Below are 260,720 nucleotides of genomic sequence, written 5' to 3' on the forward strand. Positions count from 1 at the left end.
GTTTGCTTGTGTTTCTCCTCAGAATCCATCCAGTAGAGCTGTCGTCCTCCTCACAGCTCAGAGACACAACGTCTCTAATAAAGAACTGAGAGCTGCTGGGACTCACAGTCAGACGAACTGTGAAGTGTTAAAATGAAAAATCATCTTTCTTATAATGTTAATACAATTGCAAATTCATTCAATCACAGAAACCCTTCACCAAATCTAAAGAATGAGCAGCTCATATAATACTGTACAATGTTTTTTTGTGATTTTGGGGGCCATATCCAGAAGCATAGAGATGATAAAGTCATGTAGTTGCATCAATACTGTCATCCTCCTAAATTTCAACATAAATCATTGATGAGATCTAGAAACAGTAACTTAAGTCTAATAATAATAATAATAAAAAAAATAATTATAAATAATAAATAAATAAATAAATTATTCTGTTCATCTGGACGCGTAATTTTTAGTGGGAAAAATGTTTTACCAATCATCTAAGTGTTTGTTTTTTTTTTTTCATAATACAACATAGAAAACTAATGAAATTCTAAAAAAGAGACATATGATTACAGCAACATACAACAGGTCTCAAAAAAGTTTGGACAACAGCCAGGAAAAGGAAGTGGTCGCAAAAAGAAACAGCTGGAGGAGATTTTGCAACAAATTAGTTGCAAAAGTTAAATGACAACAGGTTATTAACATGATTGGGTGTAAAAAGAGCATTTTAGAGAGACAGAATTTCTTCCCAGAAGTTAAGATTGGCAGAGGTTCACTAAACTAGAAACCAAAAACCACAACTATAAAATTCCAGCAGCTTAGTTCCCATGAACGGTTGTTAATAAAAGAGGGGTCAAAGGTCAAAGGTAGCCCGTGCCAACTTTTTTGATCTAGGTTGCTGCCATTAAATTTAAGTGACTTTTTTGTCTTAAAAATTGTCCTGTTTCTCATTTTAAATTAGTAAATAATTTTTTAAACATTTGATATGTTTTTAATGTTATTTCAGTGCTGTGAAAAATATTTGCCCCTTTACTGAGTTATTTTTTTTTTTTGCAAATTTCTCACACATACATGTTTCAGCTCAAACAAAAAGTGTCATCAGGGGGTCCTTTTGTCCCTCTGTGGGGGCATATTCCCACTAGAGAGCTGCTGGGACTCACAGTCAGACGAGCTGTGAGGGTTAAAATTGAAAAATGATGATTATTTTTTATCATTATCAAAATTAACACAATTAAAAACCCACAGATAAAAATAATAATAATAAAGCTTAAAGTGGTTAGCACTGCTGCCTCAAAGCAAGAAAGTCCTGGATTTGAATCCACCATTGGACCACAACCTTTCTGTGTGGAGTTTATAAAAGAAGGTTACTGACCTTGGTTTGTTGTGCAGCTCTGCAGTGAGATCAGAACTAAAGAGAAAAGGTTGGTTTGAGCTTTCACAAACAAATCAATTCTTCATCAATCAGTCAAACAATCAAGTGATAAGTCATATTTTATTCAGTACTGCTGTGTCCGATAAAGAGAAGAGATTCTGTGGTGTTAGTGTTGAGTAAAATGTTCCTCTAAAGTCTGATTTATGCTTCATGTCAAAATGTGAAACTTGTGAATGGTCAAATGTGATGACTGCAGTCAGATATGAATCACATCCACAAACCTAAACACAGAACACTGACTAAATAAACTACATAAAACTCCAAAAGTTGATTCTGTTCATCTGGACGTAGCGTTTTGTGGGAGAAACGTTTTGTCACTCATCCAAGTGACTTCTTCAGTCTCAGCTGACTGCAGGTTTCCCCAATCTTATAAACAGTACATTTGCATAATGACTGAAACCAGCCCACTGAAGGAACAATGGGCTGGGAGGTCAGTTCCTTAATCTTAATTATGCAAATTTGCATGACCATTGATCAACAACCACTGATCAAAGCCCACTGATCAATGGCCATGAGTCCCATTCACAGAGAGTAGGGGAATGGCTGCAATCACAATATTGTAAGATGGCGAAAGATGAATTTTGCTCTCATGCCGAGACAAATCCCACTAGTGGAATTAATGAATGCCGTTTATGTTGTATGTAGACATTTTAATGTGTCTTGTTCTGAGCTGAGTCGTGCAGTCCTGAATTGAAACACTGTTATCTTAATCTGGGGAGGGAGGTATTTATGGATTGTTAATAAACAGGCAATATTTATCATTTACAGTTCTTACTTCAAAATCACTAAATTGCCTGAAAAACTGAAGATTTTCACAAAATGTTTTTTAGTGTTAAGATGCTCAAACTTCCTTTATACAGCTGAAATGCATCTTCTTTGTGTATTAAACTTGCTTTGAATTTTATTTCACTTGTTGTTCATGTTGTTTTCTTTCATCCATCATCAATCAGCAACCAAAAACACTATAAAAAATAAACTTTCGGTAACTTAAAGAGGTCTTTTACTTACTGAGCAGATTTCATGACCAACTGTATGTTTTGAAATTAAGCGACCTCTAGCGGTCAGGCACGTGAATAACGTGTTTATCTTTCTTCTGAACATTTAAAAACATCCATAAATATGGAAATGTGGATTTTCTCAGAGTACTCTTTTAGTAACTGTGGGTCAAATGCAGTATGACTTTTTTTTATTTTAGAAAGCAATGAGTACAGAATTACTAAGATTTCCTATTATAAATGAATTATAAATTTTAAATAAAATAAAAATAAATGTATATTCACTGTACAGTTCTTTAAAAAAACACTAAATTACTGAAGTTTTCCACAGCCTGTTTTTTTTCTACAGGTCTGGGGTTAAGGCCTGTGTTTTAAAACAGTTTGTAATTCAGTTTAACTTGATTTCCACGTTAGTTTCTTTCATCTTCACCATCAATCAGTGACTAAAAAGTCTGTAAAAATAAGCTTTACGCAACTTAAAGATATGTTTTACTTACTGAGCAGACATCGCAGAGACGTTTCCTTCATCGTTCCTCTCAGTGATGTGAGCTTCTTCTTTTTTTCATTTATAGTCTGAGGACACGAAAAAATGAATCCCCGCCCTGATTGTTTTTTTTTTTGTTTTGTTTTTTTTTTGGTTTTGGGGGTTGGGGGGGGGGGGGGGTATAGGTAAGTTGAGAATGAGAATGAGTGATAAAACTAGCCCTCTAGTGGTCATGCACAGAAGGATGTGTGAATATTGTAGGTTGTGTTGGGTTGCATGTGTAAATGTCAAAGCAATATGGAAATATAGATTTTCTCAGAGCTGTTTTGTTTTTTGATTCTTCTTAGTTTCCCAACTGTGTTATGCTGTTTATCTCTCAGCATTTGTATCTCACCTCCCTAATAAGCTGCACACATACAAAAATATAATGGAAGCTGCTTGGGAACAGTTTTGAATGCACATCAGTGCCTGCGTCTCTGCCTCATCTGCATCTTTGCAAAATTTACAGTGACTGAAGACCTTCAACCAGAGGCCAACGGGAAGGTTGGATGAAATATTTTGAGAGTAAGTCCTCTTGTTTTCAGTGCTGCATGCCAGTAATTGTCTTTGAATTGGTCTTTTACAGATATATATAGCCATGAGTAGTGTTTCTTATGTAAGAAAGGCATGCAAACGGGATTTATGAGGTTTAGTGAATCTTTGCACATGCTTGTGGGTGATCTGCAGCTATGAGACAGAGAAGCTCAAAAACATCATCAGTATAACAAGGATGAGAGGCAATTTTCTTATTCACCTTTCCACAGGAACATAATCTCAAATCAAAGGTAATTTTAATGACAGTTTTATATTTCCTGTGCTGATTCACATGCATTACATTGAGTCTGTTTTTAGATCAGGTGGAGAGGTGAGAACCAAAACAGAGCAGCTTTCACCTTCAGTAAGGAAGAAGTGAAAAGATTTTTCTCCTGCATTGATATTGCAACAAAATTCCTTTCTAGATCATGTTAGGGTGACCTTTCCTGTTACACTGATATCTTTATTTGTAATTGTTAAGTTATGCAAATGTGTAATTTTCACATGTTCAGAGGTGTGAAAATCTGGAAAAGGGTGAAGAAGAGTCTTAAAATCCTTCATCAGATCCATGATAGCACACAGATCAAGAGGTCAGGGCCCACTGCTGCTTTTCCAGACACGAAGGAGTACATTTGTGTGTCATACTCTTTCTTTCTTTGTGGAGTCAGTCTGTAGAGGTCAGTATATCAAAAGTGGCCCAAGAAGCAACAGTGATGAATCAGCGACACGATTATCAAGGCTCACTAATGAATGTGGGGAGTGAATGCTGGTCTGTAAGGTCTGATCCAACAGATAAGCTGCTGTAGCTCAGATTGGCAAAAACAATCAAGTTGGTTCTAATACAGGGGTGGGCAAACTGCAGCCTGTGGGTCACTTCCTGCCCATTGGTCTTTTTATTCTGGCACACCATCCGTGTCTCATGCTGTGAAGTCCTGGTGCATGCAGTAAGAGGTTACTGAAATTAGGTATGTAGGTAGGTAGGTAGGAAAAGTTGACGGTGAGTGACATGTTTTTAATTAACAAAGAATGGACAACTAAATACTTTTTCACAGAAATTCAGTCATAGGCTGTATATCTTATTTGCCAAGAAATTGTTGTGGATTTAGAAGAATACAACATCAGCTGTCACTTTTCCACCCACCATGCTAATAATGTTAACAATGCAAGAATGGACGACTACCGCTCAGAGATTGGCAAGTAGTTTACAGGCTCAGCAAAACACATTTATCTGACAAACTACCATCCAATAATCAAGTATGAAAGCAAGTTATTTGCTGGCATTCAAATTAGCAAAGACCAGCAAGCCATTCTCTGAAGGGCAGTTTCTCAAAGAGTGCATAGTAGAGACAGCAGGCATCTTGTGTCCTGAGGGCAAGGACAAATTTGAAAAAAATTAGCTTATCACACAGAACAGTGACTTGCTGTGTAGAGTTTATCGACGAAGACTTAGCTAGCAAGCTAAACAAAAAAGCGGAGTCATTTACATTACATTCCTTGGTGTAGTGGGCGAGATTGGTAGATGTTGGTTCATGCATGGTGTGTATGAATGCAGCATGAACATTGACTCCTCCCTTAGCTGGTAACCAGAGGCTGGTTATAAGGAACAGCTGTGGCCTACTCCTGATCCCTGGCAACTTGCAGTCATTTCAGGTGAAGGTGGTGAAGCTCACAGGCTGTTTTTAAGTATTGCAGTTCAGATTAATTTTCCCTGGCAGTTGCTTAAGCTGTGTAACTATTAAAGGGTGTTAAGTAGGATCCTCATGGGTTATCTACAGTTTGGCTTATAGTAGGGTGGACCCTGGATAACTGCTTTATTTCTTTTGTTACAGGCCTTTGCACTGCTGCTGTTTTGTTGTCTGGCATTGACTGGTTGTTTGTTTTTATGGTGTTTTAGTGTTAACTGTTTATATTTTAATCATGTTCCTCAAAGGAGTTGTATCTTAATGTATTTGTTTTTCTTTTATATCTCATTTACTCTGTGGTTTTGTGTTTTATATCTTGATCTTATAGGTTATTGTTGATTTTTGCCTCAGTGGAGGCATGGCCTCTTGTTGTGGGGGCTAGGCAGGTATGGTGGAACACATTGGGAAATGGGTAGACTGCAGTGAGGTTTGCAGCGAAGCTACACTGGTGAGTAATTGGTGGCACTCTTCCCTGTAGTTTGTCTCCTTAAGTGGCTGGTCTCCACCACTTTATGTAATTATGTTACCCAGCGTTTTAACTAGGGTGGCACTGGCAGCAAATCCTGTCCTTTGGATTAATGTTTGTTATTAAAAGTGTTCTAATATTTTTGTGTTGTCAGCCCTGCTACCCAAGAAGTTCTCTGGTTTTGCAGTTCTATGCTTTTAGTAGCTTTTTCCTAACAAACTTTGTTTTGTGAAATTGACTTGCCTCTGCTTGCTAATAACGAACTTGTGGGCTTCTGTAATTAGTACGTTAGCACTGGTTGTAGTAATCTCTGCTGGGGTGTGACTGCCTCTTCAGGTGGCGTTGTCAACACCATTTAGTCACCTTTACTGGTTATCTGCCTTAGCGCCACCACACAAAGTTTCATCAAGACCAGTCCACTCATCTAAGGGAACATACAGACATGCATGCATCTCTATGCTGCAGGAAATTCTTCATCTAAGTTATGTGATGATCACAGCTAAATATTAATGGACTGGTTCTTGTATATAGCTTTTCTGCTCTAACCAAGCACTCAAAGCCCTTTTTTGGCTATGGCCTATATGGCCTATATACTGGAATCAAACCATCGACCTTCACGATTAGCAGTTAACTCTGCTCTACCAGGTCTGGATTGGTTTCAGGAGATTGTTAGCATCCAAATTAGCAGTGATGTACATTTAAGTCACATTTACTGGCCACTTTATTGGGTACACCCCTTCAACTGCTTGAAGGGGTGTAGCCGGTGTATCAGAGAAACTCAGGAGGGTTTTCTCCAAGCATGACACCCCGGTGTACTTTAGACCCAGCAACACACTCAGACAAAAACTGGTTCACCCGAAAGACAAAACGCCAAAACACAGACTTAACAATGTGGTGTTTGCTGTACAGTGCAGCGAGGAATGCCCAGACCTCTACATTGGAGAGACCAAACAGCCACTTCACAAGCGCATGGCACAACACAGAAGAGCCACCTCCACAGGACAAGACTCAGCTGTCCATCTGCATCTTAAGGATAAAGGACACTCTTTCGAGGATGCCAATGTTCACATTTTGGACAGAGAGGACAGATGGTTTGAAAGAGGAGTGAAAGAAGCATCTATGTCCACTGTGAGCGACCATCTTTGAACAGAGGCGGTGGTTTACGACACCAACTCTCTGCCATCTATAATCCAGTTTTGAGATCCCTTCCCAGACGCCTTAACGCCCACTCACATCCTGGGCCATCTGACCTCAGGAATTCACATGATAAGGTGGGGCCAGGTTTCACAATGAACTCACCCGAAACTCTGGCTGATTGGGACCCACACCCAGTTCCACACCTTGGCTCAGGCGATTAGAGGATCATCAGGGGGTCCTTTTGTCCCTCTGTGGGGGGAAACTCCCACCAGGTTTAAATCTGGGACTCCCCACCATTTGACCTTAGAACTGAAGAAGCTTCTCAGATGAGAGGTGAAACGTCTTCAAGTAACTTAAAGAAGTCCAGACGCTTTTCTTTGCAAGCTCCTTTGACTACAATGACCTGGATGACTGAGAACCTTCACAGACTCCTTGTTACTAGAAATATTTAATCAGCCAATCACATGGCAGCAAGTAAATGTTGACATGTAGCAGCAGTTCTTGGTGCTTTGTGGACTTCTCATTGCTTAGTCTGAGTGAATTTTAACTTTAGTTTGTCTCTGGTGTTTTTGAAACTTGTTTCCTCTGTGGGATTTAAGGTGTCAGTCACTATTTACGCTGACCTCGGTGTATGTATGTTCTTGCAGGGTTGGAGAAAAGCATTGTTTTTAACTCTGCTTTCAGAATGGTAGGAACTTTTCAAAGTTTTTATAATGAAATACTTTATGATCTTGTGCAACATTTTCATTATTGTAAAAATTGCAATAATATCGACAGACAAAAAAAAAATCACAAACTTCATGGTCTTGTGCTGCCAGTGTAGTGACACTGAAGTGCTTCGATAACTAAATGAGTCGACTGCAGTTCTCAGTAGAAGTCGGACTCTGACAGAAGAGTAAACGGTAAACAAATATTAAAATGTAAAACTATTAAAGCTACTTTCAACAAAAATAACATTTGGGGGGTGAAAAGCCTTATTTTTGCCTTAACTATTTGTTCTGTATCATAAACACGTCTAACATTTGTACCAAACTTTGAAAATCCAGTCCAGCACTTTAGCGATGTGTCGGATTCACATCAGATGTGCAGCAGCTTTGTGATGCTATCATCTCTATACGGACCTCTGAGTAATATTTCCAGCACCTTGGTGAGTCCATGCCATGAGGGATTATGTCAGTTCTGAAAGCAAAAGACGGTTCAATCCAGGACTAACAAAGTGTACCTAAAAATGTGGCCAATGAGTGTATGCACTGTGTAGAAAGACATCAGTCATAGGGCCAGTAGGTGGCAGCAGAGGAGCTTCAGAATGCTCAACAATTGGTGGTTTTCATCTGACCTTTGACCTGTCTCTTGATAATAATGATAACTGTTAATAATAATTTAAAAACTGTCTCTCTGTCAACAGCAGATGAGTCTGTTTCTAGTGCATTTTTGAGTTCCTGATCCAAGAGACGAATTGGTTCAGACTGATGATTTCAGTTTTATTCATATTCATTTTTTTTTTAATTTTTTATTACGATTACATTTGTGGAACTTTTAGTTTGATAGTTTAATTTTGGCCTTGCTCATCTCTGCTATTTGCTATGAGGCATGTCTAAATCCATTGCTACATGTTGATTCCTCAGTGCTTTAAATGGCTAAATTAGCTCCTCAACATGTCTTGAAGTTCTCCAGATGTCTGGTAATGAACTAATCATGTGATTCAGGTGTGTTAACCCAGGGTGATATCTAAAACCTGCAGGGACACCAGCCCTCGTGGACTGGGATTGGGGACCCCTGGTCTGAGTCATCAGTCATGCAGGTCTTTCCACACAGCAGCTGTTTCTATGCAGAGTTTGTTTTCCTTTGGCATAAATGGAAAGAACTGCTGACCTCCATGGGGAAGTAATTAGACTGTGTTCACACATTTCAGTTGTTCACTGAGTCATCAAGTGTGATCTGTCAGGGGAATGTGGGACAGTCCAGGAGGAGAAAATCATAATCATGCTCAGTATGTCTGTGATCTCATGAGTATGGCTAAAATACTTATTGATCATTATTGATATTGGTCCTTCATTCATTTTGCTGCTTCTTGGCAAAATAAGAAGACTTTGTTCATGGATGAAGATTAGATATGATATGAAGGATAACCTGAGACAGGTCTGTAGTCTTAAAAACATCTTCAGCACAGAGGATCTTTGGCTGTGCTCTTAGGGGTCCTGCTGCCACATGCCTGCAGCATCCTGAAGGACATCCCACCCATCACCTGTCACAGCTGTTACCATCAGGAAGGTGGTTCAGGACGAAACAAACAGACTGAGAAACAGCACATACGCCATTGCTGTTGCATTGTGTGTGTGTGTGTGTGTGTGTGTGTGTGTGTGTGTGTGTGTGTGTGGTTATAATTTAATAACATGCTTATAGTGATTGGTGTATGAAGCCCTCTGACAGTTCTTCACCAGCAGGTGGCAGCACAGGAGATTCTGTCAGCCCAACAACACATGGAGGCTTTCACTGTGACCTCTGACCTTTATTGAGAGGGAGAAAAAGAAAATGAGGAAAATTGTAAATATGAGCTGATAGAGAGCAAAAAATCTACATTACAGTGGATCAATAAACAGAAGTAAAGCAATCAGTGAATATTAAGCAGAAAATTTGCTTCTGCTGTGTCCTCTGCAAAGATCCATCAGACACTAAATGTTATAAACACTCACACCAATTATATAAAAATAATAATCCAGATTAACAGTAACATGTGGAGGACAAGAGTTTCTCAGTTCTTTGAATTCCAGCTAAACGCTCCCACAGTAACAGCTCAGCCAGCTTCAGCTCCTGCTGTAGATGAATCCAGGAACGTGTTTAAAACATCTTTAAAATATTTGCTCTGACTGTGAGAGAAAGACATACAAATAAAGGTTATACATTTATATACAGCGGAGGGAGGAGGCAGTCAAAGGAAAGATTAGATCTAAACAGGACGCTCAAACTGAAAGTCAACCAGTGCCAACATGTTTTCTTTTGAAACGTCCTCTCAGAAGTTTCTAAGAAACGGCTGAACTGCATTCCAGACATGATGAGACACGATTACAGGTGATTATGTGTCAGTGCTGATGAATGCTTGATAGTTCCCAACAATAAACACGTTCAGACACACCTGTAAGTCAAAACTCTGGGTTATAGATATGATTAAAGAGTGTTTCTAACATAAATATTAAAGTCCATGAATAAATACGTGTCCTGTTCATAAGAGCAGCCTCAGTGTATAAATCTGACCTCCAGAGGGCCCCAAAGCTCCAGCTGGTTTATTTGTGTAATGAGGTCATTTCTTTTAAGTGATTCACTTTTATCTACATATTAAACAGAGAAAAACCTGCAGCGAAGCTTCTGTTCATCCATCTGAGTCATGCATAATGTTCCTTATATCCTTAAAATGTCTAAAACAAGTAAAATCACAGAATGAATTTTGGAAACTTTCCACTGATAAACAAAACTGCTGGTGGGCGTGGCTTTCTCTTTCTCGATTCTTGTAAAACGAAACTTACTGCATAGCTTTCATTTTCCCTCTCTTTTAGTTTTATTTCATATTAAGTGAAATAGTGAAAACCAATAAAATCCCCAGACTCCCAAACAGCTTCCGTTAAACTCATTAGGTGTTTTTTACTCACAGACTTCACAGAGCCATCAAACAGAGGAAACGAGAGCAGAAACTTTTGAGCACATTTGACATTCAAAGTTTCTCCTCTCATTGCCACACCGCAGGGCCTGTTCTAAAAAGATATCTGTGTGCTGAGTCTGCTCTGCTCTCAGGTTTCAGTCTCTAAGTAGCTGCTGTTATAGCGCTGATATGACTCAATTTCCTTTAACAGCAACAGCAGATTTCCCCCTTTATTGATTACAGAAGCTTTTACTTCCCTGTTCTGCTGAATGACAGGAACACATAGTTTCAAACTTCCAGTATGATAAACTTCCTCCTCTATCTTTGGTTTAGGTTTACTCTAATTTGAAGGAAAACATCACGAGGAGAAGGAGTGATGTGAAGTTTTCCTTCTGCCGATATTTCGCTACTTTTTAAAGAATCAAACCAGCTCTGATTACAACTAATCGACTGAAATCTGTGTTGTATTTGTACCTCATGATTGCAGTTTGTGAATGAAAATTCTCAGAGACACAGAAAACAGCAGACTCTGATACGTGAGACTGCTGGGAGTATTTGACCTTGAAGACATTAAACAAAAGCAGGTGAGCGGAACAGGTGACACCTTATACCCACAATGCTTGTCTTGTTATCCTCCTCCTCACCTTTAACGGCTCACAGCAGATGGTTGCCTGTCCCTTAATCTGACTGCTAAAAGGGACTTTTTCCTTCCAACCGTCACCAAGTGCTCGCTGTGTTATTGTACGGTCTTTACCTTACAGTGTAAAGCACCTTGAGGTGACTGTTCTTGTGATTTGGGGCTATAGAAGTCAAACTGGACTGACACCGAATTGTTCATAAAATAAGTTACGAATTTAGGATAACCTTTAGACACAAGCTTGAAATAGACACACCTTAAACCAGTTTACCTGCTGTGAAGGACATCACACGATCTGTGACCATGAATAGGCTGCTGAGCCTCCACCTGGTCCACTTCCGATGTTTCCGGCTGTCTGTGGACTGAAGCCCTGAGAGTTGTGTTTTGTACACACACACACAGTCAGGGTTAAACTCCAGCTTGTCCTTCTGAGGTATTAACACACACTCACATTCTGCCAAGCAGCACCTTCTGCTTCTAATTATACAACATTTTAAAAACGTTTTTAGAAATTAAATCATCAAGGTGTCCATGTGGGTCTGTGCACTGTTTCAGAGGACTCCACAAAGTGCACCCCACAATCCTACAACACAGTCCAACACGAGGTCCACACTGATAATCATCAGTGATGTGAAACAACTGCAACCTCAACTCTCTCTATCAAATATTTTTATTTGTTTTTGCCAATAGAGCGCACAGAGTATTTGCAGAAATTACACGGACCTCACAGCAGGAAACAGGAACAGGAAACTGTTCATCACCCTGAACGCAGGATCCTGGTATTGTCTTGAGTTGAACCTATGAAAGAGTTCATAAGGCAGAGCTGTATTCGTTTTTGGGCTTCTGGTCACTTCGGCTTTCCCGCACTTTAAAACTCATTTCATCAGTCTGGTCCAATCATTTCACAGCCCTCCTTCAGTGAGCCAATCAGCCTCTGCTCTGTTCACTTCAAATGTCAATAAACTCCTCCCTCATAACATGGCCTCATTAAGCCCCACCCTGTGGCTCAGAACAAACTTAAACACTGTTACACAACCGTATATAAACACTCTTCATGTGAGCCTTGGTCACACAGACCTGAGGGCGGGATTCGCCACAGAGTGTGACATACGTGAAGGAGGAAATGTGACACTGTGGATTATTTTTGTGAGTCGGCCTAAACAAAAGGCTCTTTGGGACGAGTTTCTCCATTACGTGGGGTTCACTTTGTTTGACATGAATAAAATATTTCCTTTAGGGAAAAAGAAAAAGATGTTGACGTGTCATGTGAGCAAGCTGAGCTTTTATGGAGACTACATAACAGTGAAACATTGGAAAACTCTGTTTCTCTAGCCCAGTTGTATGGACTGTGAGTTAAAATATTACTTTAACTCTTGCAGCTGTTTAAAGCCTAAAGTCTGTGTGAAATGAGTTATTTGTCTGGTGCATGAAGCAACTTCCTGATTCAGTCTGCAAGCTCGAAACCACAGTGCAACAGCTTCAACCACAAACACTGTGTACATGTGTGTGTGCACCCATGTTGTTATCTCTGCTGTCTCTCAGGGACGGATCCTCGGCAGACATTTAGAAACAAACACATTTCAGTTTTGATTCTTACACAGTGAAAATGGAGTTTGCTATTTGTATTTTCCAAATAAATTACTGGAGTTCACCAAGAACTCACTTTTTAAAACAGATTTTTTTTTCCCCAGACCAACATTTTTGTTTCATCCTGTTGAGTCACAGAGTGACTAACCATACAAACCAGCCCCAGGCAGCAGGCACACGTGGGCCTAACCTGGCCCACATTAAGACCTTTATAGGTCTGGAAATGTGTGAGCCAGAAGTGACGAAGTGGGTCTAAAATGAGTGCTGCGTGGGCCAGATGGAGTAGAAATGTCAGAAAACAACGAACGTCTGACCTATAAGAGATGAAGCTGTGGTTGAGTTGAGACAGTCCGACTCACTCAACTTGTGATGCCTGATGAAAAAGCACATATACTTTAAAAAGAGCATTTAAATAAGACATTCCCCTGCAGCTTCATGATCATATTTGAGATTTAACACCATCTTATCAAGCTTTAACTTCCTCTGATCCAGCTGAATGATCTCTGCTTTTGGTTTTTTGGGGCATGTTTTTCTTTAAAGTACATTTCAGTTAAAGTATTTCATCAGCAGCTTTTGATAAATGATGACTCTATGAGGAACTGTCTGCTTCTTGTAAAACAAAGAGAGCCAAATTATAAAGAAAAAAACATTTCAAGCTGACAACACAGAACTGATTAAACTGGTATGATCACATTTTTAACATCCAGAGTTTGTCCTCAGGCAGTTAGACGAGCTTAAAGGTTTAAATCATGAAGTTGTTTGACAGTAGAAAAACATTCTGCAGATATTTTTGAAACAGCTCAGAGGGTATCTGTTCTCTGTAAAAAAACACTTTCTCTTTTGAACAATGCAGCAGTGGGGGAGGTGACATTGACACCCAATGTGCCCATTCTGAGCTCTGTTTACAGTCACAGGCTCGTTAGGAGCTCTGCAGGTTACATTTTAATTTCAGTTTCTTTGTTGTATACTGAAGTTAGAGCAGGTCAATGATCAGGTTTAGTATCAGCCTTTGCACAAAGAAATACCAAACAAATATGTTTCTTGTGCTTCAGCTGCTCTGAGTGTTTTTTTTTTTACCTGGTGATGCCCGAAGCTGATCTCAGGTGGTTTGTTTGTCTCTCTGGAACTGGATCAGCAGGTTTTTAGTAAAACTAGATCTGCATGACCACAACCGCTCCCAACGCTGTTCAAATACACCTTAACAGAAAGGAAAACAAGCATAAATCCTTTTTAAATACAGAAATACATCAAAATACAATACAGAAACCAAACAATTGTTTTCATACATAGAGTATTTATTAAAAACATAATAAAACAAATTTTAATTTTGCCCCCTTTGGAGGCAGTTGCAGTCTCTTGTTATTATTTAAACCATGTTTTCTCTTTTAGGATCATATATTAATACAGTTACAGTTAAACAAACTTTAGGTTCTTAAAGAAGAAGCATTTTATTGTAAAAAGATACACTGCAAATAGGTTCAAGAATAGGCTCCAGATATAAATTGTGCAAAAGTTTAAAAAAAAAAGAAAAACAAAAAAGCAGGTTTAAACATGCAAAGCTAAACCTTCAAGAGTGAGCCTGGTCTTATCAAGGAGTTGCTGAGCTAATAAATGTGCAGACTAAACCATAACACTCAGAGAGCAGCTGAAGCACAAGAAACATATTTGTTTGGTATTTCTTTGGGGGCGATCGTGATTGTTGTGTCCTTGGGCAAGACACTTCCCCCGTTGCCTACTGGTGGTGTCAGAGGGCCCGGTGGCGCCAGTGACTGGCAGCCTCGCCTCTGTCAGTGCGCCCCAGGGTGGCTGTGGCTACACTGTAGCTGCCATCACCAGTGTGTGAATGGGTGAATGACTGGTTGTGTAAAGCGCTTTGGGGTCCTTAGGGACTAGTAAAGCGCTATATAAATACAGACCATTTACCATAAAGCCAACAGTCAGTCATAGTTAATATGCACTTCTTAACACAGCAGCTGGAGGTCTTAATCAGAGAGCACAGAGTGATGAGTTTACTGCAGTCTGGTAGACACACTCATTAATCTGAACCATCTGAATCAGATCAGCAGTGTGTTTACACATCCGGCTTAGTTTGCACTTTAGAGTCAGAGAAGAAGAACTGAAAACGTCTTCCTCCCTCAAGCAGAGAATCTGTGGCAGAGCTGAAGCTGACCTTTTGTTTCTAGTTACAGTCACAGGCTCATTAGGAGCTGTGGCTGAATTTGGGTTTAATCCCACTTTAAGGTTTTTCATTATATACTGTAGTTACAGAGGTTTACTGCTGTCAGTTTATTACCAGCTTTTATTGAGTATAATAGTGAGTGTTCTACTGAGAGGACTTTGTTCAATGAACAATAAGCAGCTTTTATGTCCAGTATAAAGAGATGCTTTGGACTCAAATGTGTCTTAAGGGGGAAAAAACGAATGACATTTAAATCTTTAGTGCTGCAGCTTCTCTCTCTGTAGGAGCTGAGATCAGGTGACAATGAGATTAGACCTGCATGAACATGCCAATTGTTCTTTTCATCTTCACTATCAAAGGAAAGAACCCAAGCTGACAAAAAAAATCCCAAAGGAATATAAACTGATAGCTTTCCCTTTATTTTAGTGGATAAAAAATGATCAGTGTACATAAGTATTTCAAGAGGCACATTAAATGTTAACGCTTCAGCAGGTTATCAAACGTATTATCAAAAAAACAAGATTTTGTTTACAAAGCTGATGCTGAATAAAAATGCAGGAAACAGTAAAATACATTCTATATTTAACTGTAGCTTATAAGTACCTGCTGTTGTTTCACACATGACATTCATATTAAACTGAGAATCATCAAATAATTGGCTCACAGTCACTGATCTACTTATATTACCAGGCAGATCCTCAATCAAACACCAGAACAGCAAATCTCTAGTGCATGTTTGTGACAGAGAGAGACAGAACGCATTGATGATGCTCTTTATAGTTTTTTAAATTTATATTAGATTGTGGAACTTCTAGTTTTAGTTTTTTTTCTTGCATTGCTTTCTTGTTGTTTTATTTTTATTTGCCCATAACATATATTTTTATTGCTACATCAGCAATAAAAGGCTTAACATTCATAATCCAGTGATGTCATTCTATCTTTCCTCATATCCGTTGCTTGTTTTGAGGTGCGGGTGATTATGCATTTGTTCCTTAGGTGGTTAAAGTTAATGAACTGTCCTTCAAAAAGACATTCAAACCAATGATCATTCCATACATCATGAAATCCTGGGTTAACTTAGCGACTTTGTTTGACTCCTTATTGCCAATGTTAGAGTGAGTGAATCCATATAAAAGAAAATACTCTCTGGGTATGTTGAACTTTTTTTTTATATTTTTATATATATATATATAGTACAGAACCAAGTTGATATTTCTACATACTGAATGTCAGCAATGAGAAGTTGAAACAGCAGGAGATTCACAGTTAGGTTGGCTGAAACATTTCAGACAAATTGAAGTTCAGCTGGAGTTGCTTTGTATAGTTGTATACCACGTTTTATGTAGATTAAAAAACAAGCCTTGTTCTGCTGGAGGTTTTTACTTGTTGAAAAGGAGTTTTTCTTTCCCACTTTTGCCAAAGTGCTTGCTCATAGGGGGTCTTACGATTATTTGTTTTTTCCTTGTATGTATTTTTATAGGGTCTGTCTTACAATACAGTAGACTCAAGCACCTTGAGGCGACTGTCATTATGATTAGGTGGTGTATAAATAAAATGGAACTGAAATAGCTGACACGAGTAAAAGATCTATGGAATGGTTCACCCGGTGAACCCTGGATATGGTTACCAGGCGAGTGCCCTGTGGTTGAGCCTTAGTCCATGGAGGACACACCGCAAAAAGGATATAGGCTCACCCTCCTGTAGTCCTACCACATACACAAGGTGCCGTAGGGGTAACATGCAGTGTGGGGTAACCTTGTTGGATACTGAATAAAGAATTTCCCTTTACGTGGATGATATGTTGCTTTTTGTCACTAAGTCAGAAACATCTATTCCTGCACTGACACATATCATTAATCAATCGGGCCTTTTTTCAGGGTATAAAATTAATTATGATAAATCTGAGGCTTTGCCACTGAGTGATGGGGGGAGATGGGACACTCCTCCTAATTTTCCTTTCAGGTGGTCAACCACAGGTTTTACATATTTAGGTATTAGGGTGTCTGCAGACACAACAGAGTCGTACAAGTTGAACTTGAAAGCAATTGTTGCCTCAGTCAAGAATGACCTTAATAGGTGGTCTGACCTCCCCCTATCTTGGATGTGTACAATAAGATTAATCAAAATGAATGTTTTACCCAGAATATTATATCCCATACAAATGTTGTCTCTTAGGGTCAACAGAAAAACATTTTCAGAGATTGAGGGATCTCTTCCTAAATTTATATGGCATGGAAAGAAATCTAGACTTAAAATACAGATTTTACAACTGCCTAATGATGAAGGGGGGCAGGCACTTCCTAACCTCCTATATTATTACTGGGCTTGCCATGCACAAATAATCTCAGGGTGGTTACATTCTTTTTTACACCAAACGATCCACCTGTAGATACTTGGTGCCGTGACCCTCTTTCGCTTCTTAGTGCTTTATCCATTGATCTGGCTGACCTTCCTCTTGGTGTCAGACAAAAATTCATTTTGATGTCTACACTTAAAGTTTGGCATAATATTGCTGGAAGAAGAGTTTTTTCTAGTGCACTGCAGCCTCTAATTAGGAATAAAGCTTTCCCTCCAGGCATTAGCATTAGTATATTTGATGATTGGCATTCTAAAAATATACGATTTATTTGCGATTTGTTTGAAATGGGTATTTTTATGGCCTTTAATCAAATTCAAACTAAATAAAACAAGTTCCTTCTGAACCATTGGCTTCAAATTAAATTAAATTCAAAGCCAGTCACTTGATTTTTCTTGATTACTTGAGCTCTGTTGCACTTGGGTCAATGCATGTTCGTGGACAGTACATGCTACATTTTCTGATGTGTCCCAGAAGAGTTTTTCACCTGAAATCTAAATGTTTCTTTAATCTGTGTGTTTGTGTTCAGATCCTTCACCAGAGCAACGGATCATCTACTCCTCACTGAGGTCAACAGTGACACCTTCAAAACAGCTGAACCAGTCTGACCAGTGATGACTGTCTGGTTGCTAAATACAGTCCTGCACACCTCTGTGGATCATTTATTATGTATTTATTACGTGCTGTGTATGTTTGCAGTGTTACAGCTATACTGAAATAACAGCTTAAATTTAGACTCTTTTTTTTCTTGAAAAAAGCAAAAATTTAAACACTACAACAGTTACACCCTTTTTGCACACACTCTTTTTGACTCAGTAATGTTGCTGCCTGTCCTTGATATTTATTATTGAGTGATTTGTATATATTGTGCTATTTCTTAAATCTGTAAAATTATTATTGTTTACATAGTCTGGCAACTGTAACCCATATAATTTCCTTAGGGATTAATAAAGTATGCTGATTCTGATTCTGATGTGCCAATGTAAGTTCATGCAGACAATCACATTTGTGCATTCTGATTGAAAGGTTGAAATTTTTTGAATAATGATAATGCAACAACTCAGTCACTTGCTCATGTAAGTACATGCAGCCAATCACAGTCTTGCATTCTGATTCAAAGGTTAATTGTTTTCTTGCCTGAAGCAGAATTAACGGACTTCAGTCTTCTTGTCGGTGCCTGCAGAGCTTATCTTTACAAACAGCTGCAGTAAACCTGCACAGCCCTCAGAGAGTGAGACGTGTTTTCTTGTGCAAACTTGTTCACAGAGTTCTGGTTAAAACAATCTTCACACAGAAAAACACCCATTCTGTGTGCTGCATGTCACATACAGACATGATCCTTTCCTATTTGTGTTAATCTGAGTACAAACCTCAGAGTCAGAGAGTAAACATCTCAGTCTGATATCAGATTGCTACTGTGTCTTTAAATGTGCACCATCACCACCACTGAACATGTGACTTCTCATCAGCCAGCAGTTGAATGCCTCCCAGTCAAGTTCAGACGTGTTTACTGGGTGTGTGTTTTTGTGTGTCAAGACTGATTGATGTTTGCGTGTTTCGCTTTACTCATAAACACATTCACATATTTCTCTTGACAGTCAGCACTCTGGGTTGAATAGATATGCTTAAAGAGCTGAATAAAAATCATAAATGTTTGAAATCTATAAACATATATAAATAGATGTCTATCCTGTTTAAAAGTACAGCTCATAGCGTTTATATCTGACCTCCAGGGGGCCTCATAGCTTCAGCTGTTTGTATTTAGCTCAGTTGTTGCAACTTTATAACTTGTGTACTTTTTTTCTGACAGGGTAAAACCTGCAGCAAAGCTCATGATATTCCATCTGAGTAATGCACAATGAGTTATATGTCACCAATATGTTTTTATTGATTAAAATCAGAGAATAAATGTTGGAAACTTTCGATGTGACTGACTGCAGGATGTGGGTGGAGCCCAACCCTTCCCCTCTCTCATTTCTTGTAAAACAAAACTTACAGCATTACTTTCGTTTTTGTTTTTTAGATTTATAGGGAATTATAAATAAATTATAAAATCCCCTGAACTCCAGAAAGCTTCAGTAGAATTTTCTTTCTTTACTTTATTTGCTCTGAGGTTATCTTGGCACTGAAGTACCAACAACACAAAGAAGAGACTGTAAATATGACACAAGCACAAACTTTGCATCAAATTTGAAATTCAAATCATCCAAGTTTTTTCTAAGATATGTGGGTCTGATTTGCCTAACTTATCCTGATCTGACTCTCCTCTACTCTCCATTTTTAGTGTCTAACTAGTCGTAGTCATAATGTTTATTTTACTTAAGTTATTTTAACAGTAAAAGCAGAATAAAAACGTGTTTTCTATTTAACTTTATTCACATCCATCAGTTTTCTCTTCAGTTTTTGATTTAATCATTTAATCCTTGCTGTTTAAAAGTTGAGGAAATGATGAGCAAAAGAAAATCTCAAATATGACAGCACTCAACCTGCAGACAGACTGTGTTACCAAACTACACCCTCCACTTGGGTCATTTTATGTCATTTAGTTCATTGTCCTTGTTAAACCACGTTTAACTGAGTTGCCCTGTGAGTTTAACAACCTGCCGAATGTTAAAACATATCAGCATTTTATCAAGATCTGCTGTAAGATACATCATAACTGCAGCAATCATACACATGATGATTAGTCACTCATCAGTCATGCTGACTGTCTGGTCTGATGGTGAGATGGTTTCTTATTGCTTCTCCTTTCATGATGCTCTGTTGTCTCTTCAACTATGATTATGGAACTTTTTCTAAAAGAAACATTCCTTAGAAAAAAAAAGATCGTGATTCTGTGTTGAATTTGTTCCTCATGTGGTTCTAGTTTGTGGCTCTGAGATACAGGACAACAGCAGACTGACATGTGAGAGCGGCTGGCAACACTTCACCTTGAAACAAACTCTATTGTTTGCACAATAAACAGACAAAGAATGAACTCAAACAAAAGCAGGCGAGGACCAGGTGACATGTTTTGTTTGTTTACTAAATAAAACAGAATGACGTGGGAAAAATTTCCACCCTGAGCTGTAAAAACAATATTATACCAGGTGCATTTCAAACTGCATGTGATTCATGCACGATAAAGAAAACATCAATCCTGTCCAACTCCCTGCACCCTAGTTCCTACTATTTTCACGACTTTCTTCTACTTCTTCTACTGCAGCACTTCAGACAGCTTATTACTCAAATCCTGAACTTTACTAATTCATAGTCTCTCCTTGTTGAACTGTTTCTTGTCTTCAGAGTTGCTTAAAATAGTGTAGTTCTATATCCTGCTTATGTACACGATTCCAAGCAAACATAAACACAGTTATACAACATCAAAACTTTTATCATGAGCTGTGGTCTGTCATAGGGGATGATGAAAGATAAAACAAGCACACGCAGGCAGTCATCACGTTTGCATGATTTCCACCCTACAGGGAAATGTGACACTGGACTTTCCATGCGAGCCAGCTGACAGACATTAGAGACACTGTGTGCTGTTCATATCTTCTTTTATTTATGTCCTTTATGGAAGTAAAAAGCTGCTTTTTTAAGTCTCAAATTAAAAAAAATTTCTGTTGATTTCAACTCCCAAAACTGAGTTCAGCTGACCCCCACCGGGAAGTACTTATACTTGTGAAGGAAGGAGGTAGTTTAAGAGGGAAGCTTACAGCAAACAAATCAAATGCAAACATGCTACATGCTGTTGTTGAAGCTGTTTTTAGGTGTGACAGTGTGGTTTTAATACCAAGTAGATGCATCATATAGACAGACTGAGTCTGCATGGGCTGAGACAAAAGCTACAAAATACTAAAACTGTGTTACTTTCACCCTGTTTTATGTTTTGAGTTAAAGAAAAACTGCTATATCTCCAAAAGTTGACTCTGTTCATCTGGACGTGGCATTTTCAATGGAAGAAATGTTTCGTCACTCATCTAAGTGACTTTCCTGGGTGATTGAGAATGCATCAAAAACTATAAACATGTAAAAAATATTTAACTTTAAACTATTTTTAAAAAGTTCATTCAACTGTAAAAAGTCTGTAATGACTGATTCATGATTTTTGCACAGTCCTGTTAAAGAGGAAGTCTGTTTCTGTGTTCAAGGCAGCGCTCTGCTGTTTCTATGGTGTGGGGGAGGTGTTGAAACCACACTGCAAAACAGCTTCAAGCACAGACATGTCATCTGTTCCCTGACAGAGCTCGGCCCTGAACACAGACTGAAACACAGTTTTAATTCTTAGTGACAGAGTTAAAAAGGGGGTTTACATACAGGTTTTTGGAATATTTTCTGTTTTTTTAGTCACTAAATGACTGATATTCAATCTAAGGTCATGTTTATGACTCTTTTTTATCTCTGACATTTTTATAACAGAAATTCCACAGCAACGTTTCTGTTTCATCTTTCTGAGTCACACTGGGTATGTGAGACAACAGAGGAGGGTCTAAAACGAGTTGTGTGGGCCAGATGTGACTCAAATGTAACAAAAAAGCTGACCTACATGAGGCAGCCTAGGACTCTGATCGAGTTACTGAGTAAACGAGTCCCACAGAGATCACTGTGTCACATGACCTTCAGTTTTAACTCCCTGTGATCCAGTTATTACAGTCAACTCTGCTCTTTGCATTTTAAGTACATTTCAAGTCTTTCAGCAGCAGCTTGTTCTGACCACATGATGACTTTAAGAGGAACAGTCGGCTTCTCATAAAACACAGAGAGACAAATTACAGGAAAAGGAAAGAACCGAACTGGAAACACATGACTGATAAAACTGATCTGATCACATTTTAACATTCAGAGTCCCAGGAAGAGATTCTTAAAGATTTAAATCATGAACTGGTTTTAAAGTCTGAAACTATTCAGAAAATAGTTTCATGACAGCACAGATGATGACTGTTCTCTGTAAAAAACAAACAAAAAAAACAACTTCCTTCTTTCAGCAACAGTGGGGGAGGTGAAGCTCAGCAGCAAACCACATCCTCCATTTTGTTCTCTGCTTACAGTCACAGGCTCATTATGAGCTGTGCAGGTTACATTTTAATGGCTTGTTTTTATATACTGCATTTAAAGAAGCTCAATGTCCAGGTTTATCGTCAGCTTTTACTGGAAGTGTTGTAAAGGTGGGACTTTGTTCAATAGCTAACTTATCTGAATCCTGGTTTATGACTTTTTAATGTAAGTCAAAAAGAGGGAAAAAGGTCAGAGTGTAACCTTGTGTAAAAAAGTGTAACAACAAGTTTAAAATGATATCTAAAAAATGACATAAAGAAATATGAAACATATCTTTAAGGATTCAGTGCTGCAGTTTCTGTCAGCATGTTTTTCACCTGGTGTTGCCTGGAGCTACGCTCAGGTGGTTGGATTTATGTGTTTAGGGATCAGTAGTTTCCAGTAACACGAGAGCTGCACAAACGTGACCGCTCCCAGCACCATTCAATGCATGAAACCTTTTTAAATAAAGAAATAGAACTCAACATCACACAAACAGAACAATGAAGTGATTATTTTCATAATTTATTTTTATTTTTTTGGTATGTTTTGTATTTATGAATTTATGCATAATCTTTGCATAGAAGTGTGATTTTTTGAATGATCTAAAGTAGTTAAACCAGATTTTCATTTTCAAAATGTTTACTTTTCACCAGAAAAGTAAAGCTAGAGGGACCTAAAGCTGGACTGTCTGCATGTGGTACACAAAAAACATGTACATTTTGGCTCACTGTGAGAGTCTAACAGCCAAACTTTAGGAGTTTAAAAAGTCGTCTGCAGTTAAAATGATCAGATCAAGGTCATTGTGAAGGTCAAGGTAACTTTATTTATACCCATATGCAAGGTAAATTTGCTTTACAGAAAAATGATAGCATTTGGCATCCCTTCAAAAAACACACATACCTAATAAAGATATAAACCTCACTGTAGCACATATATAGTAATTTAATATTTCGAATCAAAAACAAAAACAGTTCTTTTTTAATTCAGTGACAGCAACGGGGACAAAGCTATTTTTATAACGCTTTGTCCTGCATCTCGGAAATAGAAACCTCCGTCCTGAGGAAAGAAGCTGAAATTCACCCCTTAGAGCAGACCTTCCCAAAGTGTGGGGCCTGCCCCCTAGGGGGGGAACCAACGCTTGGACACTGCTAGCACGGGGCGCCCACAGAAACACAAAGCAGGAGATTAAGCATAGCTGAATATGTTTCCAAACCAACTTCATTCTAAGCCAAAGGGAAGATATGGTGAAGCATATCTGCCCTTTGGCTTCACCTGCACAAGTGCCGAGGTAGGTCTCCCCTGCAGAATTGGTTTTCCCTGTGTCGGGAGCAGCGCTGCCCTGTTCAAATCATGGACAAACAGTATCCCACATTCGTGATTTTTAGTTTAAACACTTCTTGTAATGACTAACTACTCCTGACATTTTGGAGATGTTAGCTCTTTATACAGTAAAGTTACAGCGGGATACAAATAACATCAGGCTGATCCTGCCACGATTTGTTCCCTCGGTTCAATTCACAGACTAACAGTATCCAACAGTTGTTTATGTTTTTAAACCTATTTTGCACAGAGAGGCATTTTTTGAAAAATGTATTGATAGCAATGTTGAACATTATTACACAGGAAAAAAACACAACTACATGTAAAATAATCACACCGTGAGGCCTCTGCCTTTGTAAATGGAGGGACAGTAACTGCGTGTGTATGTAAGCGTGTAAAACGTGAGGATAGTCAGATTAACAGTATTTTGTCTCTATCCACCATTCTGCAATTCATCTCATGTAAAGAATAATGTGGCGCACAGCGTGACATGATAAAAGGCACATACCTTTGATGTTGCGTGACGAACTCTGTATTCCTCGTCCACACGTAAACGCAAAAAAGGAGTTTTAAAAAAATCTCAGTTTTCGGTGATTCGAAACGCCGTTTACATGTGGACGAAAAGCTGCGTGTTCAAAAATACCCGTGTAGGTGTGGACGTAGCATAAAGAGTTAGTAGTTTATTTTCTTTCTACATTTTTCTTGTAAAACAAAGGGGGGCGCAGCAAAAAAAGTCTGGGAACCATTTTTAAGGATTGATAAAGCCTGTACTTGCTTGGAGTACAGGGAGGCTAAACAAGACTGTGGCTCACCTATCAGACGACTGGACCATCTCACTATCTGATTCAGTGAGTTTTTCTCTGTGACTGAGGTCTGACCAAATCATGCCACCAAACAAAAGGATAAAACAGACTCAATAAAAGAACGATAAAACAATTTTTTTTGGTCAATGTGGAAATGAGCAAGTTTCCTTAGGCAATAAAGGTGCTGGTGACCCTTTTTACAAACTGATTTACAATTTTGATCAAAGTTCAGTTTTTCATTGATTATGGTCCCAAGATATTTATATGATTGTACTTGCTCTATTTTCTGACCTTTAATTAAAGTGACTCCGTGCCCATTTTGTTGTTTCCTAAAATCAATAACTATATCTTTTGTTTTAGATATGTTCTCCTCACACCACAAGTCGTTGATGACTTTCAATGACTGGACCGTGGTTAGTTTCACCCTATTTCAGTAAGCTGACAATAACAGAGCTGGAACAGCTGGAACTACCAGACCAGTTATAGTCCAACAGATCCACTTTCAGATATAGGAAAGATACCCTGGGTATGCTCAACTGTGAGGTGTCAGCTGTCAGGTAGGTGATGAGTGAAGAACAGAACAGAATCCATTTTCTCTTCAAACTGCTGTCAGACATTATCTACTGCACTCTGATGTTTCTCTCTGGAAGCAGTCCTGCTGTTTCCTGAGGAGGAGGATGACGTAGTTCATCCTCAAGTGTCAGAGTGGCATCAGGGATCCTTGTGGAGTGTTGGTGACAGTTGTTTGCTTCCAGGTCATTCCTGTCTCTTTGTTCAGCAGCAGCAGATTCAGAGTTCAGAAACCTCTCAGAGATTTGAATCTGTGGTTCAGTGGTGGGACAATGTGAGTCCTGACTATGTTGTTTATGTTTTCTGTAGATCCAACCAACAGCAGCAGCAGCAACAACAATAACAATAACAGCAAAAACTGACAGTCCATCATGTCCTCTGCTGACTCCTGGCTGACCTGCAGGTGAGAAACAGGTGTGAGGTGTCAGCTGTCAGGTAGGTGATGAGTGAAGAACAGAACAGAATCCATTTCCTCTTCAAACTGCTGTCAGACATTATCTACTGCACTCTGATCACATCACTCAGACCAGCTGCTTTCTACAAAGTCTCATCAACAACATCTTTAGAAACAAACATCAACAACCAGGAAGCAGCTTCACCTCTGATCACATACACACTCAACTCTACTCACTCACCTGGAGGAACAACATGAAGGTAGATGCTGGTGATAGTTTCAGCAGCTCTCTTCCTGCGATTTATTCCCAGGGTGAGGGCATGACACTCATATGTTCCAGTGTCATTAGTTTTCACATCCTTCAGAATCAAAGACGCGTCTCCATCCTTCATCTGTCTGTCCTGCAGATCCACCCGGTTCTTAAAAGATGGATGCTGGTTGACTGGAACAATATGGTCATCCCGGTACAAAAGGACGTATTCATCATTCAGATCAGATCTGCTCCACTCCACACCTATCAGATTCTTTCTTTTGTTTGAAAGTTGACATGGCAGAGTGATTTCTTCTCCAGACTTAGCTGCGAGTTCCTGGACTGAAGGAGGAAACAACACAGAGGTTAAAAGGATCCAAGTAAAACAATTCACTCCTACAGCAGTAGAAGCTGCTCTGATGAACTGAAGAAGAGTTACAGGTGCAGAGGTGGACTGTGTCTCAGCTGCTCTCACCCAGGGAGCAGGGACAGGTGGTGTGACACAAACAATCTCAAAAGCACAACACTCTTTGGGAGGAGCACTGGATGAAGCCACATTCTCTAAATAAACAAGCTCTAGGAGATTCAACTGGTTCTTGGAAGAGGCGCATGCGCACTTAGGCGCATGATTCTCTGCCAAAATGAAGCTTTGGACAGGGACATACAGTATGTACAAACAATATGAGCAGTCTCAAGGAGTTATAGCTCCGGACCACAGCCTTTAGTCTCAAAAACACAATGAAGTGTCTGTAAGGATGCATGACGTGTAGAATTGTGAGGAGTTTCAGGAGGTGCAAGCTGGGGAACTGAACTAGTCTTTACCTCAACTGCCAGAGTAGCACAAAAAGTCTCAATGGAGGTCGACTCAGTGATACATGACAGTCTCATGGTTAGCTGGCCTAGGAACACAAACAGTGAGGCTGTAGGTTGCAGGCACATAATCTCTCCTCTGTTGCTGAGTACCACTCTTCTTCGGGTGGTACGCGGGCAGCAATGGAAGAGGTGAGCTGTAAAGCAGGGAGGCTGGATGAAGAGTGACAGATGGCAGACTGAACCTGTGCACTCTTATAACAGAGGAACCGGGTGAAGGAAAGGCAGCAGCAGCTGTAGCTTGCTAGCTGCAGTATTTTTCTTGGTGATATTGTATCACTATAGAGACGGCAAATATTGATATTTTATGAAATCAATGCAAAATATGTGGGAATAATATGAAGAAGAGGGCTAATTTCATTCATCACCAAAAGGGAATGACATCAATCAACTGTACTTGGATAAATTTAGTTTTACAATTAGAATTTAAAAATTATTATTTAAAAAAATGAAATTTAAAAAATGTTATAAAAATATAGATAACACAGAACGTGTTCAACCAATCACATTCATTTCACTTTGATCTGTGACAAACTGAAGCGTTCATCTCTTTTACAACTTTGTGTTAGACTGCTATATTTTTGTGTTCTTTATGCTGTAGATTTTCACATCTCCAGAATAGTTGGCAGTAATAATTATGATTTTCTGTAAAATCATATACAATAGAATAGAAACCCGTGAATTAGATTTGTAGATGACCGTTAGATTAGTTTGATGCTGCCGACACTTTCATGTGACCCAGCTGGGAAACTCTGGGTTAACTCAGAGAGCTGAAGATATCGTGGATATGCTGACCTCGCTCCGTGGTGTACAGGGCCATTTACCCTCATGATTAATATTCACTTTGTTCATTTGTTTGTTATTTGTTCAATAATACATTGAACATATTTGTTCAATGTATTATTGACACCTTTAATTATTTAAAAATTTATGAAATTCATTTATTCAAATGTAAATTAATTATGGACACATTTAATAATTTAATGGTTTATTTAATTAAGTCATTTTTATTACTCCTGGCCTCCATACTCTGTGGGACACATAGAATGTATTAACTAATTACTTTAATTGTCTCCTACCTTTAGTGGCAGAAATCCATTGACAAAGAAACAGCAAAATCAAGAATTTTGCAGAATCAACCATTTTCTTTCTCCTTTCAGTGCGGCAAGTGAAGAGCGGCTGAACATGTGAGCACCAGCTGTGTGTGTTGGGTATTTCTAGTGTAAGGGAGGAGGAGTTTCACTGAGCCCCTGCACCCATTCCCGTAAATCACGTGATCACATTGCATTCAGATGTTTACTATATTTGTTTTGCTACTTCTGTTGCTCTTCTTCATTTTGATGATAGCGTTTCTTACTCTTAGATCACTGAATTGAGTTTTACATGTTATTTAATCACTCACCAGTAGTTTGATGTTATTACTGACACTGTAATATTCTCCCTATTTGTTGTTGCTGATAGTAAATTTCCACACTTACAAGCCAGGAACCGCTGTTCACTCTCCAATGGGTGTGGTCTGCAACAACACTTAGTTACTCCCGGCACACATAACATGTATTAACAAATTACTTTATTTGTCCCCTACCCTGGGCGGCAGAAATCCTTTGACACTGACGCGGAATAAACAAGTAAAACTTTATTAACCACCTTTAACCTGTCAAAATGTTTAAAACCTTGAAATTGTATTAAGGCAGCATACCGTGCTTTTAAGTTACATCACACAGTTTCAAAATAGCAACAACATTTTAGTAAAGGTTGATTTAATCGGTTTAGTATTGAGCTCTCTGATTGGCCTTCTTGTTTTTTTTGTTTTTTTTGACCGACCAGTTTTTTTTCTACAGCCCTGCGCAGAGTAGTCAGGTTTGTGGTGCAGCTGCTTGCATAGTTGTAGTCTGTGCTGAGCGTGTTTATTTGCATTCACGTTAGTCTGTTATGGATATAATGGATAACTGAGAGTATTGATCATGGGCGTAGATTTGGCATGGACGGCAGGGACATGTCCCCACCAATATCCAGCAATTATTGAATTGTCCCCACCAATAATTTGATCTCCTCGAGTAAAGAAAAACAAAACCGATAGAAAGAAAAAAAACCCCCGATCTGTCAGCGTCTCATTCACCCAGCGGTGCAGAAAGAGTTAAATTACGTTCTCTACTGGAGTCCTACATCACATGACAAATATGGCCAATGTGATTGGAGCTCTGTTTAGTTTTAGCAGCGGCAAGCCTGTGCTGCGAGGAGGAGAGGAGGACGGCAGCAACTAGGAAGAACCTGGATATAAGAAAGTATTTTTCAAAGAAACCTGTAAGTAGTGATGGGCAGATGAAGCTTCATGAAGCACTGAAGCTTTTCATCCAATTGGTTCACCCCAGCACAAAGCTTCTTGAAGCTTCATTTGCTCTAGTAGGACACCTACTGGACGTAAAAATATTAGTTGGCATGAATTTGAAGAGTGTGGCCTTTTGCACACAGCTTGTAAATGTCAACAACAAAAGGAGTGTGTAAAACATGTATATTGTAGTGATGCAGTATACTGTGTATATTTATACTGGCAGTATGGAAAATGATCATTTGGAAATGCTTAAAATGGAAATGATCATTTACTGTGAGGTGAGGTGAGGTTGGGGTGTGGACAGTGGTTGTGCTTTTGTAACTTTGTGGTATGGACAGCTACACTGAGCCCTCAGTCCTGCCTGTTCACATTTTATTCTGTAAAAACTACATTTTCACTGCTTTTATGACCTTTTAGTGGGGAGAACATAGCTAGGATTTAATGATTTAACAAATCTTTTAAATCCTTTGTCCTCCACAATGCTAAATGTCTGGAAGTCCTCAATCACCATGCTAACCAGGTTTTATCTATTTGAGATTGTTCTCCTGAGGAAAGACAATAAAGACAAAGCACAAATATAAATATCACACACGTCACTTATTAAAGTTGTATAATATTGTTATATCATTTAGTAACATTACTGCATGCTATATTATCATGGCATTTGATGGCTCACCTGGTCTTGCTCCACAATCGGTGTTCCCCTTATTCTCATGCAAAGCTCTGTAGTGCCTAAGCATGGATGAGGTGTTGTTGTTATATCCCAGCTCCCTGGCACATAGCAAACACTTCACCTTGTACAAAAGTAAAGACAGCTTAACATAAATTGTATTGCACCATCAGTATTATGAATTCTGTAGAAATTTACATACCTTGTTGGGAGGAATAAAATCACAATGTTCCCACACAGGGGAGGACATCCTCCTCTTCTTAGCTGGCTCCATTCTCTCCTGACTTTCTCTCCTCACTCTCCTAAACCTCCAAACTCTCACTAACCGCAACTCTCCATCAAACACCCACATTTTGAATGAAGTCTGAGGAGTTTATATCGCTGTCATAGCTCGCGGCAAAGTTCGAACCACTTCCTGAACCAGTCACGTGGTACAGCCGGGCAGCGAGGCTTCGGACGTCATCATTTTCAGCTCCTCCCATAAATGAAGCAAGCCTCGATACGCGCTTGCTTCCCTCATCGCGGAAACGCCCCCTCAATTACTCGACACAAGCTTCGAAGCCTCGATACAGAACGTCGCATCACTACAAATATGTATTTGCAAGATAGAGTCGAATAAATTATGACGCATCAAATATTACTGTTAGAGTGAATTGTTAAATGTTTGTCATTTTTATGTTTACCATTTGTACATTGTTTTAACTCTGTGAAAGGAATTATTTCTGTCCTCCCCTCTCCAGATTCTTGAGGTTCTGAGTGGGGGGGCAGTAGTGTTTTTATCACAGGAACACCCTCTGTGAAGGTCTGTTTGATGTTGGTAAACTTCCTCCCCTTTGTATGGCTTCACTGTGTTATCTAGGGTAAACCATAAATTGGGTGTGGGGGAGACTACCCTTTTTATGACCAAGGATGTTCCTCCTGCTTTTATGTTATATGACCCTTTGGTCAGCAGGAGGTCTGACACACACACACACTCTTACTTAGATACAGAAGTTCACACATATACATACAATGCCTTGTCTTAGAACCAAGGGGGTGTTGCTTTGCTATGACGTGTTTTGTGTGAACTGTCTCTCAATAAAAAGGCAGCAGGAGGAGGTCAGAGTCGGGGTCATTCTCGTGGTGGACACAGACGAGGCCTCCCTTGGGCGAGTAATCAATCGATCGACTGTCTTGTTTTCTTCATGATGAATAAGCCTCTAGAATTAGCGGGTCTTGTGGAAACACAGACCCAACAATTACACAGGCTGCAGTGAATTTCTGTTGATACAGACTATTGAGCTTTGAGTTTCCCAGTCAAACTTATCTTTGAAGCTAAAAACACTTTTACTCTTGTACATTTCATAACAAGACACCATAGCCAAAATATTAACAAAATATATATTAATAAAAAATTCAAAGCTGCAGCACATACAGCAACAAACACTGTTACTAAATGTGTCCTGGAGTTTATGCAGGTGCAGAAAGTGCTACTGCTGTAAGTAAGCCTAACAGCTTCCAGATCACTTATTTTTCTGGAAAGATGGTGGGAAGGGCATTACTGCTCATTTCTACAATCTCCCAGATCTTGGAATACAAGCCTTTGTCCCATGAAACCACTTCACAGTACTAGGAGTACACTAAAACCTATAAAGAGAGTGATCCTGGAAGAAATGGGGCGCACACTAGTGACCTCAACAATTGCAAGACAGCCTTGTCCCCGATGCTCAGATGGAAAAAAAAAAGAAAGTTTCATGAAAACATTAGGACTTTATCACCGTTTTATCTGAAAAGTTAATGGTAATATATAACCTAAATGGCTATAAAGAGTAAAAAATTTAGATACAATTTTGATTTTGATGAAAAGGACTGGTGCTATTTTAAAGAGTTACGTTGGTAAAAGTAGATAAATGTTTTAAGAAATATACATTTTATAGCATTTTGTTAACATACACAAAAAGTGGCCATTTTTGGCAACAAACAAGCTGAGAGAGTTTTCTATTTTTTGCTCTCCTTGAACAAAAATAACAGTGCATAATAATCAATGTTGATGTTAAACAATTAGATGTCCCAGACTCTACTATTTATAATACAGCGGTCCCTCGTTTATCGCAGGAGTTAAGTTCTAAAAATACCCCGCGGTAGGTGAAATCCATTAAGTAGCCAACTTTATTTTTTACAATAATTATAGATGTTTTAAAACTGTAAAAACCCCTCACTACATGCTTTATACACTTTTCTCAGACAGGCATGAACATTTTCACACTTTTCTCTTTTGTTCAAACACTCTTAGAGTTCAAACCTTCGTAGAAGCACAAGTCCAGTATTATTTTATTTTGTAAATATAATAATAAATGTGAATTCAGCTGTGCGCCAACAACAATGACAGTAACATCCTCCTCTCTGCTTCATAATGCTCTCTGGTTGCTATGGTAACGCGTAAATGGTTCTTTCAAAATAAGACACAACTACACCCATACATTTCACACCGGAGCCTCAACTCTCGCGGAACGGTACCAAAGGACTCCAGTCCGTGGGCCTATTGGGGACTGTTGCTGTACAGGAGACACTGGACTAGATTGATTGACAAAGGTCTACAGCAATCAGAACGCACAACACGATGTGCTGTAAAAAATAAAATAAAAATGAGCGAAACAGCGAGTGTTGCAGAAGGTGCGCCGCGTTATAATGAGGGACCACTGTACACTTTTGGCCACGAACAATTTAGGGGGATGGTGAATTTTTTTTGAACAAACCCAGAGTGTTAAAAAAACCCCACTTAGAACCATTTTTATTTCTCAGCAGCATCAATAGTAACAAAAACGCAATTTAGTTTTTGCTGTCAAAGTCGATTTAACTGAAGTCACGTGTTTCCGGCTACTGTGGAGGTCACGTGTTTCTGGTTAGTGTGGAGGTCACATGTATCCGGTTACTGTGGAGCTCCCCAGTGATTGCAGCCAGGTGCTCTTGTATTTTGACGCGCGTGAACCAGAAATGTGGGAGGAAGATGCCTGACGGTATCTTTGCAAGATGGCAGCTGTCGAGCTAGCGCTTGAAGAGAGAGTCTCCCTTCTCTATTTACTGCGGAGAGCAGAGCAGCGGCGTAAAAGACGTCCTCGCCGTACCTGGGTCCATCAGGTCCTCCAGAGGCGTGAGCAGTTTGAGCGCTCAATCCCACCTGCAGAGCGCCTGATTTATGCTGTTATCAGTGTTTGCAATTATAACATGGCTGTGGTGTCATATCAATGTATGCTCTCGGTGTTTGCTGATGTCAAACTGTGGTATGAGGACCACTGTGGGTTAATCTTTGTAGTGATACTCACTCCTTTTTTTATTTAGACCTGGTTTAAATCTGGTATAGTTGAATATTTGTATATAATCCCCACAGACTGTTTTATATTATATCTAATATATGTTGCACAAAATGCAACACAAAAACTGACGCACGTGGTTTTATTCGCGAGCCAAACGCGCCAGACGCACTGCTGTGACGCTGCGTTTCTCGCGTTTTTGCGACGCAAATCTGCTTCCGAATTTTTGCAGGACCCGCAATCGCGTGTTATCGCGCTTCTACATTGACTTTACATGTAGGTCTTTCGCTACTCGGGCTAAACATGATATACAAGTCACTTTGATAACTTAAAAATGTTATTGTTTGGCTTTTTCAGTGTTTTATTTGTTAATGAGTAAATCGGTTTGGCTGAGATTAAAGTTCTTAGATTAGATTTAAGTTAAATTTAACTTTATTAATCCCTCGGGAGGGTTTTCACACAGCTGAATAAACGTCAAACAGAAAACTGATTAAACAGAAGAGTTTACGTCAGTGCCCGGTTATATTTTAGACAGCAAGGAGCAGACGGCAGCGTTTCACTCCACCGAGGGAGCTCATGATGTACTAGCTGGCTTTCTTTATACCAGCGGTCCCCAACCCCCGGGCCTCGGACCGGCACCGGTCCGTGAGTCGTTTGGTACCGGGCCGCGAGAGTTGAGGCTCAGGTCTGAAATGTATAGTTTTCAGGGTTTTTATCGGTTTTCAGCGTTATTTTGTTATTGTTTTTATTGTTAACTCGGTTTTCCTGGGTCTTTTCACGTGTGTTATGAATAACTCTTTTTTTCGGTACTGGTACTAATTTTATTTTGTTGTATTTATCCGCGACACCTTAAAGGACGGTCCGTGAAAATATTGTCGGGCATAAACCGGTCCTTTTGATTTGGCCTCTATATTTCACCTTTAAAAACTGTTTATATTGCCAATCTGTTATTTTCTCATTTTGATATAATGTATCAGCACAATTTATCTAAATTCAGACAAAATTTTACAAGTAGAAAGTGATATTTTTGACTGTAAAAACCACAAGCATGTTTAACGAATCATTTTCATAACTTGAAATGCAAATAGAAATTGTACATTTTTAAAAATATGCACAAGTTTTGCAAACAACAAAGTTATATGGTACCATTTACCTAAAAATGCAGCCAAGGCTCAGACGTTTTTCATATAACCATTTAAAACTATTTACAGAACAATCAGGTGTTCTGCATCAAATAAGACACACAAAAATTATTTATGCAACTCCAAAAAATAGTTTGTGTCCACTATAACACAGATGAGAACAGCACAGGGATAAACCTGCAGGTCTGACAGCAGGTGTGTCACTCAGCGTTTACACTGCAACCTACCTTTGGTGGCTTTTTTGCAGCAACTGTGACATTCACTAGTAGAACTGACACACAAAACAAAACAACGACTACACTATACACTAACTACACAAGACAACACACTAACTGAGACTCCAAACACGGTACACGTCACAAATTTCTCATGTATCAAAACTGTCTCTCTCTCTCTCTCTCTTTCGCTCACTCCTAAAACTTCCCCCTCTTCCCAAACAACCAAATGCCACATGTTGCCATATCATTTTTTTGATTGGTCGATGTGGTACATTTTTTTTCTTTTTTCACCAATGACTGTTGTTTTTCACTCACGAGCAAAGCATGTCTGCTAGCGCTCTCCTTAGAAAACACAATTTTTACAGTTTCTTCCCGGCCTCGCCAATGTTTTATTAATATGATTACTATCAGAGGAGAAAATAAACCTTGTGTAGTTTAAAAACTTTTTATTTAATTAAACTGTAATATTTTTAAACTCTGACGGATGTGTCTTTTAATTAGTGATGGGTCGTTCGCGAACGAAATGGCTCTTAGAGCCGGCTCTTTGAAGTGAACGACGCGAGCCGGCTCCTTATTGGGAGCCGTGAGGTTTTTTTTTTTCTTTCTCTCACCCTCTCTCTCGCCCTTTTTTCCGCTAAACTCCGCATGCGCGGCCTGTACTTTGCGCTGGGCAGAGGGGGGAGGGGCGTTAGTTACACTCGCAGCAGCACAGGAACAGAGCCAGAGATAAAGAGAGCGAGGGACAACAAAGTCACATTAGAAAGGGATAGTAATCATCCACTATTTTCAGTTGCAGATGATAAAGGATTCAGAAATCATGCAGGCCCATATGACAGAGAATGTGTATCTTCTTTTTGTTTTAATATTTTAATTTATATTTAATTGTGTTGTGGTTTGCAGTGTTTTGTGTTGTTTCACGTTAAATTTGGTTAAAAGGTAAAAGCTGAAAATTTAAATAGTTAAAAGTTTAAAATGTAAATAGTTGTTCTTTGTATTATATGATTTATTTATTACATTTTATGTGGAGTGGATAAATAAAGTATATTTATGGTGGCCCTTAGAGACAAAGCATGTACAAACTCCAAAACACGTAAAAACTCAGACGCACTTACAAGCTCCAAAACACGTAAAAACTCAGAATCACGTACAAAAAAGACAACAGAAGTACTCCAGGATGCTAGGGTGCAGTGTTGAGCTTTTGTTACCTAGTGGCTACACAAGCCAGCAAGTATCAACAACCGGATTTGGTGTGTGGTAGTAACAGGTAAATGAATTTTTTTTTTTTTAATTATTTGAATAAATATGAGTGCTTGTCTATAAATACACAAACAATACACACATGCTTTCAATTGTGTAATTTAAGTGATCTGGGTAGCTCTGTTTTGGAAGTTCAGTTAACGCTAGAAATGTGTTTTGGAGTTTGTACGTGCTTTTTGGAGTTTGTATATGCTTTAGAGTTTGTACGTGCTTTGTCTCTAGGGGCCATATATAAACATATATAAATATAACCACTTTTTTTACATTAATAATTCCTTTTCTGCATAATTTTATATTTTTGTTAATGATTAAATAATTAAAGCAACAAAACAACCTGAAGATCCGATTCGGAGCCGAAAGAGCCGGCTCTTTTTAGTGAGCCGAGCCGAAAGAGCCGGATCTCTAAAAAGAGCCGGAAATCCCATCACTACTTTTAATCTTGACAACAAATCCTTAATCACCTAAATGTGCCATTTATCATCTTGTAAAATGTTCCCTCTGCTTATGTTGCACATCTCCCCAGACACTCTCTGCTTCACCTGTCTTGTGCAGCTGGTCCAACCGCTGTGTCCTTAAACTGGGGTGTTTAAATCTCTTTACCTCAAATAATTTAATTAATTTAATTAATAATTATTCATTATTATTTTCACTGAAATTGAGATCTCGATTATTTGACGATATTTATTTAACAATAACAATGTGTTGAATAATGACTTTAAAGGTTGTCAAAAAATAATATAAAATAGTGTGCAAATACTGATAACAGTGCAAATGTTTGCAATATAAAAAATAAATGAAAAATGTAAACATCTATGTTTAGTGAACTTTGCAGTGTTGCTCTGTGGTGCAGCTACGACACTGTAGCAAAGTTTACACACTGTGTCTACTTGATCCACGTCTGACTCCGCGAACCCATAATGTTTCCACACCACTGAAGTTTTTTTTACCTCTCTTTTCAACCAACGGCAGTCACTCTCCTCTCCAAATAACTTCTGCTTAGCTTTCCGAGCTTCCCTCAGGTCCTCTTCATCAGCGGTCTCCAACCCCCGGGCCTCGGACCGGTACCGGTCCGTGAATCGTTTGGTACCGGGCCGCGAGAGTTGAGGCTCAGGTCTGAAATGTATAGTTTTCAGGGTTTTTATTGGTTTTCAGCGTTATTTTGTTATCGTTTTTATTGTTAACTCGGTTTTCCTTGGTCTTTTCACGTGTGTTATGAATAAATTTTATTTTTTTCGGTACCGGTACTAATTTTATTTTGTTGTATTTATCCGCGACACCTTAAAGGCCGGTCCATGAAAATATTATCGGGCATAAACCGGTCTGTGGCGCAAAAAAGGTTGGGGACCGCTGCTCTTAATTGTTGTGACACGTGTTCGAAATGCAGAGAGGTGCGCTCGATTTGCCACATGGAGCAGCGCGAGAGTAAAGCACGAGGGAGGAGCTAATAATCGGCTCAGTCATTTTTAATGATCTTTGAAAGCCCAGATCGCGAGGAGTCGAACATTAACTCAGCTCTTCCAGGGCACCCTGCAGACTCGGCTGTTGGCATCGTCGAGGGATGACGTGAACGCCAAACTGGAGTCCATCACAGGTCAACTGCAGGTATGCGAGTCAGGCCTTCTGAGGAGCGTTTCACTTTTCTCTCTTCTTTATAATTGACTCTTTTCTCTCACTTTCAGCGCCTTGTCTCGGAGTGGGAGGGATTTGAAGCACAAAGGGAGGAACTTGTTGTTTGGTTGGCTGATATGGATGTCCGCCTGAGTGAGGTTGACCAGCTGACAGGAAACGCCAGTGAAAAACTGAAACAACTGCAGGTGTGGGCTTGTTTTGATATGACATATATTTGATATGATATATACGTCAGAGACATTATCCTAAACTGGACTAACAAAGGACCATGAGTACAACATGAAACGTATGTATATATATGTATATATATATATATATATATATATATAAAAAAAAAAAAAACACCCAGCACGCCCCTGCGGGCAGTTTATCCTTCAAGCTCGGGTCCTCTACCAGAGGCCTGGGAGCTTGAGGGTCCTGCGCAGTATCTTAGCTGTTCCCAGGACTGCGCTCTTCTGGACAGAGATCTCCGATGTTATTCCCGGGATCTGCTGGAGCCACTCGCCTAGCTTGAGAGTCACCGCACCTAGTGCTCCGATTACCACGGGGACCACCGATACCTTCACCCTCCACATCCTCTCGAGCTCTTCTCTGAGCCCTTGGTATTTCTCCAGCTTCTCGTGTTCCTTCTTCCTGATATTGCTGTTATTCGGGACCGCTACATCGATCACTACGGCCGTCTTCTTCTGTTTGTCTACTACCACTATGTCCGGTTGGTTAGCCACCACCATTTTGTCCGTCTGTATCTGGAAGTCCCACAGGATCTTAGCTCGGTCCTTCTCCACCACCCTTGGGGGCATTTCCCATTTTGACCTCGGGACTTCCAGGTTATACTCGGCACAGATGTTTCTGTACACTATGCCGGCCACTTGGTTATGGCGTTCCATGTATGCCTTGCCTGCTAGCATCTTGCACCCTGCTGTTATGTGCTGGATTGTCTCTGGGGCATCTTTACACAGCCTGCACCTGGGGTCTTGCCTGGTGTGATAGACCCCAGCCTCTATGGATCTTGTACTCAGAGCTTGTTCTTGTGCTGCCATGATTAGTGCCTCTGTGCTATCTTTCAGTCCAGCTTTGTCCAGCCACTGGTAGGATTTCTGGATATCAGCCACCTCCTCTATCTGCCGGTGGTACATACCGTGCAGGGGCCTGTCCTTCCATGATGGTTCCTCGTCTCCCTCCTCTTTCTTGGGTTTCTGCTGCCTGAGGTATTCACTGAGCACGCTGTCAGTTGGGGCCATCTTCGTGATGTATTCGTGGATGTTCGTTGTCTCATCCTGGACTGTGGTGCTGACACTCACCAGTCCCCGACCCCCTTCCTTCCGCTTAGCGTACAGCCTCAGGGTGCTGGACTTGGGGTGAAACCCTCCATGCATGGTAAGGAGCTTTCTTGTCTTTATGTCAGTGGCTTCTATCTCCTCCTTTGGCCAGCCTATTACCCCAGCAGGGTACCTGATCACGGGCAGGGCGTACGTGTTGATGGCCCGGATCTTGTTCTTACCGTTCAACTGACTCCTCAGGACTTGCCTGACCCTCTGCAGGTACTTGGTGGTTGCAGCTTTCCTAGCGGCCTCTTCATGATTCCCATTCGCCTGCGGGATCCCCAGGTACTTGTAACTGTCCTCTATGTCTGCAATGTTGCCTTCTGGTAGTTCAATCCCTTCAGTTCTGACTACCTTCCCTCTCTTTGTTACCATCCGACTACACTTCTCCAGTCCGAACGACATTCCAATGTCATTGCTGTATAGCCTGGTAGTGTGGATCAGTGAATCGATGTCTCGTTCACTCTTGGCATACAGCTTGATGTCATCCATGTACAGGAGGTGGCTGACAACTGCTCCGTTCCATAGTCGGTATCCGTAGCCAGTCTTGTTAATGATCTCACTGAGGGGGTTCAGGCCTATGCAGAACAGCAGTGGGGACAGAGCATCTCCCTGGTAGATCCCGCACTTGATGGTGACTCGTGCTATGGGCTTGGAGTTGGCCTCTTGTAACTTGTAACCCCGGCGGAAGGGGCTACATGAATAGGATGAGGGACCTATGGATATATATATATATATATATATATATATTTATATATATATATATATATATATATATATATATATTTATATTTATTTATAGTATAGCAAATATATTTAATTATTACTGTTTAAAACACTAATGTGTGACATGTATTAGTAGTGATGTTGTGCTGAGGGTTAAAATGCCTTTTTGTCTTTTGGTAACTACAAAATGACAACCATTAATATATGTCTATGCTGTGCTCATATTTATTTTACCCTACTCAAATTCAATTTATGATACATTTTATTTTGAAAGATTTAAAATGGTTTTTTAAAGAACCATTTGAAGAATGCAAAAGCAAAAAAAAAAAAAAAAGCAGCCTGAGTAGGAGAGTGGAGGTGGAGGGTAGAAAGAAGAAAGTCCAGGACAACTGAATTAAGGGAGTCCACCAACCAGGAAAACTTAAAAAGCGTCTCCTGCAGCCGCCTCTCCAAGGCGTGACGCAAACCTTCCGCAGGTTTCTCCCACCATAACTCACATAGGCGGTAAACTTTGTCCATCACCTCCCTCCTGAGCCTCTCCTCAGAGACCGCTGGGTCCATGCTTGGCGGGATCATTCTGTCACGGTTTGGCATGGCAGACCTTGGGGATGTGGGGAAGGAGGACCCAGGCGCGGTGCTCTGTGTATAAACAGTGCGTTTATTTACAGTGTGTGGAAATAACAACAATAAAGGCCTGAAGGCGCCTGTAAACGAGTGCTCAGACACACAGCCACCCACACACACATGTACAATCATAGAAAAAGGGTAGCAACACCAAAAATACCCAAGTAACATAAGTCTATAACTGCTCAGAGCTCCTGGGTCACTCAAACCCAGGACCCTGACATGGGGTCTGTTTTCTCTGTATTATTGTAGATAATACTTTACATTAAAATTTAAAGCACCTTAAACTACACCCTTTTTGGCTGCTACCTCAAAGCGCACTGCTGTCGATCCTACGTGCTGCACAATAATATTCAATATATAGTATTTACTGTTATATTCACATAGATTATCGCAATGATGTTGTTTATTATATTGCTCTCTTTTTTCTCTTTTTTCTTTCTCAACAGGTGATTCAGGTGATTGATATATGTATTTTCTGTTTGTTTGTTTCGTTGGTTTTTGGTTTTTGCCCTTTATCACCGTTCCTCTTCCCCGCTGTTTTTCTTTCCCTACCTCTCTTTCTTTCTCCCTTTTCTTTCCCCCAGTCATGTCTGTCCCATGTGTAGTAAGTGAAAATAAAATAAAATAAAAAATAAAAACAAAGGTGAATCAAATAGACTAATTCGACAAGGCCGGGGTGGTCCATTTGGTAAAGTAAATCCGTTGGGCATCTTTCTTTGCCTTTAGACAATAATTCTGATGGCAAAAGAACCAAACGGGACAGGCGGAAAAAAAAAAAAAAACACCTTGAGGTGACTGTTTTTGTGATTTGGTGCCAAAGGAGCCAGTTGAGGTGGTTCGGGCATCTGGCAAGGATGCCCCCTGGGCGCCTCCTGGGTGAGGTTTTCCGGGCATGTCCCACCGGGAGGAGGCAGACCCAGGAAACACTGGAGAGGTTATATCTCTCCGCTGGCCTGGGAACGCCTTGGTGTTCCCCCAGATAAGCTGGAGGAGGTGGCTGGGGAGAGGGAGGTCTGGGCCTCTCTGCTTGGGCTGCTGCCCCCGCGACCCGGCCCCAGATAAGCGGAAAAAAATGGATGGATGGAATTCAATTGAATACAGATGACTTTAAACACTGGAGATCTTTAATGGTTTAATAATAAATGTTAGCCTATTTCAACAGAAAATTGACAAAAATTCTGACTGTGTAAGTTAACAGACTTATCTATATCACAACAGCATCATTAAGACACAGGAAAATCTGAAGGATTATCATCAAGTTTTTTATTAAAATTGTTTAAAGGTTGTGTTTTTTGTTTTTTCAAAGCTGCAGTTGGCGAGTAAAGAATAAACATCTTTCATAAAGATCACTGCAGCCTACACTATGTCGACATTAGTAGTCTGATATGATGTACAGCTTTGTTTAGCATTGTGCAGCTCTTGTCTGTGTTGTTTCACATTATCGCCTTTTTAAAATGTGACATTACAAAAAGTGTCCATTGGGTGTCGCTGTGTTGATAGATGTCAGATTGTTTTGAAACCTCGACTAACTAATAGAACAAGATTGCTTGGTCTGGGAGAGAGAGAGGGACATAATCTGTTAAGTAAATGACAGACAAGTATTGTTCATTCTCAGCTCCTGACCTGAGAGAGAAAGATTAAAAATGAGTGAAGAAGGGAGGGGCAGTAGAATAAAAGAGAGGTGGGATGCAAACAGAGGGGATGGGGCATAACATATATACAGAGGAAGAGGACGGGTTTAGCTGATATCGCAGAAAAAAATCAGATTATCTAAAAAGAAAATGAAGAACACATCTATGCAATGGCTGCTCTGTAAGTAAAAAATAATCTTTAAATATCTTTGTACACTACTGTCTGCTCTGGTTTGTAACTGATCATAGGATTTAATATGATGACATAGAGGATAGCAATACAGTCCTGAATACAGGATCAAAAAATACCAGGGGAAGGTACTACAGAGGTTTGAAGATTATTTTAATACTATACTATCCTAACCTGTAAGCTTGAAAGAAAGAAATGTAACTATTCAACTATTTGGAAAAATATCTCCTTAGACTCTGAGTTTGAAGTTTGGGCTTTAATCCCAAGGTTGATTCTGTTTAGCTGGAGGTAGCATTTTCAATGGGAGAAAACAGCTTAGTTATTCTTGGCTATTGTCACAAGAATAGCAAAGAAAGTGTGTGTGTTGATATTTTGATAATTATATATATACTTTCTTTTTCTGACTGTAAAAGAACTCACTGTAAGTGTAATTTCTTGTAGTTCTGATCTCACTTCTCTGCTGCACAACAAACCAAGCTCGTCTGACTGTGAGTCCCAGCAGCGCCCAGTTCTTCAAAGGTGACTTTGTGTCTCTGAGCTGTGAGGAGGACGACAGCTCTGCTGGATGGACTCTGAGGAGAAACACAAGCAAACAACAGAGGACTCAGTGTGGAACAGATGGATTTGGAAAACCAGCTGGTTCTTCCTGTAATGTTGGTCACATCTACACATGGGAGACTGGAGTTTACTGGTGTGAGTCCAGAGAGGGTCCCATCAGTAACATGGTTAACCTGACAGTCACTGGTAAGCTGAGTGTGTGGAGTTAGTGTTGATGAAGCTGTGTGTAAATGGATGAAATGCTGTAGTTTGTCTCTGTGTTGAGGTGGATCAGTGATCCTGCAGAGTCCTGTCCTCCCTGTGATGGAGGGAGATGACGTCACTCTGCTCTGTAAAACAAAGACCACTCCCTCCAACCTCCCAGCTGCTTTCTATAAAGATGGCTCCCTCATCAGGAAGCAGCCTACAGGTCACATGACCATCCAGCATGTTTCCAGGTCTGATGAAGGCCTCTACAAGTGTGACATCAGCGGTCATGGAGAGTCTTCATCCAGCTGGATCACTGTCACAGGTGACACACTCACCTGTCTGTGTTTCTGCAGCTTTCAACATTCACAATGTGACGACAACTTAATGACTGTGTTTGCTTTATTTTAGAGAGAAACACCACCACACCTCCACCTACATCCACACCTCCACCTACATCCACACCTCCTCCTGGTTTCACCTCCATCACTCTTCCTCCATCACTCTCTCCTCCTCTTCTCTCTGTGTTGTCATGTGTTATATCAGTCTGTTTTGTGGCTCTACTGGTGTTACTGGTTCTGCTGGTGAAACGACTAGTTAGCAGAAAATCTGAAGGTGAGATTAACTGTTCATTTTTCAGAAGAATTAATTTAGAAAGCTACATAGATTTTTTCTTAAATGTGTTATGTCTGAACAAGTTCAAAAGTTCAGCCTTGAATTAAGTGTCTATTAATCTATTATACAATAAATTATTTTTCTGTTTATGTTGATTTACATCAGCAGATGGAGGGAAAGTTGGAGAAGATGACATCACATACAGTGACCTCAAAATTTTACAGCATCAACAGCAGCCAATTAAATGGAGCAGAGGTAGTGTTTCATGTTCTTTGTTTGGACAGAATGTGCATGCATGGTCTACATATTAGTTCACCTGCACGAAATTTAATCAATACAGACTCCTCAGCAGGGCCTGTTTCAGTGTTTTATGTCAGTTTAGCTTTAGTTTAGTTTAACAGTTTAGCTGTTATAAGATTTTCATCTTTTTTGCAACAGGGAAAATCTCAGCAGTTTTAATTGTTGCAGACCACAAACTTTAAAAGACATACATCTTTCTCATGCGCAACTCTTCATTTTTTGTCTCTATACTTTGTACCTCACATTGCCATGAAATGTGTGCACTTTACTCAATTTATATTTGATTTATTTCAGTTGTTTCAATTATGCATTTTTTCAAAACTCAGTCAAAGTTGATAAGAGATAACAACACTGTAGTTGTTCCATACTTAATGATGAAAAGCCAAATGAGTGTTGTATTTCATGAGCTGGATTGTGTGTTCTTCAGCCCGTGGTTAGTCCGTTAACAGAAAAAGCTCTGTGGTCGCACAGTTTCCTGTTTCTCATGAAAACCCTTCAGCAGCTCAGGTTTTACTGCAGGACTGTCACATTTAAGATGAAAAAATAAATAAATTAGCAAAAGAAATTCACAAACACACAAAACATTTACAACTTTTTGAAGTTAATTAAAACTTGTATTTGAGTTTTAGATTTTAGATTAGTTTCATGAGGCCCGTTGCATGACCTCCTCATAGTTGATACATATATATCCTGTGGTGAACATTTCAGCATGTTTTTGTCAAAGCTCACAACTCTGCTGTCACTTCTCACATATCACAAGTCTTTTTAAAGAGGTGAAAAAACTGAAGTGTGTTTAAAGATTTCTATATTTGTTTACAGCATTGAAGAAGAAGAATAGTTTTACCAAATTTGAAGCTGTCCATCAGAGGAGTGCACAAAAGGAATGTTCCTTTAATGAAAGGAAATAAAATAAAAACACTCAATAGCTAAATTCTGTATAAGCAAAAATGTTTCAAGAAAGTGCTTTTCAGTACTACAAGATATGTCATTTTTAGATTTATGAAGTTAATAATTTAGTGTGACAGATGTGATCTGATGAACAGCAAGTATTGTAGACCACAAAGTAATAAGCAGTTGTGCAATCTCTCTACATTTCCTCTACATTCAGCCCAGGTTTCCCTTCATTCGAAAGATAGACCTGTAAGGGGATAGCATATATTTTGTACAGTATGTTCCCAAAGCCTTCATTGCTCACAGTGGACACATATCTTTAGTCAAATGGAATATGATCCATTGGTGATTTTAGTGCTTCTTTCTACAGCAGAGTTGGTGGTGGAAGATTCACATCTTCCCTTACATTGATATTCATGGTTTTCATGCAATCATTATACTACAGTTTGCGATGTGCTTTCCTGTAGTTGAATAAGTTACTTGTGTTGTTTTGCAGCACACACGCAACTTTGGATAGGATTTGCTCTGAATCCAAAATTATTTCAAACAACCACTAATGATGATCCACTTTGAGGGACAAGCTCCCCACGCTCTGCCGTGCCAGAATTTGAATGTTGTTTCAGTGAGTTGTGTATCTGTCTTTTAATACAGTAACACACTTATCAGACCAGGCTGTGATTGGCAAAAGATTGCACATTATCACACAATGATTTAAAGAGTGCTTGATTTGCTTTACGTTCTACTGGCAGAGCATGAATTTTCAAATTATATTGCTTGAATACTCATTTACTTGTGGGAAGCCAAAATCATGGTCGAGATTAAAATCTGATCAGTTGTACAGCCCTAGAAGCTACTACTACTTCAATGCCTCCTCCCCTCATTTTCTTTTTATTTTCTGAGTCTTTTATTGTTGAGTAAGGGACCACTTGCATGGCATATTACACAGCCAGATTTAGAAGGTACAGAAATGCAGGACAGAAGATGTGAAATATTCAGCAAGGAATTGACTAAATTATGTGATCCCTCACATGTTTACCACCAGCAGAAACATAACAATCGTCAAGATGTGTGAGTGCATGTTTCACTTTTGATTTTGAACTGTTGTTTTATTTTATTTTAGGAGAAATCTTTTCTTTTTTTTAAACATCTGTCATGGAAGTTTTAAATAAACTCACATGTGATGCTATTCTACATGCATATAACTAAGTAGGACAAAGTGATATTACTATTACTAAAGTGATCAGTACATAAGAAAAATAAATTTACCATCACATATCAAAAAGATATTACACTTTTTTATCCCAATACTATATTTCATTTGTTTGCACTGCATTACTGTGATATATTTTTCCCACTTGAATGCTGTATAAAAATTAGCATAAATAATCTAAATGACTTTTTTCATCATAGTTAATGTAACAGCAGGAATATCTATGTGAATGTACTATCCGCAGTAATGTCCTCTGTGTGTGGTGTACTGTGCAGAGAGTGATCCAGCTGCAGTATACTCAGCAGTGAAGACAGACGACATCAGTTATGGACAAATCGTCATCAAAGACAAGCAAAAACAATCAAAGACAAAAGGTACTTCTTCTCTTGTTTCAGAACAAGAACAAGAGTCCAGATGGTGTTAAGAGCTTAGAGTAAAATGTAATTGATAGCTAATGGCTAAATACTGGTCTGCAAAGGAAGACCTAGTGGGGTTGGTCCTGTGTTTTTTTTTTTTTTTAAATTGCATGTACACTTCTATGCCCACATAAATACATGGATTAGGAGACCTTGCTCTCCCTGAGCAATATAGCAGCTACGCTGAGACGTTCTAATGAACAGAAAGATCCTACATGTCTTTATCCATATACTCCTTCATTTAGGTGCCTTTTTGTAACTCTCAGCCTCTCAGGCAGTACTTCTTCCCAAACCAGATTCACAGCAGAGTCTAGGTTACCTCACCAAAAAAAGATGGTCTGTCAGTGAGCTCCATGCAATAATCAATGGATGGTCAATGTTTATACAAACAAAAAAATAGACTCTTAAACTGCTCTTTATCAATTAAATAAGCAATATTAGATATTTGGACAAAATAATATTTTAAATAAATGGTCGAGAAAACTCACAACACTAATAGTTTTGGATATTTCAAATTCTGCATGTAAACCTAAGCAACTACTTCCTCTACTTGTTGTTTCCACTGTCATCATACTACTGCTGATACCGTGCACATAGTTTGACACATGTAGGTTTGTGTGGTGCTTTGTGGTAAAATGCTTTAGCATTAATCACGAATGACCAAAAATAATGTGTGAGTGTTTGTCTGAAACAGGAAATATGCCTACAAAGTTGGTGAAACCTGCTGACAGTTTCTAAGAATTATTTACATGATGCTGACTGGGAAATGATAACTCTTCTTTTAACAGACGTCCAGAATACCAACATTACTTTCTAAGCTGTCTATATGTTTCATTGTGCAGAGTGTGATCCAGCTACAGTCTATTCATCAATGAGAACTGAAGACATCGATTATGGACAAATAGTCATCAGACCAAACAGGCACAGAGGTACAGCTGCTCTTTTTTCAGTAAAAACAAAACAAAGCTACTTTTTGAGGTTTTGAACTGTTCTCCTTTTTTCAAAAACACATGAATCGGTAAAGCATGATGAAGCACAACCCTCATGTTCACAGAGACACTTTGAAAGTCTGTAAGTAATGCCAGTACTCGGGGAAGTAAGCACGTCCTTCACTTACGTGTCAATAGCAAAAAAGCCACCCCGTAGCACATTATGACACGTCAACTAACCCAAATTCACCCACTTGTCACTGCAATTTGTGTCTTTGTTTTTATCCAAAGTTAAAGCAGTACTACGTGTTTTAGCTGTATATATAGATGTATATATAAATGTATATATAGAGTACTTCTAACTGAGCTAAAATGAATAAATTGTCTTTGGACACCTGGATGTTAAACTTTATTGTAATAGATGCTCAAACAGCCACACTGATTATTTTAGCAATGCTGAAAGAATTTGACCTGATTTAAACTTAGTGTTTACTTTTAAAGCCTGAAGGAATATCTTTAAATAGCACTGAGTACTGAGTACAAACATGTTTAATGTAAACTTTAAAAAAAAACATTAAAAAAAATATTTTATGAGCTGTGCACACTTTCTGGTTTGCCATCATTCTTTATTAAATTAAAATGTGTCTGTCTAAGTGACTTTTGTCAGGTACAAAGAAACAATGTTCCTTTGTACCTATTGTAAATTTATAAACAATAATGGTAAGTGAGACAATGTGCAAAGGTCATAATATATGCACCTGTCATTGACTTGGCATTACAGAGCTTTCTAAATGAAATGTAAATCTCATTCTGAAATAAAAAGCTAAAAAAAAGTAGTGCTTTAAGAACCATAACATAGAAATTTATTGTATGTTCCTTGCACTATGTAAGAATGACCAATACTTCATTAATCAGAGTAGGAAAGAGTGTACAATAGTACATACTATCAGTTTCATTAAAGTAATTAAATCTCTTGCTGTGAGCCACAGGTAAGTCATTTTTCCAAAGGACCATGTTGGAGATCTTTACAAAAGTAAATGTTTTCAGTATTATGGCAAACATATGGCAACATAACAAATGAAGCTTAGGCCACAATCATAGGATTTGCACTCATATATAATGATTTATTAGTCCCACGTTAACGTTCAGTGTGAGCACAGGAAGTGGTGTGAACTTTGTGAAGAATTTGAAGCGAAGGTAAAAGTCTAAAACCTCAGGCTGTCAGGAGGGAGACCAGAGTTCACTGCCTGCTTTTTTTGCATTCTGTCAGTTCAGTTTGGGCTGAACATGAAACAAGACATGTGGATAGTTTTCCTGTTGTATGAGTGCAGCTCAGTGATGTGTTTTTAACAATAGTGTGTGACCTTGTGTGATAGTGACCGCCACTTTGTTGAGACTTCAGACTCTTCTGTGTTTAGTTAACTTCCAAACTAAACACTGCCTGGTTTGTCTCTTTCACATCAAAAGTTTATATGTGACAGTTTGGCTATAAAACCTTTAATATGAAACTAATAGAGCAAGCACTCAGTTCAACTGTTGTAGAACAACTGATCTGTATTTTTGCAGTCAAAATTGATTAAACATGGAAGAAGTGCTGATTTCTTTTTTTTCTTTTTTTTGTTATTAATATGACCCAAAATTACTTTTATATAACTTTAACTGTGACAGGTGTCTTACTGTTTGAATTGTGTGTTTGTGTTTTCAGAGTTTCTACCAGAGCCAAGCGTTATCTATTCTTCACTGAAGTAATCCAGTTAAATAACTGAATCCAGCTGCTGCTCCACAAAGGCCATCAGGTGTTCATCCTTAAATAGATTTGTATAGGTTGTGTTTGATCTTTTCAGATCAAAGAGAAACAAAAGAGGGTTGGAAAATGTAAAGATTAAGACTAAAACATAAAAAGTATGCTAAAAATATATTTTTGTCACTCGGATAGTTACTGTTTCAGTAAGCCCACAACACCAATGTGTATTCATATAATAAATAATATATAAATAATAAATAACAATGACATATAGTACACAACTAATATATGAATATAATGCAATGTATTTAATGTCTTCTATAACTTTCCTGTTATTTATATATTTTATTTCCAAGTGTGCTGTCATCTCCACAGCAGTGATCAATAAACTTTGGTCTGAGTTGTTGTTCGTCTCGTGTGGTTCTGTGGGCTTCATGAAGCTCTCTGATGGAAAGCACGAGTTGTTGTGGCGAACCCATGCATGCTTCTCTTCAGAGCAGATAACAAAGAACAAAATAAAGAAAACCACAACCACAGAAAAAAAGCAACACGAACACCATTCAGGCTGGAAACTTCACACAAAAGCTTCACATAAAGGTTGTGCGTGTGTCATTGGTTAAAGAGTTTTGATTCAAGGAAATTAGACCACTGCGACTTTATTTTAGAGGTGTGGAGGCAAACACAGACGACACAAGAGCTCTCACTTCTCACTCCAACTTTATTTTTGAACTGACAACAACTGACTACATCGCGCAACAAAACCTAGCAACACACTTCCTGTAAACTGGGTGTGAATGTAGCCCTCCAGAGGTCCAAAACATAGGCTGTTTAAAATAAACATGTCTCTGGATATTCACGTTCATCCTAGTTGCTGTTTTATTCATGTCTGTGGTTCAGCTCTCTCACTGAGGACATGTATGTCTGTCCTCAGTCACTCTGATATAATTTGGGTTTCAGTTCAATTATAGTCAGGATCAGTTTATGCCACCATAACAAATGCTCACTTATACTAGTCATGTGTTTGTGAAAGAGAAAAACCTATGTTGATAAACTCCAGCAGAGTTTTGAAAGGAACTAATTAGTGTTTATGAATTGATCTGTAAAGTTTATACAAGCTGCTATCATCGGTTACTAAGTTATTGTAAAGAGCAGTTATCTTAGTTACAATGATGCAAAGTTTTAAAAATAACTAATATGAGTGCCTTTATGTATCATGTGATCTCATACTAGACTCATAAAAACTGGAAAGGTGTCCTCTCAGAGAAGCATCTGTTTATAATAAAGTGCCCTCTGGTGGCCACAGAGATTAAAAACAAAGCAGAAAGATTGGCTTTACAGCTCAGTGCACATGAACTGGACGTTTCCCCTTATGTTCTGCTCATATGGCATGGGATTTTATTGTGAAAAAAAGTGATGTCACCAATATTTCAGACTGTACTTTGGAACACATTTTGTATGTTTGAGATGTCTTTCAGGGTTTTTTTTTTTAAAGCGAGTTTAACTCTTTTCTCACACTAGCAGGAACTAGGGATGCACCGAAACCGATACCGGTATCGGGTATCGGCCTCGATACCACATTTTCTAAAGTACTCATACTCGTTAAAAGTCCCCCGATACCGGGGACCGATACCACGGTCTGAGACCTGTCTATGTTTGAGCGCCATGTAAGCAGTGTTGCCAACTCCTCAGTAAGGAAAATCGCTATTGGCTGTCCTAAAAGTCGCTAGAAGTCTCTAAATGACATCATCGCCTAATTTGCATAATTGGTCATGCTAACGTAATTGTAGTCTATGTTGTTGGAGAGAGAAATAACATCGTGGAAGAGACATAAAGTGAGTAGAAAACGTCCTAAATGCATTTAGAGTTCATTTAGAACTACAAATTAAATTTATTTTAGCAATTATTGTTTTTTTAATGTCACAATTCCAACCCTGCTCCTTGATCCGGGCTTGGACCGGCAAAAGTGACCCGAAATAGGCACTCTGGTGGAGTTACTTTGTGTGTGTGTGTTTATAAGTAGTTTTAAACCTTGTGGTCCACAAAACAGCATAAGAGTAAAAGAGTAAAAGAGTAAAAGAAGAACTGACTGCGTTACAGCACCCGCTGCTTGTTGAGAGTAAAAGCGATATGGGCTTTCACGTCTTTTTTTAGAAAGAAAACTTGCTAAATATAGCGATAAAGTCGCTAAGTTGGCAACACTGCATGTAAGGGGTTAATCACAGGCCCCGAGTGTCCGCCCCCAGGCCCCGAGTGCCCGCCCCCAGGCGCCGAGTGCCCGCCCCCAGGCGCCGAGTGCCCGCCCCCAGGCGCCGAGTGCCCGCCCCCAGGCCCCGGCTGCAGCTCAGAACGGGGAGAAGGCGAGGTGAGACATATCAGCCGTGTGGAACTATTTTAAAGTGAACGAAGACGCGAAAACAAAGGCGGACTGCAAATTGTGCTCAGCGAAATTGTCCAGAGGAGGCTCTAAAGGTAGCGTTTTTAACACAAGCAATTTAATCAAGCACCAAAATCCCAACACGACAAAGAGTTTACCCACGCTTATTAGCACAGAGGAGCATAGCTGATGCTACAGCAGTGGGACAGAAAATAGTTGGGCATTTTAAACACTCCGCCTTAACCTACTCCCGCCTCCAGGACATTCAGGGACAGCTCAACCAGCCAATAAAGAGACTGCAGCAGGACGTACAGACGCGCTGGAACAGCACGTATTACATGCTCCAGTCCCTCATTGAGCAAAAGCGAGTGCTGGGCGTGTCCAAGCAGAACTCCCTGACTATCTCACCGCTCACCAATGGGCTCTTATGGAGACGACTGTTGCCATCCTCACCCCCTTTGAGGAACTAACTAAAAAAGTGAGCAGCTACGACGCACTAGCCTCTGATGTCATCCCAGCTGTGACTGTGCTAGTGAGACTTCTAAACAGAGAAACAGACGAACAAATTTAAATTTTGTTTTTTATAATTATTTATTCTGTAATATGTTGCATACAACATGCTTTTCATTTTAAATAAATGTTCTTAATTCCAAACTAGTCCCTTGTTGTTGTTGTTAAATGCAAGTACGTAAGTAAGTAAATAGGCTAACTAGGCTAATTAGTTGTAGCCAGTCCAAATCACTGATGTTTAAATTAGGTCCAGGATTTAGTTTTATATCACCAGCCAAAAGTAGCATCAGAACAAGTTTCAGAATCTCCAGCGATAGTTGTGGTATATTTGATTGTTCATGTTAACCTGGGGGTGGTCTAGCATGACCAAAATCCAAGAATCTTGTGAACAAAAGATGTTGACTCCATTTGGCTGGGAAAGTGGTATAATTATCCAGCTTTCTTGGACATGTCAAACTCCACAGAATATAAAAATGTATAAAAACAAAAAGACAAGTTGATGTCAAGATCCAGGGGTTTTTAGATGGTTTTTTAGGTGGGTTTTTTGGCAAAAGCACAAGACCTGCCAAGCTGTGTGTCTGCACCCTAGCAGCCATCTTGAAAAAGGTGGCTGCTAGGGATTAAAGGAAAAAAGTGTAATATTTTAAAAAGTATAATAGTAATAAGTACCAAAAGTTATAGCAGGCATTAGCAGAAAGAGCAGAACAGTTTAGAGTTTGAATGGTGAAAATCGGCTGAAAACTGAGGGAGTACTTAAGCAGCAAAGAAAGTGGCAACTTGAAGAATAACTAGAAAAAAAAATTTGCATTTCCTGCGAAAATGTTGTGTGAATGCCATAATGCTGAAAAACCTGAAAATTCCACTGAAAAGCTGTGTATCAGCAGAATTTCTACAGAAAAGCGGTAAAGAAGCAGAACCTTGCGCTGAAAAGAGGTGAATGAGCAGAATGTGTGCAGAAAAGAGGTTTCTGCTGAAAACAGCTGAAAAGCAGCTTTATTGTGTGAATGCCTGTGAGGGATTCACACAATAAAGAATAAAGAGAAACACGAACACAAGAGTGTCAAAACTGTTGTATTTGAAAGGGTACACTAAGCAGTCTTAAGAAAACAGATTACATGCAAGCAGGGAGGATGTGCAGCAACTGTCACATGTAGGATTCAAACCCTTGCCACCGGATCTCACGGCAGCTATTCATCCCACTTCGTCAAACCAGTTCTGGTCTTAAACAAAGATATGATGAGATTATTATATCTAGGAGGCCGGTAAACTATTGTACACAGCAGGGAAGGCGAGTGGCCCAGTTCACACAAACAAAGTTCAAAACTGGTTTAGCGTGTTGGTGAGGATAGCTGCTTAAAGTCAAAGTGTGCTTTAAAAACAACAGCTAACCTCCCCACTGTGGCCAGAAGCTCTCAGGGCACTAAAATAAGCACAGCCAACTGGCAGTAGTAGTGATATTTCACCTGCCTGCCCCCTCCAGCTTCTCTCACTTTTGGATCTCAGAAAGGAGAAAAGGACAGACAAGGAACTCGGAACCAACATGCCTCTTGGCCCCTCGTCTGTCCACCCTCCCCTCCGGAACCTGACTTCTGTATCTCACAATAAGATCTCACTTTAAGTAATTTCCATCCCACCAGCATAACCGTCAACCCCTCACCCGTGAGAGAATCCTGAACTAACCTTGGTCTTTTCTCTTCTAGAAACCCTTTTGTGGTGACAGCTACTTCCAGTTTCTCCCCTTCAGTCCAAGCTGTGTAATCAATAAACTGTACTTTGACCTGTCAGCTCCGGTCTACAGTGGGGCTAAAAAGGATTTAGTCAGCCACCAATTGTGCAAGTTCCCCCACTTAAAATGATGACAGAGGTCAGTAATTTGCACCAGAGGTACACTTCAACTGTGAGAGACAGAATGTGAAAAAAAAATCCATGAATTCACATGGTAGGATTTGTAAAGAATTTATTCGTAAATCAGGGTGGAAAATAAGTATTTGGTCACCTCAAACAAGGAAAATCCCTGGCTCTCACAGACCTGTAACGTCTTCTGTAAGAAACTTTTCTGTCCCCCACTCGTTACCTGTATGAATGGCACCTGTTTGACCTCATCATCTGTATAAAAGACACCTGTCCACAGCCTCAACCAGTCAGACTCCAAACTCCGCCATGGCCAAGACCAAAGAGCTTTCGAAGGACACCAGGAAAAGAATTGTAGACCTGCACCAGACTGGGAAGAGTGAATCTACAATAGGCAAGCAGCTTGGTGTGAAAAAATCAACTGTGGGAGCAATCATCAGAAAATGGAAGACATACAAGACCACTGATAATCTCCCTCGATCTGGGGCTCCACGCAAATGATCATGAGAACGGTGAGCAAAGATCCCAGAACCACACGGGGGGACCTGGTGAATGACCTGCAGAGAGCTGGGACCAAAGTAACAAAGGTCACCATCAGTAACACACTACAACGGCAGGGAATCAAATCCCGCAGTGCCAGACGTGTTCCGCTGCTGAAGCCAGTGCATGTCCAGGCCCGTCTGAAGTTTGCCAGAGAGCACATGGATGATACAGCAGAGGATTGGGAGAATGTCATGTGGTCAGATGAAACCAAAGTAGAACTTTTTGGTATAAACTCAACTCGTTGTGTTTGGAGGAAGAAGAATACTGAGTTGCATCCCAAGAACACCATACCTACTGTGAAGCATGGGGGTGGAAACATCATGCTATGGGGCTGTTTTTCTGCCAAGGGGACAGGACGACTGATCCGTGTTAAGGACAGAATGAATGGGGCCAAGTATCATGAGATTTTGAGCCAAAACCTCCTTCCATCAGTGAGAACTTTGAAGATGAAACGAGGCTGGGTCTTCCAACATGACAATGATCCAAAACACACCGCCCGGGCAACAAAGGAGTGGCTCCGTAAGAAGCATTTGAAAGTCCTGGAGTGGCCTAGCCAGTCTCCAGACCTCAACCCCATAGAAAATCTGTGGCGGGAGTTGAAAGTCCGTGTTGCTCGGCGACAGCCCCAAAACATCACTGCTCTTGAGAAGATCTGCATGGAGGAATGGGCCAAAATACCAGCTACTGTGTGTGCAAACCTGGTAAAGACCTATAGTAAACGTTTGACCTCTGTTATTGCCAACAAAGGTTATGTTACAAAGTATTGAGTTGTATTTTTGTTATTGACCAAATACTTATTTTCCACCCTGATTTACGAATAAATTCTTTACAAATCCTACCATGTGAATTCATGGATTTTTTTTTTCACATTCTGTCTCTCACAGTTGAAGTGTACCTCTGGTGCAAATTACTGACCTCTGTCATCATTTTAAGTGGGGGAACTTGCACAATCGGTGGCTGACTAAATACTTTTTTGCCCCACTGTATGTCTGCATTTAAATCCAAACCCTGAATAAGCCTAGTCGCCCATGACAAGCTCAACTAATAGCAAAGTAATTATGCTTTGTTATCCTTGTGTGAAGCACTTTGTGATATTTTATCTAGAAAGGTGCTATATAAAAAAAAGTTTTACTTATAAGATTTAAAAGATAATAATTTGCAGAACCCCTTGTGTGTATACATGACTTTATATGATGGAAGTATATCAAACTCAACCAAATGAAAAACCACAGTTAAAATTTTTTATCATTTTCCAGAAATCACTAAGATAGTGACACAGCACACTGCCAGGCTGTGAGATTAAACATTTTTAGTAAACGTGAGCACAGAAACATCAATATGTGTTAGGATGCCTGGGTCGTTGACCCAGGGTTTTTGAGTTTATTATATTATTTATAATTTCTAGTCTTTGGGTTTTCGTTAGAGTCATGTCTTATGGTTTGTCTCTGTGTAATCCTTAGTTGCTGTCTCCCCTGTCTGCTATATCCCCGTGTCCAGTCAGTGTCTGTGTCTGCCCTGGTCCCACGTCTCTGTTCCCTCTGTTGTAGTGCCTGCATGTGAGTCTGTGTCTTTTGTTCAGTCTGTGTTATGTGTTTCCTGTTTTACTTTGAAGGTCTCTGTCTTATCTCAGTGTGTTCAGTTTACGCTTCCTTGTCTCGTCAGTTCTGATTTGCCCCAGCTGTGTTTCCCTCCTGTTGTCCATTCCCTGATTGCTCCCTCTATGTATTTAAGCCCTGTGTTTCAGTTTGTCATTGTCGTGATCTACCGTTTATCTAGCTGTGTGTTCTGTCAGTCTGTTCGTGTAAGTTATTTTTGGATACTCAGTTTTGTTACTTTTTTGAGTTTATCATTAAAGCTGTTTTGAGTTACTTTCTGTCCCCGGAGTCTGCACTTTGGGTCCTTCTCCTGCCTGCACACAGCCGTCACATAACAATATGTTGCTGTTTTCATGTTATCTATAAACAAGATGAAAATGAAAGTAACCTGTGATCAAGGGGAATTCCTAGAAGTCACGTGTTCTGTTAAACTGAAAGTAAAAACAGATTTGGAAGACTTTAAAACTGTAGATAGGTTCACATTCTGGCATTGGGTGGCAGGCTTTGTTCAGCAAAGGTAGGTTAATTTTAATCCAAAGCAAAAATGAAATTGTTTATGTAAACTTTGAATTAAATAGAATAAATACTTTGTGTTTTAGTTATGGGTTCTTCGTCTTCAAAAAAAGCTGCTCCATCTCTACGTAAGTTTATTCATAAGCTATAATGATACGAGTTGTCATCCAATAAAAAATGTACTATACATAAATATTATTTTCTCTTTAAATTGTTTCATGTCAGTTCTTGAAAAACCATGGAGGCAAATTAACTATGGGTGAGTGAAGCTCACAGAAAAAAATACATTTGAATTATTTCCTCTGTTTAGTCAGTAAACTACCCAGATTTTCCATGTCTATTCATTTTTTCCATGTAAGGGGTGAGATAATGTAATATTTCTTTTCCTAAGCAGAGAGAACCCAACTGATCAGCATTTTGTGGAGAACTACAAACCTGAGGCTGAAGAACAAAATCTTAGGATCCTCCTTCATGGTCCAGTTGGAGCTGGAAAATCTAGTTTCATCAATTCTGTAAACAGTGTCTTACAAAAGACAATACGTTGCGATGCTTTGGTGGCTAACTCTCGTGACTGTTCCACCAAAAAGGTATGGACAGAGTACAACTATGCCAATAACAGTTAATATGTGACTCACTAAATAACTTGTAGGCAGAGCAGTGATCTGGCTTTATCCATGAATGTGCAAGTTGGTGAAGGCTTTTATCTATCTTTTACTGTCATGTATGTGAAGTTAACTTGTGGTGGAGAACTAGAATTAGATAAATGAATGAATGCACCATGTTCCTATCCTATCAGTAGCGTCAATGAGCTAACCTGGAAATAGTTAATTAGTACTAGCTATTACTAGATACAATAGCTATTATTGTCTAATTTTATTAGCCTCTCCTGCCTCACCAGCTCGTGGTACAAATGCCACTTTCTAGTAGTAGTGGCACTTTAGTTTCTCTATCAGATTCACCCCTTGCTCACCACCTCTGGTTTCAAAAGGCCAAAATAATAACTTTCACCTTGAAGTTTCGGTATGGAATTCCACTAACCCAGCGCTGATGCTGTGTTGGCAACAAGTTATAAAAATAACAAGAGCTCAATAGATTCTAAAATTCTTCTGAATTTATTATCATTATAGGACCTGTTTCTGAGAGTGTTTGAATGTTACAATAAATAAATGTATTCTCCATATGTGATCCACAGTATACAACCTACAAGATCGAAAAGGGAAATGCCTTTTACCCTTTTGTCCTAAATGACATGATGGGGTTGAAGTACACAACCAGCAGAAGAAACAGAAGGATTCATGTGAAAGATGTCAAACAGGCGCTGAAGGGCCACATAAAAGATGGTTACGCGGTAGAGTTACTGCATTTTTAAAATTCTGACGTTCAGTTAGAAGAAAAAGATTTTTATATTATTTTGGTACTTTTTCGGTAATTCATAATTTTACATTATTTGTTTTATGTTTACACTTTATCTTTTAGTTCAACCCTGAAAATAAACTGTCAAAAGGCGATAGATACTACAACAGAACTCCAACTGAGAACGACAAAGTGCACGTTTTGGTTTGTGTTGTTGATGCCAACACTGTATCTCTGATGAGCGAAGCCACTGTGGAAGCAATACAGGACGTCAGAGATGAAGCCACTGATCTGGGTGAGCAAAAATCACTGCTTCTTCTTTTTTACAATGGAACCAACTGCCTTAAAAAAAATCTAATGTAAGCCATCAGTACTTGTTATTGTTTGTTGCCATTTCAGTGTAAACACCCATCAATAAAGAATAACACTTATTCACATTGTTAAGCTATTAGTCAGTCCTTAATTCCTTCTTTATAAAGCGTTACTCTTTCTTAGTATATAATTTATAAATATAGGTAGAAATGTATTAATTAGTAAGCTCATACATAACATATTCATGGTATAATTTCTGAAGTCAAAATATGTGATTAACAAAGTAATTAGATACAAATTTACATATATAATGACTAAGCTATGAGCTCAATGTATGTGAGTGTGTTAATAGAGAGTTTAGAAATATTTTTTATAGTTAAGTATCTTGCGTGAGCTCGTCGAAATAGAGGATTATTTTTGCCTTATTCAGCATTTATAAGTGAAAATGAAAGTACCTGAAGAATTGAACAAATAAGAGCTATCTTCACAAGAGCAAAATGGCACACAGCACAAAGACATAAAGCATATACAAACAGTATACAAACCTAACCCACCTGAAGAATGTAGGTAGGATCAGAGTGTAAACCAGAGTTTGTAAGATGGGTTTAAGAGAGAGCTACACTGAGCAATTGGAGCCACAGCGCATCAGTTTCGTTGCTAAAACACCCACAGTTTCCCCTGTATATCCTGTACATTATCTCAGCTGTCAATACTACTCCACCAAAGTCAGACTCATATGTGCCACGCAGCAGCTACAAGTACCTGGTCTTTGGATTCACAGTTATAATCACAGTTCACAAATCACAGTAACTGTCGTAATCACAGTCATTTGGAAGTTATCAAATTTTTCATGAGTCTTCCAGATAGAAATTGGACCACAGTCTTTTATGTACAACCAGAAGTGTTAGGAAACACTTATCTCACATCACAATCCATTCACTCAATATTTGTATTTTATTTTGTCAGAGATTCCACAAGTGGCAATTTTCACCAAAATTGACGAGGCTTTTCCTGAGATAAAACGTGATGTGAAAAATGTCTACAGGAGCCAATCTCTGCAGCAAAGGGTACATTATTTTAATAGAGCTTTATATAGGAATGCATTATAATTAAACTGTCAAAATAATTCTCATATTTTTTATATTTCTTGTTTGTTTTTCAATTTAGATTGAGCTGTTCAGCAAATGTGTGGGCATTCCTATTAACTGTATTTTTCCAGTGAAGAACTACCACTCAGAAACAGCACTGAATCCTGACATTGATGCTATAATAATGAACGCCATGAAACGCATCATTGAAATTGGAAATGACTCGCTCAAAAGAAAGTTAAGATCCCAGACCTAGACATCCACTGTACTGAAAGTGTGGTTTTGGTTCGAGTGTTAAAACCATCACGATCATTGTATGTGTTACATTGTGTGTGAGTGAAAAGCATGGTTCCATCAAAAGTCCGAAATCAAGAAATTTAAGGTCTATATTTCTCTGAAAACAAGATGTTTTTAAGACTAGTAGAAAAATATGAATCCTCTAAATTTGTTTTGTAAATGTTTATTATTAAAGTTGTTTTAGTTTCCTGTATTACCAGATGCTCTGTCAAAGGCCAAAGGGAGACTGAGCCCATAAATACACACATGAGGCAATTAGGGAAATATGAAACCCCTGGGTGAACAAAAATTCATCTGACTATAATAAAGGAAACAAAACAGAAGGAACAAAAGGAACAAAAATGGTAACAAAAAAACCCGTAAATGTAATAAACTACATAAAAATGAAAAATTTATAAAATAAATAACTGAGATCTCCATAACTACAATATGGTTCTTTGAGCTAAGTCTGGAAAACACACAAAGCTTCCAAAAAGCTTGAGCTTGTCAAAAGTGGCCTGGAGGCCAGTTAAATAAAGAGAGATCATTACAAAGAATGAACATGATTTGTTGATGTACACAATTTATATATATATATTTTTTATTTTTTATTTTTTATTTTTATAGAGGTATTTGGCAGACTCTGATGGCCCGTCTCGGCAGTGATAGGGATTAGAGCCGGAAAGAAAAGGAGGGCAATCTTACTGTGGCAGGAGTCCTGACCTACAAGGAATGGGACATAAGTGCATTCGCAATAATGCACAGCACAGGAAAGCTGGGAAAGGTCTGGTTAGCAAGGGCTAGATCAGCAGAGTAGAGAATGAGCCTGCAACGAGGCTTGAGCGATAAAGGGGGCCAGGAGGGTGGAAAGAAACTGAAACAAGATGTGACAACAGCTGTAGCAGAAATAGAGAAGAGAGTCAATGATAGGGCTGAGAGTTAACAGAGAAGCCAAGAGAGAAGAAGAGCCTGCGTTAAGGCTTGAGGCTGCTGATGGCTGACAGAACAAAGAGCCTTCAAGAGGCTGAAAATTGCGGGTGAGAAGAGCCTGTGCTAGGCTTAGGGGTGTTGATGGCCAACAGAGAGCAGAGGCCTGTGAAAAAACAGAATGTTACAAGGGACATGAAAGAGAAGACCCTGACTTGAAGCTCTAGCTGTTGTAGGCTAGGAGGAAGCACAGAGACAGAATGAGGCTGAGAGTTGGCAGAGCGGGAATAAGAAGGAAGACTTTTAAACCACCACCAAATATAATTAAAACTATTCTGTTTCAGCTCTGGTCATGTCAAATGACTGTCAGGTTTATATTGTTGGATTGTCATTTATGCTTAGAAATATTTACCCATATATGCATAGAGTTTGATTGCATAATGATAGAGGTTTGATCCTTAGCAGTCTGTAAAGACTCTGTGTGCCTTCCAGAGTGCACTGGCATGCACACACAGATCCTAGGGTCATACCTTATTTTATTGCTTTATGGTAGGATAAACACATCTATGTCTGTTTTAGTATAAGTGCCTTTTTTTTTTAAATGAACTACTGGACTAACAACCCCCCCCCCCCCCCCCCCCACACACACACACACACACACCTACACGACACACAGACAAGGTACCCTTTGTTTACTTGTAAGCCAATGTAAAATGTCATATTTTACATAACTTATGTACATAACTTATGCATATTCATGTAACCTCAATAAAAGAGCAGTGTTACGAGGGAGCACAAAGAGCTCTGGTGACTTGCGTCTTGCTTTTTGCTGTTGTAGTTGAATTAATAATACATTTTATTTGAAGGCACCCTTCAAAACACTCAAGGTCACTGTACACAGAATAAAAAGCAACATAAAAGCAAGCAGTTTACACAATCATAAAAGCACAAGACATAAACAAATTTAAAATAGCAGAATGAAGAGGTTATGTGGGATAAGCTATTTTGAACAAGTGAGTTTTGAGTTGGGACTTAAAGAGAGAGGAGGTCGGGAATTCCAGAGTCGTGGAGCAGAGCAGCTGAAAGCCCTGCTCGCCATGGTGGCAAGACGGGGGGAGGGGACGGAGAGTGAAAGGGAAGAAGTAGATCTGAGACATCGAGATGGGGCGGTGATCTCAACCAGATCAGAGAGATATAGAGGGGAGAGATGATGAATATCCTTAAATGTATACAGGAGTATTTTGAAATTGATACGATATTTGACTGGGAGCCAATGAAGCTGCTGCAGGACAGTATTGATGTGGTGGGCAGAAGGGGTCCTAGTGATGATACGAGCAGCAGAGTTCTGGATGCGTTGGAGCTTGTGGATGGATTTTTGAGTAAGACCAAAAAGAAGTGAATTACAATAATCAATCCGGGAAGTAACAAGGCTATGGACAAGAATGGCAGTGGCATGTGGGGTGAGAAAAGGACGGAGACAATTAATGTTGCGCAATTTAAAATATGCGGACCGAGTGACATTATTAATGTGTGAATTGAAAGATAGAGTACCATCGAGGATGACACCCAAACTTTTCACAGAGGAAGAAACGAAGAGTTATTGATAGTAACAGAGAAACTGTTGAATTGTCTCGTTCCAGCGAGGGGTTGTGCTAGACAGACCCATCAGTGACAAGTGGATAAACTCTCAGGTTATTAATAAATGTATTACAGTCATATAAACAAATGATGAAACACATGGCAGTGACATTGATGGTTTAACAGAGTGTATATGACACTGACAACTCTATTCCCACCAAAGAGGTAAATGGACCAGTTCTTATATAATGCTTTTCTACTCTATCTGAGCACCCAAAGCACTTTATACAACTAATTTATTCATCCAATCACACAGCACTTTTACTAAGCCGTTAGTGCCTATCTAACATTCATACACATTCACACTCTGATGGATGCATCGGAGAGCAACATGGGGTTAGTATCTTGCATAAGGACTGATGTACTGTGGCTTCATATTATGAAGGTTATCATGGAACACCTCAGACCCCTGGTGAGCAAGTCACATGACTTTTAGCAGTTTGCACACCAGTCCCACTTGGGGGTGGATAATGCAGTGATACATCTGCTGCAGGCAGCGTATTACTCCCTCTATAGACCCAGCATTACAGTTTGTTTAATGTTGTTCGAGTTTTCTAATGCTTTTAATACGATCCAGCCTGGGCTGCTGAGAAAGAAGTTGGAGGACATGTAGATGGAGGCTCAACTGGCTGACTTCAAGTACATCACAGATATACTAATGTTCTAATGCAAAAACAAACATAATCGTTTTATGATTGGAAACCAAACAACCTGATCAGTGGTCTTTGATTAGTGGTTGTTGATTAATGGTCATGAGAATTTGCATAATTATGACGAAGGAACTGACCTCACAGCCCATTGTTCCTTCAGTGGGCTGGTTTCAGTCATTATGCAAATGTACTGTTTATAAGATTGGGGAAACCTGCAGTCAGCTGTGACTGAAGAAGTCACTTGGATGAGTGACGAAACGTTTGTCCCACTGAAAACGCTATGTCCAAATGAACAGAATCAACTTTTGGAGAGTACGTTTATTCTTATTTTCTTCAATCCGTGATGAATAGTAAGATGTTCTAGCTTACGGAGGGCTTTCTTATAAAGCAACAAATGATTTCTCCACGCTAAATGATGATCTTCTAAATTTGTATTTAGAAGCTAACAAGTTATCTGCTTTAGGGTACGTGTTTGTGAATTATACTACAGAGTCAAATACTTCTGATTTGAGGACTTATTTTTCACAGGAGCTACAATATCCAGAGTTGTAAGTAGTGAGGAGGTAAAATTATTAACAAGATAATCGACCACTGTTGGAGTAGCATTCAGGTAGCTGCTCTGCTCTGTGTTGGTACAGGGCATTGACGATAATAACAGTGGGTGGATTATATTCTAAAACTTAGTTACAGCGCTTTCAGAAAGACATCTACTTTGATAAAGTCCACTCTCCACTGCTGCGTAATCAATTATTGTAAATGTAAATGTTATCAAGAAATGATCAGACAGGAGAGGGTTTTCAGGAAACACTGTTAAATGTTCAGTTTCTATGCCATATGTTAAAACAAGATCTAGAGTGTGATTAAAGTGGTGGGTGGGTTCTTTTACATTTTGAGAGAAACCAATTGAGTCTAATAACAGATTAAAAGCTGTGTTGAGTCATTTTTAGCATCAACATGGATGTTAAAATCACCCACAATAATTATTTTATCTGAGCTCAGAACTAAATCAGATATAAAGTCTGAGAAATCAGACAAACTCTGTGTAAGGCCCAGGTGGACGATAGATGATAACAAGTAAGACTGGTTTCTGAGTTTCACAGCTGGGGTGGACAAGTTTATGATGTTTTTAACGAACACCTTTTATTGCTTGTAATGCACAGACACACCAACAGAGGGCAGTAATATCCCTTCAACATACATTGTAAAATTACTATTTTACCGCACGCTTTTAGCCTTGTGGGCTTTGTATTTCCTTTTAATGCTTGGACAGTCACGCTTGATATGTCGGAGCATGAGTCGGAGCTGTGTGCTCCCACTGTTTTTGATCCACTCTGTTCATTTCTATGCATCTGAGATGACATAGCTGATACACTACTGGACACAGTGGTGTTATCAGTAAGCACTCGCTTTTGTTCCTCATTTATCAAGGCTTGTTGAACAAACTGTAGTGTCAGACTGTCCATCTTTGTCTCCAAAGCAGTGACAACAGTTGCATAGCTGGGTGGCAAACTACCTAGAAGGGTGACAATTTGATCTTCCTCTTCAATTACAGAACCTATTGCCCCTAGCTGATCAGTAAGTTCCTTCATCCTTTTTAAATGATCATTGACATGTTCTCCTTTCATCATTTCACACCGGAAGTACTTCTTCTTCAAAAATAGCTTGTTAGCAACAGTATCTCTTTCAAACTGTGCTTTAGCATCTCCCATGCTTCTTTGGGGGTCTTGCAGTTTGTTATCAAGTACAATTGGGGTGTTCTTACATTCAGTACAAGCACCGCTGTAGCTTGCCATCACCAGTGTGTGAATGTGTGTAGTGTAAAGCGCTTTGGGGTCCTTAGGACCAAGTAAAGTGCTATACAAATACAGACCAATACCACAGTCTGAGAAATGTCTATGTTTGAGCGGCGTGTAAGGGGTTAATCACAGGCGCCGAGTGCCCGCCCCTGCAGCTCAGAGCGGGGAGAAGGGGAGGCGAGACATGTCAGCCATGTGGAACTTTTTCAAAGTGAATGAAGACGACAAAACAAAGGCGGATTGCAAATTGTGCTCAGCGAAATTGTCCAGAGGAGGCTCAAAAGGCAGCGCATTTAACACAAGCAATTTAATCAAGCACATAAAATCCCAACATGACAATGAGTACAAGGAGTTTACCCACGCTTCTAGACCAACACAACCCACGCTGCAGCAAACTCTTGCAAGACGAGAGAAAATGTCCAGAGACAATCTACGTGCTGTGAAAATAATACAGGCAATTATCGAGTACATTGCATTGAGTGACCAGCCACTCTCGGAGGCAGAAAATGTTGGATTCCTGCATCTCCTCCATGTTCTGAAGCCCAGATATGATGTCCCAAGCTGCCACTACATGACTGACACGGAGCTGCCTAAACTACACGAGTTTGTGAAAAAACATATCCACAGCCTACTGCAAGCCTCCTCTGCGTTTAGTTTCACCACGGATATTTGGACAAGCAGTGTTAGCCCCGTGTCGCTGATTAGCCCAACCTCCCAGTGGATAGACGAGTTTCACGCCGCAACGAGCCATTACATGCCAAACAATTCCGCAGCTCGCACAACAGCCAGGCTATAGCGCATGTGTTTGAGGAAATGCTCCAGACATGGGGTATACCTAAGACATCAGCACATGTTGTGCTTCGTGACAAAGCCAAAAACATGATTAAAGCCAAGAATGACGCAGGGCTCCCAAGTCTGCCATATGTCGCGCACACGCTCCAACTCGCTGTTCACGAGGGTTTATTAGCACAGAGGAGCATAGCTGATGCTATAGCAGTGGGACAGAAAATAGTTGGGCATTTTAAACACTCCGCCTTAGCCTACTCCCGCCTCGAGGACATTCAGGGACAGCTCAACCAGCCAATAAAGAGACTGCAGCAGGACGTACAGACGCGCTGGAACAGCACGTATTACATGCTGGGGGTGTCCGAGCACAAACTCCCTGACTATCTCACCGCTCACCAATGGGCTCTTATGGAGACGACTGTTGCCATCCTCGCCCCCTTTGAGGAACTAACTAAAAAAGTGAGCAGCTACGAAGCACTAGCCTCTGATGTCATCCCAGCTGTGACTGTGCTAGTGAGACTTCTAAACAGAGAAACAGACGAACAAATTTAAAATTAAATTTTGTTTTTTATAATTATTTATTCTGTAATATGTTGCATACAACATACTTTTCATTTTAAATAAATGTTCTTAATTCCAAACTAGTCCCTTGTTTGTTTGTTTTTTGTTAAATTATAGGACTAAAGCTGTTACCTGCAAATTTAAATCATGTTTTTATTAAGTACTCGGTATCGGCGAGTACTGAAATGCAAGTACTCGTACTCGTTTCCAAAAAAGTGGTATCAGTGCATCCCTAGCAGGAACTGTATGTTTTATGCTCTTGTGGCTGTAAGTAGTTGTATTGCAGCAGCATACAGACGGTGAAGCTGGTGCTGCCATCTAGTGACACTGAAGTGATCCAACAACTGCACTGACTTTAAGATCATCATGACTCACTTTGACTCCTGCATGTAACTTTTATTTCTTCTTGTCTTCCCAAAACATAAGACCAAAGCAGCCTGATATTAAAATCTGTAATTTTTGTATCCTCATGCCTTTGACTGAGAGCCTCTCTGCATTATTTCCATTAGATTTCCATAGTTGGTTTTCCTTTAAATATTAAAAGACATTTCCATCATTTATTGGTGTTTTAAAAAATCCCTACAATGCTCCAGAGATAAATAAACTCAACAGAGCTGGAGGCTAGTTCAGTAGAATCAGTAGAATCCACCTATCGTGTTACAGCAGATGTCAGTTTTTAAATTTGGTGAGGTTTGTGAATTCTAGATTCTTTTATGAAAGATTTGCTCACACATATTCAATAATAGGGCATATTTTTGCATTCAGAATGACCACGTTTGTATGAACAAAGTGTAATCAAAGGGTCCTGAGAACAGACCAATAAACACCCTGTAAGAGATTCAGCACGCAGTGCAGAAGGGAGATGAGGGGGACCCCTACTCAGAGACCTAAAAACTTCAGCCACTCTGAAAACAGTTAGAAGCAGAAGATCCTGAAAACAAGATCATCCAAATTTAAATCAGGAAGTGTTTTAGATTTTTAGTCTCATTCCTGGAACATTTTAGTCACGCATATAAAGCCTGCTGTATGCATTTAAAGGGATTTTATTCAGTTTAATTTTTGCAAATCTTGATGTTCTGTATCTGACAGCAGTGTGTGGATGAGCGCTTGTGGATCATGGTTTAGATGCTGCTTGTTTCCCTCTTCCTGTTTGCATTTGTGTGTCTGTAATTGTGTCTTGATTAGTTTTAGAGTACCAAGTTAGGTGGGTTCAATGTTATTATTTAAACATTGAACCCATAGTGGCTAAAATGAATAAAGTCATTGTAATCGTAATCATTTAAATTAGATGATATCTACTTAAAATGCTGCTGTACTGGTGAACTCCATCCGACACTTAGTGAAAAACAAGTTGTTGCATGGTTGGCGTCAAAATGTTTGTGGGCATGTTGCACAAATAACAGTGAATAAGGTGAGGAAATACAAGCTGTTTTGAAGCATTTCTCTGACATCAGAACTTTTCATAAAATGTGCCTATTTTGATCAGCGGAGGGTAAAATGTAAGTAAATATTTGCAGAGAGATATGTCAGTATAATATAAAGGGGTGCCTATTTAATAATTATTTCAACTGGGTCCCTCCCACCATCGGGGCTTGTATAGAGCAAAAAATCCCCCAAAAAAACAAAAACAGGAAGTTTTAGGAGTGACGGGGAGAGAGAGCAGAAAAAGAGAGAGAGCACGTTTTGAGATGTGAGAGATCTGTGATTTTCTCCTTTATAGTGGACAGAAATTATTTTTTTGGAGTGCACAAATAAATTTGTATTGAATGCAGAACAGCTGATTGTTCTGTAAATAGTTTGAAATGGTTATTTAAAAAAATCAAGGTAAAAGGTAAATGGATGAAAATAACGTTGTTGTTTGCAAAACTCGTGCAGAGGATTTTAAAATTGACAATTTATATTTGCATTTAAAGTTATGAAATATGATTCAATAAACATGTTTCAATTCAATTCAATTCAATTTTATTTATATAGCGCCAAATCACAACAAATGTCGCCTCAAGGCGCTTCATAGATACAGAGAAAAGCCCAACAATCATATGACCCCCTATGAGCAAGCACTTTGGCGACAGTGGGAAGGAAAAACTCCCTTTTAACAGGAAGAAACCTCCGGCAGAATCAGGCTCAGGGAGGGGCGGCCATCTGCTGCGACCGGTTGGGGTGAGAGAAGGAAGACAGGATAAAGACATGCTGTGGAAGAGAGACAGAGATTAATAACAGATACGATTCAATACAGAGAGGTCTGTTAATACATAGTGAGTGAGAAAGGTGACTGGAAAGGAAAAACTCAATGCATCATGGGAATCCCCCGGCAGCCTACATCTATTGCAGCATAACTAAGGGAGGATTCAGGGTCACCTGGTCCAGCCCTAACTATATGCTTTAGCAAAAAGGAAGGTTTTAAGCCTAATCTTAAAAGTAGAGATAGTGTCTGTCTCCTGAATCCAAACTGGAAGCTGGTTCCACAGAAGAGGGGCCTGAAAACTGAAGGCTCTCCCTCCCATTCTACTTTTAAATACTCTAGGAACAACAAGTAGGCCTGCAGAGCGGGAGCGAAGTGCTCTAATAGGGTGATATGGTACTACAAGGTCATTAAGATAAGATGGGGCCTGATTATTTAAGACCTTGTATGTGAGGAGCAGGATTTTGAATTCAATTCTGGATTTAACAGGAAGCCAATGAAGGGAAGCCAAAACAGGAGAAATATGCTCTCTCCTTCTAGTCCCTGTCAGTACTCTTGCTGCAGCATTTTGGATTAACTGAAGGCTTTTCAGTGAGTTTTTTGGACATCCTGATAATAATGAATTGCAGTAGTCCAGCCTGGAAGTAATAAATGCATGAACTAGTTTTTCAGCGTCACTCTGAGACAGGATATTTCTAATTTTAGAGATGTTGCGCAAATGGAAGAACGCAGTCTTACATATTTGTTTAATATGTGCGTTGAAGGACATATCCTGGTCAAAAATGACTCCAAGGTTCCTCACAGTGTTACTGGAGGCCAAGGTAATGCCATCCAGAGTAAGAATCTGGTTAGATACCATATTTCTAAGCTTTTCAGCGCCGAGTACAATGACCTCAGTTTTATCTGAGTTAAGAAGCAGAAAGTTAGTGGCCATCCAAGTCTTTATGTCTTTAAGACATTCCTGCAGTTTAACTAATTGGTGTGTGTTATCTGGCTTCATGGACAGATAGAGCTGGGTGTCATCTGCATAGCAGTGAAAATGTATGCTATGTCTTCTAATGATGCTGCCTAGGGGAAGCATGTATAATGTAAACAGAATTGGTCCTAGCACCGAACCCTGTGGAACTCCATAATTAACCTCAGTGTGTGAAGAGGACTCTCCATTTACATGCACAAATTGGAGTCTATTAGATAGATATGATACAAACCACTGCAGTGCAATACCTGTAATACCTACAGCATGTTCTAATCGCTCTAATAGAATGTTTGTGGTTGTTACAGTAAAAGAATAACTTTTTCTACTCTGATTTTATGTTTTTTGTCTGATTTTAGATCAATTGTGTTAATACAGTATGTCAAAATGAAAACATAACTGTAAATTTAGACACGTGAAGTTGTGCTGAAGAGGATGATACCAAACAAGACAAAGTAAATCGTTTTTAAAGGTGAAATGTTGAGGTAAAATCAAAAGTAGTTAAAAATGGCTAATTATACCCTGGACCCCACAGGGTTAAACATTTTTTTAAAGTAACGCAATAGTTACTTTTCAAGTAATTAATTACTTTTAGAATATTGTAACTCAGTAACTAACTCAGTTACTTTTTTGAAGAAGTAACTAGTAACTATAATTAAGGTTAAACATTTTTTTAAAGTAACGCAATAAATACTTTTCAAGTAATTAATTTAGAATTTAGAATCTTGTAACTCAGTTACTTTTTTGAAGAAGTAACTAGTAACTATGATTAATTCGTTTTTCAAAGTAACTTGCCCAACACTGGACATTTAGACTTTAACAAATAAGCTCTTCACGTTTTCCAGCACATTGTTGAATATGTGCTATGAAGGATTAAGTCAGTTCTGAAGATAAAATCCAGTACTAGAAAGGTGTACCTAATAAAGTGGCCAATGAGTGGATGAGTATAAAGGCACAAATGACAGAATACGAAGGGCCAGTAGGTGGCAGCAGAAGAGCTTTGAATCACATAACACATGAGCGCTAATTTCACCTCTGACCTTTAATTTCACAAGATAAAAAAAACAAAACAGTTAATGTGAAGTCAGAACTCAAGTTTCACTGACATCTCATTCTGACTCTTCTTCTTCTTGTGTGTCTTCTGCATCCATCTCTGGTAGGAGGAAGCAGGAAGCAGACTGTGGTATGGGAGGTGGAGCAGAGTGTAAAACAGCTTCAAACAACAACCTGCACTTGATTTACAACGTTACAAAATGAGTTACATTAATTGTTGTCTGGGTCAATTAAAGTCAAATCAAATGTCACAGCACACCTGACATGCTTATAGTTAGAGAAGATCAGTATTCAGGTTTATTATCAGCAGTCATTGGATATATTCATCCAAAAGGCAGATTGTTGACATGAAGCCTGATGTGCTTTTGCTGCTGCCATTTCAATCTCACAAAAGTAGAAGCAGCTGTGTTAGACAAATAACAGTTTATAATCCTGGTTCTGTTGTTTTCTTCTCTGTAGATCAAAAAACAGCAACAAGAAGCACAGCAAGAACTGACAGACCAGCTTTCAGTACATCAGATCCACTTGTTTCTCCTCCATCCTCTGTGTGTCCTCCTGGTTGACCTGCAGGTGAGAAACAGGTGTGAGGTGTCAGCTGTCAGGTAGGTGATGAGTGAAGAACAGAACAGAATCAACAGAAGTTAAGTTTGAAGAGGAAATTGATTCTTTTAAACCCCAAGATGTTTCTAAGCTGCAGATTCTGAATGAGTGCTTAGAATCCATCAAAGTTTGGATGGCTGACAACTTTCTACAACTTAATGAAGGAAAGACCGAAGTCCTTGTTTGTGCTCCTGTCAGACAGGTACCTAAAATAATGAATGCTCTTGGTCCTCTTTCAACATTTGTGAAATCGTCTATCGTCTAACCTAGGGGTAACCTTTGACCCAGTTCTCACTTTGGATGTTCATGTTAAATCTCTGGTTTGGTCCTGCTTCTACCATTTAAGAAACATTTCTAAATTAACCCCTATTATATCTCGTACTGAACTGGAGATTGTCATTCATGCATTCATTTATCACGACTGGACTACTGCAATTCACTGTTTACATGTTTACATGTTTAAGCAAGGGCTACCTGGAGCGTCTGCAGATTGTCCAAAACGCTCCAGCAAGGCTTCTGACCAAAACATCTAAGTACTCACATGTGACGCCATTGCTAATACAGCTCCATTGGCTCCCCATCAAATTCAGAGTCCATTTTAAGATTCTGGTTCTGACCTTTAGAGCTCTTCATGGATGAGCACCAGCCTACATCATTGAACTTTTAAAGCCCTATGTCCCTATATGGTCCCTGAGGTCATGTGATCAGGGCCTACTCGTTATTCAGCAAACAAGGCTGAGAGCTAAGGGAGACAGTGCTTTTGCCACTGTGGCTCTGTCTCCCACTGAGCTTAAGATCTCTGGACTCAATAGTCTCTTTTAAAGAACAACTAAACTTTACTCACTCACCCGGATGAACAACACTCAGGTCTATGCTGCAGATGGGCTCTGTATCATAAACAGCTCTCTTCTTGCGATTTGTTTTAATCTTAACACGACACTCATATGTTCCAGTGTCATTAATTGTCACATCGTTCAGAATCAAAGACACGTCTCCATCCTTCTGTCTGTCCTGCAGATCCACCCGGTTCTTAAAAGAAGGATGCTGGTTATCTGAATCAAAGTGCCCATCTCGATACAGGAGGACATATTCATCCTTCAGGTCAGTTCTGCTCCATTCTACACCTATGTAGTTGTTTGGAGCTCGACATGTCAGGGTGACGTTCTGTCCAGCTGTGGTTGGTTTCTGGTCTGAAAGAGGAAACAACACAGATCAGAAAGGCTTAAAGTACGTAATGGTTCCCGTGTAAAACAACCACCAGTCAGTCAAGTTAAAGAAAAAAAAATTATAGAAAAAAAAGCATGTTACAATTGTAGAAAACAGTCATAAGCAGAGTTATGACAGAAGAGTCAGTTTAAAATTGAGTGCAGTATTTAAAATAAGACTCCAGCTACAAAAATCACTGAGTTTAAGGAGGATCCCATGACTATAAAACCTTTCAAACCAATCCATAAACTCACCGGCAGAGGCAGAAAGCTGTGAACAAGTGATGGAGACCAAATACACCCAAAATAGTGAGTGAGACGTTCCAGCAAACATTTCCATTTCTTTGAGCTCATGTTATGGTAGCCATTATAAAATGTAAGAAAACAAAAAAAAGTTAGACAGTTAGACAGTCAGACAAACGAAATCTAAACCGGCTTTGGGGAAGTTGAGTAAAGAGAGGAACTAGAAGCAGCGTCACTTGTGAGCTTTCGGAGTATGTTGGGCGATGGGGGTATGTAAAGGCGTGGTTTGCGGCACGGCGGCAGGGGGGGCCGACACACAGGAGAACCATCAGCATGCATAAAAGCAATGAGCTTGGTCCTGAGTAGTGTTGTTGGTGTGGTCTGCAGCCAGCAGAAAAGCTGCAGACGTGTGTAAGTTATAACAACAGAAATAAAAATCAACATGTGCAATATGTGGTCGAGTGTATCATGCGTCTTTCAATCTACAAAACCCATGTGCAAAAGGCACTACAAAATCAACATTGACATTGTGATTGAGAAGTTATAGAGTCTAACTGGGAGATATATATATATATATATATATATATATATATAAGAATAAGTTACAGGACTGATTTACTGTTTAGTTAGCCTGTTGCTAGTTTTGCAATAGTAGTGGCTTACTATTAGCAAACTCGGTATGGAAATAAATTTATGGTCTACACTGACATCTTGTGGACATTGTGAGATACTGGTTTTGCTGAGAAGGTGATGTTATTGTTATTGATTTTATATTTTATATGACTTTACTACATATAGAGTTGAATATTTCTGTTTTCCAGAAAACCTCACTTAGACTCACACAAACACTGTAACCCAATGCATTCAATCATGGTTGCACCAAATTTGGATTAAGACTGGCAAACAATTTGAAGTAAGCTGTGTTTCTGTGGGACTTTATCAAAAACAGTTAACCCAACTCCTTGTCTGCTGCAGCCTATCTGACAAAAGACAGGCCAGAATTGTATACATGAGCATTCCAACATATCCTTTACATACCATAAGCTAAAACCACCTTCGACAAGTAGACAGAAGAAAAATGAAAAAGAAACAAACTGACATACAGGAAGTGGGTGGGGTTTCTTTCAGGTCTCTAGGAAATGATGGCAAAGTCACTTCAATGAGTGAATGAGCACAATGAAGGAATCATCTCTGCTGCTTCTGCTTTGTAAGTAAACAATTTCTCTTTAAATACTATACTTTCACTGTGTGTTGTCTTAATGACTGATGATCAAGGTGAAGACAAAAAATAAATCAGGTAAATTCAAGTTAGAAACAACTTGAGGACAAACTGCAGATCTGAAAACTGAACATCTTTTTTTTCATGCAAATTTTCAAATTCATTTATTATTATCAAAGTAGAAATGTCAAAGTTTATCTTGTTTATGTTACCAAACCTGCAGCCTCTGATCCAGCATCCACACTGCTCTGCCTTCTGCAGCCCTTCACCGCTTCCGCACTTCGGCTCAGGCCTGAACCCTATTCCATTTAGCTGCTCTGCTCTGGCTTGTCTGTTTATTCGGTCTGATTAAATCCCTACTCTTTGGACTCTGTGTTCAGTTCAGCTATGGTTCCCCTACTGCAAACCAGCACTGACTCACCAACTACAAAGGCCAAAGCACCCCAAAACGCAACAGCAGTTTCATACTTGCAGAAAAGCTCAACACCTTCCTGCTCAGTTTGAGACCACCCCTCCTCCACTCTCCCTTCCCCAGCACATCATGAAGTGTTTTGAGCGGATTCTTTCTCAGGATATCAGAGACTGTCTAACCCTATCCCTTGACCCCCACCAGTTTTCTTACAGAGCAAATCGGTCCATAGAGGATGCCATCACCCTTCACAGACCACTAAGCTATCTCGAGAACAGGAAAATCTTTGTGAGGATGCTCTTTGTGAACTGCAGCTCAGTTTTCAACATCATAATCCCAGATATCCACCAAGCTGAACCACTTTGACCTGCTCCTGGATTAAATATTTCCTCAGCAACACACACACAAACACACACACACAATTTCTCCTGCTTGTGATTCTTAATCCTGCTGTTTTACTATTTATATTTTATTCTGGCACAGTTAGTGTGGAACATACATAATGTTGTTGTACATGTGAAATGAAAATAAATGGCTATTCTATTCTATTCTATTCTTGGATATATATATTTTGTTCTCATCATAAAATAACTGACTGTAAGTGCAATTTCTTTTAGTTGTGATCTCACTTCTGTCCTGCAAAGAAAACCAAGCTCGTCTGACTGTGAGTCCCAGCAGCTCTCAGTTCTTTAAAGAAGACTTTGTGTCTCTGAGCTGTAAGGAGGACGACAGCTCTGCTGGATGGACTCTGAGGAGAAACACAAGCAAACAACAGAGGACTCAGTGTGGAATAAAGTGGGGAAAAGCATCTGGTTCCAACTGTAACATCACTGGTGTTCTCCCATGGGACAGTGGAGTTTACTGGTGTGAGTCCAGAGAGGGTCCCATCAGTAACATGGTTAACCTGACAGTCACTGGTAAGCTGAGTGTGTGGAGTTAGTGTTGATGAAGCTGTGTGTAAATGGATGAAATGCTGTAGTTTGTCTCTGTGTTGAGGTGGATCAGTGATCCTGCAGAGTCCTGTCCTCCCTGTGATGGAGGGAGATGACGTCACTCTGCTCTGTAAAACAAAGACCACTCCCTCCAACCTCCCAGCTGCTTTCTATAAAGATGGCTCCCTCATCAGGAAGCAGCCTACAGGTCACATGACCATCCAGCATGTTTCCAGGTCTGATGAAGGCCTCTACAAGTGTGACATCAGCGGTCATGGAGACTCTCCATCCAGCTGGATCACTGTCACAGGTGACACACTCACCTGTCTGTGTTTCTGCAGGTTTCAACATTCACAATGTGACGACAACTTCATGACTGTGTTTGCTTTATTTTAGACAAACACACCACCACACCTCCACCTACATCACCACCTTCATCACACTCTTCCACTATTCTCTCTGTGCTGTCATCTGTTGGATCAGTCTGTATTGTGATTCTACTGGTGTTACTGGTTCTGTTGGTGAGACGTGTTGGGAGGAAACCTGAAGGTTAGACTCAGACTTCTGCTTTTTGAAAATTTTGTACATTTTTTTTATCGTTATAATTTCAAAACATGCCGAAATGTTTTTTTTTTCCCGGTACATTTGAGTGAAAAAGTGGACATGACAATCACATACGGTCATCTTAAAAAATCACAACAACAGCCAGTCAAATAGAGCAAGGGTAGTGTTTTATGTTTGTGTCTAGACATAGACAGTATAATTATATGTAAGTTTAAAACTTTTATTAAAAGGACTGTTTTAAGGCTAGGTCTTCTTTTAGTATTTAAAGTGTTTCACACAAACAACATTTTTTACTAACATTCAGTGTTTTTTTTTTTAAGTCAGCACGTGTTCTTCAGTTTCACAAGTAACATTTAAAAAGCGAATCTGTTAAATATATATGCACTATGTACACTTGTATTTCACAGACACAGACAGCTGATAATTTGTGCACACAAACACACAGATAAAATCCTAAAATTTCACTCACAGAAACTGAACCCAACTTCATACGTGTTATGTTTGTACTCGTAATTGCACAGCAGTCATAATATTTGTCAGATAATTCTGTTAAAAATGCCCCCAAAAGGCAGCAAAAATGGTCCAAGGGTCAATTTCAGGGAGTCCAGGTGAAGCCTAGAAGACAGCCCCCTGTTTTAATATAATTCAAACAGGAGAGCTATATAAATAAATAAATAATTATTATTCCCTGTAAAGTTATCAATTTGGGCTTAACCCACGACTGTATAGGTGTTGTCTGAATAGCAGTGGTGTTCACCTTGGGGTGTCGGTCAGAACACACAGGACGCACAAATAAGGTCATTCCATCTTTACTGTGATTCTTTAGCACAGCACAGTACAGCAACATATAAGCCTGTATCTGTAAGCCTGTGGTTGCACAAAAGTTGTTATGAAGAGTGTAATTAGCTATACACACCGAAACTGTTTTTTGCAACAGGCTATATGAGTCTTTGGGAACTATCTTGCTTTTGCATCTAGCCTCAAATGGCCATAAGAGGAATTGTCATTTTTGACACTATAATGTTTTTGGGTTTTTTTGGGTTTTTTTCTGGGTGCTGTGTTAGGAGTACTTCCTTCCTAACTGGCTGGTTAACAGCCTTTTCTATTAACCCTTTCCTTTCTTTGCGGGACCCTGTAGTGACAAAAACTGCCTTTAAAAGCTCTTTAAGGCTAGCTGGGATGTAACAAGTATCTTACTACACCTTGAACTTATGCTTACACACCTCTTATGTTTTTTTTTTCAACTAACTTGTAAAAGGTGTAAAATGTCAGTAATGAAAATGAATCAATGGGCTGCTTTTAGTCCTTGTATGGCCGGTGCACAGTAGCCCTTCAATTGATCCATCGGCCCAAAGTGCATCACCATACCAGACATTTGCCAAATTTACCAATTCAACACTGAGCTTCACATGTTGGCTAATCTTCAACTCTTATACTTTGCACCTACATTAACATACAGCATAAATAAATTACTATATTTATATAGTATATTAGATTAAATTTGTTTCAATGACAACTTTTTGAAAACCTTTAAAGTTAAAAAATCCATAAATCTTCAGACTTTAGTTGTTGTGTGTTTGTAGTTGATAGTTGACCCTGAAGGTTGCTCTTTGGATGCTTGTTTTTCAGCCTGTGGTTAATTAACAGAAGTTAACAGATCTGTGGTTGTCCATTTTGCTGTTTGTCATAAAAACACTTCAGCTGCACGTTTACCTCAGGGCTGTTAAGAAAACGAAAAAAGGAAAAAAATGTAAATGTAAACAAATATTCGGTATGTGAGAGCAAACAGCAAAAGCATAGAGGACTGTCTTCAAAATAGATTTTCTTTTAGCCCTCAAAAAAAGTTTACAAAGACAGGATCCAAAAACACAATTAGCAGGCCCATAAAAGAGATCAGCTAAATATAACTCTAATCAAAAAAAAAAAACTTCCAAAAACTTAACCAAAAAAAATAATAGTGGTGGGCGGATCGATCCAAATATCGATTGTATCGATACAAAGTCGGTATCGGATCAATACTAGCCTGCTGAGATCGATTCTTTACTTTAACTTAGAATTGAGATCACGATTCTCTCACGATTTTCTTTTCCAGTATAAATATTTATTGCGCTTATTAACTGCACATCAATTTCGTAACAGTTGAGACTGAACATAAAAACAATAAATAAACATAAAAACAACAAATGTCTCACATTTTGTCAAAATGTTGTACTGCTTGAAATTCCGTCTCCACCGTTGCTCGACGCTGCGTGTATAGAGCAGGTAGAGGAACAATAGAAAAATAGTTGCGGGACGGCACTGTGTAGCGTTTGTCTAGGGTGTTGATCATTTTCCTAAATCCCTCGTTTTGCACAGTGTTGATGGAGCCATATCTTTGGTCAGGTGATAAGTGATAGCCTCCGTAATTTCTTTGTGCCTGCGGGAGTTCGACGGGTATAGGGAAGCGCTGTATAAGGTTCCCGTTATTGATGTTTGGGTGGTTGACAGGGACGCATTTTGTCCTGTCACTTTCTCGTCATCCCTGACGTGCTCTCCGTTGTTTTTTCCCTGCCAATTTTAGCAGCCAGCTTCTGTATCACGTGGTTTAAGGCTCCACTCTTGTCATTTGTTGAGCAGGAAGAGTGAGCGCTTGTTTTCATGCAGATTACGTCCCGGATCAAAATGCGGTACAATCGTCGTCGTCTTTTTTTTTTTTTTTTTTTTTAAATTCGTTGTCATTTGGAAATGAGATCGCACATAAGTATGAATCGAGATCGCGATTTTCTAACGATTAATCGTGCAGCCCTACTGTGCTCTCAGCAAAGAGGAAACAGCCAGGTCGCTGGACTCGCCGCTCCTGTGTCAGCGCAGAGCAGGCACACTCTCCCTCACCCCCTCTTGTGTTTAGATGTTGCGCTGTCACGTGACGTGACTTAGACACTTTGGGGGTTGTTAAGTTGTTTATCATTTATATTTTCACCAGTTTTTGTTGTTGAGAATTTTAATTGTAATTTTTTTTATAGTTTCTCAATAGCAGGCCTACTTGTTTTAGTTTGTTTGAAAGTTTGCGTCCACTTTTTATTCAAAATTTTTATTTAAAAAAATATAACTAAACCACCACAGCAGACCCAATGGCATTTTCTTTCTTCGCAGCATCATTTATTCTTACAATAACCACACAATTTCTGTAATAGTACATTCAGAGGCTACTCTGTTGGCTGTATACATAACCACCAATAACACAACAACACAGAGCAGAGCACAGGTTTTAAGCCGACGAGGCGTGATTGTAGATGTAGATGTCATGCAGGTGAGTCCATCTCACCTGCATGACATCACAGAACACGCCTAACCCACCACATATACCCCCTTCCCCCTACTGAGGCCAGGGAGCCTTTAATAGTGAAATTAGCCTATATGATTTACATTCTCAGTTATCCTCTTCTTCTTTGGAAAGAACAGAGGTTACTACTTCTCTTCTTTCCATCTTACCCTATCCCTAGCATCCTACCCTGACACACCAAACTTCTGAATATTTTCCTTCACTACATCCATGAATCTTATGTGTTTATCCTCTTTTTCTCCTGCCTGGCTCCATCTTCAACATCTTTTATCCAACATATCCACCATTCCTCCTCTACACATGTTCAAACAATCTCAGACCTCTCTCATTTATTTTTGTCTGCAAACCACCCAATATCAGCAAACAGCCCTGATGGAATTATTTTTTTTTTGTAGTTCATAGAGTTATTGTTTTAAAAATAACATAATATTCACCTTTGATTCTAGATTCTAGTTGCAGTTTTGTGCGTATGTTGCTGCATAGTGGGAAGTCTTCATGAGCCAGTTACAAAAAGGAGCTTCACAATTCTAGCATTCATCCTAAACATATCAAATTCCACTTACTGCCAATATTATGTGAATATAAGACTGGTGAGTGTTCAAACCAGAAATCAGTCTTTAACTTTAACACACTAAGATTACCTCACATTCACACCTACAGCCCAACAAGAATTGTCATTAAACTTGACATACAAATCTTACAACATTAATAGTTTTGCATATTTTAAACTTTGCATGCAAAACCACAGCAGCTACGTCTCCCTGTTGTTTCTTCCGAACTCATGTGTGTAGATAAAGAATAGCTTGTTACCACAGTGGTGACGATAGTATCAATATAGTCTGACAAAGTCTGTGTTTTTATTCTGCTGTTAATCATGGAAAACCCCAAAAGGACAAATTGTTGGTGTTTCTCTCTAACAAATAAGATTACCGCAGAGTGTCTGAAACCTGCTGAGTCTTCTCATAGTGATACATGGGAAATAATAAGTCCTTTTTTTAAAAACTCAAAGCATGTATACTTTCTGTACTTTTATAAGCATCAATAACTTCTGTCATGTTTTCTGTATGTGTTTTATTGTGCAGAGTGTGCTCCAGCTACAATCTACACATCGGTGGAAAGAGACAGCATGAGTTATGGACGAACAGACATCAGACCAAACAGGCGCAGAGGTACAGCTGCTCTTTATTCAAAGGAAATCAAGTCTACTTCTTTGGATGTGTAGCTTAGCTTACATAAGAAATGAGGCAGCTCCATGAGGGATGGTAAAAAAAATTATAGAAAACAAGAGACTCATTGAATGTTCTTTATTAGTTGCGTAGATGACATTAGGTCTTTCCATTAAATCCTCTTTAAAGTAAATGGACCTTGTGTTGTCTGCCTGTCAAATTGTCTTTCAACAACAGAAATAGTTTTGCAGTTTAAGACCTGTGAAACCACAGCAGCTTGTTGTTTCCACTGAACTGATGTGTGATGGTGAAAAGACATGTTACACCACAGTACTGATAGGGACCATAAAACATGAGAATAGAACTTTTAAATGACTCTTTCTCCATTAAATAGACACAGTGTCAATAAAGTTCATGGAAAGCTGCATGAAAATCATTCAGTAAAATTTAAATTGATAATGCATATGTTCTGTATGACTGGGTGCTGATGATAGTGTGCATATAGCGTGACAAAGTGTGGGTCTACGTAGTACTTTGTAGTAAAACATGTGTTTTCTTCTGGTGTCAATGAGTAATCACCAGAAACAACAGGTGGGTGTTTGTCTGAAACAGATAAAGCAACCACAGGGCTTCTAGGCAGTTTCTAAGAAATCTTTTCACAATGCTACCTGGGAAATAATAACTCTTTTTTTGACACACATCCTGAATACTGACTGTTTTTTATAAGCTTCACTCTGCACTGATGACCTTTGTGTGTTTTATTGTGCAGATTGTGATCCAGCTACAGTTTACTCATCAGTGAGAGCAGACAATATCAGTTGTGGACAAACAGACATCAGACCAAACAGGCCAAGAGGTACAGCTGCTCTTTAATCAGTGAAAAGGAATCAAGTGTACTTCCCAAAGGGTTGAACTGTTCTCCTAAAAATTGATGTGAGCTAGAAAGCATCAGTAGTCATAAAGTTACTCAAGTTATTTAATTGTGAAGATCTTTACACACAGGACAAGTACAATTTGTGCAAAGAAAATGCTACAAGTCTTTAAGTGAGCTCCATGCTTTAATCAGTAATCACTGGATGGTAAATATTTGTATAGAACAAGAAAATAATTTAATATGGCGCCCCACAAGACACACCGACTCAAACAAAATTTAAGATCCTGCAAAGGTTTTTAAGTCCATGAACATCCAGGTCAGTACTGAGACCTTGGAATCTCCAACCTTCCTTTCATATCAAAAATCCTTGAAAGAGTAGTTTTCAAACAGCTAACTAATAATAATAACTATCTAATAGACTCCAATTTGTGCATGTAAATGGAGAGTCCTCTTCACACACTGAGGTTAATTATGGAGTTCCACAGGGTTCGGTGCTAGGACCAATTCTGTTTACATTATACATGCTTCCCCTAGGCAGCATCATTAGAAGACATAGCATACATTTTCACTGCTATGCAGATGACACCCAGCTCTATCTGTCCATGAAGCCAGATAACACACACCAATTAGTTAAACTGCAGGAATGTCTTAAAGACATAAAGACTTGGATGGCCACTAACTTTCTGCTTCTCAACTCAGATAAAACTGAGGTCATTGTACTCGGCGCTGAAAAGCTTAGAAATATGGTATCTAACCAGATTCTTACTCTGGATGGCATTACCTTGGCCTCCAGTAACACTGTGAGGAACCTTGGAGTCATTTTTGACCAGGATATGTCCTTCAACGCACATATTAAACAAATATGTAAGACTGCGTTCTTCCATTTGCGCAACATCTCTAAAATGAGAAATATCCTGTCTCAGAGTGACGCTGAAAAACTAGTTCATGCATTTATTACTTCCAGGCTGGACTACTGCAATTCATTATTATCAGGATGTCCAAAACACTCACTGAAAAGCCTTCAGTTAATCCAAAATGCTGCAACAAGAGTACTGACAGGGACTAGAAAGAGAGAGCATATTTCTCCTGTTTTGGCTTCCCTTCATTGGCTTCCTGTTAAATCCAGAATTGAATTCAAAATTCTGCTCCTCACATACAAGGTCTTAAATAATCAGTCCCCATCTTATCTTAATGACCTTGTAGTACCATATCACCCTATTAGAGCACTTCGCTCTTGCTCTGCAGGCCTACTTGTTGTTCCTAGAGTATTTAAAAGTAGAATGGGAGGGAGAGCCTTCAGTTTTCAGGCCCCTCTTCTGTGGAACCAGCTTCCAGTTTGGATTCGGAAGACAGACACTATCTCTACTTTTAAGATTAGGCTTAAAACTTTCCTTTTTGCTAAAGCATATAGTTAGGGCTGGACCAGGTGACCCTGAATCCTCCCTTAGTTATGCTGCAATAGATGTAGGCTGCCGGGGGATTCCCATGATGCATTGAGTTTTTCCTTTCCAGTCACCTTTCTCACTCACTATGTGTTAATAGACCTCTCTGTATTGAATCATAACTGTTGTTGTGATTTGGCGCTATATAAATAAAATTGAATTGAATTGCATTTTTCATCTTGCAGCGTTCTGTAATTTAGAATTAGACGATTCTTTTAACACACATCCTGAATACTGACAGCACTTTTCTAAGCTTCACTCTGCACTGATGACCTCTGTATGTGTTTTATTGTGCAGGCTGTGATCCAGCTACAGTCTACTCATCAGTGAGAGCAGACAACATCAATTGTGGACAAACAGACATCAGACCACACAGGCCCAGAGGTACAGCTGCTCTTTACTTAGTAAAAATAAATCAAGCATGTTCTCTTAAAAAACACAATGTGAACAAGAACAAATCTGTAGACAGAAAAGTACTTGTGTCCTTTATTTAACTGAAAATGGTTTAACAATTTTGTGCAAATGTTGAACAACCTATTCTTAATGTGATTCACTCACCGCATAATTACACAGCATGAACTTGTAGTATTTAATTTTTCAGATCAGGTTGACTGTACTTGTAGCTTAAAACTTTCACCGGTTGTGAATATGCAGCGATATGGAAATAGTAAAATAACAGTGTTTTCCCTCAGACACACAACTAGTATGTAAAGTCCTTTAAAGTCAACATCAGGTGAACAGTTTAGTTTGAAAGCATTGAAATGATCTCTGATAATTTTTAAATATGCATTCAGATCTCTGCCTCCATAGAAATACATGCATTACGAGGCCTGGCTCCCCCTGAGCACGATGGCAGCTGCCTCAAGGCTTCGTTATAAAAACAAGAAGTTTGTACATGTATTTATCTACATCCTCTTTCATTTAGGGGAATTTTTTTTTTTTTTTTTTTTTAACTCTGAGCTCAATTCTATTCAAAGCAAAAAATAAGGAACTGTCAGGTAATATTCAGAGTATATTTTTTGAAAGAAGTTATAATTTAAGGGGTTTTTGTAACTTCAAAACAGGGAAGGTATATACTACAAGAAAAAGCTTTTGTGTTTCTTTTCATGGAGTGAAACTGTGGAACAGTTTGAATATGGAATTAAAGCAATGTCCAAAAATAAAACAGTTCAAAAAGAGTTATAAAATATGATCTTCTCAATCTATAAAGAAAGGGAAAATTTTGAAATGAAGTGAATGTCTCTATTTAAAAGTTTTCACGATGTGATATTATACTATATATTATATCAGAAATCTTCTCACTATTGTTATTACAGATTATATCACTAATGAAGCTGACTAAATATTAACTGATAACTTATGGCAAAGGGGTGGGATTAAATAAGTGTTTAACTTCTTCCCACTCCCTTTCAACATGTAACTGACTCAGACCAGAAGCAATATTGAAATGTATTGACTTTTGCATCTTATTTTTTCTCTCTCTTGTTTTCTTTACTAAATGTGCCGGTATATTGTTTACATGTTTGAAATAAATTAACTAACTAACTAATTAACTAACTAACCAGAGAGGCACTATTTCCTCCCAGCAAAGTCTAGTTTAGTTTACCAAAGAAAATGCTTATAAGGTGTTTCAGTGAGCTGTAATCACTGGATGTTGAATATTTGTAAAGAACAAGAAAACAGAACTATTTAAGGCTCTTAAATAGACAGCAAGAGATAAGTCTTTTAACACACATCCTGTATACTGACAGTATATTATAAGATTCACTATCTGACCTCTGTATGTGTTTTATTGTGCAGAGTGTGATCCAGCCACAGTCTACTCATCAGTGAGAAGAGACAGCAGACCAAACAGGCGCAGAGGTACAGCTGCTCTTTATCCAAAGAAACGGCTACTTCTTTAGCTTACATGGGAAATGAGCAAGCTCCATAAGGCATGATAAAAAAAATATACAAAAAGAGAACACATGACGTTTCGAAGGCTCTTTATAAGTTTCACAGATGACATCAGGCCTTTAAGACATGTAAAACCATAGCAGCTATTTTCTTTACTTGTTTCCACTGAAATAATGTGTGATGCTAAAAAGACATTTTAAGACAACAGTTCTGATAGGGACCAAATACGCCCAGAGGTACAGTTGCTCTTTATATAGCGAACAGCATAAATAAATAAGGTCAAGCACCAGTATAAATGAGGACAGGGCTATGGTACCATCACAGTTAACATGCACAGCAACCAGTGTGGTGATGATGAACTAGGTTTAATTGATTTTTAATTCTAATACATGATGGCATTTGTCTCTCATTTAATTCTCATTTTCCATCTTCACTGTGTTAACATGTTTATATTAGCCTCAACATAGCGCTGTGGCTAGCTACCAGACTGCATTAAAGGTACAGTAGCTAGACCGACTTTAAACCTCGGAATTAAGTACATTTTTTAATTTATTAGTTCTTGTTTTAGTTGTTTTTTTTTTGTTTTGTTTTTTTTTGTTAAATACTTCAGACAGGGCATTGCATATAAGCCAAACCTCACAAATCATCATTGTCTGGATGTTAAACTTTATCGTAACACGCGGGTGAACAACCACGCTGATCGCTTTATCGATGCTGAAAGAATTCGGATTAATGGGAAACTCTAAAGCAGCGGTGGGGGAACTCCAGGCCTCGAGGGCCGGTGTCCTGCAGGTTTTAGATCTCACCCTGGGTCAACACACCTGAATCAAACGATTAGTTCATTAGGAGGCCTCTGGAGAACTTCAAGACATGTTGGTCGTGTCCAAATTCATGGGCTGCATCCTCCTGAGGCCGCATTTGTAGACCGATTACGTCACAGCGACGCGCCGAAGGCTGTCCAAATTCGTAGACTCCTCCGAATGCAGCCGACAAATGCGTCCTCCTTTTCCCCGAATTTGAAGGATGGGTCGGGTGTGTCCTTCTTGGCCCACCATATCCCAGAATTCATAGCCGGCCCAGCCAAGCTCCAGTTTCCGGCAATGGCGGCCGCTACTAAGTTTTAAAATTACTCTTATTAATCTTTCTGGGCCACAAAATAAACTTTAAACATATTTTCAGGCGAGAATGTGGGTTAGCTCGTTGATAATTAAAAATGAACACAAAAAACGGAGAAAGATTTCGGGGTCCATTTTCGATTTTCGTGCCGTGGCGCTGACAACCGGAAATACTTTGAATTAAGGGCGGGAGTAGATCGAGAAGGCTAGACCGTCCAATTCCATAGCCGTTTACTTCCGGCCTACCCGACCTCCTGAGGACCCGGCCCACGTAGACCGCGAAGGCCGGGTCCTCAGGAGGATGCAGCCCACGAATTTGGACACGACCGTTGAGGAGGTAATTTAGTCATTTAAATCAGCTGTGTTAGATCAAGGACATCTAAAACCTGCAGGACACCCTTGAGGCCTGGAGTTCCCCCACCCCTGCTATAAAGTGTTTGTTTTTTTGTTTGTTTGTTTGTTTGTTTTGGGAACTGAAGGAAAATCTGTACTTTATGGTCACCAAAAAGGTGACTAAATCTCTTGCTGTGGGTAAGTTGCTTTTCTGAATGATTAAGTTGAAGATAAATTGTCAATGGTCTCATTGTTATTAACAGCACATAACAATATAAGAAATGAAGCTGAGGCCAGGCTCTCAGGGTTTATGCTCATATTTAATGGGTTGTTAGACCAATGTTAGCATTCAGTGTGAGCACAGGAAGTGGTGTGAACTTTGTGAAACGGTTTGAAGTGAAGGCAGGTGAAAGTAGAAAACCACAGGCTGCCAAAAAGGAGGCGAGAGTTCACTGCCTACTCGTCCTTCACTCTTTGGTCAGTTGCAGCTTTTTTGCTACTTCATTTAAAGATTTGTATTCAAGCTGATCAGAATAAACTATTTTCCGATTTTTGCTTTCATTTCTGTGAGTTTGAACTGAACACAAACACTGAACACTCTGTAAAGTGTCCTGTTCTGTACATTTGCAGCAGCATCTACTGCAACCCAAACCAAACTCTCTTTCACACTAAAACCTTATTTGTGACAGTTTGGCTGTAAAACTCCTTTGTTCTTTGTTTCCTTGCTAAAGATCTGCCCCAAAAATTACCTTCACATTATTTGATTTCTGACTGGTCTCTTATTGTTTGAACTTTTTTGTTTTCAGAGTTTCCATCTGACCAAAATGGCATCTACTCGTGAAGTAATCCACCAGTCCAACCACTGGAATCCAGCTGCTGGTTCTACACAAGCGCTCAGACTAGTAGACCTTCATTATAAAACAGATTTGCATATATTATGTTTGATCTTTTCATTAAACATACTCATATAACACATATTATAACTAAGATGTCAATGTAATGTAATGCAGTGTATGGAGGACACTCAGTAACTCGCAGGACTGTGCTGTCCTCCCCACAGCAGTAATCTCTGCAGGAATCTTTGGTCTCACTTGTTCTTCTTGTGCGGCTCTGTGGGTGTCACAAATGTCACTGACAGAAAATGTGAGTCGTTGTGGCTGATTAACATGCAGCTCTCATCGGAGCAGATCTAAATAAAACCATAACTGCAGATTAAAAGCAGCATGAGCATCATTGGAAACTTTTAAAACTTACAGAGTTTTAAAAGAGAAGGAGACAAATCTCAATTCATATATTCCAGCCGAGCTTCAACTGAATGAGTGTTTATCAATGTGATGTTTGCCTGTGAACACATTTATACTATCTGCAATGTTTATGTGTTAATGTACAAGGGAGCAAGAGCAGTGTCGCTAAGTTAATGTAACGGTATCTATAAATCAATAAAAAGATAACTTTTTATTAACTGATGGATACAAAACGGTTTGAAATTGTTAAATAACCAATAAGAGCCTTTATGTATCATGTGATCTCATATGCAAACTGGCAAGGTGCCAGTGTCTCAGAGCAGCATGTTTTTATATTAAAGTGCCCTCTAGTGGCCACAGTGACACCTATACTTTCAGAGAACTACATTTCCAGGCTTTGAGGACAGTTTACAGACGTAAAAACTTCTGTGGATTTAAACTTCATAATATAAAATGTAATATCTGACAGCTGACGTTCTGTACACAGCCAGTAATGCAGGGCTTTTTTTTTCATTGCAATACCTAAGTAACCACTGGCACATCTTAATGTGACTATATAGCATGTGCTTTTATGATGAAATGAGTGAATTCCAGGGCTGGACTGGTATTCTGGCATACCGGGCATTTTCTGAGTGGGCCGGTGCACTTTAGGGCTGCTGCTAGTTTGACCTTTAGTGGATTTTTAAAGCATAGTTTTAACTCTGCTTGCACAATGCTAGGAGCTGTTCAGGTTTGTTGATTGAACATCTTGTTTCTTGTACTGTAGCTGCATTATGTCTGTTATTGTAAGTGTGACCATGAATATCCTTGCTCCTTGTCGCATTCTCCCTCATGGCGGTGTCACTTGTCCCTCCTTGTTCTGTGGTGGTTTTGGGGGAAAGAATTAGATTTTTGGAGTATTTTCTCCTGACCTGTATTGTTGTGTATTTGGTAAGATATCTTTAATAAATCTGGTTTTGAGCTTATACGCCTTCTGAGTCCTGCATCTTGGATCACCCTCGTGTGTTCCACAAAGAATGACCTTGAGAAAATGCCGGTGTTGACAAAATCAGTTTTACAATTCCAAAATGTCTAATTCCAATTCTAAGATACAGTTTGGTATGGAAACAGTATTTTAACTTTGTGTATCCTACATCATTAATGCAGTTCTCTCAGCTCTCCCTGAACAATATGATGACAATTTCAACGCATTATCCTAAGGAACAGCAGCAATGTCCAGAATGGATGTAATTACTTAAACCTACGACACTAGAGTGCTGGACACTGATGATGAGCACATCACTCACCAGCTGCAGTTATTTAACCTGATTATTTGCAAAATGTTCCTCCGGCTGTTTTTGTTGCATCTGTCCCAACATTTTTGAGATATGTTGCTGTCATCAAATTCATAATGAGCTCATGTTTCTTTTCTTAAAATTAGGGATGCACTGATACTGATACTGGTATCAGGGCAGATACCGTAAAATGCGATACCATGAACCGATACCAACTTATTTCATGAATCAGAGGGTGGCTTGTACTTTCTTTTGTAATTTTTTAGATTGACCACTAGGGGGACAGGTCACTAGGGGGTTAGGCGAGTGAGATGGCAGCTGTAGCTACTTCATAATTTGTTGAATGTGACATAAGCAAGGCCGAGTGCAAACTGTTTACTGGTACGGTGTCCAGGGGAGGGAAGGAGAGTACATCGTTCAATACAAGCAATTTAATAAAACACCTGAGGACACATCATGCCCTGGAGTACACCGAGTTTGCTAAGGCTAACGCAAGACCAGAACAGCCAACTCTAAGTCAGGTTTTGAAAAAGCGATGAAAAATGTCAAGAGAAAATCCACGAGCAGTTAAAATAACAGAGGCTCATTTTATCGCTCTGGATGACCAGCCACTGTTGGATGTGGAAAACGTAGGATTTCATCGTCTTCTCAGCATACTCGAGCCGCGATATGAAATTTCCAGCCGCCCATACATCAGGGATGTAATGGTGCCAAAACGTTTTGAAAAGGTAAAAAAAAACACGTGCATAACCTCATGCAGGAGATTTCAGCCTTAAGTTTCGCTACAAACATTTGGACACTAAAGTAGACTCAGAGCCTTACCTGAAGAGCTCGATTGCTAATCTTGGGGTAAAAATTGACACTGCACTTAGCTTTGATGGCCACATAAATTGTATCACCTCAGACTCTGTCGAAGGTTAAGCCTTTTCTTTCCAGGCGTGATTTGGAAACTCTCATCCATGCTTTTATAACCTCTCGCTTGGATTACTGCAACTCCCTTATAATAGGGGTTAGCCAAAGCACCCTGTCACGCCTGCAACTGGTGCAAAATGCTGCGCCACAGTTTTTAACTGGTAAAATAAAATTTTAGCATATTACTCCGGTTCTGGCCTGCTTACACTGGCTTCCAATTAAAATGTGAATCTATTTTAAAATCCTTTTACTGATTTGTGAAATGGTCTGTATATTTGTCTGATCTACTGAAGCCCTATGCCCCCCCTCATTCACTCCAGTCAGCTGAGCAGCTGTTGCTCTCAGACCCTAAATCACAGCTGAAACTCAGAGGAGACCAAGCGTTGTGGGCCTGAAGCTTTGGAATGATCTTCCTCTCCACATTAGGCACTTCAGAGGTGGTTTTTAAATTCAGGTTAAAAATTCATTTTTATTTGCTGGCTTTTGACTCTAACTGAGACTGTTATTTTATCATCATGTATTTATTGTGTTTTTGATCATTCTGCTGTAAAGCACTTTGGTCAGCCATGTGCTGTTTTTAAATTGCTATTTACATAAACTATTGTACGGTATGGTAACATTCAGGTAACAAGAAATTGTGCCACCATCCTGGAGCATCAGGCTCTTGAAAGTGCAGCGAAAGGTTTTCATGTTTGTTCTTTAACCTACTTTTACCACCACACAATGGTTTCAAGTGTTTCTAACAACAAGCCACTGATGTACTACAGAATGGCATGTTTGTTAATACGGGGATACACATGTTAATGTGAGAGACACAGCAGTCAGGTGCTGAGGACACTCTTCATGTGAGAGAAAATCTGCTCACACAGATACGTATTTTGATGTCCTCTGTGTCCAGCCAATTAAAGAGATTCTTGGTTGAGTTTCAAAGTTTGACTTTAGTTCAGATTACACGTTTGCTCATTGTGTTTGTTCACTGTGGACTGATTCCAGATCAGATTATTCAGGAAACAACAGCAGACATCAGACTTTATTTACAGTCAAAAACACAAACAAAAACCTGATTAAAGACTTCCTCAGTAGAAAGAGCAGAGTGGAGGAGACATGCTCAGAAAACAACATCAGACTCTACAGCTCACAAACTCACTCATTGTATCATTAATAATAACATAAAAGAATAAAATCTGTAATATAAATAAAGAGTTTCACAGTACATGCAGTGTTCAGACATAAATAAAAGCTGCATACAATGAACACACACAGATGTATGAATGATGTCTCGTCTATTTAAACTACAGAAACAGTCTGAGGCTTTAGCTCAGCAGCAGCAGAGGTCATGAGCTAACAGCTACACTCACAGTAGAAACAGGACACGTCTGTAATTTGCATATTTGATATGTTTATAAAAGAAAAAGAGTCCAAACTTCTCATGAACAAACTGACTTCCAGCTGTTGTTCATGCAGCTCATCAGGACAGTGAGGAGCTAAAGACAAACTTTCACCTGAAACCAGGAGAACAACAGGAAGAAAAAGACTTTTGGACTGAAAGCATCTTTAGTTAAAGTTCAACATGTCCAAAGGAAAATGTCCAAGACTTTCACAAAGATGCTGAACAACAAATTCAGGATGTCCTCGTCTGTCTCTCCACTGGATGATCTGTGTCACCTCTGAGGAGCTGAAACAGCAGCAGGAGACTCATGATTCAAGAAATTGGAGACATTTCAACCTCAGCAGGAGAAGGCTGGGGTGAATCCTGACTCCGTTGTTCATGTTTTTTGTAGATCAGAAAAATAACAGCAGAAACAACAAGCACAGCAACAAGTGACAAACTGACCATCAGTCCAACACGTCTTCTTGTCTGACCTGCAGGTGAGAAACAGGTGTGAGGTGTCAGCTGTCAGGTAGGTGATGAGTGAAGAACAGAACAGAATCCATTTCCTCTTCAAACTGCTGTCAGACATTATCTACTGCACTCTGATCACATCACTCAGACCAGCTGCTTTCTACAAAGTCTCATCAACAACATCTTTAGAAACAAACATCAACAACCAGGAAGCAGCTTCACCTCTGATCACACACACACTCAACTCTACTCACTCACCTGGAGGATCAACGACACTCAGGTAGATGCTGCTGATGGAGTCAGTCTTCAGATGAGCTCTTTTCCTGCGTTCTTTCCCTCCCATGAAGACTCGACACTCGTATGTTCCACTATCAGCAGTCGTCACATTCTTCAGAATCAAAGACACATCTCCATCCTTCATCTGTCTGTCCTGCAGATCCACCCGGTTCTTAAAAGACGGATGCTGCTCTTCTGGTTCGAACTGCTCATCTCGGTACAAAAGCACATGTTCTGACTCCAGATCAGTTCTGCTCCACTCTACTACTGTGATGGTTTTGTTCTCATTTGGAGCTCGAGACGGCAGCCTGACGTTCTGTCCGGACTCGGCTGTGATGATTTTCTGATCTGAAAGAGGAAACAACACAAAACAGAGAGGTTAAAAGTCAAAGTTTGAACTGTTCACCTCTACAGCAGCCAATCAGAGAGAGGATAAGAGGTCACTGTCCTCTGATTGGCTAACCTCAAACCAGATTAATAAATAAATGTCACATTAAATCAAAGTTTAAACTCCTTTTCTGACATCAGACTATATCTGGCTTGTGATTGGCCAACATTCCTTCTATCACACAGGTGATGCAGGTGCTTACTTTAAAAAAACACTTAAATCTCACCTGCAGTTACAGGCAGCAGGAGGCAGACACACTCCAGAGTCCAGCAGAATATTTTCACAGCATCCATCTTCTGTTTTCTGTGGGTTTCAACATCATATCATAATGAGCTTATTTTGTAAAGATCCCAGAGAAGCTGAGTTTACTCTGATTCAGTTGGCATCTAATTATCCCCCAAACAAACAGGCTGGGTCTTGGGTTTCTTGTGATTTAGTCAACAACATCATATTTCACACTGAAGCCGGCACATCTTTGATGAAGCTCCACCGGATGACATGAAATATGTGGGTTCTGCAAAACAATAGAAAATACAGGAGCTTGATTTTCAGTTAGAGCTGAGAATCTCTCCTCATTTTATTTTTCTCCTTTAACACATCATTGAATTTAATGTCTAATATATTTGCTTATAATAGTAAATGTATTTAAATATCTTGTAGTCAACAGGATTTATGGATGGGTTATGTGTAAAGTAAATAAATTTGCTTTTTTAAACGTAAACTTATGACATATGCATTATTGTTCCCACTGCGTCTTCAGCCATCTGCCACTAGATGGCGCTGTAGCCCCTCATTATTAGCTCTGTTCAATAGGCTGTGAATACATTTAGCTGTGGCCGTGATGTTTGTCATGATCAGTGTTGGTCAAGTTACTTGAAAAAAGTAATCAGTAACTAATTACTGATTACTTTCCCCCAAAAGTAATCCCATTACTTTATTGATTACTTATTTTCAAAAGTAATTAATTACTTAGTTACTTAGTTACTTTTTAAAAACACGATTTACAACCTGAATAGGTGATAAAGCGATAGATCTTTCAGCCCAATTCTACTTTTTCTGCATAATCCATCATACAAAATGTAATCAAATGGAAAAGTCTCTTTTTTTTTAACATGTTTTATCAGTTTTAATCTTTTAACTTTATGCATCAAGCAAAAATTTAATTATATGCAACATTCTCTGACTTGAAGAAATTAGTTTAACATTTAAACCTATTTTCTGCACATTCCAGCACATAAAATAAAATATTTTTGTGTTTACACTCAGTCTTTCAAATAGATGCAAGTAAAACACAGCAGAAAATAAATAAAGTCAAAGACTAGTGGACTAGTAGACCTGTTGCAGGTGAGCCGCAGTGGTCAGTGGAAGAATCCACGAGTTTCTCTGTGAGTTTCCCATTACATCGTAGCTACTCGATGCTTGTTTAGGGGTTTTTTTCGCCGTAAAAAGAAGTTTTCTTCCCACGCACAACGGACACTAATGTTTTTGTCACTTTTTATGGAATCAAACTCAAAGTAAGGTCAGTACTTCCACGCTTTAAACGCTGCACGCTCATACTGTCTCCCGCAGTCAATATATGATCCATTGTTGATCTGCACACAGCTGTTGTCACGAACGTCGCACTCGCTTACGTCACTGTCATGAGACATTCTCGCAAAAAATCACGGTTTTAGTAACGCAGTAACGCAGCGTTCCTACGGGAAAGTAACGGTAATCTAATTAACATTTTTGCGAGTAAGTAATAGTAATCCCTTACTTTACTCGTTACTTTAAAAAGTAATCAGATTACAGTAACGCGTTACTGCCCATCTCTGGTGGGGATGCGAGTGGAGGTTTATTTACAGCAAAAATAACAGAGGTGAGGGCAGAACTGAACATAAGGTCAGCGGGAGAAACTCAGAGATGGCAAAAGAGGACGGCTGGACAGAGAGACGCAGAGGAACATAGTGAACGAACACAGACGACGCGACGAGGAGCACAGGCAGACACACACTATAAATACACACACCAGGTAATCAGGAAATGGCACACAGGAGGGGACACAGCTGGAACTAATGCGCATAACGCGACACAAACCTACAAAGTAAAACAGGAAACCCACAGACTGTTTTACAACACAAACTCGGGGATACGAACAGAGCACAGAGGACAGACACAGGTAGGGCTGATAGAAACACTCAAGCACTAAACACAAGAACCAAATCCTAAGAACCTCCAAAAGGTTGATTCTGTTCATCTGGACATAGAGTTTTGTGGAAGAAACATTTCATCACTCATCCAAGTGACTTCTTCAGTCTCAGCTGACTGCAGGTTTCCCCAAATCTTATAAACAGTACATTTGCATAATGACTGAAACCAGCCCACTGAAGGAACAATGGGTTGGGAGGTCAGTTCCTTCATCATTAATATGCAAATTCCCATGGCCATTGATCAACACCCACTGACCAAGCACCATTGATCAAAGACCATGAGTACCATTCACAGAGAGTCTGGGAATGGCTGCAATCACAGCATTGTAAGATGACGAAAGATGTACTCTTTCTCCTCGATTCAGAGGAGATCCTAAGAACCAGAGGTGGGACCAAGTCATTGTTTTTCAAGTAAGTCTCAAGTCTTTATCCTCAAGTCACAAGTCAAGTCTCAAGTAATGTCAGGCAAGTCAGAGTCGAGTCTCAAGTCACTGGTTTAAAAGTCCGAGTAAAGTCACAAGTCTGAAACTTTGAATTTCAAGTCCTTTCCAGTCTTTAAAAAAAAAAAAATGTTGCAGTTATATGCTAAATGTAAATATTAGACCATGTGATTTTTAAATCTCTGTTTTTCTGAACACATGACAAAATAGTGAATTTAGAAAATATAAACAAATTGTGAAATTGCACCTCTATAAAATGCAGCTCAATTAAACGTAGCTCCAAGAATAATTTTTACCAACAATTCTGAGATAAGCTGCATGTTATTCTTGGATGCGCTTGTAGGACCGGCTTTAAAATAGCATGACAAAAATATCATACACATCAAAGTTAGATGAAGTCAGCTATCTCATCGTAGCAAAAGAGAACCTACCGTTCTTTATGCAACTTCAACTGTCGGACAAAGTTGGAAGTTGTTCCATCTCTGTCTGTGATTCTCTTCTTGCATGTTTTGCATATTGCATTTCGTTTTTTTGTTGACTACTTCATAGTTTATGTACCTGAAAAAATAACTCCTTGCAGCATTTTTGAGCGTTTTTTTTTTCTTCTTAAAAAAATCTGGTTAATTTGATTGGCTGTGCTACAGCTCATGCACACATACGTACGGCGTGTGGTTGGAATAAATGAGTGAATGAACTGAATTAATGGTGCACACTTTCTATATAATATGTGTGTTAAATTTTAGATTTGGGGTGAACTATCAAGTCTTTTCAAGTAAACCACTTCAAGTCCCAGGTCACTGGTGTAAAAGTCCAAGTCAAGTCACAAGTCTTAGAACATTTTTTCAAGTCAAGTCTAAAGTCATAAAATTAATGACTCGAGTCTGACTCGAGTCCAAGTCATGTGACTCGAGTCCACACGTCTGCTAAGAACCAATACCAAAATACCAAAAAACGAATACCAAAATCAGAATTAACACAAAACACAAGTTGATACCAAAAGGAAACACAAAACGCTGGGTCATGACCCAGGACCATGACAAGTTTACTAAGAATGTAATCAGCAGGAACATCCCCACAGATACACAAAAAAGACCTTTGTCACGTTCACCACATCATTCACACACCGCTGTGTTTCATTTGGCACAGTTTAAAAGCCTTACTGCCAGCTTTTATGTTTCCAGTTGGAATCAAACCAGCAACCTTCTGCTTGCCAAGTCAAACCTGTGTGACAAACCTGGTTCTCGTAGTTAATCACTATGAGAAACACCAACAATGATCCTCATAAGTGCCTTGAGGCGACTGTTATTGTGATTTGGAGCTATATAAATAAAGCGTAATTGGCAATAGCAGGAAGGATGGTCCTGTGTGTTTTAAAGATTATAACCTTACCAGGTGTTTAACTCAAGGAGAAGTTCCTAAAGTATCTTAGCAGTGATAAAGTTCATCTTCTCCACAGACGTGACGCTTAACCCGGGTTTTCTGTACTATGAAGGCGGCGTGGACGATGGCTTCTTAGTGGAATTTACGCACAAAGAGTTTAATTGGACGAGTGGTGATGAATACATGCACGTGTGAAATGAAATTATTTGCTCAGATTATGTTTGTTTTCCTCACAGGCGACTTAAACATTTCATATGTGCATCTTATTGAGCCGTCGTTACTGAAACCTCTGACTGTGACGAGAATATTAGTGCATTCATTTGGTTTTCCCACTGATAGTTTGTATAATCTCTTATGATTTTCTGTAACTTTTTTCTTGCTTTATATCTGTTTCATATATATTTCTTGTTTCTGCACAAACAGCACTCAGAGCGCACTCAGTGATAAAATCATTACTGGAATTCAAAGGATTGTTTTCTTTTGTGTGCTAAATCAGCAGATCCGTAGTTTCCTGCAGCAAACATCTCTGGAGTGGCTGTTACTGATGGCAAAGGATGTTTGTTGAAGAGTCATTTGATCCGTGAAACGCCCTTTCAGATTAGTTATTTGCTACCTACAATTAGACTCACTTAGACTCACATACTTGAAATGTGCACTTACCTTGCATTCTTATTCCTATTTATTCTATTTATCCCTTTTGTATTCTCTGTATTTATATATATGTATATATGGTATATTTCTGCTCACATTCTGTAACTTCTGTCGGTCCTGTGCTATTGGAAACCGAATTTCCCAGAGGAACCCACCCGAGGGATTAATAAAGTTTCATCTAATCTAATCTAATCTACACCACTCAATTTAAGTGAGCAGACAGAAGAAACAAGGATTAGCTTGAGTTCATGGGAAGTAAAGAGGAGCTGCAGCATGAAAGCAGCCATCACAGCATCGCTACCAAATGCAAAAGTAGATAAACAGATAAAAGTGTCTGAACACTTTAACACGATCCATGAAGAATTTTTTTATTTTATTTTATTTATTTTTACCAAAAATGTGTGAATCAGGTCAGTGAAGTCACATCTGCAGTATCATAACCTGCATCCAGCTGATGGAGACGCTTTGGCTTATTATCAGCTACACATTAAGCAGTAATTTCACAGCCCTGCCTTTGTTGCAGAAACCTCTTTAACGACGTTGCATACTGTTTACTGTTGGCTTTTAAAATGTTATCCATGTTTGGATCTGTTCCGGTTAACTGTGCGCTAACAGGCCATATCATCACTGCTGTGTATTAAGAGCCTGGCAAACTTTTAATGGATTCATACTGAGTTTGCTCACCTGAGCTTGTGGCTGACGTGTGCGCCCTGTGAGCTTTACTTCTTATATTAATTACATAAAATTACACATGTACTTTACATTCAGAATGAGTGTGTGCACTCATGTAATGAAAGCAGAAGAATTACAATCATTCATGCTATCTCCGGTCTCGATTGATGACAGTTGGTCGCTGTATAAACAGATCAGGTCTCCGTGCTGCTGCTAACAGCCTGAGCTGCTTCTTTCACATTAGGTCTAAAGTGCAGTGATGATAGCATTAGTAGTGTTAGTGGTTACCTTCAACAGATTATCCACCGCTGCACTTTAAGGATGAGGGAAGATCCAATGCAGTGTCGCTTCATTCTCATTCAAGTGTGAATAGCAGTCTCACAAAACCAGTCACAGAGCTCCTCATCGGAGCAGCAGAAACACAGTTTCTCTTTTTACAGCTGGAAAAAGGACACTCCCTATTAAATGACTCATCAGGAAAGTAAACAAGGAAGCATAAACATTAAGTCTTTTACTCATTTCACCTTTAAACGACTTTAAGGAGATTTTGAAAAATCAGTTTTTTTAAATTCTGAATTCATGTGTGGACTTTGCAGGAAGGTAACTTCTGAGGTTTGTGAAAACTAGTGGACTTTTTCTGAGACTACAGTTGGAGAAGAGGGCGGTGATGAGACTGATGAGGTTAGCATCAGTCATTAGTGCTGATGAGGTGGAAGGAAATCCAGGAGGAGGAGGACTAAACAAAGGGAAGTAGGAGAGGTGAGAGTCGGGGGTCCAGTCGTCATGAGGAGACTGAGAATAGGACACGCTCTCCGACCAGGAGGCTGTTTGTTTAAACAGTTCTGTTCAGTTACGTTCTGACCTGTTGGATAAATCAAGACAGTTTAACAAGGCAGATGTGTGCTTCACATTACTGTAACTCATCAGACATTTTAGACCAGTGAGAAAATTCAAATGGTTCCTGAAAGCTGAGAATTTTGTCATTTAATTCCAAAACTTAATAAAATAAGTTCAGACGACCTGTTTGAATCTTGTCTCTTGAATCTTGATAAAAGGTTAGAGTCTCTCTTCGTGTTTCACAGCAGTAGAGAGAAGATTAACTGCTAACATGTGATCAATATTTACGAAACTATGAGTTTAAGAACTTTTAATGTAAAGAGATATCGTGATGTCTTCTGTTAAACTGGAGACGTCTGCAGAGAAACTGCTGCATGAGAGGAACCAGCCCGGCCTCACTGCACTTTCATGTCAGAAACAAACTGACAGCTTGCTGACAGACAGTACTCAGGGATATAAATGTCAATACCGTCACCATGGAAACTGCACAGAAACACATTTTCAAACATGACGTCTTTGGATTCGACAGAAGCTTCCTCCTTTCACCCCTCCAGGCGAGACAAAGAACGCCCACACAGCCTGTTTGTATTGTGTCCAAGTCCACCTTAAAAAACTCACACGAGCTTGTCTGTCTGCTTGTGCCTGTTCTGGTTTCTCTGCTGTGCTTTATTTCATGAGCTACACCTGGCTGTGGTGAGCTTGGTTATCAAAGCTCCCTCCTTTCTTTCTAGCAGTGTGTGACAATGCAGAACTGGATTATCGTCTAGTACTGAGTAAATACAGGCACCAAGATATCAAGTTTTAAAGGTGGAGAGTGGTGTGCCATGATTCATGAGATCAAACATCAGTTTGAATGATCATTAAATCACTGTGAGATTTGTTTTTTATTAGAAATAATGGAAAAAAATCACACCTTTGAGCTTTTTATGCATTTTGAAACTTTTTTTTAGACACCTGGAGTGTAAATGTGTCTCTAAAGCACTTTGGGTGAGACTAGCCCTCCGTGGCATTAATGTTAGTGTTATATTACCCTACGTTCTGAGAGTTTGGGGCTCCTGGTTTATATTTGAACGAAGGACTAGAATTTACAACCACTGCTTTACCATTGTTGTAAGAAAAGTGGCCTAACTGCACAATGTGGCCCTGAGGCAACAAACCAAAACCTGCTGTTTAAGTAAATAAACCAGAATCTGTGTGTAAACGACATGTGGATGCACATCTTAAGAAAACTGATTATTTTAATGTAAACATTTATAAAAATGATATCAGTCTTAGCTTAGCTGTAGCTAGTACAGCCACATGCAGATCTGGCACCTGGAAGGAGTGCTCCATCCTCGGGTCAAAGGTCAAACTCTCTGCTACGCATCATTTTACTCAACACTGAGGTGTTGGTGTCACAACATAAAGAAAAAAAACTTTAAGGCACAGTGTAATCACCAAACTTTTGTTGTTTGAGGGCAACAGCGTGCTAAAGAGGGTTAGCTTGTTTTTAAACGTGCTTTTCAAATCAAAGTGGAGCTTTGCTTTCAGACTTCATGTCTGAGGTCGGTGGTTTTGCCACAGCAGAGAATTTGAAGCAAACACATCGCTGTTTGCTCTGTTTTCCACTCAGCTTCATGGTGTGGAGGTACCTCAATGCACCTCCTCATGTTCCTCTTACTAACTCGCTGCCAGTGTTGGGGAGTAACGGAATACATGTACCGCCGTTACGTATTTAAAATACAAAATATGAGTAACTGTATTCCGTTACAGTTACCGTTTAAAAAGGTGGTATTTAGAATACAGTTACTTTGTTGAAATAAATGGATTACACGACGGTACTTCCCTGTTTCATATTGTGGCGGGTCAGGACTGTTTGGGTTTTGTTTGACAGCTACGTTCTGTTGTTCCAGGTGGTAGCGTTACGGTTGCCATTGTTACAGGGTGACACGCTCTCTCTCTGCGTGTTTCCTGGGTGAGAGAGGCCTTTTTGTTGTTGTTGTGCTAAGCTAATAGGCAGAATGCTACAGGTATAGCTCTAAAGAATGTAGCATCATGGGCAGTGTAGTCCGTGCTGCAGGGAGAATGGACTGCCATACACGTTATGTGTCTGTGAGCGAGGGAGGGAGAAAAAGGAAAAGTACGAGCTGTCATCGAGCAAAAACGGGAGCTGGAAGCATGTAAATATAATAATAACCACTGCAGCCAAGAAGAGTGCCTGACGAGCCCAGTTGTAAGTAAGCTATTAAGACTCGACTGTACACCGTGTTCGTGTTTTCCTCCAAAAACAATAAGTTCTGTTGGAGCAGCCTTTCAACGCCTCTCTCTGTCTCTTGCTAGCAAAGTTGACCCAGACAACAAAGTAAAGCTATTTTTCGGCTACGAGCCCAACACAGAACCCACCGTAGTAGTCAGAGGTCCCTTTACTACGGTTCGGAGCCGCGGACCTTCAGTAACAGTAATAAATCACAGCAATAGTACATTCATGTAGTTGTAAACAGCATGATAATATATTAAGTAATCCAAAGTATTCAGAATACGTTACTCTCATTGAGTAACGTAACGGAATACGTTACAGAATACATTTTGGGGCATGTATTCTGTAATCTGTAATGGAATACATTTTAAAAGTAACCTTCCCAACACTGCTCGCTGCAGCTTAAATGTATTTGCTCAGGCCTTTTGTCACATGATCACAGGACAGGTAAACATCAGAACAGGGAACATGTGCAGACATGTTTCCTTTAGAAACACACTAAAGCATCAATCCCATCATGCTGATATGAATCACATACCAACACCAGTATCACTCGTGTTGTTTACGACGTGTTTGTGCCTGAAATCTGAGATGAGTGAAGAAAAGGAAAAACCTAGAGAGTGAAGGTTACAGCAGGAGCTCTGCCCTTGAATGTGTAATTCAGTTCTTATTATCATCATATTTATTATAAAGCACCAGTTTCAGGTCCTGCCTGACCCCAGATTTAAATCATGAAAGCAGTGCTCCACAATTCCCATCATCACATTGTATTCTCTGTGTTTTAAACCGTAGACACAGATCTGTCTGTTTAATGGCTGAATAAGAGAACTGTGTGACAAATCTGGTTAAAGAAAGAAGTAAATGAATTTTCACTCACTCAAACAATCATGGTGGAGTCCACAGGTGAGCTGCAGTCCTCCTCAGCTCCTCTTCCAGACTCTTCTCGCTGAATCAAACTAAGAAACTCCACAAGGACAGACTGCACTTTTTTTCTTGTGTTTGCTCAGAAATCCAGGAAACACAGCAGACAGAGAAAGTCAGGAATAATATATCCATAATAATCATTGTATGGAAACATCTGTTTGGTCAAGCTGGAAACTCTCAGAGTGTGTTTATTTTGTGCCAGCAGGACATCGGGCAACGTCTAAAAATGCAACGAGACGACATGCCTGAAGTCTTAAAGTTCATGAACAGGAAGCTGAGCTTCCAGTTCAGCAGCTTTTTTTTTTATCATATTAAAATATTTACATGTAGTTTTCATAGAAAGTCGTCCTTCCTGTCAGCTGTGCTGGTGTGTGTTTATTTTCTAACTTTAAGGTTTGCAGAATCCAGACTGTCCTTTAAACTCTGACAACTTTGACAAATGATCACAAGTCGCTTTGTTGTTATTAGGTGTTGTTGGGTGACCTTTACAGTAAATGCTGTGTTTAGTGTTTGTCCACCTGCACTTATCAGAAATGACTCTGTGATCATCCAGCTTCTGGTTTCTGATTAACTCGGGCTCACTGCACAGGTTCTACTGCAGAGATAAAGAGACAATAAAAAACACTCGGAGTGGTTTATAATTTCTATACAAACAATAAATATCAACCTGATTTATTCAGCTGTGTTGATCTTTTGGATTTGACTTTCTTTATGTGGCTCATTTTGTAGATTTGCAGATGTAGTTTTACAAGTTTTTGGTGTCTGACGGCTTTGATGAGAAACACGTTCCTAATCTGTAATCATGTTTCTATGAGTCAGACCTGCCACGAGTCACCTCACAGTTTTTGCACTGTAGAGAAAAAATGTTCAACAAACCTTTTTGTGTTATAGATACTACTGAGGTTATTTCAGTTATGAGACTGTGCTGCCTGCACTGACGTCCTCTATGTGTGTTTCAGACAGTAATGGAGCTGCAGTCTGCTCAGCAGGGAGAAGTGAACACATCAGTTATGGACGTTCATCATCAGAGAGAAGAGAGCTCAGAGGTACAGCTGCTACTCTTTCTCCATCAGGGCTCAGAGTGATAGCAGCAGTATTAAGGTTTTGAGTGAAGTTGCAGATGCTGTGTGATCTGATACTGTTCATATACTCTGTTATGAACAGAACAATATGTTATGTGATCCAAGTTACATTATTGTAACTGTGATGCGTTCACTGACATGTCCTCATGCTTTGCTGTATATAAAGAGAACAGAGAGGCTCTGCTTTGTGCTTCTATTCTCCTCCTGTGTGTTTGTGTGTGCAGAGTTTCTACCAGAGCCAAATGCCATCGACTCCTCACTGAAGTCGTCCACCAGTCCAACCACTAGGATCCAGCTGCTGCTCTCTAACTGGTCCACACAGCAGCTCAGACCTGACACATTCACTGTAAACACACTGGTTTATATTCTGTTTGTTCTCCTCATGAAGGAAACCTCACACAACCACTGAGGCCAGAAAGACAAATGGAGAGTTTTTGTTATTCTTTCTTTTATAAAGAAGCTGGAAAAATTTAACTTTCTTAAACTAGTTTTTATATTTTTTATATTCAAAAAGAACCTTTTCTTCCCCAGGCCTTTCAGAATAAAAGCATGACCAAGACATAATTTATACAATAATAATGTAACTAAAATGTAGGTGCAATCCATGTTTTTGTGTCTTCAGTAACTTTGCTGTTATTTATGTTTTTTCTAAGTGTGCTGTCGTCTCCACAGCAGTGATCTGGTTTCTCTGCAGGTTCAATAAACTTTGGTCTCACTTGATCTTCTCGTGTGCTTCTGTGTGTTTAACAAAGATGTCTGATGGAAACGTTGAGTTGTTGTGGTGAACACAAACACACTTCAGTCACCTTCAGAGCAACAAAGACAACACACAGGTTAACTTCAGCCACAAACTAAAAGCAGGAGGAACAATTTCACTTTCCCAACTTTCACAACTGTCTTTATGTAAATGTGTTGAGTTCTTCTGAGCATGCTGGTGATGTTGTCTTTAAGAAAAACTGACATGTGTTTATGTTAAAGCGCCCCCCGGTGGAAGGTTGTAGTCATTTCATTTCATTTATTTATTTATTTCACACTTGGTAAAAAAAATCAAACAAACCAACCACACTTTCTATCAAAAACACTACAACCATGTGTGAAAAGGAGCAGGAAGAAGAAAATATTGTTATTTAACCCCGCCCCCTATCTACAATCCAATTTATATTACAAGTGGGCACCAAAAATTAGGGAACAAACTAACATTAACATTTATCTCCGGTCCTAACCCAACCCAAACAACAAATTTACAATCAGAATATACAAATTTACAATCAGAATATACAAATTTACAATCAGAATATACAAATTTACAATCAGAATATACCACTCCACATAGTAACAAGGAGAAAAATTAAAATTAAAATAAATAAAACAAAAAATTATAATGGATCCTTTTTCAATGAACTCCAATTTCATTCACATTCTTCATATTGAGTTATCGTTTTAAGCATGTAACACTTTTTAAAACAATGTAAATTTATACAATTCTTTGAATTATAATGAAGTGAGTTCCACAATCATATACCCCTAACCGTTGGACTCATTAATCTTTGTGTAGTCATTGCTAACTGATGCTTAAAATAAAATTTCCTTCTGCTATCTTCTCCCCCTGAACACAATAAAAATACTCTTTGTAACTTAAATGGCAAAATATTATTTTTAGCCTTAAACATAATTAATAGTGTCCGTAATTTCACGTCTCCTAATTTTAATAATTTCGATTTTATAAATAATTTATTTGTATGTTCTCTATATTTAACATTATGAGTCATATGAATGAACTCTGGTTTTTAATGAGAAGCTGATTTAACAGACCTGGTGCAGTTTGTAGGGAAAGTCAGCAACTCTCGCACAGCTGTCCAAGAATAAACCATGGTGTGGTGCTGCCCTCTACTGGCACTAAAGTGTAACAGCAGGCTCTCAAACTGAGTGCACCACTGAAAGTTTAATGTCTACACTTTATGACTGAGTTATATATCTGAGGAAACTTTCCACAAACTTCAGAAACTGTCATAAACTGAATACATTTCATAAAATGTCTTCTGTAAACACTTTTTTAAAATCAGGTTTGTTCACATTCTCACATCCAACTTGCTCAGTTTCTGACATCACTCAGGATCAGAAGTGCTCAGCTCTCTAAAACAGTCCCGTCCTGCAGCTGAGCCAATCCTGTGATAAGCAGCTGCTGGTTAACCAACCAGAGAAAGTGAAGTTTACCAAGGAGGACAAAGACAGAGACACACCAGGGGCTGAAGGAACAGTTGTGATGGGAGGATAAAGTCCAAAGTGGAGCCAAAATACCCAAACTGGAAGAGTGAGTCTTTCAGGTTAGACTTATAGATCTCTGTACAGAGGATCCTCCATCTATTCTTACCAGATAATTTATTACTGTAAAGATCAGTAATGATCTTTACAGTAATGAAAATTAATCTGTAAATCGTGTCTCTCGTTACAGCTGCTGGTTAACCAACCAGAGCAGGTTCATCTGCTCAGTGCTGCCTCCAGCTGCTGTTCAGCTGTTCAGCTGGTAGGAATCCCGAGTCTGTTGTTGTTTTATATAGATAAAAAAAAAACAACAACAACAATAAGCACAACATAAACTGACACAAACTGACACGACAAATCCATCCTCTGTGAGTCCTCCTAAATAGGTGTACCACTTTATTCGGCACACCTATTTAACTGCTGGTTAAACCACTGAGTAGGTGCAGAGATATCTAAACAGCCAATCACACGGCAGAACTCAACCCTTTGGCATGCAGACATGATGAAGTGGATCCAGTGAAGTTCAAATTGAGAACCTTTTTATATTTCTGCCATTCTGCTCTGAAAAGTAAGAAGATGACTCACATAACCCAGAATCTGCTGAAAAATGAACTTTTTAGAGATTTAAACTGAGGGTAACTGCGGAGTTACAGCACAGGTCTGATGAGTTTTGCAGAAGCACGATCCTGTTGCTTCTGCAGAAGGAAGAAGTAACAGTTCGTTGGTGGTGTATTGGTCAGGGGATATTTTAATGGCCCATTTTGGACCCCATACTGAGGATAGCCTGCTGAAGCATTCTAACTGACTGTGTGCATCACTTTATAACCACAGTGTCGTCTGGTGGCTGCTTCCAGCTGGATAAAGCGCCATGTCAAAAAACTAATTTCTTGAACATAACAATGAGAACACAGAAATACTCCAATGGCCTCCACAGTCACCAGATCTCAGTCCAACAGGTGGTTTTAACAGGAGATTCACATCATGGACAAATCTGCAGCAGCTGTGTGATGCAGTCATTTTAATATGGACCATGTGAGGAATGTTTCCAGCAGCTTGTTGAATCAGTGCCATGAAGAATTTAAATATCTCAGATGTCAAAAAGGCCCAACATGGGACTAGCAAGGTATACCTAATAAAGTGGCCGCCGAATGTATGCCCTGTGTGTAAATAGATAGAGGCATCAGTCACTGCATGATAACAGCCAGCAGGTGGCAGCAGTAGAAGATCATTAGTTTTCCCAATGCCTGACAGTTTTATGTGACTTTTGACCTTAAATGTTACAGGAGAACAAACAAACTATGTTTCCTCCTAAGACCTGAGCTTTTGTTTGGGATGTATTTTTACACATCTGGAAGCTGGAAGCATGTCCCAGGTTCTAAAAGGCATCTGGAGGACAGCAGATGGAGGATGCAAAGGTTAAACAGCTTCGGTCACACCTGGAATATAGAAACCACAGAACGAGGACTCCTTTAACAGCTCGTCCTCTTTATTCAGATTATTTCAGTTCTTTAAGATGATCAAACCTTCTGCCCTTCACTGTTTCTGTGTGTGATTTCTTAAAAAGTTGTGATGTCTGTCACATGATCTAAATTATGAATTGAACCAAAAGTGTCTCTAAATAAAACATGTCATGAACACCTGACATGACAAAACCCAGCTGCAGTCAGTCTTTAACCAAACTGTTCATGATGCAGTTGAGTCAAACATCATTTCACTGACATCACTTTTAAAGGAAGATTTGAAAGACGTCTCATTTTCCTCCCCTCCTCTGCTCACATCTCTGCTGGCGTAGACGCACTGAGGAAAGACAAATTACAAAATGAGCAGCGGTTACAACAACGCAATAAATACCAAAGGAAATATGACTATATGAAAATATGACTTAATGGGAGGGTGAAATACATACATGTCCTCCCCCTCGTCTCTTTTTTGTGTTCATAGGAGCAGTCTGTTTAAGTCTGACCTTTGACCTTCAAAGGTTACATTTTGTCAGATGAGGTTTAAAATGAGTGAAATCACTGAAAAATGTCGGAGCTCAGCCGTCCTCCCTCTCTAGCTGAATGTGAAACTAAAGAACTTTTTCTTTCTTATTATAAATGTTACTGTAAACATAACAAACATTTTTTGTATGGAAATAAATACAGTAAAAATGTTCTGAAGGAAAAACATGACCCAGTATTAGCAATGTGTACCTAATAAATTGGCCAGGGGGTACATGCACTGTGTAAAGGCATCGGTAACGGAATAAAACAGCCAGTAGGTGGCAGCAGAGGAGCTTCAGTTGCCTAACGGTGATGCTTTTCATCTGACCTTTGACCTTTGATGTCACAGGAAAAAAAAATGTAGATACAAGGGCTGTGTCCCAATTAAGAGACCGCACACTTGAAGTACGCGCACTACGCGTACTACGTACGGTGCGTACTATAAGTACGAGAAGTGCGTGAGAGGCTTGTGAAATGGGACGGTCTAGCCTTCGTCGCGCTGTTCAGGTTGCCTAGCAACCATGATACTAACCGCGAGAAACCTGACATACAGCTTTGTGTGACAGAAATGAAGGAGAAAAATGTTTTGTTGGTCATTCATTTTTGTCATGACATCACTTTGATTAGTTGAGTATCTGAGGCTGAGACCACGAGACTGTAAAACATGATTGTTGGGCTTCATTTCTGTACAGAACAGTCATTTAAGATTAGCTAGTAAATAACAATTAGCTAATGTTGGTCATGAGACTAAAATCATCTCACTGTGGTAATGTAAATATAATATGGCCAATATTATAGTATTGTCCGATTATTATGATATATATATATATATATTTATATATATATATACACACACATATATATACAACCAAGTTAATGCTGAAAGTACAAACATCACTAGTGTCACATAACTTTGCCGACATGTGGCCAACAGCAATGTTACAGCAGCTCAGTAAATATCTTCCACCTGAACTCCTGCTGACTGTGTCCTACACACGCACACACGCTGCCACCATCTTTGATTTAACTAAACCGGGTCTGCAAAGCTCTGCGTACCATGAACGGATCTTTAGACGACTTCACACAAGTGCATCTCTGTAGCCTCTGAACTGTTTAAATAAATAAATAAATTAAAATCCACCAACATGGGTCAATAAAACTAACATTACTGTGGCAGCTGTTTTTGGTTTTCATGGTTCCTAATTAGAGCGTTGAAGGTTTGATTAGTTTGTTTGTTTTGAGGAGGTTTTAGCAAAGTAAGCCACATGTATTAATGTTGCACTTTTCAAGACAAGAAACCAGTCACAGAGTGCTTTAGGGAGGCAGCAATAAGAAAAAAAGCTTTTGTATTTTACTTTTTGTGCCCCAGTTTCACACAGATGAGCCACTCTGTTACTCTCACATTTGTACTCATATCAGTCTGAAACCACAGCCCGTTGCTAATATAGCAGTGCTTCACTAGTAAAGCTTCACTGCTTTACTTGGAACAGCTCATTTCTGTCCCCACACAAGGCCGAGAAACACACAACATGTATAAAGAAACAAACACTGAAATCAACATGCTATTAAAGAGGAGCTGTTCTGATCACAGTACAAACTTACTGACCATTTTATTAGGTACAAATGTCACTGTTTTTTTATGTAATGAGCCAATCACATGGCAACAGCATTACAGTTACAGATATTCTCATTTGATTTAGGTGATTTAAGTAAAGGTGAATGTGGCATTGTTGTTGATGCCAGATGGAAACTTCTGCACAGCACATAGGACGTAACAACAGCAAGAGTGTAGAGCTAATAACAGGAAACTGAGGCCACAGTTCACACAGGCTCACCAACATCAGAGAGCAGAAGATTGTAAGAACATAGTCTGGTCTAATGCTTCAGCATTTAGATCACAACTGGTGTAAAACAACATGAAAGCAGCCTGCACGAGCGATTTATGAGCCATTTGTTGGCAGAGAAAGTTTCCAGAGTGGAGGCTCAATGAGCTGCTAAAATCGTGTGTCTGGGAAAAACTATACTTTCAAAACTGCATCACTTGGTCCTCCCCAGATCTCAGTTCACACGGTGCTTCAAATTCAAAAAGTCGATGATTTTCAAAAAGCAACATTAGAGAGTCTGCTTTTTTATTATCTTCTGTTAAACAATATTTTTGATTTTCTGTCCTGATTTTTTAATCTACTTTTTACAAACATCTTACATATAGGCAAGAAAAGTATGTGGGGAAGGGGGCGGAGTTTACTGTGTCTCTATGACAAAAAGAGAAAATGAGTCACATGAGTCAAGAGGACAATGGCAAACGCGTCTCTACTATTTCTGCTCTGTGAGTGAAGAATTTCTTCCTTTTAAATGTTGAACTTTTTCTGTCTGCTCTGTTAATAAACAACGATGGAGGAGAAGTTAATGTTAGAGCAAGAAGACAGGCTGAATGGACTGAGCAGCAGGTTAAAGGGGAAGTTTTACTCTGTGAACCAGTGAACTTGACAGAGTTTAGTTAGTTATTATATCAGCTTACCTTTAAAGTGGACACGCGAATCATGCTTACTGTTACCAGTCATGTTTACAAACGTTTCTTATGCATCGAGTACAGTGAGTTCGAAAACATCCAATAATCACTAAAGGAACAGCGTTACAGATTTGGTGTTAGAGATGTGGGAGCAGAAATGTGCACAGGGCTAATAAACTGATGGATTTCTGATTTCCAATATTTAATTTTATTGAGTTCTTGTGAACTTGCATGGGACAAGTTTTTGGACTTGAAGCTCAAAAGCAATAACTAACACAAAGACACAGAGACACAGTCTTAACACTGGAACCAGGGAAGAACAGACAGGAGGACACAGCGGACTAGGGAGACGCACAAACATAAAGAAAAAGGAGACTTGAGATGAAATGAGGAACGTAACAGTAACAAACCTTAAGAATAGAACTATAAATATAACCATAGCAACAAGCTAAAATAATAAATATGAATAGATCTTTTTCTTAATAGTTCAAAAACACAGTCTGTTATTCTTTTACATGTATGTATGCCTCCCACAAGGATTACATACTCACATAATTATAAGTGGACAAGAGATCAGAGATAGACGAGCCAAATTAATTACAGTCTTTATTATTTTACATGCTAACTTAAGTTTTACTTATCTTTAGTTTTGACTTCAATGCCTTGCAGGATAACAAACCAAGGTCAGTGATTTTCTTTTAAATATGTCAAATATGTGTTAAATTCTTCTTCTTTCATGTTTAGGGTTGGCAGCCCGAACCACATAAGAATTATTTTAATTGCTTTGCACAACCATGACATCTTTTTTTTAATTTTAACTGTCACAGCTCGTCTGACTGTGAGTCCCAGCAGCTCTCAGTTCTTTGAAGGAGACTTTGTGTCTCTGAGCTGTGAGGAGGACGACAGCTCTGCTGGATGGACTCTGAGGAGAAACACAAGCAAACAACAGAGGACTCAGTGTGGAGATGGATGGGGAAAAGCTGGTTCTTCCTGTAACATAAGTATGATGGTGCCTCATGACAGTGGAATATATTGGTGTGAGTTCAATCAGAGTACCATCAGTAACATGGTTAACCTGACAGTCACTGGTAAGCTGAGTGTGTGGAGTTAGTGTTGATGAAGCTGTGTGTAAATGGATGAAATGCTGTAGTTTGTCTCTGTGTTGAGGTGGATCAGTGATCCTGCAGAGTCCTGTCCTCCCTGTGATGGAGGGAGATGACGTCACTCTGCTCTGTAAAACAGAGACCACTCCCTCCAACATCGCAGCCATTTTCTTCAAAGATGGCGTCTTCACCGGGAAAGAGCCTACAGGTCACATGACCATCCAGCATGTTTCCAGGTCTGATGAAGGCCTCTACAAGTGTGACATCAGCGGTCATGGAGAGTCTCCATCCAGCTGGATCACTGTCACAGGTGACACACTCACCTGTCTGTGTTTCTGCAGCTTTCAACATTCACAATGTGACGACAACTTAATGACTGTGTTTGCTTTGTTTTAGAGAGAAACACCACCACACCTCCACCTACATCCACACCTCCACCTGCCTCTTCTGCTGGTTCCTCTCCACTTGTCCCCGTGTTGCTGACAGCTGGAACAGTCTGTGTTGTGTTAGTAGTGATGTTACTGGTTGTTTTGGTGGAACGACATGTTGACAGGAAACTAAAAGGTGAGACTTTCTCTCTTTTTGTTGCATGAACGTCTCACGTTAGTATGTTTTTCAATTTTAACAATATTCAAAGGAAAGATGAAGCTTGGTTAAAAGCAGCTCTGTGGAGTTTTCTTTATTATAAATATCCATTCGCTTGTCCAGTTAGAGTAGCAGGGGGTCTGTAGAGTATCCCAGGTAGGTGGGCTACACCCTGAACATCATCAGTTAACCTAACTCTAGTAAGTGCATGTTTTTGGAGGAGTACTCACACAAAAACAGAGGGAACATGTAAACTCCAGACAGATAGTTGATTCAAATACAAGGTCTTCTTGCTCCAAGACAACAGTGCTAACCACCATGTCAAATGCTGCCCAAAAGGTACTTTTTATATTTAAACTAATAATAATAATAATACAAGTAATCTTAGGTATCAAACATATATTTTATGTCTTCTATCATATTCAATTATAGGCATTCAGAAGAAATTAGAACAAAGGTCACAGGCTTGAATGTGCCGATATCAAATGTTCTGATTGTTTTCTGGCTCAAGAGGAGGCCCAAAACAGCAATGAGACAAAATAAAGGTCTGTATGAGGAAGTAACAGACTGCAAAGCATTCTGGTTGTTCATCTGAGCGGCAATAACCATCACAGAGCTGTTTTCATGGTTACAGACCACAAGGTTTAAAACTTTCCCCTGCAAAGAAGACTATCTTTACTCTTCACCTCACACTAACGTGCAGTTTAAACAGTTTATTGTGCTGAGTGAGTTCTTCCTCCCGCAGTCTAAAGACATGATAGGTGTTAACTGATGATTTCAAAGTGGATAGATTGTTAAGTTGTCTTTTTTAGTCCTGTGACAGACTGGAAACCTGTCTGGTGTGCAGCCTGCCTTTCACACTATCCCAGTGGAGATAAGCTTCAGTCCTCCTGCTACAGTTGTTAAGAAAATGTATGGATAATTTTAGTGATACATATTTTTAAAAGCTTATTTAAAGCCTACACTCATGCCATAGATCACGGTAGCTGTTCTGTGCTTGTAGAAGTCTGTTAGCGGTGAGTCCTGTTCCTTGTGTGCAAACAGTATTTTCAGAACTAATAATAATAATAATAATCTGTGATCATCCAGTTTCCTGTTTCAGATGAAAAACTCATAAGCTGCTCAAATTTTACTGCAGGCCACACACGCAAACAATTAAGGCAAACATTAAATTATTAATCAGTTCTGCACAATTTTATTAGTCACAAATCCTTCAATTGTGGACTTCACTGTAATGTAGTCCACATGTAATGATTTTTTGAGTTTCTCTGACATCCTGTCGCATTTTTCTATGGTTACAGGGGTTTCATGAAAGCAGGTCTGTGGTCAGTCAGTTCAAATATAGCTTTGTGTTTCAGCTCCATCTTCATGTTTCACAGCAGTACTCTTGTGAAAGTATATACTCAGTATACAATCTCTACTTTAGTTCTGGTATCTCTAAAATTATATCCTGTCTCAGAGTGACGCTGAAAAACTAATTCATGCATTTATTACTTCCAGGCTGGACGACTGCAATTCATTATTATCAGGATGTCCAAAAAACTCACTGAAAAGCCTTCAGCTAATCCAAAATGCTGCAGCAAGAGTGCTGACAGGGACTAGAAAGAGAGAGCATATTTCTCCTGTTTTAGCTTCCCTTCATTGGCTTCCTGTTAAATCCAGAATTGAATTCAAAATCCTGCTCCTCACATACAAGGTCTTAAATAATCAGGCCCCATCTTATCTTAATGACCTTGTAGTACCATATCACCCTATTAGAGCACTTCGCTCTCACACTGTAGGCTGCAGTGTGCAGTAAATACTAAGTATTTACTGTTATTTAAGTATTTATTTAAAACATAAAAGAACGTGAGACTAACCTTGAATATTAACAAAAGGTGAGCTGTTTAATATGGCTGATAAAAAGGTACAAAAACAAAAAGGCACATGCACACTGGGGAGAAACTACATAGAAATAAACTGGCAAAATTGAATGCTGAAAACAAAGAACGAAACCTTGAATGTGGAAAATCCTGGAAACATGAAAAGGAACAACAGACAACCTGACAAAAACTGAATGAGAAAACACAAACTAAATGCACACAGGAGGATAATGAGGGGATGGGGAACAGGTGGGAACACAGCTGGGACAAATCAGACCTAACGAAACTGTCGAAGCAAAACTAGACACACTGCACATAGGATAAGGACTTTCACAATAAAACAGGAAGCAGACATGACAACAGGAACTGGATAACATAAGACACGCAGCATGAAACACATAAAGGGTGAGGGAAATCTAGATACAGGGGTAGAAAACAAAAGGGGAATCTAATGAACAAATTAACTCAGCTAGCCTAAAGAACTTAAAAATAAACATCAACATCCAAATAAACTAAAACTTAAAACGCTGGGTCAACAGACCCAGTAAGTGACAATGAGAGCTCGTCGTCACAGGAAGCTGTGGTGACAAGGCTACAGGCTACGCCAGCTGTGCCAGAGCAAACAGAGCCCAGATGCCCAGGGTCTGAGGGCCCCCCACCCCCCGGAAAGGGCCCGACTGAGCCACGGGCACCAGGCCCCGCCAAGCAGCCACCAGAAGTGAGGAGGTACATACCTGAACGCCAAGCCCCAGACACCGAGAACTACCGATGCACCGATGGCTGAGGGGCATCAGCCACCGGCAGGGAGTGTGGTGGGGGGGAAATAACCTCCCAAACATGGGGAAGTATTCCCAGAGAGGTGGAGTCTAACACCCATTTGGATCGGGGCAAATAGTACCAGCACCACCAAGCCCCACAGAGCCCGAGGAGCCCCCGACCCCACCACAGAGGAAACTGCACCCACCCCGTTATCCAATCATTTCCCAGACTACGTAAGACAACAGACACCCAGGTTGAGTTCATTATCCACCTCTACTATAGCGCCCCCCCCACCAGCTCCTCCAAGGATGTGACAACTTCCCCGCCAGTTAAAGAGGACCCCATTTCAGGCATACAGGACACCAGAGGCCCTTTATGCTGGCCCCACGTGCACACACCCACCCACAACCCCGACAACACACCAACCAGTAACCAAGCCCCCACAGACCCAAGCCAGAGCCCCAGCTCGGAGGCAGAGCACCCCCAGATCCACATAAGGTGTCATTAACATTTGGGCCATATATATCAACAATACGTAGCTTTTTGTTAAGTTTAGATAATTTAATAATTAGGAATCTACCCTCTGGATCTATACCAGGTTTAGTTGTTTCTCTCCCTTCTATTCTTTCATGCCACTGATTTTTTACTTCGTTTTCTCTATCCTGATGTTTGGCTGTGTTTACTATTCATAGTCTGACCTTTTAAGAAAATCCTTAATAAATAATAACCATAATAACAAGATTTTGTGATTTAAATAGCACATAAAGTTAAGAAACATAAACAAGACATTTAGTAGTTGTAATGATTTTTACCTGCAGCAGTATGACATCAGTTTTGCATCTAGTGCCATTTGAGTCCTGCACAAAAAGGTGGAGCATAATTAATCTGAATGATTTTTATGTCATCGTTAATGTAACAGCAGCAGTATCTATAGGACTGTACTGCCTGCACTGATGCTCGCTTTATGTGTTTTCTTGTGCAGAGAGTGATGCAGCTGCAGTCGACTCAGCAGTGAGAACAGAAGATGTCACTCATGGACAAATCGACATCAAAGAGAAGCAAGAAGAAGCAAAAATGTACAGCTGCTGTCCTTTGTCTCCATCATGGTTCAAGATGACTTTTAATAAGGGTGTGTGAGCAGTCTTCTATATTTTATTGAAATTGTACGGTGACCCTGAGAGGCCAAACGGACCGTAAAATTGCGATTTTTTTATATCTTGTGGTTAAACTGTTAAAAAAGAAAAAAAGAAAAACAACTGTATCTGCAGATGTTATGTGATCTGAAACGTTTCATATATTATCCATCTTACCATCCATTTTTACTCCATTTGAACAATTCAGGGTCATGTGGGTGGCCCGAGGCCTAAAACAGAGAGAAAGAAAACCATTCGCACTCGCATTTACACCCTCCTTTTACAATCATCATTTAACCCACGAACTGTATGTCTTTGGATTGGGGGAGGAAGCCAGACTACCTGAAGGGAACTCAAAATATGGCAGTGGGCTCTGGCTATACACAATACACAAAACCCCACCCCACCAAATAACAGTTAAATGTTTATAGGCACTTATATTTCACAGCAGTTTCTCTAACTTTTTAAGGAGCCAGCTAAAAGGAGCTGGAGTGGGCCTTCCCCTTATCCTAGTCTTTAGTCTTGCAATAAATGCAATAATGTGAGCTCACTTGCTGGAACGTGTTAGGAGTCTGTCTGCAGCATTTTGGGTTGCTTGGAGGTGTGAAAGCCAGTAAACACGCACAAGTTTCTCTAGTTTGGATGAGGAGACTACAGTTCTCGGTTAAGAAATGTTTCTTAAATGAAGAAAACTGTTTAATCGGTTTATGCTACCATAAATGCTCACTTACAGGAGTCATGTACATGCACAACTGTCCTTCTGTTTCACTGTGAAATAAAATGATTATCAGGATCAAATGAAACTCTTCTTTCTACACACTTAAAGGTTTTTCTTTGTTTATCACACACAGGACACATGCTCGGCCCACCTTTATGCACAGTATAATGGATTTACTTATACTGGTAAAAGTGTTTCCAAGAAAACTGATGACAGATGCCTCAGAGCCACGTCTGTGTATGTTAAAGTAATGGATGGTAGCTGGTATGGCTTTAACTATAAGCACATGTGTGAGGCCTGGGTAGTGGACTCAGAGATGAAACTTGGTTTTGTTGCTTTAGATTTTGTTTCTGTACCAGAACACCAAAAATGACCGCGTGTATGGCATGTGGACACATAAAGGTGTTTGTGGGTGGGAGTTTACACATCAGCAATGTCCCTCTGATGATCAAGAGGGACTGTAGGAGCCATTCTTGGGTTAATACCTTATGTGGTCGATAGAGGTCACCTTTTTCTGTTTTGATCATATAAAGGTATTTAAGGTAGACGCACGTAATCGGCGTCAGGTGTGTCATTAATTGTAAGAAGGCAAACAGTTTGTGACCGTTGCGCTGTTATGTTAAGTTGATATGGGAATAAAGACCAAAAGGGACAAGATAAGTACTGCTGGAGTTATTGGACTTTTTACTTAATTCATCCATACCAGTGACATCGCGTCACCCCCGTTAACGACCACCTCAGTGGCTTCAAGCGTAGGCTTAGCCTCTACATGTCTGTGAAGGTTCTCAGTCATTGTAGTCAAAGGAGCTTGCAAAGAAAAGCGTCTGGACTTCTTTAAGTTACTTGAAGACGTTTCACCTCTCATCCGAGAAGCTTCTTCAGTTCTAAGGTCAAATGGTGGAGAGTCCCAGATATAAACCTAGTGGGAGTTTCCCCCCACAGAGGGACAAAAGGACCGAGAGGACAGATGGTTTGAAAGAGGAGTGAAAGAAGCATCTATGTCCACTGTGAGCGACCATCTTTGAACAGAGGCGGTGGTTTACAACACCAACTCTCTGCCATCTATAATCCAGTTTTGAGTTCCCTTCCCAGACGCCTTAACGCCCACACATCCTGGGACATCTGACCTCAGGAATTCGCATGATAGGGTGGGGCCAGGTTTCACAATGAACTCACCCGAAACTCTGGCTGATTGGGACCCACACCCAGTTTCACACCTTGACTCAGGCGATTAGAGGATCATCAGGGGGTCCTTTTGTCCCTCTGTGGGGGGACACTCCCACTAGGTTTATATCTGGGACTCTCCACCATTTGACCTTAGAACTGAAGAAGCTTCTCGGATGAGAGGTGAAACGTCTTCAAGCAACTTAAAGAAGTCCAGACGCTTTTCTTTGCAAGCTCCTTTGACTTAGCCTCTACAGGGACATTGCTGCCATCTACTGACACTAAATTGCACCAACAAGCTCTCCAACACCGAAAAGTAATCTTAAAGCATCTGGTACTTTCAGACCACATAGTACAAACTTACTTTTTATAAATAAATTATTTAGAAAAATAAATAAAATACTTGCATTACAGTAATCCAGCCGAGTGCTAACAAAGGCAGGGATAACTGTCTCAAAATGCTGCCGTGAAAGAATTGGCTTTATTTTAGCCAGCTGCCTGAGCTGAAAGAAGCTTGAGTTTACCACTGGTTTAATCTGACTGTGAAGTTACTGATCACAGTCCATTTGACCCCCAGGTTTGTGACAGTTGGCTTATTATACTGGGCCAAGGAATCTAAATACACATTGGGGTTTTTTTTGTCACTGAATTTTAAAAAGTTAAAAGACATCCAAACCTTAATGTCATCAAGACACTGAAGTAAAGGCTGTGTGTTTTTTCTTTAGAGGGACATAAATCTGACAGTCACCAGCACAGAAGTGAAATGCAATGCGGTGTTTTCTCAGTATAGAACCAAGAGGGAGCAGATACAAAGAAAAGAGGAGGGGGCCGAGAACTGAGCCCTGTGGGACACCACACAAGAGACGAGCGGAGGACGACACATGGTCATAGAGACTAACACAAAAAGTTTGCCTGGCAAAGTAGGACCTGAACCAATGCGGTGGTAGAAAAGTCAGTGTAAGCATCAACTACATTACCCAGCAGCCTCTGTGCGGTCATGGGATTCATGGGACCCCTGAGTGAGGTACCCTGACTTGTTCCTGGGCTGATGAGAAAGGAGAAGAGAGGAAGAAAACCAAATAGCCCACCCCGTGGTTGTTGTGAATGGTGTGTGAGTTAACATTCCATGTTTAAGATGCTCTAGCCTATTACTTGTGTGCATTGGTTTTAGCTACCTTTGGCATATGTGCTAGTTAATGATAGCTATGGCGGCTCAGTTATTTGATAGTTTCTGGCCTTGTACCAGCTTTTTTTGTTCCCTTTACCAATTCACATAACTTTGTGTGCTGTAATATTATTGTATTACGTAGTGGTTAACTAGAGGGCTGACTGCTTACTAACGGCCTCAATATAAATATTTGTCCTTTGTATTGGAGTGCCATCTTGTGGCTCAATTTAGGTAGTGCTTTAATAAATGTAAACGCTGTCAAACTGATGCTCAGCTGTAGCATAGTTGTTGTAGAGAAATTCATGGCCAGCTCTCTTACCCTTTAATCTGTATTCATGTTCTAATGCTTTTCCTGTTCTCGATCGCAGAAACCACCCCACATCACCCCTCTACATCCTCCCACACTATGCCATATCTCCTTGTACCACCAATCTGAGTGCAAATAAATTCCACCTGTTACAATCTACTCCCTGGATGTCAGCTTCTCCTTCTGACCGAGGATAACTATTACAGCACAACCCAGCATTAAACTGACCTGCTCCCTTCTGTACACCAGTGCCCCTAATGCCCACCCAGTGCTCAAAACAAGTGAGTGAAATGGCATGATCCACTGTATCAAACACATCTGTCAAATCGAAAAACACAAGAACAACACAGTCCTCAGAGTCAGTAGCTAAAAATATGTCATTAAAAACTTTTAAAAGGGCTGATTCAGTGCTATGAAATTGTTTAAACAGACTGGAACGTCTAAAACATTTAGTTTTTCCAGGAATGTCAATAATTGGCTTTGAACCATCTTTTCAAGAATTTTGGAAAGAAAAGGTAGTTTGGAGTTAGGCCTGCAATTTGCAAGAATTGTAAGATCAAGAGCAGGTTTTTTAACTATGGGTTTGATTACAGCATGTTTAAAATCTGTAGGAACTACACCTGACATGAAACTGTGGTTTACCAGCTCACGAACTGTCATGGTCCTGGGTGTTTTCCAGTGTTTTATGTTTAAGTTCTATTTCCTGATCATTGGTTATTCATGGGTTTCATGGGATAGACCGGCGACCTGTCCAGGGTGTACCCCGTCTCTTGCCCTAAGACAGCTGGGATAGGCTCCAGCACCCCCCCTCGACCCTGAAAATGATAAGCAGAAGTGAATGGATGGATGGATGAAGGCAACAGGCAGAGTGTTACAAGCATCGCCCTAAAGAATGTAGCCTCATGGGCAGTGTAGTCGTGCTGCAGGGAGAATGGACTGACATACCCTGTAGCTGCCCACTTGGAATTACCACTCGTGACGCAGAGAGCTTCAGCTGATGCATCTTTATTCTCTCCTCTTTAAACCACCGACAATATGGCACCGTGAAAACTATAAAGATGCACAAACAAATACCATTAAACATTTAAGTAAAAAGTGCAGAAATGTTCACATTTTACTATAGAAAATTATTTTGATTAACTCAAATAGTGACATTGACATAAATCAATAGTTTTTAAACTATTTATGTTACAGCATTTAATAAAATGAATTAACGACAACCTTTCTGTCTCTTAAATACATAAACAATCATTTGCATCATTAAACCAACCTCTTTCTGCTTCCAAGGGTGCTAATCATGCTGAACCAGCTAGCCAACCTCCTCCATGCACATCTCTTAGCCAGTCTTTCCACACCACAAACAAATGACGTGAATATACAATAAAAAACGAATTCAACCACATTGAGTAAACTTTCAGAGTTATAGCATGTGAATAAAATACATAGTTTGCACGAGTATTTTCAAAAAATAAACGTTTTTACTCACTCTGAAGCAACGTGTTTGTGTCGTTTCACTGAGAACAGAACAGGAAGTCTGACACAATAAAAGAGGAAGTGCACAAAGTAAAGTGGCTTGCCGGCATTTACATACCCGTTATGTGTCTGTGAGCGAGGGAGGGAGAAAAAGGAGAGCCAAAAAGTACGAGTTGTCATCGAGCAGAAACGGGAGCTGGAAGCATGTAAATATAATAATAACCACTGCAGCCAAGAAGAGAGCCTGACGAGCCCAGTTGTAAGTAAGCTATTAAGACTCGACTGTACACCGTGTTCGTGTTTTCCTCTGAAACAATAAGTTTCCTTGGAGCAGCCTTTCAACGCCTCTCTCTGTCTCTCGCTAGCAAAGTTGACCCAGACAACAAAGTAAAGCTAGTTTTCAGCTACGAGCCCGACACAGAACCCACAGTATTAACCAGAGGTCCCTTTACTACGGTTCGGAGCCGCGGACCTTCAGTAACAGTAATAAATCACAGCAATAGTACATTCACTTAGTTGTAAAAAGCATGATAATATATTAAGTAATCCAAAATATTCAGAATACGTTACTCTCATTGAGTAACGTAACGGAATACGTTACAGAATACATTTTGGGGCATTTAATCTGTAATCTGTATTGGAATACATTTTAAGAGTAACCTTCCCAACACTGACTCTCCTTCAATAAAAGCTCACTCACATGTCAGCCTGTGCCTGCATTTTGGGTCTTTATCTCACCTCCACACTCTTCATTATCAGTTATCAGTTCATTGTTCTCTTGTAGGGTCTGTGACTGTAGTGTAGACATTGTCTTCATTAATCTGAGGAAAGGGTAGTGTCTCTAAATTATCTGAATGTATTTTGTCAACTTGTAACTAGTTTTTATTGTAATGAAATTTCATGAACTATGTTCTGATACTTTATGTGTTGTGTTTCTCATTTAATGCACTTTATTAAATAAAGTTGTTACAATAACAGAGTTGTGTGTTATCAGCAGCAGTGGGTGTTATAGTTATGGACATAATTTAGAGGAGAGTTCAGTTTTGCCTCTGTACACCACCACAACATATTTGACAATACAATCAAGATGTGACTGACGTGCAAACTTCCAGCTATAATTTAATGGGTTTAGCAGCCGCATGGCATTCATTGGTTATGAATTGGAGCAATTTTTATGAGCAATCCCCTATTTTCAGAGGCTCAAAGGTAATTAGACAAAGTAACATTGTTTTAAATATAAGCACAAGTTTTACTTGGCCTGAAGTCCTAAAGTCCTGAACAAGTCTATCACCCATGCACATCACCAGATGCTGTTTCTATCCTTTGTCAGGCATTTACTGTGTTGATTTGCTCTTTGTGACTTTCTCTGTCTTCAGTTTTGTATCTACTAACTGAAAAGTGGCTCTTTTGGGCTGAGATCAACTGACTGACTTGGTCGTTGAAGAATATCCCATTTCTTTGCCTTGGGAAAGGTTTGGTTTACTTTTGCAGGATGCTTTTCTTTTTTTCCAGAGTATATTCCTGTACACTTCAGTCCTCCTATGTATGTGCTGTGCTGCCAGCATTCAGTTCACAGCATACGGCACTGTCAGATCACACAGTGCAAAACAGGGTTTTCTATTTAAAAATATATGTATTTGAAATTATAATTATCTCAAACAATAAGATGTGTTTTAATGCAATTATTGTTAATCTTTTTTTATGTAGTGTTAGAGCATTGCAGTAATGAGGCCATAGAAGATTGGAGCCTGTGTCCTGAGTGTTTTCTGGTGTAATGGGGTAAACTGTCCTGCTGGGGGAGTGCTCTTAATGCCATTAACTGTATTTGTCGGTTCTTCTAATGTTGTGGCATGTATCCACCTGTTGTTTACACAAACATTGGTTATTTTTCCTTATAATGTCACATTAAATGATATACATCTTTAACTTTTAATGTTAACCTTTTAAATATTCTGGTACTTTTTGTGCCCCCGGTTCACACTGATGAGCCACCGTGTGGTATCTGTTACTCTCACATTTATATTCATATCAGTCTGAAACCACAGCCTGTTGCTAATATAGCTTCACCTGCAACTCACAACAGCTCATTTCTGTCCCCACAAAAGGCTGAGACACTCAGAGGTAGGCACGCGAACATATATAAAGAAATTAACACTCAAATTAACATGCTATTAAGGCGCACACCAGCATTAGAAGTACAGATATTTCCATGCTTGGTCCCAAGTGAGCATCAGAATGATGCTGAAAGGTGATTTAAGTGAAGGTGAATGTGGCATTGTTGTTGATGCCAGACCGGCTGGTCTGAGTATTTCAGAAACTTACTGGAATTTTCCCACAAAACCATCTCTACGGTTTACAGAGAATTGTCTGAAAAGTGATGATGAGAGAGGTTAAAGGTCAGACTGCTTCAAGCTAATAGTAAGGGAACATAAATAGCCACTCATTACAGCCAAGGTATGCAGAAGAGCACGGTAGGCACAGCACAAAGGACGTAATAACAGCTAAGAACAGGAAACTGAGGTCACAATTCACACAGGCTCGCCAACATCAGAGAAGATTGTAACAACATAGTCTGGTCTAATGCTTCAGCATTTAGATCATGGGGTCAAAACTGGTGTAAAACAACATGAATGCAGACTGCAAACATGATTATGGGCACAGACCAGTTTCTAAAAAGGAGGCTCCGATGTTTTGAGCAACTAAAGATATATATGTGGGAAAAACTGTCACTTAGTTTGTGCAGTGCTTCAAATTCAAAACGAGTCGATGTTTTTCAAAGAGCAAAACATTCTAAACATTAAAGATTCTGCTTTTTTACTATTTTCTGTTAAACAACATTTTTGATTTTCTAGTTTAATCTACTTGTTACTAACATCATTCATATAGGCAAAAAAAGCATATGGGGAGGAGGGCGGGGTTTGCTCTGTGACAAAAAGAGAAAACAGGCCACATCAGTCAAGAGCACAATGGATGACACGTCTCTACTACGTCTGCTCTGTAAGTGAAGAATATCTTTCTTTTAAATGTTGAATTTTTACTGTCTGTTATGTTAATAAGCAATGATGGAGGAGAAGAAAAAAGGCTGAATGGACTGAACAGCAGGTTAAAGGGGACATTTTACCATTTTAACCAGTGAACTTGACAGAGTTTAGTTAGTTATTATATCAGCTTATCTTTAAAGAGGACACACGACTTCATGCTCAGAGTTACAATGTTTCCCATTTCTAATTATAATCAGACTAACTATTGATAAAAAGCATTTTTTTGACTGTGGAGTATTCAGAGAGGACTTGTAAACTATAAAAAAGTTTTTTTTTCTACAGAAGTTGAAAATCATTCTTTAATCCTTTTACATTTACGTGACTGCACAATAATGTGAGTGGACCAGAGATCTATGAATAAAGCTAAACTTTCCTTTTAAAAAAGACTTATTATCATCTCTGCCTAGTTTTTTTCCAGTTCTAGCTTTTGAAAATGAGCTAAATAAACCTCAGTCCTCTATTATTTTAAATACTAACCTAAGTGTCATTTATCTTTAGTTATGGCTTCAATGCTTGACTGGACAACAAACCAAGGTCAGTGATTTCTTTTAAATGTTTCAAATATTTGTTTCTTGGCTTATTCTAGCATGTTTAAGGTGGAAGTCCTAACCACAGAAAAAATAGTTTAATTATTACTTTGCAAAACAATTAAATATTTAATTGTAACCCTCACAGCTCGTCTGACTGTGAGTCCCAGCAGCTCTCAGGTCTTTGACGGAGACTTTGTGTCTCTGAGCTGTGAGGAGGACGACAGATCTGCTGGATGGACTCTGAGGAGAAACACAAACACAGACAGCAGAGCTGAGTGTGAGGAGTGGGGAGAAGCAGCTGGTTCTTCATGTAATATCAGCTACATCGACCCGCTGGACAGTGGAGTTTACTGGTGTGAGTCCAGAGAGGGTCCCATCAGTAACATGGTTAACCTGACAGTCACTGGTAAGCTGAGTGTGTGGAGTTAGTGTTGATGAAGCTGTGTGTAAATGGATGAAATGCTGTAGTTTGTCTCTGTGTTGAGGTGGATCAGTGATCCTGCAGAGTCCTGTCCTCCCTGTGATGGAGGGAGATGATGTCACTCTGCTCTGTAAAACAAAGACCACTCCCTCCAACCTCCCAGCCATTTTCTTCAAAGATGGCGTCTTCACCGGGAAAGAGCCTACAGGTCACATGACCATCCAGCATGTTTCCAGGTCTGATGAAGGCCTCTACAAGTGTGACATCAGCGGTCATGGAGAGTCTCCATCCAGCTGGATCACTGTCACAGGTGACACACTCACCTGTCTGTGTTTCTGCAGGTTTCAACATTCACAATGTGATGACAACTTAATGACTGTGTTTGCTTTATTTTAGAGAGAAACACCACCACACCTCCACCTACATCCACACCTCCTCCTGCCTCTTCTGCTGGTCCCTCTCCACTTGTCCCCGTGTTGCTGACAGCTGGAACAGTCTGTGTTGTGTTAGTAGTGATGTTACTGGTTGTTTTGGTGGAACGACATGTTGACAGGAAACTAAAAGGTGAGACTTTCACTCCTTTTTTTTTGCATGAACGTCTCACATTAGTATGTTTTTCAATTTTAAACAATATCCAATGGATGATGAAGATGAAGCTTGGTTAAAAGCAGCTCTGTGGAGTTTTCTTTATTATAAATATCCCAGGTAGGTGAGGTACATTCTGGACAGGCCACAGAGGCAGACAACCATTCACAGTTAAGCATCAGTCAGCCTAACTCTATTAATGCTTGTTTTTGAAGAGGGACCTGGAGAGTATAAAAGAGAGAGAACATGCTAACTCCACACAAAAGGTGTTTTTGAATATAGGGCCTTCTTACTGTAAGGCAACAGTGCTAACCACCATGTCATATACTGCCCATAAGGTGCTCTTTAAATCAAATCGTAATTTAAGGTATCAAACATATTGTTACGTGTGTGTGTTGTTGGTTTATTTGTTTCTTAATGTGTGTATGCAAATTCACCTGTGCAGGGGCTCGGCTGTGATTGGTGGACCTAAGGAACGGCCTGATGTAACTGGTTCCTGCTGTGGACATGAACTATAAAAGGACGACTGAAGGGCTGCAGTGTGGAGTGTGGCAAACTTCCCGTGCTCTTGCCTCAGGTCCAGACGCAGCCGCCGCAGCCGCCGCAGCTGCCGCAGCCGCAGCCGCCGCAGCTGCCGCAGCCGCAGCCGCCGCAGCCGCCGCAGCCGCAGCCGCCGCAGCCATAGCCATAGCCATAGCCATAGCTACTTAGTTAAAGTCGGGCATGTGTGTGAAGTGCGGAGCAAGTAGGGGTGAGCTGCCGATTATTTTGGGAAGCCTTCTTTTCTCCTGTGTTCTTAGACCAGGGAGGTCAGACTGTGTCATTTCTTTGTTTTCTTTTCCTTGAACAGGTCAGAGGGGAACCGAAGCCTAGGTTGAGTTTTGTTTGTTGTGTTGGCCTTAGCTCACCCTGAAATCATACACTCCCACTACCGTGAGTGCCATTGTTGTGAATAAATTGTTGTTAAAAGTCCGATGCTGTGGCTGTGTCTGTTTGGGAAGTCGCGGGACACCCCGCTCTGGTTACGGTCATTTCGAGTCGGATCGTAACACATATAATTTGTGTCTTTTGTACTATTAAATATAGGCATTCAGACAAAATGAGAACAAAGGTCATAGGCTTTAATGTGCAGATATCAAATGTTCTGATAGTTTTTTTTCTTTTGGCTCAGGAGGAGATGAAGGCCTGCATTAGGAAGTAACTGCAAAGCATTCTGGTTGTTCTTCTGAGTGGCAGTAACCATCACAGAGCTGTTTTCATGGTTACAAACTAAAACGTTGTGCGGCTTAAAACAGTTCACAGTGTTGAGTTCTTCCTCCCACAGTCTAGATATACATGATAGGTGTTAACTAGTGATTTCAAATTAGATATAGGCGTGTAAGATTGCTAAGTTGTCTTTCTTAGCCCTGTGATGTACTGGAAACCTGTCGGATGTGCAGCCCGCCTTTCATACTATCCCAGCAGGGAGAAGCCCTCCTGCTTCCTGATCAGTGGTTAAGCGAATGTAAAGATCATTTTAGTGATACATATTTTAAAAGCTTAGTCAAAGCCTACAATCATACTTTTCCTTGTAGCACATGTAGCAAGACTAAAAGTGACCGCTGGTATGGTGTGTGGAAACATAAAGGTGTTTGTGGGTGGGAGTTTACTTGTATTGTGTTTAAACACACACACACAGATCCGTAATGTCCCTCTGATGATCTGATGATCAAGATTAAACTACAGCCTGGTGCTGCCATCTACTGACACTCAATGGCAACAACAAGCCCTCCAACACTGAAAGATCATGAAAGCATCTGGTACTTTTAGATCATATAGTTAGTACAAACTAACTTTTAATAAAATACTTATATCCCTATTGTTAAAATGTGGTTTACATAATTATTATCACTGACCATAAATGTCATTTTCTGCACACTTTTTAATTGTGATGCTTTACATAACGATGTAACAATGTAACAATGTAACAATGTAACGACCTCATCTGTGTCCCCCACACAAGGTGGAGACACTGATGGTTAGATAAATGTACATACATTTCTGACTCTAAGAGAATGAATAATTTATTTAATATTTCACTGCTAATTACTGGCCAATCACATCAGGTGGTCATATATAAGTAGCAGCTGCTGTCTGAGCATGTTGCGGTCATCGGTCACCTGACTTCTCTAGCTGTTACATAAGCCTCCCCTCCGTCCATAAGGTTGTAGCTGCAGAAGCCTCCTATTGCTGCTTGTCTGAGCTACAAAAAGTGTTGCTGCTTTTTCTTCTTCTTCGATGGAGGAAGCATCTCTACTACGTCTAATCTGTAAGCAGTAAATCTCTTTGTTTTAAATGTTGAACGTTTACAGTTTGCTAATAAGTGATGTAGACACGAACAAGATGTCAGGCTCCCAGCTGCTTTCTATAAAGATGGCTCCCTCGTCAGGAAGCAGCCTACAGGTCACATGACCATCCAGCATGTTTCCAGGTCTGATGAAGGCCTCTACAAGTGTGACATCAGCGGTCATGGAGAGTCTCCATCCAGCTGGATCACTGTCACAGGTGACACACTCACCTGTCTGTGTTTCTGCAGGTTTCAACATTCACAATGTGACTTTTAGCTGATGTTCTTTATTTAAGGGAGACCTACACCTACACCGCCACCTTCATCCACTTATACATTGACCTCTCCTGCTGCTTCATCCCCTCTACTCCCTGTGTTGCTGACTACTGGAGCCGTCTGTGTTGTAATTCTAGTGGTGTTGCTGTTTCTTTTGATGTATCATGAGCATATTCACAGAGGGCTTGAAGGTGAGACTCAGACTTTCTTTGTCTTGCAGGGTTTTTTCACAGTAAATTCATATTAATGTGCAAAGGTCATTTTCCCCTGTGCGATGTGCATGTAAGGCCTCAAGAAAAAAATGTCTGAAACTTAATTTACCCCAGGAACTTATCAGCTTTTCCATTATGTGTCATGTAAATAGTGAAGAAAAAAGGAGGAGCATAAACAATCTGTATGATTTTTTGTGTCTTGATCAGTGTAACATAAGCAGCATCTGAACTGGCTGCACTTTCTGTGTGTTTCCTTGTGCAGGGTGTGATTCAGCTGCAGTCAACTCAGCAGTGCAGAGAGAAGACGTCTATTATGCAGAAATCTTAATTTAAGAGAAGCATAAGTAATCAAAGACAAGAGGTACAGGTGCTCTTCTTTCTCTCTCGTGGCTCACAACAAGTCCAGGTGTTGCTAACATTTCAGTTTAGGCCAAAAGGAAAATGTTAGAAAACAATTAATTTCTCATAAGCGAAGCTTGCAGATGTAACGGGGAATTTTTGTAGAGGTCCACAATTTGTAATAAAAGGTAATAAAGTGTGTGTTGGTTCGTGTCAGCAGTTTGCTCATAGTAGCAGTGTTTATCAGAATAAAAGAATGAGCATTAATTATCACTTTCAGTTAAAAATCTTTTGATGGCTTTAGCTTTGTCTAGACTACACATAATTATTCCTATATACGTGCAATAAGATAAGAAGCTGAGACCAGAATCTTAGATTTATGGTCATGTTGCGCAGTTAAAGCAGTTTTAGTCACCGGACAATGTTTGTTTGCTGTCACACCGGAAGGGTTGCAAACTCAGTGAATGAAAGTGGATGAAAGTTTAAGACTTCAGGCCAACATTCTCATCCTCGTATAAACTCCCTTGATTTTCACTCCTAAATTTGGGATTTTCCTGGTTTTATTCTAAAAGTAGGGCTCTGCGTCACAAAAGGATAACATATCACTATTCCTGTCCTGCCAAAAGAAAAGCAAAAGAATATAAACAAAAGACTTCGAGAAGATGTAAATGTCACTTTTTGAAACTGGTGCCCAAAAGGTGTGAAAGCATCTGCAGTATCAAAATGACATTTACTCAGAGTAAAACCACCGCAGCAGCCTCCACTTGTTTTGTTTTGGTTTGTTTTGTCCAGTGTGGGTAGAGTTCTCTGTACTCTGCAGAATGTTTGTTGTAATGACAAAAATCTGAGCTAGAATGCGAAGGACCAGATCATTTTGTTCCCACATGGACACATTTAACCAGCTTCTTCAGTGAATCGTAATGAGTACTCCAAATGTTTCCAGGCTTTGTAAATTTACAGGCTTTGTAAACCCTGTCTGGTGGAATTAAGGTGCAGCGGGATCACAGATTGTTGTTCTGAGCCATTTTCATTTGCCGCAGCTCCAGCTCACAAGCTGCCGGCTGCACATGCAACACACCACAATACCCCACAACCCCTGCTTCCTCGTGTTTTTAAACCCGATGGGATTGACTGTGGATGCCATGCAGGTGCGTCCGACCACAACCAGTGTTGCTCAAGTTACTTGAAAAAAGTAATCAGTAACTAATTACCGATTACTTCCCCCAAAAAGTAATCCCGTTACTTTACTGATTACTTAATTCAAAAGTAATTAATTACTTAGTTACTTAGTTACTTTTTAAAAACATGATTTACAACCTGAATAGGTAATAAAGCGATAGATCTTTCCGCCCAATTCTACTTTTTCTACATAATCCATCATACAAAATGTAATCAAATGGAAAAGTCTCTTTTTAAAACTTGTTTTATTAGTTTTAATCTTTTAACTTTATGCATCAAGCAAAAATTTAATTATATGCATCATTCTCTGACTGGAAGAAATTAGTTTAATATTTAAACCTATTTTCTGCACATTCCAGCACATAAAATATATATTTTTTTGTGTGTTTACACTCAGTCTTTCAAATAGATGCAAGTAAAACACAGCAGAAAATAAATAAAGTCAAAGACTAGTGGTCCTTTTGCTCTGTTTTCACCTGTAAAGCAGGAGTGGGGTAGGCGGAGGTTTACCCTGGTGCAGGTGTGCAGCGGTCAGTGGAAGAATCCAAGAGTTTCTCTGTGAGTTTCTCATTACGTCGTAGCTACTCGGTGCTTGCTTGGAAGTTTAGGGGTTTTTTCGCTGTAAAAAGAAGTTTTCTTCCCACGCACAACGGACACTAATGTTTTTGTCACTTTTTATGGAATCAAACTCAAAGTAAGGTCAGTACTTCCACGCTTTAAACGCTGCACGCTCATACTCTCTCCCGCACTCGATATGTTATCCATTGTTGATCTGCACACAGCTGTTGTCACTGTCATGAGACATTCTCGCAAAAAAATCACGGTTTTAGTAACGCGTTACTGCCCATCTCTGCTCACCACACACCCCCATCGCCTGATTGAGGTCGGGGACCCATCTGGCCGAACCTATTCCCCCCCAAACTGGCTTCCAACCCGGCAACAGGCAGCCCTTCACACAGTGGCCCTTCTTCCTCTGGCCCACACGTGCCTCGTCCGGTTGGAGTGGCTCCTCCACCACTTCTGGCAGGAGCAGCCCTTCACCCGACTGTTCCCCCTCTTCCGGCAGGCGAGGACCCCCCGCGTGCTTCGTCCACCACCTCTGGCTGGCAAGGTGTCCCACATGGCTCCTCCATCATTTCCCCACTACTAGGTTCCACCAGTAGGGTTGGCGGCAGCGGTCACGTACACCTGGAGCAGCGTCGCCAGCTCCGCAATTCACCACAGCTGGCACTCAGCCCGGACCTGCAGCTCTTACTGACGACAGCATGCCTCCACCGCCTGCTCCCGCTGGGTGGCCGCCATTTCGGCCAGCATCTGGGCCAGGTCCTCCCTTCCCTGACTCCGGTAAGACCTGCCGTGCCGCCTCCTGAGTTTCGGCACCAGTGTGGCGGAAAGCAGCAGCAGCATAGGTAAGGCAGATCCGAGGGCCGACCATGCAGAAAGCAGTGGCAGTGTGGAAACAGTTTAGGAGGCCGAAGGTTGAAGATGGCTGAATGGGCCACTTGGACCCTCCAGCAGAGACAGACAATGGCTGTCGCGGCTCTCAAGAACCCCCAGCAGGAACAGAGCTGGCATGGTTCTCCAGCAATGAAATGGAACCAGCAGGCACAGAAACATCTGGCAGTGGTAATGCTGGCTGGAGCTGTGCAGGGCATTGGCTCTGCCCAGGCCGTGACAGCAAGGTGCAGTCCTCAGCTGGCTAAATGAGTTCACGGAAGCTTCCAGCAGAGGACGGAGACGGCTGGGTCAATGCGCTCGAGCTCTCAGCAGAGACTAATTGCTGAGATGGCAAGGCAGAGTTTCCAGGTAATGCAGGTTGTGTTGGCTTCTTAGTCTCCAGGAGTCCAGAGTCAGCTGAAGGCTGAAACTCAGCCTCTCGGGAGGCCCTGGGAATGACAGTCTCCAATAAGGCCAGTTTTTGAGAAGCAGCTGAAGTCTTAATAGGATTTGCTCTCTGCTTTGAATAAGCAATCGAAAAACAGTCCTTTAAATTAACAGGCTTTGAATAAACAGTCCCAGTTATATTTACTCCCGGGTCAGAAGATGCAGCACCAAAAGAGTCTTTCACATCCATAGGGCCGGAGGATGTGGCCTCTGAGGAAACAGTTTTTGAATGTACAATTTGAGAACTTACAGACACAGAGATGCTAGACCTAGAGTTTACAGATACTGAAGAGCTATGTTCAGGGTTGACAAACTCGAGAGCTAGATCAGCTGCTATACAAACAGTCCTTGAGTTTGTTTCTGCTGAGCAATGTTTATGCTTAAATCTTCAGAGCAGGGGTCTGTGTATAGATAGCTCCACGCACAGGAAGGCAGGGAGAAGAGCGGCGCTAAACAGGTGAAGCAACTCAACCACCTGAATAGGTGACTCAGACCCCAGACTCTGCTTCCTCTACAGATGTCAGCAACTTCCCACTAACACCCACGTTTTTGCATCAGCCACTGCCCAAGCCACACGCCAATGATGCAGCCGGGAACCTGTCAGCTGCCCCTGGAGGCCCATAGCTAGTAGCAACAGCCACAACAAGAGAGGTATAGAGCATGGTCCAGTCTGTCCTCAGCCTATCAAAAGTCCCGCCAGAGATGGAACTCAAGGATCTTTTGAATTCGGGCCAGATAACACACACCAATTAAATTAAACTACATTAAACTGCAGGAATGTCTTAAAGACACAAAGACCTGGATGACCTCTAACTTTCATATGAAACTGAGATTAATGTACTTGGTCCTAAAAATATGGTATTTAAAAAGATGCTCACTTGGTCTCCAGTAAAACTGTGAGGACTCTTGAGGTTGTTTGTCCTTCAATGCAGATATTAATAATTAACCAATTTGTAGGATTGCTTGTATTAATTCTAGGCTGGACTATTGTCAGAAAATAACATGACAATTATGATAAAGTGAATCTCCACTTTCAATAGATTAAACAGATTAAATAGATCAGCCCCCAGTGATGAATTATCTTTAGAGCATGTTGGTGAAATGTTCATCTGAACAAAATTCAAAAATGAGTCAGTGGGCTCAAAGATGATTGGTTGGTTTCTTGCTTCTGGTTTATTTCCGTGTTAATTTTTCTCTCTTTTTTCTCTTCAATGGCCAACAGACTTTAGCTCAGGATGTCACTCAAATAAAAAGAAACTTATTTGACTATGAGGAAGTTTTTCAAATATAAAACCTTGTAAAATCTTAAAACTCAGAGATAATTTGGATTTGTCACATTAGAAGATTTTCGGTCAACAGTCAATGCAGCGGGAGATTTTGTTGTTGTTGTTGTTGCAATACCAAAATTTACCACTGGTACCTGTAATATTAGCGTATGGCATGTGGTAACTGTTACTGATCTAAAAGCAGATAAATGACTTAAGTTGTAATTTGGAGCAAGTCTAATCTTTAACAAGAAGCTGATATAGCAGGATGGGTGAGGTTTAGCACCAGGCGTGTGTGTCTGTGTGTGCAAGTTTTCTTGCATGTGATGAGTGAATGGGGGGAAAAAAAAGAAGAATCAGCCACGTCCTCCCGAGTGACGGGTCCCAAGGAACCATAGTCTGGTGCTGCCATCTACTGACCCTAAAGTGCACCAACAAGCCCTCCAACACTGAGTCTGCACGAGTGAAAGGTCACTAACTCGCATAATGAATGTGCAACACCCCTTTTTTATATTTTGAGATGAAAGGAAGGCAAAAGTGACTCAAACAACCACTCGTTACAACGAAAGGATACTTACTGTTCTCTGAATGCACCGCATGTGAAGGAGATTGTGTAGCAGCAGAAAACCACACCAGCTGAAACTCCTGTCAGCTAACAACAGGAAACCGAGGCTGCAATTCACACATTCACTAACCAAATGTAAATAAAAGACTCTAAAAACACTGCCTGGTCTGCGTAGTTTCAATATATGCTGAGAGATTTAGACGGTAGGGTCAGAATTTGATGTAAACAAGGTAAAGCCCATCCTGGTTCTGCTGCTGGTGCGGTGACAGCCTGCGCAAGTGTCTTTGTGGGCAACAGTCTCCAAGAACCCCGCTGTGCTCAACAGCTAAAACTACATATCAGGGAAAACTGGGAAAATTTCACCACTGCATCCCAATTCTCCTTCCTCTTCATTGTTAAAGTGTTGCTAAAAGAGAAGCTGCCAAACAACACAACACATTTTCAAACACTTAAAGCGGTTTAATTATTGAAAGTGCAGCTTTGTACTCTTTTCTGTCAAATAACTTTTAAACTACAATTTGAATTGAATGTTTTTTTGTTTAAATTTATATTTGACACACATCTTACACATATAGAAAAAAGACAAGTTGGTGAAGAGGGTGGGGTTTACCTTGTCTCTATAACAAAAAGGAACAAAAGGTCACGTCAGTTAAGAGGACGATGAAGGAAGCGTCTGTACGATGTCTGCTCTGTGAGTAAAGCATGAAGTTTTTTTGGTTTTTCTTTGTTTTAAATGTTGAACTTTTACTTTCTGTTCTGTGAATCAAAAGTGATGAAGGAAAAAGCATGAAAAAGAAGAATAAAAGCACCAAGTTATGGTAGTGCTCTTTATGCCACCAGTACAGTGAGAAGGTAAAAAAAACCCTAATAGTGCAAAAAGACTGATTGTTTTGTGTGACATTTATAGAGGAAATGATTTCTTTCTATATATTCATTATTATCGACTTCTAAATCTACCTATGAATTTACATGAAAGAAGAAGCAGAGTTTTTGCACAATGTTCCTTAAATTGTTCTCACACCCCCTCCTCGACGTCTGCTTCGAGGATTCTGACATTTAGTGTGACTCAGAAGTGTTGATTCATTTAAACCAACATAATCATCCTGCTTTAATCATCCCGCTCCATACGTGACATCTCTTGTAGCAATACCAGCGTTTTCCCAGAGTTTCATAGTTATTTATAACATAATAATTATCTACAGTCATTTATTCTTTAGTCTTTATTCTACACTAACCTAATTGTAATTTCTCCTTAGTTCTGACATCAGTGTTTTACTGGACAACAAACCAAGGTCAGTAAACGTTTTTTAAATATAAAGTGCTAAAACTGTGATCAGAATCAGAAAGATCTGGTGTGTAGATGCTTGTGGGCTGCACATTTAAATCTTATTTTCATTCTATAGGCTGATTTCATCTAAACAATAATTTATATCACTTTTGACAGTAATGAAAAGCTTATTTTTAACCCTCACAGCTCGTCTGACTGTGAGTCCCAGCAGCTCTCAGTTCTTTGACGGAGACTTTGTGACTCTGAGCTGTGAGGAGGACGACAGCTCTGCTGGATGGACTCTGAGGAGAAACACAAGCACAGACACCAGAGCTGAGTGTGAGGAGTGGGGACAACCAGATGGTTCTTCCTGTACCACAAGCAGTATCGTCCTGTTGGACAGTGGAGTTTACTGGTGTGAGTCCAGAGAGGGTCCCATCAGTAACATGGTTAACCTGACAGTCACTGGTAAGCTGAGTGTGTGGAGTTAGTGTTGATGAAGCTGTGTGTAAATGGATGAAATGCTGTAGTTTGTCTCTGTGTTGAGGTGGATCAGTGATCCTGCAGAGTCCTGTCCTCCCTGTGATGGAGGGAGATGACGTCACTCTGCTCTGTAAAACAAAGACCACTCCCTCCAACCTCCCAGCTGCTTTCTATAAAGATGGCTCCCTCATCAGGAAGCAGCCTACAGGTCACATGACCATCCAGCATGTTTCCAGGTCTGATGAAGGCCTCTACAAGTGTGACATCAGCGGTCATGGAGAGTCTCCATCCAGCTGGATCACTGTCACAGGTGACACACTCACCTGTCTGTGTTTCTGCAGCTTTCAACATTCACAATGTGACGACAACTTAATGACTGTGTTTGCTTTATTTTAGGGGAACACACCACCACACCTCCACCTACATCAACACCTCCACCTACATCCACACCTCCATCTACAGCCACACCTCCACCTAAAACCACCTCCACATTGACCTTTCCGGCCGCTTCCTCTCCTCTTCTCCCGGTGTTGCTGACTGCTGGAACAGTCTGTGTCATAGCTCTCGTGGTCTTACTGATTGTTTTGGTGGAACGACATGTTGACAGGAAGCTTCAAGGTGAGACTCCGACTTCCAGGCTTTTCAAAAATTCACGATTCAAAAATGTTTTATTGTCAGTTCTCTGCTTGGACACACAGGATAACTCAAATACTGTTTCTCACTCACCTCAGTGTAAAAAAAAGACTTAAAGTTAAAGGAATATATAAAATTCAATCAGTGCACTATAATGGTGTGTAAGATATTAATGCAATATATAAAATAAAGCAGCAAAATATAAATCATACAAATTAAACAGAATAAAATAACATAAATTGAATGAATAATTACAGGAAATATATAAACTTTATAACCTCCTTATCTGCTTTATACATAGAACGAACTGATTGATTAGTTCATGGTTTTGTTGATTTATTCATTCATTCGAAGCTTTCATGGGTCAATCTGTGGGAGCTACAACAAATACTCACAAATTCAGCAGGAAAATCATAATTACTTTCCCTACAATAAATAATCTGAATGATTAATGTGATGGCAGTAGCATCTCTATGACCATGTGCACTGATGTCCTCTCTGTGTGTTTCATTGTGCAGAGAGCGCTTTAGCTGCCGTCTACTCAGCAGTGAGGACAGAAGACATCTGTTATGTAGAAATCAAGATTAAAGAGAAACCCAAATAAACAAAGGCCAGGTACAGCTGCTCCTCTTTGTCTTAACGCTCAGAACAATTCCAGCTATTCCTGGCATTCCAGTTTAAACCAGTGGTGTCAAACATAAGCCTCGGAGGCCAGAATAAGCAACGACTCTAATCTGACTCATTGGATGACTTTGAAACATCTGAAGGAGAGCAGAAAAGTTGGACAACTGTGTTGTCAAAAGGATTTCAGATTTTCCGTCTCATAAAGAACTCCCATGTCAATTTATACTACATTAAATTAATTAAACTATTGATTATCTGCAATTTTTTCTATTTAAATCACACTTCCTTTTATATAATGCAGCTAAGGGATAAAGTCACATATGAATCAATAGAAAACAAGTGCTTGTATGAATGGATGAATGATGTATTTTGTATAAAGTGCTCTGAGTACTCAAGTGTATAAGAACCAGTTTAACTACCATTCACCAAAGAGACTGAGTGAGCTGTCTGCGGCTCTCTGAGACTTGCTCATAAAAGCTGTAAAGTTTAAGTCAAAGAACAATGTTCAGTACAGGAAGTGATGTAGACTCAGAGTAAAGCTGGAAGGAAATGCAGAAGAAAATTAAGCACCTCAGATTGTCATGAGGCCAACATTTACACTCTCTTATGCACTCCTTTGATTTTCACTCTTCTTTTGGATTTTCCTGGTTCTACTGACCCTGTGCACGAGAAAATGCTAACTTCCTGGTTTGAGACCGGATGTGGGGTTGTACATTTCTGGTAGCTTTACTTTGCGGTATGTCTGTGAAGGTTCTCAGTCATCCAGGTCATCGTAGTCAAAGGAGCTTGAAAAGCGTCTGGACTTCTTTAAGTTACTTCAAGTACTTGAAGTAACTTAAAGAAGTCCAGACGCTTTTCTTTGCAAGCTCCTTTGACTTTGCGGTATACTCCAAAAGTGATGTCCAAAACTCGAAAACGGAAAGATCGCGTTAAGTTACAAAGAGCAGAAGGTGGGAACACTCACCACTGCTGTGTCATAAAACATCTAATGATCAATTTTGACGTTTAAAGAGTTTAGATCGATCAGTTGTTTACATCAGTCAACACAAGCAGAACTGCAGCAGAAGACACATCGTCCACATTCAGAAGCACATCTCTGTATAGTGACTGGTCTTATGATTTAAACAGGCAAATGTTCAGCATTCAAACTACAGGTGAACAATAGTCAAACCAGATGTTTCCGTTATGTCGATATCAGCTAGTCAAGTACACACCTACACAGCATGTTAACAAACCGTGAAAAAAAGCCACACAAAAAATGAATGATTGCTGGTAACGGTTTCTATACATTAGTATTTACGAAGGATATGTTGTGACTTACCTTCAAAATTACAGCGGTCCCTCGCTATAACGCGGTTCACCTTTCACCTCGCTGTTTCGCAGATTTTTTAGTGCAAGTTTGCATGCTTTTTTACGTCCTGCGTCCTGATCGCTGCAGACGATCTCCTCCGTCTCTCCTGTACAGTACAGAATCGCTGCATCGATGCTAGCAGTGTGACTCTGAAGTGCAGTACTGTATGTCCATGATGTCCACGAAACGTTTTGCACCGTCAAAAAATAAAATTGGCTACTTGATTTCACCTATCGCTGGTTATTTTTAGAACATAACACCCGCGATAAACGAGGGACAGCTGAGAAATATAACATTTGAATCCCTTTTCTCTTTTGCTCTGAGGCGCCGGGGAAAAATATATCTATAGAAATGTAAATCGCCACTTGATTTATTCATTTGCTTAACTTGTTTTGGACCGTAAACAGGGCATGAATAGGACACCGGAAACAAAAACTCCCCACAGGAGTTTCTGCACCGGAAGTAGCATATGCTAACGTGCACATAGTTAATTCTAACAGCAGGGCTCTGCATCACATCAGACTTGTTGTCAACATCACACTTGTTTGGCTCTGCACATGTGCAGAAATGAAAGACAATAGAATAGAAAAATCCAAGATGATCTAAAGGTAAAAGTGAGATAGGATGTGCAAGGTGTGAAAATGACGTTTTCTCACTGTAAAACCACAGCAGCAGCATCCGCCTGTTTTTTATTTTTTTTTCCCCGTGTGGGAAGATTGGTTCATACTTCTCAGTCAGTTTATTTTGATGAGTTTATTTTGTTAAAAAATGTCAAAAAACAAAAATGTAAGTCACGTGATCCAAGCACGGTGAGCTCATCGGTTTAAATTAACGCTGACATCATTAGCAGATCCGCCCCTTAGTAGGTTTAAAAATGATTTAAATACAACCTCAGACAAACAAATGCACAACATGTTACAATGTTCATGTTTCAATTGTTTCCTGGGATGGATGTTGCTCTATAAAAACATATAGAAAGACACGTAGCAAACAAAGGAGACCTAGATACAGAATATTGACCTTTCGTCAGAGTAAAAACCCACAGCAACAGTCTCCACCTGTTATATGTTGTTCCTGTAAGCTGCGTGAGACCTTCTGTATCTGTGGTTGAAATGTATCAAAGAGCAGGGGGTGCACCTGCAGATGCTGTGTGATCTGAAGTTTCACTGTTATAGTATTCATAATTCAGTGTGTTAGGGTGATTAATACTTAAAATGCAAAGTTTGTGCCTGAGAGACTTTAGACATTGAAACCTTTCGTTAAAATACGTCTTAACTGTAACTGGTTTGACGTGTTCGCTGGCATTTCCTCACTTTCTCTATAAGAACATAACAGACGGGCCAGGTTTGTGCACAGGTGCTTAATGTTTCTCATGATGTGTGTTCAGATTGTGAAGCCAGAGCTCTGTACTGAAGATTCCCACCAGTCCAGCCGATGACTTCCAGCTACTGGTCCAACCGACCCATAAGACCTGTGTTTTTCTCATCACCTTACACAGCCAGCACGCTTGCCTTATTAAGAGTATGTATAGTATGTAATGCATTAATGCAGTAATGGAATGCACTGTATATGATCCCCGATTGATCTTTCTATCGATCTATTTAATTTCTACGTGGGAGACCGTGCTGTCTGCTCCACAGCAGTGATCTAGTTTTTCTGCAGAATCAATAAACTTTGGTCTCACTTTTGTTCTCGTGTGGTTCTGTGGGTTTCACAAAGATGTCTGATGCCGCTGCTAACTGATACACGCCACAGCTGCACACTATAAACAGCAGGAGCATTATTCAGTGGCTGGAAACTTCAGAGAAAAAAAAGTCAGAACAAAGTGCGTACGTGTTCGTGATAGGAAATGAAGTCTGTTGGGCTATGGATGGCTGCACTGGGAGATGACGTTTAACTTAAGAAGCTGTACACCGCATCTTAGATGGCGTGCAGTTTGCTGTCTGTGGTTTAAAGTCTGTTACACTCTCCAAGGTCCAAAAAAAAAGAAATCGGTTGCATCTGATGTTTCAAACAAATAGAGCTGAGTGTCTTTTTCAAATTATCAGCTATTTACAAGTCTAATAGATACATAATGAGCAGATTCCAACTCATTTTTTAATGTCTTACCTTCACAGCAGCACATCAACAGCTCCTGCAGCTGTCGTACACAGATGTTATTACAAGTTAGTGTAGTTTCTTCAAGTTCCTTCTTATTGTCAGCTCTCATTAAAATAACAACTGCTCTCTTGCACTAGTCATGCATTTGTGAAATAATAAAGTAAACACCTGTTAACCTCTTAAGCCCCAAGCCTAACTGATCTCCTGCCTTTTGCCCCCGTATCAGGGGGCGTTGGGGCTTAAGAGGTTAAAGTGTTTCTGTCACAGCAGTGTGCAGAAAGCACATGCAGGGTTTTCTTTGTTGCAATAAGAAAAGCAGTATTTGTAATATCACCATTTAGCATTTAGGTAGCAGATGTGAAGTGGTGGTTTTAAAGAAGAGTTTAACGAGCTGATTTAGCAGCGAAGGTGATTCTTGGATGCGGCACCAGCTCTGGCCGCTCTGACCACCATCTCAACAATAAACCAATATCTAGTGCTGCCATCTACTGACACTAAAGTGCACCTGTGACAGTTTGCTTTTTTTTCTTCTTTGGCTCTCGCACTTTTTCTCCTCTCCCTTATCTTCCCTGCTTATGTCCTTGTCTAGTCTCGTGTATTTTTTGTATTTTCCCTGGAACACTCTCTCACAGTCTGTTCTCTAAAACCTAAAAGAGAAATTATGGATTGGATCAACTGGTCCCTAAATGCAGTTGACGCCCCTTTCTCAACGAGAAGTTTGGGCTCGGGTGAGCCTGAGTGCTGAAGATATCTACCTATTCGGAACCATGGTAACAGGATACTCAGAATAAGATTATCCTGTTACTCTTATTAACAGTAACAGTAACTGAATACTCAGAATAAGATCTCTGACTGCACACTGGATACATCTCGGAAGGGCTAGCCCGGAATAACATCTCTGGGCGCAAATTGGATGACATCTCGGGGAGGCACACTGTCGTGAGTTCTCAGAATCGGCTCCTTGAGCACAAGAAATGACAACATCACAGAACGCAAGTATGGCGAAGCTCGCGGCTCTCCAACGGGAGATTGAGAGACCAGTGTTGGACTGTAGAACTGCTTTGAAATTCATATGAGCTGTTCGCACTAAAGTAAAAACCACCATCACTTATGCGGATACTCCTTTGGCGCCAGCTGCGGTCTCGAGGCTGGAGCTGAACAAACACTCCTTGATAATGACTGTGTTTAGGCTGTTCCTTCCCATTCCATGCAAAGCCTCCTGGGTTGGCTGGAAGACTGTTTACTTAGCCTGGCAGGGTGAAGGACACTGTCTCAGCTGAACTATGGACACGCACACACATACATATACTGATACTGATAAGCACTCACCGACGCATCACCCTCCCTAGCCCGGATCCAACGCCACCTCCAACGCTTACCTCCCCTCTGATGTGGACATCAGGTCAGTTGGAGGCGCAGCCGAAAGATTGCAGCGGTCCCAGATCAGATGTACACACTGGAACTCTTTCCCATGTTGCTTGTCTGTGTTTATTGTGCTATGGTGTGTTGATATCTGTGCATTCCTGTATTATCCTTTTGTGTTACACATTTCAATGTTTTTTTCCTCGCTACCTAGTCTGACCTGTCTCCCCAATGTGATCTTTGTGTATTGTATGTACGGTCGGCAAGGTCTGTCATCTCGGTTGTGGGCAAAAGACCTGCAACTGACAAATAAAGGCTATCTCATCATCTCATCTCATCACCAACTAGCTGTACAACTCTGTGTCTGCACCAGTGAAAGGTCACTAACCTAACAATGTAAAGGTGCAGGAGCTGTTTTGTATCTGATATGAAAGAAACTCTACAGCAACCAATAGGAGAGCCTCAAAATGTCTTCTGTAAATACTCAGTCACACAGCTACTAACCAGGCCCAACCTGCATAGTTGCTAACATCAGATGTTATATGGCACCTCCAGCGCGGAGCATAAAAAGCAGAAACACAGTGGTGATACCTACAGGAGTTCACGAGATCACATATATAGTGTAGGAGGGTTGACATGGTAGGAAGACTGAAAGGCTGACACACCAAAAATAATGTCAGTCATATTCAAAATGTTTTATACTTCATGTTCAAAATAAAAAACTTCATTATATCATATTTTGAGGTGAAGAAATCTTTATTATTCTTATTTTTCATCATGATGAAGTTCTGTTACAAGTTCTTGACATGCCCAAATAAAGACAATGTTCTTGTGTTAAGACACTGATCACCAAATCCAGGATGTGTTGACTCACACTTCAGCCGTTTAAAGCTCTGAGACTAAGAACTTTGACTCTGCCGTTGTCTATATTTTCTGTAGCTCACACAGCCAACAATTGCACCAACAACAAGCAAAAAAAACCTGTCAAACTAGCTGGATGTATAACAACTCTAATTCTGAACCCTCTGTCGTTTTTGTGAATGTCCGGCTGACCTGCAGGTGAGAAACAGGTGTGAGGTGTCAGCTGTCAGGTAGGTGATGAGTGAAGAACAGAACAGAATCCATTTCCTCTTCAAACTGCTGTCAGACATTATCTACTGCACTCTGATCACATCACTCAGACCAGCTGCTTTCTACAAAGTCTCATCAACAACATCTTTAGAAACAAACATCAACAACCAGGAAGCAGCTTCACCTCTGATCACACACACACTCAACTCTACTCACTCACCTGGAGGATCAACACTCAGGTTTACACTGCAGATGGGGTTAACCTTGAAAACAGCTCTCTTTTCACGGTTTGTTCCCGCCAACAGGACACGACACTGATATGTTCCAGTGTCATTAATCGTCACATCGTTCAGAATCAAAGACACGTCTCCATCCTTCATCTGTCTGTCCTGCAGATCCACCCTCTTCACAAAGGATGGATGCTGGTTGTCTGTAACAAACTGCTCATCCTGATACAAAAGCACATATTCTGGCTCCAGGTCACTTCTGCTCCACTGTACAGCGGTGATGTTGTTGTTGTCATAGACAGAAGCAAAACATGACAGATTGACATTGATTCCAGATTCAACTGTTGCGCTTAATGAGACTGAAAGAGAGCAAACACAGACCACATAAGTTAAATCAGGTCAAAGTGCAACTCCCACTCCAACTTCCACAGAAGCCAGTGTGGGGACGTCCCACTACATGTACTTTTAGCAATATCTGCAATACTTGGGGACTTCATAATGAATGGCATGTTGCTGTTAATGACCACCTGACCTTATCAAGGGGATTAAACAAGTTAAGACCACAAGGCCATGGAGGTTATCTCTGACCAAAATAGGTATAAATTACAGGCCACGCTTTCAGAGGCTCTTCTAAGGTTTCAAGCTTTCAATATGTTATATAACTTTCCAAAAAGGGAAGTCTCTGGAGCCTCCCTCTGTATTTCTGTATGTCTCGGAGCTTCTGTAATGGAAGATAATTACACTGGCAGTAAAAACCAACACGATCACTCACGTATGGTGCAACGCACCAGATTGCAAAAATCGAGTGATGCTTGACAGGCCGACGTGAAAATAAGCACAAGAACCCACAGGTCATCTCCTGACCAAGAGAGTCAATGCCCATTTAAGCTCATGTTAAAGTGTCTAGCTTTACAGCTGAAATAAACTGGTGTGCAGCTGACAACATTTTTTTATTAGTTTCTATACACATGTCTCAATAAAAACAAACCTGGATAATGGAGTAAGAGGCATGGCCTATTAGATTTAAACTTGTACAGAAAAAAGGAAGTTAGAGGTTTCCTGTTAACCGGAGTCTCTGAACTGGATCTCTACATGCTTTGCACTGTTGGAACCTTTTAGAGCATTTTTATGGATTATCGATGGTATGACCTGCGTCTGGTTCAGACCATCCAAGAAAGTGTGCTTTAGTTTTGTCCAGTGAAAGTTTTGTCGTGTTTTTTACGATCTATAAATGCAGAGTGCTAACCAAGCCAAATGTAATTACCTCATAATTTAGCACTCCACCCTGTAGTTCAAATATGATCACTTAGAACAAAACGTTAGTGTTTAGGCTGCCAAAAGGGTCTTTCTTTTCTCTATTCGCTTTAATGCTGATTTTATCTGTTGTCACGCTCTGTTTTGTCATTTTAACTTATTTTATGTATTTTATGACTATTGTTCCTTTTATTAATTGTGTTTTTTGTAAGGTGACCTTGGGTTTCTGAAAGGTGCCCTCAAATAAAATGTATTATTATTTCTTATTATTTCAGAACATGTCATAGCCCACACAGAGACCCCCTGAGCCAGATGGCTACAGCAGAGATCCTTTTCACAAGTCCAAATGCTACATTTATATCTATATATCTATGTCCTAGTAGGACTTATTAGGCAAATGCTGCTGATGCAGACACTAAAATCAGATCCAAAATGACGCACACACAAATCGCGAACCGATATGCAACTCACATGTAGACACAGGCACGGGGAGGCAGACATCCAAATCCAGTAGTGTAACACAGATGTTACAGTGGACATTTTCCACCTTCTGTAGATCTTCTGATCTCACAAAGAATTAAGAAGAAACAAACAAAAAATCAGAACCTGCTTCTAATTTCTTATCCTAAGCAAGTCAGATTAAGCAAAGTTGGAAAGTCACCGACTGAGGGAACATGACGGTTTACTACATCTACACTCTTCCCATTGAGAAACTGGAGGTTGAGTAAGGGTGTGAGTTGGTGTGAGGGGAAATCAAAGTAAACTGCTTCTGAATCAAAAACTTAATGACTAAACAATGACACAACAATGAAATATGCACATTGAATAGCCCATTTTGGGGCATTTATCTATGTGTGCAGCATTTTTGCTGCAGCTTCCATAAAGGAAGAGCTACTCTGGGTAATTTTGTCTGCTCTGATGTCAATAAGTTCAAATAAATTCATGTTTTTGATGTTTTTTCTTCTTTCTTTTAATTTACATCAAAGCCCAGTAACGCTATTTTGACTTTCCTGTTAGGCTCCAATCATCCAAGCCAAGAGACTGGTCTGCAACTATCTGACAACTGCCCGTGGTGAGGGAAAAACCCGTCGTCCAGGTTGTGGTCTTGTAGGTTTAAAACAATAGTGTGATAGCAGTGAAGCATGAAATTGGCAAACCACTACCAGCATCCTCTTTGACCTGGTGCTGAAAACGAGCCAAATAAACCAAATAAAAAGCAAATCACGGTCTCAATAAGGACACTTCCTTTGATACACAATGTACTCTGCATACTTCCATGTACCCGTAAATTTTAACAGAGTAGTGTTGCCTCAACGATGGAAGTTGTGCAGTTGCTGGAACTGTCCGTTGTAACATTGAAAATTATTGGATTTATTGGATTATTGGACAAAATATTGGATTTTCTGAACATTTGAAGCCAAAATCTACAACGTAACCTACAACATAACCTCACATGCTCCAAATCTGAATGTATGTCAACAATGGTACTGCCACACAGCTATAAATGCTGTCAATGGCATTGGCCACTTGCGTAATAGACTCTACATAGATTTGCAGAAAAAGTACAAATTAAAGCAAGACTCAACCAGAGCCAGGAGTCTTTTCACACACAGTACTTGGAATTTAGGTCATTAAAGTGTTGGGTGATAAAAAAAAACAAAAAACAAATACAAAAAAACCCTACTTCGGATGCATGTAGCCGAATAGAGATACTTCACAGACATAAGGCTAAAGGTCATTTTACAGCAGGATATAAGCACTGGTTTTGATATAAACCAGGCATAGGGAATTTCAGGCCTCAAGAACCGGTTTTCTGCAGCTGTGTCCTTGATCCAACACAGCTGATTTAAATGGCTAAATGACCTCCTCAACATGTCTTGAAGGCTGTATCCCAATTCAGGGTCTGCATTTTAAGGCCGATTACGTGACAGCGACGCGACGATGGCTGTCCCAATTCAAAGGCTGCTCGAAATGCGGCCCTCAAATGCGTCCTTCATTTCCCTGAATTTTAAGGACGTGGCGGTGTAGACTTCATGGCCCAACATATCCCAGAATGCATAGCGCGGCGGTGGGTGTGGATAATTTTGCCGAAAAAAAACGGCGGATGAGGGGCGCCCTAAGAGTAAACTTTAAGTAAGTACTGAATATTATGTCACTTATTTATGTGCAAATGTTTAATAACGAAGAACATTAAAACATTACTGTTGGCCACATGTCTGCAAAGTTATGTGACATTAGTGACGTTTGTACTAACTTGGTTTTAAAGCCTTTACTTTAAAATATACGCCGTTCAATAGCTGACCTTAATCTTACAGAGAATGATCAAAGCTCATGTAGAAACAAACAAACAAATGAAAAAAAGATTTTCTCCTTCATGTCTGTCAAACAAAGCTGTATGAAATGTTTCCAGCTGTTAGTATCATGGTTGCTAGGCAACCTGGGCAGCGCGACGGAGGGTAGACCGTCCCATTTCACAAGCCTCGCACTTCCGGCCTTAGCGGTCTTTAAGTACGCAGCCCTTGAGGATCGTTGAGGCTGCGTACTTTAAGGCTGCAGACCCTGAATTGGGATACAGCCGAAGTTCTCCAGAGGCCTGGTAATGAACTAATCATCGATTCAGGTGTGTTGGCCCAGGGTGAGATGTAAAACCTGCAGGACACCGGCTCTCGACGGAGTTCCCCACCCCTGATAGAAAGGGAATGTTGGCATGGTTTATATACCAGGCAGTAGGCTGCAGTATTTGTAGAGAAGGCCAGGTAAAACAATCACAGATGGGGTTAAATGATGCAGAAGTTCACATGATAAATTCAGTTTAAAGCTATTATTTAGAACTACTGAGTAAGCACTGAAAAGGTGGACCAGCTGGTGTGGTTCTTCTAATCAATTAGTCTTGCAGGAAATAGGCCTGGAAGATGAAGATGAAGATGAAGAGTAGGAATCACTACTGTCAGGAAGTGGAGGCTATCATTCACACAGGCTCACTAAAATGGGACACTAGAAGATTGGAAAAAATATTGTCTGGTTTTAATGAGTTTCCAGTTTTCTGCAAAATTTGGATAGGAGGTCATGGCTCCACCCTGACCTGCATCATCATTTCGGGCTGGTGGTGTAGTGGTGTCACACATTTTCCATTTTTGCACACTCTGCCTGAGTCTTGTTGCTGAGCATATCCATCTTTTTATGACAACACGCCGTGTCACAAAGCTGAAATCATTCCAAACCAGTTTCCTCAATCCAACAGAGCACCTTTGGGATCGTCATGGCACGAGAGATTTAGTCACTTAGTAGTTTGATATCAACAGATTTAAAGAGGTTAAAGAAACTATCAAAAGTAGAATTGTTGATAAGACCAGAGGAAGAACTACATTAAAGCTACACATTTTCCTTCGTTCTTTTGTTGGTTGAAGAAACGTTCACACTGCAGGCGAAAGCTCATCAAATCTGATTTTTTTGACCCTATGCGACCCATATCCGATCATGGTATGACAGTGTGAACAGCAGAAATCCGATCTGAGTCACTTTCGTATGTGGTACTGAATCCGATACATAGCCGATGTTTCAGAAAGCGACTGCTGTTTGAACGGTCATGTCGCATTAAATCCATCTTTTACGTCACTGACACAAGACAGACACCAATTATCAGCCCCGGAGAAGACATCGCGAACGCTTCCTGGGCATCCAGTGTAGATGTTAGTGAAACTGTTGGGAAGACAACGTTGGAGAAACGTGAACATTTTATTTGTACTGTATAATCTGCAGATTCTGACAGAAATCTGCAACTATCCTTTGAAGCACCGCTCCTCTCTAAAACAGCAATAAGGATCATTATTAGGTTATTTACATTATTATGTAAATAACAAAATAACTTGAAGCAAAAATTGGGAAACGTGAAGTCCGAAGTCTTTATATTAATGGCCGTCAGTCAAACAATATTGTTTGGTCTGGGTCTAAACAGAGCGCGTTGTGTGTGACGTCTTCTTTTGCGCATGCGGGCCGCTTTGAGCGTTCACACTAGAGCGCGTTTGCTGTCGCATTTTATTTGTAGTGTGAACAAGCAGACAAAAAAATCGGATTTGACCAAAAAATCGGAATTGAGCATTAAGACCTGCAGAGTGAACATAGCCTTAGAGGCAGTCTATTGTGCCAGTGCTGATATACTCATATGAAGCTTGTTCATCCATCCATCAGTCTCTGTTTAAAGTCGTGTGATGCTTTTATATTAGTATGGACTAAATTCTCTGAGGAATGTTTCCACCAGCTTGTTAAATCTATACTAGAATAAAGAAGGCAGTTTGTAAAGGAAAAAGGTTTCAGCTTAGTACTATCAAATGTACCCAAAAAAGTGGCCAGTGACTGGAAACACTCATCTATAAACAGACTTAAAAAAAATAATTTGGGACAAAGAGGCTCAAAGTGAGACAACCACACACCCCTGCATCACCAGGAGCAGCCAGAGTCGTTGATACAAGGTAGTTTCATATCAACAGAATTAAAGAGGTTAAAGAAACTATCAAAAGTAGAATTGTTGATAAGATCAGAGGAAGAACCAGATAAAAGCTACACATGTTTCCTCTTTCTTTTGTGGGTTGAAGAAGCATTTAAGCCATTTAGAAAATGAGAGTAAATTAGAAACAGTCTAAACAGTAAGAAAATGATTTACCCTTTCAAAGCCACGTGTGTTATACTTGATTCATGAGTTTCTGTGAATTTATGAGACTTCTTCAGTGTGATTTTATTTTCCTCTGAAAAGCTTTATGAATGGTCATTAAACACTCCATGTTACAAAAAATGGGGATTTTCTGACAAATATCTCATGGTTCAGGCTTTTGTATGTTAAAGGGTGATCACACAACAGCTCTCTAAAGAAAACGACTGCATTACTCTTGTTTTTCTTTTCGGGCTGATGCAGAAAGGCCCTCAGCAGCTGCTTCAGGAACATTTGTTTAGCAGAAAATGGTCTCTGTCTCCCACAACCGCTCGTGGCAGATGGTAAAGACCAAAGCCTGGTGGTTCTGGATGTGTTTGTACTTAGGGTGTGATGTTTGCTCATACTGTAGGGAATTTATGTGATTTATGTGATAGCTTTCCAATATATCCAGTGACAGAGTCTGTGAGTTCATTGATGTTGCCATCAGCTGCTTCCACAAATATCTGCCAGTCAGTTGTCTCAAAGCAGTCCTGCAGGACCTCCACAGCCTCACTGTCCCATTTGTAGACGACCCTGGAAGCTGGTTTTTCCTGTGTCCTTCACAAAGACTTTTCATTGTCTCTGTGTGCAGAGAGGAAAGACAGAATCATATTTTACACAACATCAGTCTGAGCTCTATTTTTTTTTGAAGAAATTTCACTCAGTTTCTTTTCCCACAGTGAAATCCCCAAGGACAGACATTTCTGGATCCAACTGACACTACTTCAGAAACCTTTGTTTAGCAGAAAATGGTCTCTGTCTCCCACAACCGCTCGTGGCAGATGGTAAAGACCAAAGCCTGGTGGTTCTGGATGTGTCTGTACTTATGGGGATGCTGCTCATACTGTAGGGAATTTATGTGATTGCTGTGGTTTTCTCTGCTTCCTTTGTTTTGTTGTAGAGTCTTTATATTGCTATTTAAAGTATGTTGAGATGACTGTTGTTGTCATTTGACACTATATAAATAAAACTAAACTGAGTTGCTCAAATGTCACTTGGGCACATATGAGGTGGAGCTGTCCTGAGTTGAGGCAGCTAGTCTAATCCTGACTCTGAGTCAAGTCCAAAATGTTCGGCCACAAAATTTAGACATTTGGGCCTCATCCTGGCAAAATATTCATTACCATCTGCAAATTCTAACGAATCTCTTGCTCTTGATATCCAGAATAATTTGTGACTGGATCTCACAGTCATCCTCCAGAGGAAACAACAGACTTACAAAAACTGTTCATCCAAATCTAAAATTTAGGTTATTTTAAAGTCACATCAGCTCTAATGTTCTCTAACCTAAATGAGTCTGCTTTTCCTCCACCCATACTCCATCCTTCATGGGGAAGGGCTGGAGCCCTTCTCACAGTTTCTTTTCACACAGTAAAATAAATCAATGACAGACATATCGGGATCCAATCAGAAACATCTGTTTAGTAGGAAGTGGTCTCTGGCTCCAGCTTATCTTTTGGCTTGTCTCCCTCCCCTCAGTCCCAACCGCTCAGGGCAGATGGAGGTCAAAGCCTGGGTGGTTCTGGATGTGTTTTTGCTTATGAGGGAGTTTTTAGGGTCTCACTGATGTCAGAGTTCTTGCTCATACTGTAGGGAATCATCTGATTACTGGAGTTTTCTCTGCTTTCTTTGTTTATGTGTATGCTTATGTGCACATGTGTATTTTTTACTTTATGTAACCCAGCTGGAGAAACTGGTTAATATGGGATAACCTTTATAAGGTATTAGTTTAGTTATAGAATCATTATTTTATTTGTTTTTTTTTTTTTTTTACTGTCACAAGAAGTGATGATGTGAAAACAAATGTTTTATTTACACACTTCCTGCTGTGCCTAGCAGGAGCTTGTTGTGTGTTAACATTGTGAGAGTGTCCTACCCATTTGACCCATTCTGTTAACTGAAGAGTATCACACTTTGTCAGGATGTACGTAATTGTAACTTGCAGTTATTTAATTTGAATGCTGAAAGAAGTGATAGATCAGAGACTATAAACGTGCTTCTAAATACAGGCAGTGTATTTTAGGAAGGGCCAGTGTTTCAAGTGTCTCCGGATGCCTGTGGCTTTTGGCTGCTGACAGCCTGCACTGCACTTCTCACAGTGCTTCACAGGCTCCTGATGAGAGACATGAGGGGGAGAGCAGAGTTGAAAATTATAAACTACCAGTGAATTGTATATTTTAGAGCTTTACATTTGCTGCGCTTGCAATTTCGCTCACTAAAGAAAAAAAAAAAAGTTTTCATAATGGATGCATCCACCCCACACGTTTCCCTTGCTAGGTCCACTGACTGCAGGTGAGAAGACCTGGGCAGCAAGTCAGGGAGTAGTGATGTGACGTTCTGTATCGAGGCTTCAAAGCTTGTGTCGAGTAATTGAGGGGGCGTTTCCGCGATGCGCGTATCGAGGCTTGCTTCATTTATGGGAGGAGCTGAAAATGATGACGTCCGAAGCCTCGCTGCCCGGCTGTACCACGTGACTGGTTCATGAAGTGGTTCGAATTTTGCCGCGAGCCATGACAGCGATATAAACTCCTCAGACTTCATTCAAAATGTGGGCGTTTGATGGAGAGTTGCGGTTAGTGAGAGTTTGGAGGTTTATGAGAGTGAGGAGAGAAAGTCAGGAGAGAATGGAGCCAGCTAAGAAGAGGAGGATGTCCTCCCCTGTGTGGGAACATTGTGATTTTATTCCTCCCAACAAGTTATGTAAATTTCTACAGAAGATGTATTTTCATAATACTGATGGTGCAATATAATTTATGTTAAGCTGTCTTTACTTTTGTACAAGGTGAAGTGTTTGCTATGTGCCAGGGAGCTGGGATATAACAACAACACCTCATCCATGCTTAGGCACTACAGAGCTTTGCATGAGAATAAGGGGAACACCGATTGTGGAGCAAGACCAGGTGAGCCATCAAATGCCATGATAATATAGCATGCAGTAATGTTACTAAATGATATAACAATGTTATACAGCTGTAATAAGTTACGTGTGTGATATTTATATTTGTGCTTTGTCTTTGTTGTCTTTCCTCAGGAGAACAATCTCAAATAGATGAAGACCTGGTTACCATGGTGATTGAGGACTCCCAGCCATTTAGCATTGTGGAGGACAAAGGATTTAAAAGATTTGTTAAATTATTAAATCCTAGCTATGTTCTCCCCACTAAAAAGGTCATAAAAGCAGTGAAAATGTAGTTTTTACAGAATAAAATGTGAACAGGCAGGACTGAGGCCTCAGTCTGTAGCTGTCCATACCTCAACGTTACAAAAGCACAACCACTGTCCACACGCCAACCACACCTCACCTCACAGTAAATGATCATTTCCATTTTAAGCATTTCCAAATGATCATTTTCCATACTGCCAGTATAAATATACAAAGTATACTGCCATCACTACAATATCGATGTTTTACACACTCCTTTTGTTGTTGACATTTACAGGCTGTGTGCAAAAGGCCACACTCTTCAAATTCATGCCAACTAATATTTTTACGTCCAGTAGATGTCCTACTAGAGCAAATGAAGCTTCAAGAAGCTTTGTGCTGGGGTGAACCAATTGGATGAAAAGCTTCAGTGCTTCATTAAGCTTCATCTGCCCATCACTATCAAGGATCACCCAAAAGTGTTGTCCTCCCTAAAAATTAAATGCTTATAAAACAGTAATGCTGTTTATTACTATACTATTCACTGTGTTTGCTCAGTTGAACTGTTGGATCCCTCTGTTTGTTGCTATTTATTGCAGGCCACATCCCGCGCAGGCTCCTCTCATCCACTGCTCGCAGAGGTGCCTGATGGCCTGTGGGCCTCATCTGAATATGATGTGGGTCTGATTAAAGATTGCATGGGAACAAACTTGCCTTGTCAAATACATGACAGCATCTCACACAGTTTTATTTTAAAAGCTAAATATCACGATCGGGTCTGTGACTAAAGTGAGTGCAACAGTACAGACCTGGGAAGAAACTCACATTCCAGGGATAAATAGTTAGAATGAGGTGTTTAGTAAACATCTGGAAGTAAACATTAGTGTGAACTGTGCAGCTGCTAACAGAAAATTCTTGTGTATTTAGCAGGACTGTGCATCATACCACAAAGGTTAAGAAAGATCCCTGCATTAGACGCTGAGGAGGACATCAAGGGGAAATTACGTGCTCTGCTCTTTCATCCTGCAGCTGCGCTGGAAGAAGAGAGTGAGGGGTGAAAAAGCGCCCTCCTCCAACAAGAGCATACCAAGCTCCAGCTTAGTGACGAGAATTCCAGTGTGTTTTTCAGTTACGGTGGTCATTGGTGTGACTTTCGAATTATTTCACAAATTGCAAACATTCACATGATTCTCCAAACATCACAAACACAGGAAAAGTGTGTAGGGGAGACCGTGGATAGTTGTAACGTGGGTCAGTTGTAACACTTCCAATTTCTCCAATCAGGGCTAAGTTTCAAATGATGTGATTCATCCTGTACATGTCCAATTCAGTTCTGCTATCACATGTGAAAAATCAGCATATTTTGTCAAACACAGACAATTTAACACAAAAAAAAGTAATTTGCATGCCAAAAAGTAAGTTTTTCTACTTTATTTCAATTTCTAATAACATTATCTGCTTTGCAGTTAAACTCATCAAACTTAAATTATGTTATTTGTATGTCTATGAGGATATATTCTGTGTAGGTCTTTAGTGCTAATGTTTTAGCCGTTGGCTGTAATGTTAGCTAGTTCATGGCTATAGGAGTCTGGGTCAGTTGTAACAGCAACAGGTTAGTTGTAACAATAATGCAGATGTTACAACTTACCACACTATTACTTTAACTTATATTAAACAAGTTGGGGCAACGACATCAGCAGAGAGAGGTTCACTGGTCGCTTTTGTATATGCGGTTAATGCCATTGGCAACACAATTCCTCCACTGTTTGTGTTCCCACACATACATGATGTAGACCACTGTGTCAGAGATGGACCAGTAGGAAGTACTGGTAGTGGAAATAAATCAGGATGGGTGCAAGAAACAGATTTCCTCATCTTTCTGAAGCACTTTGCAAACCACACCAAGGTAAGCCATGATAAAAAGTAATGGAATTGCGATGCTGGTGCACAACTACATTTTTTCAGCTTCATTGTTATGTTCGAAATTGGTGCAAGAGTTGTAGGTTATAATGCCCACTGAGCCAATGAGGCCAAACTCAAGGAAGACCAACCAAAATGACTGAAATATTCAGTTGTTGAAAATTCCATAATTTGTCTTTTTTGGGGGGTTGGAATATGTTCAAAAGCTAGATTTCTGCATTCTGTCACACACACACATAGTTACATAAATGGCTCTAAGTGCATTCATGTGTTGAATAAACAAAGATTACATGTCAATGTTTTGTTAGTACCCTTATTTCATTGTGTTACATTTCACCCCAGGATATGTTACAACTAACCCAGACTATGGGGTTAATTGTAACATTTCACTCTGTGTTTAAGGCCATACCATGCAATGGGTAATTGTGCTGCAGAGAAAATAGCTGCACTATTTAATAGCAGAGACATGTAAATACTTTGCATTACATTTTGAATCCACTACCTTAAAAGAGCTCCAATTTACAGACAGAAATGTCAAAAATGTTACAACTATCCCCGGTCTCCACTACTGCTGAGTTTCAAACTTTTCTCTAGCCGTGAATTAAAGTGACCAGTGTAAATATAATATGCAACTTTCATTTGACTAACAATGACTTGTGCACACTCTGCATGGCAGCAATACTGCTTCGTAGGGTGATGCCAGTTCCTGACACATAAGAAAGCTTTGCATTAGATCCTAACTGAAAATTAAACACTTCTTTTTCTGTTGCACACTCAGTCACAAACTGCACTCAGCAACAGCCAGAGCTGCAGAGTGCACCCACATAGCATTAAAAGTTACAGGGTGATGAGCTAAATTCAACCTGAAAGAAACAGACAAACAAAAATACATCAGGACTTTATTCTGTGGATGACTGACATGAAGCCTGATTATATACCAGATTTTTTATAGAAGGGTAAAGATGTGTCACAATGAAATGAATGTTTGATGTTCAAAAATGCACAAATACCTTCTTCAGAAAGAAAGAAACCAAAACAGAAACAACAGTGATGAAGATGATTTTCACATTTCTGCTTTTATTCTTTTATTGTGATTACGAGTTTTACATGCAAGCATTTTTTCACTAAATAACAAGCAATGAAAGAGACACGTCACAGGATCAGACTACAGCAGTTGCTCATAAGTCCTCATTAGATTCATATTTTCCTTAAATTAATAATCTTCAATCTTTTGTGGCTCGTGAGTCTATTCATACCTGTGTGCAATACAATACTTGTAGATGACAGTAGATGGCAGAGCTCCTGGCACTGCCAAAACACACATGGTACATATATAATTAATGGAATTTCACCCCAACACCTATTCCAAAAGTTCAGTGATTAAAGTTGATCCTGTTAAGCCCCAACGAGGCTGTCTGAGCTCTTTGAAAATGACAAACCCAAAATGAATTTAAACAATCTCGGTATCAAAACAAAGCTAACACTGGTGAGATCAATTTTACATCACATTATTAAAATGTATAAAAGTTCTTATTGTTGATTCTAATCTTCTGATCTCTGAAATTCACATTTCTGCTGCTGAACAAACCAAAAGTGATGGTTGAGTCAGTCAAGTTAATTAATTTCACTTTAATCTGTTAACAAACTGACAGTGTTGGGAAGGTTACTTTTAAAATGTATTCCATTACAGATTACAGAATACATGCCCCAAAATGTATTCTGTAACGTATTCTGTTGCGTTACTCAATGAGAGTAACGTATTCTGAATACTTTGGATTACTTAATATATTATCATGCTGTTTACAACTACATGAATGTACTATTGCTGTGATTTATTACTGTTACTGAAGGTCCGCGGCTCTGAACCGTAGTAAAGGGACCTCTGGCTAATACGGTGGGTTCTGTGTCGGGCTCGTAGCCGAAAACTAGCTTTACTTTGTTGTCTGGGTCAACTTTGCTAGCGAGAGACAGAGAGAGGCGTTGAAAGGCTGCTCCAACAGAACTTATTGTTTTTGGAGGAAAACACGAACACGGTGTACAGTCGAGTCTTAATAGCTTACTTACAACTGGGCTCGTCAGGCACTCTTCTTGGCTGCAGCGGTTATTATTATATTTACATGCTTCCAGCTCCCGTTTTTGCTCGATGACAGCTCTTACTTTTCCTTTTTCTCCCTCCCTCGCTCACAGACACATAACGTGTATGACAGTCCATTCTCCCTGCAGCACGGACTACACTGCCTATGATGCTACATTCTTTAGAGCTATACCTGTAGCATTCTGCCTATTAGCTTAGCACAACAACAACAAAAAGCCGCTCTCTCACCCAGGAAACACGCAGAGAGAGAGCGTCACCCTGTAACCATGGCAACCGTAATGCTGCCACCTGGAACAACAGAACGTAGCTGTCAAACAAAACCCAAACAGTCCTGACCCGCCACAATATGAAACAGGGAAGTACCGCCGTGTAATCCATTTATTTCAACAAAGTAACTGTATTCTAAATACCACCTTTTTAAACGGTAACTGTAACAGAATACAGTTACTCATATTTTGTATTTTAAATACGTAACGGCGGTACATGTATTCCGTTACTCCCCAACACTGCATACTGAAGCGATTTCCACATTGTCTCCATCAGGCTGTGACAGCAAAGCTTCAAGTGTATCGAGTTCAAGTTTCAGAGCAGCTATTAAAACAGAAGCACTGTGTTTTTGTTCAAGTTGGAGCTTCTGAACAACTGCAAGCTACTGCTAAATAACATCTGCACAGGCACAGGTTGTAAAACTAAGCTGAATATTTGAACACTGCAGCAAAGACATCCAGTGTAAAGAGCAGAACATTGTAATAATGCTGAGATTATTCAAAGTGATTCATAGTCAGAATTATATTGTGTGATCTGGATGAAGCAATAACTGGATAATAAATGATAAAACAGCAAAATCCTCTGTTTTCTTTGCTCTCACACACTAGGTCAACAGTTAAACAAAAACCTATAACTGTCGGTGACATTTCACAAATCAGTTTCATTGTGAAAGCTGTGTCTGTTCACTGACAACACTGGGAAGTGGGAACAGCATCAGGAGACTGTTTAATGACAAGAGGTCTGAGACTAACTTATTTTGCCTTTTTATGGTTTCTGTGGATCACAAATCCAGCAACAGCAGCAACAACGAGGGCAGCAGCAACTACCACACCAACGATTAGTCCAACAGATCCATCCTCTGGTCGACCTGCAGGTGAGAAACAGGTGTGAGGTGTCAGCTGTCAGGTAGGTGATGAGTGAAGAACAGAACAGAATCCATTTCCTCTTCAAACTGCTGTCAGACATTATCTACTGCACTCTGATCACATCACTCAGACCAGCTGCTTTCTACAAAGTCTCATCAACAACATCTTTAGAAACAAACATCAACAACCAGGAAGCAGCTTCACCTCTGATCACACACACACTCAACTCTACTCACTCACCTGGAGCAACAACACTCAGGGTGATGTTGCTGATGGGCTTCAAACCAAATGTTCCTGTCTCAACGACACGACACTCGTATGTTCCAGTGTCATTAATCGTCACATCCTTCAGAATCAAAGACACGTCTCCATCCTTCATCTGTTTGTCCTTTAGATCCACCCGGTCCTTAAAAGATGGATGCTGGTGCACTAAAGTTTTCCTCCCATCCCGATACAAAAAAACATATTCTGGCCCCAGGTCAGCTCTACTCCACTCCACAGTCTGGATGTTTTTTCGAGCTTGACATGTCAAAGTGACGTTCTGTCCAGACTCAGCTGTGACGTTTTTCTGGCCTGAAAGAGAAAACAGAGCAGAGACGTTAAAAGGTTTCAAACAGCTGTTTACTTCCACAGAAAGCATCAGGATCACTGGACATGGACTGTACAGTTAACACTTGGGTAGCAGCATTTGGGACAATATAATGTGTTTCAATGACAATCCAGGGAATCTTCCTTTAAATTTAACTGTTAAAAAGTGTTTTTTCTGGAAAAACAAGATTATTAATAAATCGAGCAAAACATTCAGAATTTGATTGATTATTTAAAAAAAAAAAGAAAATCCACTGACCAGTTCGACAGAAGGCCTGACAAATCAAAGACGACGTGTAAAATGCCTGATTAAATAAACAGAATTATTTCTATGATCAGAACAACTAAAGAAGTTCGCAACCAAGAAACACGCTCAAGAATTTAAAACAGAGTTTAATTTGACTGTATTTCCATTATAAATGGCATCTTTTGGTTTTACACTTGCGTTGACTATAAGGGACTGTATATAAAAATGTCAGTAACTCCGAAAGTCCTGAATTCCTTATTTAGTTAACTTTGATTTACTCCAGGTTTGTGTGGTTAAATTCTAATTGTACACAAACTCCACCTAAAACTTTTATTACCGCCTATAATTTCACGCAGACTGATTAAAGTTGGTACACAGACCACAGCTTACCTTGAGAGGCACAACCCAGCAGGCACGCAGAAAGCAGAATCCAGATGAGTCCAGCCATCCTCTTCCTCCAGGTCTTTCCAGATGTTTAGACCGTTGTCAGGGTTCAGAGGCCCGTGGCGTGGAATGGACTCAAAGACCGGAAGCTCGAAGTGATTTGCGAAAACAAAAACTTTTATTTACAAGTGTTCCTAACATAAATATTCATGACGAAAAACAAGATTAAGCTTTGTGCAAAAGCGTGATGTCTGTGAGGTGCAGGGAAAACTGTGGCAGACCAGGGCACTGAAACGTAGGAGAGGAAAATCAGAACAGTCCAAGGAGTTGTGAGTGTTTCTCCATTTGACAAGCTGGGATGGCTTACGTGTTTGCAGGCGGGGATTAGCTGGAGGTGGAGGTGAGGCGAGGTCCAGGCGAGTCCAGGGAGGCAGGCAGGAGAGAATGGCAGTTTGTCTGAAAGGATTAAGCAGCAGCTGACCTGAATCCAGAAGCAAGGCTGTGGCAGGGTTTGGAATGACGAGTCCAGGTACCGACTAGGAGACAGGAAGAGAGAGGTAAGTAATGCACACTGATAAATACACAGGAACATGAGGCTGTGAACTAACTGAGGTTAGCAGACGATCTGGCGAAGACTCATTGTGAGTGAATCTGAGACTGAAGAAGTCACTTGGATGAGTGACGAAACGTTTCACCCGGAAACGCTACGTCCAGATGAACAGAATCAACTTTTGGAGATCATTGTGTGCGCTGCTCCTAAATACTGGCAGAATAATTGCCTGCAGCTGAGGAACGGGGAGGGGCAGGGAGGGCTCCACCCAGAGGAGGAGAGCTGATGCTGTGGAAAGTTACTCAGGCTCGCCCAGACCATGACAACCAATACAGATACAAATACCAGTCAATAAAATATTAAAAAACAGATGTTACCAGAGCAACTCCATTTAGTTTTTATTATACTGATTTATGCCTCTACAGTCCTTTTGCTTTTCTTTTTTTAAGGACTGTTACTTGGAGTGCTGCTGGGAAAGAGGAGGTATGTTTACTGTGCCTCCACAGCTTCAGGCACAACTTTCAGGCATTAATATGTCATAAACAACACCAATAAAATGACAAACCGGGCACTGGTTATCTGATATTAGCGCAATAGAACTGACTCCTTTGTTTCTTTGTTTCTAGAGACAAAGCATGTACAAACACCAAAGCACATTGTGTCACCTGTGACAGTGATCCAGCTGGATGGAGACTCTCCATGACCGCTGATGTCACACTTGTAGAGGCCTTCATCAGACCTGGAAACATGCTGGATGGTCATGTGACCTGTAGGCTGCTTCCTGATGAGGGAGCCATCTTTATAGAAAGCAGCTGGGAGGTTGGAGGGAGTGGTCTTTGTTTTACAGAGCAGAGTGACGTCATCTCCCTCCATCACAGGGAGGACAGGACTCTGCAGGATCACTGATCCACCTCAACACAGAGACAAACTACAGCATTTCATCCATTTACACACAGCTTCATCAACACTAACTCCACACACTCAGCTTACCAGGACAAGATGGTAAGCTGAAGGAAGAAAAAGATGGAGCAGGAAGTTTATTAGGCATTAGTAAATAAGTAAGTGTTAGAGAACGATGGCTTCACAGGCAAACCGGGCGAAGGAATCAGTGCACACACAACTACTTATCCACATTCCTGTATTAACATTAAGCAAATCGATCATGCAGCTCTGATGCTTTCAGAGCTGCTCTGACCTCCAGTCGCCTCTGAAGGTGTTCGGTACTAACAGGCATAAATGTGTGGATGTGGGGAATTTTGAGGCCCAGTTAAGTTCAGCCTGTTTTCTTATGTTTTCCTCTTCACATGTAGGTTGTTGTTGTTGTTGTTGTTTTTTCAAATGCAGGGTAAAGACAAACACTATGACCTGTATAACCTATTAAGGTTTACTGCATGTTCTGTTGAGAGTCACATGAGTCAGATTTTCTATGTGGCAGGTTAGGAACGCCCAGTGAATCAACACACACAGTACTGATTCACTGGTTACATGTGCAGCTTTCCTTCTCTATTAACACGAAGATACTCACTGCTTTTCTTTCTAATATAATTGACTCTTCCTAAAAATCCCTGAGAACTATTTAAATAATTAAAAAAAAAACATTAATTTTAAAAAATAACATTGTGAAAAATGTTACAATGTAATTATTATTTTGACGGTTTTTCTATGGTTTTGGACAACACAGGATGGGACTTTAATAAACCAAAAGGTATTAACCACTCCATACACTTACCTATTTATTCTACTTCAATCACATCGACTGATTTGCATCCAAATATATTACATATTTAAAGCTTTATTACTAACATTTACGCACTTTAACACTTTGAGGAGTCCCAGGAGTGAGTCAGGGTTCAATATCGTGCAGTGTGACGTGCAGACTGGAGCAGCCCGATTGGTACTACCTGCTCTACTTCCTGAGCCTTTGGTGTTAAAGCTGGAAATGACTTTAATGTTTTGTTCACATTAACACAGAATTAAATAATTCTGTAATAAAGACATATTTTAATAATCTTAAATTAGAATATTGATTGTAGAAGTAAACTGGACGCTGTTTAACAGACAGCACACGCAACCTGAGCCACAACTTGACTCATTGGTGAGTTATTCTGTTCATGTGCTCTAACCTCACAAGAGGTGCTTTTTGTTGTAAGGTAAAGAAGCTACAATAACCAGAGCAATCAGTAACCTGTGAGCAAGCAGTTGAAAACAGTTGGGGTTAAAAACTTTGTTTTAACAGGAAGAAACCTCCAATGAAACCAGGCTCAGGCCGGGGCAGCCATCTGGTTATGGGTGATGATATTCGTCCTAACAAGTGATTTAGCAGGCGTACCTACTGTAGAGGCCAGTTAGTATACATCAACACTGGCAACTAGGGATGCAACGATACCAATTTATTCAAACCAATACGATACCGATACTTGGATCTGAGTACTTGCCGATACAGAATACAAAAACCGATACTTCTACCACACACACACACAAATACAATAATTGTAAGACAGGTTTTATTTTATTCTCTGCCGATAAAAAATAAAATCTTAATAAAAATGACCACAAAAAAATTTCAAGTGAAAAATAAGCACTTCTGTTAAATTATTGCAGAGTCTCCACATTGTAATTTAACAAAATATCACTGAACTATTGGCACATTCCCGAGCTTTCAGAATAATAAATAAACACTTCTGTTTGGAATAAAATAAATACAAATTAGGTTTGAGAATAAAATAAACTTTTAAATTGTTGCAGAGTGTTTATAGTATGTCCAAGTATTCAGAATTGACGAACAAACTCCCCATCTGCCCGTGGATCATCAGTCCACTGTGCCATTAAACCAAGAACTGACATCGCGCACACACTGCTTGTCTTTACCTCTTTAGAAAGTTTTGGCACCATTATCTCCCTGATTTTCCACGACTGGCATTGGCTGGTCATCCAGAGCGATAAAATGAGTCAGAGCCTCTGTTATTTTAACTGTCCGTGGATTTTCTCTTGACATTTTTCTTCGCTTTTCCAAAACCTGAGTTAAAGTTGGCTGTTCCACACTGCTGACATTTTGTTTAGCCTAGCTACAGCAGCCTCAAGTTTCTCTTTTTTATCTGGAGCCGCCAGTCTCACTCGTCTAACCCTGTGCCTGTTTAGCGCGGGATGTCCCCCTAGTGGCCAATCTAAAAAACTACAACAGAAATGACCAGCCACCCTCTGACTAATGAAATAAGTTAGTATCGGTTCATGGTATCGGTTAACTTTTACGAGTATGAGTACACAGTATTGGCCCCGATACCCGATACCAGTATCGGTATCGGTGCATCCCTCCTGGCAACCCTTCATTCCTCGATCATTTAGCCTTTCACTTTTATTTTATTGCTTATTTATTACTGCATACACTCACCAATTACTTTAAACCTGTGCAATCAGTTTGTTACCTAACATACCCACAACTGACTGAGTGTAACATGTCTGCACATTTCAAGTAAATGTACGAGATTCCTTCTTACTGTGTAACATGGTTTGGGTCCCTCTGCAGACCTGCTCTTTGTCCTCATGATGTTCTTAAGATAAATTCAGTCCAATCTAAATTTCTCTTGTCTTCTCCAATAATAACCCGACTAAAACACAGACACTCAAACAACCAGAGAGAATTTACTCACAGAACAGATGAAGCAGAAACATTTTCTTGATTGTTCCTCTCAGTAATCTGCCCTTTCTCATCGGTTATTGGTGACAGCAAATAAAGCACGTCCGCTTCCTCTCTGTGTTTTTCTCCTTCTTTAAATAAAAGCCTGTGTCACAGCCATGTGGGTTATTTAAGTACTCACAGTTCTTGTCGGATCATTTCACCTATTCACCTTCACACCCTGATGAACACAGCAGAGCTACTTCAGGTCCTCCTGTATCTCGCAAAAAGATGTCGTCTGATTTTTGGAGCACCGTTGTATCCTGGTACCTTACATCTCCCTTTATAAAGCTCTCTGCAAGCTACCAACACCCACACACATTTACATGCACACACTAATGCTTACAGATACACATCATATATCTATGGCCTTTGACCTCTTAAGCCCCAACGCCCCCTGATACGGGGGCAAAAAGCAGGAGATCAGGTAGGCTTGGGGCTTAAGAGGTTAAGTGACTCCTGACCTCAGACCTGATTTGGGGGTCACATGTCATCAAGTGTAAGTCCAATCTCATTTGTCCTCCCATATAAAGCTTGTGTGCTCATTTCCTCCAAGTTAGTACATGTTCATGTTAGTGCATGGTTTGATTACTCACATATCCCATCACTCTATGCTCTTATAAGGTAATCCCAATACCTGCTCTATAATAGTAAACTAATGTAGTAAGTGAATTAAAGCAAAGACTGTCTATAAATAATCGGAAATATTTTCTTCAGATATTCATGTAAATACAAAAAAATATTTAATTACTTCAGTTACTTATTCAATTTATGCATACAAATATGATTTTAAGTAGAGTCCCATTATTCTCTTGAACTCAAAAATTAGAATAAAATAATAATATAAATATAATAAAAATCAAGGGCAGCACGGTGGCACGGTGGTTAGCACTGTTGCCGCACAGCAAGAAGGTCCTGAGTGGAAGCGGAAGTGAATGGATGGATAATAAAAATCAATAGGAAGAACCAGGCTCAGAGAGGGGCGGCCATCAGCTGTGAGCAGTTTGGGTGACAGAAGGAAAACAGGATGAAGTCATGCTGTGAAAGAGAGACAGAGATAACAAGTACGATTCAATGCAGCGAGGTCTATTAATACATAGTGGGCGAGAAAGGTGACTGAATAAAAAACACTCAATACATCATGGGAATTCCCCAGCAGCCTACACCAGCATAACTAATACATATATATATATATATATATATATATATATATATATATATATATATATATACATATATATATACATATATATATATGTATATATATGTATATATATATACATATATATATACATATATATATATGTATATATATATGTATATATATACATATATATATACATATATGTACACATATATACGTATATGTACACGTATATATATACATGTATACATGTATATATAGTTCTAGGCATTCCAGGATCCAGGTGTGGGGCATTGAGTCATAGGCGTTCTTAATCGTTCGTAATCAATCCAGGCACTGGTCCTGCAGTCTCGGCTGACTGCTTGGTCTGCCAGTAGCTGGTGTTTTGCGCGTCTGGTATTCTTGCCCATCCCTTTCTGTGCCCCGCTCATGTATTGACCCATGTGCCTTGGTCGGTAGTTGGAGGGGACCGGTCCCTTCTAGATCCCTTGAGGATCAGGACTGTACCGGTGTCTCTCGTCAACTAGCAGCTGGTTCATTTGTGCTGCCAGGCGCTCGTGGAGTGCAGTCAGCTTCTTCAGCCAGTAGGCGTGGACCATGTCAGGGTCTGGTGCTGTCTTCATACTGGAGACCCCTTCTTGGATATCTGCCACTGTGATGGTTACTGGACCCTGTTCGGGGAGGTCGCTGTGGTCTCCGCTCAGATCCACTAGCCACTGAGCATTGCCGTTATGGGTTGCGTCCTTCTCCCATATGCTCTTCCAGTATTGCTCCGTCTCCAGCCTTGGTGGTGCTCTTCTCATATTGTTCCCCTGCCACTGAGAGTACACCTTGGCTGGTTCTGTGGAGAACAGCCAGAACAGCTGGTTTATTCTCCTGCCTTCTATCTCTCTGGTGTACCTCCTCAAGGCTGTGAGTCGTTGCTTGGCAGTTTCCAAGGCCTCATTTATGGACACCTTCTTAGGCACCTTCCTCATCGCGCCTTTCTGCAACTCCGATAGTTGGCTAACCTCCCTCCGTGCTACCTTGATCTTAGCCTCTTCTCCATGGAGGGTACTGTTCAATTTGTAGCCAAGCATCTCACTGATCACTGCTGCCGTATTGTAGATCAGCTTGTTAGTGTCGGTAATCGTGGCTGTAGGTATCATCCGTAGTGCTGCATTAACATCATCTAGCAGACCTGAGGGTACAGCGCATTGTGTTCTGTGTCCTGATTGGCTGTAGACCATTGGCAATCAATCTCGTGCCGTGTCTCCTGTACAGTACAAAATGCATTCAGCTTTTCAAATTTACATAAATCTTTAATCTGTAGCAATGTGACTCTGAAGTGCTGTACTGTATGTTTGTACTTTTTCTCCCCAACAAACACAATAATGTCGATGAAACATTTGCACCGTCAAAATCAATCTTTACTCAACTCGTTCTTCTTGCTTCCTCTATTTCCGTACTATTGATTCATTAATGTTAAATTCTCTCACAGCTGCTCTCTTCCCATGTTCTGGACCTGAAAACAGGGCTTGATCTTGGGTTTAATTCTATGATGCTGGATTTATTTTTCTACGAAGATTTGAACTTTGAGGACGTTTAAACAAGAGACAAAAGTGTAAAAATTCATGTCTGTCTCAGAAAAGTGTATAAAGTGTGTATAGAGCAGTTATACAGCCCTAAAACATCTATAATAACTGTAAGAAATAAAGCTGACTACTTTGCAGATTTCACCTATTTTTATTTTTAGAACATAACTCCCACGATAAACGAGGAATCACTGTATCAGAATCAGCATGTTAAACATTTACCCAATAAATTTAAATTGCATGTAACGTAGTTACAAAATGTAGTTCAGTTAAGTATTATTCACACATATATCATACGATTATGAACAACAGCACCTGTTGATGCATACTGCTTGTTGTAAGATTTAATCATTTTCATTGATGTGCCATGTCTGACCGCGTTTTGACCCATTGAGATAAGGCTAAGCAAAGGGTTATTCAAAGGTTGCCCCTCTGCAGATGTCCCTTAGTGAGAGTCCTGACCAGCCCCTGGCAGGACTTTGGCCTGAACCTGCACCTGCTGTTTCTGACTGGAGGACAAGTGGAGAGTTACCCGGCAGCAGGGGCAGTTAACAGCCACTATAGAGAGAGGATCCACCAGGGCTGTTGTCCTTCTCTCCATGTCTGTGTGGCTTTGCTGTTTGTGCTACTCTACACCCCCGAGATTGCTTTGCTTGCTTGTGTTGTCAAATATCAACACTGAATGTACCTGCAGATGTTTTTGATCACATCGTACTCATTGAAAGTCCGTACAAACATTAGAGCTAATCACTTAGAGGAGTCATTTTGAGCCATCACTCCTTTGTCTCCCTACACTCAGTACTCCAAGCCCATCATATCTGATGTTTCCCTGATGTCCCTTTAATGTCACGATGTAGCTCCAGTACTTAGTAAGGAAAATGATGACTTACAATTTTGCTTTTGTAAAATAAAGTTCTTAAATTCAGTATGTGCTGTCTCAGTCTGCTCCCTGGGTCAACCATGACACAGGTCTGGCAAATTTAATTATTTATCACTAAAATACTGTAATTATTCAGGGGAAAATCTGATATTCAGAAGAAGGTGAGGTAATGAGGTTAAATGATGCAACAATTCACATGATAAATGCAGTTTAAAGCTGATATTTAGAAGTACATAGTAAGGACTGAAGTAAGTGTGGGGCTTCACAGATGCCAGTTAGACATTGTTCCAGTGGAACAGCTGAAGCTGCTCTTATGATCAATTGTCTTGCAGTAAATAGGCCAGGAAGAGTTTAGATATGGAAATGTTTCGGATAAGTTTCAAACATTATCTTATCTGTTACCGGTTCCCTATTTTGTCTGTTTAATGTCTAAAAACATAAGTTTGTGGGTTTTTTTTTTTTAGACATTATTATATCCAACCACCAGAATCAAGCTGCTGGTCTCTGATAGGTCAAATTATTCTCAATCAAAATGAAACCAATGAAACAAATCAGGTTTAATCTGAGGATCTTTCCATATTGAGGATATCTACAGCATCTGTCATCATCTAGTATTGAATAAATGATAATTGCCTGTATTTGTATAGTTTTTTACTTAGTCCCTATGGACCCCAAAGCGCTTTACACATCCATTCACACACTGGTGATGGCAGCTACATTGTAGCCACAGCTGCCCTGGGGCGCACTGACAGAGGCGAGGCTGCTGGACACTGACAACCACCAGTAGGCAACGGATGAAGTGTCCTGCCCAAGGACACAACAACCGAGACTGGGGCTCGAACCAGAAACCTTCCGATTACAAGACGAACTGCCAACACTTGAGCCACGATCAGCCAGGTTATCACATAAATAACTGTGATCCTCAACTTCCAGGCAAGAAGAGGAAGTAGAAGTCACTGCTGTGAAGAAATTGAAGCTATAGTTCACATGAGCTCACTAAAAAAGGACATCAGAAGATTGGAAAAATGTTGCCTGGTTTCACGACTTTCCATTTTTCTGCAACATTCGGATGGGAGGTCACGGCTTCGCCCTGCCTCGCATCATCACTTCGGGCTGGTGTTGGTGATGTAGTGTTGTGAGACATATTTTTATATGACTTTTCATCACAACACACCATGTCACAAAGGTGAAATCATGTCAAAATGGTTTCCTCAATCCAGCAGAGCACCTTTGGGATCGTCGTGGAACGAGATTTACATCACAGATGTGCAGCCAATAAATCTTCTGTGTGATGCTTTTGTATTATTTCCACCAGCTTGTTGTCTGTATACTATAAAGAAAAAAGGGCAGCTCCTAAAGTAAAAGTTGTCCAGCTTAGTTCAATTCAATTCAATTCAATTTTATTTATATAGCGCCAAATCACAACAAATGTCGCCTCAAGGCGCTTAGTAGTATCAAATGTACATAATAAAGTGGCCGGTGAGTGTAAGCGCTATGAACAGACATCATTCACAGCTTAGTAATGGCCACTAGGTGGCAGCAGAGGAGCTTCTATTTGCAAAGCACATGCATGCCTTCACTTGACCTTTGACCTTTAGTTACAGGAGGGAGAACACTGTAAGAGAATAATGTTAACAGATGGAAAATTTCACGATCATTTCTCTCCCATGTAATTCAGATGTGTTTCATCCGTCTATCGCACTCACTACAGAGAAGCAAACAGCCATTCATGCTGTTAAATCAAAGTAAAAAGGACGTGTTTTACTTTAGTAGAAGATCATGAAAAAAATCACAGCACAAACAAGAACCAGAACGTAAGATGGACAACATCTGGCTATAAACAAGGACAAAATGCCATTTTTGTCTTCTTTGGGATTAAGTAAACAAGAGTTGCTTTTTGGAGGCCTTTGTTTTCCAGCCATGTGGAAGTCGACTTTACACCAAGATTATTTAGAAGCTTTTGTTTTTCTTTGTTTTTTCGGAATAATTTTAAAGCAGGGCCGTGTATCCAGTGTTGGGGAGTAACGGAATACATGTACCGCCGTTACGTATTTAAAATACAAAATATGAGTAACTGTATTCCGTTACAGTTACCGTTTAAAAAGGTGGTATTTAGAATACAGTTACTTTGTTGAAATAAATGGATTACACGGCGGTACTTCCCTGTTTCATATTGTGGCGGGTCAGGACTGTTTGGGTTTTGTTTGACAGCTACGTTCTGTTGTTCCAGGTGGCAGCGTTACGGTTGCCATGGTTACAGGGTGACGCTCTCTCTGCGTGTTTCCTGGGTGAGAGAGGCCTTTTTGTTGTTGTTGTGCTAAGCTAATAGGCAGAATGCTACAGGTATAGCTCTAAAGAATGTAGCATCATGGGCAGTGTAGTCCGTGCTGCAGGGAGAATGGACTGCCATACACGTTATGTGTCTGTGAGCAAGAGGAGGGAGAAAAAGGAAAAGTAGAGCTGTCATCGAGCAAAAACGGGAGCTGGAAGCATGTAAATATAATAATAACCACTGCAGCCAAGAAGAGAGCCTGACGAGCCCAGTTGTAAGTAAGCTATTAAGACTCGACTGTACACCGTGTTCGTGTTTTCCTCCAAAAACAATAAGTTCCGTTGGAGCAGCCTTTCAACGCCTCTCTCTGTCTCTCGCTAGCAAAGTTGACCCAGACAACAAACTAAAGCTAGTTTTCAGCTACGAGCCCGACACAGAACCCACCGTATTAGCCAGAGGTCCCTTTACTACGGTTCGGAGCCGCGGACCTTCAGTAACAGTAATAAATCACAGCAATAGTACATTCATGTAGTTGTAAACAGCATGATAATATATTAAGTAATCCAAAGTATTCAGAACACGTTACTCTCATTGAGTAACGTAACAGAATACGTTACAGAATACATTTTGGGGCATGTAATCTGTAATGGAATACATTTTAAAAGTAACCTTCCCAACACTGCGTGTATCTAATAACCTAGATGTTAAAATGTGTCTGCTGTTACAGCTTGGAGTGCAAAGTGCTTTGAGTGTTAGGTGAGAGTAAAATATGGTTTATGCAGCCTGCATTCTGTGAGTTCACATTTACCATGGACTAAACTGGGGGAGAGTCGGGCAAAGAGAACACTACATAAATAAATTTACCAACCAATAGCTGGGCAGACCAGTATTGTATCAGTCAATGTCAATTATATTTCTATAGCACATTTAAAAGCAACAAAGTTGACCAAACTAGTTAGTTAATGAACAACAGAAAACAAGACGTGAGATGACGCAAATACAATGTATTTAACATAAAAACAAACATAAAACAAACCCGATGGTTCTCAGACTGAACTCAGATTAAAGCTGACATAAAAAAGTGAGAATTTGAAAGACTGGATAGATTCTGAATTACTAATATCAAGTTATTCCAGAGTCTAAGCACTGCAGCTGCGATATGAAACGCCGGGACTGCCAAAATAAATGATCCTGCGAAGCCCCAAATTCCTCTGTGCTTTAAACCAGACTTGAGTTGTAATAAGATCATCTGGCTCGATGATCTCAGTGCTCCTGCCGAGTTATATTTGCTGAGGAACTTGCTTTTACTACTGGGCGCAATACATTTGGCACCAGAAGAATATTTAACGTCCAAAAGTGGCTGAATGCTGCATGTTGTCAATGAAGCAACAGAGTCATCCTGGAACTTGCTCAGTATGGCTCAGCCAGGGTCAACATCACACCACTGGAGCAACCTGTAACATGTGTGTCACTGCAAGTTTGTGTTAGTTTTTTCCCCCCTTTCCCCCCAAAATGATGAACATGCCCATTTGTTTCCAGGAAAAATACTTGGAAGATACTGTCTGAACTTTACTGTTATGACTCAGCCCTGTGTTTCCTGACTCTTCTCTGAATCAGCTGATGATTTTTTCGGTCTCGGTGCGTTGCTCATAGCTCTGCTGCACCACTACTACTGCTTCTCTGAGTCACACTACAAAGGTGTTGCTGACTTTGACCTTGAAAATGTAACTTGCTGAGTCACATCTTAAGTAGAAAGTATATCCGTTTTAGAAATGAAACAGACATAACTGACCCAGAAAGTTTTAAACTTTGTGTCATCAGTCACAAGACGAGACACAAACCTTCAAAGTCAAACAGAAAACACAAACGCGGGGACACAAACAGAATACCGGGAGAGGACACAGGCAGGGATAATAGAAAAACTAAACACAAGTCTTAAACCCTAAGAACTGATACAAAATGGAAAAAAATAATAACAACAAACTCAAAACTCTTTTCCAGCGACCCAGGACCTCGACAGCTCTAAGACAGAGGTGTCAAACTTAAGTTTTAACTTCTTTTCTTCTCATATTAGGTTTAAAAGTGCAGTGAAACTTCTGTACAGTAACAGAAAAAAGGAACTTCACTTGTCTGGCAGTCATTAAAGCTGTGTGTGGCTCACGATGCAATTTAACGTTTGCAATCATTGTCAGGAAACCATTTGTATGACCTGAACAACATCTCTGAAGTTTAATGGACCTTGTTGGTAATTAGTACCTTTTTGATATATTTGCTGGGTGAAATTCCCAAGACAGTGCAGTATTCATTCTTCCTGTGTATTTTTAAGGCTTCAAACATATAAATATGTCACGGTCCAGAGGATCAGCAGGTCACTGATCAGTAGTTTTCTTTCCCTCTCTCACGGCGGGTTCACCAGGGCCTCATTAGTGCAGGGAGTAAAGTTTTAAAAAACAGTAATTTAAAGGGAAAAAAAACGACTATGTAATCATTTTACTGCCGTTCGTCGGAAGGTGGCATTTCTTTTTTAAATGTAAGAACCTCAAATATGGCATTTTGTAAAAAAAATAAATAAATAAATAAATAAATTTTGACATTGTATAAAACATAAAAATGCATGAAAATCAATGTCACTGCCAGTCATTTATCCATCTGTGGGCCTAATAAAAATAATCTTATACTCCTTGAACTCGTTGCTTTTTTTCAGCGATAGTAGGGTCATTATGCTAATTACAGAGAATGATCAAAGCTCATGTAGAAACAAACAAACAAATGAACAAAAGATTTTCTCCTTCATGTCTGTCAAACAAAGCTGTATGAAATGTTTCCAGCTGTTAGTATCATGGTTGCTAGGCAACCTGGGCAGCGCGACGGAGGCTAGACCGTCCCATTTCACAAGCCTCGCACTTCCGGCCTTAGCGGTCTTTAAGTACGCGGCCCTTGTGGACCGTTAAGGCTGCAGACCCTGAATTGGGATACAGCCTATACATCGCTGGATCGTTTTGTGCGACTCGCATCGCTGCAGCCCACTTCTGAGCAAGTCTACTCAGGCATCTCAGCGCATTCCTTCTCCTTGTGTTTCCCGAGGGGCATTCCTGTTTTGAGAGTGTTTGGAGAGACACTGATCGTGAGAGTGCCTGAAGAAGAGCAAGTGTTTTTTTTCCCCCTCCCTGGATTCCCCAGAGCCTTTTCCCTATCACCGCTCCGTATATAACGCTTCCCTGCACAACTTGTATATACACCTGGTGGAACTGTAATAAAACGGTGAACCGTGACAAAATTATCATAATTCTTTCTCCTTCTCATCAAACATCATTTGTGTTCCCACAAATGATGTTTTTGGTTGTGACACAGGAAAGAGGACTGAAATACAGCTGAAATGTGTGACTCACACAGGGAGGAGGACTGCAGAAATAACACCCACACATTCCTAAAAATAACTGTTTCAGTTGTTCAAGGATGCCAAATGTGACACCAGATACATAATATTTGATGGGCGAGGTTATTTCTTAGACTTGTACATCATCAGTGTTGTTTATTAACACCGGCCCTGCCTGTTTATGTTTTTGTTTGTCTAAGATGAACTGAGCAATAACACGCACAAAAGATTGCAGATGATGATTTGAAACTCATATCTGGAAATTTTATTACTATTATTTTTAACTTGTTATAAGGTTCAATGAACACTATCTCAGTCAGGCTCTAAAGGGATCACATTAAAACTCTGTCTTTTGTCTTCTGGCCGACGCAGACAGACACAGAATATTTTATTTCCTATTTTATATGTCAACACTGATTTACTGCTATGAAGCTTGTCCATCCATCCATCATGGTCTTAAAGCAGAGCTCCCTCTCTTGTTCACAGATACATGCTATGAAGCCTGATTCCAATTTGCTCTCTTGGAGTTTGGAAAAATTTCCAGCGATTTCTTTTTTTTAGAGTAAAATCCCAAGGACAGACACAGCTGGATCTCATCTATACCACTTCCTCTGCTAAGCAAGACGTGTCCAGGCAGATCTCTGACTGGCTGATGGCCACCCCTCCCTCAGCCTGGTGGTTTTGTAAGGTTTTTGCATAAAAGAGATTTTTTCTTTCCCAATGTCATCAAAGTGACTGCTCATACAGAAAGTTTGATTGCTGAGTTTTCTTTCTTTTATATATATATATTTTTTAATTTTTAATTTTTATTTTTTATTTTTTATTTATTTTTTATTTTTTATTTTTTATTTTTTATTTTATTTATTTTTTATTTTATTTTATTTTTTTATTTTCCTTCTTTTATAGTAGTCTCTACTTTAAAATATAAAGTACCTTAAGGTAACTGTTGTTGTCATTTGACACTATTTAACTAAGCTAAACTGACTTTGTTTAAATGTCACTTGGGAATATATGAGGCAGAGTTAAGGCAGTCAGCCTAATGTCAGCCCTCAGTTAATGTGGTCAGTCAAGTCCAAAGATTTCAGAGATTATGGCCAAATCTGGGCAAAATATTAATTACCATCAGGAATTAATGAATTCCTTGCTCCTGATATCCAGACTAATTTGTTTGGTTCTCACATACATTCCTCCTCCAAAGGAAGCAACACACTCAGAAATCTGTTCATCCATGACTTTATGATCTTTCCTCTAATTCTTTTAATAATAATAATAATAATAATAATAATAATAATAATAATAATAATAATAATAATAATAATAATAATAATGGATTGCATTTATATAGCGCTTTTCGGGACCCACTGGGGAAGGCAGCTACAGTTTTAATGTCACGTAAGCTCTGATGTCCTCTGACCCAGATGAGTCATCTTACATCCATCCATCTTCCTTCCTTCGTGGTAAAGGGCTGGAGCCTAAGACCCCATTATGCTACGTTGCCTGTGTCACGGGTGTTGCGCGCCAATTTTGATATCATATCATGTAAAACGATGTTTGTGGCACCTCCAAGGTGCATTGCATCGGAGATAAAATATATGATTGTGTCGGTTTTGACCTCCAGCTAAATGATACTTTAGATCAGGAGCTCAGACACATACAGTCACACAGAGGGAGATGTTGTCTGTGTGGCGACACCTTCCTGCGCCTTACACCCGCCTCCTGCAGGTATAAATATCAGTGGTTGTGTCCTAATTCAGGGTCTGCACGCTTGAAGTACGCATTTTAAGTGCGATCACGTCACCGCCACGCGACGACAGCTGTCCCAATTCGAAGTGTACTTCAAATGCGTACTCCAAATGCGCCGTCGATTTCCCCAAATATCAAGCGTGGTCCGGTGCACGCTTCGTGGTCCCATATATCCCACAATTCATAGCGCGGCGGTGGGTGTGGATAATTTTGCCGCAAAATACGGCAGAAGGGAGCGGCCGAAAAGTGAACTGTCAAAAGTAAGTACTGAACATGACGTCACTTATTCATGTGCGAATGTTTAATAACAAAGAACATTAAAACATTGCTGTTGGCCACATGTGGCAAAGTTATGTGACATTAGTGATGTTTGTACTTTTAGCGTTAACTTGGTTGTAAAGCCTTTATACATATATATATGTGTGTATATATATATATATATATATATATATATATATATATATATACACACATATATATATATCATAATCTGACAATACTATAATATTGGCCATATTATATTTACATTACCACAGTGAGATGATTTTAGTCTCATGACCAACATTAGCTAATTATTATTTACTAGCTAATCTTAAATAACTGTTCAGTACAGAAATGAAGCCCTTGAATCATGTTTTACAGTCCTGTGGTCTCAGCCTCAGATACTCAACTAATCAAAGTGATGTCATGACAAAAATGAATGACCAACAAAACATTTTTCTCCTTCATTTCTGTCACACAAAGCTGTATGTAACGTTTCTCGCGGTTAGTATCATGGTTGCTAGGCAACCTGAACAACTCGACGAAGGCTAGACTGTCCCATTTCACAAGCCTCTCACTTCCGTACTTCTCGTACTTATAGCACGCACCGTACGCAGTACGCGTAGTGCGCGTACTTCAAGCGTGCAGACCCTAAATTGGGACACAGCCAACGACTGTCAGACTGGTTGCGGTGGTGAGCAAAGCAACCATTACAGCAGATATACCTTAACCCAGAGTGAGAGTCAGGATACAGTCTAGACAGGTCACCAGCTTGACACAGGGCTGATGCAGAGAAACAGACAACCACACACTCATGTTCACACCTGTGGGCAATTTAGATCACCAGTTCACCTAACCACACTAACGACAACTGAGAGCCTAGACAGGAAGAACACGCAATCTCCATTCAGAAAGGCCCAGGAGAGGTTTCTTCCTCCCAATGTAAAGAAAAAGCTATTTTGAATTTAAAAGGGATGTACTTCCCCCTCTTTACACTGAGCCAAATTATAATAAAAATGTTTTTGCACTGTGTGCAGTTTATGACAGGGATTTAGTCATTAACTGCGGACAGAGCCGGCAGTCCAGTCTGTGCTAGAGCTGATTTGTCACCCTGCCACACAGATGCTGGATGAGTCACAGGGGGATGAGTTAAAGTCCGCCTGAAAGAAAAAGACTGGCAAACAACGGACATACTTCAGGACTTTATTCTGTGTGAAAACGGACATGAAGCCTGATTGTATACTTGATTTTTATAGCAGAGATATTGTTTTCATTGTGACATATGTGATATGTCACAATGAAAACCAGAAACGCTGTGATGATGATTTTCACTGATCATTCTCACATGTTCAAAGAAACAATGACAGAGAGGTTACAGGATTACACTGCAGCAGTTGTTCATCAGTTCTTAATCAGGTTGCACTTGTGACAATCTTTTGTTCCTCGTGGGTTTATTCATACTCATGTAAAAGTAAATGCAGTGCTTATAGATGACAGAGCTCCTGGCACTGCCAAACCACACGGCAAATATGTGATTACATGATTTTCATCCCAACACCTGTTTCAAACTTCCTGGATTTGTTTCCACTGACATTTCCTCAGTCTCTTGTTTTACCATTATCACTATTGTTGAAATTGTACTTTTGATTTCCACAGGAATTAAACATGATTGTGTTTCAAGTAGTGCACCATAAATAAGGATTATAAGGATAATGACTAAAGCCCTTCCACCCTTATTTATTATATTATGTTTGGATATTGTTTTGTTGGTTTTTTGCACCATTGTGGTCTTGCTATGAAGTTCAAAAGTGGGATTAATGGTTTAGCAAGTTGTGTCAGGCTTACAGTCACAGTTTAAAGTATCAGGAAAGCAGCTCTTATTTTATTTTACTCAACATGGTAACATTTGCTGAAGGCCAACACAGATTCATGTGGGTCACATTTAAGCTGCTGAACAACCTCCAAGAACGACCGTTGAATCAGTCAAATTAACTTCACTTCACACTTGATCTACTGACAGACTAAAGCAATTTCCTGATAAAGTGCTGAGTTAAAGTGTGAGACACTAATCTGCAGCCATAACATTAGTAATAAACAGAAGCACCATGTTTTTGTTAAAATTGGAACTTGTGAACAACGGCAAGTCTAATTTTACTGTGTAAGCTGGATGCAGCAAAATTAGACAATAACTGTTGAATCAGCAGAATTCTCTGTTTTCTTTTAGATTTTCTTGACTCTGCGTTCCTCACAAAGACTTTCCATCATCTCCATACCCAGAGATAAGACAGAATAACATTTTATGGTGACACTTCATAATTAATTTCTTCGTGAGGTCCCTGGTGTCTGTCCCCCTGTTCACTGACATCACTTGGAAGTCGAGACAGCAGCAGGAGACTCAAAGTTCAGCTGTTCAGAGGTCTGAGATATTTGGATGTGCTGCAGATCATCAGTAGGTTAGTGTGAAGCCTGACTCTTTTATCCTTTATACTTTCTGTAGATCACAAAGCCAACAACAGCAGCAACAATGAGGACACCGGAAACTAACAGACCAACTATCAGTCCAACAGATCCATCCTTTGGTCGACCTGCAGGTGAGAAACAGGTGTGAGGTGTCAGCTGTCAGGTAGGTGATGAGTGAAGAACAGAACAGAATCCATTTCCTCTTCAAACTGCGGTCAGACATTATCTACTGCACTCTGATCACATCACTCAGACCAGCTGCTTTCTACAAAGTCTCATCAACAACATCTTTAGAAACAAACATCAACAACCAGGAAGCAGCTTCACCTCTGATCACACACACACTCAACTCTACTCACTCACCTGGAGGAACAACATGAAGGTAGATGATGCTGATGGGAGGAGTCTTCAGATTAGCTCTCTTCCTGCGGTTTGCTTTTCTCTGGGCAACACGACACTCGTATGTTCCAGTGTCATTAATCGTCACATCCTTCAGAATCAAAGACACGTCTCCATCCTTCATCTGTTTGTCCTTTAGATCCACCCGGTCCTTAAAAGATGGATGCTGGTGCACTAAAGTTATCCTCCCATCCCGATACAAAAAAACATATCTGTCTCCCAGGTCAGCTCTGCTCCACTCCACAGTCTGGATGTTTTTTCGAGCTTGACATGTCAAAGTGACGTTCCTTCCAGACTCAGCTGTGACGTTTTTCTGGCCTGAAAGAGAAAACAGAGCAGAGAGGTTAAAGTACAAATGTTCACTTCTACAGCAGACACCAGAACTCTTTTGCTGAGAATTTCCCTTTAACTTCAAAGGTGAATTCCGCAAAAGTTTACTAGTTTAACTGGTGAATTTTCTTTTCCATAGCCCTTAAAAATTTCTTCTATGCTGAGGAAGAGTGTGAAAAGTTTCTTAAGGCAGAGAAGCTCATTTAAATTTCAGATCTTAGAGTCTCACAAAAGTTATTCATTACTTTTTTCAAGTAATGAGTAAAGTAAGGGATTACTATTGCAAAAAAGGTAATTCGATTACCGTTACTTTCCAGTAAGCACGCTGTGTTACTGCCTTACTAAAACCGTGATTTTTTTTTGCGAGAGGGTCTCATGCAGTGTTGCCAAATCCTCAGTAAGGAAAATCGCTATTGGCTGTCCTAAAAGTCGCTAGAAGTCGCTAAATGACGTCATCACCTAATTTGCATCATGGTCATGTTTATGTAATTGTAACCTACGCTGTTGGAAAGAGAAATAACATCGTGGAAGAGACATAAAGTGAGCAAAAAATGTCCTAAATGCATTTAGAATTTATTTAGAACTACAAATTAAATTTCTTTTAGCAATTATTGTTTTTTAATGTCACAATTCCAACCCTGCTCCTTTATCCGGGCTTCGACTGGCAAAAGTGACCCGAAATAGGCACTCTGGTGGAGTTACTTTGTGTGTGTGTGTGTGTGTGTAAGTAGTTTTAAACCTTGTGATCCACAAAACAGCATAACAGTAAAAGAAGAACTGACTGTGTTACAGTCAGTGCGGGAGCAGCAGCTTCACTCATGCACGGTTCATTTGCAGTTTGGACGCATAGGTGTGAACATCTCCTGCAGCTGGGGGGACTATCCTCCACCCGTGAGCGCTTTAGCACGGGTGAGGTGCCCACGGCAGCACCGCTGCTTGTTGAGAGTAAGAGCAACACGCCCTTTCACGTCAAAAAGTCGTCATAAATAAGTCTCCAATAACACCAGAAAAAGTCGCCAGATTTGTCGCTAGTCGCTTTTTAGAAAAAAAAAGTCGCTAAGGGGGTCTGAAAACCCGCTAAATATAGCGACAAAGTCGCTAAGTTGGCAACACTGGTCTCATGACAATGACGTAAGCGAGTGCAACGTTTGTGACAACAGCTGTGTGCAGATCAACAATGGATCATATATCGAGTGCGGGAGAGAGTATGAGCGTGCAGCGCTTACTTTGAGTTTGATTCCATAAAAAGTGACAAAAACATTAGCATCCATTGTGCGTGGGAAGAAAACTTCTTTTGACAGCGAAAAAACCCCTAAACTTCCGAGCAAGCACTGAGTGCGCTATGACGTAATGGGAAACTCACAAAGAAACTCCCAGATTCTTCCACTGACCGCTGCACACCTGCACCAGGGTAAACCTCCGCCTACCCTACTCCTGCTTTACAGGTGAAAATAGAGCAACCCTAACCCAACAGGACCGCTAGTAAAAATATCTTATTTTATGTGCTGGAATGTGCAGAAAATAGGTTTAAATGTTAAACTAATTTCTTCCAGTCAGAGAATGGTGCATATAATTAAATTTTTGCTTGACGCATAAAGTTAAAAGAGTAAAACTAATAAAATGAATGTTAAAAAGAAACTTTTCCTTTTGATTACATTTTATATGATGGATAATGCAGAAAGTAGAAGAGTAGAAGATCTATCGCTTTATCACCTATTCAGGTTGTAAATCATGTTTTTAAAAAGTAACTAAGAAACTAATTACTTTTGAAAATAAGTAATTATAAAGTAAAGTAAAGTGAAGTGTCGTTGTCAGAGGCTACAATGCACATGTACCATCATGAATTTAAAACAGAAAAGTGGGAATCATGTGCGGCTGCCATTCACATGTGTTACTGATCATGTGACTCTGAGGGTTTACAGATTTACACTCCTGTGACATAATATCACGGCACAAGAAATGTATATTTTTTGAGCATTGTTTATCAAGGCGTTGACATGAACATGACAATTTATATCAACTATGCACTGAACTTTATTTCAGTGATTTGCCACACGTTAGATTAATTAACAAATTAGTCAACAATTTATCTTCTGAGAGCTAAATTATCTATGATGGCTTACCCAAAAGACCCAGCAGCCTAGCCCTCACATTTCGAGTGTATGGGACTACACGCCACACTGAAAGCTAAACATCAGATATTAACCATGTACAGTCATAAATCCATCAGAGCAAGACACAGCTTTACTGAATTTAATTTAAAACTATAAACGCAGACAAACCTCCAAGACCTGGAGATCATGACGACCACATTCAGAAATGAAATTTCTGAAATTAGATGATTAATTTTGCTGCTGATGACTGCCCCATTTTGTCATCTTCTTCACCGTGAGAAACTCTTACGTTGCATAGTTTAAAAATAGTTTAAAAAAAATCATTTGTTTCAGAGCATTTGGCTAAAGCTCAGCCAAGTATAGCCCCGTAGACTGCACTAACATAATTAAAGGCATATCTTTGTTCTAGACTTTGAGAATAATACTCCTCCTTTCTCTCTCTTCTCCCTTTTAGTTCTGCTGAGCTCCCTATAAGGTCCATACTCAACACTATGAATCAACTATTATGTCTGCTTCATTTGTCATGAAATAACCAGGAACCAGACCTCACCTGCCCATAAAACTACACGTACAGACAGTCCCCCATCTGAAAACGAGGGACTGTGAATAGAAATCTCTGTAACTCCTAAAGTCTTAATGGAAAACATCTTTAAACACATTTGAAGTAAACACGAACACCAACTAAGGGTTAAAAATCCACATCCCAAATTCCCCCTCAATATTTGATACTTTCTTAACTTGATTTTCATAACTTTTATCTTCCAGGTTTAAGTTGCATTTAATTCTAATTCTACATCTTAGATAATAGAAAGAATTTTTCTTTAAAAAAAAATGAAAAACGTTGTAAATCCTGTCTTACTTATTAAACCCAGATGTTTTAAAATTGGTAGAGACCACAGCTCACCTTGAGAGGCACAAACCAGCAGGCACACAGAGAGCAGAGTCCAGCCAAGAAACACAACCATTCTCACCCTCCGATAAATGAAATGATGTATGAAAACTAAAGTGCTGAGAAAGCTAAAAATTCTGACTGTGAGAAGGAGTGGGAGGAGTTAAGTGGGAACAATGCAGTGGGCGTGGGTGAAAGGCTGTGGTGAGTCAATAAATGAACAGACTAATAAAACACTGATGGCAGAACTACACTACTCACAGTATTTTGTTATATCTGTATATGTGTTGCTAGGAGACAATCCTGATCCTGCTCTATTGAATCCATGTAAGAAAACAAAAATCCAGGCACTGAGAGCGAAATGACTTGTGCCAGTGTGAAAGCTGATGCCGTTGGTCATCAGGTCTCAGTGTGGCGGCTCCGCCTGTGTGTTTCTTACAGTGAGGAAAATCATGGCAATAAAACTACACCGCCCCCTCTTCCAGGCCTCTGAGAGCCGTTACACAGCATTTTTTTCTGATAATAAAATGAAGCCTTTATTTATTTATTTTTCCATTCAAGAATGAACTATTAGGGAGGGCCAGCTCTGCAGCAGGAGTGTATTCATTCAGTGTAGGCTTCCTTCCCCTCTCTCTTTCTCATTTCCTTTTCCTGTTCCCTGCATGCAATTTAGAAACACTTCAATGAGAATAATGATAACCTAAACCACAGACTGAGCAAAGCTGTTACATTATTAAAGTTCAGTTAGTTAAAATCACCGACTGTTTTTTATTTTATTCTTGTATTCTGTGTTTCTTTCTTTTTCTTCTTCTTCTTTTTTTTACTGGTGGTTAATCCCATCAACAGGACACAAGTTTTCCTTTACACTTCTGTAGAAAAGCACCAAAAATATTCCAATCTGCAGACAGAACACGCTTAATGAATCATATAATTAGAGGTTAGGTCAGTGTGAGTCAGAACCACCCCAAAGGGTCATATTCACTAGAGATTGCCTGGGAACCTCCATCCACATAAGTGCTTTTACAGTTGTCACGGTTCTGGGTGATTTTGACCAAGCATTTTCAGTTTCTTATGTTTTGGTTTGTTTTCGCATTATGGATTATTTTCTGATTCTCTGGTGTTTTGTTGATTATTATTATAAATCTATGTTTCAGGTATTCTTGGTGAGAGATTAGTTCTTAGGTTGTGTCTGGTTCATGGCATTTCACCTCCTGTGCACATTTATAGTTTTTAGTTTTATAGAGGTCAGTACTCCATATTCCCAACACGTGTCTCTGTAGTTGTATGAATTCCCAGCCACAACTGTAGCTTATCCTTATACCCAGTGATGGGTTTGTCTAGCATAAACCTATTTGCTGGAACGTTCAAGATAATTCTACTGCACAGCAAAGCAAGAAACAAGTAGACAAAGTTCTTGTGTTTCTCGCGCACGAGGGAGAGAACTGGATGAGCGCCAACCCTATTAGAGCACTTCGCTCTCGCTCTGCAGGCCTACTTGTTGTTCCTAGAGTATTTAAAAGTAGAATGGGAGGGAGAGCCTTCAGTTTTCAGGCCCCTCTTCTGTGGAACCAGCTTCCAGTTTGGATTCAGGAGACAGACACTATCTCTACTTTCAAGATTAGGCTTAAAACTTTCCTTTTTGCTAAAGCATATAGTTAGGGCTGGACCAGGTGACCCTGAATCCTCCCTTAGTTATGCTGCAATAGATGTAGGCTGCCGGGGGATTCCCATGATGCATTGAGTTTTTCCTTTCCAGTCACCTTTCTCACTCACTATGTATTAATACACCTCTCTGCATTGAATCATATCTGTCTCTCTTCCACAGCATGTCTTCATCCTGTCTTCCTTCTCTCACCCCAACCAATCACAGCAGATGGCCGCCCCTCCCTGAGCCTGGTTCTGCCGGAGGTTTCTTCCTGTTAAAAGGGAGTTTTTCCTTCCCACTGTCGCCAAAGTGCTTGCTCATAGGGGGTCATATGATTGTTGGGTTTTTCTCTGTATCTATGAAGCGCCTTGAGGCAACTTTTGTTGTGATTTGGCGCTATATAAATAAAATTGAATTGAATTTAATTCAATCCTTCGCTTGACCCCAGTTGCTCTCATCTACTCCCTCGTAACACTGCTCTTTATTGAGGTTACATGAATATGCATGAGTTCATTAACATATGATGTCTTACATAGATATACATGTAAACAAAGAGTACCAGTCTGTGCATAGTGTAGGTATGTGTGTGTGTGGGTTGATATACCGTATATCAGCAAGAGACGTTACGACCTCTCTCATGATCCTAGGAGGTGGGTGATCTATGCCAGGAGTGAACGCACTCCCCTCTTCACACTACACAGACTTGTTACAGACCCCCTAGGATGAGACATTCTTTCAATCTACAAATGATTATATACTTCTAAATGATTATACATTTATAAATATATATAAATATATATTTCTAAGCATAAATGACAATCCAACAATATGAACCTGACACCCAGTTAACATTTGCCACCACTAACATTATCTGACAACAGTTTACTGAGTCCTGCTGTTGACAGTTCTCAGGACATAACATGTATGTATTCTGTACTAACAATAGACTGAGACGGCAACAAAAGTACATGAAGTAAATGCAGATGTATAAATACACAAATCAACAAATCTTTAAAAACTTGAGTTTGCAGGACACTTTGGAAGAGTAGCTTCTGCTCACATTCATGCAGAACCAACATCTCCCTCTACTGGACGTAAAAAGTACCTCAGGGAAGTTTTAAGTTAACCCATTCATCTTCAGAGAATCCAGAGACGTCCCAGTGCACAAAGGACCAGGCTGCAGGCTGTGAATGCTGAAGGTGTTGAAGCCCTCAGGCAGCACTGCAATAAACACAGACTTACAGGTCACTGCAGGAACTCAGGAACACCTCTGAAAATCATCAGCAGCTAACCCAGCTTATCACTACATATACACTAGTTACTTTACTAAAAAAGGGAGATTAGTTTGGACTCCTCTTCCTGGTCACCTGCTACATGGGCGGGATCGTGTTGTGCTGTCTGGCTCTCACTCGGTGAGAGTGACTCGAGTGTTTCTGGTCTGACACACTGGTTTCCATTGTGGCTTGGGCTTCACTCTAGGCTGCAGCAACTTGGGGTTTCTGGGCTTGTATTGGTTCCCATTACCCTAAGTGTGTGATGGTTTTCAGGCTCTGATGATTGCCTGTTGCTGTTTCTGCCAAACACTTAACCCAGGGAGAGTAAAAAAAAAAAAAGGGGGGGGGGATAACTATGTATTAGAAGAATACAAGATGGTTTATGTCTCAACCTGTAGCTGGTGGCACATATGGCAATTTGCAGCCTTTTTCAACTACAAGAAACACTTTTCTGTGATTTTCTAAGGTTTGTACATTTGTTGTGGGATTAGGACATGCACTAGCATAAACATGTACTATCTCGAAGGAAATGAGCTCTTTATGGGTGGAACCAAACCAATTTCTGGCTTGTCTGTGTATTTGGGGGATCTATTGATTGATATAGCAGCAGGGACCGCCAAGCTCCCAAACATAAGTTAGTTTAGTTTTTTCTCTCTCTCTGAAAAACAATAATTTAATGCCAGAGAAATCTGAACGTGATTTCGAGCTCTTGCTTGGTAGAAGGAAGGAGAAAGAGAGAGAAAACTAAGCATGGTGAAGAGCGAGCAAACAGTTGATTTAACATCCTGATTACCACCATAGGTGTCAACAATCTGACCAGAACGGCGAGCCCTAAAATAACCCAACAGGGACTATGACACATGCTTTTATATATGGAAACAGACATATATGAAGAGGAAGGACTGGGTCACTATATGTTGTCACTGCTGATGAGAAACAGCAGATTACTAAGAGCAACAATGGAGGAAACATTTCTACTTTATCTCTGTGAGTAGATTCTCTCTGTTTACATTTCTGTACTTTAACCATCTGCTGTTGATGAGTTGTTATGGAGAAGGCACGAAATATTTACGTCAGACTGAATTCATCTTAAGAACAAACTTGATCGATATTGTGAGTGATCAACGGTCGTGACAATTTGCATATTAATGATCACTGAACTGACTTCACAGCCCATTGTTCGTCAGTGGTGCTAGTTTCAGTCATACTTTATAAGATTGGGAAAACTGAGACTGAAGAAGTCGCTTGGATGAGCGACGAAAGGTTTCTCGCACTGAAAACGCTTCGTCCAGATGAACAGAATCAACTTTTTTTTAGATTTTTGAGATATACAGTAATAAATAAGCAATAAAATAAAAAGTAGGCTAAATGAGTGAAGAATGAGTTGTTGCCAGCGTTGATGTATATTACTTGCTACCCAACCATATTAGGCAAAATCTTGAGGTGAATGTCATTGTAAATTGGTGCTATATAGACAAAACTGAATCGACAACAAATGGCCAATCATATTGCTTAACTCAGTATGATTGACCACCTATTGCATCCAAGTTGTGCAGAAGAACATTTCTGACAACCCAACATGTGGAAAGTTAAAGCTGATGTGCCACAGCACCACATGCATTAGAGAACCTTTTGGATTTGGTGAAAGGAGAGCTTTGAATTGTGGACAAGTAGCTGACAAATCTTCAGCAACTGTGTGATGATATCTTGTCAATATAGACTAAATTCTCTGAGGTGAATAAATTTATGCCATGAAGAAGGCAAAAGATGGTTGAAACCAGTACTAGCAAGAAATGTTATATAAAGTATCCATTTAGAATTGGAGATCATTTATGGAGACCAGTTTCATCCCTTCTGTTTCTTTATCTACATATGAGAGTATTTGTGGATATACCCATCCCCTCTGAGACCTCCCCCCAAACTGCAGCCTCAATTCACATTCAATTCGTCTGCCGCTACCTGCTAGAAATGCTGTCAAACCTGAAGTGAGGCTGTGGTCTCAGTGAGTGAATTGAGCAGTATGATGTCCCCAGTGCCTGCAGACAACTTGTTTGGTAATGCAGCAGCAGTGTGGTGTCCTTTCCTCTGATGTTACGGTAAATGGGTTAGACCAGTCTCACCAATGAGGCAAGGTGTGGCTCAGACTGTCTGTTAAACAGCTGCCAGCTTAAATTAACAATCAATATTCTAATTCAAGATTACTAATTCATTCTCAATACAAGTAAAGCATAAAAGTCACTTTCAGCTTCAGTGAATAAAACTAAAAGCCTTATTTCAGGAAGTAGAGCAGTTAGCACTATGAGTGTTAAACGCAAACGCAGTTGTTCTGCGTTTGCGTTTAACACGAAGATGATGCATTAATCTGTGTGGAGCATCTATTTTTTCAGTCTGTGATTAATAGGAAACGAGCAGCTGTGCGGTGATCTAGTTTCCTGTTTCTGATGAAAACACTTTAACTGGTCAGGTTTTATTTTTAAGACTGCAGAGTTTTCTTGCACAGTAGCAGAAAAGAAAATCGAGACATTACTTTGTAGTTCTTGGAGGTGTCTGCCCTATAAAATGCTATCCCAGGTTCAATACTTTATAATCCAGATGCAAAATACCCCTCTTGTCTGTATTTGTTTATGGTACGCCCTCTTTACCCTGCACATTAAAACAACCTATATATGAATGGCATGGATCTCTGCAGCTTGATCTCATTGCAGGCCTATCCAAACTTCTCTCTGTACTTTTGGAGGTCTCTTTACTGTGTAGTCCTGTTTCTCCTCACTTCTCTGGTGATGTTGTTGCCTTCTTCCATCTAGTGTCTCCTTTTAATATGTGTTTGCCACATAATAAAAGGAGACACCAGAGTTTAATGTTCTTTGGTTACCTTTAGAAAACTAAATTGTTTTCCTCTCGGTGATTCAGTGAACTGTTTTATTTCTCTTCAGTTCTGATCTTGGTGCTGAGCTGCGCAGCAAATCATGGTCAGTAACCTTATTTCATTTATTTATTCCAATTATGTTAAATGATCAAGTCTGTTACTCCTTCTTTCAGTGGGGGTCACTAATGCAAAACTACTGAAATTAGAAATAATTTTGTGGCATTATTTTTAAAAAAAGATCAACATAATTTTTATTTTAACCCTCACAGCTCGTCTGACTGTGAGTCCCAGCAGCTCTCAGTTCTTTGAAGGAGACTTTGTGTCTCTGAGCTGTGAGGAGGACGACAGCTCTGCTGGATGGACTCTGAGGAGAAACAGAAACATGGAAAACGGGACTCTGTGTGGGGTCGACTGGGGAAAAAAGAATAGTTCTTCCTGTAAAATCACTGATCTCTTTACATGGGACAGTGGAGTTTACTGGTGTGAGTCCAATCAGAGTACCATCAGTAACATGGTTAACCTGACAGTCACTGGTAAGCTGAGTGTGTGGAGTTAGTGTTGATGAAGCTGTGTGTAAATGGATGAAATGCTGTAGTTTGTCTCTGTGTTGAGGTGGATCAGTGATCCTGCAGAGTCCTGTCCTCCCTGTGATGGAGGGAGATGACGTCACTCTGCTCTGTAAAACAAAGACCACTCCCTCCAACCTCCCAGCTGCTTTCTTCAAAGATGGCGTCTTCATCGGAAAAGAGCCTACAGGTCACATGACCATCCAGCATGTTTCCAGGTCTGATGAAGGCCTCTACAAGTGTGACATCAGCGGTCATGGAGAGTCTCCATCCAGCTGGATCACTGTCACAGGTGACACACTCACCTGTCTGTGTTTCTGCAGGTTTCAACATTCACAATGTGACGACAACTTAATGACTGTGTTTGCTTTGTTTTAGAGAGAAACACCACCACACCTCCACCTACATCCACACCTCCACCTGGTTGCACCTCTTGTGATACATCACTCTCCCCGCCTGTTGTCTCTGTGTTGTCATTCTTTTCAACAGTCTGTGTTGCAGCTCTACTTATTTCAATAATTCTGTTGATAAAACTTTGTGTTGTTAGAAAACATGAAGGTGACACTCGGACCTCTGGATTTGACTCAGGTTTTGTTTTTTCAGAACTATGTACAAGTATATCAATGACTTTAAATGTGTCATCAAAACTTGCACAGCGTCATACTGCTTTTCCTTTTGGTTTGCTTCAGCTAATCAAGTGGAAGCTATAGAAGACAATCCAATCAGTGACGACTTGTGTGACATCGGACAGAGCAGAGGTTGTGTTCATTTTCTTTGTTTCTACTAATGAACAAATAAATGATTGAAAATGATTATCTGCTCTTCTTCCCTTTTCTGGGAGGCAGTGGGGAGGTAGAGCGTACAGCCCGATCCAGTGGGGAGGTGTGGGAAGCCAGATCGGGCGCCCCCTTCCGGCTCTCCTCTCTGCTCTCTCCTATCTTGTCCCTTTTGTCTTACTTCTCTCTATCACCTTTTCTACCCCTTTAACCCTTTAAAACCAGTTGGAGCGGGCATGCTCTGTTTTGCGCAACTACTTTTAAATCCCGGTAGCACTACAACCACGTAAGCTAGCGCAATAATTTTTTTTGCATATGAAACTGGAGGAGTTGTACTTACATCTTATGCCATCAGCTTGTCCTCGGTCACAGTTTCCTTCCACATATAGCTTTGCAAAAACTGCATAAAAAGCAGTTGCAGTCACAAAAACATAATATTCCAGAAACACGCTTTGCCGATCCGATTAGCTGTTTGTAACACTTCCTACATTGGAATAGACTCAGCGCGAACTATCGTATGTCCGCCATGACCTGCCCGAAACCGGAAGTGACGTCATTTTTGCGGAAATGTAGTTGTTTTTGTTTTTTTTTACCATCAAGGCCTCATGAGCCTATACTGGTGTTTTTAAAAGTTATCTTTGACTTTATGACTTTCTGAGTCGTTTCTGGGATGCTTAGGACTCATATTGCACTGCTGGAAATAGTTTATAAAACTATGAAGACACTCAAAATAAATTTCCTGTGGTGGGAAACTATTTTGTGCAACTTTTTTGTATTTACAGTTTTGAGGGATAAGCCTCTTCAATTTCTCTAACTAGAAATATATGTTAAAAAAAAAAAACGATTTTACATTTTTTGTAGTGTATTGCACATTTTTGCAATTTATGTAATTGCTATGCACTTAATGCATACATATTATTAAAATTTAGGCTGTAATGGTTGTATTGATGTATAGCAACTTGAAATGCTCCCAAAAATGGCTCCACAGCATGTAAAAATATAATATAAGCTCTGGCGGACTTGGTTCTATGGTAGGTCTTAAATCCCCCTAAAAATGGCAGATTAGCCTGGGTTAAAGACCGAAAGTTGAGGCACACAACGATGTCTCTGGGCTGCCTTTCCTCATAACAGCCGTCCCTCAAGATTCTCGCCATTTAAAGCAATGCATTATCAGGGACTACAACATCTAGTCCTTTTACTGAATTGAATAAATAAATCACTCAAATAAACAAATAGCTCATCCTTCAGCTACCTTTTGACCGCCAATTGACCTTTGACCTTTCTGTTTACATCATTCTCCTTGTGTGTGTGTGGGGGTTCTCTCTGGGCGCTCCAGCTTAGTCCCACTGCCTAAGACATATGAGTGAAGTTATTTGGTGATTCTCGAGTGATTGTGATTGAGTGTGGATAGTTTGTCTTGCTACAGTCTGTTTTGTATCACATCTTTCACACTAAGCCTGGGATAGTCTTCAGACCCCACTTGAGCATAAAGCACTAAGTATTTTTTTTTTAAACAGGTCGATGAAAGTAGTTGTTGTGTGTTTGTTGATTAACCATAACAGGGAGCATCTATTGCTTTTAGCCTATGATTAACAGGAAACTAACAGCTCTGTGGATTCCAGTTTCTGATGAAAACACTCCAGTGCTGTTTTATTAATAGACATGAGCCTCCAGAATTTAGTCCATCGTCCTCAGCCTCCCCAGCTTTTTATATACAGATGTAAATTGACTGATACTAAAAAGAACACATAGATATAGATAAAGGACATGAATGACTTTTGTATCTTATTCAAATCAGCCGCAGAGGTAGCTTTCAGGCTGTATAACTTGCATTGATGTCCTCTGTGTGTTTTGTTCCACAGGGATAAATCGGTTTGTACTCTACTCATCAGTGAGGAAAAAAAACACCACTTAGTCACAAATCGTGAAAGACAAGAGAAACAAATCAAAGTCAACAGGTACGGCTTCTCTCCTTTGTCTCTGTCATTGTTCCGAATCAGAACAAGATTCCAGCACGTTGATATTTTGGTCTGTATCAAGAGGACACTGTTACTGTAAATGGACTGGTTTCATTTTCAGCTAAGGATTAAACCACCAACCTTCTGATTGTTCCTTCCATTAAGTTGATTCTGTATATCTGCACGTAGTGTTTTCAGTGGGTGAAATGTTTCATCACTCATCCAAGTGACTTCTTCAGTCTCAACTGACTGTAGGTTTCCACAACCTTATAAACATTTGCATAATGACTAAAATTAGCACCACGGGATGAAAAACAATGATCCTGTCACAAAACGGCCGGAGGCCGAGCACCAAAAATCAAACCCACGTGCAGGAAACCCAAGGCGGAGGCAGAGTAAAGGCTTTAACAAAGGTTTATTAACTAACACCAAAATGACGTTGACGTTAGTAGTTGATTTAAGGCTTGATATATGGGGCGTGAGCGTCTTGGCCAGGGGAGGGGGACAAGCAAGGGGACAGGTCCAAGAAAGCAACGGCAGCTGCTGGTGATTAGGTAAGTACTGGAAGAGAGGAGAGCAGTGTTAGAGCGGTAGCCAATGAGGAGTTCTGGAGAGAGTGGAAGCTGTGAAAATCTTCGTCTTACTGTGCAGGTGGGAGATGGAAGCATTGACGGAGAGGTGGTGCGGTCCAGGTGGGTTAGGTGGTGTGTGGCAGCTGTCCTGAGTGGTGAAGGTCCCGAGGTGGTGTAAGGGCAGGAGGGCAGGCAGGTGAGGCAAGGAGATGATTCCGAGAGCTGGCGGGTTAACCAGATTTCCGAGATGAGTGGTTCAGTATGATGGAGTTTTCCTGGAGTAAATAGGGTAGTTGACGAACTGGCGAGGAAGCAGTGTCAGCAAGCAGCTTAAATCTCCAACCTGATTGCCTCAATCAGCTTCAGGTGAGGGGGGCTGTAGGCCCTGCCCATGGTGGATACCAGGTATGGTATTTTACAGCCACACACCCAGACCATGACAGATCAAAGGACACTGATCAATGGCCATAAGTGCCATTCACAGAGAGTTGGGGAATGGCTGCAATCACAGCATTGTAAGATGGTGACAGATGTACCCTTAGGCCCTTTTCACATAAATGGTCTCCATGACTTTCTGCTCAAACCAGCTTTCATGTGTAAATCCTCATCATTGAAAGAGTGTCCACTGGCCTGTAGGCATATATAGACTGTGACGTTTTGGCATTTGTGCCAGGGCGCTCGATTCTTGGGGCAGACCAGTTTTTGGCGCAGCATATTTTAGGGTTTTGCGTCAGTATTGAAAAAGCTGAGATGCACTTTCTTTAATTAGTGGAGCAGGAAAAAGAAAACACCAAGAACTGTGTTTAAACCTGTTAAATTAACATACTGATAATTGTCTTTCCAGAGTTTCCATCAGACCCAGATGCCATCTCCCCCCTAAAAGATGTAGTCCATCAGTCCAACCACTGCAGTCCAGCTGAGGGTCTAAAACAGACTAAAACAAAAAGCAATAATAATAATTGTCTTTATCACCACAGCAATTATCTGGTTTCTCTGCAGGATCGGTTCGCTTTGGTCTCATTTCTTTGTTCTTATTTGTGTGGTTCTCTGGGTTTTACAAAGATTTCTGATCAAAAATTTGAGGCGCTGTGGCAAACCTGTGCACACTTCTCTTCACTTTAACCAGACTGTAAACAGCATGAACATCATTCAGAAGGTTGACAGTGCACCGAATATATTTAGAACAAACTGAACGTGTCTATTTGTACATTTTGATTCAAGGAAATTTAATTTATGAGACTTTACTTCAGTTGTTTTTCAAACTAAGCATGCCTCCATAGTATTATATCTTTCGAATTATGCAGCTGCACACATTCATCTTAGCATGTTTTTCAGTGTCTGTGGACACAGGGTATAGATTTTCTTTTAAACTTCTATGGCTGATTGCTTTGCTTCTACATTGTTCTTCAGTTTATTGCTATTATGTCAGTTTGATCAAAGAAAAAGAAGTAAATATTACATATATTGTGAGGATAAATGTTCAAACAGGTCATGTTTTTGATACAGTTGCAAGTGCCGTGTATGATTGTGATATTTGCCTGTAAGTTGCACAATTGTGAGTCATTATGTTGCTGTGTATAATTAGATGAAAATGAAAAAACAAATGTAATGTTTATTATTAACAAAATTCATGTGAAGCGGCAAAGTTAATAAATTCAAATATAAAGTGTTTTTTTTCACTGACTTAATTTCATGGATACAAATACAAAACAAATTCATTGTTCAGGGTAAAGTACTACTTTAATAGATATAAATCAGGTTTTTATCATATATATTAGTTCTTTAGACAAATTTTAAACTGCATTTTTGTACATTGTTTCCATAAAGACAATGATGAATCTGTGCCTGTCATAAAAACTGACAACAAATGGATCAGAGCCACATCTGTATGTTTTAAAGAACAATCTAGTGAAAGCTAGCTTGCTGTGACAGTTGACTCTTTAGCTGCATCTTAACAAATGCAATGTACTGCAGGCTCACAGGTAAACAATTCTATCAGTACTTTCAAAGTCTTAAAACTGTAAATCTTCTGTGGATTTAGAATTGATAAGTTGACTGTGTTGTGCCCCCTGGTCTGACAGGTGGCTGGGAGGTGTGCAATCCTAGATCCTGCAGCTGTGTATTAAAATAAAGAGGCACAGATCATGAGATTGTTTACAGTTTCAACTGCAGGATTTATTCTGCAGATTTGCCTCCGAAGAAGGTTTACGTTCCTCCTGAGCATTGTGCGCCATCTAGTGGTATCTTTAAGAAGGACTGATTACACCACGAAACAAACTCATCCACAACAGGCCCATGGGAATCCTCTTCACCATGAAGGAGGCTTACAATGACTGTGTCATCTGCGTATTTAATGAAATGCCTGTTGGCCTGTGTACTGCGACAGTCATTAGTGTACAAAATATACAGTAGAAGAGAGAGACAACAACCTTGTGGTGAGCAGTGTTGGGAAGGTTACTTTTAAAATGTATTCCAGTACAGATTACAGAATACATGTCTCAAAATGTATTCTGTAACGTATTCCGTTACGTTACTCAATGAGAGTAACGTATTCTGAATACTTTGGATTACTTAATATATTATCATGCTGTTTACAACTACATGAATGTACTATTGCTGTGATTTATTACTGTTACTGAAGGTCCGCGGCTCCGAACCGTAGTAAAGGGACCTCTGGCTAATACGGTGGGTTCTGTGTCGGGCTCATAGTCGAAAACTAGCTTTACTTTGTTGTCTGGGTCAACTTTGCTAGCGAGAGACAGAGAGAGGCGTTGAAAGGCTGCTCCAACAGAACTTATTGTTTCAGAGGAAAACACGAACACGGTGTACAATCGAGTCTTAATAGCTTACTTACAACTGGGCTCGTCAGGCACTCTTCTTGGCTGCAGTGGTTATTATTATATTTACATGCTTCCAGCTCCCGTTTTTGCTCGATGACAGCTCGTACTTTCTCCCTCCCTCGCTCACAGACACATAACGTGTATGGCAGTCCATTCTCCCTGCAGCACGGACTACACTGCTTATGATGCTACATTCTTTAGAGCTATACCTGTAGCATTCTGCCTGTTAGCTTAGCACAACAACAACAGGCGCTCTCTCACCCAGGAAACACGCAGAGAGAGAGAGCGTCACCCTGTAACCCTGGCAACCGTAACGCTGCCACCTGGAACAACAGAACGTAGCTGTCAAACAAAACCCAAACAGTCCTGACCCGCGACAATATAAAACAGGGAAGTACCACCGTGTAATCCATTTATTTCAACAAAGTAACTGTATTCTAAATAACACCTTTTTAAACGGTAACTGTAACGGAATACAGTTACTCATATTTTGTATTTTAAATACGTAACGGCGGTACATGTATTCCGTTACTCCCCAACACTGCTCACAGACACATAACGGGTATGGCAGTCCATTCTCCCTGCAGCACGGACTACACTGCCTATGATGCTACATTCTTTAGAGCTATACCTGTAGCATTCTGCCTATTAGCTTAGCACAACAACAACAACAAAAAGGTGCTCTCTCACCCAGGAAACACAGTCGCAGAGAGAGCGCGTCACCCTGTAACCATGGCAACCATAACGCTGCCGCCTGGAACAACAGAACGTAGCTGTCAAACAAAACCCAAACAGTCCTGACCCGCCACAATATGAAACAGGGAAGTACCGCCGTGTAATCCATTTATTTCAACAAAGTAACTGTATTCTAAATACCACCTTTTTAAACGGTAACTGTAACGGCGGTACATGTATTCCGTTACTCCCCAACACTGGTGGTGAGCCAGTAGAAGAGTTCAGCTGTGTTACTCTCACACACTGAGATCTGTCAGTTAAAAAGTCTAAAATCCAACCCACAAGATTAAGATCAAGTTTAAACTGGTTAAGAAGCTTATCAACTAAAAGATGTGGCTGGATAGTATTGAAAGCTGAAGAAAAATCAATAAATAAGAGCCGAGCATGAGCTTTGGCGCCATCAAGATGGCGATAAAGGAAGTTCAACAGAGTGACCACTGCATCATCAACACCTCTACGAGGCCTGTATGCAAATTGTAGTGGGTCTATAAGCTTCTCTACTTGCTGCAGGATCTCCTTCCTGACAACTTTTTCAAAGGACTTCATCACTAAGGATGTTAAAGCGACAGGCCTAAAACCATTTAATGATGTAGGCTTTGTGGTATTAGCAACTGGAGAAATAATTGATTTTTTCCATACTTCTGGAACCTTCTGTTGCTGAAGAGATAAAAGAAAAATGTAATAAAAAATATTGCATAATTGCTCAGCACATGTTCTAAGCACCTGGCCACAAATATTATCAGGACCTGGACTTTGGTTACTCTTACTCATTTTAAAAAGATTTCCCACCCTTCTTTCATCAAAGAACAAAGCTGGGGGGCCTCTGGTGCTCTCTATTAAGAAATCAAGTGTATTGACCTGAATTATAATTATCATTAAATCTCAAATAAAATCTATTCAGCTCATTGGCTAACTGAGAGTCTGAACTAAAACCAGGGAGACTTATCTTATTACAGTCACTGTAACAGTGACCAGTCATGTGTTTCATGCCTACCCAGGCAACCCTTAAGTTATTGCTACCCATCTCCGCCTCTACCTTATCCTTGTATTTTATTTTGGCTTTTTAAATTTCTGATCTGATCTCCTTCCTAATTTCTCTAACTTTCAAGATATTCCCTTCAATAAAAGCTTTTTTCCTTTCATGAATCAGCCCCATAAGAGCTTTTGAAGACCATGGTTTGTTATTAGGGAAAAAATGCACAACCTTTGAAGGAATAATCATGTCTCTGCAAAAGGAGATATAGCTGCAGACAACGTCAGTGAGTTCATTAATGTCTCTACATGATTCTATAAACACCGACCAGTCTGTACAGTCAAAGCAGCCCTGCAGGGCTAAAGAGGCATCGTCACTCCAAACCTTTGTGCGGTGTTTCCTCACTTTCTCTCTTCTCAGTACAGTCTTGTAAACTGGCAGAAGATGCACCGTGTTGTGATCCGAGGATCCGAGGGCGGGGCCAGCCACAGATGTATACGCACCTTTTATGGAACCGTAACATAGATCCAGAGTCTTATTGAAGCGTGTGGGACAGTTCACATACTGATAAAAACTGCTCAGTGTTTTCTTTAAGTCGCAGCGATTAAAGTCCCCAAGAACAATATTAGGAGCAGGGCCGTGCAGAGAGGTTTAAAGGGGCGGGTGCTCAAAGTTAAAAAGGGGCACATTGAACCAGGCTGAATAACAACAACACACATTCATCAAGAATCTAATATGGGCAACAAGGCAAAGCAAACGTAGCCGATGTTTTACCTGATGGGTACAATGTTGCTGTTGAGGGGTTGCTGCTGATAGTGCTGGAGGGGAGGGCTGTGTTGATCTGAGACTGTAGACATTAAAAAGTCCATAGGAGAGATGGTAGCTGATTAAACAAGTGTCATGAGATAATAACAAAATGCAAAGATTGGTGACAGCGCTTGGAACCATAAGGCAACAAAAAACTGTGAGAAATAATTTAGGCTCTGCCTGTGAATCACTCTTTGCTTCTCTTCTTCTTTCCATCCCATCATTTCATATATCACTCTCCACTTGCTGTCTATCTGAGAACAAGGCACAACTTGCTATTGCAATAAACTATAACTTAATTATCCACACCTAACAACTCTTGCACTTAATCTATAATAAAATGATGACAGAAAAATGTTATAGCACTGCCTTTAGTAGCCTCACACAGCTCCTACTGTTTCCTCCTCATGTCCTTACCAGGCATGTCTGGACAATGTTATATCATGAGTAATATTTTTTTTTAAAAATCCATCTAAATAAAACACACACATGCACGCACACACAGTGACATTTTAGACCTTCTTCAGAATACTGTATACACTATGGGCATCATGGTGCTGATCCAGAATCCTTACATTATTATTTATTACTAGAGCTACAATAATAAAACAATGAGGAGGGAGAAGTAATAAATATGAAATAATGTCATTATGATGATTCCATTTGTTTCACTATCCACTCTGTGCAGGGAGAAAGCTTATTAAACTGTAGAGATACAATCATTTTACTGCTGTAAAATCCAAATTTTGTCTTATGTAAAATATAAATCTAATATAATCTGTTTCTAAATGTATGTTCTTTAAAATACAGCGTGTGTTTTTTAATATATTATAATTATAATAATGCATAATTATGTGGACATGCATATTAGATCGTTTTTTAGTGAAATATAATCCCTCCAGAAAGGCAGGAAAAGCTCTGTAACTTACTTTAAAACTAAATATGTTCCCTAAACACACAGAGCTACAGACAGAGCTACAGACAGAGCTACAGACCCATGACAGCCTTACACAGGTAGCCAGCAGCTATGACCAGCACTACTTGTGCAGTTAATAAAAGGAGAGGTAATGTTTGTCACGCTGTTGCAAACACAGCACGCTTGTTTGTTTCAGTTCGTCAGTTGCAACAAGACAACTTACCAACGTGTTGTGTTTCTCCTACAGCTCCGGACCGCAAAAAATGCGCGTGCTCTTTGTGAGCTCGTTCCCGGCTCGTAGCCAGCGCGTTCTGCCGTCAAGGGTGATCATTGGTTAAATGTGATCATGTGACTGATCCAAGCCAGATCCTTTTATTTAGCAAAACTGTGATTAATAGTTAAATATTATTGTTGAGGGGCACAGACAGGACTCCGCACGCACACACACATTAAAAAAAAAAATTAACAATATTTTTTTAAAAAGTTGCCTCAACAAAAGGGCACTTTGGGCACCCATCAGGAAAGGGGCGGGTGCTCAAGCCCCTCTAGCCCCCCCCTCTGCACGTGCCTGATTAGGAGCCTCAGGAGAGAGAGATTGTAGTGAGTTGATGACGTGGAAGATGGTGTCAGTCGCATTCTTAGGATTCGCTTTAGGGTGGATGTAAACGACGGTGACGTTGATCTGTGGGAATTCCCTCGGCAGATAAAACGGCCTCAAAGACACAGAGAGGAGCTCAATGTCAGGCAGACACACTTGTCTACAAACGGTCACGTTTTTACACCATTTCTGATTTATATACAAACACACCCCTCCTACTTGAGATTTCTGCGTTGCTCCGGGGTCTCGATCCAAACGTATGGTAAACCCGAAGCCATTTAGTTCCAGAGAACAATCAGGGTCAGAATCCTTGAGCCAAGTCTCTGTGAATGCCATTAGACATGTATCCCTGTAGCTACATTCTCGCCTGAAAATATCTTAAAAGGTTATTTTGTGACCCAGAAAGGGTAATCTGGGGAAAAGGAGGATCGCATTTGTCGGCCACGGTTGTCGGAGCCTGTGTGTTCTTGTAAGCGCGGCAATGGCGGAGGAGCGCGGCTAAAAAACGTATTACTTTTTCTGGGTCACAAAATAAACTTTTAAGATATTTTCAGGCAAGAATGTAGCTGTGTAAAGTTCAAGTATCTGCTCGATTTATCAAGACATCACATATTTGCAAAAAATGCTCAGACGTTTTCTGAGACGTCCATTTTGTTCATGGTTTGTGGCAGCTTTTGAACATCTATGGCATCTATTAATGTCAAATCTAGACTTTATTTAACAACATAAGCAAACTCTATGTTAGAATGATTGCACAGCCATTAAGGATCAAATCGGTTTCTGAAAAATGTTCTGCTTTTTCTCCCTCTGCTTGCTTCTTACTGTCTTTGAGGCTCGGGACCAGCACTCCTGCTGTTGGACAGAAAGACATCAGTAAGTATTTTGGTTTTCCAATATATTAGCAACTGTCAGTGACATTAATATTAATCAGGCTGAACTTTAATCATACTTTAGATCAGCCTGTTTTACTTATTGTTTTATTTGTGCTTTGGTTTGGGGAAGTTGTTTCTGCACTGATCTTTTCCTGTCTTCTTTATTAGTCCTTTATTTATCCAGATAAAAAATCTCATTGAGATTAAAAATCTCATTTCCAAGAGAGACCTGGCATCATGGCAACAAAAGTCACATACCACATAGGTATCGTAGGTATAACAATCTTCTGTTATTAGACTTGAGATATGGCTGCACTATGCTGTTGCTGGTGACTCCAGTTAATTCTACAAGATATGATGTAAGTAAACAAACAACAACAGTTTGGTCTGCATTTCTTGAAATATCACATCCCCCAAACTTAGTTTAGAGGGTCTACACTGTATATAGTGAAGTCTATATAGCAAGTTTTTAACAGCAAAATTTGTTTTGTGCCCAAATCATTTTGCATATCATTAGAATGAAAATTACTGGCCATGTTTGCATAGCCCTTTTTAAAATGATGCTTTCATGACATTATTGTGTGTTGGGTGGTGGTCAGGGCTATCCAGACTGACAAGTGGGACATTGAATGTCACCTCTCCGGTGGGGAGGGAGCCTGAGATTGTCTAAATTGGAGTCTGTTTTATGCCAAATGAAGAAAAAAATGTTTTAAGAAAACAATTAAGTTCATGTTCCAAAAAATATGATTGTTTGCTTGCAGGACACCAGGAGAGATGAGTCCTCCATCACAGATGGTGTGGTCAGTGAAGATGGTCATCTCCAACCCACATAAAAGAATTGTAGCATAAACGAATCACTCACTCACTCACTCACTCACCCCCTCCCTCCTGGCTCACAGCTTCTTCTTCTTCTTCTTGGCAACCAATGTTAAGGCGCATTACCGCCCCCTGGCTCACAGCTCAGTGGACATTTAGATGAGAAAATATATATTTGACACATTTGAGAAAAATACTAATAAAATAACATAAAAATTAATAAAATAAATGTTCCCTTTAGAAATCCTTTTTTTTGCTCCTTTTTGCTCTATAAGAATAGTTGTTTTTCTTTTTCAATCATTCAGCAGAAGAATATGCATGAAAAGAGAAACAATTTAAGTTTGAGTGAAAATGTAAATGTTTTGCACTCTCTGGTCAACTGACTCAGTGACTCAAAGGACTCAAAAAACCTGATTCACTTTGGTGGGTGACTCATTTAAACTCGATGCAGTAAAAAGAATCGAATTTACCATCACTACTGGGCGTAGTGTTTTCAGTGGGAGAAATGTTTTGTTACTAATCCAAGTGACTTCTTCAGTCTCAGCTGCAGGTTTCCCCAACCTTAGAAACAGTACATTTGCACAATGACTATATAGCACCACTGAAGGAAACAATGGGCTATGATGTCAGTTTCTTGATCTATTACACTTACACGTCCACCAGAAAGTCTTCATCATTAAACTTGCTTTCAACTTCATGCATGCCTTCCTCCTGTCACAACATTCAAATATCTTCTCTGAGCTCAACGCTGTGAAATAAAACAGCTATAAGTTATGATCCCAAAGTGTGGTAAACAGTCACACTTTAAGCCGTTTTTAATAAAATTCACCACGGCAACAACATCGGGGTTAATCTGCCTCAATGTGGCCGCTTCTCTGTGTAGGAGGCAATGCATCCATTACACATTTGGTGAGACTCTCTTGGTAAGTGCCTGCAACCCCTTCTTTGTCTCTGCCAACGTTTGTGCACCATCTGTGCAATTGCTTGCACAGTTCCCCCATTTAAGGTCATGTTTACACATTCACCTTGCAACTGTGTCACTGGAGAGATGTAAAGCCTGAAATTTTGCAGCACTTGTCTAATTGAGAATAGTGGACAAGCTGCAGGGAGTATGAGCTCCTCAGCTATTGTGTGGTTTCTTGCTCAAAGCAATTCTGTATGCGTCTTTGTATGATGCCATTAATGCTTTACTGTTTACTCATGCAGATTTTACAAAATGTTTTTTCTGCTGACAGTATTCTCCAATTTTTCTTTGAAAGAATTCAAATGGCTTCTGCATGTCACTAGGGTGTAATGTCTCTAAGTTTCTTCTCAATTTCTTTGGCCTCACACTGTCAGCCAGAGTTTTCAAAAATAAATTAGGCATGACTCTCTCCTCATCTCCTACCACATTCACAGTGAAACCAAGAGCATTTATGAGAGAATTTATTTGTTTATTTGTTGTGATTCCAATATTAAACATTAGTTCTGCATGACTTTTTTGACAGGTAACTTGAGCCCCATCTGTCAGAACGCCACAAACTTTAAGAATTACTGATTTAGGCAGTAATGAAGGAGCCAAGTTGATTAGATGCTGATCATGGATTTTAAAAACTTACACACACAGATGCACACTTATTTTCACTCCTTAGTGAGCATATTCCATCCATCCATCCATCCATCCATCTTCATCCGCTTTATCCGGGGCCGGGTCGCGGGGGCAGCAGCCTAAGCAAAGAGGCCCAGACCTCCCTCTCCCCGGCCACCTCCTCCAGCTCGTCCGGGGGAACACCAAGGCGTTCCCAGGCCAGCCGAGAGATATAATCTCTCCAGCGTGTCCTGGGTCTGCCCCGGGGCCTCCTCCCGGTGGGACATGCCCGGAACACCTCACCCAGGAGGCGCCCAGGGGGCATCCTTGTCAGATGCCCAAACCACCTCAGCTGGCTCCTTTCGATGTGGAGCAGCAGCGGCTCTACTCTGAGCCCCTCCAGGATAGCCGAACTTCTCACCCTATCTCTAAGGGAGAGGCCAGCCACCCTTCGGAGGAAGCTCATTTCCGCCGCTTGTATCCGCGATCTCGTCCTTTCAGTCACTACCCACAGCTCGTGGCCATAGGTGAGGGTAGGGACGTAGATCGACCGGTAAATTGAGAGCTTCGCTTTTACACTGAGCTCCCTCTTCACCACGACGGACCGGTGCAGCGTCTGCATTACTGCAGCTGCAGCCCCAATCCGTCTGTCGATCTCCGGGTCCCTTCTCCCATCACTCGCGAACAAGACACCGAGATACTTGAACTCCTCCACTTGGGGCAGGAACTCATCCCCGACCCGGAGTGGGCACTCCACCCTTTTCCGGCTGAGAACCATGGCCTCAGATTTGGAGGTGCTGATCCTCATTCCCACTGCTTCACACTCGGCTGCGAACCGCTCCAGTGTGAGCTGGAGGCCCTCACCCGATGAAGCCAACAGAACCACATCATCCGCAAAAATCAGAGATGAAATTCTGAGGCCACCAAAGCGAAAGCCCTCCGCCACTTGGCTGCGCTTAGAAATCCTGTCCATAAAAATTATGAACAGAACCGGTGACAAAGGGCAGCCCTGGCGGAGCCCATCACCCACCGGGAACGAGTCCGACTTATTGCCGGCAATGCGAACCAAGCTCTTGCAATGGTTGTATAGGGATCGAATGGCCCGTAGCAATGGGCCAGACACCCCATGCTCCCGCAACACCTCCCACAGGACACCCCGAGGGACACGGTCGAATGCCTTCTCCAAGTCCACAAAACACATGTAGACTGGTTGGGCAAACTCCCATGCACCCTCAAGTATCCTCGAGAGGATGAAGAGCTGGTCCAATGTTCCGCGACCAGGACGAAAACCGCATTGTTCCTCCTGCATCCGAGGTTCGACTAGCGGACGAACTCTCCTTTCCAGTACCCTGGCATAGACTTTCCCGGGGAGGCTGAGGAGTGTGATCCCCCTGTAGTTGGAACACACCCTCCGGTCCCCCTTCTTAAAGATGGGGACCACCACCCCGGTCTGCCAATCCACGGGTACTGCCCCTGATCTCCACGCAACATTGCAGAGGCGTGTCAACCAGGACAGCCCTACAACGTCCAGAGCCTTCAGGAACTCGGGGCGGACCTCATCAACACCAGGGGCTCTGCCACCAAGGAGTTGTTTAACTGCCTCAGTGACCTCGACCCCGGAAATTGGCGGGTCATTCCCCTCATCCCCAGACTCTGCTTCCTCCTCGGAAGACGCATCAGTGGGATTGAGGAGGTCCTCGAAGTATTCCTTCCACCGCCTGACAATTTTCTCAGTCGACACTATACACAGTGCAGGTAGAGCACCGCTTTCCCCTCCTGAGATGCCTGACGGTTTGTCAGAACCTCTTCGAGGCAGTCCGAAAGTCTTTTTCCATGGCCTCTCCGAACTCCTTCCACACCCGAGTTTTTGCTTCAGCCACTGCCCGAGCCGCATTCCGCTTGGCCTGTCGATACCTGTCGGCTGCCTCTGAAGTCCCACAGGCTAACCAAGCCCGATAGGACTCCTTCTTCAGCCTGGTGGCTCCCTTCACCTCTGGTGTCCACCATTTGGTTCGGGGATTACCACCACGGCAGGCACCAACCACCTTGCGGCGGCAGCTCAATGCAGCAGCTTCGGCAATGGAGGCGCTGAACATGGTCCATTCGGACTCAATGTCCCCCGCCTCCCTCGGAATGCTGTTGAAGCTCTGCCGGAGGTGTGCGTTGAAGATCTCGCGGACTGGGGCCTCTGCTAGTCGTTCCCAGCACACCCTCACTACGCATTTAGGTGCACCAGGTCTGTCCAGCGTCCTCCCCCGCCACCTGATCCAACTCACCACCAGGTGGTGATCAGTTGACAGCTCAGCCCCTCTCTTTACCCGAGTGTCCAGAACATATGGTCGCAGGTCTGGTGATACGATTGCAAAATCGATCATCGACCTATGGCCTAGAGCGTCCTGGTGCCACGTGCACTTATTGACACTCTTATGTTCGAACAAGGTGTTCGTTATGGCCAAACTGTGATTAGCACAGAAGTCCAATAACAAAACACCGCTCGGGTTCAGATCAGGGAGGCCGTTCCTCCCAATCACGCCCCTTCAGGTCTCGATGTCGTTACCCACGTGAGCAAGTCTCCCAGCAGGACAACAGAGTCTCCAGGTGGAGCATCTTCCAGCACCCCCCCCCCCCCCCCCCCCAGAGACTCTAAGAAGGCTGGGTACTCCGAACTGCCACTTGGCGCATAAGCGCAGATGAGCAGATGACAGTCAGGACCCGTTCCCCGACCCTAAGGCGCAGGGAACAAACCCTCTCATCCACCGGGAAAAACCCCAACGTACTGGCAGCAAGCCGAGGGGATATTAGAATACCCACCCCAGCCCGCCGCCTCTTACCAGGGGCAACTCCAGACTGAGACAGAGTCCAGCCCCTCTCCAGGAGACTGGTTCCAGAGCCCAAGCCATGCGTAGAGGTGAGCCCGACTATATCTAGCCGGTACCACTCAACCTCACGCACTAACTCAGGCTCCTTCCCCACCAGAGAGGTGACATTCCATGTCCCTATTGCCAGTCTTGGAAGCCGGGGGTCAGTCCGCCAGGGCCTCCGCTCCTGGCCGCCACCTGGCACACAATGCACCCGACCCCTATGGCGCCTCCTGCGGGTGGTGGGCCTGCGGGAGTATGGGCCCATGTCTCCTCTTCGGGCTGTGCCCGGCCGGGCCCCATGGACTAAGGCCCGGCCACCAGACGCTCGCCCTCGGGCACCCTCCCCGGGCCTGGCTCCAGGGCGAGGCCCAGGTAACCCTATCCCGGGCAGGGTAAACTGTTCCCTCTGTGTTTTTTTCATAAGGGTCTTCTGAATCGCTCTTTGTCTGGTCCCTCACCCAGGACCAATTTGCCATGGGAGACCCTACCAGGGGGCAAAAGCCCCCAGACAACATAGCCCCTGGGATCCCTGGGACACACAAACCCCTCCACCACGGTAAGGTTGCGATTCACGGAGGAGTGAGGACTCCTTAGTGAGCATATTGAATTAACCTAATCCTTTCCTAGCCCCTTACCCTAAAAATGTGAAATAAATACATAACCCTAACACTTACCCCAAACCTAACCACAACCTAATTGTAACCCTAGCTTAAAAACAATATTTTGACAGACAAAAATGCCTTTACATTCTTGAGGACTAACAATTGGTCCCTACAAGTAGTAGCATGCAATTGTCAGTCCTCACAAAGATGTTTGAATAGTACACACACACACACACACACACACACAAAATCATACACAATGGTAGCAAGCAGTATGAAAGATACTTTGTCAGGTCAAATTTGTTTCTCTTTTGTATTCATGATATATATTTTTAGTAAAAATACAACATTTATGACTGATTTATAACTCTCCTTTATAAATTATAACCCCCCTGAATTTGTAATACCCAAGAGAGGAGTTACTAAGAAGGACAACGTATAAAATGAATCATAGATCAACACAAACCACAAAACTCAGAACATAACAAAACTATAGACAGATTGAACACCACATGCTATAAACCTTACTATAACTTAATAAGACAAGAAACAGCTGATTATCCAGAACTAAAGCACTGATCCCTCCCTTTAAGTTTAAATTATCACATTCATGGCTCTGTTGGATTCTTCACATTCACAGTTAATTTGAACATGAAATATTATTGAATTAATGCAGTGGTTTAACTATTTCATACAGTGCTTAACAACTTTATTAGCTTTTATTATCACCTGTCATAAAAACAAGAAAGACTAGTCATCATCATAAAGTGCTTCAATACGCCCCCTTTTCTTTTCAGTGAGTGAGGAACTTAAGTTTACTAGTTAATATTAATTTTTGAAAGAACAATGACAATGTTGGGATGTCCTCAGCTTCCTATCCACATTTTTAAGTACATGGATGCATATCATGAGATTGTTCTAGCTTCTACTTATGACTAAATGGTTGTATAATATCTTGAACTTGGAAAAAATGAGTGCATGGAACTATTAGCAGCATGAAATGGAAGACAAATTAAAAGAAGTAATTCTGCATGTATAAATTTACCTTTGCAACCTTCATCACCACTAACATGTATATCAGATTTTTAATGAGAATCTGAAACATGGCCTTTTTAGTGAATTGCCCACTTCAGTTTCAACTCAGCTTCTACTGACTGAGTGTGGATGAAAAACAAACTGATGCCGTTTTCTTAATGTTTAATGTGAGACACACAATTTCTTAAAATATGAAAAGTTAGCATCCAGTTTGCATCTAGAGGTGCAAAAATGTAATCATAATGAGCCTATTTGTGGGTTACATTCATCTGCAACACACCAAATCATTAATCATGTTCTTATTGTAGTGTGGCTCTTATTAACCATGCTCTATACAATCATGTTAAAATGGGCCTTACATCCAGGAATAACACATTTTTCATATAAAGACCAAATTTATGTAAATGAGTTTTTTCTAAATTTGAAATAAGGTATTAATGATTACCACAGGGCCCTAGTAGGGGTGGGCGATATAAACGATATACGATAGAAACGATAATAATTTGGCCAACGTTAGAGATTTTGACTATACCGCTCTACCGCGATAGCGCATGTTGATGATGTCATCAAGCTGGGTCTGTTTTGGTCGAAAGCATCGCAGCGGCTACAACCATTGTCATCTGCAAATTATGCCAAGCGACAGTCATAGCGAAGAGATGAAGCACTTTTGAAATACGGGGAAAGCCAAAAAGTGCGCTTCCTCCACTTCCGTAACATTGATTCATTAATGTTGAATTCTCTCACAGCTGTTCTATTCCCATGTTGTTGCAGTATATTAATAACTAACCTCGTATTGTGGATGAATAATCTCAGTTGTTCTCCTGACTGAAGTTTGCCCCGTGTATAGCATCCTGCTATGCGATTGCATTTGTCCCTGACCACCAGAATCCCTCACGTTAACCTTTATCGAGTGGAAAAAAAAGTTGGCATTCATCCTCCAGCTTCACTGTGCTAATGTTATGCTAACATAGCTGTGTCGCTAGCAGTCACGTAGCACAACATTATATACCAGGTAGTCCAACTTCAGTAACCCTGCAAACGCCACTGCTGTTTAGTTTTCTGTCTTCATTTATTTTGGAAGTGGTAGCAGAGCTGTTCGTTTTAATTAGTTTCAAAAATCTCTCAGTCAGAACATGGTATGTCATGTTTAGGTGGGAACTAGCGAGCTAACTTCCTGTTAACTTGTAACTCCGTTAAATTTAATAAATTCTGTTTTCATTGATGCCTGGATGTTAAACTTAATTGTTAAACCTGGTAAAGCAGCAACGCTGATGATTTTATTAAAGATGAAATAATTTAGACCGTTTTTAACTCTCAGTGTTCGTTTAACTTTGGGACCTGAAGAGGACGGAGTTTTGGACCCAGATTACTCCGCGAAGCTCCTCACTACGGTAGCCGTAATGCTCTGACAATCCATCAAGCAGTGCGGCTTACCAAAATTGTACTAAAACATTTTTAACAGATTTCTGCACGCCAAAATCGGTTCGAGGTCAGTGAGCACAACCAGAATTCATACATAAGGCACACTCTCGATTTTTGAGAAAACTAAAGGATTTTAAGTGTGCCTTATAGTGTGGAAAATACGTTATACAGAAGAAAAGAATATATTGCGATATATATCGTTACCGCACGTGCTTCAAATTATACCGGAATATGAATTTTAGGCCATATCGCTGGGCCCTAGGCCCTAGAATGGAGATCCTAAAAAAAATAGTCTCACAGATGCATCCTATCTTAATCCGTATAATACCATACAGGAGCCAGTTAGAACATACCAGCATTAAAGAGAGTTAGAGATATATTGTAAGACTGTTAAAGTAATATTTAGCCTTCATCACAAAAACACATATTGGATTTCAGTGCAAATGTCTTGGCTTTTGTGGTGGTCACTTGAATAAACTCTTTTTTATTTTGTCTGTGAAGGTTCTCAGTCATCCAGGTCATCGTAGTCAAAGCAGCTTGCAAAGAAAAGGGTCTGGACTTCTTTAAGTTGCTTGAAGACGTTTCACCTCTGATCCGAGAAGCTTCTTCAGTTCTAAGGTCAAATGGTGGGGAGTCCCAGATTTAAACTATCACTCTTTTTTTATTTTATTCCATCATATAAACTAGACCTGACTTGATTTACAGTCTTCAAGATGAAGCTTGAGAATGCCCTTGTTGTGCAGTTGCACCCAGTAGTAAAACTCATCTGGCATTGCATGGACTCTACTATCATAGGGTACATTATCATAGTAGTGGTTAGTCAGGGGAAAGAGCTTATATGGATCATTACTAAATGGCCAGAATCCATAAAGATGAACTGTTTCACATAATTCCAAAGCCAGACTAATCATATATGCTCCAGTGCTAGGCCGACGTCCCTTTACCCCCTGAGATTTCCAGAATGTGTCAATACTTTGGAAGTACTGAGGGTTTGTGAAGATTGGTTGGATAGGAATTTCCATGTCCTCAATGGCATACACAGCCCGCTGACACACTGCACGAGTACCACCAGAAGAGAAGCAAGGAAAGAGGAGCAGGGAGTTGCCATACTGGTGGAGACTGTCTACAAACGCCCGTCGACGTGCCATCAGTGACCCATACCTGCAAATTAATATATTAGTTAAAGAAACTAGACAAAACTAAGAGGTCAGTTCAATGTTAGAGTCACTCTTGGCTCACTTCTTTATTAAGATGCTTGGGTTTGCTGTCACAAGGTTAGTCTTCATGCCAATATCACTCTTAAATTCATTTTCCAGAGGAGGAAGGTTGCACCTGAAAAAACAACAACAAAATATTACTTACAGAGAGAAGAATCCGCATCGTGATTTTTGTTCTTGACATCTTTCTCACCTAATAACAAAATCAGTTGAATCAATCATTTTTCCACAGCCGCTGTTTGTTAGAATCCCACCGTTCCCAACAACTGAACAAGTGTCCCATCTCTTTTTTGAGAAAGGATTCTCCTGGAATTGACACCAACAGATTATAAATTAAAAAAGAGCAACATTTAAACAGTTTGAAATGTACTTTGTGTGAAAGACAAGTGCTCGCTGAATTTAATGGAAGATGGCAAACATGTAGGAAGAGGTCAGTGATAAGGTTATCACGTTAAAACCTTCAGGGAAATGTATAGACCTGTTTAATCCGATTGCCTTTAAAACATTAGAACTGAATTATCAGTTGCTTGGAATCGAAATCTTTCATGATATCATTATATATGTGATATTACATATACGGTGGTTAGTTCTAGTTACTGTGCAAACCCCTTTGTCATTGAAAACAATGGATTCATGAGGTCCCTGTTATCAAAATCTGTTTTGAAAGTCAGTCTCTTTTTAAGTCCAAGTGAATCTTTGGCCCAGTATTTGTGAATCTCTCCTAGAATAGAAGGAGACAATAAGTGTAGGGCATACTTGAAAGTTGAAGTTTAAAATGATAGATAAAACAAGAAGCACTCTGACACCACAAACCAAGGCAACCTACCTTCTGGGCAGTGTTTACTTTCAACAGAATAGTACTGGATATTATATATATTAGTTTTGTTTTTGTTTGTTTTGTACTGCAGTAAAACTTAGATTAGGATTACATGACAAATGTTTATGTGGATTTTATTTTTACACAAACATTATTTAAGAGTAGGTAAATATCTGTATAATAAATTGAGCTTGTTAAATATTATTGTGCCACAGTAAATCTTTAAATATGTCAGCTAATTCTTTACATTCTTTCTGTTAAAGATTTTAGGTCAATTTGAAAGAGAAGCAGATGTGAAATGTAAAGGTTAGGTCAAATGATATTTGGAAACTATAATCCCCATATACCAATATCACTTCCTAAATGTTGCAAGTGCAAACACAAGCAGTTAGTTTTCAAGAAAAAAGCCACTTTATACAAGTTTGACCTTATTTGAGCTTGAAGAAGGAGTCAAAGGTCCAAACTAATGTGAAACTTAGTGAAACCCCCATATAATTCCTTACATGGGGCGATCAAGGCTCAAGAGTTGGCAGTTCGTCTTGTAATCGGAAGGTTGAGCCCCGGCTCAGACAGTGTCGGTCGTTGTGTCCTTGGGCAAGACACTTCACCTGTTGCCTACTGGTGGTGGTCAGAGGGCACCAGTGTCCGGCAGCCTCGCCTCTGTCAGTGTGCCCCTGGGCGGCTGTGGCTACAATGTAGCTTGCCATCACGAGTGTGTGAATGGGTGGATGACTGAACGTGTAAAGCGCTTTGGGGTCCTTAGGGACTGAGTAAAGTGCTATACAAATACAGGCCATACAATTGACCTTCAAGGAATGTGACTTTTTAAATCTTTATATGGTACTCTTTATATATTGACAATATAAACCACACATATAGGAATCATTGATTATAAGTTATATGTTTTTTGTTTTGTTTTGTTTTGTTTTGTTTTGTTTTGTTTTGTTTTGTTTTGTTTTGTTTTGTTTTGTTTTGTTTTTTTTGGGGGGGAGGGGGGTTGTCAGTTTTCAACCAGTAAATCATTAACTTAGACTTGAAGACCTTGGTGGATTTTTTTTTAGTATACTGACAAATTTGTAGGTGGCTGTGGCTCAGGTGGTAGAGCAGATCAGCTACTGATCAGAAGTTTGGTGGTTCGATCCTAAGCTTCCTCAGTCTGCATGTCAAGTGTCCTTGGGCAAGATAATAATCCCAAATCTCCCTCCGATGCGTTCATCGGAGTGTGACTGTGTGTGAATACTGTGTGCTGTGTGCACTTGCGTTTAGAAGTGCTTGCATGAGTGGGTGTGAATGAGGCATGTTGTATACAGTGGAGAGTAGAAAAGCGCTATATAAGAATCAGTCCATTTACAAATATTAAAATGTATTGCAATTAAATATGCTATAAAGTTATAGCAGTGTTACATTTCGCACAGCCTGATAACTAAATTTCAAAATTAAGCTGTTGCCTGCTCTATAAATTAGCTAGTGAGTGTAAGAGGCAGAACTCAGGAAGAAACAAAGAACATCCACAAAGTTATTAATACAGATGAATTGCTACAAAAGTACTCTAGGCAGCTAATTTCAGAAGACACTAAATAATTATATTTGATTTAATCCATTAAGGGTAAAGGTCCCTGTTTATCAAAGATTTAACATGTGACTAAACATGTGATTTCAACACATGGGGATATCATGTTGGAACATTTGATGAATAACGAAGACCTGAAATTAAGAAGAAAAAATTAAGAATTTAAGAAAAACATACTTTTATTAAGATCTTGAAAAGCTCTGGAGTCACAGGGATGACGGTTGTGTCCCTGTCACAAACAATCTTAGATCCCACTGGAGTGTTTTCCTGAGTGACAATGGCATTGTTGGATCCATTGCAATTAATTGTCAGTTGTAATCTTGAAAAAACAAACAAACAAACAGGACCGGACAAAAAATAAATAAATAAAGTTAGCTTTAGTGTTAAGTGGAAAGATTTGCAATCTTTAGAGTAAAATACAATGTATCTGTTTTGTCATTGTCATTTCTGCTAATTCTATATAAAAGGCTTTTATTTTATTTAAAACACTATAATGTGAGACATTAAATAGATGGTGGGACTCCTTGTCCTTATCTTGGCACAACATGTAATTAAACCCACTTCAAAACGACACTCACCAGGTGTTTGCAGTTTCTTTAAAACTTCCACGACAGAAGTTTCAAAGTATGAAAGGATGATGACTGAAAGCACACTGCAAAAGAATCCAAGAGTTTCTCAAGGCAAAGAAATTGATCTCAGCCCACTTAAAAGTTATTAAATGAAAAATTGATGCAGAAATGGTTTCTCTGGCACAAACTGCCATACAGGACACTAGCTTGTAAAACAACTGCTGATCACCACAGGCCTACTGTGGCACTATGTTAAAGATAGAGACATGAAAATAGTACCCCCCCCCCCCCCATTTTATTTTATACTGAAAGACACTTTCTTTTAGTATGACCACTGCAATGTCATTTTTACTGTTGTATAAGTTCCGCCAGCAGAGGGCGCTCGGTCCTGTACGCTTCGGTAGCTGACGCTACACTAGAAGAAGTAGTGTCAGCGGTGGAGAGGCAGGGTAAGGCCTGCGCGCCGAAAGAACTGATAAATCAGACATTTTTATGTCTTTACAGGTAAGCTAGGTGGTTGATAATATAAACAGATGTTATAAAAGTGACACACGGCAGTGGCAATTAATGATAAGTGTGTTGTTTGTGGCGAATGTTAAGCTAGAGAGCTAATTTCCAAGTTCATTCTGTTGTTAGTCTGTGCCGATCCAAGTGTTAGACTGTACCGAAACTCTTGTGAGCTCGGTGCAGGTATTTTTGGGTTAAAGCCACAAGATATATATTTTGCACAATAAGAGAAAATGTCATAAATAGATTAAAACAGTAGTAAAACAATATAAAACTGTAATCAGAGTTCACAATATTATTCATGTGTATAGTAAAATGTATTTTTGTGATTTAAGCAGTTTATAAAAGTGGTGCATATGAATATGAAACTGTATAAATTACTTGTAAAAAGTAATGTTTTCAACACTAGAAGAAGTAGTGTCAGTGGTGAAGAGGCAGTGTACGGCCCGCGCGCCGAAAGAAGTGATTAATCATACATTTTTCTGTCTTTACAGTTTTCTGTAAAAATAAATATGTTGCACGGGAGATGTGTTGGCCCATCATTTCAGCGGTGTAACACTACCACAGTCATGGATTCAGGAAGCATGGTTGCATCCTGTTTTAGTGAGGTCTACTTTCTATCTATTATTCCTTAGAGCAGTGTTTGTTGCTTTTTCCCATATTAAATTGGCTGTGTTGAATGATTATGGCTTATATTTGATAGAGGATATTTTTGTTTCAGAATTGTTGTCCCAGTTCCTTAAATAAGCTTCAAATGGCGAGGCTACTTGAAAACTATCTCGTTATTCTATCCTAATACCAAAAAAGTTCTCACTAAAAATCAATAGAATAGAATAGAATAGAATAAACCTTTATTATCCCATGGATGAGAAATTGTGGTGTTCCACAGCTCTTATAGCAAGGGGAATATAAAATATAAAAGGAAGACACAAAGTTTGTATATACAAGTAACAATGTACGGAAATATGTATAAAATGTGCAGGGCTATGTATAAAATGTACAGCGAAAAAACAAGCTGGTGAGTAAGATGACCAAAGGATGGTAAACTACGTTATAGAGTCTGACAACTGCTGGTAAGAATGACCTGCGGTGGCGCTCCTTCCTACACTGTGGGTGTCAAAGATTACTGCTGAACGAGCTGCTCAGTGCTCATACAGTCTCATGCAGGTGGTGAGCCTTTCTGTTGGAAGGCCACACTCTAAGTTATGAACTTATTCTATAACAGTAAATAATGAATAACAGACTTTGTTGGTCTCCCACAAAGCCTGCAACCCTCTGCTACATTCTAGCAGTCAGAACTTGGATTCTAAATACCATGCCCCCAGTTATGCACTTCTGCTAAAGGAAGAAATCCAGTAGCAAATTGTGGACATGACAAACCTTTATAGGAAACACTCAGTGTTAGGTGGACAAAGAGGAACTGTGGGCTTATGTAGGGATGCTCTTTTTGGACAATGTTTACATCTCAAAAAAAGTAATCAATTCAAATCTGCAGGGTGCTGCTGCAAACCCCTCTCATCAGAATTGGGCACTATGACTTTTGTATGGCCAGAAAGAGAAGCAGCACCACTTGGGAAGCTTACATGTAAACACCACAGTCTGTAAATTTGCAGCCCATGCTCCACTTTAGCTGGACTCCCTCTTTCTGTACTGCCTTTTGTCAGAAAATGGCATTTTTTTCATTCATTTATCCATCCATCTTCTTCCGCTTTATCTGGGGCCAGGTCGCAGGGGCACCAGCCTAAGCAGAGAAGCCCAGACCTCCCTCTCCCCAGCCACCTCCTCTAGCTTATCCGCGGGGACACCAACGCGTTCCCAGGCCAGTCGAGAAATAGAATCTCTCCAGCGTGTCCTGGGTCTGCGCCGGGGCCTCCTCCCGGTGGGACATGCCCGGAACACCTCACCCATGAGGCGCACAGGAGACATCCTTGTCAGATGCCCAAACCACCACAGCTGGCTCCTTTCGATGTGGAGGAGCAGCGGCTCTACTCTGAGTCCCTCCTGGATGACCGAACTTCTCACCCTATCTCTAAGGGAGAGGAAGCTCATTTCCGCCGCTTGTATCCGCAATCTCATTCTTTCAGTTACTACCCACAGCTCGTGGCCACAGGTGAGGGTAGGGACGTAGATCGACCGGTAAATTGAGAGCTTTGCTTTTACACTCAGCTCTCTCTTCACCAGCACCAATCCGTCTGTTGATCTCCAGCTCCCTTCTCCCATCACTCGCAAACAACACCCCGAGATACTTGAACTCCTCCACTTGGGGCAGGAACTCATCCCCGACCCAGAGTGAGCACTCTACCCTTTTCCGGCTGAGAACCATGGCTTCAGATTTGGAGGTGCTGATCCTCATTCCTGCTGCTACACACTCTGCTGCAAACTGTTCCAGTGCGAGCTGGAGGCCATCACCTGATGAAGCCAACAGAACCACATCATCCGCGAAAAGAAGAGATGAGATTGTGAGGCCACCGAAGTGAAAGCCCTCCGCCACTTGGCTGCGCTTAGAAATCCTGTCCATAAAAATCACAGAATCTGTGACAAATGGCAGCCCTGGCGGAGCCCATCACCCACCGGGAACGAGTCCGACTTATTTCCGGCAATGCGAACCAAGCTCTTGCAACGGTTGTATAGGGATCGAATGGCCCGTAGCAATGGGCCAGACACCCCATGCTCCCGTAGCACCTCCCACAGGACACCCCGAGGGACACGGTCGAATGCTTTCTCCAAGTCCACAAAACACATGCAGACTGGTTGAGCAAACTCCCATTAGATAAGATAAGATAACCTTTATTAATCCCACACGTGGGGAATTTGTTTTGTCACAGTAGGAAGTGGACAGTGCAAAAGTTATATAGCAAAAATTAGAATACAATAAGAATAAAATACTGTACACAACTGTACCGAATATAATAAAATAAAATACTATATACAGTAGAATAAACAGAATAAAATGTACAATAGGATAAAAATAGAATACAAATGCTTTATACAACTGAGTAAAAATACAACTTTGTCAGAAAAAGAGTATTGCACTTAGTGTTATTTCGCATGTGTGGATGTGTGTGTTTGATCAGTTGGAGTCTTTGTTGTGGAGTCTGACAGCAGTGGGGAGGAAAGACCTGTGAAATCTCTCCGTCCCACACCGTGGGTGCCGCAGCCTGCCACTGAAGGAGCTGCTCAGTGCTGTCAGTCTCCTGCATGGGGTGAGAGATGTTGTCCATCAGGGATAACAGCTTAGCCACCATTCTCCTGTTACTCACCACCTCTACTGGGTCCAGAGGGCATCCTAGAACAGAGCTAGCCCTGCGGATCAGCCTGTTTAGTCTCTTCCTGTCCCCGGCAGAGTTGTTGCCACCCAGGCAGACCACACCGTAAAAGATTTCATCCTGTATCTGAGGTATGACTAGCGGACGAACTCTCCTTTCCAGCACCCTGGCATAGACTTTCCCAGGGAGGCTAAGGAGTGTGATCCCCCTGTAGTTGAAACACACCCTCCGGCCCCCCTTCTTAAAGATGGGGACCACCACCCCGGTCTGCCAGTCCAGAGGTACTGCCCATGATCTCCACGCAACATTGTAGAGACGTGTCAGCCAGGACAGCCCTACAACGCCCAGAGCCTTCAGGAACTCGGGCTTGACCACATCCACACCAGGGGCTCTGCCACCAAAGAGTTGTTTAAATGCCTCATTGACCTCGCGCCCGGAAATTGGCAGGTCATCCCCATCATCCCCAGACTCTGCTTCCTCCTCGGAAGACATGTCAGTGGGATTAAGGAGGTCTTCAAAGTATTCCTTCCACCGCCCAACAATTTTCTCAATCAAAGTCAGCAGCGCTCCACCGGCACTATACACAGTGCAGGTAGAGCACCGCTTTCCCCTCCTGAGACGCCTGACGATTTGCCAGAATCTCTTCGAGGCAGTCTGAAAGTCTTTTTCGATGGCCTCTCCAAACTCCTCCCACACCCGAGTTTTTGCTTCAGCCACTGCCCGAGCCGCATTCCGCTTGGCCTGTCCGTACCTGTCAGCTGCCTCTGAAGTCCCACAGGCTAACCAAGCCCGATAGGACTCCTTCTTCAGCCTGGTGGCTCCCTTCACCTCTGGTGTTCACCATTTGGTTTGGGAGTTACCACCACGACAGGCACCAACCACCTTGCCGCCGCAGGTCAATGCAGCAGCTTTGGCAATGGAGATGCTGAACATGGTCCATTCGGACTCAATGTCCCCAGTGTCCCTCAGAATGCTGTTGAAGCTCTGCCGGAGGTGTGCGTTGAAGATCTCACGGACTGGGGCCTCTGCTAGGCGTTCCCAGCACACCCTCACTACTCGTTTAGGTGCACCGGGTCTGTCCAGTGTCCTCCCCCGCCACCTGATCCAACTCACCACCAGGTGGTAATCAGTTGACAGCTCAGCTCCTCTCTTTACCCGAGTGTCCAGAACATATGGTCGCAGGTGTGGTGATAAGATTACAAAATCGATCATCGACCTGTGGCCTAGAGCGTCCTGGTGCCACGTGCCCTTATGGACACTCTTATGTTCGAACAAGGTGTTCGTTATCACCAAACTGTGATTTGCACAGAAGTCCAATAACAAAACACCGCTCGGGTTCAGATCAAGGAGGCCGTTCTTCCCAATCACGCTCCTTCAAGTCTCGATGTCGTTACCCACGTGAGCATTGAAGTCTTCCAGTAGGACAACTGTCTCATGGTAGAGCATCTTCCAGCACCCCACCCAGGGACTCTAAGAAGGCTGAACTGCCACTTGGTGCATAAGCACAGATGACAGTCAGGACCCGTTCCTTGACCGAAGGCGGAAGGAACACACCCTCTCATCCACCGGAAAGAACCCCAACGTACAGGCAGCAAGACGAGGGGATATTAGAATACCCACCACAGCCCGCCGCCTCTCACCAGGGGCAACTCCAGACTGAGACAGAATTCATCCCCTCTCCAAGAGACTGGTTCCAGAGCCCCAGCCATGCATAGAGGTATGCCCGACTATATCTAGCCGGTACCTCTCAACCTCACGCACAAACTCAGGCTCCTTCCCCACCAGAGAGGTGACATTCCATGTCCCAATTGCCAGTCTTGGTAGCCGGGGATCAGTCCGCCAGGGCCTTTGCTCCTGGCTGCCGCCCGGGACACAATGCACCCGACCCCCACGGCACCTCCTGCGGGTGGTGGGCTTGTGGGAGGATGGGCCCATGTCCCCTTTTCGAGCTGTGCCCGGCTGGGCCCCATGGACTAACGCCCGGCACCAGACGCTCGCTCTTGGGTACCCTCCCCGGGCCTGGCTCGAGGGCGGGGCCCCGGTATCCCTATCCCGGGCAGGGTAAACTGTTCCCTCGATGTTTTACTCATAAGGGTCTTCTGAATCGCTCTTTGTCTGGTCCCTCACCCAGGACCAATTTGCCATGGGAGACCCTACCAGGGGGCAAAAGCCCCTGGAATCCCTGGACACATACCCCTCCACCACGATTCACGGAGAGGTTTTTTTTTTTTTTCTTCATTCGGACCAAGTATGTCAAGTATGACATTTTGTAAAAATGTCACACTTGAAAAATTCTAATGGTTCTTTAAAGTATCAACTCTTTGCTTTTTTCCCAGTGATAGCAGGGTCATTTTGGTAATTACAAGCAGAGCACTGCATCCAATTCTTGGCAAATAACACAGAAAATACTGAAAACAAAATGATTAAAAACAATAAAAAGAACCCAAATGCCCAATAAAATGTTTTCTGTAGAGCGCCATCACACTCACTCGCTCTCTTTTCTTTCAACAATCATTCATATTCTTTGGGCTGCTGCTGTGTGGGATTCCTGTAACGACCCTAATGTCACTGAAAAAGTCAGGAACAGTTGGAGTTCTTTCAATTCAACAAATGGTTCAGGAGTTAGGGGAGTTACAGATATTGAAAAAAATGGCAAAAAAAAAAAACCTGTCATCTGACACCAGCAACATTTTAGACTTTAGAAAGTTAGCACAAGATCTGGTTTAAAGACCTTTAGGAATAATGCTACTTTGTCTGAGGCTTTATCTTGAGTGGTTTCTATAGTCTGCCATTAATGTGGTGTTTGCTCAAACTCACATACTAGCTATAGGCAGTCCGTGCCAAAGTGAGTTAATATGTGCATGTAAGGAAATTCCAGAGAGCTAATTCTGTTCAGCTTGATGTTTTGAACTAAAAAGGTTTAAGTGAGTATCATTCATGCAGAATATAGTTTTATCAAATAATAATAATAATAATAATAATAATAATAATAATAAATATAAACACAAAACGTGACAATGATAGGTTTTTTGTGAAAAAATGTGTCCAGGTGTTTCCTTCACAAACATTTTTAATTTTCTTTTTTTTCCAGAGAATTTAAAAGGAAATAAAAATAATTATATCAGAATATTAGAAGGCTTTAAGGGTCTGATCTTACCTGAATCTGTGGGAATTCTCCTCATGCTTTTTCCATGTTTGATTGTAGAGCTTTTTTACTTTGTCGATGACTTCCCTGTAATGCACAAGCATTCAGGTACATATTTAGAAGTATCACCCATTCAGGGCTGACATGAAGGAAAAAGTTATGTCAGTTTTTGCTCTTACTTGCAACCTTTACAAAGTTCAGAGGGCTTTGGGGCATCTCTTTGAGGAGACGGTGGGTGAAATTCCACATAACTGTGACAAATAAAAGAGATAAAAAAGTTACCCTTTCTTGAACCCATTTTTTTTTTCAGTTTCCTTGCTCTTGTTCTTTTGTTTACATACGTTGGGAGATAATTTGTGATATTAACTCATTTATTATGCCTGATACTTGTTGTTATCTAACTGTAGGACAAAAATTCCAGTCTTACATATTTAAAATAATATTAAATGGATATATGAGGGTTTGGAAATGTAAAACTTACACTTAATGTCTTAATTCATTTGATAGATTTTTTTAATCAGATAAGTCATATTTCTCAAAATTTTGAAAAACTAACTCAAGTATACCAACGTTGTGTTATTCAAAGATTGCCATTGTAAACCAAGATCCAAAATGCAGACACGAAGGAATGCGAACAAAACTTAATATTAACAAAAAGTGAGCCATTTAATAAGGCTGATTAAAAGGGTACAAAAACTAAAGGCAGATGCACACTGAGGAGAAACTAAGAAGAACCAAATGCTAAACACAAAAGACAGAACAAAACCTTCAACGGGATTTAAAAAAACTGAACATGGAAAATCCTAGCACCGTCGAGGCATGGAAACATGACGAAGAACAAAAGACAACCGTCAGGGAGACACTGAACAGGGGAGGACAGAGGACAGAAGAAAGTTAGGACAGACTTCATGGCCCAACATATCCCAGACTAAACCTTTAAAAGTAAGTTTAAAAGTAAGTACTGAATATTATGTCACTTATTTACTTATGTCACTTATTTATGTGCAAATGTTTAATAACGAAGAACATTAAAACATTACTGTTGGCCACATGTTGGCAAATTTATGTGACATTAGCGATGTTTGTACTAACTTGGTTTTAAAGCCTTTACTTTAAAATATATGCCGTTCAATAGTCGACCTTAATCTCACAGAGAATGTGATGATTTTATGGATAATCAAAGTCAGTCATATATCCACAAACACAACAAGCTGAAAGTCAGTGATGCTGCTCAGTTTGCAGTCCTGAATATCACAGCACAAGCAGGATTCACTGCACTGTTAATGTTAGCTATGTTATATTGCTGCCTCTGTTCGGTGGTGTCGAGCCAAACTGACTTTAACGTGTAAAAGTATGAACATGTATGTTTGTGAAGGACTGCTAGAAAAGTTTAACATAACTAATTGTCTGTCCTGAATCAGTCTTATTAGGTAATGTTCAAATAATTGTATCATTCCAGTGTTTTCAGTGTGGGAGAAAGTACTCAAGGGGCTTCAAGTTACCCACTATGAAAGGCAGCAACAAGTTTAATGTTCAGAAACCTAAAGTATGTATCAGCAGCAGAATGGACCTAAAAATGTTTGTTTCAGTTCTATGAAGCTTTGAGTATTTTGGATTAGTAGCAGTGCTGTGTTTGTTGCATCATATTGCTGTAATTGTTTATATGCTTTATATATTCTGAGGTAAGTTGATCTATAGTGTTACATCATATTCTATAAGGATGTTATGTGTTTGTATACTTTCTGCCCAGTTTGACCCATTTAACAGAAGTCAGCCAGTTTAAGGCTCTGATATCTATTCTGTATGACTTAAAGCAGTTATGACATGGTCTGATTTTCTCACCCAATAAAGGAATATTTAATATATCAGTCTACTCTTCATTCTATCAGAAACAGTTATCACAGCTCGTACATTTAGTTTTTCCACATATATGTAAGCACTAAGCCAAATTGAGTAATGCCAACATAATAAAGCAACAATATTTGTCTATATATACCCTGTCAAAGATACTTGTCTTTGAGTGAAGATTTAAGGTGATAGGAAATATAAATAACTGCAACTTGAATCTTTAGTGAAGCTCAATATTTGACCCAGAGTTCATGTTCACTGCTGTAATAACTAACAATGGTTAATATAATACTAACTTTAATATTGGCCATATTATATTTACATCACCAAAGTGAGATGACTTTACTCCCATGAACAACATTAGCTAATTGTTATTTACTAACTAATCTTTACATGACTGTTCAGTACAGAAATGAAGCCCAACAATCATGTTTTTACTGTCCTGTGGTCTCAGCCTCAGATAGTTATTAAATCAAACAAAGCTCATGTAAAAACAAACAAACAAATGACAAACAAAAGATTTTGTCCTTCATTTCTGTCAACCAATGCTGTATTAAACGTTTCCAGGGGTTGATGTCATGGTTGCTAGGCAACCTGAGCAGCACAACAGAGGCTAGACCGTCCCATTTCACAAGCCTCACACTTCCGGCTTTAGCGGTCTTTGAGTACGCGGCCCTTGAGGATCGTTAAGGCTGCGTACTTTAACCCTTTAAAGCCGGTTGGAGCAGGCACGAGAAAGCCTAAAGGACTTAAACATAAACCATAAACATCATGGGTGATTACTAGGGGTGCAACGATACACAAAATTCACGGTTTGGTTCGGTTTGATACTTTGGTGTCACGGTTCGATATTTTTTCGATACAAAAAAATTGTTCATGCCTTTTTAATTTGTCATTTATTAAATTTTCACGGCACATTCTGCACCACATCTCTGTGCGTTCATCATTTGTTTGAAGCCAGCTCACCTTCTGCAACCACTTTTCCGCGAATACGCGCTTCTTTTGTGGTTCGGACCCCTTCTGACATTTCTTTGGAGGTGGAGGAACACCAAAGTAATTGCTTAAAGGAGCTTCTTCGACATCTTTAAGAGTTCTAAACAAATGTCTGTCCTCCTCCAGAAAATCTTATGTATACAAACACGCGTTGCAACTTCTTATCTTGTGCGCGTTTTTTATTTTGACAGCGAATGCGCACCTGCGGACCACTTATGTGCAGCCCTGGTTATTTAGCTCGTCATATTGCAGCCACAGAAATTCTTTTGTCCATGAAACCATAAAGCTGCACTTTCTTTTTGCCTTATAGTCTGATTTGACATAACTTTTCCGTTTTGTGGTAAGCTTTTCTTTGGCTGTCACTTCTTCACCCTGACCTGTCTTATTTGGCTCAGCAGAACTAAAATATATATCCTGCTGCTTTTACACACGCACTCACATAACGCTCAGCGATTCTCTGCGCGATCAACCTCTCATGTTTAAGCTTGCTGCGGGAGATTTCACTTGTCATGTTCGCATAGTAAGCTAACGATTGATAAGATGATGTCAGAGGAATTGGTGCGCAAATTATCATCACTCACCAATCAGTGCTGTCGCTCTCTATACACAGTTCGGGCAAAGTGAAAGCAAAAAACAAGCGCAAATTCAAACGCGATTTCAATATGTCACATATTGACAGTGGCTCACCGATGCCAATGACATAATTACCCAGCTACATTTCCGAAAGAATGCAAAAGCATTGACATATATTTTTCCTTCCTACGATAGGCCGACGGGCAGGGCAGAGATAGATTTTGGTAGCCCGACTGGAAAAATCGCTAGCCCCTGGACGTCGGGCTAGCGATTTTGCGAGCCCTGTATCTGATTGAGGAATCACTCATCTTTGGAAAAGAGAGTTTATTACCGAGAAATGGCTCTTAACAAAATAAAAGCTATACTATATGCTTCTTCTGGGCTATATTCTCAGCAGCATATTAAACATATCAGGTCCCCATAAGGAGAATCATGTGCTAACGGCTGTCTAAATGACTCGGGTAAAGTTTGTAGCATGCGTGCTTGTTGTTTTTGTCTACTTCCACTTGTCTTTGCACTAGGATGATATCGGAGTAAATGTGCAGTCATATTCGTTATGTTCCCACTAGTGCTGTCAGCGTAAATCTCGTTGAAATGACGTTAACGCCACAACACGGCAAATCTCCGTTAACGAGCTATCGCGGATCGCCCCGTGCGTGGGGCTGAACGGCCAACACGTTAACGAGCTAACTGCGCTAACACACTAGTTCCCACCCATGTAATTGAGCATTGCTGGCACATCCAACATACTGTTTTATTTTAGTCCATGACGTGCTTACCTTCAGGGTCATATATCACATGAAAACCAAAATAGTTCCAAACGCCACATCTGAATGAGGGTGGGGGAGGTTCAATTTGCCATGTTGCAAGGAGAGCTTAACGTTGGTGGCGCTGTCACTTGGTGTTCGCTCGCTCTGTGGTATAGTATCACTTCCTGTTCCTGCTCAAACACAGTGGTGTTTCTGAGTAGCTTATTTGCTTAGCAGTTTAATTAACAACTTTTAAATACATTCTTTTTTCATAGTATAATCTTCACGTGCTTCATCCGAAGCACACTTTCTGTGTACCCACTACCTAATTTATAGCCAAAGTATTCACTCACTGTCTCTGTACTGTTTCGCTAGCTTAGCTCGTAGCCGACTCGTTAGCACCATGGCTACTTCACCTGTCCCTTCTGCACTTTCTTGCTCATTGTGTCAGATGTTTAGTTACTCCTCGGCCTCCTTTAGCAGTAATGATATCTGTAACAAATGTAGCATATTTGCAGCTCTGGAGGCCAGGATTACTGAACTGGAGACTCGGCTTCGCACCCTTCACTCACCCTTAGCTAGCCAGGCCCCTGTAGCTGGTGCAGCCGAAGATAGCGTAGACCCTGCTAGCTGTTCCCCGGCAGATCCCAAGCAGCTGCGGAAAGAGGGCGGCTGGGTAACGGTGAGGAGGAAGCATAGTCCTAAACAGAAGCCCCAGGTACACCACCAACCCGTTCATATGTCTAACCGTTTTTCCCCACTCGGTGACACACCCGCTGGGGGTCAAACTCTGGTAATTGGTGATTCTGTTCTCAGACATGTGAAGCTAGAGACACCGGCAACCATAGTCAATTGTCTTCCAGGGGCCAGAGCAGGCGACATTGAAGGAAATTTAAAACTGCTGGCTAAGGGTAAATGTAAATTCAGTAAAATCATAATTCACGTCGGCAGTAATGACACCCGGTTACGCCAATCGGAGGTCACTAAAATCAATATTGAATCGGTGTGCAACTTTGCCAAAACAATGTCGGACTCTGTAGTTTTCTCTGGTCCCCTCCCCAATCAGACCAGGAGTGACATGTTTAGCCGCATGTTCTCCTTAAATTGCTGGCCGTCTGAGTGGTGTCCCAGAAATGATGTGGGCTTCATAGATAATTGGCAAACCTTCTGGAGGAAACCTGGTCTTGTTAGGAGAGACGGCATCCATCCCACTTTGGATGGAGCAGCTCTCATTTCTAGAAATATCGACAAATTTATTAAACCCCTCAAAATATGACTATCCAGAGTTGGGACCAGGAAGCAGAGTTGCAGTCTTACACGCCTCTCTGCAGCTTCTCTCCTCCTGCTATCCCCCCAAAAACCCATGTCCATAGAGACTGTGTCTGCTTCCAAAAAGACAAAAAACAAACTAAAAACCAGCAACAAACAACTTAAACATTTACAAAGAAAGAACAATACAGTATCCACATCTGAACCAAAGAGTAAAACAGTGAAATGTGGATTATTAAATATTAGGTCTCTCTCCTCCAAGTCTCTGTTAGTACATGACTTAATAATTGATCAACAAATTGATTTACTCTGCATTACAGAAACCTGGTTGCAGCAGGATGATTATGTTAGTTTAAATGAATCAACACCCCCGAGTCATTCTAACTACCAGAAATCTCGAAGCACAGGTCGAGGGGGCGGTGTGGCAGCAATTTTTCACACCAGTCTATTAATTAATGAAAGACCAAGACAGACTTTTAATTCATTTGAAAGCCTGATGCTTAACATTGTCCACCCCAGCTGTGAAACTAAGAAACCAGTCTTACTTGTTATCATCTATCGTCCACCTGGGCCTTAACAGAGTTTCTGTCTGATTTCTCAGACTTTATATCTAATTTAGTTCTGAGCTCAGATAAAATAATTATTGTGGGTGATTTTAACATCCATGTTGATGCTAAAAATGACAGCCTCAACATGGCATTTAATCTGTTGTTAGACTCAATTGGTTTCTCTCAAAATGTAAAAGAACCCACCCACCACTTTAATCACACTCTAGATCTTGTTTTAACATATGGCATAGAAACTGAACATTTAACAGTGTTTCCTGAAAACCCTCTCCTGTCTGATCATTTCTTGATAACATTTACATTTACAATAATTGATTACGCAGCAGTGGAGAGTAGACTTTATCAAAGTAGATGTCTTTCTGAAAGCGCTGTAACTAAGTTTAAGAATATAATCCAGCCACTGTTATCATCGTCAATGCCCTGTACCAACACAGAGCAGAGCAGCTATCTGAACGCTACCCCAACAGAGGTCGATTATCTCCAGTGAAAACTAAGGTCTCTAATCAGAAGTAAGTGACTCCGTGGTATAATTCTCAAACACGTAGCCTAAAGCAGATGACTCGTAAGCTGGAGAGGAAATGGCGTGTCACAAATTTAGAGGATCATCATTTAGCCTGGAGAAATAGTTTGTTGCTTTACAAGAAAGCCCTCCGCAAAGCCAGAACAGCTTACTATTCGTCACTGATTGAAGAAAATAAGAACAACCCCAGGTTTCTCTTCAGCACTGTAGCCAGGCTGACAAAAAGTCAGAGCTCTTTTGAGCCAACCATCCCTTTAACGTTAACTAGTAATGACGTCATGAACTTCTTCACAAATAAAATTTTTATCATTAGAGAAAAAATTACCAATAATCATCCCACAGATGTAATATTATCTACAGCTACTCTTAGTGCCATTGATGTTAAGTTAGACTCTTTTTCTCCAATCGATCTTTCTGAGTTAACTTCAATAATTACTTCCTCCAAACCATCAACGTGTCTTTTAGACCCCATTCCTACAAAACTGCTCAAAGAAGTCCTGCCATTGATTAATTCTTCGATCTTATATATGATCAACCTATCTCTAATAATCGGCTATGTACCACAGGCCTTCAAGGTGGCTGCAGTTAAACCTTTACTCAAAAAGCCATCTCTAGACCCAGCAGTCTTAGCTAATTATAGGCCAATCTCCAACCTTCCTTTCATATCAAAAATCCTTGAAAGAGTAGTTGTCAAACAGCTAACAGATCATCTGCAGAGGAATGGTTTATTTGAAGAGTTTCAGTCAGGTTTCAGAGTTCATCACAGCACAGAAACAGCTTTAGTGAAGGTTACAAATGATCTTCTTATGGCCTCTGACAGTGGACTCATCTCTGTGCTTGTCCTTCTTGACCTTAGTGCAGCATTCGATACTGTTGACCATAATATCCTATTAGAGCGATTAGAACATGCTGTAGGTATTACAGGTATTGCACTGCAGTGGTTTGTATCATATCTATCTAATAGACTCCAATTTGTGCATGTAAATGGAGAGTCCTCTTCACACACTGAGGTTAATTATGGAGTTCCACAGGGTTCAGTGCTAGGACCAATTCTGTTTACATTATACATGCTTCCCCTAGGCAGCATCATTAGAAGACATAGCATACATTTTCACTGCTATGCAGATGACACCCAGCTCTATCTGTCCATGAAGCCAGATAACACACACCAATTAGTTAAACTGCAGGAATGTCTTAAAGACATAAAGACTTGGATGGCCACTAACTTTCTGCTTCTTAACTCAGATAAAACTGAGGTCATTGTACTCGGCGCTGAAAAGCTTAGAAATATGGTATCTAACCAGATTCTTACTCTGGATGGCATTACCTTGGCCTCCAGTAACACTGTGAGGAACCTTGGAGTCATTTTTGACCAGGATATGTCCTTCAACGCACATATTAAACAAATATGTAAGACTGCGTTCTTCCATTTGCGCAACATCTCTAAAATTAGAAATATCCTGTCTCAGAGTGACGCTGAAAAACTAGTCCATGCATTTATTACTTCCAGGCTGGACTACTGCAATTCATTATTATCAGGATGTCCTAAAAACTCACTGAAAAGCCTTCAGCTAATCCAAAATGCTGCAGCAAGAGTACTGACAGGGACTAGGACGAGAGAGCATATTTCTCCTGTTTTGGCTTCCCTTCATTGGCTTCCTGTTAAATCCAGAATTGAATTCAAAATCCTGCTCCTCACATACAAAGTCTTAAATAATCAGGCCCCATCTTATCTTAATGACCTTGTAGTACCATATCACCCTATTAGAGCACTTCGCTCCCGCTCTGCAGGCCTACTTGTTGTTCCTAGAGTATTTAAAAGTAGAATGGGAGGCAGAGCCTTCAGTTTTCAGGCCCCTCTTCTGTGGAACCAGCTTCCAGTTTGGATTCGGGAGACAGACACTATCTCTACTTTTAAGATTAGGCTTAAAACTTTCCTTTTTGCTAAAGCATATAGTTAGGGCTGGACCAGGTGACCCTGAATCCTGCCTTAGTTATGCTGCAATAGATGTAGGCTGCCGGGGGATTCCCATGATGCATTGAGTTTTTCCTTTCCAGTCACCTTTCTCACTCACTATGTGTTAATAGACCTCTCTGTATTGAATCATATCTGTTATTAATCTCTGTCTCTCTTCCACAGCATGTCTTTTATCCTGTCTTCCTTCTCTCACCCCAACCGGTCGCAGCAGATGGCCGCCCCTCCCTGAGCCTGGTTCTGCCGGAGGTTTCTTCCTGTTAAAAGGGAGTTTTTCCTTCCCACTGTCGCCAAAGTGCTTGCTCATAGGGGGTCATATGATTGTTGGGCTTTTCTCTGTATCTATGAAGCGCCTTGAGGCGACTTTTGTTGTGATTTGGCGCTATATAAATAAAATTGAATTGAATTGAATTGAACTTCTGTCTCGATAGCTTGCCCTGCGCTCAGTGAATCTGCGTTCGACTACTCCGCCTAGGCTGCACTGTCGAGCACAGATCCACTGAGCGCTCAACACAGACAGCACCGTCAGAAGGAAAGTTGATAAAATAAATTTAAAATATTGTATTGTTCGATACATATGCGTACCGAACCGAAAGCACTGTATCGAACGGTTCAATATCGATACGAGTATCGTTGCACCCCTAGTGATTACATTTGATGTAATCACCCATGATGTTCACGCCTCTGGGACATTGTGTTTCATGTTGAGTTTAAGGACGAGTTTGTGTTTACTTTACCTTTTATGGTTTTATAGCTGTTATAGATTGTTTCTGCCAATGCTGTGGTGTTGATTTGACTTAGAGTTGTTGTGGTGGTGAAAAAGAGATGTTACACCATGAGTGAAGTTATGTGCAGGGTTAATGAAACCTTGGGAAGCGCAGTGCTGGTTGTTTTTTATGTGCTGAATAAAAAAAAAAACATCTTCAATGTTTCACCGGGGCTACAGCAACACCTAAAAGAGCATTCTAACTTCAAAGAAAGTATTGCCAAGAGAAATAATGAGCTGCCTAGTTAATTAGGAATATACTGTGATATAATGTTATATACTATGCTCAAGTTATTCATGTCATCCATTACCTACTCTTCCATAATGTTTGTGTAATCAAAGTAAACATGTCATGCAAGTCAAACCTTACTTTCACTGCACTATAAAACTTGTTTCAAATGAACAAAGAAAACAAAATAAATAAATACAAAATTAAATGCTATTCCCTTATAAGGAAATAATGCCCAGAGAATGAGCTGCCTTGGTGAAGATTTGCAGTGATCTGTGATGGTCTATGATGAGTGAATGACATGTAGGCACAAACACTGCCAAAAACCTAACGTCTTTAGTGTAGGTGATAATGTTTGCTTGGAACAAAGAGCGCTGATACAAATGTCATCCAAATAGCTACTTTTACTGTTATACTTTGAGTTCATTACAGAGCCTGCATTTCTTCACTTCTTTCACTTAAGCAAAGAAGTTGAATCATTGCTTCAGCTTTTACCAGAGTAGTTTTAACACAAATATGTGTACTTCTACTTAAATTAAGTAATCCTACATTAATCATGTATTTTTGCAACCTCTGGCTTATATTTGCCTTTTACACAGCTTCCCAACTGTTTCAGAATTGTTATTATTATTATTACTTTTTTGTAGTTTCACAGTGTCATAAGCTACTTTTGACCAGAATACTTTGACTAGTGACCTCTTGCCTTAATGTAAAATACAAAGGTAGTTACTCACTCACCTGTCCTCGAACGTGTACCAGATAAGAGTGGTCAGCAGACTCCCCAAAGAAAGAAGATTGATCAGAATTGAGAGCTTTTTCCTCATGTCGCTCTAGTGCTTCACTTTCTTCTAACTCAGCTTTTTCTAAGTACTTTTGCCCCGTATGTTTATATGTCTGTCTGCCTGTTTTAACTGCTTGGTGATTTATGATTCATAAAATAGGTAGGCATCTCAGTTAATTATTACTGAAGAAGTCACTTGGATGAGTGACAAAACATTTTTCCTAAGTCTAGATGAATCGAATCAAGTTTTGGGACTTTCTTGCCTGGATGATTGAGCATACATTAAGACATATGAGGCTGTGTGCCTTATAAAAACAAACAAAAGTCCCTCAAAGGTCATTTGTACGGGGACCATTTTAGGACAACACTAATGTTTTAAAAGTCATGGGCTCATGAAATAAACTGTGATTCTGTTAGAAGTTATTTAATTTATTCTGGGCGTATTGACAACTATAAGTGGACTACTTTGATACAAGAAGTAACAACAGACAGCAATAGAACTCGAGAATCTGCCTATTCTTTTTCATTAATGTTATCAAGTGATAATTGTGATTATGTTCGATAATGCACAGTACAGAAAGCTGTTATTGGTTAACTGGGTGAGTGAAATTTTTCTAAATACAAAAAGAGTTACAAAACGAGGCTTGACCTTGTGTCTTACTGTATCCATGGAAATATACTTCATGATTCTTCTACATGACATCCAAAACAAGTTTTTTAAGCCAAAAACTTTTAATATTCAACCTCATGATATTAGTTGTATAATATATTGTATTATTTTTTTTAATTAAATTCTCGAATTAAATGACAATAGACAGTGTGTCATTTTCTATTAGTAGAAAAGTAGAATAGAATATATAATATAAATAGTAAATTATAATCATTCAGTAAATGAGTGACCATATCATAGCCAATAGCACATGCCTAAACAGTGGGCATTCAAACAGTAAAGTCTTGAAAACATAGAAAAAACGTTTTGTTTTTAGCAAGGTAGGGGCTTTAATTCAGGGACAGATATATATACAGTGTTGGGGAATACATGTACCGCCGTTACGTATTTAAAATACAAAATATGAGTAACTGTATTCCGTTACAGTTACCGTTTAAAAAGGTGGTATTTAGAATACAGTTACTTTGTTGAAATAAATGGATTACACGGCGGTACTTCCCTGTTTCATATTGTGGCGGGTCAGGGCTGTTTGGGTTTTGTTTGACAGCTACGTTCTGTTGTTCCAGGCGGCAGCGTTACGGTTGCCATGGTTACAGGGTGACGCTCTCTCTCTGCATGTTTCCTGGGTGAGAGAGCGCCTGTTGTTGTTGTGCTAAGCTAATAGGCAGAATGCTACAGGTATAGCTCCAAAGAATGTAGCCTCATAGGCAGTGTAGTCCGTGCTGCAGGGAGAATGGACTGCCATACACGTTATGTGTCTGTGAGCGAGGGCGGGAGAAAAAGGAAAAGTAAGAGCTGTCATCTAGCAAAAACGGGAGCTGGAAGCATGTAAATATAATAATAACCACTGCAGCCAAGAAGAGTGCCTGACGAGCCCAGTTGTAAGTAAGCTATTAAGACTCGACTGTACGCTGTGTTCGTGTTTTCCTCCAAAAACAATAAGTTCAGCTGGAGCAGCCTTTCAGCGCTTCTCTGTCTCTCGCTAGCAAAGTTGACCCAGACAACAGAGTTAAGCTAGTTTTTGGCTACGAGCCGACACAGAACCCACCGTATTAGCCAGAGGTCCCTTTACTACGGTTCGGAGCCGCGGACCTTCAGTAACAGTAATAAATCACAGCAATAGTACATTCATGTAGTTGTAAACAGCATGATAATATATTAAGTAATCCAAAGTATTCAGAATACGTTACTCTCATTGAGTAACGTAACGGAATACGTTACAGAATACATTTTGGGGCATGTATTCTGTATTCTGTAATCTGTAGTGGAATACATTTTAAAAGTAACCTTCCCAACACTGTATATATATATATATATATATATATATATATATATATATCTGTAGATTTTGTAGTTAAATGTTAACTTTAGCCAAGCTTGTTAATGATTTTACAAATCTTTTATTGCGTAGGTCTTCTTTCAGCCAACTCATTACAATCTGAAGATTGTTAACTCTTAGTTAAAAGTTAACCACACCTCTCTCTGTTCTATGGTGCTCTTATCTATTCTTTTATGCTCCATTTTATGATGTCCCTCTCCCAACCTGAATATTCCTGTATAATAACCTGTATTTCTATCTCACCTTCTACACCTTTTTTCTCTCTATCTTTCTCTCTCTCTCTTTCTGTATGTGTATTATAATGGCAAGTTAGACATATACATAAAACTGGAAGCTGCTTGGAGCTTCACTGAATTTCCTTTTGCGTCTCAACATTGTCAACACCTTTGCAAGAGTGACACTGATTAAATGTTCTCAAGAAGGTTATGTCTGTGAAGGTTCTCAGTCATCCAGGTCATCATAGTCTAAGGAGCTTAGAAAAAAAAAAGCGTCTGGACTTTTTTAAGTTGCTTGAAGACGTTTCACCTCTCATCCGAGAAGCTTCTTCAGTTCTAAGGTCAAATGGTGGTAAGTCCCAGATTTAAATCCAGTGGGAGTTACCCCCCAACGAGGGACAAAGGACCCTCTGATGACCCTCTGTGTTAAAATGGGTGTAGGTCACAATCAGCCAAGGTGTCAGATGAACTCATTGTGAAACCTAACCCCACCCTATCATGTGATTTCCTAAGGTCAGATGGCCCAGGATGTGAGTGGGCGTTAAGGCGTCTGGGGAGGGAACTCAAAACTGGATTATAGATGGCAGACAGTTGGTGTCGTAAACCACCGCCTCTGTTCAAAGATGGTCGCTCACAGTGGACGTAAATGGCTTCTTTCACTCGTCTTTCAAACCATCTGTCCTCTCTGTCCAAAATGTGAACATCGGCATCCTCAAAAGAGTGACCTTTGTCCTTTAGATGCAGATGGACCGCTGCGTCTTGTCCCGTGGAGGTGGCTCTTCTATGTTGTGCGCTTGTGAAGTGGCTGTTTTGGTTTCTCCAATGTAAAGGTCTGGGCATTCTGTGTTTAAACCTGTTAAATTAACATAATGATAATTGTCTTTCCAGAGTTTCCATCAGAGCCAGATGCCATCTCCCCCCTAAAAGATGTAGTCCACCAGTCCAACCACTGCAGTCCAGCTGAGGGTCTCGAAACACCCCGGATAATAATTACTTGTATAACCGATTAGTAGATATCTTCTGTTCTTTACATGGAGTCACACAACTTTTGTGAGACAAGAGAATCAATTCAACAGCGAAAAAGATTTTTTATTAAAAAAAACCTTTAAAAATGTAAATGCTAAAGACTAAAACAAAAAGCAATAATAATAATTGTCTTTATCACCACAGCAATTATCTGGTTTCTCTGCAGGATCGGTTCGCTTTGGTCTCATTTCTTTGTTCTTATTTGTGTGGTTCTCTGGGTTTTACAAAGATTTCTGATCAAAAATTCGAGGCGTTGTGGCAAACCTGTGCGCACTTCTCTTCACTTTAACCAGACTGTAAATCATCATTCAGAAGGTCGACAGTGCACAGAATATATTTAGAACAAACTGAACGTGTCTATTTTTACATTTTGATTCAAGGAAATTGAATTTATGAGACTTTACTTCAGTTGTTTTTCAAACTAAGCATGCCTCCATAGTATTATATCTTTCGAATTATGCAGCTGCACACATTCATCTTAGCATGTTTTTCAGTGTCTGTGGACACAGGGTATAGATTTTCTTTTAAACTTCTATGGCTGATTGCTTTGCTTCTACATTGTTCTTCAGTTTATTGCTATTGTGTCAGTTTGATCAAAGAAAAAAAAGAAAATATTACATATATTGTGAGGATAAATGTTCAAACAGGTCATGTTTTTGATGCAGTTGCAAGTGCCGTGTTTGATTGTGATATTTGCCTGTAAGTTGCACAATTGTGAGTCATTATGTTGCTGTGAATAATTAAATGAAAATGAAAAAACAAATGTAATGTTTGTTATTAACAAAATTCATGTGAAGCAGCAAAGTTAATAAATTCAAATATAAAGTGTTTTTTTCACTGACTTAATTTCATGGATACAAATACAAAACAAATTCATTGTTCAGGGTAAAGTACTACTTTAATAGATATAAATCAGGTTTTTATCATACATATTAGTTCTTTAGACACATTTTAAACTGCATTTTTGTACATTGTTTCCATAAAGACAATGATGAATCTGTGCCTGTCATAAAAACTGACAACAAATGGATCAGAGCCACATCTCTATGTTTTAAAGAACAATCTAGTGAAAGCTAGCTTGCTGTGACAGTTGACTCTTTAGCTGCATTGTAACAAATGCAATGTACTGCAGGCTCACAGGTAAACAATTCTATCAGTACTTTCAAAGTCTTGAAGCTGTAAATCTTCTGTGGATTTAGAATTGATAAGTTGACTGTGTTGTGCCCCCTGGTCTGACAGGTGGCTGGGAGGTGTGCAATCCTAGATCCTGCAGCTGTGTATTAAAATAAAGAGGCACAGATCATGAGCTTGTTTACAGTTTCAACTGCAGGATTTATTCTGCAGATTTGCCTCCGAAGAGGGTTTACTCCTCCTGAGCATTGTGCGCCATCTAGTGGTATCTTTAAGCAATGCCATAGAACATGTAAAGTGTAGCGGATAACACTGATTCAGCAAATATAATAAGACATAATAAGCACAAAAAATATAACGGGGGTGTCCATTTTTTTTTACCTTGTTTGAAGACATGAACTGAACTTAAATCCAAATAAATTATGAATGCTCTTCTATTCTATTCAATTCAATTCAATTGTATTTATATAGCGCCAAATCACAACAACAGTCGCCTCAAGGCGCTTTATATTGTACAGTATATCCTATAATAATACATATGGTGAAAAACCCAACCATCACATGACCCCCTATGAGCAGCACTTTGGCAACAGTGGGAAGGAAAAACTCCCTTTTAACAGGAAGAAACCTCCAGCAGAGCCAGGCTCAGGGAGGGGCGTCCGCCTGCTGCGACCTACTGCTTCTTATCCCTTAACTTTTTAACTATTAGTTTAACTCATATTTCTGGCTTAAACACACATTTTTAACCTTTTACAAATGCTTTAAAGTGTTTATGTTTGAAAGTGTCAACAGTCAGTGCTGCAGAGAATTGTCTTTGTTGCAGAACCAAAAGTGACCACTAGCAGAGTAATATAAAGGTTGTAACAGAAGTAGTGGCTTAAAAGCAAATGGTGATTTCTCAATTTCTATTTAAAGTCTCTATTTTATTTTCTTGTAGCGTATTGTACCCTCCTTCTAACGAGGAGTGTATCAACTTTATCATGACCATGCATTGCAAATGTTGTTAAAAAGAAACTTTAGCAAAAAAAACTAATACATTTGGTTTGAGTGCAAATGTCTTGGCCTCTCAGTTGGATACTTGAACATATTCTTTTGTTATTGCAAAATTCAAACTAGATCTGATCTGATTTACAGTCTCCAAGGTGAAGCTTGAGCACGCCCTTATTATGCAGCTCCACCCAGTGGGAAAACTCTTTTGGCATTGCATGGACTTTCCCATTATAGGGTACATTATCATAGTAGTGGTTAGTTAGGGGAAAGAGTCTATCTGGGTGATTACTAAATGGCCAGAATCCATACAGATGCACCGTTTCACAAAATTCCAGTGCCAGGCTAGTCATAAATAATCCAGTGCTAGGTCGATATTCCTTTAACCCCAGAGATTCCCAGAATTTGACCAGTCTTTCGAGATACGTAGGGTTTATGAAGATTGGTTGGATAGGGATATCCATGTCCTCAATGGCATACACAGCCCGCTGGCACACTGGACGACTAAAACCATAGGAGAAGCAAGGAAAGAGGAGCAGGGAGTTGCCATACTGTTGGAGACTGTCTGCAAACGCCCGGCGACGTCCCATCAGTGACCCATACCTGCAAATTAATGCATGACTTAAAGCAACAAGACATAAACTAACAAGTCAGTTCAATGTCGGGTTCATTAATTGCTCACTTATTCAAGAAGATGCTTGGGTTTGCTGTCACAAGGTTAGTCTTCCTGCCGACATCATTGTGAAATTCATTTTCCAGAGGAGGCAGGTTGCACCTGAAAAAACATGAAATATTACTTACAGAGAGAAGAGTCCTCATCACGATTTCCATTCCTTACAGTGAACATCTTTCTCACCTAATAACAAAATCAGCTGAATCAATCATTTTTCCACAGCCGCTGTTTGTTAGAATCCCACCGCTCCCAACAATTGAACAAGTGTCCCATCTCTTTTTTGAGAAAGGATTCTCCTGGAATTGACATCAACAGATTATAAATAACAAAGAGCAACATTTACAGTGCTTGTAACATACTGTGTGTGAAAGACAACTACTCATTGTATTTAGGAACTGATGTGATTTAATCCTTTAAGGATGATGACAAAATGTAGTCATATCATGTTTGAAAATTTGAAAGACAACAGAGGCATGAAACATGCAGCAAATTTTGTCTTAGTTCATACTAGTTCATTCATAAACAACACATTACAAGACCAGTTCCTGTGTTTAGGAATAACATACTTTTATAAAGATTTTGAAAAGGTCCGGGGTCACAGAGATGACACTCCTGTCCATGTCAGAAACAATCTTAGATCCCACTGGAGTGTTTTCCTTAGTGACAATGCCATTGTTGGATCCATTGCAATTGATGCTCAGCTGTAATCTTGATAAATTAAAAACAAGATAAAAAGATAAGATAAGATAAGATAAAACTTTATTAATCCCTCGGGTGGGATCCTCTGGGAAATTTGGTAAAATAAAAAATAAAAACAAATAAAAGAAAGCATAAAAAGTGTGAAATTAGTTTTGGTGTTGAGATGAAAGATTTGCAAGACAGTAAAAACTTAAGGCGTGGAAAAATCAGAGACAGATAAAGTTCACAACAGTCCATAACAGTAATTTTATGAGAAACCAAATGCAGACAAAAGGAGACAAAACTGAGATTAAGTCAGAGTGCATTTTTTATTAAGGCATATTTACAAAACTAGGAATAAAAAAGATAAAACTAAACTGAGGAACATTTAAATTAGGTATTTAAATAAATAAACACAAACCCCTGAAGGGTAGGAAGAAACCTTGGTATATCGTGGAAACAAGAAAACACGAGGAGGTAGTCACTGGAGGAAAACTGGAGGAACACAGGAGGAAATGAAGCTGAAAATATTTTTCAACTTATCTTTGCTAACAGCATGACTCAGATATTCTAGGATCTGGATATAATAGTTCCAGCCAATTCAAGAAGTCAAGATAGATTCTTTAAATTTAGGCAGTCCTTCAAAGTAGCAAATGATCCTAATGTCTCTGATCAGGGTAAACAAATGATGCCCTCTTGAAAGTGAGAGCTCTCTTATTTTTTTTTTTCTTTTGCCTGTCCCATTTGGTTCTTTAGCCGTCAGAATTGTTGTCTGAAGACCAACAAGGATACCCAATGGAAAGTGAGAAAGATAGAGGAAGGAAAAGAAAAACAGAAGGGGAGAGGGACAGTGAGAAAGGGAAAAAAAATCTCCTGGATCTCCTGTTGGGAGAGAAAGAATAGAAAACAGGCAAAAAAAAAACCAAAGCAACATACTAAACACAACACCATCGCATTAATCTAGCTAAGTGTAAACGGCAGTAAATACTAAATATTGAATGTTCTTGTGCAGCACGCAGGACAGACAGCGCACAATGTGCTTTGAAGTAGCAACCAAGAAAGGTGTAATTTAAGTCTATGAACAGTGAACACCCGTGTGCACACCTATGTGGATCGGCGCGCTTGTATTCAAATGGTTTCCCCATGTAATGGTCTGCAAGAGGATGTAGAGAGCCATAGCCCTGTCGCCCAGGGCATGAAGCAGGCATGGAGGAGATCCAGGCCCCAGAGTGCGAGAGCCCAAGGAGGACCACCGGAGGGGTATCCGTGCCACCCTCATGGGAAGGGCTGATCCCCAGACGAAGGGTCACCCAGTAGCCCCCGAGCAGAAGCTAGAGGGGGCTGCACCGGCGTGCCCGCCGGCTCTGCCGGCAGCCAGCTGTGCCAGAGTGAACTGAGCCGCAGGCACAGAGGCCAGAGGCCCGAGGGCCCTCCGCACCCCGGAAGAGGCCTGACCGAGCAACAGGTGCCAGGCCCCGCCAAGTAGCCACCGGGAGTGAGCTGGTACATACCTGAGCGCCCAGCCCCAGACACCAAGAACCACCAATGCAACGACCCCTGAGGGCATCAGTCACCGGCAGGGAGTGTGGTGAGGGGAGATAGGCCTCCACACTTGGAGGGCCTGGGAGTTCCCAGAGAGGTGGAGTCTAAGACCCGACCTGACATATAGACACAGACAAACAGGCACACACAGACACAAACATGCATTCCCACCCTCATGCACATATATAGAAACACTCAGCACTCACCCAACGTAAGGATTGACATAAATGGACATGTACACACAATCACACTCCCCAAACATACTCTATACACCGGGTCCAGGTACCCTCGCCCCCAGAGGGGGAAACGGCACCCAGACTCAAGAGATGTTACCCTTCCCCCCGGGGTGGAGGCAAGCAGACCGTCCCAGGCTCCGCAGCAGCAGGGACGCAGTGTTGCTGCGTGTTGCTCTAAAGTGCATTTAAAACAAGGGAGAGCATGGTGCTGCTGCCAGAGAGCAGCAGGTGTTAGCACGGCCCCTCCCGAGAACCCTCAATGTCTACATGGATTTAAAATTGAGAGGTGGGCACCGGCGCCAGAGGTAGGTTTGAATACACAGACCGTCCACTGGACGCCGTTAACGTGCCCACCCTCAAGGCCCTATATATGTGGGTGTGTTATGAGAGTGTAAGTAATGTGGATGTCTAAGTTGTGAGATAAAATTGAGGCACAGGTGGCCAGAAGGGGACAGAGGGGGGGAGGGAATGTCTCCCCTGCACCCTGGTGACACACCCGCACCCCAAGGCCCTACCTGTGTGGGTGGGTGTGGTGGAGCGGGAAGAGGGAGGTAGCAGGGGATGGGGACGAAAAGAAGGGAGGGGAGGATGCCCCTCCCTAGGGCCAGCTCCCCCACTGATCCCAGTAGGCAATCCCGTCCTCTGGTACCCACCCAGGCCCATCCAGACCGGGGCCTACGGCAGCAGCACCGCCAAGCCCCACAGGACCCGGGGCAGCCCACCCTACCCCACCGCAGAGGAAACTGTACCCACCCCAACATTCAATCATCTCCCAGACTACACAAGACAACAGACACCCAGGTTAAGTTTATTCTCCACCTCTCCTATGTCTCTCCCCCACCTGCAGAGTGGACTCCTGCAAGGATGGAACAACCTCCCTGCCAGTTGAAGAGCCCCCCAGTTAGGCCGATGCACAAGAGGCCCCCTGCGCCAGGGCTCAGCCCCCATGCACCCACCCGCCCACAACCTCAGTGACACACCGACGAGGACCGAAGCCCCCAAGGCCCAGCCAGAGCCCCAGCACGGAGGCGAAGCACCCCCGAACCCCAAACCCCCACGCCTGCCCCGGATCCACTCAGGGGCAGCCAGGCCACCAGGCCAGTAACCTACGTCCAGCAGCACAGACCATCCTCCAGCCCCGCTGCACGCAGCCACGAGGAGAACAACCTCTAAGAGCGACCAGAGCCACTAACTAGGTTATGAACACAACCCCCGGGTTAAGCCCTCCAGGGATAGCGTCTCTAGGGGTCCTCCAGGCGCCCTAAGCCTGTCCCAACCTACACATCAACCACAATAGCTAAGGCGGGACCAAACCACGACCCCCTACCCCCGCTAGGGGATGGAGCCGATCAAAGGAGCCCAGATCGATTGATCTAATGTGGTGGCAGAGGCTATATCGAGACTAATGTGATCTATTAGATGGTTTCTATATTGGCTAGAATTAAGATTTTTTTTTATTTTTCCAGTTCATGAGGACCGTTTTCTTGGTGATGCATAGGGCAGTAAAAACAATGTGGACTGTATTAGTTTCTGTAGTGACATCATCCAATTTTTCAAACAAGCATACTAAAGGGAAGGTTGGAATTTTACATTTCAGACACTTTGATAAGTCTTCACATATCTCGAGCCAAAACTTCTGCACTGGTGGACAGAACCAAAAAGCGTGGATGTAATTGTCTGGTGTATTGCCTTGACAGTGTGAGCAGTTGTTGGAAGATGTAAAGCCCATCTTGAACATAGAGATGGGCTTGAACATAGAGCTCTCTTAAATGTAACAAGACGGACTCAATCTGCCGAGACCATAGAAGAATGATTGTCTTCATACATCTGTACCAAATCACAACTTCAGAGTGGTCTGTTCATCTGGACGTAGCGCTTTTAGTGGGAGAAATGCTTCGTCATTCATCCAAGTGGCTTCTTCTGTCTCAGCTGAATGCAGGTTGTCCCATTTTCATTGTTCATTCAGTGTTGCTAGTTTCAGTCACTGTGCAAATGTGTTGTTTATAAGATTGGGGAAACCTGCAGTCAGCTGAGACTCAAGGAGTCGCTTGGATGAGTGACGAAACATTTCTTCCAATGAAAACACTACGTGAACAGAATTACATACCTGGATGACTGAGCATGCATCACGACATATTACATATTACTTCTTATCCTTAATGAATGTTGCGTGTTCTCATTTTGCCCTTGATCAAGCTTCCCAGAAGCTGGTTTGTCCTCCTCTGAGCATTCACGTTCCTGCTCTACTTTCTGGCTACCTCATCTCTGCTTCCTCTAAAGAGGGCTTGCTCAGATTAAATAGAACAAGAAACCAAAACATTAAAATATGTTAAAAACACGCATAGTAGTTTGGACCTGGAAGAAGAGTTCATACGTCATCAATTAAAGATTGGGTATCCCACCTGCTGTGAATGTTTTAATGCAGTACATTTATTATTAACATCGCTTGTCACATCCTGTTTATGACAGTTAAAATAAATGACATTTATATAAGTAATAAAATTGTCTTGTGTAAACTGTATGTGGTGTTAAATAGGCCTATACCAGTGTACTTTAATGTCGGTCATAAGGGTGGTACTTTAAGAGCCATATATTTTATGAGGTGCTCTGAGGAGCTTAGAAAGAAAAGCGTCTGGACTTCTTTAAGTTGCTTGAAGATGTTTCACCTGTCATCCGAGAAGCTTCTTTAATTTAAGGTCAAATGGTGGAGAGTCCCAGATTTAAGCCCTATGATAGTGTCCCCCCAAAAGGGACAATGGACCCCCTATTGATTCTCTACCTAATCACACGAGTCAAGGTGTGAAAACAGGTGTAGGCCACGATTAGCCAAGGTTTCTTAGGGGACACTCCCATGGGGCTTAAATTATCTATGCCTCACTCAGCCATCTGTCAAAAAATGCATGATCATTGTTAGTGCAATGGTGATGTGGGAACAGGATGTGTGTGTGAACTCAAAAGTCCCAGGATGATAATTGGGTTCATCTGAATACCTGGAGTTCTGGAATGACTGAAATCACACCATTATAAAAGTCTCAAAGAGTTACCCTTAGATCCAGCTAAAGTTTATTTTTATCCTTAAGGCTATTATTGTTAGGATGCCTGGGTCGTTGACCCAGGGCTTTTGAGTTTATTATATTATTTATAATTTTTAGTCTTTGGGTTTTTGTGAGTCAGGTCTTATGGTTTGTCTCTGTGTAATCCTTGGTTGCTGTCTCCCCTGTCTGCTGTATCCCCGTGTCCAGTCTGTGTCTGCCCTGGTCCCACGTCTCTGTTCCCTCTGTTGTAGTGCCTGCATGTGAGTCTGTGTCTTTTGTTCAGTCTGTGTTTTGTGTTTCCTGTTTTACTTTGAAGGTTTCTGTCTCTTCTCAGTGTGTTCAGTTTACGCTTCCTTGTCTCGTCAGTTCTGATTTGCCCCAGCTGTGTTTCCCTCCTGTTGTCCATTCCCTGATTGCTCCCTCTATGTATTTAAGCCCTGTGTTTCAGTTTGTCATTGTCGCGATCTACCGTTTAGTTAGCTGTGTGTTTTTTCATTCCTTCGGTGTAAGTTTATTTTGTTTTTCCCTGTTATGTTATTTGAGTTTAAGATTAAAGCGGTTTTTGAGTTTAAGTTTTGTCTCCGGAGTCTGCACTTTGGGTCCTTCTCCTGCCTGCACGCAGCCACCCCATAACAATTATGTCAAAATCAACATCACACGTTTGTTTTATCCTTTACCACACACAGTTATGTATTGAAGACTACTAAGAAGTGTTGGAAGTAGTCTATAACACTGACAACAACAGGCACAGACAGAAGCTCCTTCTCTGAGGAATTTGAGGGGGTTGGTCTGCCTGGACTGCTGATGGCACCAGAAGGTACAAAACTTTAAGACTGACTCTGTTAGAAGAAACAGGCCCATAAAGAAGCTCTCTTCCCCACTTTCCTTTTCCTTCCCCCACTCCCTATCTCTGTATGCAGGCCTGACCAGAGTGCAAGAGGTGGTTGCTATGGTAACGGGATTTTTTTTCTTGAAAAAGGCTCATGTCTATATAAGGAGACGTATAGAGAGACGTACAGAGGAAGAAACCTGAGCAGATATCAGACCTAAGGCCACCCTCAATTGTTTCAACCAAGCATGTTAAGATTCTGTTTAAAGGCGTACACTGCTTTGGTGTGGTGCTCTTTGTTCATTTGGGTCTCCTGAGTGAGCACAGACAAGGCAGCCGTTTTAACCTTTAACCTTGAATTGATTAACAAATTTAATAAAATGTACTTTGAGCATATTTGTCTTCTTCCTCAAAAACCCAACAATTTTGTAAAACCTTGGGCTCGCTCTTGTCTGTCAGATGACGATTATGTTGCCCGCACTGAGCGATACGACCGCCTTCCTCTCCTCCATGGATGCTGGAAGATTTGCATTGCTGAGGAGGCCAAAACCATCATTCGCAGTTGCTCTGCGTCCACATCCGCAGTGTTGGTTCAGGTTTCTGAATCTCAGCTCCACTAGTGGAATTTGTCTCTACATCACAGCAAAGTTCAACAGTTTTGCAAGAGAATTTTCTCTACTTGATTTAGTTGCCTCTCAGACAATTTTTTCACCCACTTGTACACATCCTGAGTGTGAGTCTGCTAAACAAGTAAACCAAACCTTTATTTCTTTCTGGCTGGTCTTAGACTTTTAATTGTGGGCTGGTCAAAGGTCCCCTTTTCACATGTCTTCTTAACTAAAAGTAGTTTAAGCATATTGATGGGAAAATTTGGTTAGCCGATTCGTTTAGCAAATTGCACTTAGCCTTGACTGAAGAGCTTGTTTAAAGACCTTTAGGAGTAATCCTGCCTCATCTGCATTTGAGGATAAATAGCAGCTGTTTCCTGTAGTCTGCCGCCTTCCATGCTCGTACTCACATACTAGCTTCAGGCAGTTTTTATTTATTTATTTATTATTAACCAGTAATTCACATAAAAATAAAACTCAACCATCACTCAATAATATCAGGATGTTAGGTCTTACCTGAATCTGTGGTAATTCTCCTCATGCTTTTTCCACGTTTGATTGTAGAGCTTTTTCACTTCATCAATGACTTCCCTGTAATGCACAAGCATTCCAGTACATTTAGTAACCTTCCTGCACTGGGTGTCTGTGAAAGTTCTCAGTCATCCAGGTCATCGTCTAAAGAGCTTGAAAAGAAAAGCGTCTGGACTTTTAAAATCTTTCTTTAAGACGTTTCACCTCTCACCCGAGAAGCTTCTTCAGTTCAAAGAGCAAATGGTGGATGTGGTGGCACTGTCCCCCAAGGGGGGTCATGTTGACCATGTTGATGTCTTCAAGAAAAATAAAGAAGTTCTGACACTTTTCTTTCCAAGCTCCTTAGACCTACTTCCTGCAGGGGGCTTACATGACTTAATCTTGACATAAAAAAATTATTTTTTAATGAACAAGTCATTGCAATGTTTGCTCTTACTTGCAGCCTTTACAAAGTTCAGAGGGCTTTGGGGCACTTCTTTGAGGAATTGGTCGGTGAAGCTCGACAAAACTGTGAGAAACAAATAAGAGATAAAATTATGACTCTTTCTTGAACCCTTCTTTGGTCTTGTTTTTTTTTTTGTTTCTTTGTTTTTTTTCTGTTGTTCTTGTTTTGTTTACATCTTCCGGGAGGTAAGTTGTGATCTTAACTCATTTATTAAATCTGATCCCTGTTCTTGTGTATGTTAAATATTTAAGATATTATTAGAGGGGTATATGAGTTGTTGGAAATTTAAAGATTACAAGTAATGCCTTAATTCACTTGAGAGATGTTTGTGTCAGATATTGTATCTATACACAATGAGGTTTTTGTTTGCTTGTTTGTTTTGTTTTTTAATAGTCTTAAAAATCAACTCAAATATACTAATAGAATATTATTATTAATAATAATAATAATAATAATAATAATAATAATAATAATAATAATAATAATAATATATCCAACTGTGTTATTGGCAGCTGCTGTGCTATAAAACACAGACAGCTTGGTCCAGGCTGAACAGAATAGAATAGAATAGAATAGAATAGAATAGAATAGAATAGAATAGAATAATCCTTTAACTGTCTCCACAAGGGGAAATTTAGTTAGTCTGCAGTATTGTATTGAAGTCTACAGTATTGCTGTTGTTGATGTTGAACAGTTGCAGAACAGCTTTAGTGTTTACAGTCATAGTTCAGTCACAGTCACATCAGTGGTGCCAGAGATCAGTTTCAATTTAAGATTATGATGGTGTTTGAAAATCAGTGAGTCAGTGTAAAAATCACAGCTCAAATTTCCGATGTTATTCCCGGGATCTGCTGGAGCCTCTCGCCTAGCTTGGGAGTCACATCAATCCAGGCTGTGCATAGGTTGGTCAGTCTGGTCTTGCAGTCCCGGCTGACTGTTCTGTCTACCAGTAGCCTCTGGTATTCTTGCCAATTCCTTTCTGTGTCCCGCTCATGTATTGACCCATGTGCCTGTTAATCTTAGCCGATATGATGCCTGATGCCTCTGGTAGAGGACCCGAGCTTCCATATAGTACTGAGGCAGGTTATTGGTCGGTAGTTGGAGGGGACCAGGGGATCAGGACCGGTTAGCCATTCCGAGTCCAGTTAGCCATTCCGGGTGTTAACTAGCAGCTGCCAGACACTCGTGGAGTGCCTACTGGCTACTAGCTAACCATGTCGGTTCCATACTGGAGACCCTTTCTTGGATGGTTACTGGATCCTGTTCAATAGGATCTCCCTGGAGAGATGTCCCTTGTATTGTACTGCCCCTTGTATTGTCGCTATGGTCTGCCCTCAGATCCACTAGCCTGGAGGGTACTGCCCCTTGTATTGTCGCTATGGTCTGCCCTCAGATCCACTAGCCACTGAGCATTGCCGCTATGCAAGGTTGCGTCCTTCTCCCATATGCTCTTCCAGTATTGCTCCGTCTCCAGCCTTGGTGGTGCTGTTCTCTTATTATTGTTCCTACTTGTTGCCACTGAGAGTACACTGTGGAGATCTCTCTGGTGTACCTCCTCAAGCGACTGGCCAAGGCTGTGAGTCTTGGCTTGGCAGTTTCCAAGGCCCTCTCCATGGAGGGTACTGCCCCTTGTGGCTGTTCAACTTGTAGCCAAGCATCTCACTGATCACTGTTGCCGTATTGTAGATACTTGTTAGTGTCGGTAATCGTGGTTGTAGGTATTGTCCGTAGTGCTGCATTAACATCATCTAGCAGACCTTCTGAGGGTACTTCACGTAATCTTGGTACTTCACATAATCTTGGCTGGCTACGGGGGATCCAGGTTTCAAGCTTGGCCATGATCCTATTTTTCAGGTCAGCTCAACGATCCTTCTCCTATCGCACTTGGGGCTATGTACCCAATCTCGGGTGGGAGAGATATCATCACCCCTGACCTGGCATCCTGACTCCTCCTTGCCGTAGCATTTATGTTGTACCTCGTCAATCTCTAACTGTGAGAGCAGCCCCTTCTTTCGAATGTTGGAACACTAAGCTACTAGTTGTTTCACCTCATTGTGGATGTTGGGTATCGAAGAATCCATAGGTCCCTAATCCTATTTATATAGCCCCTTTCGCCGGGGTTACTTGCGTAGTAGCATTCCAAAATTGCCCTGTTTTGCTCTCTTGCCCACCGATGCCTTCTTGTTCCAGTAGCCCACTTCTCGTCAGGGTGCCCTGGTTCCTCAAAACCTGACGCGGACCTTGTTGATCCGGGTGACATCCGAGCTGGCATGCCTTAATATTTATCTGTCTCACTCATATCTGCAGTAGGCTCGCTTAGCATAGGGGTCTAGTCTTAGGAATTGAACTTGCGATCCTCTGTTCCATATATATATATATATATATATATATATATACATATGTCTTGATGCATTCTCAATCATCCAGGAAAATAAATCTCCAAAAGTTGATTCTGTTCATCTGGACGTAGCGTTTTTTGGGAGAAACGTTTCGTCACTCATCCAAGTGACTTCTTCAGTCTCAGCTGACTGCAGGTTTCCCCAATCTTATAATGGCTGCAATCACAGCATTGTAAGATGGCAAAAGATGTACCCTTAGGCCCCCTCCTCGATTCAGAGATGGTCTTTCCCTTTTCACGTAAATGGCCTCCTTGACTCCACGCTCAAACCAGCGTTCTTCCCTGTCCAGGATGTGTACATCCTCATCCTTGAAAGAGTGTCCACTAGCCTGCAGGTGTAAATAGACGGCAGAGTCCTGGCCTGACGAGGTAGCTCTTCTGTGTTGTGCCATCCGCTTTGCCAGAGGTTGTTTGGTTTCCCCGATGTATAAATCCTGGCACTCCTCCTGGCACTTAACAGCGTACACTATGTTACTCTGTTTGTATCGGAGGACCCGATCCTGGGGTGGACCAATTTTTGGCGCAGCGTGTTTTGGGGTTTAAAAGCCACAGAGACCCGGTGTTTTGAAAAAATGCGTCTCAACTGCTCCGATACTCCTGACACATATGGGATCACTACAGGTTTTCGCTTGGGCAGCGGTTGTTCTTCTCTCCTGGATCGGCTGGAGCTTTCTTTCCAGCTTTGACAAAAGTCCAGCTGGGATAACCATATTTACTCAGGGCCGTTTTGATGTGCTGTTCTTCTGCCTCCCTGGCCGCTGTGTCAGTGGGGATGGATTTCGCTCTGTGTTGTAACGTCCTGATGACACCCAGTTTGTGCTCCAGTGGATGATGAGAGTCAAACCTTAGATACTGATCCGTATGTGTAGGTTTACGGTACATGTCAGCTTTTAGATGTCTCCCATTACTGATGGAAATCTCACAGTCTAAGAAGGCTAACCTGCCACTTTTGATATCCTCCCTGATGAATTTGATATGTAAAAACATTGGTCCACCCCAAGGATTGGCTCCCCCGACACAAACAGAGTAACATAGGATTTATGCATCGGGAAAACCAAACAACCTCTGGCGAAGCGGATGGCACAACACAGAAGAGCTACCTCGTCAGGCCAGGACTCTGCCGTCTATTTACACCTACAGGCTAGTGGACACTCTTTCAAGGATGAGGATGTACACATCCTGGACAGGGAAGAACGCTGGTTTGAGCGTGGAGTCAAGGAGGCCATTTACGTGAAAAGGGAAAGACCATCTCTGAATCGAGAAGGGGGCCTAAGGGTACATCTTTCGCCATCTTACAATGCTGTGATTGAAGCCATTCCCCAACTCTCTGTGAATGGTACTCATGGCCATTGATCAGTGGTCTTTGATCAGTGGGTTTTGGTCAGTGGTTGTTGATCAATGGTCATGAGAATTTGCATAATTATGATTAAGGAACTGACCTCACAGCCCATTGTTCCTTCAGTGGGCTGGTTTCAGTCATTATGCAAATGTACTGTTTATAAGATTTCGGGAAACCTGCAGTCAGCTGAGATTGAAGAAGTCGCTTGGATGAGTGACGAAACGTTTCTCCCAGAAAACGCTACGTCCAGATGAACATAATCAACTTTTGGAAATATACATACATATTTCACTTTTACACTTTACGTCTGCCTTTCTTTCAAAATAAAACAGGAAACACAACAGTGGGACAGAAAATAAAAACAAAACTCAGAGCAGAACAAGATGAGACAGTAGATCAATATATTATGTATGATTTTTGTATATCGATATATATATATATATTAATATTAGGGGTGCAATGATACAGAAAATTCACGGTTCAGTTCAATACTTTGGTGTCATGGTTCGATATTTTTTCGATACAAAAAAATGTTCATGCTTTTTTAATTTTTCATTTATTAAAATATACATTTTAACTCAAAAGTACAGTTTTTAAATTTAATGTTGCTGAAACAACAAAGTAATAAAAAACTTCATCTATCTGATCGAGAAATCACTCATCTTTGGAAAAGAGAGTTTATTACAGAGAAATGGTTCTTTCCAAAATAAAAGCTATACTATACGCTTCTTCTGGGCTATATTCTCAGCAGCATATTAAACATATCAGGTCCCCATAAGGAGAATCATGTGCTAACGGCTGTCTAAATGACTCGGGTAAAGTTTGTAGCATGCCTGCTTGTTGTTTTTGTCTGCTTCCACTTGTCTTTGCACTAGGATGATGTCAGCATAAATGTGCAGTCATATTCGTTGTGTTCCCACTAGTGCTGTCAGCGTTAATCTGAAATGACGTTAACGCAAAACGGCAAATCTCGTTAACGTTAGCTCATTAACGTGTTGATGCCGTCCAGCCCCACGCACGGGGTGATCCACGGTAGCTCGTTAATGCAGATTTGCCGCGTTGTGGCGTTAACGTCATTTCAGATTAACGCTGACAGCACTAGTGGAAACAAAATGAATATGACTGCACACTCTTGGGCTACAGCAACATCTTTGTAGATTCCCCATTTTGTGGTTTCTCAGCTCTTTACAAAACCATACTATATATGACTTTGTATTTCACTTTTACACTTTACGTCTGCCTTTCTTTCAAAATGCATCCTAACTAAAAAAAGTATTGTCAAAAGAAATTAAGTGCAGCCAAGTTAATTAGAAATATACTTTTGTGTAATACTACGTAATATACAAGTTATTCATGTCCAGTTATTTACAAATCAGTACCAATAATGTTGTGTAGTCAGAGTAAACCGGACATGTGACTCTAACCTTATTTTCACTGCACAACAAAACTCGTATCAAAAGAACAATGTAAACAAAACAAACATATACCAAATACTATGTTATTCCCTTAGAAGGAGATACAGAGTGAGAGCTGAGGTTTGTGGCTACGTGTGAAAGAATGAATGACAAAGACATGAAGACATGTACTTCAGCTTTTACCAGAGTATTTTTTAACATATATGAAATGTGTATTTCTACTTAAATTAAACATGTTTGTATTTCTGCAACCTCAGGCTTATATTAGCATTTTACACAGCTTCCCAACTGTTGGGAAGTGTTTATCACAGTGCCATAAGCTACTTTTCATCAGAATACTTTGTTTTATCTGTAAAATACAAAGGTAATTACTCACTCACCCGTCCTCGAACGTGTACCAGATAAGAGTGGTCAGCAGACTCCCCAAACAGAGGAGATTGATCATAATCGAGAGCTTTTTCCTCATGTCGCTCTAGTGCTTCACCTTTCTTAACACTTAGTTTTAACTCAGCTTTTTTTATGTACTTTTACCTCATATGTTGATACGGTTATATGCCCGGTTTAACTGTCTGGTGGTTTATGATTCATAGAATGAGTAGGCATTCTCAGTTAATCATTACTATAGGAGAAGAAGAAGTCACTTGGATGGGTGACGAAATATTTCTCCTGCTGAAAATGTGTCCAAATGAACAGAATCAACCTTTGGGGATTTTTTTAGCTGGTTGAGCATGCATCAAGATATTTGAGACTCTGTGCCTTATAAAAGCAAAGAAAAACAAAAATCACACACATTGTTTTTATTTGGCGCTGTAGAAATAAATTTAAATTGAATTGAATTATTGGTTAATTAAGCGGATACAATTTTTCAAAATGAAAAACGGGAATAACAAAATGAGGCTTGACCGTGTTTCACTGTATCCTTGGAAACACTATACTTCCTGTTTCTTGTACATGACATCTAAAACAAGTTTTTAAAGCAAAAAACATTTAATAATCAACCTTGTGATGTTAACTGTAGAATATAATGTATTAAATTCTTCAATTAAGTTCTTGCATTAAATGACATCACGTAGTGTGTCATTTTCTAATATTAAAAAGTAGAATACATGTATAATATAAATAGTAAATAATAATTCAGAAAACTAGTGACCACGACATAGCCGTCAGATGAAGATGGAAACCTTGTTTTCCTTCTCAGCAAGATACAGACATTCATTCATTCTTAGCAGTAAAGCGCAAAACTTCTTTGTTTGCACTTACAAATTCTGCTACAGCACACTCATGGATACAGCCTAGCCAGTGCTCGATGTATGGCTTTTTAGTGAGTCATAAATACGCAAAAGTGGCAGTGCTGGTTCAAAGTTTTACAGTTTTACTACTGTTTGGAATTTTAATATTGTGTGGTAATGCTTCTCTGACTTGCCACCTGCTTGGTAATTATGTTTGAGGGTTTTTCTGAATTCTAATCTTCCTGTTATAAATGTACCTATATGTACAGTGGGGAAATGTTAACTTTAGCCAAACTTCTTAATGATTTTACAAATCTTTTATTGTGTAGGTCTTCTTTCAGCCAACTGATTACAATATACAGAGTTGATCTTAATTGACAGGGAACCACACCTCTTTCTGTTCTGTGCTGCTCTTATCTATTCCTTTATGTTCCATTTTATTATGTTCCCCTCCCAATTTTTATTATTATATGTCTCTCTCTCTCTTTCAGTGTGTGTATTATAATGGCAAACTACACACATATAAAAATACTGGAAGCTACTGGGAGCTTGTTACTGTCCCCACATGAAAGCTAGGTGAAGAGGGTGGGGGACAGTAACAGTTGGATCCGGGTTGAAATGAAAAGAACACCAGGCAGAGGTAGTTAACACAAAATATATCTTTATTATAATCAATTAACTCAATAATCATATAAATAGTAACAACAGAAAGAGACAGCACCGCTGCTTTAATGGTAAATCAGACAGGTCAACCCAAAGAGATGGTGACCACTTCAACAAAGAAAACAACTATAAGGCTCCAACAGAAAAAGACAGCAACGCTGCTATTAACAATAACCAGGCAGGCCACACAAAATAATGGAGGCCGCCATCCCTTAAGGAAAACCACTGCTCAGTTAGGAACTACTCACAAACAGCCACGCACGGTGGGGCTGGTCACACACAGCAGGCCTTTTCCACACCTAGACCAGACTCACACACTGACCAGCACAGAGGAAATCCACCAGAAGCCTCTCCCACATCCACACTGCTCTTCTCCAGCTTATATCACCTCTGAGGGTAATTGGTGGTTGCTACGGCCCTAGCAGGGCCTCCTCCTGAAGGTGCCTGTGTGGGCGTGTTCTACCACCTCTTCTGCCTGAGGTGCCACCTTTCCCTTTTGTGCAGCTGACTCTCGTCAGTAATCAAGGAGATTTAAGCCCAGGGAAAGGTGAGCTCTGGGCCAGAGTGCCATTAGTGTGGTTGCAGCTAGTGAGCTGTGTGTTTGTGTGGTTGCAGCTAGTGAGTTGTGTGTTTCTGTGGTTGCAGCTAGTGAGCTGCTCTTTTTTTGACTTACTTTTTACTTTATTGACCACCGCTTGAGTTGTGTTTGTTTTCCTTAAATGGTGATAGCAGCTCTTTTAGTTGAGCTACTTTAATAAAACTATTTAATTTAACCCTTTTGCCTCCATGACTCCTTTTCCTGACCCGGACACTTTTTGTTACTTCCCCCTTCATCGCCTGGACCCTTTTAGGGGAACATAACAATGTGGGGGCTCGTCCGGGATCTGAATGGAAGGAACAGCAATTGAGTTTTAGTGAGTTGTTTGCCGGTGGCTTGTTTAGTTGTATTGTATCTGCTGCGCTCTCTCTCCAGTTAGCAAAGGGGAGTGTCTAGCTGAGCATAAGCTCCTCCTTCAGGCACTTATTTTTTATTTTGCCTTTTTTATTTTCGGAGTAATCCCGGGTGGGGATTAGTTCCCGGTAGGTGCTTTGTGCACTTGATGCTTAGCCTTTAAAGTTGCCTCGAGCCTGGTACACTCCAGAAGCTAACTAGGCTAAGATTTTAGTAGGCAGGTCTGGGGAGAGGGTGGTATTTTTATTTATTGGTTAACCCTGTGGCTACACATATTTCCCACCTGTTTTTGATTTGTCTGTTGGAGGTGGTTCTTCTTTGTTGTTATTATTAGCCTCAGGCAGTTTTTTGATTTAGTTTTAATGGCTACCTTTGATATTACTGTGTTTCTAGCAAACCCTTCGCTTGTCCAGTTGGACGCCTGTAGGAAGAGGGATTTGCATGAGGTGGCGTCATTCTATGGCATTTGTGTCTCCACAGCTCTGCGTAAGGCTGAGCTGAAAGCTGCTCTTGTGTCTGGCTTGGTGGAGAAAGGGATAGTGGCCCTGCCAGTGTCTGCCAGTCCACTTGAGCATGGTGTAGCATCTCAGCCTGTTCCGCAGGTGCCAGCTCAAGCTGTAGCTCCATCAGTGTCTACGCCTGTTGCTCAGTGGCTGCCTGAGGACAAGCCAATGACACTGCCTCACTTTGAACCACTCTCCATAGAGTCATCCGTAGGTTCAAAGCACAATGCTTGGCTACGTGTCCGCCTGGCTCGTCTTCAGTTGGAAAAGGAGGATCGTGAGAGGGAGTTCCAGCTAAAGAAGGAGTTGGAGCTTAAGCGTTTAGACGCATAGCTTGCCAGAGCTAGTGTAACGCCTCTACTCAGGACCAGTACACTCTCACTTCAAATAGAGACCCTAGACATCTTACTAGGTTCAGAAGGAGGTTTTGTTTTGGAGACTCACAAAAGGAGTTGGCTTGGAAGTGAATAACTGGGACCTTAATTGCCTCAGTACCATTTATATACATATACAACACAATAACCCAAATTGCACACTAATAGTGCATTTTAAAAGTGAATACATGTAAAACAAAACAATAAAGACATTTAAATGGAATATTTATACTGAACTGTATCAGAGCTCTTTGAAATGAATGAAACAGATTAAAGTGTTCCCGTTGTGAAGTTTGAATTGTCCAGTCTGAATTGTCCTTTAAAGTCGTTGAAAACCCAAACAGGTGTACTGTAGGGGAATTGTCAGTGTACAAACCCTCTTATCCAGGTAGGAAAAGTAGTGCATAGGGCTTATCTGAAATCCAGGGTTGCTTGAATCAGTTTCTCAGACAAATCCCACAATCCGATCGCATGGCTGGCCACACCATTTCACGATCATCCAGGATCTCATTTGGGCTGTTCTCGCCATCAGTGGTTCTCCAGAATTCTTCTAGTAGTTCAAAAAGACCAATCTACACAAACAGTGCAGAACAATCAATTTCTTTCCCATTTTGTGTTCTTAACATGAGCTCATTAACTTCTTTTCCAAATGTATTAATCACAAATGGCATTCCCTTTAGCTTTACCAAGTTACAGTAACTTGTTTGTACCAGTATAAACAATTTTATCAAAATATCACAACAAAGAACATCAGCAGCTTAAACAGTAATGTAAACAGTCATAGCAATGAAAATGACATTCATCCTTAAGGCTTACAAACAAATGTAACTTAATTCAGTGCAAATACTATTAAACTTGAAATATGCTCATATCTATTAAGATATAACCATTCTAATATAAACAGAGCTAGTGCTTCCACTTGAATACCTCCCCGATCGGAATATGGCTTCGGTGGGGTGGCTAACAGCTATTAGCAGCTAGCATCGCATCTAGCATCAGCATCGTTTAGCTCAAAGCATTCAACACTTATAACACACTGTAAAGAACAACAGGAGAAGTAAAAGAACACGCCAGATTCTCATAGCTCCCGATTGGTTTTTGTTCAAAGGTTTCTGAGCTGAATCGGCTAGTGAAATACATTATCTAACTTAACAGGTAGCTAACAAAAGCACGTGACTCACCGGGATTTCCAGACACAAATAACTTGACAGACGTTATTCCCTATGTGGTCAGAGTTCGGGGCCTAATAAAAGAGTACCTTATTAGCATTTATACATAAAACAATCTGGTCTCATTAACCGGGTTGCAGTATTGCATACCAAGGTACTTTTTCCATGCGCTCCGACACGTACTTGACCGCCATCAGAGGGAAAATCTCACAGGAAGAGACAGGTAATACTTCCTGCGCACTAGACGCAAGGTTGTCAAAACACAAGACTGCATCACAGCACCCCCTTGTGGCAATAACAGGCTATAGCCTTAGATTACAAAAAGGGACTTTGCAGCCCTGTATTTCACATGGGTTACACTAGGGAGGTTGAATTGAAAAAGGTGGAGGTGGAGGCGGAGACAGCTGTTAAATTGCGACTGTTGGAACTCCAGCAGGCTTCCCTTTCTCCGACTGCCTCCATTTGGCAGGCAGACACACCATTTGATGTGGGGAAAAACATTCGTCTGGTTCCAGTGTTTCGCGACACTGAGGTTGACAGTTATTTTGAGTCCTTTGAGCATATAGCCACAGCCTTGCACTGGCCACGGGATTCGTGGGCTATTTTGCTACGATGTAAGCTAGGTAAGGCTCAGGAAGTTTGTTCCTCATTGTCAGCTCAGGACAGTCTGAATTACGACAAGCTGAAAAGTGCCATCCTGCTAGTTTATGAGCTAGTCCCAGAAGCTTATAGGCAGCGTTTCCGGGGATTAAAAAGGGGACAGGGTCACTCCTACTGAGATTTTGCAAGGAAGAAAAGTGTGCTTTTTGATCAGTGGTGTGTGTCCAGCAAAGCTACTGACCTGGCGTCGATACGTGAATTAATGCTGATAGAGGAGTTTAAGAACTGTGTCTCCGAGTGCATCGCAGTGTACCTCAGTGAACATAAGGTGTCCTCATTACAGCAGGCTGCAACACTGGCTGATGAGTTTGCCCTCATCCATAAAACTAGTGTTATTAAGCACGACCGACGCGATGCTCAGTGAAGGTTAGTGATGTGCCAGCTACACAGTACCCAAAGGGTGAGGTACTTGTGTCCCATTCCAAGGCAAAACGAAAGTGTTTTTCTGTTTCAAGTCTGGCCATTTAATAGCAAATTGTGAGGCCTACAAACAGAAACAGTCAGTCTTGAGAGTTAGGAGTGTGCCAGCTAACAAAGCCGATACAGGCGTGGTTTCAAGAGCCAAAACAAAGCTCTGTTTCTTCTGCCACAAACCTAACCACCTGATTGCTCACTGTTCGAAAGCCAACTCAAAGCGAAATTGATCTGCTTTCAAAAGAGTGAACTGTGGTTCACAAACGGACAAAGTTGCCAGTCCCAGGGAACAATTGGAGCATAATTGCTCAGTGGTGTCATTTGGTCACTGTCAGAGATCGACTAATTCTGAGTGGCCACCTGGTGACAATCTTTTGGGTCCAGATGACCTACAGTGTGACAGATTGTGTGTAACACAACCATTCCAACCTGCACCTCTGGCTAACCAGCATGCCTATTGCCATGACCTAGCGAAGAAACGTCAGAGAAGTGTTGCTGTAAGGCCTTCTAGCCTTACAGAAGGCTTCTTCACATATGAAGAACCTGACGGGTTCTTCATATGTGATGGCTCAAAAAAACATCTGGCTGTCACTTGGGACACTATGTTGAGGGACTTGAGCCAACCCCGTGCAATGTTTTCAACCCATCAAAAGGGTCTTGGCAGATTTGGCAGGGTATGCCTAACCGTTATTATGGTGCATGGTAGGTATATGTTTAAAGGTTGGGTAGGACGTTCTGTGACAAACCACTGGTTTGTATTTATGGGAGGGGGTGTTACGGCCCTAGCTGGGCCTCCTAATACTGCCCTTGTGTGGGCGTGGTGTTTTTCTCCGCCTCCTCCTCTCTTGCTCCACCCCTCTGTCTCTCTCTTGCTCTTCTCTCTCCCCAGGACACAGCTGCTGCTCATTGGACTCATTTACCACCTGGGCCCAGTCAGCAATCACCTCTCTGAGGTCATATAAGCTGGGGATGAGCTGTGAGCAGGGTGGGGTGTTCTTGGTGTGTAGTTATCCTGCCTGAAGTGTGGAGTTGTGGTAACAGTATAGCTGCTTTACATGAGTAGTGTGGGCTTGTGGGCCTCGGCAGCCGTAAAGCTAGCTGCTGTTAGTGACAGGGTGAGCGTGTGGGCCCCTGGAAGTGCCTCCTCGTGGTGTGGAGTTTTCATTTGGTTGTTGTGTTCTTTGTTGTTGCAACCTTTTTTCCTTTTTCCAAGTGTTATTGGTAAAACGGCGTTGCCGGCTCTTTATGTTAAGATTATCTATAATAAAGACTATTTTATTTACTAAAAACACCTGTCTGTTTTCCTTTCATTCTGTTCTGGACTCATTTGTTACTGGTCCCCTCACTCGCATGCCTAGACCCCTTCGGGGGGACGTAACAGTGGTAAACGAGGGCAGATGAGCAGCAGGTGTGTCCTAAAAGGAGAAGGCAGGGGCAGAGAGAGACAGGGGAGGGGCAATAAAGAAGGAGGAGGAGAGGGAGAGGACAACACCACGCCCACACACTCCCACAGCCTCACAGGATGTAACAGAGCTTTATTGAATGTTTATCGGCGTTTCAATCTTATCAATGCCTTTGCAAGGGTGACACTGCCAAAATGCCTTTTACCAGTGACCGCTGAGAATATTAGTTCACATATTTTAAAGTGAACTCCGCTTGTTTCAAATGCATTCTTCTATTATTAATGGCTGCGGTTGTAGCCCAGTAAATATCAGTGATTTTTTTTCCTTTACCGATATGGCCATATGAAATGCTTGTTTCTTTGTTTGTTAATTTATTCCAATCATGTAAACAATGTGCAGGTACACTATATTAAATAAAGTTAATACATTTCAATATTGCTTCTGTTCTGATTCAGTTACATGTTGAAAGGGAGTTGGAAGAAGTTAAACACTTATTTAATCCCACCCCTTTGCCATAAGTTATCAGTCAATATTTAGTCAGCTTCCTTAGTGATATAACCTGTAATAAAAATAGCAAACAGATGTCTGACATAATATATACAATATAGTATAATATCACATCATGAAATTTTTTAAATAGAGACTTTCACATAATTTCAACATTTTTATTTTCTTTATAGTTCAAGAAGATTGTATCTTTATAACTCTTTTTGAACTGTTTTATGCTTGGACATTGCTTTAACTCCATATTCAAACTGTTCCACAGTTTCACTCCATGCGCAGAAACACAAAAGCTTTTTCTAGTAGTACGTACCTTCACTATTCTGAAGTTACAAAAACCCCTTAAATTATAACTTCTTTCAAAATAAAACATACTCTGAATATTACCTGGCAGTTCCTTATTTTTTGCTTTGAATAGAATTGAGCTCAGAGTTAAAAAAAAAAAAAAAAAAAAAATCCCCCTAAATGAAAGAGGATGTAGATATTTACATTGATTACAGCTCGCTGAAAGACTTTATCACCATTTTCTTTGGTAAACTAAACTAGACTTTGCTGGGAGGAAATAGTGCCTCTCAGGTTGAGTTCAGACTTCATAAAAATCCCCCTAAATGAAAGAGGATGTAGATAAATACATGTACAGACTTCTTGTTTTTATAACAAAGCCTTGAGGCAGCTGCCATCGTGCTCAGGGGGAGCCAGGCCTCGTAATGCATGTATTTCTATGGAGGCAGTTCTTTTTTTCTTTTCTTTTTTTTTTGCTTTGAATAGAATTTGTGCTGTTTGGAATTTCACTAAACCAGCAAATTTCAATATTGCAGACTACAAGAATAGTGAGTTTATATGTTCCCTATAACCTGCACGGTGGATGATTGGAACTGCTATTTTTTTTTTTTTTTTTTGAAGAGTAAAAAGTGAATGTAAGGTAGTTTTATACGTATTGCCCCAGATATCTGCACAATAACTTAAGTATGGTGAAACCAGTGAACAGTAGAGAAAATGAAGTGATCTAATAGCTGCTTTGCCTTGTTTATTACTGCAATGCTTCTTGATACTTTGGAATGAATATATCTCCAGTTAAGTTTTTCATCTATTATTACACACAGAAATTTTTTTTCACTGACTCTTTAGATATCAACACCATTTATTTGATTCTTTGCATTTTTGGATTATTAAACAGTTTAGATTTTTTGAGAATTGAGGTAGTAAAGAGACAGGCCTGTAGATTGTGAAATGGTGTTTGTTGCCAGATTTTTAAAGCAGTATAACTTTTGCTATTTTCATGCAGGCTCTCCACCAAGCTTGGTTTGTCTGTTCTTTGAGTTTTGATTATTCAATAGTTGCCTCAAGGCTCCTGATACTGAAAGACTCTACATTAATACAGAGAAAACCCCAACAATAAGATAACACTCTATGAGCAAGAATTTGTTGAGAATAAAAAGGAAAAGGAAAAAAAAACTCCCTTTTAGCATGAAAAAACTTCCAGCAAAACCAGGCTCAGAGAGGGGCGGTTATCTGCTGTGAATGGTGGGGGTGGGGAGAGGAAGACAGGACAAAAGACACGTTGTAGGAGAAATTAATAATAATTAATCCAGAGAGGTGTATAAACACACAGTGGCTGAAAAACATTGAGTAAAGAAGTGCATCATGGAAATCCCCCAGCAGCCTACACCTATTGCAACTAAAAGAGGATTCAGGGTCACCTGGTCCAGCCCTAACTATATGCTTTATCAAAAAAGAAAGTTTGAAGCCTAATCTTAAAAGTAGAGATAGTGTCTGTCTCCCAAATCCAAACTGGAAGCTGGTTCCACAGAAGAGGGGCCTGAAAACTGAAGGCTCTGCCTCCCATTCTACTTTTAAATACTCTAGGAACAGCAAGTAGGCCTGCAGAGCGAGAGCGAAGTGCTCTAATAGGGTGACTTTGAGGTCTTTCAGATAAGATGGAAGGGTTCAGTGTGTAGGAGTTTAGTGCACACTAGCTCAGTGTTTGTTTGTTTGTTTTTGTTTGTGTTTAGACCAATTCCAGCTCAATACAATTTGCACTCGAGCAAACAGTCACATGAATGTGACTCAGAATGTAAGACGGTACCAAAATTGTTAAAACTGAAAGTCAGTATCATGAGCACCAGCTTACTAAGCTATAAACTAGTGCAGGAAGTCTGGCAGTTATACTGATGTTATCAGTTATTTTCAACCAGTCAGAGAGACTCACCACACAAAGCTGACACAAAACCTTTATAGATATGCATTTACATATCAGTTTGATCAGAACATTCTGAACTGCAGGCTGTAGCAGTCTGCTGAGTGGTGCTGGAGCTGGCTTCTTTCCTTTTTCTGGTTGGAAGAGAACAGTGGAAACTTATTTAAAATACTTTTTCTTCGTGTTTCGATTAGTTTTGGAGGAATTAAGACATCCTTCAAAACAACGGTAGGTGTTTCCAAATGGCCTTCTGCTTTTCCTAAAGTCACTTTCAGACTTTGCGGTGAAAGATGTGTTATATTCAGTTTTATACAACCTCTAAACTTCCACCAACGTTAAACAGGCATTAAGCTCGGTGTTGCTTGGTGTTGGCTGGTTGGACAATCAAAGTTATAGAGTGGTGGTGTTTGGGTAAGTTTAAACAAAAAAAAAAAAAAGAAAGAAAGAAAATCATCATTCTAACTACGTAGACATACATGTGTCAACCTCAACATTAAGGTTTGCACATGTCGGTGGAGCGGAGGAGTCAACTAGGCCCATAAGTCCTGCAAAATTTATCTCCATAGGACTCATGACAGCCCCATTTTAATAGTCTTTGAAAAAAAAAAATTAAAAGTCCATTCAGGATGACAGAAATTGAGTTAAGTTACTTTAAATATCTTCTTTTTGATTATTTAAGAACACAGCCTGTTAAAAACTTTGGCCTACTTTATATATCACATCTTTTTGTCTTGTGCCCTTACTTTTGATCAGTCTAAGGTACTTCCCCTTGAGTAAAGGGTTGCATTACAGCAAAAGGCTGAAGGCCGAGATCTGTTCTCTCAGTGACTTTCAGCTTTATTAAACCTTAAATGTAATCTCATGTATACAGGTTTTAAATTTGGGTTCTGTTGTTTACTTAAAATATCCTCAGACATTTAAAACAATCTTAGCAGACAGAAACACGGAAATGGCTGATGTAGCTGCATTAGGAGACACGTGTTCTCTTCCCTGCAAACCATTTGCAGCTGCTAATCATTAAGATGTTGAGTAGTTGTTTCTCCTTCTTTGTCTCTTTCTATAAAGCAAAGGTTTACAAAGTTCTCCAGAATATCTGAGGTTTTCTGGAGGCTAGAGCTAAATGCCGTCTCCTCCATAGTGGAATATACATTTTTATATAGTGACATAATTTTGAAGTACTTTGATGGTCTTTAGTTTGTAGCTGATTGTCGATAGGTGACATTATGTTACGTTTTTCTCTGGAGATCTTTTAAGAATAGAACCTGCTAAACTTTCAGACCTGCTTTCGATGCCGCTTAATTTATTTTGCATGTATAACCCATCCCACCGAACGTCACTTTAACGCGACTCTGGCGCTCAAGGTCGTTGTTATCGTTGATGACCTGATGGGTTCATTTAAACTTTAAATAAAAGTTTAAATAAAATAATTTGCACTTTTTTTGAACTGAGGCTCTGTTATTTATTAAAAATAACATCCGAAAGATCAGCAGGAGTTGATAACATGGAAATGTCATTGCTCCGCTCGGCTTTGCTGTTTGTCGGCTTCGTCGTGTTTGTCTCTGGAGGTGAGATTTAGCTATTAGAAACTACACTATTTCACTCTGATGCTCTTCCTCAAGAGAGGAAGAGTATTTATGTAACTTGGTTCCACCACTTGCGTAATTATGCATACTTTATTAATCCCGTATGAAATTAGTCCTCGGGGGAGCAGTGTCTAGACACGGTACGTTTCTCAGGGATACCTCAGGGTAGCTGTTTGGTGGATTTGAACCCCCAGCCTTGTGATCATGGGGGAACACTCTACCTGCTGAGCTAGCTCTGACCCAGTTGTAGACTGAAGCGTATTTCTGTTCTGAAGACAGGAATAAAATGATCAGACGGCGTCACATGGCTCGTCTTTGCTGTATTCCCTGCCAGGATTTCATTCAGTTCATCTGTTATAGACTCTTCTTCACAATGATAAAACCACCACTGTGCCTTTACTGTTTTTAAAACATTTCTCCATTCATGCTACTTGTTCTTTTTGGTAAATAGAATCATATTTCTTTGCTACATATGCATCGTCCTTGGGACTCAGAGACTCGACAGTCTCGAACAAATCGTCAGCAGGGACAGTGAGCAGGTCTTTATGGCTTACACAGGCATCATTGGCAGGCAGCAACAGGTGTAGGAAACAAACAGGACAGGAAAGAAACGTCCAGACAGAAGGACAATTTTAACTGTTCTTCACCATTATAAATAAAAATTATAGTTAACACAAAGAAAACAGTATAGGCTGCTATTATTAGGTTATACCATTACTAATGCAAAGCTGCATTGTGTACTTTGATTCCTTTAACCTCGCTGCTCTCTTGGTTTCTCTTTCAGACCCAAACATCATCACAGCCGAGTCTGGACAGAACGTCACTCTGACATGTCGAGCTTCAAACAACAACTTCATAATTCTTGAGTGGAGCAGAGCTGATCTGGGGACACAGCATGTTGTTGTGTACCGGGATGGGCAGTTTGCTCCAGACAACCAGCATCCATCTTTTAAGAACCGGGTGGATCTGCAGGACGGACAGATGAAGGATGGAGACGTGTCTTTGATTCTGAAGAATGTGACGACTGCTGATAGTGGAACATATGAGTGTCGTGTCTTAATGGGAGAAATACGCTCCTGGGAGCTCAACATCATCTACCTGAGTGTTGTTGATCCTCCAGGTGAGTGAGTAGAGTTGAGTGTGTGTGTGATCAGAGGTGAAGCTGCTTCCTGGTTGTTGATGTTTGTTTCTAAAGATGTTGTTGATGAGACTTTGTAGAAAGCAGCTGGTCTGAGTGATGTGATCAGAGTGCAGTAGATAATGTCTGACAGCAGTTTGAAGAGGAAATGGATTCTGTTCTGTTCTTCACTCATCACCTACCTGACAGCTGACACCTCACACCTGTTTCTCACCTGCAGGTCAGACAGAGGATGGAGGGAAGGAGGCTGGATCTGTTGGACTGATAGTTGGTCTGCCAGTTTCAGTTGTGCTCCTTGCTGTTGCTGCTGCTGTTGTTGTTGTTGTTGGGTGTTTGATCTACAAAAGACAAACAGGGCCATACCAGTCTGGACACGCAGTAGAGAATGAGCTGCAGACTTCAAACGTGTAAAATCTGTTTCATCTCTGTCAAACCTCCTGTTTTGTTCTGTTTGTCAGTGGCTCTGTGAACTTCAGTGTGTGTTCATGTGTTTTGTTTGAAGATGCTGCTTAATCTTTAACAATGTTCTGTAGTCAAAATGATTCAAAGCTTTTCTTTTCTCAAGAAGGTTCAGAAAGTGTGTGGAGGTCTGTAATAAGTGACATTTTTAAGTTATGCTAGTGTTCCAGTTTGTCCTCATGGTGGCAGCTTTGTGTCTCTGTCATAGTGCTGCTGTATGGTAGGCTTAAAAAGCCCAGTGCGTTTAAGCTTTCTTCCTGTTAAAGAGAAATTTGTCCCTCCCACTGTCACTGAATGCTTGCTCACAGTGGGGCGTCTGTTTGTTGGGGTTTTCTCTGTATTATTGTAGGGTCTTGAGGTGATTGTTATTGTGTTTCGGTCCTCTATAAATAAAATTGAATTCAACTGACCTCACTGTAAACAATTTATTTTCCTGTGTTCAGTCACTGTCAGCACAGAAAAAGAAAGTAAAACCAAACAGAGAGTTTCCTTCACCAAAGCTCCACTAGTCTTCTAGATTTATCACAATTGGACTGTTATCCTTTAAGTCATCTTCAGTCTCATTTTACCTCATTGGAAAAAAAGTAAAGAGAAAGACTGTCACAAATACTGCAGTTGATTCGAGAGCAGGACTCAGAGGAATCAAAGTTCAGTGTGTTTATTTATAGTGGTCACCAAAAACCTGCTATGTACAAAGTGGAAGAGGAAAAGGGAACAGGCATCCAAACATCCAACTCTATTCAGCTCAGGCAGGCTCACCAGACTCCAGGGAGGTGACTCAGTGAACATCTGTACACAGGGAAACATGAGGTGAATTTCTTCAATGCTGATGAGATCATCAATGACCGGTCGGGGATTTCCTCAGGTGCATAAAGCCATGGGCGGGAATCCAAGAGAACAAACAACAGCAAGTGATCACAGATAGAAGAGAGGACAGACAGAAACTGAAGCAGAGAGAAAGAAAAGATAAAACCTGGTGACATCAACCAGGAAGAAGCAAGTAAACGTGCACATTTAAGGAAGCTAGAGTCATGACTTCAGGTGTTTTTCTTTTGTTAATCATGTGATGTAGAAAAATAGATCACATGGTTGGTATTTTTAATGCATACTGTCAGTGTTCAAGTAACAAATTTAAATAAAATGAGCTAAAACAAGCAACAAATTATGTCAGAACCACAGAACACAAACATATTCAGCTGAGTTTCTGCATATTTGAACCAAATAGCAGTTTTTACAGGGTCTCTGTGTGTGTATACCACTCATTTAGTGTCACACTTTCCAGTAAGAGTAACTTTATTGTTAAAAATACACCACCAGTGTATTTTGTACCAGTACAGTGTGTTAAAAATACTGGTGTATTTTTAATGATATACATCATCTTCACCTGTTTAGTTTTTAAATGTAACGTTAAGTCACTAAGTGTAAGTTAGCATTAACCGCAATGTGTCAATAATACAAAACCAAAGCGAAATGTAAAGCCAAAGCAGGAAGCTAAAGCTAAAAGACACAAATCAAATCTGTCAGTTACCACACATGGAGTCCAGAAAGGCGTAGAAACATATCAACAAATTGTCACAAGGTACTGAGTGCAGATTAATTAGAGGCAAAAAAGATTTTTCAATGATTTTAGCATTAGGCTGTAACACAAATACACTGAAAAAAGTTACAGGGATTTCTGAAGCCGCTGTACATGAAATATCGACAGACTTCAGATCAGAATTCAAACTAGAAGAAGTCACTACTTTTAGATCAGTTACATACTGTCAGTGTTCAAGTAACAAATTTAAATAAAATGAGCTAAAACAAGCAACAAATTAATGTCAGAACCACAGAACACAAACACATTCACCCCCTCCTATATTCCCTGTTCACACATGACTGTGTCGCTAAACATAGGGCCAACACATTATCAAGTTTGTGAATGACACAACCATCATAGGCCTTATCACAGACAACGATGAAACGACCTATAGAGAGGAGGTGATGGTGCTGTAGAATTGGTGTCTGGATAATAACCTGTCTCTTAATGTCAGCAGAACAAGGAAAATGATAGTGGATACCATAAATGACCAGTCGGGGAACACCAGCCCATCCACATTAATGGTATCAAGGTCGAAAGGGTCAGCAACTTCAAATTCCTTGCAGCCAACATCACAGAGGATCTCTCCTGGATTTTAGAGTTTCCTCTAAAAGCCACCAGATGCTCATCTACAGTGACGTTTGGAGGATGTAGATGAGTTGCTGTCACCCCACACACTTGTCTTGTATGAGGGCAGACTGGTCTTGTATCATGGTTCAAAAATGGGAGGCAAAATCTCTCGAGTGACATTCTGCATTGAAAAATTGTCTGACTAAAATCTGCATCCCATAAACTGCTCTTAAATTCATTTCTGGATGTGTACTCAGCACTCAGCATCCAAAGACTCATGTATGCTTTGGTGTCTTTTCTGGGTTACCTCTTTCCAATCGTCTTTGTAACGGTGTGTTCACACCGAACGCGATGGACGCGAACAAAAACGCCCCAAACGCCCCTAATTTGACGCGTGCACATTCGCGCCTCAACGCGTGTCCAAGAAAAATCCATCGCGCTTCAAAATATGATATTTTGACGCGCGTGAACCGGAAATGTGGGAGGGATGTGGGAGGAAGTTGTGCCAGACCGGTATCTTTGCAAGATGGCAGCTGTCGAGTTAGCGCTTGAAGAGAGAGTCTCCCTTCTCTATGTACTGTGGAGAGCAGAGCAGCGGCGTAAAAGACGCCCTCGCCCTACCTGGGTCCATCAGGTCCTCCAGAGGCGTGAGCAGTTTGGTGAGTTTCACCATTTGCTCCAGGAGCTGCGCCTGGATGACGGCCGATTCCAGCGACATCACCGTCTTTCACTCGGCCAGTTTGAGGACCTGCTTCCCCGGGTCGGTCCCAGAATCGCCCGCCTAGACACCAATTACAGGCGCTCAATCCCACCTGCAGAGTGCCTGTCCATCTGCCTGAGGTTAGTAAAAGTATTTAATACGGTAGTCCTTTATTGATACCTGTGCTAATACATGCTAAACCATCCATTTATACACTGCTAACATGGATGTGCTATGCTAACAGTGAATGCTCTCGGTGTTTACTGATAGCAAACTTTGGTACGGAGACGACTGTTTATAATATTTCTAGTGATACTCAGAAGGTCTCATCAAGTCCCGATTTAATTCGATTTATGCTGTTATCAGTGTTTGAATGATAGCATGGCTGTGGTGTCATATCAATGTATGCGCTCGGTGTTTGCTGATATCAAACTGTAGCATTAGGACCACTGAGTTAACCTTTGTAGTGATACTCACTCCTTTTTATTTAGACCTGGTTTAATTCTGGGATAGTTGAATATTTGTATATAATCACCGCAGACTGTTTTAGATTATATCTAATATATATCATGTAATTATCCTTATAATTACAAAAGGTTTTATGTAAGATTTATGTTTTGCAATTTGTAATTTTGGAATTTCAATAATGTATTTTGTAACTGCAGTACACATAATACTCATTTTAAACAATTTTGTCCAGGTTCCTTGCCAGCAAACAACTCCTCCAGAGAGGCTGTCCTGGTGAGGGAGAAATTCATGGCTCACTTCTCAGTGGAGGGAGCTGTGTCTTGGCAACCAAAGGAGTAGCCTGTTTGAAGTCCGAGTGACTTCCCCACAACGGCTCTTTTAAGAGCCACCCACAAACCTCTAAAGAGTGTTCCTGTCCTTTTAATTTTTTCTTAATAAATGGAGCTCTACTCCAAAATAAACTAACCTCTTTTTACTCTCTTAAGTAACTTGTCTTCACTATGTTCCTATATACAGTGTGGTGCAAAAGTTTGGGCAACCTTATTAATAGTCATTATTTTCCTGTATGAATCGCTGTTACAATGAAAAATGTCAGTTAAATATATCATATAGGAGACACACACATTCATATACACTAAATATTTATTTCATTTCTCTTTTTTTGTGTCGCCAATTTATGCACCTGCTTGATTTAAACACTTATTGCACACTTTCTGTAAACTGCATTTCACTTCTCAAATATCACTGTGTGTCTCCTATATGATATATTTAACTGACTATTTTTATTGTGACAACCAGTGATTTGTACAAGAAAATAATTACTTTTCACAATGTTGCCCAAACTTTTGCATCCCACTGTATTAGTATGTTTTGTCATTAGTATAATATGAAATAAATTCTACTTGTGTCAAGTCGGGTGCCAATATTTGCTGTGTAGTAGAACAGAGACATTTTGTCATTATAAATGTTTATTTGAAAAAATATAAATTCATTAACAAAAACATTTATCATAAATATATGAAATGTAACTATTTACAGAGAGACAGGAATAAAAAGGACCCAGCTTGGAGTGGAAGAGCCTCAGGGAGAAGGAGGAGAAAAATAAGAACATTGTTTCGGCCCTGGAGAGCTGCTGCCTCATCAGAAAACTACTGATCATTAGGGTCCAATGTTTCCAAATTTAACACAGCTGTGCTGTTTTGAAAAACTAATTTATA

The 260,720-nt window shown here is 40.5% G+C and overlaps 15 protein-coding genes and 5 long non-coding RNA genes across 29 annotated transcripts in view; 11 read left to right on the top strand and 9 right to left on the bottom strand.

The window, feature by feature from the left end:
• LOC146521537 (Fc receptor-like protein 5) overlaps positions 1-2,937 on the bottom strand; it is a 9,129-nt gene extending 6,192 nt beyond the window's left edge. The window contains exons 1-2 of the mRNA XM_085147295.1: positions 2,907-2,937; positions 1-117 (exon numbers count right to left, since the gene is read on the bottom strand). The exon at positions 1-117 is cut by the window's left edge and continues 147 nt beyond it. Of these exons, the coding sequence (XP_085003421.1) occupies positions 1-117; positions 2,907-2,937 (148 nt within the window). The remainder of the gene's footprint in view (positions 118-2,906) is intronic.
• LOC146521532 (uncharacterized) overlaps positions 1-49,101 on the top strand; it is a 144,603-nt gene extending 95,502 nt beyond the window's left edge. The window contains exons 4-10 of the mRNA XM_085155025.1: positions 41,846-42,148; positions 42,228-42,473; positions 42,560-42,763; positions 42,929-43,018; positions 45,440-45,538; positions 46,423-46,509; positions 48,215-49,101. Coding sequence (XP_085011151.1) covers positions 41,846-42,148; positions 42,228-42,473; positions 42,560-42,763; positions 42,929-43,018; positions 45,440-45,538; positions 46,423-46,509; positions 48,215-48,258 — 1,073 coding nt within the window. The 3' untranslated portion in view covers positions 48,259-49,101. The remainder of the gene's footprint in view (positions 1-41,845; positions 42,149-42,227; positions 42,474-42,559; positions 42,764-42,928; positions 43,019-45,439; positions 45,539-46,422; positions 46,510-48,214) is intronic.
• LOC146521538 (myelin-oligodendrocyte glycoprotein-like) lies at positions 18,322-27,580 on the bottom strand. 4 transcript variants are annotated; one of them, XR_014873338.1, is made up of 4 exons: positions 27,450-27,580; positions 25,492-25,842; positions 21,921-25,253; positions 18,322-21,790 (listed from the first exon to the last, which is right to left on the bottom strand). XR_014873338.1 is itself a non-coding variant. In XM_085155193.1 (3 exons), exons 1-3 carry the CDS (start codon positions 27,511-27,513, stop codon positions 24,907-24,909), a joined length of 762 nt encoding a protein of 253 aa, XP_085011319.1. In that variant the 5' UTR covers positions 27,514-27,580; the 3' UTR covers positions 18,322-24,906. The 4 variants fall into 4 exon arrangements, 1 of the variants encoding a protein (XP_085011319.1); XR_014873340.1 differs by adding an exon at positions 26,323-26,507 and having other exon boundaries at positions 18,322-25,253; positions 27,450-27,574; XR_014873339.1 differs by lacking the exon at positions 27,450-27,580 and adding an exon at positions 26,323-27,436 and having other exon boundaries at positions 18,322-25,253.
• A 6,431-nt stretch (positions 49,102-55,532) lies between the features above and the next one.
• On the top strand, positions 55,533-60,410 carry LOC146521539 (interferon-induced protein 44-like). Of its 2 annotated transcripts, none has more exons than XM_085155169.1 (8): positions 55,533-55,643; positions 55,726-55,767; positions 55,865-55,898; positions 56,031-56,226; positions 56,832-56,987; positions 57,116-57,287; positions 58,271-58,371; positions 58,472-60,410. In XM_085155169.1, the coding sequence occupies exons 2-8, from the start codon at positions 55,728-55,730 to the stop codon at positions 58,646-58,648; spliced, it is 876 nt and encodes a 291-aa protein (XP_085011295.1). In that variant the 5' UTR covers positions 55,533-55,643; positions 55,726-55,727; the 3' UTR covers positions 58,649-60,410. The 2 variants fall into 2 exon arrangements, with proteins under 2 accessions (XP_085011295.1, XP_085011296.1); XM_085155170.1 differs by having other exon boundaries at positions 55,535-55,643; positions 56,034-56,226.
• Positions 60,411-69,019: 8,609 nt separating this feature from the next.
• On the bottom strand, positions 69,020-177,109 carry LOC146521540 (T-cell surface glycoprotein CD4-like). Of its 2 annotated transcripts, none has more exons than XM_085155350.1 (3): positions 71,295-71,539; positions 70,683-71,024; positions 69,020-69,798 (listed from the first exon to the last, which is right to left on the bottom strand). In XM_085155350.1, the coding sequence occupies exons 1-3, from the start codon at positions 71,377-71,379 to the stop codon at positions 69,695-69,697; spliced, it is 531 nt and encodes a 176-aa protein (XP_085011476.1). In that variant the 5' UTR covers positions 71,380-71,539; the 3' UTR covers positions 69,020-69,694. The 2 variants fall into 2 exon arrangements, with proteins under 2 accessions (XP_085011476.1, XP_085011477.1); XM_085155351.1 differs by lacking the exons at positions 70,683-71,024; positions 71,295-71,539 and adding exons at positions 173,415-173,768; positions 176,799-177,109 and having other exon boundaries at positions 69,043-69,798.
• On the top strand, positions 71,536-86,761 carry LOC146521541 (uncharacterized). The gene is made up of 9 exons (XM_085147308.1): positions 71,536-71,551; positions 73,513-73,827; positions 73,907-74,152; positions 74,239-74,391; positions 78,811-78,897; positions 79,664-79,750; positions 81,508-81,594; positions 83,011-83,073; positions 85,361-86,761. Exons 1-9 carry the CDS (start codon positions 71,536-71,538, stop codon positions 85,393-85,395), a joined length of 1,089 nt encoding a protein of 362 aa, XP_085003434.1. The 3' UTR covers positions 85,396-86,761.
• LOC146521542 (myelin-oligodendrocyte glycoprotein-like) lies at positions 88,799-98,095 on the bottom strand. The gene is made up of 4 exons (XM_085155318.1): positions 96,112-98,095; positions 90,718-91,005; positions 90,086-90,451; positions 88,799-89,847 (listed from the first exon to the last, which is right to left on the bottom strand). Exons 2-4 carry the CDS (start codon positions 90,782-90,784, stop codon positions 89,687-89,689), a joined length of 594 nt encoding a protein of 197 aa, XP_085011444.1. The 5' UTR covers positions 90,785-91,005; positions 96,112-98,095; the 3' UTR covers positions 88,799-89,686.
• On the top strand, positions 100,030-101,312 carry LOC146521543 (uncharacterized). The gene is made up of 2 exons (XR_014873441.1): positions 100,030-100,866; positions 101,127-101,312. It is a non-coding gene; the product is annotated as an uncharacterized LOC146521543 (long non-coding RNA).
• LOC146521544 (low affinity immunoglobulin gamma Fc region receptor III-B-like) lies at positions 108,377-113,116 on the top strand. The gene is made up of 4 exons (XM_085155159.1): positions 108,377-108,743; positions 108,823-109,068; positions 109,155-109,322; positions 112,947-113,116. The coding sequence occupies exons 1-4, from the start codon at positions 108,392-108,394 to the stop codon at positions 113,099-113,101; spliced, it is 921 nt and encodes a 306-aa protein (XP_085011285.1). The 5' UTR covers positions 108,377-108,391; the 3' UTR covers positions 113,102-113,116.
• On the bottom strand, positions 115,221-118,013 carry LOC146521545 (uncharacterized). The gene is made up of 3 exons (XR_014873413.1): positions 117,941-118,013; positions 117,725-117,799; positions 115,221-117,504 (listed from the first exon to the last, which is right to left on the bottom strand). It is a non-coding gene; the product is annotated as an uncharacterized LOC146521545 (long non-coding RNA).
• Positions 120,894-123,115, top strand: LOC146521546 (Fc receptor-like protein 4). The gene is made up of 5 exons (XM_085147320.1): positions 120,894-120,924; positions 121,644-121,904; positions 121,984-122,229; positions 122,316-122,483; positions 122,950-123,115. The coding sequence occupies exons 1-5, from the start codon at positions 120,894-120,896 to the stop codon at positions 122,961-122,963; spliced, it is 720 nt and encodes a 239-aa protein (XP_085003446.1). The 3' UTR covers positions 122,964-123,115.
• LOC146521547 (Fc receptor-like protein 5) lies at positions 131,196-138,710 on the top strand. Of its 3 annotated transcripts, XM_085155156.1 has the most exons (7): positions 131,196-131,241; positions 131,807-131,842; positions 132,025-132,285; positions 132,365-132,610; positions 132,697-132,918; positions 133,452-133,548; positions 136,296-138,710. In XM_085155156.1, exons 1-6 carry the CDS (start codon positions 131,211-131,213, stop codon positions 133,535-133,537), a joined length of 882 nt encoding a protein of 293 aa, XP_085011282.1. In that variant the 5' UTR covers positions 131,196-131,210; the 3' UTR covers positions 133,538-133,548; positions 136,296-138,710. The 3 variants fall into 3 exon arrangements, with proteins under 3 accessions (XP_085011282.1, XP_085011283.1, XP_085011281.1); XM_085155157.1 differs by lacking the exon at positions 133,452-133,548; XM_085155155.1 differs by lacking the exons at positions 133,452-133,548; positions 136,296-138,710 and having other exon boundaries at positions 132,697-133,418.
• LOC146521548 (uncharacterized) lies at positions 147,637-150,674 on the top strand. The gene is made up of 2 exons (XR_014873408.1): positions 147,637-148,509; positions 148,641-150,674. It is a non-coding gene; the product is annotated as an uncharacterized LOC146521548 (long non-coding RNA).
• Positions 152,101-156,013, bottom strand: LOC146521549 (coxsackievirus and adenovirus receptor homolog). The gene is made up of 5 exons (XM_085155362.1): positions 155,727-156,013; positions 155,486-155,654; positions 155,125-155,267; positions 154,140-154,472; positions 152,101-153,901 (listed from the first exon to the last, which is right to left on the bottom strand). The coding sequence occupies exons 3-5, from the start codon at positions 155,180-155,182 to the stop codon at positions 153,786-153,788; spliced, it is 507 nt and encodes a 168-aa protein (XP_085011488.1). The 5' UTR covers positions 155,183-155,267; positions 155,486-155,654; positions 155,727-156,013; the 3' UTR covers positions 152,101-153,785.
• Positions 177,110-182,796: 5,687 nt separating the features above from the next.
• On the top strand, positions 182,797-183,908 carry LOC146521550 (uncharacterized). The gene is made up of 3 exons (XR_014873389.1): positions 182,797-183,101; positions 183,181-183,426; positions 183,513-183,908. It is a non-coding gene; the product is annotated as an uncharacterized LOC146521550 (long non-coding RNA).
• Positions 183,909-200,010: 16,102 nt separating this feature from the next.
• Positions 200,011-224,494, bottom strand: LOC146521551 (alpha-2,8-sialyltransferase 8E-like). 2 transcript variants are annotated; one of them, XR_014873331.1, is made up of 8 exons: positions 223,802-224,494; positions 213,755-213,826; positions 213,588-213,662; positions 206,266-206,407; positions 203,895-204,007; positions 203,724-203,816; positions 202,818-203,645; positions 200,011-201,758 (listed from the first exon to the last, which is right to left on the bottom strand). XR_014873331.1 is itself a non-coding variant. In XM_085155089.1 (7 exons), exons 1-7 carry the CDS (start codon positions 223,885-223,887, stop codon positions 203,168-203,170), a joined length of 1,059 nt encoding a protein of 352 aa, XP_085011215.1. In that variant the 5' UTR covers positions 223,888-224,494; the 3' UTR covers positions 200,011-203,167. The 2 variants fall into 2 exon arrangements, 1 of the variants encoding a protein (XP_085011215.1); XM_085155089.1 differs by having other exon boundaries at positions 200,011-203,645.
• Positions 224,495-225,825: 1,331 nt separating this feature from the next.
• On the bottom strand, positions 225,826-243,525 carry LOC146521552 (alpha-2,8-sialyltransferase 8F-like). 2 transcript variants are annotated; one of them, XR_014873329.1, is made up of 8 exons: positions 243,322-243,525; positions 237,781-237,852; positions 237,330-237,404; positions 230,452-230,593; positions 230,069-230,181; positions 229,895-229,987; positions 228,973-229,815; positions 225,826-225,990 (listed from the first exon to the last, which is right to left on the bottom strand). XR_014873329.1 is itself a non-coding variant. In XM_085155087.1 (7 exons), exons 1-7 carry the CDS (start codon positions 243,405-243,407, stop codon positions 229,338-229,340), a joined length of 1,059 nt encoding a protein of 352 aa, XP_085011213.1. In that variant the 5' UTR covers positions 243,408-243,525; the 3' UTR covers positions 228,051-229,337. The 2 variants fall into 2 exon arrangements, 1 of the variants encoding a protein (XP_085011213.1); XM_085155087.1 differs by lacking the exon at positions 225,826-225,990 and having other exon boundaries at positions 228,051-229,815.
• A 10,982-nt stretch (positions 243,526-254,507) lies between these two features.
• Positions 254,508-260,720, top strand: part of LOC146521553 (butyrophilin subfamily 2 member A1-like) — an 11,423-nt gene continuing 5,210 nt past the window's right edge. The window contains exons 1-3 of the mRNA XM_085149059.1: positions 254,508-254,571; positions 255,374-255,709; positions 255,948-256,134. Of these exons, the coding sequence (XP_085005185.1) occupies positions 254,508-254,571; positions 255,374-255,709; positions 255,948-256,134 (587 nt within the window). The remainder of the gene's footprint in view (positions 254,572-255,373; positions 255,710-255,947; positions 256,135-260,720) is intronic.
• Positions 256,135-259,978, top strand: LOC146521554 (uncharacterized). Its single transcript, XR_014873418.1, has 2 exons — positions 256,135-259,175; positions 259,736-259,978. It is a non-coding gene; the product is annotated as an uncharacterized LOC146521554 (long non-coding RNA).
• LOC146521555 (uncharacterized) overlaps positions 260,602-260,720 on the bottom strand; it is a 1,866-nt gene continuing 1,747 nt past the window's right edge. Inside the window, exon 4 of the mRNA XM_085155207.1 lies at positions 260,602-260,720. This exon is cut by the window's right edge and continues 191 nt beyond it. Within this exon, the coding sequence (XP_085011333.1) occupies positions 260,652-260,720 (69 nt within the window). The 3' untranslated portion in view covers positions 260,602-260,651.

Source organism: Neolamprologus multifasciatus, chromosome 3 (assembly GCF_963576455.1).
Source record: "Neolamprologus multifasciatus chromosome 3, fNeoMul1.2, whole genome shotgun sequence".
NCBI classification, from domain to species: domain Eukaryota; kingdom Metazoa; phylum Chordata; class Actinopteri; order Cichliformes; family Cichlidae; genus Neolamprologus; species Neolamprologus multifasciatus.

What these genes read in the sequence shown, in the direction of transcription:
- LOC146521540 (XM_085155350.1), bottom strand. Translation starts at nt 71,379, where the DNA reads ATGGAAATGTTTGCTGGAACGTCTCACTCACTATTTTGGGTGTATTTG. An exon ending in ACAGCTTTCTGCCTCTGCCG is followed by an intron (nt 71,025 to 71,294) that starts GTGAGTTTATGG and finishes TTCCTCTTTCAG; the next exon opens with ACCAGAAACCAACCACAGCT. An exon ending in CCTGAGTGTTGTTCATCCGG is followed by an intron (nt 69,799 to 70,682) that starts GTGAGTGAGTAA and finishes TCTCACCTGCAG; the next exon opens with GTCAACCAGGAGGACACACA.
- LOC146521547 (XM_085155155.1), top strand. Translation starts at nt 131,211, where the DNA reads ATGAAGGAAGCGTCTGTACGATGTCTGCTCT. An exon ending in GTCTGTACGATGTCTGCTCT is followed by an intron (nt 131,242 to 131,806) that starts GTGAGTAAAGCA and finishes ATTTCTCCTTAG; the next exon opens with TTCTGACATCAGTGTTTTAC. An exon ending in TTACTGGACAACAAACCAAG is followed by an intron (nt 131,843 to 132,024) that starts GTCAGTAAACGT and finishes TAACCCTCACAG; the next exon opens with CTCGTCTGACTGTGAGTCCC.
- LOC146521552 (XM_085155087.1), bottom strand. Translation starts at nt 243,407, where the DNA reads ATGAGGAAAAAGCTCTCGATTATGATCAATCTCCTCTGTTTGGGGAGT. An exon ending in TTTTCAAAATCTTTATAAAA is followed by an intron (nt 230,182 to 230,451) that starts GTATGTTATTCC and finishes TGTCAATTCCAG; the next exon opens with GAGAATCCTTTCTCAAAAAA. An exon ending in TCAGCTGATTTTGTTATTAG is followed by an intron (nt 229,988 to 230,068) that starts GTGAGAAAGATG and finishes ATGTTTTTTCAG; the next exon opens with GTGCAACCTGCCTCCTCTGG.
- LOC146521549 (XM_085155362.1), bottom strand. Translation starts at nt 155,182, where the DNA reads ATGGCTGGACTCATCTGGATTCTGCTTTCTGCGTGCCTGCTGGGTTGT. An exon ending in GCTGGGTTGTGCCTCTCAAG is followed by an intron (nt 154,473 to 155,124) that starts GTAAGCTGTGGT and finishes TTTCTCTTTCAG; the next exon opens with GCCAGAAAAACGTCACAGCT. An exon ending in CCTGAGTGTTGTTGCTCCAG is followed by an intron (nt 153,902 to 154,139) that starts GTGAGTGAGTAG and finishes TCTCACCTGCAG; the next exon opens with GTCGACCAGAGGATGGATCT.
- LOC146521546 (XM_085147320.1), top strand. Translation starts at nt 120,894, where the DNA reads ATGGATGACACGTCTCTACTACGTCTGCTCT. An exon ending in GTCTCTACTACGTCTGCTCT is followed by an intron (nt 120,925 to 121,643) that starts GTAAGTGAAGAA and finishes TAACCCTCACAG; the next exon opens with CTCGTCTGACTGTGAGTCCC. An exon ending in GGTTAACCTGACAGTCACTG is followed by an intron (nt 121,905 to 121,983) that starts GTAAGCTGAGTG and finishes CTCTGTGTTGAG; the next exon opens with GTGGATCAGTGATCCTGCAG.
- LOC146521542 (XM_085155318.1), bottom strand. Translation starts at nt 90,784, where the DNA reads ATGGATGCTGTGAAAATATTCTGCTGGACTCTGGAGTGTGTCTGCCTC. An exon ending in CCTGCTGCCTGTAACTGCAG is followed by an intron (nt 90,452 to 90,717) that starts GTGAGATTTAAG and finishes TTCCTCTTTCAG; the next exon opens with ATCAGAAAATCATCACAGCC. An exon ending in GAGTGTCGTTGATCCTCCAG is followed by an intron (nt 89,848 to 90,085) that starts GTGAGTGAGTAG and finishes TCTCACCTGCAG; the next exon opens with GTCAGACAAGAAGACGTGTT.
- LOC146521551 (XM_085155089.1), bottom strand. Translation starts at nt 223,887, where the DNA reads ATGAGGAAAAAGCTCTCAATTCTGATCAATCTTCTTTCTTTGGGGAGT. An exon ending in TGGTACACGTTCGAGGACAG is followed by an intron (nt 213,827 to 223,801) that starts GTGAGTGAGTAA and finishes TATTTGTCACAG; the next exon opens with TTATGTGGAATTTCACCCAC. An exon ending in GAGAATTCCCACAGATTCAG is followed by an intron (nt 206,408 to 213,587) that starts GTAAGATCAGAC and finishes TGTTTTTTCAAG; the next exon opens with ATTACAACTGACAATTAATT.
- LOC146521538 (XM_085155193.1), bottom strand. Translation starts at nt 27,513, where the DNA reads ATGGTTGATTCTGCAAAATTCTTGATTTTGCTGTTTCTTTGTCAATGG. An exon ending in ATGGATTTCTGCCACTAAAG is followed by an intron (nt 25,843 to 27,449) that starts GTAGGAGACAAT and finishes TTCCTCCTTCAG; the next exon opens with TCCAGGAACTCGCAGCTAAG. An exon ending in CCTTCATGTTGTTCCTCCAG is followed by an intron (nt 25,254 to 25,491) that starts GTGAGTGAGTAG and finishes TCTCACCTGCAG; the next exon opens with GTCAGCCAGGAGTCAGCAGA.
- LOC146521541 (XM_085147308.1), top strand. An exon ending in CAGACCAAACAGGCGCAGAG is followed by an intron (nt 78,898 to 79,663) that starts GTACAGCTGCTC and finishes TTTATTGTGCAG; the next exon opens with ATTGTGATCCAGCTACAGTT. An exon ending in CAGACCACACAGGCCCAGAG is followed by an intron (nt 81,595 to 83,010) that starts GTACAGCTGCTC and finishes TTTATTGTGCAG; the next exon opens with AGTGTGATCCAGCCACAGTC.
- LOC146521544 (XM_085155159.1), top strand. Translation starts at nt 108,392, where the DNA reads ATGTTTAGGGTTGGCAGCCCGAACCACATAAGAATTATTTTAATTGCT. An exon ending in GGTTAACCTGACAGTCACTG is followed by an intron (nt 108,744 to 108,822) that starts GTAAGCTGAGTG and finishes CTCTGTGTTGAG; the next exon opens with GTGGATCAGTGATCCTGCAG. An exon ending in CAGCTGGATCACTGTCACAG is followed by an intron (nt 109,069 to 109,154) that starts GTGACACACTCA and finishes GCTTTGTTTTAG; the next exon opens with AGAGAAACACCACCACACCT.
- LOC146521539 (XM_085155169.1), top strand. Translation starts at nt 55,728, where the DNA reads ATGGGTTCTTCGTCTTCAAAAAAAGCTGCTCCATCTCTAC. An exon ending in AAAAGCTGCTCCATCTCTAC is followed by an intron (nt 55,768 to 55,864) that starts GTAAGTTTATTC and finishes GTTTCATGTCAG; the next exon opens with TTCTTGAAAAACCATGGAGG. An exon ending in GCCAATCTCTGCAGCAAAGG is followed by an intron (nt 58,372 to 58,471) that starts GTACATTATTTT and finishes TTTTCAATTTAG; the next exon opens with ATTGAGCTGTTCAGCAAATG.